General features: G+C 40.6%; 10 protein-coding genes across 16 annotated transcripts; 5 read left to right on the top strand and 5 right to left on the bottom strand.

Moving 5' to 3' along the window:
* Positions 1 to 53,607: 53,607 nt before the first annotated feature.
* Positions 53,608 to 59,848, top strand: tbx3a (T-box transcription factor 3a; the record flags this gene model as incomplete). The annotated part of the gene is made up of 7 exons (XM_083903196.1): positions 53,608 to 53,999; positions 54,850 to 55,117; positions 55,549 to 55,695; positions 56,502 to 56,578; positions 57,032 to 57,189; positions 57,749 to 58,419; positions 59,396 to 59,848. 7 exons carry the CDS (start codon positions 53,608 to 53,610, stop codon positions 59,846 to 59,848), a joined length of 2,166 nt encoding a protein of 721 aa, XP_083759322.1.
* Positions 59,849 to 77,302: 17,454 nt separating this feature from the next.
* tbx5a (T-box transcription factor 5a) lies at positions 77,303 to 93,386 on the top strand (the record flags this gene model as incomplete). The annotated part of the gene is made up of 8 exons (XM_083902777.1): positions 77,303 to 77,449; positions 77,978 to 78,072; positions 79,329 to 79,448; positions 80,104 to 80,251; positions 85,631 to 85,783; positions 88,471 to 88,562; positions 91,414 to 91,646; positions 92,794 to 93,386. 8 exons carry the CDS (start codon positions 77,303 to 77,305, stop codon positions 93,384 to 93,386), a joined length of 1,581 nt encoding a protein of 526 aa, XP_083758903.1.
* Positions 93,387 to 129,052: 35,666 nt separating this feature from the next.
* On the bottom strand, positions 129,053 to 137,137 carry ddx54 (DEAD (Asp-Glu-Ala-Asp) box polypeptide 54). Its single transcript, XM_083902169.1, has 20 exons — positions 136,910 to 137,137; positions 136,022 to 136,148; positions 135,796 to 135,866; positions 135,517 to 135,705; positions 134,230 to 134,279; positions 134,080 to 134,121; positions 133,894 to 133,989; positions 133,670 to 133,791; positions 133,462 to 133,523; positions 132,988 to 133,119; positions 132,656 to 132,866; positions 132,408 to 132,539; positions 132,075 to 132,296; positions 131,910 to 131,983; positions 131,616 to 131,822; positions 131,176 to 131,321; positions 130,962 to 131,075; positions 130,735 to 130,845; positions 130,541 to 130,635; positions 129,053 to 129,754 (listed from the first exon to the last, which is right to left on the bottom strand). Exons 1-20 carry the CDS (start codon positions 137,027 to 137,029, stop codon positions 129,489 to 129,491), a joined length of 2,589 nt encoding a protein of 862 aa, XP_083758295.1. The 5' UTR covers positions 137,030 to 137,137; the 3' UTR covers positions 129,053 to 129,488.
* A 13,915-nt stretch (positions 137,138 to 151,052) lies between these two features.
* Positions 151,053 to 161,571, top strand: rab14l (RAB14, member RAS oncogene family, like). The gene is made up of 8 exons (XM_083902691.1): positions 151,053 to 151,154; positions 154,928 to 154,986; positions 155,701 to 155,754; positions 157,037 to 157,214; positions 157,860 to 157,926; positions 158,838 to 158,925; positions 159,165 to 159,195; positions 159,285 to 161,571. Exons 2-8 carry the CDS (start codon positions 154,935 to 154,937, stop codon positions 159,460 to 159,462), a joined length of 648 nt encoding a protein of 215 aa, XP_083758817.1. The 5' UTR covers positions 151,053 to 151,154; positions 154,928 to 154,934; the 3' UTR covers positions 159,463 to 161,571.
* A 1,655-nt stretch (positions 161,572 to 163,226) lies between these two features.
* Positions 163,227 to 189,037, bottom strand: abl1 (c-abl oncogene 1, non-receptor tyrosine kinase; the record flags this gene model as incomplete). 5 transcript variants are annotated; one of them, XM_083902671.1, is made up of 11 exons in its annotated part: positions 163,227 to 165,010; positions 165,286 to 165,414; positions 165,512 to 165,601; positions 165,692 to 165,844; positions 166,209 to 166,393; positions 166,891 to 167,068; positions 167,268 to 167,352; positions 167,882 to 168,154; positions 170,464 to 170,759; positions 171,568 to 171,732; positions 188,881 to 189,037. In XM_083902671.1, 11 exons carry the CDS (start codon positions 189,005 to 189,007, stop codon positions 163,353 to 163,355), a joined length of 3,339 nt encoding a protein of 1,112 aa, XP_083758797.1. In that variant the 3' UTR covers positions 163,227 to 163,352. The 5 variants fall into 5 exon arrangements, with proteins under 5 accessions (XP_083758797.1, XP_083758795.1, XP_083758796.1 ...); XM_083902669.1 differs by having other exon boundaries at positions 163,227 to 165,004; positions 188,881 to 189,007; XM_083902670.1 differs by having other exon boundaries at positions 165,292 to 165,414; positions 188,881 to 189,007.
* A 2,628-nt stretch (positions 189,038 to 191,665) lies between these two features.
* Positions 191,666 to 194,879, bottom strand: exosc2 (exosome component 2; the record flags this gene model as incomplete). Of its 3 annotated transcripts, XM_083902456.1 has the most annotated exons (9): positions 194,759 to 194,879; positions 194,244 to 194,345; positions 193,518 to 193,563; positions 193,330 to 193,419; positions 193,179 to 193,244; positions 193,018 to 193,086; positions 192,730 to 192,906; positions 192,354 to 192,482; positions 191,666 to 191,746 (listed from the first exon to the last, which is right to left on the bottom strand). In XM_083902456.1, exons 1-9 carry the CDS (start codon positions 194,872 to 194,874, stop codon positions 191,666 to 191,668), a joined length of 876 nt encoding a protein of 291 aa, XP_083758582.1. In that variant the 5' UTR covers positions 194,875 to 194,879. The 3 variants fall into 3 exon arrangements, with proteins under 3 accessions (XP_083758582.1, XP_083758583.1, XP_083758584.1); XM_083902457.1 differs by lacking the exon at positions 193,018 to 193,086 and having other exon boundaries at positions 192,730 to 192,897; XM_083902458.1 differs by lacking the exon at positions 193,330 to 193,419.
* Positions 194,880 to 196,560: 1,681 nt separating this feature from the next.
* ric1 (RIC1 homolog, RAB6A GEF complex partner 1) lies at positions 196,561 to 227,444 on the top strand (the record flags this gene model as incomplete). The annotated part of the gene is made up of 27 exons (XM_083902230.1): positions 196,561 to 196,701; positions 199,898 to 200,005; positions 210,503 to 210,582; positions 211,923 to 212,030; positions 214,881 to 215,026; positions 215,146 to 215,282; positions 216,117 to 216,208; positions 217,507 to 217,595; positions 218,100 to 218,244; positions 218,335 to 218,383; positions 218,939 to 219,109; positions 219,728 to 219,952; positions 220,341 to 220,379; positions 220,800 to 220,910; positions 221,078 to 221,167; positions 221,286 to 221,446; positions 222,309 to 222,447; positions 222,534 to 222,650; positions 222,972 to 223,379; positions 223,707 to 224,018; positions 224,148 to 224,306; positions 224,732 to 224,868; positions 224,963 to 225,243; positions 225,349 to 225,561; positions 225,684 to 225,861; positions 225,947 to 226,135; positions 226,916 to 227,444. 27 exons carry the CDS (start codon positions 196,561 to 196,563, stop codon positions 227,232 to 227,234), a joined length of 4,344 nt encoding a protein of 1,447 aa, XP_083758356.1. The 3' UTR covers positions 227,235 to 227,444.
* Positions 227,445 to 235,393: 7,949 nt separating this feature from the next.
* Positions 235,394 to 249,840, bottom strand: ermp1 (endoplasmic reticulum metallopeptidase 1; the record flags this gene model as incomplete). Its single annotated transcript, XM_083903268.1, has 15 exons — positions 235,394 to 235,575; positions 236,122 to 236,285; positions 237,082 to 237,197; positions 237,284 to 237,486; positions 237,662 to 237,814; positions 238,119 to 238,309; positions 238,441 to 238,615; positions 241,999 to 242,219; positions 242,335 to 242,547; positions 244,747 to 244,839; positions 244,993 to 245,139; positions 245,799 to 245,904; positions 246,006 to 246,133; positions 247,466 to 247,770; positions 249,557 to 249,840. The coding sequence occupies 15 exons, from the start codon at positions 249,838 to 249,840 to the stop codon at positions 235,399 to 235,401; spliced, it is 2,676 nt and encodes an 891-aa protein (XP_083759394.1). The 3' UTR covers positions 235,394 to 235,398.
* A 1,382-nt stretch (positions 249,841 to 251,222) lies between these two features.
* Positions 251,223 to 255,143, top strand: oaz1b (ornithine decarboxylase antizyme 1b). Its single transcript, XM_083903071.1, is given in 6 exon segments — positions 251,223 to 251,403; positions 252,923 to 252,974; positions 252,976 to 253,062; positions 253,614 to 253,786; positions 253,916 to 254,001; positions 254,118 to 255,143. Coding segments are annotated over 6 exon segments (654 nt in total). The 5' UTR covers positions 251,223 to 251,278; the 3' UTR covers positions 254,249 to 255,143.
* Positions 255,144 to 258,152: 3,009 nt separating this feature from the next.
* Positions 258,153 to 287,402, bottom strand: uhrf2 (ubiquitin like with PHD and ring finger domains 2; the record flags this gene model as incomplete). The annotated part of the gene is made up of 16 exons (XM_083903320.1): positions 258,153 to 259,254; positions 260,452 to 260,550; positions 260,846 to 261,000; positions 261,238 to 261,472; positions 262,687 to 262,824; positions 262,928 to 263,090; positions 263,596 to 263,702; positions 263,803 to 263,907; positions 265,187 to 265,294; positions 267,459 to 267,582; positions 268,699 to 268,885; positions 270,265 to 270,374; positions 270,537 to 270,755; positions 276,773 to 277,092; positions 278,660 to 279,067; positions 287,250 to 287,402. 16 exons carry the CDS (start codon positions 287,400 to 287,402, stop codon positions 259,108 to 259,110), a joined length of 2,778 nt encoding a protein of 925 aa, XP_083759446.1. The 3' UTR covers positions 258,153 to 259,107.
* Positions 287,403 to 288,358: the final 956 nt, after the last annotated feature.

The raw sequence follows: 288,358 nt of genomic DNA, 5'->3' as shown, positions 1-288,358 counted from the left end.
TTCTTGTGTTCACCACGTTTGTCTTTACTCACAAGACATTTGTAGTGCTGCCACCAACTGTGGTCTGAGAAATCTGGTAAACAGGCACACACCAGCCTCTCCTACAGTATAGCAGGCTTCCCAGTCAGACTCAAGGCCTCAGGACATGCTGAAGTCAGACCTTCCCCTTATCCTTATTCTCCACAGGGACGATCAGTGGGTCTGTTAAGGCACTGGTATGACACCGCCTGTCCTATATGATACACCAACACAGGCACTCGGCTCTTCCCCTGGGGTTGTACGGCCTCCATATGCACACATCACTACAATGAGGGTCCTTCATTGAAGGCCCCAGCTTTCCAGATTTCGAGGGTTGTTATCTGGAAAGAGTGTAGCCAGTGGACAGCAACTAAAGGTCAGAGGAGTATTCACTGATCATGGCCATGATGAAGAAAGTACTGGAAAATCAATGAATAGCATTTGTGGGGTTGAGAGGTGCATTATGTATTTATAAAAAATAATTGTATTAAGTATAATAACTGATTAAACATCTAATGGGATTTCTGTGTGGAGTGTCCATTCAGTGGGTAAACTGTATACATTCACCCATGAGCATATTTTATTTACTTGTGTACTTACTTATGTCGTTATGCAACTGACCATTGACCTTGTGTATTTAAAAAGTTCTCTTTCTTTTGTCCCTTTATGAAGATACTACATTCATGAGCCTGGCTCGTGACAGACAAAAAGCAACAAAGTGCTTAAAAACTGAACAAGCTGAACAACTAAAACCTTATCTCGAACCTTCAGTCCTGATGGACGTGCTGGAGCCAGATCCATCCGTCTGCTCTTTAATGAGATGAGCAGGAGGGACGGCTTCAGGAATTGATAGCTGACATTCATGTCGGTTCCCTCCTGCTCCTGCCTCTGTACATCAGTTAAGGGAGGTAAAAGGCCATATATATAACGACCAACCCCAGTGTACTGATTTACAGTGCTGACCCTCTGCCCGCCCCAACCGCAGAGCCAGTATTCACTGGGCAATGAAGGAACACACAACAGACCCCAGGGAGAGTAAAAGACGATGCTGCAAGATGGTCAAACAGATGCAGAATTTACAAAAGTCACAATTGTATTCATCAAAAGAGTTGCAAAATGAATAGAAAATATAGTCATTGACAAGATTAGAAATAATGATTTTATCCTAAATAATTTTGCCCTTCAAACTTTGCTTTCGTCAAAGGACCATCAAAACTGTTTTCAGCTGTGCTGACATAATTGCAAAAGGGTTTTTAATCATCCAATAGCCTTCTAACGCGATTAGCAAACACAATGTAAAAAATAATATAAATAAATAATTGAACTCGTTTCAGACTTTAATGTTGGTCTTGTTCAAGCAGGACAGATGGACTCAGGTGTCAACTTGTATCCCTCTTTCATAAAGACTGAATGTGGACCTTCATTGCCTCCCCACACCCAGTGTTTTCTGGCAGGTCATAAAAGATAACTATACTGTGTGGGCTTTTTAAGAGTCGGCCAACGAGTGCTCCAGGGTGGTCAAGGGGACTTAATATGTTTAAAGGTGTGTTTACCACGACACAGAGACAGTAAGACTATATATGCAACGTAACCAGTCGCCAGACAGAATGTAAGACAACGATCTGTCCCATCTTTCCAATTTAGGGAAGGAGGAAAGGGGAGATGAATGAAGAGGAGGAGCTGTTTGAGGAATGAATGTTGTTGGCACCATTCTCTATGCACCAGGTCTGAGGTTTCAAAATATAAAATGTATCCTTTAAAAAAAAGCAAAAGCGTGTGTCTATGCATGAATGTGTGTGTGTGTGTGTGGGCTACGGCAGGCCCAGACCGAGCAATCTATGGGGAGTCGTTGCCCTATAGTCCCCAGTCCTGCTATAACTTCATTAGGTGTGTGTGGAGGTAATGGCACCATGGTCCAGGAGCTCGTAATATGGAGCCAGAGGCCCATCAGCCGCCTGCCACCCCAGCCCACACAGATACTGAACTGGTGAACCTCTGCATGAGCTGCAGTTACAGCAGCAGAATTAGCATTTAGTGAGACGCCACTGTAACTTAATTTGGGAGCGTGCTTCTAAACTGGAGTGTGTGGGATTCTTGAACAACACAGAAATTAAATAAGCAGATTCATTTTCATATAATTCTGCTGGACAATGTGAATAAAGGCTTAAGTGAAAGTAATTGATTCTTAACTCTTCGACAATCCATACTGTTCACACCACTGATGCAATAATGCCGGTCCAAACGCAGTCCAAATACTGCTGACAACCAAATTGTGCTTTGCTTCTTTGTTGCAGTCAATGAGAGACTGGGCAAAAAAAATGCTGCTTCTTCAAAAATAATATATTAAGCTCCTGGATGAAGCAACATAATCTTAAAATGTTGCACCCTAAGGTGTAACAATCGATTCCAAGTGGAAAGGATTAAATTGCATTGTGTCATTGTCTGTAGCCTATTGTTTGGTTAGTTGTCACTCACCTTTGGCCGTCAGCCAGCTGAAAAACAAAGTCTGGAAAAGACCAGAGTTACACTTTAGATAATATGAAGTTTTTATGTTGTTCTTTAAAAGGGCCTGTCCTTTATTAAAAAAAAATTAAATCAACTATATCCCCTATTCTCCTGGATTCCAGATATATTTCAATGTAAACAAGTTACAATGAGCTAAAGTCAAAAGGCACCACAATATCATATACAAAGCAAGAACTGGCACTTTGCTGCTAATGCAAATAAACACTAGAGTGTAGACTGAGATATTACAAGGCCCATTCACCATGAGCTGCTTGTCCTTTCCAGTTTCCTCCAGAGACTAAAAGGTAGCGCTCATCTGAATAATCAGGCCGGTCACTGACCGACACACGTGCACACACAGAGTGATTGAGTTCCATAACTCATCCCTGAAGCAAGCCTCCGTTTATTTATTTGCTATATGTCTGAACTTGCCGGCCTTGATGCTGTTGTGTTGTAAGTGAGTCAGAAAGGGGCCCTTTATTAAATCATTGGCCTCTCTTGCTGGAGTGAGACTATCCCACAGATCTATGGTAATATACAACCTGGGGTGGAGGACAATTCCATTAGTGGAGGACAGGGGCTTGGGCTGATAGCCGTAGAGATAGGGTTGCTCCCCTCGCTACAATACCTCTTGGCTGACTGGCCATCAGCCTGTTCATCCTGAAGTTGCATGAAACTAATCAGCGCTGTTTGCACAAGTCGGAATAAATCTGCCCCCCCCCCCCCCCGCCCTGCACCTGAGGGGTAGACATACAACAATGTATTGTCATCATGATACACATACCTGATAGGAGATCTGTATCAACAATTAAAGACCAAGATAACTGATTGGAGGGAAATGTCACTGTCAATGGACCCAAGTCTTTTTTTTTTTTTCATGTTTTGGCCTCTTATTGATTACTATAAAAACTACTCACCAAATTGATTGCCGAGGTCTGGGAAAGGCCCATCGTCACTAGTGAGCAGTCAGAAGATTAAAGACAGTCTGAAGGGATACTCTTCAAAGGGGGGGAAAACACTTCTACCTGATCTGTACAATGCAAAATCTGCATCACGTCATGACAGTTTTATTTGGTGACAGATTTGTTTCGTCTGTTCCCACTTTTGGTTTTTGGCTTGAAATAACGCAGCTAAATCGTGGCTTGTGCGTACAGTAACTAATAGAACTGACAACAAAACCTATGGAAGACCTGATAAGATGTGTACTTATTAACATGAATGCACTGAAAAACAGGTTGTATATGCCGTTTAAAGTGCACAGTAAAATCACTCTACTTTTTTCTTCTTTTTTTTCCAGCTGACCTTTACAAAGTTAGGGCCAAATGAGTGAGCCAGAATAGGCCGGGCTTTGGTAAAGCCTGTGATGAAAGCCCACCACTTTTGTTTTTATTGTCCACTCTCCACCATGCAGAGTGTTGTGGGAACTCTAGAGAGTTGTGGCTGCTGTTTGATCACACCATCAGAGTCTGACCTGTCACTAAGTGGTGGCAAACATGGCCCACACACAGAGCGGCGAGCAGCTATGCATGTATATGTGTGTGTGTGTGTGTGTGTTTCCCACACACAGCGCCACATACTTCACCAGAGGAGGCAGGTCACAACGTGTCAGAGTGTTGAGGATCCATAATGGCCATTTAGCCTTCAACAGCTAATATCAGCACTGATGATTTACAAGGAATTGGGCTGTTTGGTTTTTCGAGACTAAAGGAACTGCTTTTATTAAACCGTTTGAGGTGAGCCGTCTTTGAACACACAGTACCAAGCATAACTCTTGCGCAAAAATAATAATAACAATAATAATATTATAAGAATAAAACAGAGGAAAAACTGGTCCAAGTATCCACCATGCACTCCTCCATGTTAACTAGCACGGCACTGGCTCTGGTTACCAGCTGCTTGCAGCCAGGCAGAGTGACAAGGGACCGGAGGGAGCCACTGAAACTCCAGGGACTATGACAGAAGCGCAGTGACAAGCGACGACAATGCCCTCCCTCATGCATGTTTGCTCCACACTGCACAGGACAGCACCCTAAGCAACAATACAAGACGGAAAGCACACACCATGCTGGGATAATAGCCACGATATAGTCTGGTGAAGTCAGCTCTGATAGAGAGCTGGCTCTGTGATCGCCGCTGATGGCAGAACCATGTGACTTGTCGATGTCAGACTGCACACAAGGAAACGGCAACTTAACTCTTCCCCGTGAACGGTTTCTGCACACGGCGATGAAAGCGTGAAAATGAATATTTTAAACTTAGTGATATGAAGGATTTGACCTAAGATTCACCTTCACCGCAAAGTGTCGGAAGGTATCACACTGGTGTTAATGGAGACTGTGTTTGGTGTGTGTTGCAGAGGCTCGGTGCAAACGACACGTGCATGAAGGTTGTGACTATACACACACACACACACACACACAAATTCAGCTACAGTCTTAAAGCTACAGTCCTCACACACACAAACAAACAAACACACACACTCTATTTGCCTGTGTGACCAACTGGAGACCAGAGAGACACTGACATGACCCAGATAATAGGCCCAAAGTCTTGCCTCCACAATTTGATCAATTTGCAGTTTCCTCACAATCGCAGCCACTGCGCTGTCCCCCGCAGCTACTGTGCAGCCCCCCTGACGCCTGGCCTTAAAGACTCACAGCAAGATGCTCTGCCTTTCTCCCCTTTCCCCCAAATCACCACTAAGCCTGCCTGATGCCTGCTGCTGGGACACAAACATGTTCTTGCTCCTGTCATCTCTAAGCAAACAGACAGGAGGGAAAAAGGCTGACAGTTTGTCTTGTACCATATGCCACGTGGCAACAAAGCCTGACTGATATGGCCAGAGTTTGGGCCACAGCCAAAGGCTCTCTTTCTTATCTATTTTATTCTCTTCTTCCTTGCATGTGCCTGTGTGTCTTAAGCAGAAATGTGAAACAGAATCACTGTCTGGCCCTCACCAGGCTGGATTTACTGTCATGGGCCGGCCAGTGCAGGGAGCTGCTTTGATCGTTATTTGTGCAATATTTCAGGCAGAACTCACAATAGAGCCTGTGGAAGCTGCTGATCACTAAAATAGCCTCTTCTAAGCTCACGTGAGACTCACTGGGCTAGGAATGTGAGAAAATACAACACTTTCTCAATAAATGAAAACAGAATATGTAAGGATTCCTCCTTCTCGGACCCTCGAGACACATTAGTCTTAAATACAGTAAAGCCTTTTCGTCATGGATTCACCTGTGGGGTCTTACCATACACAGTAAACGGAAGGGATTTCAAGGAAGGCTGTGAATAGTTCAGGATTTACTTGTGTATTGACCGTAGCAGAGAAAGTTGTGGCTGGTGATGTTTTAACCTTTGAGGAGGAGCAGCACTGCTTTGATCATTTTTACTCAGAGTAGAAAGGCGGGTCAAAGACCCTCAGGCCATGTGCTAATTTCCGAAAACTAAAATGGGTGTTTGTTTACAGGTGCCAGGAGTGCAGGGAGTAAATGTGCCTGTGTGTGTGTGTGTTGCGTGGTCTCTTGATATGACTGGAAATGATTGAACATGATATTCTGCTTTGTGCCCAGGAAAAAAAGGGGGAAAAGGGGACGAATGGCCTATCATCTATAGCTGACCATTGATTACGTTGCTTCCAGTTTCATCCAATACGAAAAATGTTGCTGTGAGAGAAGTTGAATTTGTTTTTCCAAATAATGAAAAGGAAAAATCACTCGTACATGAATCTGCGTGTTTGTACATGTTGTAACCATTAGCTTATCTTTTCACTACTGGATTTGTGGCTGAGGCCAGACTGTTGTTGGAGCAATTCGGTAATGACCACACAATCTAATTATTTCTCAATCACTTTATTGGTTTCAAATGATTCTACAGGTCAAAGTGTAAAGTATTTAGTGCGACCTGCCCTTACACTTGAACAATAGCATGACCCTGGCTCTCTTAAACCTGAGGTGGAAGCCTATAATTAATGTTATTGGTAAAAACCTGTGTTTGTCCTGCATTACATACACATTTGCTAAATAACTGTTTGTATACATTAAAAAGATATATTAATTCACCTTTTTTATTTTAGCCGACTATATTAATGCAAAAGAAACCTGTTATATTGTTATCTTCCAGATATGGAAACCAACCAAACATTTAGTATGTCCACAGCTTTTCTACTGAAATATCTACTACACAGTGGTGCAGTGGTTAAAAATTATTGACTCACAGCAAGAAGGTCACGGGTTCCCGAATTGAAGGCCTTTGTGTGTGGTGTTTCCATGTTCTCCACCATGTGTGTGAGACTTTTCTACTCTGGCTAACAATTTCTCAGTCTGGCATCAATAAAGTACATCTATCCATCTATCTTTCTCCCACACTCCAAAAACCTGGAACTGTTCATGATGTACTAGGACTGACTCCAGCCCCCCCCCCCCCCATTGACCCTCATGTGGAGGATTAAGTGGTGGAAAATGAATGAATATCTAGTGAGATTTCGGGGCAAAACCTAAACTCAAAACTGGGACAAAAAGGTCACCATTTTTCACTCCAGTGGTTCCCTTCCCACCTTGGCTGAGGCCGGTGCAAGGAGGACGACGCAAGGAAGGAGTTGATGAAAAAAATGACAGGTGAGTGACAGATGCCTTGAGGAAGAAGAGGCGGGAAGGGGGTGGGTGGTGAACGGCGGGATGTGGGGGGAAAGCGGAGGCGCGTTGGCCAGCGAGGTGAAGCGTGGTGCCACAGGTCAGGAGATGCCAGGGTGAAAGATTGACGCACCTTGATGGCACTGGCAGGCAGATGTGACACAGGTGAAGGGCAGAGCTGAAGGACCTTCCAGGCTCCTCACAGCTGCTTCTTTGCCTGTGTCAGACAGATGCCATACACCGCAGACAACGCAATCATGTGTGTTCATTTGCGCAATCATGCCCACACTCGTACATTTTTACATGGCCATGACCCTTCAGAGTGAAAGCCTAGCGTTCTTGTTTGTCCTTCAGTGACTGAATTATTGATTTCTTAATAGATCACTGTATGAAAAGTGCCGAATCATTTATATAGCTCGTGTCATGGTAGCAAAATATGTATTTTTGATCGCATTAAGCCATTACTCTGTGTGACGTCGATTACATTCAGAATCTCAAGAGAATTGACCAGCTTCTAGCAACTCTTTTCTTTCTTAAACCGTCTTTATTTCCATTCAACCAGAACTTCATATAAGAAAGGTTGGAATAACTTGATGCTACTTCTATACATTACGTTACGGATTGTGAAGCCTTCTTTCATCTTCTGAATTATGTGGAGCCAACATACAGGCACCTGTGGGTGATCTTAATCCAGAGTGGATAAACTATTTACAGGAGCTTTATGAGAACTAGTGGAAAAAAAGGCCACATTGAAAAATATTACAATAAACCCTATCAATTGGCCATGATTAACGCTTGAAATAGAAAATAGATAAACAATGCAAGAAAAATCTCATTATCATTATCATCTCATTAAGTATGGCAGAACATACTTATATACAGAAAATATTTGCCACTCCAAAGATAAACTAATAAATCAGTGATCATTGATTGTCTACTATCTAAAATGTACTTGTTTATAGAAAACAGACAATGCATATGAATGAACTTGCATAAACAATAGATGGCATCTGAATAGCATCTAAAAACAATGCTTTTCACTATGCAGATGAAATATAAATTAATCACAAGTGTGATATTTTATTCAGGGGGGCCTCAGTAGCAAGCGGGCCACCCATCTGTCTCTCATCTCTCTCGTCAGCCATGTCATGAGGGATTGAAGTGAAAGAGAGTCTCTCTGGTTGCCTGCCACCCAGCTCTTTGCTGCTGCTCAGTGTCACTGCCACTCACTCGCCTTTCTGATGTGTTTGTTCCTCTCCACCTCCATTAACGTCACTCTTGGCCGACGCACTCGCAAATGGAAAGCTGTACAGGCCTCCGAAATGGAAAAAGGGAAACGATTCATGTATGTTTTAGGTGTACATGGACACTTTAAAGGCAGAACAAGAGTGATATATTTTTTCCTTCAGTAGGCTTGCATTAGCGGAAATGTCTCCAAATATCAGCTTGAAAGTATTATTCTTGAGGAGCGAGTCCACTACTAGAATGTCCTCCAGTTGTTATCCTAGCAGGCTAGCTTAGGGGAACCACTGTCTGTGAATGGAGATGTTTCTAGCACACTGAGTGAGGAGGTGCACAAGAGGTCAGCATTCTAAAGGGGCGACCAATCGGATCATGACCCATGAGGGACAGATATGGGCAAGGGATTTAGCCTCAAAGGTCACACTCGGGTCAAGGAGTGTCTTGCATTCCAGACTCCTAATCCTCTCACTGCAGTCTGGAACGCTGGCCTTCACTTCTCCACATGCATGTCCGCACACACACACACTTGCACACAAACTTCTACAACTCAACATACTAAGTCTTGCGTCCCTCATGCACCGCTGTGCACAGGTTGTGGTGATAGATTGGATAAAGAGACTTAAAATAAATGCATGCCTCCAGGCACCAAGTCCTCGTCCTCCTCTGTCTTACGTAAAGAAACCATAGGCTTTGGGTGCCCTTGCCACTCAATTCCCTGACCTTCCACTTATCCATCCACCTCCTACCAGGCCATTGAGTTTCCCCCATGCTGAGACACTGGAGTGTTGGGGATGTGGGCAATTTGTCAGGGCAACACAACCCCCCACTCTTTTCATGCTTGCGTGTGTCATCAGGCAAGCATGTGTATGCACCAGGGGCTTTCTCCGGGAATCTCTCGAATGGTGTCGCCAGTCCAGGCGGTCCCAGACAGAGTCAGCGACAGTGGCTGGATAAGCAGTGTTCTAGTAGTGACCATGCACTGGAAGCTGGGGAATCCTGGTCACGGCACGCCGAGCCATCCATCAGCCCACTTGTGACAAGCATGCCACCAAACACCATGCAGCATTTGTTCTTCCCTTCCCAAAACAATTTTACTGTGCATGCCTAAACTGTACACATTGGAAAGTATATACTTTAGATGGTTTTGGAAGCTAAAGCTGTTGACATTCAAAATGGAAATATCAACACGCGCAAGGTGACAACATTGCTCGAGCTCCACGTCTGAGTGTAGCAAAGCACACCAGGCATCAGTCTCTTACTGTTTGTGTTGGACTGTCCCTCCTGCTGGGCCTTCAAGTGTAACCCCCACCCCACTTCCTATCCTACTACACTACACCAAACACAGCCAAATAAAACACAGGCTAACATAATGTAGCAGCATGTCAGTGGTTGGCCCTGGAGCAAGGTTGAAACATGAACCACTCTGTACCAGCCATTAGGACAAGAGTAAATGCAGCTATGATTTCTCCTTAGCCATCTAGCCCTTATGTTGCCTTTAGTGCATGGTCTGTGTGTGTGTGTGAGTGTGTGTGTAAGTGTGTGTGCCAGAAGCAGATTGAGTGATGTATCCTGTGTGGCTGTGGTGTGCACAGTGGGCCAGAGAGAAGTCCCAGCAGGGGACTACTTCTCCCTTGGCCCCAGGGCCACTGCACTTCATCAATCTCTCCACTGGGAAAGGCCTTGCTACTGGAATCGCAAGAGTTGCACAAACACGACTGCATTCACTCAAAGAGAGGCGGCAAGTTTTCACTGCATGGTAACATGAGAGAGTTTAAACTACATTAATTTTTTTTTACTTGCAATGACCACAATCCCTAAATGTTTTAGAAGAAGACTATTATGTATTTTGATAACCTAAAAAATGTTAAAACAAAAACCTTCACTCTATTTTTTTTTTTTTTAAATTACTTTTAATTATATGATTTGTATACAGTTGAAAATAAGCTGTAAAAAATATATCTTTAAGGCAGGGAAGCCAATAATATCATAAAAAGTGAAAGACATTATAGCATGAGGTACATACTCTGGTGTTGGATACAGTAATTACAAAAAAAAAGATTTATTAAATAAAACCAATATGAAGGTGATGATTCAACAGCAGATTCGTTATTATTTTAATCATAAGATATTATTTTAATAGTCTGTTATTAATTCTACCACAGTTGTTTGGAGATGGCGTGCTATGTGAACAGGTGTGATTAAAGAGTTCGAGCACCGAATCCCATAATTGGCTGGAATGGCAATGATGAAGCGATAGCCGCTTTTGTCAGGACTCAAATTTTTCTCACACTAAATTATACGACTGCCTTCACGCAGTACCGACAAAACACCCCAGTGATTACAGCACATCACGAACCACATGACGCTGACTGACACAATAAATAATTAAGAGACAGTTTAATGTGGTCTGCTTTTCTTGTCATCGCTTGTTTTGCCCTTGTGGGATTAATTCCATCTCCATCGCAGTGTGGGGACCACACGGCCTTTGCCTTGGAGACGGAGTTAAAAGGGAAACACGGACACACACGTGCTAAACGCACATGCTCTGGAACGGGTCCTGACCTCAGATGGAGGCTGGGTGCACATATTCAGCGAAGGTGAGAAATAGCTAGACTCCCGTTGTGTTGATGATGACTCCAAAACCTGAGAAACATGCAGGGAATTTCTCATGCCTCAGTGGGAAGCAGGGATCCCCTCTCACTCACTCAGTCAACCCTCACTGTTCTACACAGATATATTTAGAGAAGTCAGGTTTGGAACTTTAGTCAGGCTATGCCAGTGAAAAGCTTACAGATTTTAAATAGTGTATTTTACTGGGCAGGCATTCTTGTCTTGCATTAAAATCTGGAAGTTTTTTTGGGGGGGGGTGGGTTATGGAGCTTCTAGGGTTTGAATTATTACTTTGTTAAGTCTAGAGGAAGCTGTGGAAGGAAAGAAAGAATGAACGAGCAAAACGGAACAAGAGCCAGAGCTGGTGAGGAGAGTTAGTTTACAGTGCAATCAGCATTAAGGAAATTGGTTTGCACTAGTGCTGCAAGTGGAGAGAGGTGATTGATGCTAAGCTAGGCTAGCGGGAAGGAAGTTGAGAAATTAGCAGCAGGCCAGGGCACTGGGAGCTGTCAACTACTTCCTGGTCCATGTAGGGTGTGAAGTATGCGCCTACTGCCAGCCCTCGTGTAGCCTTCCTGGTGCTGGTGCAGATTTCTCTAAAGGTTTACAGATCTGTAAAAAATACAAAACACAGACAGTGCAGGAATTCTGCGTGGAGCATGACCAGCGCATTTACAGAATGGCATGACCACGAAACCCGAGCACAACCTGTCCCTTCCAATCTGAAACGCAAGTAGAACACGTTGATTTAGGAGCGGGCTTAAAGACGCTATATCTTAACGTGACAACTGTGTGCACAAGCATGCTGGGGAGCGCACACGCAAACACATAAATTCACGCACATGCACGCATGCAAACACGGCAACATTTTAACGATTTCCAAAACACAAAGAGACCGCGCGACCGCTTTTCTTGATCTCTGGCTCAGTTTGCCTTCACAACAGCACATGGCAACAACACAGCACAGTCTCCAGGGCACTGTGTCAAAACTTGACTCCACGCATGCCAACACTTCAGCCACGTCAAAGCCCCTGACAATAGCAATAGAATTGTACATGCAGCATAATTAAGCAAGGCAACAGAGGACAGGCACAGAGGAGGAGAAGACAGAAAGATGCCCTTGATACTTGGGTGTCGGCGCTGACAGCATTTCCTATGACAGCTTCATCTCGTCGGCAGCCGCAGAAGCCCTTACGTCTCCTGACATGTGCTTTACTCATGCCTGCCTTGCTTCTCTGCTCTCTCAACATGACAGGAAAGAGCGGATGGACGGAGGGAAATTATGAAGGCAAGTATTTGTTGGCATCAGTGCCTATTAGATATAACATTCTCTAATTCTAATAGATTTGTTAGTGTTTACAAAGTTGGTACGTATGCTTTAATAAAGCTGCAGCCGAACAGGATAAAAACCTGTGGTTAACATGATCATGTATTGCCAATAAAATAAATATTCGCACAAAATGTGCAAGTCCAACAGGAAAGAATTGCCCACACGCTCCAAAAACTTTATCAGAGATGTTCCAGTGCGATGTGGATCTTCCTCAGATGAGACTGGCTTTTACCGACTATCCATAGAAATGCATTTTATATATTTTTAGAATATTATAAGAACAATTATTAAACACTTTTACACAAATACGTATGTAAATATAAATGTACCAGACACTGAAGAAGCATACACGACACACAATCATGTATACCATCACAAAAAAAACAAAACATGTCCCTATGCACTGAATTACGTGCAGTTCACCAGTAGTAAATTTCTTAAAAAAGAACAGACGTGTGTAAATGTGATTAAATGAGTTAAATCAATTTTTTTTTAAAAGATGCCGCTACGACAAATTAAAAAGTAAAAACACACAAATAAAATGAAGTTTCCGAAGAAGAAAAGAGTGGAGTAAAATACTCAAAAAAAAATCAACACAACAAGAGAGATAGAGCGAGAGATGGCCATTTTACAGAAGCTCATCTTTTACAAAGCACTCCATTCCTTTCAGGCAGGATTGAGTTAACGTCCCTCCCTCCATCTCATCCCTCCACCTGCCCCTCCCACTTCGCAGTGACTTGCTGGCTTGATTTATCTGATGGAAGGAATTCTACACAGGATCTGGCTCTGGTGGTATCCCTATACAGTAACCTTTTCCCCCTGCCAGATGTTCCTCTCTCAAAACACGGCAACGTTCATCCCCAAATCCCCGTACAAACATATCAAGTGGACACTACATGTTTACGTGGGCCATGGTCGACAAAAGTGACAGCAACAGTGACAGGATTTTTCGGGTTCGGAGAGTAGAGATTTGGGGGGGGGGGGCGGTAGCACACAGAAAGAAAGACAGACAGAGATGTAAGACATATGCTCACGCCAGCTGACGACACCAGCATGACCTGGAGGAGTAAGGGGAGATCAGGGGCAGAATGGAGTTGATAACTCCCACAAATGTTGTAAGGGGCTGATACTCTGAGTTCAACAGTTTGTTGGGATGGAAGCGGCTGCGCTGATTTATTGTATCCTAAACTTTTTACACAGAAATTGCTTCTTTTTTTCCATGTTTTTATTATCATCATCATTATTATTCTTATTCAGTGCCGAGTGTTCCAACAAGGGTTTCCAGCGGAGTCGCTGTAAAAGCAGCTTGTCAAGGGCATGACATGCTGGATCATAAATATCCCAGAAATATTTTAACAAAACCACTTTACAAATCCTGTGTATTACACTCATACGATCTTAAATTATATATATATTTATTATTTTTAGCTTTTTAAATCAGAATTGGTTGAAATATTGTCTTGAGGTATTAGTGTATCGCTTTACGTACGCTTGAATATACATTTCTAATGTGTTCCATTAAATCAATCAGGTTTTAAGCTAACAGGTGCAAAAAAAGGTCGTTAGTTTTATGCCCACGGGAAAATAGCACAGAGTATCTGTGGAGACGCGATCATCTAGCAAGACAAACATCACCGACGTAAATGGGATAAGAGAGACAGAGATGATGACACTGACCATGATGATTGGGGCTAAGCCACGTCTCTGACAGCTTTGACCACCTCAGCCAATATTTGTCACTTTCAGCGTGCATGAATTCTTGATTTGATGGGCCTTAAGTGATTCATCTCTGCTTGGCACAGTGTTGTCTGCCTGCTCCCCCTCCTTTTCTCTCTCTCTCTCTCTCTCTACGCATCTATAATTCTATCTATCTTTTTGTTTCTCCATCTCTAATCTATCTAATATCTCAGGGAATGAGGAGTCCAGACAGACTGAGATGAATGGAATGGAGGAGGAAGAACAGCCACTGATGTTGGCCTCCCCGTGACCTCGTCCATGACACAATGAGCCCCAAATGCCAGACATGACGGAGGATCAAGTGCTTCAAAGTAAGCCAGGCAGAGATAAAAAAAAACCCAACTGGCCCCTTGGATGATGAACGAGTTTTGTAGCAGGAAAAAGCCATCGCGTAGCTACCATGACACCTGGACTTTGGTGCACAGGCACAACACATGTCTCTTCATGTAGCACAAGGAGGAAAGAAAGAAAGAAATAAGTTGTAGGGCTTAGTTGGATGTTAGGATTAAAGCAATGGTGTGCAACATGTCGCTCGTACCAGCGCTATTGTATTAAAAGTACTAAATTATGGAGATTTATATTGACAGTACAGTTTACGAGCCGTGCAGTGGCGACGGACCTTAAAAGGTTACATTTTTAATCATTGATTTCTCAGGTTTCTTTGCCAGATTGCATTTAAAATATCACTATCAGCCCTGCGTGCCCCGTTACCATGGTGTTCAGACCAAGGTTAACCATTCTGTGTTTCTCACAATATGTTATCTTCTTTTTTTTTAAGGTCCACATTGTTGCTGGGCACATTTACCATGGTTGTCCACAACCACTACAAAAAGACACACAGCCAAAATTGATTTCCCCTTCCTTTATTGTGATGGAAGAAGTATACAAGGTTTGAGTGGTTCCCACTAAAAGTGAAGCCCTCATCCTCTCCTTATCCTTGGACCCAATGAATGGCAAGAGAGAGTACATCTCGTAAGTGTGTGTGTGTGTGTGTGTGTGTGTGTGTGTGTGTGTGTGTGTGTGTGTGTGTGTGTGTGTGTGTGTGTGTGTGTGTGTGTGTGTGTGTGTCTCAGATGTGGTGGTGGCCATAGACCATTCCAATGACAAACAAGAAAAAAAACATATTGAAAAAACCTCATCATGTTAAAGGCTGGCAAAAAGACACATGAGGATTTACTTGAGGCGACCAGGTATATTTAGAAAACATGTGCGCTATACAACAGAACACTAATGCATATGTGTTGAAGTGTAGTAAATTTCCCATAAGACACTTCTCAGCTTATCTCAATGAGGCCATAAAAAACACTAATAAATGTGAAGATGCTCACATGCTTTTTTAGAAAAAAACATTATTCAACTTTATCTGCTCTTTCACGTTAGCGCTAGTCATGCGATTTGAGATACCTTTAATCTCGAGTCACAGCTCCGTATTTTATGATGAGTTGTGGGTAACACAAAAGTGGAGATACACACACACACACACAGACACAGAGAGAGAGAGAGAGAGAGCGGTGCTTTCTTTACAATAAATAACAGACGGTCTGTGCCGGAGCCGTCGACTTGAAAAATAAACGCACACTTGAATGCCTTTTAAATGGAAGCCACCAATATCCTCCCATTATGTTAAGACGGGTGGTAAAAGCCCAAGAAGAAACTTCTTCCAAGCAGAGATCAGGGACGGTGTAATCACAAAGGACCATTGTGGATTTTATTAAAAAAGAGCATCTTGTGTACCATCCACGCTCCACTCCAACCCCCGCGCATTATGTCGCTGTGCTGATGTCACATTGATTATGCTGATCGTAAACTGCCTTTGTTTGTCCCTCGCTCCCTCCTGTCAGTCATCCAACTGCTGGGATGAGCTGAAGTCACACTAAAAGCCATCTTTCCCATGTTTTCCGTGTTTCCAGGTCGTGCGGCAGATAGCGCCAGTCCCACTGGAGGCCGAGGCGACGTCCTCTCCTTCTTCACACTCCACTATATTAATTGCTTTTTAATGTTTCCCCATCTTTCCTGAAAGTTGTTGCATACTAACAAATCAACAACATTAGACTCTCTCTTTTTTTTTTTTTGCTGTTGCGGGGCCACGGCCAAGACTAAAAGGGTACAGCCACTGAATAATCCATGCAGGGTGCACTGGGATGAAGGCTTCAAGATGGTAGCAGAGGAGCTGGAACAGGAGGCCATTTGGCTTTCTTTCTGCTTTTTCCCAAGTGTCCTGAGCTTCCAGCTGTGCGCATGTTACAGAATGGGACTTTGGTGCGAGCGAGGATGGGAAGATGTAACACTGATCCAACTTTTACAGCTAACGCAATTACGCGTTGTGACATGCCCTCTCCCTCCTGAGCCACAACTTCTGTCAAAATTAGAGTTTTTAGCATCCATTATTAATCGACACAATTCTAAAGAATATGGTGTGTGTTCTGCAAAGCCTTTTAGATGGAGTCTAACAACCCATTATGCCTGAATCTCATAGAATAGAAGATACCATATGCTGTTAAACATTATCTTTTAAAGACGGAGCAGAAAAAGTCGACTTTTTCATCAGAAACACTACACGACATTTTGTTATGATTGTGTTTCTAAAAATGTAATCAAGTTGTAGCCAAGAAAGGGAAATAAATACAGCAGCTGTGTACATAGTCTGGAGTTGGGTTATATTGTTGTTTTGTAAAAGAGTGTGGTCTGCTCCTTCTGAAGTATAGGAAACTTTCTCAAATATGTCTGCCTTTTAAGGTTCAGGTAAAAAAAAAGTTTAGCAACAAATTATGTGATAAATTAATTTGTTGCAGGCTTAAGCAGCCGTTTGAAATTTGTCCTCAGTAGCCCGCAGCGGAAACAAGAGCTCTCGCTGCTTAAGCTGCTAACCGACAATTTGCCACTGCCTGTAACTCGAATCTTGCTCATAACATACAAGGCAAGCAAAGGCGGAGGTAATCAGACGTACTTCCAATTTAAAGAAAGAAAAAGAAAGGGGGGGGGGGGAGCAGTCATAACTAGATGATTAGTCGGCTTACTGTAACTAATGACATTACACAATCAACAATATCTGTGATTTGTTTAGGATAGCCGGCTCCTACTCTCAGCCAAAAGCCTAAAAGTGTGTCTGTGAAATCTTTGGCGTTCAGTGTCCTGACATTTACTTATTAATCTTAATCATCTCCATTTTTCCAAAATAGTGACTGAATACTTTCACGACATAGCAGATTGATATAAAACAGAACTCTTCTAACATAAGAAACACAACATAATATGAAAAATATAAGAAATGTAATTTATCGTCAATTATAGCACAAATCTAGCGGACTTGCATTGTCATGTACTGAATTTACATATGGTTACACTCTTTAATCTACACTCACACATACCCACATAAGAATAAATGTACACCAAGCAAATGAAAGTCCATGTCTGCTTACGCACACCGAAGCAGCAACATTACATTGAGTGAGGAACGGTCGGGGTACACGGGGGTCATCAGCGAGTGTTTGGAGCTTGAGTTACAGGGCCAGCATCTGCCATCCGGCCATCAGGCCCTCATATCCATCACTGGCCGATGGCGTGGTGCTGCCCGGCGTTTGTAAAAACACCCAGAGGAAATGGAGTCTCTGGGCCAGACAAGAATAAAATTAGCTTGATGACTAAGTTCCTCCTCTGGTCCCAACGGGAATAGAACTCTGCCATTTGTTTTCATTACTTCCCTTGGCCGTAGAAGGGAGGACGACGGGTGTATGACTGTGTTTGTGTTTGTGCGACAGGCACGCATGTGTGTGTCTGTGTTTGCAAGAGAAAAAAATATATAAAAAAGCACTGCACAAAAATGGCCATTTTGTCATGGATTATATGGGTTTAATCAAACATATTCACTCGTAAACACACCATTTTGATTTCAAACCTCCTCTCACATATAATAATATTATATGTGTTATTTGTGCTCAGTCTGTAGAGGTGACATTACTGTTTGGAATCGTTCCACCAGCCGTCACGGCACACAATATTGGCTGCAGCCCTTCTTTTTTTTTTTTTTTTTATTGCATTTGCCTTAGAATATCTAATAAACACACAAGGTTATAAAAATTGATTTGCTTGGAAATGTGTTTTCATTCATTACCAATGCTATGACCTAAGTCAAGTTTCACTGCAACTAAACCCCCTTACTCGGGGTGTTTGATTTGAATGCCGGAAAACAACAACAACAACATAATATAACTCGTCACCTGAGAAGAAATAATTAACTTAATACAAGAAAGTAAATGCAGTATATTCTCAACAGCTGATCACAAGCATGTGATTTTATAAGTATATTTACTTTTATATAGCATATATATGAATATTTACAATAGAGTAACGATAGAAAACATTTTAGATAAAAGAAAAGTGGGCATAAACTGCAGTGAAACATCAACCTGTGCTATTTCTGTGTCTCAAAGTGCCGAGGATTTGGCTTTATCTGCTGCACAGAAGCACAAAATAGAAATCGCAGAGAAAGCAAGGAAGTGGAAGTCCCTCTCTTTTGTAAACACAGTGCCTGAAATAATGCTGGCCATATTTACTGTTGTCAAGCTGTGAGCACCCCTCACAACTGCAATATGAACAAATGCATCTCTGCTTCTCGTCTAGGTGCTCTTTCTCTCGCTCGCACACACACACACACACACACACACACACACACACCTCAGATTAGTTCCAGCTTTTACCCTGGGTGCCTGTTAGAAGTGAAGTGAAGACATCTTGTACTTCTTTAAAGCATGTAGCATTAACACCTCTGCCCCCTGTGTAAAAAACCCCGAGTACTGATCCGCGGCAGCACAGAGTGAGATGTACACAGCTCTATTGGGACGCAGCAGTGTGAAACCCACAGACCTTGCAAATGTGAGCACATCGCACAAGCAGCACATTTCAGTCAAACCTCCGTAGGAAGGAAGGAGTCAGGAAAGAGAACACTGGACGGTGATGGGGGGGGGAATGAAAGTGTGTGGATGTGTGCATGCACGTGGGAGACGGGCTGACAAAACCCGGTCGGGGAGGCCTTGAACCAGAGGTGTTAAACAATTGGCACATGACTCATTTTTCTCACTTTTTTTAGTTTCTAGTTTTTGGAACTAGTAGACAAATGTCACTCCTCACTTAATTCTCCAAATCTGCTTTAATTGATTTATTTATTTTTGTACATATTTTGTAGAGATAATTGGCAACATTATAAATATTTTGGATGGATCAATACAATTAATAATGCCACTAATAAATGAATAATCCACAGAATGTTTCGCCTTTCCTTAAACAATGCTCTGCTATGTCTGTGGAGATGTTTTCACTGGAGCTCAAAAATATAATACTAAAATGAACCATGTTTTTCAGCTTTGTGACTGGTTTATTAAAAAGAAAGTGTGAAAAAAATAAATGAATACTTAAGTCAGAGACATTTCAAATTTGCAATCCCAAAAAAGCAGCAACTAATCGTTGACAGCAAGGTTTATCCCATTTGACAGAGGATGAATTTACATAAATGCAGTACTGTTGAGTACATTTATTTGTTTATTTTTCTTTATTTAAAATTTTATTTTATTATTAAATTATTTTATTTGTTTCCAATTGTTTGAAATTTGGTTGAAATAAACCCTTTAATAAAGTTCTATCTTTAGAAAACAATAACCCATTCCTGCTTTTCGTAGCACACTGTAGCTTCAAAGTGGACAGACGGACAACGTATGCATTCTATACATGTGGACTGAACACAGTAATGTATTTAAATCTGCGTTTATAGGGAAGACAGAGAACACACAGACCACGGAAGAATTACTCGATTTCCCAGAACCACCACTGTCGGCTGAAGAGGGGAAGTGATTTTCTCTAATGTATCTCTGTGTTGTGTCTTTGTCCTCCCACAACTGGCCTGCACAGCAACAGTTAGGGGTCCTGCAAAACAGGGGTCAAGGCGAGTGTGTTTGCATGCGTGTGTGTGTGTGTATATGTGTGTGTGTCAGACAACAAGAACAGGGACAGAGCGCGAGGGCGAAAGAGAGTTCGCCAGTGACAAGGAAGTCAAATAAAAGGGAAGAAAGGCTCCATTTCCCCAGCTAAATGTGCCCATGGGAGGCGTAAGGGAGGGAGACGGAGCAAGTAACTGAGAAAGGTTATGAACCAACAATACTCCTGCAAAGGCTCCAGATTTACAGCTACCAAGCCCTAAGAGCTCTGCCATGCTTATTTCTACAGCCAGTTAAAACAAATTTTAGCCATGTTTCAATCACCCACATCCTCTTCTTGCTCATCCGCCCCGGCTGGGCTTTTGGCTGCTGTATTATTTCTCTCTCAATTACTCCTGAATAAATACTTTCCCCAAGTGAGGAAACTTTCATCCACTGGAAAGTCCCCGCATGCTCAAAGTCCCCCCCGCTCTCCCCCAACCCTCAGCACTCTCTCCACTCCCCTTCTTTTCTTCTTAGGTCAAATCAATCCTGGAGCTGGAGTGACGTAAAGAGGAAATGGAAGCTGTTACGAGGAGCTGTTGGCACTTTTGATTTTCTTTCGCCCCCTTTTTTTTGTCTCCATTGTGCAACGCTTATTCTTTTGAAACGAACAATTCCAGTTCGGAATCATCTGCGGCTCATCTTTCAAAATGAAGAAGAGAAGGGAAAAAAAAGAAGCAGTCACTGGCTGCAAAACATGCGGTTTTGTCCGATAGCGAGTGAAATCCCTGGCGTACGGATGCATAAATGACAGCACATAAAACGCATAAATACACTCCCTCCTTTCATATGTTTCATTGGGACTTGTGGTTGAAATCTTTGGTAACCCGATACAGTGTTTGATTTGGGCTCAAATGAGAGAGAGCAACATCGGGCAAGAAAGAGCAGGGAGGGGGTAGAGGATGGTTGGGGGCAGGTATGGGGTCACAAGAGTGTCTTTTTCATGTTGCAGATTAGAAGCAGATGTCGGCGGGATTACACCGCCAGTGTCATCACTCACCCCACAGCCCCACCTCCATCCATACATGCACATACACACACATGGGAAGGGGTAAGTAAAGTTTCACAGCGCTCTCAACAGTTACGCGGCAAGCAGGGAGCACCAGTGACAGATGTGATGCTACAGCTAAATTATCTTACAGTGTCCTACTTTTTTTTTTTTTTTTTTTTGAAGTGCATTACATGAAAATGTACCGAGCATGAAAGCATCAATTGCTCAACAGATATTTCGGTCGAAACATTTCCTTCACATAAATCAAATCAATTCAAAAACACGAAACAAACTCGTGTGGAAAAAAAAAAATAAGAAACACTCACACAAGTTTCCTCAAGAGACCGCTGGAATGTATTTATTGTGAAGCAGCTGCTGGAATGTGATGTACATGGAAGCGATTAGCCAGCGAATGCTGACTTATTGCTTCATGAAAGTTAATCTTAATCTAGATTTGTTCATTTTTGTTTGCTTTTTTCCTGGTGGATCAGTTTGAAATATGGCGAGGGTGGAGAGAATTTCCTTACAGCTTTGCCAAAGCATGGAAAAGATGGAGCTTTTTTTTTTTCTTCCTTTGAGAGGAATGGGTCTGGGACAGAGGAGAGGGAGGAGGAGGAGGAGGAGCAGGATCGAGTTCATGAATGAAAGGATCCAAATTCACCAAACTAAATACTCATTGGATGCAGTTTTGGATGGAAGGATCCAATTCAACCAAACACTTGCTGCCTGAACGACATGGTGTCCAATTATACATGTTACTGATCCAAACAGTCAAAAGGCAAGCAGAAATAATTCATCCATGTCCACATCCACTTATGCAACTAGCACACAAACACTCAAAAAAAATACCTATTGTCATTCGTAATCATTGCCTGTTTTCTTCATCTTTAGCCCCATATCCACAAACCCACCCCCACCACTGACCTCAGCACCATGTGCGTCTCAGCGCCTTGAAGTTGTTCTGGCCAGAAAAGATAAATAATGTGACTGAGGAAACTCCACAGAGAGCTTATTTGAACACTTCTGACGGGAAATGTCCAGCGCCTGAAATGACTCGAGTACGTGAGAGGAAATATGTGTCCCTGTAGCCTCTGACAGTGGCATACACAGTTGTGGTGTGCTTGGTCATAGCAACTTGATGTCAGCAGAGTGGCACTGTTTGGGTGAAGTGGTTGCAAGCCTCCATAAAAGATAGCTGTGAGGGGAACAGGCTGAAACCCACAGTGCTTATTGTCCCTGACAGAAGCCACACTGGGGCCGTGAGTATGGTCACAGCTGCTGAGAACATCACCACATCGTGATGTGGGGTTTTTCTTATTTTGACCAATGCAACCAGCAAAGTCTGCAAGCCTGCCAGCCCTTTTTCTTAGTGGAGGTCAGAGGCCTCGACCTCTGGATCAACTGTGACTGTAGGCGTTCATCAAAGATCTGTGGTCATATGAATATAGCAACAGCTTAGAAGACAGACAGTTCACTGTTCACTGAGAATAAGAAAGATGGACATGCCTATTATTCTGTACGTCTACATAAAACCACAATGAAGTCGATTACTTTGGGTATACAATCAAGACCCTTAATACCAATAATATATATTTTTATACAGAACCATTAATCATCACCTCAATAAAAATGTGTTTTATTGTCTGACTGATTTGTAATCCGCACTGTAGGATCAGGAGCCCATTCTAAATGATTAAAACGTGTTTGATATGATTGCTGAAATTAGATTAGACTGGCAAAATAAACATTTAAATAGAAAATTGAAATGTAATCTGTTATAGAAGATTAGGCCATTAGAGTTTATGTATTTTGCTAATAGGCCAATTAATCTGTAATGAAAGGATGTCAAACCACAGGTTTTAAGCACTACTGAGGGAACAGTGACAGCACAGGGATTATTACAGCTCAAAAAATGAGTCATAAATAGTAACATCACTGATGATATGAACGAATAAATATATCCCGGCATACAAAGAGTCTGCACAACAACAACAAAAAATCAGAGTGCGCCCTTTAACAAGTGGTTTATCAGGAAGAGGACATTGGCACTTGATGCGTGTACGTGTGTGTGTCCTGAGATCACAGAGTGTGGACAGTCCAGGCTCCAGCCAGAGTCTGAAGATGGGAGGAGATTTAGAGGTGCTGCTGCTGCGGCAGACATGGTGGAGATTAAAGAACTTAAGATAGACAGACATGCAGAGGAGTTCAAAGATGTTTTCTAAGAGGATTTATCCCCTGACCACGGCACGCACGCAGCCCAAGATGGCATCTCGCCATACCGTTCTGCCTATATAGTACTGAAAACACTGAGAGATTTATGTATATCTGCATATTTTTTGATGCTTTCTATAGCTTTGCTGGAATATTATAAGTGACTCAATAAATAAACAAACTCAAAAATGGATTCAAATGACGCTTTTGGCGTGCATATGCTACGTCCTATCATACACTATGTGATATGTTCCTGGTGAGGTGCATCTGAAGTCACAGGGTTGAATCCACTGCAGAAGAAAACACTTCAACAAACATAGAAACGTGTAGCATGTTACTCAAACACTAGACGAATAATGGACACAAAGAAAAGAAAAAACACCCATAAAACTAAATGCAGCTAATCATGGCCTAAATTTAGTTTCAATGGGTTACCATCAACCTCCTATCTCCTCTACTACATAGTGACTGCATGCAAGTCCTAAGTGCTTTCTGAGAACAGCCCGAGAGCCCTAAGAGTCTACTCTTGAGCGAACATCTCCATGCTCTTGACCCCAGAGCTACAGCATGTAGATTGGCCTCAACTATGGTAATTGATGCAACAAAATTAATCTCTCAAAAAGTCCTGTTGAAACTCTTCACCCTGGTAAAAGGTAAACACCGTTTTTTTCCAAGTGGTTTTGCCTCAACTAGCAGGAAGCACACAATGATGCCAACATGAACGCCAAAGTTTACTCATTTAGATCAGCACGTGTGTGTGTGTGTGTGTCGTTAAAGAATCAACTAGGGGTGTGCAAAAAAAAAAAACGATGCACATAAGAATCACGATTCTCTTTTACTATGATTAAGAATCGATATAAAATGTCCCATTTTTTGATGGGCATCGGTTAATGGCATCATATTTATGTGCTGTGGCACCGGAGTCCAGGTACCGCTTACCAGTTAGCTCCGTTAGCTCCTTCAGCGCCTACAGTCGAATTGGAGCGGTCTGTTTATTAAACGAAAAGAACGGTGCTACAAATAACCAGTGTACTTGTGTAGTGCGTGCCTCTGTTTTTAAAATGTATCATTACTTTAGAGACTCATTTAGAGATGTCACACGCTTCTTTTTTCAGTCAGTCGTCGCGGAAACGTGTCATGCGTTAACGTGGACTCCGCAAACGACGGTTAACATGCCCAGCACTTATAAAGAGTCACTTTTATTATTGTTACTTGTTACATGTAATATGCGATATTGCTTTTATGCAACTGTTACAACAATTCCATCTATGTATGGATAAATGCGAAAAAAAAACTTCATAAATCTGAAAAAGACACTAATGTCTCCATTTGTCATTCTGTCTTGCAAAGCAGACTGCAGTAGATCATCCTTTGCACACCTATAGATTGAAGCAGAAATCATTATGAATCAAACCGTTTCCAATTGAAAATCGATTCTGAATCGAATCTTGGCCCCAAAAATCGGAATCGAATCGTGAGATGGTAAAAGATTCCCACCCCTAGAATCCACTCTGACATTTTCAGAGCTGCATCACACTCGAAAACCAAGCTCTCCATAGAAAACATGCCAATCACGTGCATCTTTGCAGGGTTCATGAATCATTCAATGCACCACATGATACTCGGATGATGCACTAACTATGGGTGATACCTTAACCCTGCGACTGAGGTAACGGGAGGATCATGACCCCGTGTGACACACCTAGAATATTACAGAGAGCGAGGTGATGTTTCTCGTGCTTGTACAAGTATCCACTGTATGTTTGCATTCACCACTTCTGTTATAAACACCCATGTATATATATAATTGATCTGCTCCGAGACCAATAATGAAGTGGGCAGGTGCCCTGAAGCAAGGACTTTAACCTCCACCTGTTCTAACAAAAGCTGAGACTGTAGCTAATCAACATTTAATTAGGGCCTGATCATATTATTTGGCATTTTCTGCTTGAAGTCCCCGTCACTGTCCCTTTTATATTAAATCTGTCGTCCGTGTGTTTGTACAGGGAAGCTATTGGCTTTGACTCATCACACAACTGATAAACCAGAGTAAAAATGTCCAAATATAAAAACTGGATTGTGTTTTTTCATCTGCGACACGTGATTCCAGACTTGGAGGATTTTGCACGAGGGTTCTAAAAAGCAACAAACAGGAAATGATGAGTATAAAATTAAAAAAAATCACAAGCTCCATCAACCGGCCCTGAGAGCAGTTTTAGTTGCTACAAAGCAAAGCTTAAGATCATATTTTCATGTTTAATTTCACTTTACTGCCCTGACCTGGCCCTATTTTGTGGATTTATGTCCTGAATGTGCTCCCTCTGACCTACAATTAACATTCATGAAATTGGGAAGACAACGTCTTTTGTGTTTCTATAGTCTCTTTAGTGCACGTGTGTGTGTGAGCGTGCACAAGTATGAATGTATGTTTTTTCTACATCCTCTCCCTTCCCTCTCTTTAAGCTTTTATCTCCTCCATGTTACTTTTCAGCAATTGAAATCAAGGTAATGACTGGGCAAGGAAAAAGAATGTTCTTTCAATAGATAATTAGGGAGATTGGTTTACCAGGGCCACTCAAAGCCTATTCAAATGCAGGGCTGAGGCCAGGCCTTGTTGTCTGCTGAGCCCAAAAGGCTCCCAAGAGAGGCATTCGCCTTGGCTTCATTTCTCAGAGCAGGTGCCTGGCAGGTAGTCAATGGAGACAGCCAGTTGAGATATATAAGAGACCCATCCCCCTGGACAAGGGGTCAACATCACAGGTCAGGGGTCATGAGCAGGGGTCACAAGGTCAATGTTTAGCAAGCAGGACTGGCCAGATGATTAGAAATGCATCCTGGACAGGCAGCTATCAGTTCTACGACAGGGTGTGCGCAGGAAGTGGAGGAACTATACCGTCGCTGATTAACGGCCACTTTTTCCTTACACCAGGGTCCGATCCCATTCCTCATATTTAGCACTTAGCCCATCAAGGATGCGATACGTCATCACATAAGCAGTAACGACATGTTTCAAACGGATATCGAGACGTGTCAGAAAACGTCTTTAATGTCTGGGAATGCGAGTGGACCTGTTTGTGGTGTGTACAAGAGACTGCGAACAAATGTTGTGGTTAGCACAACATTAACTTTATTACTGCAACACCAGTTTCTTGGATTCAGTTCACCTGGGAAATATCGCATAGTCAAATGAAGAAAATCTCTGCTTGACAACTCTTCCCTCTACCCATATAAATCAACAAGTATCAGGACACCCTATATACATGATAACAAGCAAAATGGAGGGGTGGGGCTAAGTGGTTGGGGCAAAGGGCGAAATGGCACTGAGCCTAAGACTGCTGCTCGCTAGGCTTAAAGGTAAAAAAATAAATTAATATACTAATAATAATTATACTTATCTACCTTCAGGGATAAATAAAGCTATCTATCAATATAATACAATCTACAAAAATATATATAGAGATTTTTATAAAACATGTTTACCTATGTAAAGCAGTGGCATAAAGGTAGAGGAACACTGGGTCGTCATAAAGAGAAAGGCAGAAAATAATCAGTGAATTCTCCAAATTATTTAAAACTGAGTGTCATAGAGGCACTGTCTGAAAATGTTATAAAAGTTGTTATTTGACTTTGCAAAGCTAAAATGATATTTAATGAAATAACCTGTGATCCCATTTAGTTGCACATTAAGACAATACAATATAGTTTTATGTTTGGCCTGGGGCCCACTATCAGGTTTCAGTTCCCACAGTGCATCTGGTTATTTTTGAACTAGGACATAACATCTTCCCAAATATTTAATAAAAAATATATATATATATATTAAATGCTGACATTTATCAGCTGACTTGACATGTGTTAGTTCTTACTCCGTAATACTTAAAAGTTGTGTCATTTATCGTTTTCTTAATTAAACTTAACAACATTTCACATTAATTCAAGAGGACCCGGAATTAATCGACTCTCACCATCTTCTGTATTCCCATGAACTTTCTCATCATAACACCAGCTTCACTGGAGGTTTATCATTTGACATTAGACGGTGACTACTGCTCCCAGTTCACAAATAAATATCCTTAGAATTCCTTCTCGTGACAAGAGCGGTGCATTGGGGGTCAGAGGTGATGTGTACTCTAATATCTAAATAAATCTCAGTGTGGAAAAGTGATCCGTCTTTGCTTGTAGGCTCTCTATTGACAGTGGCTCAGCTACCATGGCATCTCACGTAAAGGGATCAACCCCCCCCCCCCCCCCCCACGTCCACCTTCATGCGCCTACACCACCAGTCACTGCCCACAGTCCCTGGTCTTCAGCCACCTTAGGCTCCCTGACTGCACCCCCAAGGGAAACACACTTTATAAATGTCACTGTACTGGGAAACTGCTCTTGAAGGAGTCACAGTTATTATACAAGAGAGGAGAAACCCCCCCCCCCCCACACACACACACACACAAATCCCACCCCCGTCAATCTAGCGGTTGTTCCTAGAAATGCAGCAAGCGATTTAGGGTGAGATCTTCTTACATAGCCTTGGACGTGAGCTTCTGTGATTTGTAACTGAAACACGTTTGGGTTAGCAAAATGTGCAAACCTAATCTCCGCTAGGTGTGCGTGCACCTACACACACACACACGAGGGAATGTATACAGAAGTTACTACTGTATACACAAACCTCAACTCTGAACACATATTGTATACACTTCAGGTATCTACGGCCAATTCTTCATTAGCATTTGTGGCAGTATGCACAGCAACATATCCAATATGCATGTCAATTTTTCTTCCTCTAATCAAATAGAAAGCCTGTGAAGTAAATATCTATTTTCTTGCAGCGCGGCTGTTTACAACACGAGGGAGCGGCTATATAAACACTGTGTGGCAAATGAGGAATTTCTTTTAACATATCAGCCAGGCCAACATATGCTAGATATAGGAAACCCATAGCGTCAGTGGCTCCATATCGGGTGCAGAGGTCAAAGGCTAGGGAAGGTCAAAGGTGTCATCCTCCTTTCTCATCATGAAGTGCATTAACATCTTCTCCCTGTTCTGTTTTATCCAGATGGCTGACCAGGCCACAGGACAGATGCACCCCATTTAAAAAAAAAAAAAATCTCAGCGATCCAAAAAGCACCATCGAGAATAAATATGGCTCCATCTTTTAGGACATCATATTTCAAAGGAATATGGATATGGATACGGGTGGTGGATGTAGGGTGCATGAGCCCAGACTGTGTTAAGCATGCCTTAATTGATTCATGGGCCAGTTGTAACAGCTTGCTCCTTTCAGTTCGTGTTTTTACCATTTCATTTCAGCACAAGGAGGGACACTTACTTTTTAATCTGCATTTGTGGAAATAAAATATTTAAATTTAAAAAAGGTTGACCAACAACAACAAAATAAATATGAAAGCATCCAAGGTCGATCCATTAATGAACAAATACTGCACCACGGTTGAAATAAGACGAGGTTGTTATGACTAGAACGCGACCGCAATTCATGTTAGAGACAAGGAAAACCAGCACAGACCATGAAAAAGTAGGAAGTGACCTCACGTGTGCGCTTAAGTAATCGAATCACATGGCCTTGCAGTACATGTTGTCTTTCACTTTTCTGCGTGAATGTGTCACATGATAGCCAAGCCCACATGACTGTAGAAATCCGTTTTGCTCTGAGCTGCGAGAAGAAAGCGTCCACACGCGATCATTTCTCTTCAGCTTTCTCAAGGTTGGCCAATCATCAAACATCATAATTCAGTGTGTCCCTCTCCAACCAATCAGCGCACTTACAACACAGATGATCCCACCCCTCGGAGCCTGCCATTATTTTTTTACAGAACCAAAACCGTTCCAGGCACACTCGCAGTCAAAGTCATGGACCCTCTCCAAGCCAAACAGTCCGAGGCACCCTGCCGAGAGTTTTGGGTTGGCCCTCATGCAGCTTCTCGGTCATACACACGCATTAAGTTTGCACAGAGCAGCAGTGACTCATATACACAAACCTATACAGCACGTTACCCTGCCTAGAGAGAGACCTCTGACTTGAACCTGCTGCTCTCACTCAGCAACACATAAATCACTGTGCTCTCAGCAGCACTGCTGGCCCTCAGTGCCATGCTGAACTTGACTCCACGGGAATAAAAGTCCGTAACTGGATACAAAAACTAATCCAGGCCAGAGACAATCGCAAGCATAGGAGGCCCCGGAGGTGCTGATACCCCCCTGTAACGATATGCCGTCTCTGTCATGAGACCTTTGACCTCTGCACTAAGGTGACACAGGCCTGCAAGGTGCTACTGGTCAGAGAAGAGACAGACCTGGGGAGAATAAGTGAGAACACGAGGGAAAGGAGGTGATGGAGACATAAGCTGTCAACTTGTCCTCTTGCTTGGTTTCCTCAGCTGTTTCTGTAAATGCATCGACTCCCCCAGTCCTCACTCTGTCAGGTATCATGGAGTATCACAACTTGCATAAAAACAAAATACTGCATTTTCACATATCGGTTATTTTATAAAGGGTATTATACCTTAAAAAAAAAAATAATAATAATAAATCAAAACTTTTAATCTTGATATTCGAGTAAAGCTTTTATATGCATGATTTGTTCAGTATTTAAACATTATGTTATTAGTTGGCATACATAAAGAATATGTATGTCTGCCCCCAGTGAACAAATACAATTCATCATATTGTAGATTCATTATAAAAACATTCTATTTACAATCCCAACTGCTGAGTAGGGCGAGTTATGGGGCCCATGCTGAAAAATGTGATTTGTTTCCTTTCTGTTGCCTTGTTAATGTACACTACCGTTCAAAACTTTGGGATCACTTAGTAATATCTTTATTTTTGAAGGAAAAACACTATTTTTCAATGAATATAACATTAAACGAATCAGAAATACACTCTATACATTGTTAATGTGGTAAACGACTATTCTAGCTGCAAACGTCTGTTTTTTAATGGAATATGTAAATAGGTGTATAGAGGCCCATTTCCAGTGTTCTAATGGTACATTGTGTTTGCTAATCGTTAGAAGGCTATTGGATGATTAGAAAACCCTTGAAAACCCTTATGTAATTATGGTAGCACAGCTGAAAACAGTTTTGCTGGTTCTTTGACGAAAGGGCAAAATTATTATTTTGAATAAAAATCATTATTTCTAATTTTGTCAATGTCTTGACTATATTTTCTATTCATTTTGGAACTCTTGATGAATAAAAGTGTGACTTTTAATGGAAAACACAAACAAATTGTATAGGTGACCCCAAACTTTTGAACGGTAGTGTAGTTATCCCGCACCCTGTCCTGTAACGTAGCAGTGCACCACTCCCTCGCTGGCTAAGTGCAGTCCCACAGTGCGCTCCATTCCAGTCCACAGGCCCAACAAAAGCTCCAGTAATACAGGAATGCCTCTGTACTCTTCTGTCCTGATACAATGGTCACTGTTTCCCTCTGATAACATCAGGCACCAAGGTCTGCGCAGCCACAGGGCTCTGAGACACACTTTTATGACTTAAGTATCTGGGACTGATATCTGCAGCCATCAGCTCAATACACCCTCATCACATACATACTTACACAGACACACTCTCTCTGTGTCGTACACACACACACACGCACATGTGCACAAGCATATGTGCACACTTCACCTTATTTATTACTACCTCCTTTAATTTAGTACCGACCCGCACACGCACAACTGAACCTTTACATTCTTTGGATGAATTTAATCTTGAAGCAACTTGTGCATCATTAGCCCCAAACGGCAAAATTGCCCCAATCCTAACCACTTAAAGCTAACCTTGTAATTTCAATTTATTCATTAACTCCGCTAAAACTTTAAATGAGCAAAAAGCTAGAACTAATGCCAAATTTAAACCCAGTAACCCCCGAACGTAATTCGGATATAGCTTCGTCAATGTAGGGACCACAAAAATAAAACAATAAAAATGTCACTTCATCTCATCATCACTGTAATGATATTTGGTGCACACACACACACACACACAGGTCTATGCAGCTATTCCTCTTAGGACACTGCATTAGACACAGCCGAAATAACCATTTAAAGGGCCACTTCACCCAAAAAATAGAATTTCCAGAGATAGATGTGTCATTCGATCAACAGATAGTGGATCTGAGATACAATCATTCCCACATCAACAGAGGATGTTGGGATTGAAAAAAAAAAAAAATAATAATAATAATAAAACTGACAAAAGATCAACATCAAAGTCACTTCCTTCAAAGAAAATAAAAGCCCTAACTGCTCTTTACTGTGTTTCCGTTAAGTTTTATAAGTAAAATATCTGAATTCTTCATTTAACCAAGTACAGAAATTTTGGGGGGGGGGGGGGGGGGGATTATCTATATTATTGCCTCTAGGTCCACTTATTGGTGTCAGTATAGAACCTGGTCTTCTTCACTGAACAGCCTGAGTTTGAGCCGGAGATCTGAGGCAAACCACCTTGATTTACCTTTCTTGACCACTCCTCTTTGAGTGACTGGAGGATGATAAAAATCAATGGGCTTCCCTCTTGATAATATGACCCATTTTTAGCACCGAACATTTACAAATGCCACAAAGTTAGAAAGATTATATACACCAGCTCCATTTGGGGAGTCAAAAATTGACTTTGTGCAACTGCTACTATAAAGATAAGCCTGAACTAATACTTTCATGTTGTATACAATTCTGACAAGTTTATTGTATTAATGTAATTTCAGAACAGGCTTGGCTTTTAAAGAGTGCAGATAAATGAGAATAGGATAAGAATAATACAAAAAGTTATTTATAACAAAGTGTTCGTACAGTTGTCTTGTAAAACTGATGCGTCCAGCCCCAACCGACAGTCGCTGCTGTCTTTATGAAGATGCCTAAAACAGCCTAAGAAAATACAGCTGCGCGTGTGTGTGTCAGTGTGTGTGTGTGTGTGTGTGCGTGCACAAGCCTTTTGATGGACAGCACCACTTCACTCTTGCACATTGACGGTCAGACAAACAAACAAAAAGAGAGATGAGATGAGTTTCTCAGGGGAGTGAGGATAATAAAATCAGGGTGTCTGTGTGTCCTGAGCGGGGGCCATACTTGATGCTCTAACAGAATGAAGGTCTTTGGCGGCCCCAGCCTGGCAGTCTTTTAGCTAAAGCAAGCAGATTTCTTTGAAGCCCAGCCACCTTGGCTGAGGAGCCATTACTCCCGGGCTTTTCTATACATTAACCATGCTACGGCAGCACAAGTGCATTACAGCCTGCCGCCACGGCAGAGACCAATTGTACTCCCTCTTGTTAAATATTACCCCAACAGAGCTTTTGATTTTATTTTCATTTTTTTCCCCTCCCCATGTTGCTTATCCTGCTCCCCTCCCCCGATCCGATTAGGATCGATTGCTGCGTGGCAGAGCTGGCCCAGATATGAGGACCAGAACAACGCTACAGCGCGATTGTGCTCCTCAGGCCCCGCCTTGGAGACTATTCAGGCGACTAAATAGACTAAATAGAATGATTTGCCCTTAGATGTCAAATTTCCTCCGAGACAAGGATGTCAATACCAATTAGATTGTCTGCAGTTGCCTTAGTTACGCCAGTCTGCCCCCACACCACCACCACCACCACCCCAATCTCTTTCCCTCTAAAGATACACTCGCTCTCTTTTAACATCTCACTCACATCTCTCTTTTTTTGTAGGCAGAGTGGTGGTCTCGGCACCAAGCCTTTAGCCTCAAATCAGTTTTATGACTGGCGCTGTGCAGACATTAGGCTAACTCCATTAGCCTCTCTGAAGGAGATGGCCTGAGGGGATACTGAGGGGCCAAGACGAGACAGGGTGCACCGGTGGGTCCGAGTGTGTGTGTGTGTGTGTGTGTGTGTGTGTGTGTGTTGCGTGCATGGTGAAAGGGTGAAGGGGTAACATTGTCTTACAGAGTCTTTTGGCATCTGCTTAAAGGTCACTGTCTGCAAGTCCAAGGAGGCAAAAGCCCAGTGGAGCAAGAACATAAACAAGAAAGAGAAGTGGGCAGAAAATGGATTAATGAACAAATGTAATTAGGAGAAACGGGAGGATGGAGAGAGTGGGAGAGAGGACTCTGTCTCCACTTAGCATCGTGGCTCCAGCAGGCGCTTAAGTGCTAACATGACAAACAGATGTGGCCACGGCTGGCCAGACAAGGCTGCACACTCTCTCACACCAGCACACACACACACACAAATACACCTTGAGTATACAGTATGTATACACAAACAAATGGACTTGTATCTCCCTGCACACAAGTGACTTTGCACAAAATACTGATTGGATTATATCAGTATAACTAATATTGTTGTCTTTTCTATTGTCAATTACAAGTTATGGATAATATAAATGGATAAAATCTGATATGAGATATACGGAAATCTTTCTGCACACAAGAAAAAAGGCCTAAATCAAAAAGGATTAGCTTGGTCCCATATTTGTGTACGCAAGAAATTACAGAAGGACTCGAGCTAAACCTTCCTCGGCAGTCCAAAACTAAATTCTTACAGATCATTGCAGACAGATTTAGGAACTGCAACTATTGCTCTTATTATAAATTTCCATGCATCTTTTTTCTGTTTGGCAAGAATAACTACACGTACAAGACAATGGTATTATCTTATAAAAGTTTAAAAAGGGGCTATTGGTAACAGATGCAATGTGGCAAGAAAAGGGAAACGATGTTGGACACTAGCAGACATCAGATCTTCTCCTACGATACGACTTCTGTGTTGTGAACACACACACACACACACACACAACAGTTTCCTGCTCCAGTGCCTCTGTGAATTCACTCTGTGGGTTTCAGCCTGAAACTGCTGTTGATGCTTCGTTTGATGAATTCACGGTTGTTTTCGCTTCCTCGGTTATTGCTACATGAAACCTTATACTTTCTTTTCCAGGTTTCAATTAGCATCTACAGACACCATTAACTACTGCAATTGGCCAAATCAATACCTTCCCAGAAAGCGTTCAAATCGGCTCAAGATAAAGTGATCATTCTCTGTTTTCAGTTTCCTACCCTCGCTGTACATTTAACCGCATACAGTTTAAAAACCTACAATTATTTAAACTGCAACAGAACCACTTTGCAAATCTCTTCCTTTCAGTACACGCTCCTTGTTCTCCTAGGAATCTCTACTATGTAATCTATTCAGCAGTGAGGTATGAAAGCACACCGTGCATTTTGAAGTTAGTTTAACCTTGCACTGACACCTATTGCAAATGCTTTGAAATGGTCGAAAAAAATAGTTTCCGCATGGTAGGATCTGTAATTAGGCGGCACATCTGCACCAGCAGCGCTATCCCAGCATCCCTTCGACGTCCAAATCTGGCATTCTCTGAGATTGGTGTTGGTTGGCGGCCAACACAAACAATCCCCCTGAATAACTGTGAATAATTTTATGAGATGGATTTCGACTGGCCAATTAGATGGGTTTCATCTGTGAATATTTCAAGATCGCCATGCATTTCTAATCAGCGGGAGGGGAAAAAGGACCGATCAAGGGCGCGAGAGAAACAGCGACTCAAGTGAGGGGAACACGGGGAGCAAAGGGTTGAGGCAAAGTGGAGAGGCAAAGAAGGATCAACAGAGAGAACGATGAAAGAAGGGGAGGAGAGACAGTGACAGCCATGAGACTGAAATTTACAACCAGATCATCAGTTAACCACTCCAATCACAATGGATCAAGCCATTAAATGTGCATTTTCTTTTAACGACCTCCTGACTGACAACGACTACAGATCATGAGCCTCTATTGATGGCCCGCTGGAACACTGTGCAGTCCCCGTGTCGGAGGAGTTCACTGTTTCTCAGTCAATCCCCGGGACATGCGGTCAGGAACAAAACAAATGTCTCCCCTCTCGACTTAGGCACGTCTCATTAAAAGCAGTCCGGTTATTTCAAGCTACAAGACTAATGTTAGTGCTCTCAAGTTGGCATGTTTACCTTGCTCTCGTTTTTCTCGTGCTGAATAAGCACAGAATGTGACCATTAAATATATTGCTGATGGAGAGACAAGGAGAAGGGAAACATCAATATTAAAGTGAACTCAAGTCACTGCCAGCTGTATTACCTGATCGGTTATCCCTGGGTGACATCATCACCAGGTTAGATAAAGGAGATGCGTTGTGTATTCACATATAAAGTTGAATTGATGAACTTAAGCGTGCGCCTAACAATGTTTACTCATGTTAGAATCCACTAATGTTCCGGGAGATAAAAATGGGCGGATAAAAATACACATTTAAAAATGTGAATTATTCACTTTCCAATTATCATCACAATTAGCTTCTGTGTAATGGAAAAAACATGGCAAAGAAAAGACTTTAGGATATGGCATACTCCATAAAGTCCTACTTTCAGCGCCTCTGAAATTAGACCTGAAGTCCCCCAGAGGGGTTATTAGACGACAAATCCCTGCCATTGACCAGGTTCTGCCCTCTGCTTGCTCATGACTAATGTTCCAACCTCTTTGAAGTCCCCTCACCACAACAACGCCAGCACTGCTACTACTTCTCCTCCAGAAATCTAAAAAAAAACAAAACTTGAGTTTCCCCTGTTAGAACAGCAGAAAAAAAGTAAAAGGTTGAAGGGAAGAAAAGGGAACCTTCAACATTCATAATGAGCCAGATGTGTGCGAGCATGTGGAGATGTACAATTGCCGTGGGCCTGCATTAATGAAGGTTGAGATCCATTTGGAAGGGGCGGTAGGGGTCTGATAGGCAAGGGGATACTGTGTGATAGGCCGTGGCCCGTACACACACTCACCCGGTCACATGTGCAAGCAATAAGTTAGCCTCACTGCCACTCGGAGCAGATGGAACAGGGCTGACGCACTTTTTTACCGAGATGAGAAAGAGAATAAAAAGCCTCAGAGAAAGAGGCATATTCTCGTCAAATGCTGTTATTACTCTGTGGGATATTGCAACACAGCTAAATTAAAAAATATCAGGCTTAAGGGGTTAAACAAACTTAAAAAACCATGTTGGTTTGATACTATAAGTAACGTTTTTTTTTTTTTTTGTCATAGTAAAATCATTGCATTTTCTTATAACGACTAAAATACATCCTTTGTTAGATTTTTATCAGTTAGGTAGAATTTATCTATTTAAGTTTGACAAGTATTTGTAAATTGTGATTTAATATTATTTTTAATAGCAAATAAAATATAATGCTATTTTAATAGCTATATTAATTATACAGTGGTATTATACCGTAACATGCATTTAACTGAAATGTGTGCTCTGATTCACCCAAAACAAACACTGCAATCACTACATATAAACAAAATAATCTTATAATGTATTCATAATCTTTCCATTCTTTTGCATGTCAGTCCTAATTTGCAGATTTATGCACTATACTACTATGCCATTATTTTAGTTTATCCCTGAATTGACCTTCATGACTGGCATGAATAAGGTACTTGTCTATCAGTACGTCTAACTCTGTTAAATCTCATCACACAATGGGTCTTTCAACTCAACAAATATTCTTCAGACTGGAGAAGGTGCAGAGTGGCTGTGGGATTATGTTGGCATCAATATAACACATTTGAGTGCTATTAATGTAACAGATTTGCATGTGCAAGTGGTTGCTGCTTCACTTTTATTAAGAATTTTAAAACCACAATTAAAAAGGGCCACTTCACTACTAATTTCAAGAGTTAGACGAGTTATTATAGACAACACAACAACAGAGTAAGTTTAAAAAAAAAAAAAAAATTAATAAAATTAACAGAAAGTCCACACCAGAGTCACTTCCTTCAAAGAAAATAAAAGCCCTACACTGTTGTCTGTTCACTGTTTCTGTCAAGTTCTAGGAGTAAAAGATTTATTGGAAAAAAAATGGTCAAACGTGGTCAAATTAAACAAACAGCAGCATCATTTTTTTAAATGATTTTAAGTTTATCCTTCATTTGACAAGTGGGGAAACTGCTTTCTTCAACATTCACCGAGGAGCACAAACTCTTTAACTATCTCACATTTCATATTATTTATGGCCATATTGCCCAGCCCGAGTTCCAGTTCATGCATCGTAGTGTGACTCGGTCTCTGTTATGACGCACAGAATGATAAGCAAATTATGTCAACGGTGAGAAAACTGCTCAAAATGGTCGCGTTACAAAACGAGACAAGGGGGAAAAAAACTGTACATCTGTGAAGGAGGGAAGGGAATAAGGATGTATGAAAATGTCACGGTTTGCATGGAATGCTCTTGTGTGAACTTTAAATGAACCGCTGAACCCAAATCTGCCCCCCTGACAAAAATCTGGTCTTTGCTACAACACACGTCCACAAGAAGGACTCAGCCAGCAGGAAGCAATGTCACCTCAAGATCACAATTGCAGTAACTCTCTGTGGGCACTAAAGGGAAATATTTCCATCCCAGGAGAGGCTGCAGAAATATTATACAATTCAATAATTGAGGATCTTTATACACTCAATATGTTATCATCCAGCTTTCTATGATTGTCTTTGGGGAAAGAGGGAATATTTGCAACCATGATACCTGAAACACACACTAAGGCCTCCTCAGGGACACGTTGACTATTTGAAACTGAGGGCTTATTTTTGGAAAAACAACAAAAGGGGGCAAAAAGGTCACTCACGAACACGAATGGGATATTCCTCATGCATTTCCACTCTGAGATTAAACTTCACGACCCCGTATGAAAGTTAGAGTCTGGACGACGTCAAGTGCAACACCTCTGTAACGTGTGACCGCGCTGCTGGCTTTGTGATGTCTCTCAGCTGTCATCGGTAGCACACATCGCTTTGAATCTGTGATTGAACTGAGGTAATGAGAACCACAGCAGCACGGTTAGAATGGTATTTGAGCAGCCTAATGCCCCTGTTTGTTTTCCTATGTGCTCTCCCACCGGTGCTCTCCACCTAGTGAGAGTGTGTTGAGTGCTACGATTGGTGTGTTTTTGTCTGCGTGCTCTGCTAAGCTGGGCAAGTCTCTCTCTCCCTCTCTGGGAGTGTCTCTCCTCCTTCATTCAGTCGCTCACTTTCCCCTCGCTCGCTCTTTTCTTCCTCCTTTTTACTTCCCCGCTTTATGTCTGCTCATTTCCTCCTCCTCCTCCTTTCTTCTCCCTCTCTCCTTCCACAGGGGCCTGTGTGCATTCCTACCAGGAGGGGCAGAGGTGTCTGTGATCCAGGCTCGATAAGGACCAGGCCTCCCCTTCCACGCCACCGTCCCTCGTGTTCACCCTCGCCCTCACCCCCTCCCTGGGAAAATGGGTGCACCCTCCTCCCTGGCAGGGCACCGGCTCCCCCTTTGAGTGTGCTGCCAGCCGTGGCAGCAGAGACTTAGCATGATTTGTTTGTCTGCTGCTGCGCGTTTGCACCAAACGTTAGCGCAGCACCCCCCCCCAAAGAGATCCAGAGGGCTGGTTAGATGGTACAGAACAGGAGTGAGGCTCCCGCAGATGGGGGGTGAAGGGTTAAATGGGGTGTTAAAGAGGGTGAGGCAGAGGAGACGGGGGATATAGGGAAGAGATGAAGGTTCAAATGAGTTGGAATATGATCTACAGGCGAGAAACATTTTTTTAAAATCCGTCTGGCTGCTGCAAAGGGCTAGGGCTCCGTTTTTTATACAAGATAACAAAAAACACACAACTTTTTCACTAATCAGTCTGAATTCTCAAACACTGAGGGTTTTCCCATTTTTTTCTCCCTGGTGTTCTGTAATTGGCTTGCTTCCCAGTGCAGTGGCGGTCAGCAGACGCAGCAGCGGATGCCCAGTCGGCCCATTGATCTTTCGTCAGCCCATAGACTTAAAAATCTGAAGGCATGAGGGAGAGGCTCGAGAGGCCGGCCCTCCTTTTTATGGCAGCCCACTGGAGCCTGACTAAGATTGTTCCCCGCTTCCTCAGATTGTTTTTCATTTAGTCAGGTTGCAAAGCTGTGCCGCTCTGAGAAGGTGAGGTGGAGTGCTGCAGACATTTAGGGGAGCACGTAACAGCCGCAGCCTGGGTAGGTGGATACAATGGTATGGCAGGGCTTGTTTGCTGATAACATTTTGGTTTGTGTGTGTGTGTGTTTGTTTTTGTTTGTTTCGCCTTTACGTCTCACAGTGTGTGTGTTAAGAAGGACAATTTTCATATGAATTTGTACAAGTACAGTGGAGAAATCAGTTTTTTTTTTTCCTTGTGGATAAATATATGCAGTAAACTGAGACGAACACAGCAGCACCACTAATTAAGTTGAAGAGGAACACTGAGCTTGATAATTGATAATATTTCTCTGTGGAATCGCAGACTATTAATCAAAAACCATTTTATATTAAGAAAAAAAGTAACAAAACCTCTCAACACAAATCAAGTTTCACTTAGGGGACTGAAATTACCTTTATCAATTTTCATGAAAGCCATCACAGTGGTCACGACATCCACGTGATATCCAATCAGATGGCCTAATCAGTGTGTGGGTGTGGTCCAACATATCCCAGGCAGTCGTCCATTGATCCAAGCTCCAGCACTGAGCTGCAGCAGTTGTGCAGGCCTCTGAACTTGGTCATCTAACGTGATATGTGATATTAGCCTCCTTCTTCGATGCAGTTCCACAGGGATCTGGTCAGAGCAAGAGAGAGAGAGAGAGAGAGAGGGAAACAGACTTCAGATGAGCAGATCAATTTTCACTGGACCTTGAATATTTCATGTAGATAGTGTTGAAGCAGACGCACAGAGGAGCTACAAATCTGGCCGACAACCATGTCAGCTCACAAACACACAACCTGACGTGTGTGCACGTTCTTAAAATGTACACACACGTCATGTTTTCAATCTATACTTATTATTATAACTGGACCACATTGACTCATCTAGGATGCCCCCCAAAAAAAAAGATTAATGTCATGACCCAAAAGTAACTGCAAAACAACAATAAAAGGTGACTTCAAAATTATTATAAGGCTACAAAAAGCAGAGTATGACGTGAACATTTCCGTGAGAAGATGTTACATAGGCATGCACACACACTCTCTTCACCCAAACGGTTGGGTTAGGGAAATCATGTCTGGATCGTGTTTCTAGTCCAAGAAAACATGTGGTCAATATAAGGCTGTGATATACTGAGTCTAGAAGTGAATACAAAAGAGGAAATGGGAACAAAAAGCTCATTTCTATGTACTTGAGATGTACTTGTGTTCAAAGGTGAACTAATTTCTTAATGTGTGTACTTTGGCTTTCCATTTGATATGTCCTCTGTGATTTAACTTCTATTAAACGGTGCAAGATCATAAAAAAAAAAAAAACTTGGAACGCAAACGTCGGATAATTCCAAAAGAAAATGTGAAATTATGCCCCGTGTAAAACGGACAGTAAATCCATCAAGTGCACGAGCAGCAACAATGCAACGGCATGACACGCTCTCGCGGCAATAACCCACACCTGACCCCTAAACCTTCACCCACGGAAAGGATGTTGTTTCACCGACTGTCTTCAAATACTTTCCTCCCAGAAAGACATCAGTGAAACCAGAGCTTGTCAGACCCTGTATTTGTTTATTAAGTATGCTCTTGGACTGGCTTAGTCCCAAGATGGCTGTAACTGAGAGATTTGTTCATGTAAGCATTAGGGCTGGCTATCAGTGGTGAATTATTTATTGAAAAAAATCTCCCCATCCTTGACGGATGAGAGAATATGTAGGGCTGCTGCTCAGCTCACCGACTCTGCCATATATCACAGGATTGATGAAAACATTGTTAAGCACTGCACTAACTAACGAACGCTATAAATTCTGGCTTAAAAGAAATTGGACAAACTCGGGAGGGATAATGTTTTTAAATGTACGGAAAAGGTAAAAGTGATTCTCGGAAACACACAAACACATGACCTGGATAAAAGTGCATTAGTCGGTGCTTCTGCCACAGTGCATAACTTTGAAATCAGAGTCAAAAAATATCTTCAACACAACAATATAAACACAATAACAACAAAAGATTCCCTGTTCTCTGCGTTTACATTTGGCTCGTTATCCCAATCTCCACAAAATGTTTGAATAATGCATTTTAGTACAAACCTTATCCTCTAGAATAAAAAGCATCAACTTCAATCTATATTGCATATAAGCATTCCACAGAGAAGACGCTGCCCATTGTAAAATATGTGCTGATGAGACCTCGATATCCACAGTTTGGTTTTTTTGCCCGCAATTAAATGCACAAAGTACAAAGACAGGCACGACGTCGCACGACGACAAAATACGATATCCCTGCTGCCATATTTACATCACAAGTGATTTGTTCAAATCAGAATAAATCACATTTGGTAATTTTCTCTGCCCCGCTTTATTATGTTAGTTTTTTGTAGTCTGTGGCAGTGAAAGAAAGAGAGACAGACAGAGGGGCCTGGCTATTGTCATTCAATGGCTAAGCCATTTTGGAAATCACCGCTCTCGATTTGCTCCCGCTGTCTCCCTCTCTGTATTCCCTTATGGCTGCACTAGATGGGAGGCTTCCTTTTACAATTTCTAAGCTGCACATAGGCCACCAACCCCCCCTCCCCCTCAGAATAACATACACATGTCAAAGGCTGAGTTGCATGATTGAATGAGTCAGTGACGGAGGTAAAAAAGTGAGGAGGGGCACACTTTTTTTTTCTTTTTTTTGAACGTCTCCATTAACTGTCAGCAGACAGCAGGATGTAATTATATTGATAAAGCTATTAAAGCCTTGTTTAAGATTTCACAACAAAACACAATTTAGCATCTCCCAGGATAATTTACAGTTTACAGACATCCACATATTGGTATTTAAGCTAAAAGCTCCTCCATTACCAGAGGAGACTAATAATCATGACCTATGCCTGCTCACTCAGCAAATAATCAATCATGCTTATTCGCTGTGTGTTTAAACTGGGATTTCACTTTGGAGTAACTGGAATTCACAGTGAAATATTGTCTTACATGTGAATGGGCACATTTTAAAGAGACATTCTCCGAAATACACCAGTGTATTGGGTATAGAATGCCAGCCCAAACTGTAAACTTCAGACATGATTTTGATTAATAACCCTCTGGCCCTCTGTGACCCAGGGGACGAACAAACTATATTGTATCTTGGACCCATATTTTTCACAAATGAAGCATTCTGGAAATGCCGTTTCTCCATGAATGAGCATCACAATATAAACAAAAACTGAGAGAAAAAAAAAGAAAGAGTTTGGTGTGCAGACGTTCAGCACACAGAAAACTGAACTCGAACATAGAATCTGAGACGTTCATGGCAGAGCTAAGCACGCCGGCAGCCTTTCATTTGCAGGAATCAGGCCGAACCTCCTCCTCCAACACTGCCAAACCAACAGTGTGAGAATAAGCCCCCCGAGGGAGACTCTATTCTCATCAATAGGGCATGAAATTCACTGGCTGACCACTGGACATCCTGCCCGACTTGAGGCCAACAGAGTATAACGAGTGAACGGATGTGCCAGTGTGTGTGTGTGTGTGTACTTGCTACCACTTTAGAACCTTTTCTGGCATAAACACATGGCCCAGTAGTCCTCATGCGTGTGTGTGTATTGCTGAAGTATACATTTTTAACTGTGTGGTGGTGTGTAGCTCTTCAGAAGTTCTGTTGAATTTTTCCTCTTTTTTTTCCCTGCAGACATTTTGTCTCTTTTACAGTTGACTCAAAGTTCAGCATCTGACATCCCTGTATTCTCAGACTTGCTCTTATCTTGCTATAAGAACCGGGGAGTATTTCAAACCCATTATGTGTTGTTTTTGAAAGCGGCGCATGATATGGTTTAATAAATCACCATTAATGATTCCTTGAAACTTGAAATGTAACCTTACAGGTGTATGGGATAAGATCCACACTCGGCTCAAGCCCAAAGGTGCAACTTGTTGAACCCTATAGATTTTAATAAAGCGCTGCTACGTGCACTTGAACTGTCATGTGACGATACCAGCGAGTGAATAGATTATCCACCTCGTGAGATAGTGGCTAAAAGTGCGGTATAACGCTGCAGGACGAGACTGAGAGAAAAAAAAGATCCACAGGCTGATTATCGAGGCCCTAATGAAGTAACGATGACACGGTTTCTCCTTGAAATGTGATGAATTGATTTCACCAGGTGGGAGATGTGGCGGATCAAACGCACAATACGCATGCCACCTTTGGAGCGTTTACTTCAACATGTTGAAACAGCCATAGGCCTACTTAACTGTAACGACCGCCATAAAAGCAGAGTTTCTAATGGGCAACGCTCATCAGTTATGGGAAGGAACGCAGAAGCAGGTAAAATAAAGGTCACATGAAGTAGTTCTATATGTGTGTGTGTGTGTGTGTGTGTGTGTGTGTGTGTGTGTGTGTGTGTGTGTGTGTGTGTGTGTGTGTGTGTGTGTGTGTGTGTGTGTGTGTGTGTGTGTGTGTGTGTGTGTGTGTGTGTGTGAAGCTTATTTAGAATGTAGCTCATGCAGATACATTGCATTCATCATTTCCAGGTCTATGCAAGACAGGAGATATTGTACTCATTAAGTTCTCTAAATTGTCAGAGCTTAAAGTACAGGGTAAATAAATAAATATCTACAGCTGCCTTCTGTCCTGTGGTGCGTTCAAAGGCTCTGGAGGAACTGTGACTCCTCATCTTGTTACAAATGTCCCTGCAGCAGCCTCCCAAGAAGTCAGTATTTACATGAGCGGGAAGTGTCCAGAGACGTGTGTGTGTTGTAAGTGGCTGCTGAAAAGAAAAAAAAAAAAAAAGAAAGAAAGATGACCAAGCAGAGCCACCCTCACTGCTGGGAACACATGGCTCCTGGACGCGTCTTGCCCTTTAGCGTTGAGTTTGTGCGCCAGGCGCCGAGGAGAATAATCTGTTTACAGTGTGCGCGTTGATGGTCATTTTTTATGATGTTGTTTAATCCACAGTGGAGGAGGGGGGCGGGAGGGAGGGGGCGCTCGTCTAGCAGAGCCCCAGACAAGCTGGCTCCAGTGGCCATCATCTCTGTGGGCTGCAGGCTCCTCTTATTTGAGCAGAGAGACAGGTGTAAATCTCTCCTGCGATCTTTACTCTGCACTCTCCGCGACACTCACCTGGAGGTAAATAAATGGTTTATGGCCAAGTAAATGAACCACTCGTGACGTCTTACGGGCTCGTGCACAGCGACACAACATCCCCACCGCTGCAGGTGGAGTTGTCAGCGTCTCGCATCCAAGCTGCGCGTCATAAAAAACGCTAAATATAAATGTGAATGTTTGGGGAAATTAAAAAATATATATATACACTTACACAAGAAAATTTATTATCAAATTAAGTTATTTCTGTAAGCCTAAAATACTACAAAGTTGTTGTTTTTTTTGGTGTGCAAACCCATATATTTATATAATAACAAAAAGTTTATTTAAAGAGGATTTAAATATATTGTATATAATATATATATTTGTAATCCAAATATTATTACAAAGGACTATGGCACATTGTCACGCGGCACCCCCACGTCACGCAAAGTGTACGTATTTGCAGCGAGAGGAGCAGGGGAGAAGGGGCTATTATAACCCAACAGTGTACAAAGTAGGTCTGTGCCACTCTTGATTAGGGTTTGTTCCCGAAAGATGGCTGCAGACATGAGATAATGAGGTCCTGTGATAACGCGGGGTCTCCTTTAAGTTTTTCCCATGAATCGAGACAGTCGCCAGTCCACAAAAACGACACTGTGCGTCGGCACCACGCTACTCACTTCTCATTTGTCGAGCACAAAAGCTGATCCAGCCCAAATCCGCGCTAACAAACCAGCGAGGGAGGGAGCGAATCATATAATGTTCAAATCATATTCACTTCGCCCACTAATTAACTGGAATCCCACCTTATTCATAAATACAGTGACCAATTAAAGTGCCATGTATGCCAAAGGTCTCAGGGGCCACAGTCGGTCGCCAGGAGCATTTGTGAAGGTCTGCGGCTTCACTATAGGCAATGGATCTTATTAGGTGGGTGACCTCAGCGGGGAAAAGGTTACGGGCTTTTTCACTGCCCTCGGTTGGAAAACTAAGATGTTTCCTAATCGTATTTTAATTGGTTGGTTGAGTGTTTGGTGCCTGCGCGCACTGGGAAGAAGCTGAAGTTTGCGTTTCACATAAATCACAGTGACAAGCATTTATATTCTTCCCTATGTTAATACTTTTTTTTCTTTTAATTTTTCTTAACAGAATTTGTGCTCAACATTTTTTTTACACAATTAGTTTTAACTACATCCTTTTCCAAAAGGTCGCAGTGGATTGAAATAAAGTTATAAAGGCGCCTCCAAACATGACCATCAAACACTGTCACATTAAAGGGTCACGTTTTTTTCCCCTCCTTAAGGGAAACATGAATGTGCTACTCTGTCGTGTTCACTGGAGGTTACAGTAGAATCCTATAGGCCAAGTTAAGCCAACCAGGTTCAATTTACGTTCAAATACTCCCCATCATTATAATGATGGGGAGTATTTGAACTTTCAACTCGGCTCCAAAAAATGTCCTTTATGCAAAACATCTGTAGGGACTTCAGCAAATGAAAGCACGGCTCCAAACCGCATCATAGTTATTTTATTTCATGTGGTTTTCATGTGTATTGTCTAACTTCGTAAACACCACCACTCTCATATTTCAAAAGTCACAAGACTTTGGCGACTTGCAATTTGAACATTTAAAAAAAGAGAAAAAAAGGCACAGCAAAGGCAAACAGTTAATAAAAAGGGAAAATGGAGGGGGGGTGTCTCCAAAGCAGCATTTAACCCACAATACATCTAAAGAGAGGGGTTTTTAATTCCACCTCTGCAGACTGTAAGAGGGTAAACTGGTAGTTTTATGTCAAATCTAATAGATTATTAGCCTGACAGGAAGTACAGAAGGCTTTCTTTCTTTTTTTGTTTTTTTAAATAAATGCATACAGTCTGTCCAGAGTGGTGTGCCAGATAAACCTGTTGACGCACAACACCAGTGGCTACATAACACAACACAAAGCAAATGGACAACTTTACACTGTAAACACGTGCTCACGTCAAAATCATTATTAATAACACTGTGCAGAATTCTGCGTCTTGTCCAGCATATAAACAAAAGAAATGCACTTTTACCACCAGGGATGGATTTTTAAGTTGGTTTTTTTTCTTCATTTTTTGCTACAAAATTAAAAAATATATTTTTAGTTTGTAAATTATGTTGAATTAAAAGTATTATTATTTTTGATGCTTTGCGTAAAAACCCGCCTATAATCCTTCTTCAAACAGCTTAATGCAAGGCTCTCTACAGAGTTTTCCGCAAACATTTACGCACTTAATAGCGGCATACATCCAGTGCATGTGGGAGACTCAATTGACCGCACTCAACTTTGCCGCAGCTTGAGCTGGCCGCATACACTTCAGATTGTTGTTCTCGCTACTGACAAAACCGTTAATTCACCCAGAAACGGGAGGTCAAGTTTCAGCAGGAGCAGAGGAAAGAAAAAAGGAAAAAAAAAAAAAAAAAAAACAGGAGCTCTAACGTTTCTGTCAGAGCGCAAAAAAAACCTTTCTGCACATAAAGCTGTGCAGCAATATTCACCGAGCATCATAAACTTTTAACACCTGTTGCAAGTATTTATAAGAGCGTGTGGAATATAAAAAAAAAAGAAAAATCAGTGTGAGTGTTGGCAGCAGCTGAGTGAAGCAGGTCAGCTGAAACATTTGATATTAAAAAAAATATATGTATGTGCAAGAGGAGAAGTGATACTGAGAAACTTAAAAGATGGAAGCAAATACCACAGAAGGGATATCAAGACTCTTGCACTTTTCCCCCTCTCTTTATGTCGTTTTAATTGTTTATTTTCGGTTCTGTATGAGCTACAAAGAAGTCTGGCCACTGAAATCTAATACACACGCCGACAAAATGCGGATAATCCCAATGTTTATAGACTGTTGGAGGTGTTAAGACTGGAAATTAACTATTTTTTACTATTTGTAAATGTATAACCAATATCATCTGGATACAAATAGACTGACATTTAGAGTCAGGAAACTTTTCTATTTAATTTAAGCAGTAGTTTGAATATAAAAGTAAATGTTTCTGATTAGAATAAACATTCATATACATTACTGGGTTTGACTTTTTTTTTAATTTACAACCGTGTCACAAATATAATGTCTGATATATTTTCTTTGAATCGTCACAATTTTCTTAACAAATTAAAATCATTACAAAAGTAAACTGTATTTTGCAACAGAAAAAAAGCCTTGGCTACATTTAATTCCTCAGCCGTTTCTTCACCATATTAGAGTAAAACAACAAAAACAAGCTGGAGGGATGAGGTTTAGCAAAAGCCAAAGTGAAATAGGTGGATTATGGGCTCAGGTCTGCACACAGCACCTGTGGGGAGTGTCTGGAGTATCCCTCTCAAAATAACTCCGAAAACCTTATCCCAGCAGGTCTGCAATGAGGTCTAACAGGAAAAATGACAGAGTCCACTTGAGGCACAAATACAGACGGACCTGGCTTAGCCTAGCTCCAGGGGAAATGACACCTAAGTGAGTTTTTACAAGGTCATTTAGGGATGAGCGCACTGCTGTTTATGTAGCATAAACTGTGCTGCAAAATTCCTTAACTGCATTTAAGGAGCTCCACTGCAGCCACAGTCACCACAGTTCAAGATCTGCGAGCATATAACGCACAATGCCCCGAAAAACCTCTGCATCTCCTAAATGTCCGTCGTAGCTCTTTATGTAGATTTACTTTAAAGATTGGCACTGCACTCGATCCATTTACCTCGATCGCCACTCAATGCTACAAAAAAAACTGTGATTGTGGGGCACGGAGACATAAAAGACATGTATTCAACCGTCCCTTCAGAGGAAATCAGTGCTGGTTTCTTTTACCCAGCCTTTCAGACTGCATGGCACTTGCTTTTCCGCCTATGGTTTTCCATTTCAAAGCCCTCTGTCTCCATGTAAATACCAAAACACACGTAATCCAATCTGACCCCATTGCAAATTTTCCAGAAACTATTGGGGGGTAGTGGGGTTGACATGAGCCACACACTTATCCCACTTAACCTCCAGAGAGAAGCCACCCTAACCCCTTAGCCCAGGATTCCCTTAGTGGAGGAATGCACTGCTTTATGCCGCTCTCCCCTTAAAAGCACTGGGTTTTGATGTTGGGCTCAATGGCAAAACCTTGTAACTTTGGGAGACTGCAAAGTCAAAGCAGCACAAAGCCAATGCCAATGGTGGGGAAGTTAAATGGACCACAGATACCCACACTCGAGCCTCCTCCCTGCCCAACCTAAATCCTTCTTTTTGTGTTGTTGATTCAAATCCAAAATAGTCACATAATCATTGCAGGAACATATTTATACTGTGCTAACGTGATGACAAATAACCAGAGGAGTTTTTTCCTGCTTCCCATTATCTGTTGTTTGCTTTTTCGAGAATGCAAAACAGGGCCCAGTAAGAGAGATGGAGCGCTTAAAATATAAAAAAGGACAAAGATGCTTATCGCCACGGTTGGCGAGTGGTGGCACGTAAAAAAGGCAAACGCTAAAGACTTCCTGACACATGGTCTACATCTGAGGCATTTACCACGAGCATCTTGGAGCTGCCGAGAAAAGCCTGGTGGCTGTTTATGGGGCTGGGCGGACAAAATCCTCTGCATCATGCTCTACAGGTAAAGCATGTTTGCAGACTGGTGTGTGGTTGTACACGGTCGTTATTCTATTCTACAGCAACAGGTGATAATGAGTGTAGCTTATGTGTTTACAAGGCTCCATATTTTAAATTGTAGGTCAGGTTTAACTTGGGTTATTGTATCGTCTAATGTGTGGAATGTAGAATATCTGTTGAAATGAAGATGACAGAGTCATATTTCCTTATTTACATAATGGATCAAAAGCATAACATGCCCTTCTTCCCATGTCAACTGTCTGTCTTTAAAAGTCATGAGCTTGCAACACTGCTGATGAACAGCCTCAACCACCAGAGAGCAAATGTCTCCCTAGCACGCTACCATTTTCCTTGTCAATCTGTAGTCAATGGGCTGCCATCAATAAGCACATCCCCTAATTAACTAAAATTGTTTTTCATCAATACCTATAACTTGCCTGTGCAGGAATTGATGAGAGCAAGGGTTGACTTGACTTTAAAAAAAAAGCCTGACAGGGACAATTCATCAACAGGTAAAGAATTCCCTCAGTCCTGCAGCGAATTGACTAAAACATGCGTGTGATTCTGAAAAGTGCATTTTGCAATCCGCGCCCCGTTTGGGGGCCAACGTGGATCAATTTTAGCCGCGCTTAAATCTTTATGGTAAATGTTTTTTGTTGCATTCAGGCTGTCAACTGAACATCTCCCCACCCACCCCCTGCACCTGATGATGACGAGATGTCTATAATGCAGTTTGGGGCTCATTAGTTGAAATATATGAATCTTGTGACATTTCCTCTCCCTATCATGTCACGTTAGGACCCAACAACTCTCACCAGACAATCTCTCCCCTTCATTCAGGAGCGGTGCCACCAAGTCTGTCCTTGCTTATCATTAACAATCTGCAAATAAACAGGACAGCATACATTACATCACTTGCAGCTCCATGATCAATTCCAGGAATGTCTTTGAAGCTTTGCTTAATGAACCTACACACTATAGATGCAGTGTGTGTGTGTGTGTGTGTGTGGTTGGGCCATTGAGACTTCATAACCCCATGACCATAATGCGGTTTTCTTCATTGATGATGATATTGGAAGGTTAGCAAAAAAAAAAAAGGGGGGGCCCAAATAGTAACGAGGATATTCAATAAAAATCACTTAGTTCCAGGTGGAATTAATGCTGCTGCAGAACCATGTGAGAGGAGCTGCTTTTTCCACTCAAGTTAAGCTAATGTCTCGGAACTTGTGATGATTTTACACATTAGACAGATTTTTTTTTTTTTAAACACGAGCTGTCCCCGATGACCCGTCAGAAGTCACCCACCCACGTGGAATGGGACATTTTTAGAGCCTGTCCAGTCGAATATATACTGCCCCCCTTTTGATTTTGATATGCATGATCTGTGTAGCGGTATAAAAGGGAAGCGCTGACAAAGTTGGCTTCATCAATCAGTGGTGTCAGCTCTGCTAAGACCTTTTTATAGCCTCCTGCACTCCCTGAGAGCCCTAACCCTGTAAAAGTTTATATAGTGTATTGACCATTCTCTTCTTGCTTAGCTAATGAAGCCAGCTTTGGCCACAGAGACTGAGTGGCTGCCACCCGTGTCAACACTGCTTCCTATTTGATGACACCTTCCGCTAAATTGAAATGTGCTGCTAATGGGGATGAGTGTTTAAAGAAGAATAAGCCCCCAGTAATTGACACAGACCTGACCTCACTTACACAAAGAGAAGGATGGAAGGCCCCCACGTATAGCAGCCTACAGTGGAAAGAAGAAGAATCCTTTATTTTGGAGCACATGAGCTATTGACTACGGGGGAAATAACACAGATTTGCTTTTTTCTATTGAGTAAGACGTTGCTGTGTCTCATCAACAAACACCACATTTGTTTTCTCTTGCAAATCAAGAACGCGAAACACATACGCTTGGACATAATTGTATTTCCTCCCAGAGGAATAAACTATAGTATCCACTCTTACAGACACACACATACACACACACACAGGTGTTAGAGGGTCAGTTTTCTTTAGAAGACACAACAAACAGGACAAACAGTGACATTATTCCTCGTATTATGATAAAGGACAAGTGAGCCGCAGCTGAACAAAACCTGTAAAACGTGTCAGCGGTGGTTTCTCTGGTGCCGGTGAATTAAATTGAGGTTAATGCTCGCAGAGGCTCTCGATTTGAGCCCTAAGGCGATTAGTGATTATTTCAAGCTCTGAGCACAAAAACAATGCTTGCTACAGGATTGTATGAAAGGTGTAAAACAAGTCAATCAGACCATGTAATATTATAAAACAGGCTATTGGGATGATGTACACCTCGAGAGCTTTTATTATTATGGGGTGAGTGAAAGAAAACACTGACATGACTCTAGAGTGTATATGGGCCTGCTGCTTCTTCTCTTTTTTCCTAAAAGGTCTCACTCTGCTGCCCTGGAGGACTTTAAGATCCACCACAGCACCGGTCACAGCCTGAATCAGACAGAGACAGACAATTGACTGAGAATTGATGGTCAATGTTTGTCCAGGGTGGCTGACTGGACACTGCTCTCTAGTTTACTTGTGAATTTGTGGTTAAATAGCACCCTAAACAGCAGCAGCAGCAGCCTGTCTTTGTGCACATCTTGAGGCAATATTTCACCTCATTGAGCTTCTGCACACATATACATTACCATTTCACCATCTTATTCTTAATTACTTAACAGGAATGGTTAAAGAATGCAGCAGACTTTGAAATTATCACAGAAATAAGACGTGCTGTGACGTGCAAAACAAACTCTTGCCCGTTTAGAGATAATAAATAACATTCGAGTATTATTAAAAGCACCTACTTGGCGCATTGGAAGTAAAAGTGATTTGTTTTCCAGAAGCAGCTGCGCCGGAAATGCGCTATATATATATATAATCGACGAGTATGATTCAAAAAACATACGGGCTTTTTTTTTTTTTAAATATAATACGTGAGGTGATGATATGGCAGACAGACACGAGGACTCATCCTCACAGACGCTGCTCCTGTGCTTGTTTGCGTGCAAACATGTGGCGCGTGATGATCAGGCTTTAAATCAAAGTGGGGTCTAAATGTTATTATAATAAAAATAATAATAATATATGCACCACGGTTGAAGACGAGTTTGCTGCTCGTCCAAAAAGCTTCATTAGTTCATCATGTTTCATCAGTTACTGCATTTCCACCCACGGATTGGGCTCATGGAGAGAAGAGAGACTACAGATGCCAAAGTATCCATGACAATATAATACAACTGATATACACAATCATTGGGATATTCTTTAAATACAGATATATGAATATCATAATTATTGAGCGTTTCATTGGCGTTGTTATTGACATTACATGATGAACGGCTCATGTCGTCATCCGCTCATGTTTATCTCAGCTTTGATTCAAGTTAAAAAAAATTTTTTTTGACAAAACCCGTGTGAATTTCCACGCTTTTAAAACAAAAATAATGGACACATTACTTAATATGAGCCAAATGCGTAAAATGCCGTATTTGAGTCTTAAAAGTGTTTTAGTTTGTGGTGCCGTGCGGGACAAGGAAGTCAAAACAGCCCGACAAATCACAACCATCTCGCCGACAGAGAGAGCCGGTTCCCCGGCTTCTCTCCTCTGCTCTCTCCACCCCTCGCCGCTGCTGCTGCTGCTGCTGCAGCTGAGGCGCGCGGATCGACCGAGAGCGCAACTTCTGTAACGATGTTGACATATTCACACAACAGCGACTCGGGCGGGGGTGGGTGTTTCACGGCAAAAACCCTTTTTGAGTTTTCCCAAACACCTTTTTATAAGTCTGAAGTCTGTGCCCCCCCCACCCTCTCTCCACTCCTCCACCCAGACCTGTGAACACCACGCCTCCGCGGCCACACAATTGGTCCGGACGCGTCAAAGAGCCAATCAAACGCAGCGCTGCCACTCGTAACACGCAGCACATCCATACAGTATGAAGCCCTATGGGCCACAGAGGCGCTAGGAAAATCACGGAGCTGGGACCTTACCACCTCTCTCTCTCTCTCTCTCTCTCTTTTTCTCTCTCCCTCCCTCTCTCTCTCTCTCTCTCTCCCTGGCCGTCAGCGGACTCCTTTCTCTGCACACGTCTTTCTCTGAAATGTGTGTGCGCGCCAGAGAGAGCGGAGGAATAAAGTGTGTGTGTGCGTGTGAGGGTGCATGTCCGGAGCAAGTAAAGGCAGGGGGATTATTCGGCGCTATCGAAATATTTCAACACGTCGCCCTCGCTGCAGGACTGGAGCCAATAAGAAGGAACGCATTTTAACAGGAATGCCGATATTGTAAACAGCAGCAGCAGAGAAAAGAATGCGCCGCAGTCAATTAAGTGACTCACCCGAAGTGGTTCAATTCGACTAATGTCCACAAGACAAGCGAAGACTCGGAGGTGTCCGATGCGCGTCAGCCCCTGAAGAAAGTCACAGAAGATTAATGGAGAACATTTTGGCATTTCTCTGCGCAGAGTTTTGACCCAAAATTCTGCTGAGGACTGCAGAGACTTCACAGCAACGTGTCCCCCAACAAAGTGGATACTTCTATTTGTGCAGAACTGAAAGAGGGATTTCCAAATTCAGATTTGTTTTTTGTTTCCCCCCCATTTTGTTTTTATTTTTTTGTTTTTGTTTTCATTTGCTCCTCCAGCGCACGAGCGGTGCGACTCGTCAATATTGTTCGAAACATTTGTTTCGCATCCAACCAGCACCAACTACATCTGTTGCCCGCTCTTGGATGAACTTCCTGATGAGAGATCCGGTCATACAGGGATCGAGTATGGCATATCATCCGTTTATACCTCACCGGGGTCCGGACTTTGCCATGAGCGCAATGCTGGGCCACCAGCCTCCGTTCTTCCCGGCGCTGGCGCTGCCTCCCAGCGGCTCCCTGTCACTGCCGGGCGGGTTGGGAAAGCCGATCATGGACCAGCTGATGGGAGCAGCAGAGACCGGCCTGCACTTCTCCTCGCTGGGGCATCAAGCCGCGGCCGCGCACCTCCGGCCTCTCAAGACTCTGGAGCCTGAGGAGGAGGTGGAGGATGATCCTAAAGTTCACCTGGAAGCCAAGGAGCTTTGGGAGCTCTTCCACAAGAAAGGCACCGAGATGGTGATCACAAAATCCGGAAGGTGAAATACATTTGTGACGACTTCTTCCCAATATACTGTCTAACAGAATAATTAACGATGTAGCTAATAATACTCGGGTTTATTTTTTTATAAATAATATAACGCTCTATAGCCTGTATCTGAATTAATTCTATTTACATTGATCCACAACAAGTGTCACATAGACTATTTTTATTACCCGAGGGGTTTTGCACAACAAAATGTGAACATGTCACAAAAAATAATTTGTACATTTGTAATTTGTGTTAATTCATATAACAAATGGGGGAATTAATGCTAGTCTTGTTCACAAAGTCTGGGTTAAATATTTATAAAATAAACGTATTTTAATTCATACACAAGAGGTTATAGATTATTAAAGGAAGGAAGCTCCACACTTATTAGATCCATGTCTTAATTTCCTCATATTAATATTTAAATTATGCCTTTGTTTACATGTAGCCCATTGTTAATTGTCAAACTGTATACTTTGTCAGATCTTTTAAGTTTGTGGAGCTCGAGAAATATTGTCGTCATCATAGTGAAAGTGGGGCTAAACAAAGATGGCTGCTGAATGTGTGTGTGTGTGTGTGTGTGTGTGTGTGTGTGTGTGTGTGTGTGTGTGTGTGTGCGTGTGCGTGTGTGTGTGTGATCAAGACACCATCCATGAGGAATTTAAAGAAAATAGAAGATAAAGACACATTATTATTATTTTCTTAAAATTAAATTAAAAGCAACACATATTAGTCTATATCACGGTACTAATAACACACTCAAAGATAAAGGTTAAAGCCATGTATTTATGTATGAAAAATAAATGTATTTGTTAAATCACTTCACTAACTTATTATTTCCTCTGTGTGTGTCACAGGCGGATGTTTCCCCCGTTCAAAGTGAGGTGCACCGGTCTGGACAAAAAGGCCAAATACATTCTCTTGATGGATATAGTTGCAGCCGACGACTGCAGGTACAAGTTTCACAACTCCCGTTGGATGGTGGCCGGCAAGGCCGACCCCGAAATGCCAAAGCGGATGTACATTCACCCGGACAGCCCGGCCACTGGCGAACAGTGGATGTCAAAAGTCGTCAATTTCCACAAACTCAAGCTGACGAACAACATCTCCGACAAGCATGGATTTGTAAGTTCGACTAATGTATGTCAATTTTCTTATTTACCAAATTACACTTATACACCACACACAACCACATTTACACTTCTGTTATATTTTTTATGAAAGCATTGTTTATTTTTATGTATTTTTTTAAGAACTGCATGCCTCATAATTAAAATGAATGTATTTATGTACACACCCCTGTTTATAGCCGTATTCAAATTGATTTTATTCTATAATTATCCCCAGGATGTTTTTGAGTGTTTATTATTTATTTGCCTGATTTATCTGCCGCTTTGTAATTTAACATTTTTTATTTTTTTTAGAAATCATGTCATGTAGCCTGGGGGTGTGTATGTAGTCTGTAACAACGACAACAAATGTCAGTTTAATATAACATATTGCGCTAATTTTCTTCTTTTTTTCTCTCTCTCTCTCTCTCTGCTTGTGTGTTGCAGACTATTCTTAACTCGATGCATAAATATCAGCCTCGCTTTCACATCGTGAGAGCCAACGACATTCTCAAACTCCCGTACAGTACCTTCAGGACATATGTTTTTCCTGAAACGGATTTCATTGCTGTGACTGCTTATCAAAATGACAAGGTGAGCACAATGGTGACCCACAGCCTGAATAATATATACTAGTACATGTGCAGTTATTTAATGTTAAAAAAAAAATACTATGCCCTGTCAAGAGTTACTTCCCTGTTTGTTGTCATAAAAACATGTCATTTTTGTGTGTGTGTGTGTGTGTGTGATAAGGTTGTGATGATGATGTTTCAGCCTCTGGTAGGAAATTAATAATTCCAAGGAATGTAATACAGGTTATATTCCCTTTATTTAATCACGTGGAAGAAAAAAAAAATTGGCACAGACCCAGACTCTCTCACTCTCTCTCCCTCCCTCTATACGTCTATGTGTATGTGTGTGCGTAAAGCTGTGTGTTGGGGGGGTTGTGTGTGACTAGAAAAAGAAGAGGGTCAACTCTGTGCGGTTGAATGGAGAAAAAGAATAAGAAAAAGAAAAAAAAAGAGGGGCTGGTTGTTGCAGCCTGTGCTGCATGGTAACATTTTATCCCCTGTAAGACATAAACGTAATGAAAATCATCTCCTGGGCTCTTTGATATGTTTGGGAAATGATGGCGTCCCAAACCCCAAACCACCCCCCCTATACTCTCTCACATGTGCAGTGGTTAAATCAGCCAGACGTGGAGAGGAAGTGGTGTGGGGACTAAAGTTTAACAAAAGTTTATTTAAAATGGAGGAGGGGAATGCATGTTTCATTGGAGTGCCAAAATAAGGAACGCAAAAATCATGTTACTGCAGCTTTAGAACTGTGAGACTAAAACAATAAGACATAGCAGGGAAGTGACATTACACTCGTTAATATTTACGCATTTTTTTCCCCAGATTACGCAGCTGAAAATTGACCATAACCCATTTGCCAAAGGATTCCGTGACACAGGCAACGGGAGACGAGAGAAGAGGTAAGACAGTGAGGATAAGTGCAATCCAGATGTCTTCAGATTTATACATGGAGACAGCGTGATCTCAGTGGATTAAAGCAGCGACACAGTGTCCACATTAACCCACAGGGAGTCTCTGGCTCTTCACAGTTTTCATGATCAAATTCAGAAACAGAACCTGGAGCAAGGGCTGACTTTCTTTGCCAGTTCCAATGTCCTGATTAAAACATGTAAAAGAAGCCAAAGCTGACATTAAAAAAAAAATGTGAATGTGTTTGCACTGGTCAGTGTGGCGCACCAAGATAAATATACAACACATATATGTTCTCACCTGCAGCAGGTGAGCCAGTCCCCAAAATAAGCTCCCATAATACCATTCATTCATTCACCCTGCTGCTGCTGATACTGTGTCTGACCCGAGAGCTGTGACCACCCTCCTATTATCCCCTGACTAACGCGAGTCCTGCTGCACAGGAAACAGCTGGCTCTGCAGTCCATGCGTTCATACGAGGAGCAGCAGAAACGAGAGAACGGGGCTTCAGACGACTCCTCGGGCGAACAGGCTCCCTTTAAATGCTTCGGCCAGGCCTCGTCCCCTGCCGTGTCAACCGTGGGGCCCCCACACCTGAAAGGTAAGGCTGGCAGACCCCACAGTGAGACACACAAGCTGTGTGTGAAGTCATAAAAACTATATTTTTTATTATTATTATTTACGAGGTGTGTTTATAATACGATATTAGTGGATCAATTCAGCCATGTTTGGTTTTTTTGCCTGGTTGAAATTACATGCAACATAAGAGGATATCAATGGTTGTTGTTTTTTGGATTATCTGCTAAATGTTGGTAATGTTGAATTGTACTACAGTACTGCACGTACGCACCCCACTTCATACTAATACTCCTTTGTAAATTCATTTGTTATGAAAGTTAGCATCTTGTTGCCTGATTGTCAACGGATATAATCTAAGAAACCACATGACTAATTCTGGCAAACCCCAGATTATACCTTGACAGCCATACATGTGGAGATGATGATGATTCCTTTTTATAATCTTGTTGATTTTTTTTCTTCTCATGTGTGTCTGATTTTTTTTATAATTCTTATTATTGATTTCAAATACTGCTCCTACTCCTACACGAGTTCTGATTATGTGCAGAAAGTCAACTGATGTCCTCCTTCTCCTTGCGCAGATTTCTGCGACAGCGACGAGGACAGCGACGACGAGAGCAAAGATGGACATCACATCAAAGACGGTCCGGACTCCAGCAAGATCTCCACGACCACGGAGGACGGGAAGGAGCACGAGGCGAGTCCGGCCAAGGGGCATCCTTTTAAGAACAGTGACTCTAGCAGCAGCAGCAGCAGCAACAGGGTGCGGGACAGCAACAGCGGCTCCAGGACTGAGAAGAGCCAGGCGGACTCGCGGCAGAGTCCCGTCACCGTCATCTCCAGCACCACGCGCTCCGCGGAAGACCTCAAGAGTCCGAGTCTGGATCAGGCCAAAACGGACGAGTGCAGCAGGTCGATGAGCAAGGACAGCTTTATGCCTTTGAGCGTTCAGACGGACAATGTGCACATGGGCCACAGCCACTTGCATAACTTTGGATTTCCTACGGGTCTCACGGGACAACAGTTCTTCAATCACTTAGGGAGCGCGCACCCGTTTCTTTTGCACCCCAGTCAGTTCAACATGGGAGGCGCGTTCTCGAACATGGCCGCGGGCATGGGGCCACTATTGGCAGCTGTGTCCACGGCAGGGGTGAACACCATGGACACAGCCAGCATGGCATCATCGCCGCAAGGCCTGACGGGAGCGCCGGGCCTACCCTTTCATCTGCAGCAGCATGTTTTGGCATCGCAGGTAAAAAAAAAAAATGTTTTCGTGCTCGCAGCTTCGCATTAAACACATGTATGATGATCGTTGCAGCGCAGTACAGTCCACCCAAAAGCCTCGCAGGCCTACAGGCGACATGCCAGATTTAATAGTTTAGGTGTGATTACAAACGTCTTTAATGTCCTCCTCATTAGGTTTATGTGCTTGTGTTTAAACACAAGTGTGAGAAAAAGCACGGTGAGAGAGAGTGTGTGTGTGTGTGCGTGCGTGGGTTTGTTTGCGTGCGATTGTTTGTTTAGTTTTATGGACAAACATGCTATAGTTTTCCGAATGAAGTTATACTTTGACTTTTATTACATCTCTCTTCGGCGTTTATAGATATAGAACTAACACTCTTAAAGCAGGACAGACAAAGACCATGTTGCAAAAACTATACTAGGTTGTAAATGCACGATGGGCCATACATCCTATACATCCTATACATCCATGTAAGAACAAGTCTCTGGAGCTGAATGCGTCTGATGCTTGTTGAAGAACTTCTAAAAGCTTTTTATGCTGCAATCAGAGCAAAGCTGTTTACATGCTGACTCAGTTATGCTGCTGAATATTCTTTTTTTTTGGTTGTTTTATTAAGGACAGATTTTTGGGGAGGAGGAGGAGGAAAAATAGTGATTGAATGGAGGCAGTTTTGGGGCCTGGATTTCTTGTATCAGGCCAAGCTTTTGCTGCCCCATTATTAGTGTCAGACACTGCCATTGGCTTTGTAACGATGCATCACTAATGTTGTTATGATTGTGTGTGACGGAAAATATTTGCTGAAGACTATAAAGTGAAAGTAAAGCTCAGGAAATGCTTCACATTTTACGCATTTGTTCCACGATGAATGCGCCTGATAAAACTCTCCATTTGCACACTTTTTTCTGTACATTTACTATAACGTGTGTGTATATACTGTATATAACACAAGCCTGTTGCCTCACACTCGGTCTCATTGTCTCCACAGGGCATTGCAATGTCTCCGTTCGGCGGTTTGTTCCCCTATCCATACACGTACATGGCCGCAGCCGCTGCAGCCTCATCCGCCGCTGCGTCATCGTCCGTGCACCGACATCCTTTCCTGAACGCGGTGCGCCCCCGACTCAGGTACAGCCCTTACTCCCTCCCCATGACGGTACCGGACAGCACTCTGCTCACCACCGCCATGGCGTCGTCCATGGCGTCGTCCATGGCGTCGTCCATGGCGGGCGGTGTCGACCTGAAGGGAGACGGCATCGTGCCGGGGAGCCCCGGCGTCACCCTGGATTCCACGTCGGAGGTGACGAGCCACTCGGGCTCGATCTCCATGTCCCCAAAAACTTGCGCGGAAAAAGACGCCGCCAACGAGCTGCAGAGCATCCAGCGCCTGGTCAGTGGACTGGACTCAAATCAGGACAGGCCACGGAGCGGGTCCCCATAGGAGCGTATTTGTTATTATGTTTTTCTCTCCTTTTAAAACAAAACACACACACACACACACATACACACGCTTCTCGTTTCAATGTTGTTGGAAAAAAGAAGAAACACTACTTTCGACACTTCTTGCCTCTAATGCAGATTTTGAAAAGAAAAAAAAAAAAACTTAAAAAGAAACTGTTGGACGTTTTAGTTTCTGAAATGCACTTTGGTTAAAAATACACACCTGATATGTATGGTTCTTTTTCTCCCTCGTCTTTTATCTCCATCTTTCTATTTTTTGTTAACTTAAACAACACTTTTTAATCCTGTCATTTGAATACCGTACAAGTATTGAAACTGAAAAAAAAAAAAAAGGTTGGCATGGGTGTGACTTACAGGTTTTGGGGAGAAGTTGCTGCTGTGTCCTTTCTCCCAACTTGAGGAGAAAACGTGATTATTATTTTTTTTGTATGCACTCTGAATTGATTTGAACCCACTACCGTTTACAGACTGCTGTATTTTGTTGTACACTATTTTTCATAAAAAAATTGGCCAAATTTTGCATGATTCCCCCTAACAAAACAAATTTAAAGGAAAATCTGGAAAACACTTTGTTTTTCATATATATTTAACATACCACCTTTAATTGGATTGAAGCTTTTTTTTAATTATTATTTCCATGCTATTTTAATATCAGAATGACTGATGCTCCGAGACTATAAATGGCTCATAGCATGCGGGATTGACCCCAAATGTCCAACAGGCAAAGGGAAGCAGAAATTTAAATACTTAAAATAAAAAAAATAAAAATAAAAAACAAAAAGGTAGTCATGATTATAGGTGTACATAGAATATATAAAATATTTATGTAATTATTTCATATTGTTATTTCGTGTAAATACAACTGAGTAGTTTCTAGGGATCTGTTCTTAATTTATTCTCGATATACCTGTGTAAAAAAAATAAAAATAAAAAAAACAGTTTGTGCGCAATTATCATTTGGTATCACTTGGTTGCCATCTGCATTTATACCCCCTCTTCTTAAAATATGGACTTTATTCCCCCCCCCAAAAAAACAATATCCACTGATAGTTATTCACACTCATGTGCCATTGTATTTTCACTTGTTGTCCTCGTGTGTTAAAGTGCTACTGTTTTTTAAAAAGAAAAGAACGAAAACGCGACAACGCACTGCACCAATGGCTTGAAAGAAAAGAAAAATGTTCTTCTTATTTTTCTTTAAAGAAGAGCAAAAAAAAAAAGAGAGAGGTGTCGTTGGAGTGTGACAAAAAAGTGGACTATTTTGTTTTCTGCTATTAAAAAGAAATACTTTGCGAAATGATCGTCAAAGTGCCGCATTATCGAAAAATATGAAGGTTTCTTTTGTGTTTCTTAAGTTGTCAGTGGGTTATGTTGTATTGGAGTTATGTCTAGTTTACAACATCAACATCGTGTTCTTGAAAGTTTCAATAAAACATTGAAATGCCGCTTTTTTTTAGTGTGTGTGTGTGTGTGTGTGTGTATGTGTTCCCTCGCCTAATCCCGTCATTAATACGGGCCACTAATACAGGGATTATCTCCTGTACAAAATCAATTAGATTATCTAAGAATGACACTGGATGAGAGAGAGAGTGAAGCAGTGATTCGTAGACAGTTTGACTGAATGATGTCTCTGATCGCATAAAGGCCTATTTAATCCCAGTCTAGAGTGAGATAATCCCCTCAGACATATAGATTATACCTGGATTCACACCTGAAGAAGAGGCCATGCGCAATAAGTGTGCGTTTTTTTTCCTTAATAAGGACTTGTCTGATACATTTTGGTGAGGAGATTATGTTTGCATGATTACATTTTATTTTGAAATAATTCTAAGGGGTCACAACTGAGGCAATCATAACGATGTTTCTGAAAATCACAGTTGGAGGTCGCTCACAGTGTGAGCTTCCCTCCTGATGCTGGAACTGAAATACATTTTCTATAAAAGTGAGTGCATGAATCTGACTCTGCGGTGAATCGATGAGCCTTGACTGAAGTGTATAGTGTGAAACTTGGACAGGCCATATCATTCCTTGATGACTTCTCTCTATTGCACCTCGAGTCAGGAGTTTATCAACACCCTATCTTTATTTGTATATTGTCTGGTTAATGTGTAGCAAACCTGGCGCTAGTGAATAGGTGTAAACATGACACAAGCTGTCCCGATTGTTCCGTCTTATTGCTCACCTGGCGCCTTCCACGGGCATATCTTCCACTTTATTGCACGGAAGGCGACAATGCGTCTGTAATCGCGCCGAGGTGGGACGCCCCCAAGCGGTTACAACACAGGCTTTTTATGAACACTGCACATGCAGCAAAAAAAAAAAAAAGGAAAAGGAAAGAAAGCAAAGGACAACTCCGAGGTGACAACTCAGAGACAGGTCAGAGATTTAAAAAAAAAAAAAAAAAAAAAAAAAGGTGACTGGATCACATAGCTTCTGTCGACTCTCTGTGCGCGTGGACTGTGGCCAAACATTTTTAATCTGCTCCATAACCTCGGGTTCAGATAAACGCTCGTGCTCATTTTGCATCCTAACCAGTGTGCGCTTCATTGCCTGATAGCAGAGGATGACGCACAGGTTTTTAGAAAGGGCAGTTTGGTCCTCAAGCCCTAAATTAATATCTGACAGAAGATAAATAAGAATAAACTCAGTGCTACCAATCCGCCATTCATTATAGTATTAAGTATACTGATTATTATATATATAAAAAAAATACATTCTAAATTCATCTGCGCACCTGCAGATTCGCAATAGAGACTCCACTTATTATGTGATTTTGTTGGGTATTTCATTTGCGCATTTTTATCTCCTCATTGCAATTAATGTGCTTCAGTCTACAAAATAAATCCTCCATTCACGACTGGACTGCTGACGGTTGTCCAGAAAGTGGAATTCTAGTGTTGTGTGTTGATCCGTCTGTCCAACAGGTTACTGTAACTGTAAAGAGGATGTTACAGGTCAGTTGCGACCCCTAGTGGAGAAACATGGACGAGTGGGAGAGCGTCGACTGTGTCACTACTGTCTTGACATTTGACAAGGTTGTTTAGTGGCTAAACTTTTCTAATCGACACAGATTGGTATCAATTGAACATGGTAAAATCAGATTATGTAATCCAGAGGTAACACGAGCATCCGCTGCAGTGTGAGCTAAACAATTAGACTACAGTGTCAATGAATCTTCAAAAGGTTTTAAATCCAGAAAATGACTAAATTATGTTTTCTTTTTAGGAGAAGAGAGCAGCAAGTACTTCATGTACAAACAAAAGACAACTGTAATGTTTCAATTATTGCATTTTTACTAAAAGCAGAGTGGAAACATGAATCTAATTTGTGATCTTTAAAATTTAATCCAGGAGTGTCCAACTCTTTTTAGTTCGGGGGTCACAAACGGCACAATTTGATTCTAAAGTGGGCCAGACCAGTAAAATAATAACGTAATATAATATAATATAATATAATTCAACTGTATTACACCTACATTTACTATGTACACATTTGCATTACAACGTACAGATCACAGTGACTGGAACTGAAAAATATAGTATTTATGACATTTTGACCCTCTTTAGGGTCCATTCTGGGGCCAAGGGCCATACGTTTCACACCACTGATTTAATCCATTATGTTTCATTCCAAGAATATGGTTCATCATGCAGGAGAGACACAGCTGATGAGATCAGTTTGTAAGAAATAAATGAGAGAGGAAAGAGTGCAGTGAAGCCACTGACTATTTTACCTGACAACTTTAGTTTGGGAAAGAGCACCAACAGTCTGTAAATAATGATCTGTTTATAATACAACCCTTGTGTTACGCATGGAGCCAGAGAATCATGTTTTTATGACATTAGTAAAATATGACAAAGGAGCAGCATCTGTTTTCAGAGAGCAAAATTAGAACAGTGGAGGGGGTGGACTAAATACACGCTTCCAAATAAAATGTATGCCAATTGTGTAAAGACGTTTACATCCGTTATCTAATCTAATTCCATGACATATTTGAACCAAATCAGAACCAAAAACAAAGCCCAAAAATACTTTTTTTGCCCTCAGAAAAGACCACGATAATCACAAGTGAGTGAATAATAATGTGAAGCTAAAAATGAAATATTTGTAGCTCGCAGACGACATCGATCAAAAGGATAAAGAAACACAGATCACGTCAAGAGCAATCATGTTATTTTGTTTTTTTATTGTCTGAGGCTTTAGTGAATCATTCTCTCAACAGCAGCAGCAGCAGTTCCCTTTATGATGTGGCAGCGCCCTCTAGTGTCCACAGAGCATCACTACAGAAAAAACACTTCTCAGCTTTATTTATTTATTAAAAAAAACAACAACAAAAAATGTTTGTACGGTGAATAAAACTCTTCCTGTTTGCATTCAGACATTATTTAAAATGAAGAGAAAGTAAATTATAATTTGCGAGGTGTCAGTTTTGGAGATAAAGTTATGGAAATTATCAAATTAAATTGTGTAAAATTCTTTCAGGGTTCAAAAAAGCTTGAAATGTAAAATAATTATAGCTTACAACGCGAATTGAAGGTCTAGTGCTATAATAGTAAGTGTAATAGTTTCAGTAAGTGTTATAGTAATTATGCTATTGGCATAATTGTGTTAAACTGTGTTACTAGATATTCATTCATTCATTCATGCCAGTCAAGATCTTCCAAAATCAACTTTATAATTGAATTTATATTATTAATACTCCAACAACTAACAACAATAAGGAAGTCAGTCTCTGACAGGTGACGTTCATTGAATTCCAAAGGAGGATCCTATTCATTTGTGGTGACAATGTGGGAGAAATATTATCGTTTAATTTAAGCGATCCGAGCGTTTCAACAATAGACGGGTTGGTTTGCTTTTTTGATATCTCTCAAAACACGGGGAAAAAAGTAGACCCTGATATCTAATAACGGAGGCAGTCGAGACGATCACTGTGTGGTTAGATGTTGCCTGAAGGAGGAGGAGGAGGAGAGGAGGAGGAGGAGGAGTGTGTGGTGGAACTAAACCAACATCAAACAAGACAGTGAAGCTGAGGAATGACAGCCTGATTTCTGTCTGTGTGATTGTTGCTTTAAAAAAAAAAAGAAAAAAAGAAGGGAACAAGCCCAGGAGGAGTACGCTGGACCGGTGTTGTGAAAAGGTGCAGCTCAAAATATCACATCAGAGTGTAGAGTTACATTGTTCTGAGGTATTTGCAGCTCATGAACACGGCGACCTGTCAGTCACTGGAATCTTCTCCCTTTCTGTTGCTGTTGGCCCTAATTCTACTCAGTCATAATGAGCTGCCCTGCAGCTGTCGAGGTGTGTTGTGACTCGTTGCGGACATGATACTACAGTCATCTGCTCTTTAATCAGTCGTCTCTGCATCGTATTTCTAAATTTAGTGGGTGGCGTTTACTCAGCTGTGCCCGCGTGATGTCATCTCGACTCAAACGTGGATTTGGATGCAAATTCATTTGTCAGAAGTCTGTCCAAGGATTTGCTTCTTCTTCTTTTTTTTCATGCCAACACTCCATGGGTTCTGTTAAGCTCAAGTGATTAATGCGTCTTTTCTAAGGAGTGATGATCCCCGAGTCGTCAGTCAGGGGCCTTCTGTGCTTCTCACAGTAGCGAAAACATGGATGTCACTCAAAAAAAGTTTAATTTAAACTGAAGTTGAGCAAACTTTGAGGACTGTAAGATTCTTAAGAATTGTTTCTCTTTTTCACGACCTTAAATTTGGATTTGTGGCCATTTTCACTTGTTATAAAACACAGTACAGGTCAATGTACTCTCACAAGCACATAGGCCAGAGTTTAATAAAAATCAATATTTTTTGTTGAATATGTAAGTTATATTAGGCAAATTTTTCAGTTAAGAAAAAAAAATGAACTCAATATTCCATAATTATATCACAATAATGTTTTTCTTTTGCAATATTTCATAGTATTTCAAAATAAAATTGTCAGTTTTGATGTGGAACAATAAATGTTCATCATAAATAAATGTATTTGTGACTTTAACTTGAAATTGACCATAGGTGTGAGTCAGTGCGTTGCATCCCTTACCAATAAATTTAGATAATCAGTAGTTGTGTTTTCCATTACAGTCTTTTGCAAAACAAAAGCAAGATTTTTTTTTTATTCACGCAAAGTACAATTGCTACTTCCAGGTGCTTCCATTAAAGTTTGATCTGCATATGAGCCGTAATTCTCGTAAAGTCTAGTCACATTTTTCTCCTAAACTTTCGTCCCAATTTTGCGTTTCCATGGTTTTCGAACAGTGATCTCGACTGCCGCTATTGCACTGAAGTGCATCATGATGTGCAAATGTGGAAAAAAGTGTTTCCATTACACTTCTAAATTAGAGTACAATATCATATCTTTGTCATTGTAACCTGTACCACGAAATTAAAGTGCTAACCCAGTCACCGGAACAATCAAAGAAATAGCTAAATACATACTATAAAAGTAAATAAAAACAAGACATACACACAACCTGTCAATTGCATCATCCATTCTTTGCCATATAAACCCAACTACTGGAGCTATTTCTCAATAAAAAAATAATAATTTTGAATTATTTGAATGATTCAAAAATAATGAAACCACATTCTCAAATGATTTCATTCAAACCTTTTCAACAGCAAAACATGTTTACTTTCCATTTGCAAAAACTAAAAGCAGACGACCAGATGTACAACAAGCAAACCAGGCCACATGTATAGCATGTCGTGTGAAGCATCTTATAGTGTTCATGCATACCCCACTGCTACGCTGTTGCCTAATGCTAAATGGGTTCTTTACATGCTTTTCACTCATTCTACTTTCTTAAATTGCAGCCCAGGTCCGACCACAGAATCCCTCAATCTCAGAGAAGATGTTTCATCTTAGCCATCCACTTGAAGTTTAAACGAGCTGCAGGAAATTGTAGAAGACAGCAACTCTCCCCTGCAGGCCTAATAGTCTCCGCCATCAGCCACACGTCATATACAACCTCTGGATGGCAGATTAGAAGCAAAAACGCTCGACCACAAACACAGAGAGACCCACACACGACCAGGACCAGTGGATTCAAACCTGTACACTCGGAGTATTACACATGAATCACGCAGCATAAGGAAAAACACACAACCTCTTCAAAGACTGCATGGATAGGAACACATGTGGCGCCCTCTATGGGCTTTCACCACTCCTCTGTCGAGCAGTTCACCGGCTCCAAACAAAACCCCCAGAAGAGGAAGGCAAAACACAAACAACTGTGAAAGGCAGGCAAACAGTGAAGCCATGCACCTGTCATTTATGATAGACCAAACTAAGGCTGACAATTTTTGCATGAATATGCAATTGTGATTATTTTGAGGGAATGGTCATTTTTACATCAGTATTCTCATTTTTATTTGAAAAACATATTGATAATGATTACAGTGAGATATTTGTGCAGACTGTGAGAAACAAATATGTACTCTTCAGTCTGTAGAATAAAATGTATATAGCTTATGACAATAATTAATCTAAAATTATATTTTGACACACATTTTGGCTCTAAAAATATTGTGCCTCCAGCGATTTGAAAATTACAGTGGGCTGTAATTCCCATAAAATTTCAATTAATTATTCAGCCCTAGACCAAACCCAGACACGACCATAATGTAGTGTTTGAATATCTTACTGGAAAAAAACACAAGAGATCATCCTTAAATGTTCAAATGCTCAATGTTCAAAAGAGTGTTTATATGGAGAATTGAAAAAAACCTCATACAATATGAACACAACACATTAAATATGAACATGGTGTGTTATATAGTTTTAGGACTTTCATTTGTGACTGGTCTAACATGGACATGGAGTTATTTAAAAATCCATTGGGAGCTGGAGCCTTGATGCCTATGGTTATAGCACCATCTACTGACAACATGGGACAACCCTAGTGTGACAGTCAGAGCTCTGATGCACACATGATACAAAGCAAAAACACAGTTATAACGGACAAAAGGAGGAAATGCAAAATACAAACACAGCGTGATGCACTTTACTCAAGAAATAACACATTTCTTAGTTGTCTCGCATCAATCTGAATCCCCTCTGAAATAGTACAACAAGCTCTCAGTACCACACGTAATCAGGCTCCTCATCCCATGTGCAGTGCAATATACTCCTATTTTACACAAGTGCAATATACTGTCTATGATGTAAAATATCTAGTCCATACTGTATATATTCCAGAAATGGTCTATTATGTACACTACACATTCTACTCTATTTAACTTTTTTATATAGTCTTAGTGCTAATATCGTTTTATATTGTACATTTCTTGTTAATGCATGTTTATTATTTAGTATCCTTATCTTTACTGTATTGCTGCTGTAACACTGTAAATTTCCCCACTGCAGGACAAATAAAGGACTATCTTATCTTATCTTATCTTAAATTGCAGTCTGCTGATGCAGAAGTGACTGGGGCATGTATTCTCTTAAATGGCCACCAGGGGCCACTGCTGACAATAAGTCTGTATGTACATTGTCTATTACAGGGCTCTCAAACTCAAATGACCTGGGCATTCAATCTGGTCAGGAGGGGGCCAGTCAAGTGAAGAAAGTCCAACTGTTCTGTATGGTTTGGTAATATTTTTGATGATACTTTACAGAATTTCAAAACAAAAGTGTCGATATGGAACAATATATAACTACAAATAAAAATCTATATGAATCTTTGCATTTAAAAAAACATACATACATTTTAAGCCCTCTGGTCTATGACAAAATATCCCTGCCTCTCACGTGATTTATAATACAAGTAAACACTTTCCAGGAGTTTATGACGTCAGTCAATATAGATCAACCCCTCACTTCCACCTTCTCATCCAAATATGGACCATTTTTAATGTCTTTTAAAACATCAAGTAGGCGATGATGAGGCAACTGTGAAACTTAAGGCTTCAAAATGGCAAGTTCCTTTCCTGTTATCGCTCTTGATATTTTATTAGGGTCCTGCACTGAACAATGTAAGGGCCCTATACAGTGGCCTAATGCTAGGATTTGTATAATTTGCCATGTTTTGATGCATTTTTATCTAAATCCTTCCAAATTTCACAACATTTCCCAGATGTTCAGTCTTCCGAACAGCCTAAAAAGGACCTTTTTCTTCAAAACTGACAAAAATTGGCACATGAATCAGAAGTGGCAAAAATCTTTTATAAAATGAGGGGAATATGTGGAAAAGTGGTTAAAAATAGCTCAGTAGCGCCCCTCAAATGTGAAACCCTGTAGGACAAAGCCAAAACTAAGTTGCACCGCATTTCATGGAACGTGGTGGAAACATGTCACAGCTCAAGACAAACAAAAAAGTATATTAAGACCATGGCATCAACGCTACAGGAAGTTGGCCATTTTGAATCTTGGTGATTTGCCCGTTTCATAAATGAGCAGGATGAATGTACTGGCATAAAAAAATATGTCAATTAGTACTACAAACGTTAAAGACCAAAATGTCTTGCAGATTCAAAAGGGCATGGCCACGACAACCATCAGAGTTTTGCGAATTTCGATCGCTCATCACAAAACCGGAAGTGCCCTGTAACTTCGTAGTACATTGACCATTCGGCTCAAAACGTTAACTATGACAGAAGAGACCCAGCAAGAAATCGTCACCACACAACAACAAAGTCAAGGGCAGCAGGCCAGCAGGAGACAGACTACAGACTTTGTAGTAGTAGTACATATTCTATATAATTTAAATGCAACAGTTTAATTCAGAGAAAGTATCAAACACAAATTTAGGCTTTTTTAAAATGTGCTTACTTTTGCCAACCTAGCAAACATTTGAATGCTCGCGCGAGTAACCGCAATTAAAACGTTAAATAGCTCCTTACCGGTGCTGAAGAAGCAGACTCAGTGTTTCCGGTAGTTTTATCCATATCCGTTGACAGAGCGCGTGAGTTTCCTTGATTCACCTCCAAACAAATACACAAATCCAAACATCGAACATCAACGCTGGAGACTTCTGTGCGCACGAGGGAATCACCTGTCCCGCGCAGGTACGTTTGTTTTTGAATGCACTTCCGTATCAAAGATCCCATTCTGATTTGCGCAGGAAGAGGTTTCACTCGGATGGGAAAAGAAATGACCGGAAGGGTCAACACACTTCCAGAGATCTTTGTGACTTGCGAAGATGGTTTACCTGTGAGGTAAAAAGTAGAACTGAGCAGAGATCCTTTATTGTTTTTATTTGCACAGAGGGTTTACTCTGAACGAGTTTAAGACAGCTTAATGTTGTATTGCTTAACACAAAAACAAACAAACAATTTTTAGTGTAACTCTTGGTGACTCTAATTTCTTTAAAGGGAGATTTTCTTTGGGAGATTGTTGTAGTACGCTTATGTCCACATTTCCTTGGGTTCAACTCAATAAATTATATTAATTAGAATAATGAAAGGTATTTTGCCCAGTGTATCTTCATTAGAAATGGCTGAATATCTGTGTATAGGTTTAACTTAATTAAAACCTGAAAATAAGGTGGATATTTTTATGTTTTCCCTTATGAATTGTAGCATTTTCTACATTACACAAGACACTGATGTCTTATAAATGGACAGTTTTTGCATGGTTCTAATTGAGGAAGCCTAAAGACAGATGTGCTGTCTGCACTTCCAAGTTTACCATTTTTACTCTATTTAAGATTAGCTGGATTTGTCTTTTATCTACACTGTGTTACATCCCTTTTATCAGCGTGAACGTAACGTCCCCGGAGACAAAAGTTGATCCTGGACATACCAGAGGCACAAAACGAGGCAAAGGAAATACCTCATTCATAATTTCTGGATTTGACAGAGTCATAAATTGTGCATTTGAATATGTCAGGGGTGAAGGTGTTTGGACTCGACTGAGGTGAGACGTGATGGCCCACAGGCTCTCGGGGTCTGTGAACGTGGCCATGACTGGAGCAGACCACACCACATGATACCCACGCTCATGACCTCAGCTCCGTAGGTGGCCAAGTGTCTGTCTGTGGTGGAGTCAGTGCCAATGTCTCTGTTTCTCGTGTTTGTGCTCTGAAGGCTCTGGATATTTGTTTGTTTTTCTTTATCATTTATAAATTGTGCAAGGCTGGTGTCTGAGGATTAATGCAGTGGGAGATGTCATTAGAGTGACACCACAGATCTGATCTGTGTATTTACTGATGGAACTGATTGTAACATGGACTTCACTAAACTGTTTATGTTTGTTTTTGTGTTTAGAATCGACCAAGAAGCTTTGTGTCCTTTACAAATAATGATAGATAACGATACGTTCCCAAAAGATTGGTCGTTTTTATCCATGTGCAACTTATGTAAACACAACAAGAAAAGGGAATGAATTTATTGTATGAAATTTACTTTTTTTTAATTAATGGATATGGACAATGCACTGTTCATAACATAATATGCTTGTTTGGTTCAGACCACAGTAAAAAAGAAAGAAAAAGACCTTGTCATCATTTCAATTGTTAGCAAAAGTTAAATGTGTTCATTATTCGTTGAAAATAGTGCCTCATTTCAAAGACAATATAACTGTCATCTTTCAAAAAGTAGTTTAAAACTAAAATGTTTTATTTATTCGGCAAAAAACAAACTGAATTCACCTTTTTATACTCTAAGCTCTAAGCTAAAAACTAAATAACTATAATTTCAAATTTGACATCTTAATCAAGCACTAATAACTTTAAACATATCATTTCAGTTAAAAAGCTTCTTACAGAAACATAAAATATGATTTTGATAATAACAGAGTAATACAAATTTAAGGCAGCTGTGACTTTTGGGCGGTGGTCTAATACATTTGTAAAGCTCTGTACGGGCACTCACATTTAGATGTTTGCCTTTATTTATGATATTAATATATATTAAAAAAACAAAAAAAACAATGTAAATCAGTGCTTTACAGAGTTAAAGGCACAGCAACATACATGGTGTAAAACATAAAATAAATACAAAATAGAAGTAAAACACTAACCTCTAATGGTTCACATAAAACAGTTAAAGCAACTGTTTTAAGTGAACCTTTGACAAAGAGTCACTAGAGGGCACCAGAGTACATGGTATCCACTGATAAAGCCCATCCATACAAAGCTCATATGCCTCACCTAAATGACTTACCAACATGTCAACATGAATTAGATCCAGATGTGCTGCAATTGTATCAACTTCAATCACTTAATTCCAAAGTATATCTTAATGTGATCTAAAGCAGTTTCAAACAGCTGTGATCTGACTGACTATATCTTCTCTCCCCCTTTAAAAATCTCTGTGTTTATCACTCCATGTGTATGCAAACATGTCCATGAAATCTAAAGTCTGTCCACTGAGTTCCACCAAAGAAGGAGGATGATTGTGGAGCTGGACCAGGGAAGCAGGGCAGCGGGGGCATGAGGGGTGGGGGTGGGTGGGGGGGGTTTGATCAGGAAGTTGGAATGTGGTTCCCTGTGTGTGATGTGATTGTTAGCAGAAACGTGTCAGGCCCCAAGCCCACCGCTCACCGCCCGCCGCCACTGAGCCCACAACCCTGCTCAGGTTGTAAAGTAGAGCTCTGTGTGTGTGTGTGTGTGTGTGTGTGTGTGTGTGTGTGTGTGTGTGTGTGTGTGTGTGTGTGTGTGTGTGTGTGTGTGTGTGTGTGTGTGTGTGTGTGTCTGCATATACACATCACATACTGTACCTCTTATAGCCAAAGCATCGCTATGGAGACCCAGATACCTTATCAATGCCTTTTCCAAGTGCAAACAAGGGGTAAAACTGGCTCACAGGGCAGGAAGTTTGCCCAATATAATAAAAAAGACTGACACACACACACACACACACAGTGTGGGTGGACGCCATGACCACAGGCCCATGTGTGGCCATGGAGGGTGAAACCATACTGGATTAGGAGTGAGTTTATGCCGCTCCATCTTTATAGAGAAGATATGAAGGACAGTGGTGGATGAGTGGGAGTTTTGCATGCTACTTAGCAACAAATGAGGCATCAAGAAATATATAATCTACTGACATAATCGGCAGGTTCCTGGTTTATTTTCTTTCCTTTATTTTGTCCACTGTAGTTTCATTCAATGTCAAATGACAAAAGAATTCATAAAACTTCTTTTTTCAGTATTGTGTTGTTGCCTGTTCTGATATAGTTTAGATAAGACGTAGCAGAAAAGTTGTTTTTGCTTCAGAAATCGGTCATAATTCCACTCCATTTGTGTGTGTGTGTGTGTGTGTGTATGTGTGTGTGTGTGTGTGTGTGTTGTTTATTGACATCACTTTCATACAAAGGTAACAAATCATGATGTGATATTTACCAAAACAATGATATTCTTTCATGCAGTGACACCCATAGTGAAAGAATCACAGTCTCGGTGGCTTTTGTTTTCCTTCTCTCCCTCATTGTGTCTCTCCTCTGGGCTCTGCTCCATGAGAGCTGATGACTTGTCAGCCGGTTGTCACTTGTGTGTGTGTAGTGTGTGTAGGTGTGTGTATGTGTGTGTACATGCATCTGGGCAGGCTCCCATCACTGATCCAGGAGTCCATGCAGGACTGGACCGGTGGTCAGACACACCAGCACTTTTACCTGCTCCAAACGAGCGGTCGCCATCAGACCATACAGCCAGGAGGTAGGGAGCATGTGTGTGTGTGTGTCTTTGAGTGTGTGTGATACTTGATGGCCTGCATTCAGATTTGTTCACTGTTTATCACCTTGTGCCTTTTTGGCACCTTGTCTTTAGGATTTGTCATTTTCAAAGTTTCATGACGCCCTGGTCTCTGGCTGTGAGATTATTTTCATGCTATAACCTAATGGAGGTTTAGACTCTGTTTATATTGTAGAAGTGTGATTCCAATGCAGCATGAGTGAGTGGTCAGTGGTCAGTGTACAGTGGAGGAAACACTGTGTGTCCTCCAGGCTACAGTTAGACATAATGTTTCAGAGTAAACATGCTTTTTTTTTTTTTAGAAGTGAGAACAGATTTTTATGACCTCAGCATCAACAGTTTATAGAGAGGCTCACTGTATTCGTTCACAGACGAGGGTTTAATTCAAAAAACGCAGTCAAGGTCCAGTGAAATCCACAATCTTGCTGCCCTGTGTTTTTCATTTTAATCAGATGTTCTGCGTTCCATCACCACTCAAACATCCTCTTACTGAATATTAATTAGGCCTTGATGAACCTGAGCTGCAGGAAACTTTGGCACAGCCACTCTTTCATGCTTAGGTGTTTTTAACAACATGTTTATGTATTTTATTTCAAGCTGGGAACATACAAATGTTTTGATTCTAAATGTATAAAACTGAAATTGTAATTGTAATTGTACTTGAAATATAATATAATGGAAAGTATGCATTGTGTGCTGCTGTGTGTTTCTTTCTATCACACACAAATACCTCTGTAGTCACATGAGGCAAGGTTTTTTTAATTATGTCGTTTTTTAAAGGGAATTGTACATTTTTGGCAAAGTCTTGACTTGTTTGGTTCTTCTTCTTATTATTATTATTATTATTATTATTATTATTATTAGTTTTTTCTCAAACTGCAGACTTTTTTCCAGAGCATATTTTTATAATGTGCAGATGTTGAATTGGCTGCCTCTACTTTCAATTCCCCAAGAGGAAAATTCGCTAATTGGACCAGATTTTAATTAAATTGCAAAGTTTTATTTGAATGCTTGTCCAATATGATTTTATCTGCATAAATTGGTATCATGTTTTTTTTTATCCATTACAACCGCTGGATGATTTTTGTAATTTAAGATACTACTTTATTTATGTATTCATTTATTTACTTTTTTTGGTCCGCAGCTGCAGTGTTAAAGTCTTGTGAAATATCTTTATTGTGCCATATATAAGGTGGATTATTTCCTCTTGTATAATCAGAGATTTTTTGATTTAAACAATTATAACTTTTGCTTTATTATAACATTAGTATAACATTGATTCAGCTATCGTTGTCGTTCTTACGACGCACTGTCAGCGCAGCTGTGAGTTCATGCTGCACTCGCACATTCACGTCATCTGTTTGTGAGATTTTTAGTTAAATTACAATAATAAAACTCTTTTTTTCGTTGTACTTGCGCGTTAGGCCTTCGATCGATTTGCACGTGTGTGTAAATGACTCACTGTTAAAGTCAGTTAATAAAAAAAACAATGAGCAGATGTTTTCATACTTTGAAGTTTACGTTTTTGTTTTATTTGTCGACAAACAAAAACAGAAAAAAAATAATTCTACATGAAACTCTTCAAATAAACTTTCTCGGTCCCTACATTTGTTTTCAAACTATTTAGAAAACTGCAAAAGAAGAAAGATAAAAAAAAAAAGAAAAAAAGAAGCGGATTGAAAACTTTGATTATCTTAAAAACTTTGTATTAATTTTAAAACTGATGCACGAGCTGTGATGTTTATGTGACGTGAACCTATTCAACTCTTGGCACGGATTTAAATACTAATACATTTTCCCTTTCTCTAATCACCATACTGTGATGTTTATATATGTATTTAATGTTAGTTTTGTTATGTGAAGCAAACAGTTCAGCGTTAAAATGTCAAAATATCCAATCATCGAAACATAAACGTGTTAATGAAAATTAGAGTCATAATGTGTTTGACCTCCGTAACCTTATTTCCATGAGGTTGTTGAACAGACTGCAGATGTGCGCAATGTTGAGGTTTCTAAAATGAAATTACTGTTATTTATTTATTTTCTCAAAATAAATAATTCAGTTTCATCAAAAAATTACATAATATATAAAATATATAAAGCGTTTACTTTATATGATGTCTAATGAATACATTGGCATCTTGCTTAAAATTTAAAAGGACAAATACTGTAACTGGCTCTATACTGTACCGTCTCTGTTGGCGCGTGGAGAAACTGAACATAGTCATAAAAAGTCATATTTTAGAGCGCACACAAGAAAATGAAAACTTTGGCAGATAGAATGAAGTTAAACTACTCCTGACTTGAACTTTAATTAAAAATACTGTCGAAAAAGAACGGGTCAAAATGCTTAAATAACTGTAATAACTGCAGCCAAACGCGTATATGCTCGATTAATCAGAGACGGGGTTATTGACATGATGCAGCTGTCAAATGTGATGTGATGATGCTTCATGAACTGCATTAGTCGTTGTTTGGAGCACGCGGCTTTGGAGGCGAAGGAGAAGAAGACGCGCGTAATTGCGCATGAACACCAGACTATGAAGAAGTTTAGAACAGAGCTGGGGAGGAGACCTGAAGGGAAGGATTATTCCAGGGCAGCAAACACCAGTGCTGCTTCGTTACGGCTCCCCCTCATTCTCTCTCCAAACGCACTGCTCTACGTATTGGTCTCTGTTTCCGCTTCGCACGGTTGGTCATTGATGCGCAGTGGAGTGAGTGGGGAGGGACGGCGCGCGCTAGGAGTGGGAGACGTGGGGTTTGACAAGGCGGAGAAAGAGAAAGAGAGAGAAGAGGTGGAGAGAAGGAGGTGACGGACCTGCTCCTCTGGGACTCGGCTGTTTCTTACTGCTCGCTGCTATCGGCGGGATCTGCTCACAAAAACCGTCCGGGACTGTGAAATCAGGCTCCGAGGAGAGGTTTCCGCGAGGATCTCCACGCTCGCTTTGGCTGCCTGCGCTTGTGGGGAAACGTTGTGGAAGTAAATGTGGAGAGAGCGGGATACGTGGAGGATCTGCTGTGCAACTTCGTCGACTAAAACCGCCTGGATTATCCGATCATTGCACCAGTTTACACAGACAAACCAGGCGACGGTTCTCTATTGTGCCATCGCTGTGTTCCGCTCCAGCCTGCGACGTGGTTTTTATTTTAGGTAAACTGATCCTCTAATCCTGCTGCATGCGTCCATTGTTGTCGTAAGAAGCTGTTTGCATAAAGTGTTGGTAGAAGCAGAAGTGGACACCGTGTGAGTGTGATAGTGGAAAGTGAGAGGATTGTGATTCACTTTGTCCTGGACATCATCATCATCCTCATGTTGAGCTGTACCTGTTTATGGAATATGGATAATGTGATTCCTAAAAAGCGAGGCCTCTATGGTCAGACATCCTCAAAAAAACACTTCTTCCTATAACTCCTTTATTTTACCAATAACCTGTAATTGACTTTATTTATTATAACGATCTTCACAAACTAAAACTTGAGCTTATAAACTTATTTGACCAAGTTAAGTTCTGAGCTCCGATTTAATTAGACTTATTAGTAGGATGTTTAATTCTTATAAGTTACTTCCCTGAACTGTAATTGGTCACTAAACTTACGAAAATGAGAATCTTTCCATCACTTAGTGTGTTTACATATTCAGTCAGTATATTAAAGCTATTGTAAGCTTATTAAATTCAATATTTTAATAATATGGACACACACACACAGAGACATGCGCGCACACACACTGACATACTGTATGTGTTTGGTTCTTGCAGCTGGAGGTTCGGTGTAGTTTTCAACAGATCCGGTCATGGCGGACCAAGAGGAGACTTTTGGTCTCCCAAACTCTCCGGGTGGTGGCTCTGATTCGAAGGAAGCGCAGAGCGATAACAAATCAGAGAAACAGAACGGAACCTCGAGCAAATCCCCGTCATCACAGACAACCTACATCCAGCAGGTCAGTACTGGTCAGCGCGCGCAGGGCCTCGCTCTCACTGTGAGGTCACGTTTCCCACTTTCACAGGAAATAAATATTCCTCCCAGTTTCACAGTGTGGCTGTGGATCATAAAGAATCCACTGATGTCTTAAAAGTGAGAGTAGAATATACAGGTCATGTGAATGTAACTATATTTTAGGTATAATTTGAGTCCTAAAAAGGATGAAAAATTAATTCGAGAAAATAACATTTGAAAGTTTTTTATTGTGATTTTAAGACAAGACTATTATGGAAAATATGTATTCGCATGTGTGGGTGTTTAAATGGTAAAACAATGGTTATATTGTATAAACTTTATTACTTATTGTTTGCACGTGCAGTATATCATTGGTGCATAATTCTTATATTTCTTTTTAAATGCAAAGTAATAATTACTATTTTATATTAAGTTGTTTTGTTTGACCAAATCAGAGGCCCTTAAAAAAATGTAAGTGCAGTATATGACACACAGGTTTAAACAAAAGACATGAATGTGTTTTATTTTGAAGGGAATGGAGGGAATAAAGGTGTACCTGCACGAGAGGGAACTGTGGATGAAGTTTTATGAAGTTGGGACAGAGATGATCATCACCAAAGCAGGAAGGTAAGAAGTAAAAAAAAATAAACATTACATTACATTATATAGTAGTAGTAGTAGTATCATAATTCAAATTAAATCACAATAGCAGTTAAGTGACGGTCCTAACTAATTTATAGTATTTATGGTATGAGTGTTGTGGATTTATGTCACGTGCCTGTGATGGCAATGTTGTTGAGTATCTTTTGTGGGTTCACGTGAGTGTGTTTTTACGCATGTTTAACTGCACTGGAAACCAGTTTCCTTATGGCACAACACAGCTTCCATCAACACAGAGGAAACACAGTGATTCTTGTGGACGCTTTAGCGATCTGGGTGCATGATAAGTCTGTTCTACTCAGTGTTTCATGCCTCTGCAGCTTCTGCATATGTTGTGCGTCTGTGTAATTATGCGCAGACACTTTTTTTTTGCTGGTAACGCGTCTGGCGTGGACTGTACTGTGCCCTCAGACATACATGCAGTCTGAATAAGTTACATGGATTCATGCATTAATGCATGTCTGGTTGTGACTCACTCACTTGTGTGTGTATAATATGAACATTGGACATGTATAATTAATTAAACACGGATATCATTTCATTTCCTAACACACACACACACAGCTGCGCAAAGACTCAATTATACTCCCGTCACTCATGTTTCTCACATATTTGTTGGTGTGAAACGGTATTTACGCGCCACCACTATCACCCCCACAGTGACGAGAGCAGATGGCCTAATTCACATCACATGTTGACAAAATACCAAATGAATGTGCAAAAGTTTGACTAAAAAAACATCTGCTTTATAAAGTTTTACGCGCAAAGTTCCATTCAGACCTGGCGCACTGAAATGTACCTTTACCTTTTCAAAGCAGATTATCTGAGGAGTTCACGTTAAATTTGGTTTAGCTTGCATTTTGTATGACTACAATTTCGTGCATTTATTTACTTAAAGTTCTTATTTCCTAATGTTCCAATAAAGGAATGAAGGAATGGATGCCTGCTCCATCTGAATGTTTTTTAAAATGGCCAATCTTTGATGTGAAATCTATGATTTCTTCCGCAGAGCAGAAAACCATGTTAAACACACACACACACACACGCACACACACACACACACACACACACACACACACACACACACACACACACACACACACACACACACACACACACACACACACACACACACACACACACACACACACACCGCAGTCTATTTTTTGCCCGTGTGTGTTTTTCCAGAAATACTCCACACTGCCCTATTTTGTCCTTCGCAGGCGAATGTTCCCCAGCTTCAAAGTGAAGGTCACGGGACTGAACCCCAAAACTAAATATATTCTCCTGATGGATGTCGTTCCTGCGGACGATCACCGATACAAATTCGCCGACAATAAATGGTAAGTGATCATAAAAAAACAAACGAGGACTTTTAACTTTTGGTTTTACGCACGGTTCATAACAACGAAAAAAGCTTATATTGTTGTCCTGGTGGACGTGAACTGAAATTTAAACGTGTTTGTTTTTATATTGTTGCCCAGAAATTAATAAATAAGAGAGGGATGTTTCTGTTTGAGCGGCCATTTCAGTGCCGAACTGATGTTTGTTTGACTTTTCCCAAAACTCTTTACGCACCGCAACCCACACTGGAGCACAAACTCTTGTTTGTGTCAGTGCCTTTTCATGAGGAGATATTTTGGCTGTGCCAATACCGATAATGACCTGTTCAAAGTCTGTCCTGGAACTAATAATTCCCCTCTTGATCTATGGCAGTGTTGGGGAAAGAGTTTGCCAGCTCTGACTATATTGCCAATTAACCAGCTAATGAAAGTATTTTAAGTTACTATTAAAAAAAGAACCAGTGCAAATGTGTTGTTTTTCATCTAAAGTGTGTACAAACAATTGATTTGGGGTAATTAATATAATAAATAAATATATATCACCGCCTCCAACTAAAAAATAATTCAAAAATGTTAAGTATTTCACTTTTATAAGTTAAATAATATAGTTGATAGTTGTTACCGTGTGTGTGACTGTGCTGTTGTCGTGATCCAGGTCTGTGACCGGGAAGGCTGAGCCCGCTATGCCCGGGAGGCTCTACGTTCACCCGGACTCTCCCGCCACAGGGGCGCACTGGATGAGGCAGCTCGTCTCTTTCCAGAAGCTCAAACTGACCAACAACCACCTGGACCCGTTCGGACACGTAGGTGCCTAGGCCTATATCATTTATCTTTTATTAAACCACGTTCCCACATCGCATGACACGACAGATGTCCAGAAATATAGTTATGTTATATCTCATGGTTTGAGCTCAATGTTGTTGTTTTTTTAACAGCGGATCAATGTTAAATCATTAAATGCGTAAAGACTCAGTGATGAATCTGAACGACCTACGCTATAGGAATTTATTATTATAATTTTATCACATGAAAAATGTTACTAAATTAAAAATAACATTAATCATTTAAAGTCATAAGAAAAGATTGAATTTAAATTACATTTAAATAAAATGTAATTTTAATATCGAAAGTAAACAGGCCAAACTTTATGGTACTTTCAGTTTTGTTGTTCCTGGTATATTTTTTGCTGTTTAATTTTCTTTTTAAAGCTATTTTCGTTCTTTTCTTTTTCTTTTTTATAAATATTCTGCAGGGAGATTTGGACAAAGTTCAACTAAGTATGAAACTCCATAAAATACAGTAAAATGTGATCTATTTTCGTACTTAAAGTAAAAGTAAAAAAAAATAATAATAATACAATTTTCATGTTTTGAGTGTAATTTTTGACAGATAAGTTTTTTAAAAAAGAATTGTGGAAACTGTAAGATAAAGCAACATTTAACAACATTTCAAATAGTTTCGAGATTTGAAAGAATTTACACCAGGAACATTTTTCCTCACATGCACTTAATAAATGCCTTAGAAAAGAAAAAAGTACCTTAGACATGAATGAGCCTCAGTGTGGCCCTAATGTGCACACATTGAGTCTCTAACCATCATGATCATCATTGGATTTAAACAAAGTTTACAAAAACATCAACATTCTGATATTAACCTGATTTTCCATATACAATTAGAAGAAATCTGATTGAGAAATGTGGAGCATTGTGATTTTAGTCACATATACACCACATGTTCATGTCCCTTTTTCCAGTTTTTGCTGCTATAGAAGTAAATTAAACACTGTGTTGTGCTCTGTGACATGTACACGTGAAGCTGGACTGTTGGTGTCCACATAAATATAGTCACTGATCGTCAAGATGAATGTGTTGCTTCATCCTGGAAACTCCTTGGTGCCGTTTGTTGCTTGGATTTATTATTATTATTTATTTAAGATCTCCCTGGATGCATGAAAAGATACAGACCTCCTGGAAGAAGTCTGCTTTCATAGAAGGGAACAACATGAACTCTTTTTAGGAAAAAGAAAAGATGCAGTTACACACTTATTTTTGCCAGTGAGGCAAACTTTAAATCTCATTATTTTAAATTCAGGCCCTGGCTCCCTTGCAGGCGTTTGTATTCCTTGTCTACAAAACACAAATATCACTCACTTTATCATCATATTTTCATGCTACAAATGAGTCCACTGGCAGCAGGTTCTCATAAAAGTTTGAATTGATGGGCTCGTTAAATAGACTTGTAAGATGTCTTATTAAAATGTTCAGTGTTGATTAAAGTAAATTAAAAAAGCTGCATTTTATCTTGTAAATGTATTTAATCTGGTGCAGAGGCAGCTTTTAAAATAATAATAATAAAAAAATCATATTTCTGTGATGTAGTAGTAAATGCATACTGAACACACACAATTATTCAGACACTCTGAAATAAGACGTCTTTCAAATATTTGGTTACCAAAGCAAAAAAAATACATATATATTTAATATTTTTTTACACACTATCCACAAGACACCTTTACTGCTTGTTACCCTGCCAAAGCCCAGCCGGTGAAATACAAGTCGGGGAATGTGTGCAGTGTTGTAGATTTTGGGTTAAAGTGCATTTTTTTGATTGGTTGCAGTGGTTTTTCTGTGCAGGGAGACGGCACACCATGGGATTCATAAATGAACCGCTGGTGGCTGGCCAGAAAATCGACTCCCTCCATCAGCTTGTTGGTCCAGCTGGTTGAAATAACTTGTAGATGATTTATAATTACTATAGGAGTGAGACACGAGAGCAAAACATATTGCCGATGCTAGATTGTGGGGAACGGCTCAGGACACAGGGCAGGGCCCCGGGAGTAGACATTATTTCTCTGGAAATGTCTGGTTATTAGACACATGTCAGCAGAACGAGCAGCGGCGAACTCACAGCTCAGCAGAGAACCAGTCTGAGGAGGTTAAGACCTGAGGGGCAGGAGTGCGACAGAGATTGTATTTGTTTAAATTAAGATGTCTAAAGATACACTGTGGAACATGGTATGCAGTCTTTATTGGTGCAAGTTGCATGTTGCAGCTATAAGCTCACTATAAAACTCAATGGATATTCAGGGTGCTCCATTGTGGGCTATTATAAAAACATGGTGGTACAGCCTATGTAGAGCTGACCTGGCTCCTGATATTAATATTCCAATCCAACTTTATTTATAAAGCACTTTAACAACAACAACAGCTGAAACAAAGAACAAACAATAAAATAAAAAAACAACACAGATACAATAAAACTATTTAAAAAAAACAAAGTCTCATACTGGGTCGAAAGCCAAAGAGTAAAAATGGGTTTTAAGATGTGTTTTAAAAGTGATATTAATATTTTATTTCATAATAAGTTTTAGGGTTATCAACACTTAGTCCTACACAACAGATCTTAAATAAATAAAATACAATCATATGCATAAAAAGTTGCTTGCACTCCCCTATAGAGACATTGAATGCATCGTTGAATATGGAGCATGAGCATGTTGGGGGGTGGGGGTGGGGGGTTGATACCATAGCCTTTTTTTCTTCTTTGCTAGACAGGGATTCAAACCAGCAACCCTCCAGTTACAATCCTATTTCCTGAGTATTTCCATTCTGTGCCATGTCAGACTTTTACAATCGACTGCATTCACAAAACTGCTGATCAAAATATAAAATATGAAGTATTGACAACCCAAGAATGTGGTGTGTAAAGATGCCACTGATTTAAATAATAATAATAATAATAATAATCTAATAGTATTAGTATATATAGTATAGTATACTGCTATATAATAAGTGTGTGATGTTAAATAGCAGAGGTTTTCCTCCTCACAGAGGAACTCTCTTCAGTCTCACTGTTATGAATCCAAGTAAGCAAAATTGGTGTTGTTTTCTTAAAATTCCTCCAAATCATTTGTTTTTGTCTCAAGTTTCATACCAAGCTGCACTCCTCTGCTTTGATCTCCCTCTCCCCCCTGAGAATATTTCTCTTCAGTGTTATTCATCTCCCTTCCCCTCACTCTGCCGCCGCTCTCGTCTTCCCCGTCTTCCCACACATGTTTGGGCCGGGAGGGTGGAGTGTGAGGATCCTCACTGTTTATGTTTGACTGGCAGTTGTGCGATGAGCAATGGATGATGGCGTACAAAGCCGGGCTAATGCCGAGGCTCGGGGGAAACTCTCTGATGTGCGGGGGACTTGAAAGCAAAAGGGCAGCAGCACGAGACCAAGAGTGATCCCTCACTATCATTAAATACTATCATCCAGAGGCTGGGAGGGAGGAGGGAGGAGGGGGGGGAGGCAGAGATACAGAGATGCAGGCAGGGGCAGTGACTGGGCCAGGGAGACGAGGCGTGTGCTGGGGCCCCAGTGGGTGGTCCACAACCCCCCCATACTATAACACACATACTGGACTTTGGGAATCCACAGTCAGTGGACCATGTTTTTTTTTCCCCTCAGTGAAATATCTATACACCATTTTTAGCTGAAATCATGTGATCAGTGTTGGGTCTGCAGACCTTAAATGAACCAGCAGTGGAATGTGTTTTGTTTAACTTCACTTTTCTCTTCACTATGTGCTATAATAGCTCGGGAAAGTGATTTGATTGGACGTAAGGTCATCTTGTGACTCCAACCAGGGTGGAAATGCTGCTTGATAGTTGGAAAACATGCATTAATAACAATATATATATGTTAAAGAGTTGATGATAAGGCAAAACTCTCATAGTAAAAATAACAGTTATATACATAAACATAATTCTTTTCTAGAGTCTAGAGAGAGACTCTCTGTCAAAATATGTTGCCAAGTATAGCAGTTGGAGGCTTAAATGCAGGAATATTATTATTTTTTATTATATCAATATTTTCTTACACCTACTAATTAATAGTTTTCAGTGGGACAACAAATGTAATAGCATTTCAACAGTGAAATGTAACTGTTCTGTTTTTAAGTGGAAACATATATTCTTACTTTCCTCCAAATAATTGAACTGATCATATAAAAAAAAAAAACAATTGTAGGAGACAGTTTTCCATAAAACTCCCCATGAACCTTCTTATTTACAGAGACACACACAGTGATATTTTCTGCACGGTGCATGGCAGGCAGATGACACACATTTTTTACCCATCACAAAAAAATCTATTGCATGACTGTTGTATCTCTGGCTCCGAGAATGAACTTGGGGTAACGTTTGTGCAGTAATGCAGGACCCCCCCCCCCCCCCCCCCACACACACACACACACAGGCACCGACACAGGGTCACATTGATCCCTTGTCTGTTCTCAGGCTGACAGTGAAAGGCAGGTACAAAAACAAGCTTTGAGATAAGAGATAAAGAAGAATGCCTATGTGGGAGGATGGGACTGAGGAGGGAATCCTGGGAATAAAGCTGTATTTCTTTTTAGACCTAAACAGTGAAGGTGTTTAGATTTTGGAGAAAATAATAATAATAATAATAATAAAAAAAACATTAGATTTCCACAAGGCAGATGACTATTCTGTTGTTAAAAGTGCCACAAAATAGAAGTTCAAAGCTCAAGTTCAGCAGTGTGGACCACGTCGAAGTCATCACTTAGCACAGACTAGGTCTGTGTAAGCTGACAGGGGCAATGAGGGAAGACGCTCATCTGGCATCTCATCTACTCTGAGTGGCTGTTACCATGGTAACCATTCTGTAAAACTCTAACATGATGTAATGAGATTCAATTCAGTTTTCAGTCTGACATAGAAGTGCTCCAACATTTGATTTGTTTACACGGAGAAGTCACAGTGAGGGTTTTTGCAAAAAAGAAAAATCTATTTTGTTTTGTTTGATTAATTGTTGATGAAACAATGAATTATCAATTTCATGTTGTAGTGATATTGATATTAATGACAAACGTATCATATCATAATTATAATTATAATCCATGTCTTACATTTGCCTTTTGTTTTGGATATTTAAAGTGGAAAATACAACACGTGGGTAATGTGCATTACTTTAAGTTCATTTTATAAGGTGATAATTTAAGGGAAAATAAATATATAAATCAATTTCTTTACTTTTTTTCCCCTTAAATTATCACCTTCATTTTTTTTCCTTAACTTAAAAGCTCAAATGATCACTGCTGTTTCATTTATTTAATTATACTTTTTTTATTCAAAAATAATTAACACGGCTTCTGTGCACATTTCTGTAAACTGCAGATCATCTTGAATTCGATGCACAAATATCAGCCGCGGATCCACATCGTGAAGGCGGACGAAAACAACGGCTTTGGCTCCAAAAACACGGCCTTCTGCACCCACGTCTTCCCCGAGACCGCGTTCATCGCGGTCACGTCCTACCAGAACCACAAGGTAAGAAGAGTTCACTCATCACGTGTTTACCGCAAAATGAGACGCGGAAAATATGAGTAAAAATACAAGGGCGTGTTTTTAATGAGTGGATTTAACTTTAACAGCATTCGTTTTATTTATCTTTCGAACAATTAGACGCATTAATGACTTTCATCCAAGGCTTTGAATTATGAAAGGGGCAAATTAATTAAATGAATTAATTGTGAGTTCACAGGTTACATTATATTTTATTATTATAAAAAATAGTCATGAACATAATAATCATATGTTACAACGAATAATGATAATAATAATAATAATATTTAGTTTAACCATTGGGGATCGAATTAATTTGTTTTTTTCCGACACACGCATTTATAGATTTGAAGGTAAACATCGGAGCTGTTTGTGTTTGCTCGAGGCCGTGCAGCCTCGTACTTGTTGATAATTGGACTTGCGTGTTAAGAAGCAGAAATAAAACGGTGTATTTACTCTGAACACACACACACACACACTCGCACACATCCCAGGACGTGCAGATATCTGTAAACAGCATCTGTTTAACATCATTTAACCGTGTGTGTGTGTGTGTGTGTGTGTGTGTGTGTGTGTGTACAGACCTACATGTTTTTAGTTTTAGGGACATGGGAGAAAGGGGCTAAAGCTCATAATGTCCCCACAGCCAATCAGAAGCCTCTGCGCTTCTGGGAACAGGAAGCGCAAAATGAGCGACATTCTGAAGAAACCATTCATTATTTTTCAAACATGTTATTGGGGGCCGAGATCGTAACCCGGGGCTAATTATTGGGGGCATTCCAGAACTGCAGGAAAACAAGCATTTCTGATTTCCTGGCAGTTTTTTTTTTTTTTTTTTTTTTTAAATCTAACAGTCTCACATCTGCTGAAACAATATGTGCTGCAGGCATGAGGCCAACTCACCTGCTGCACTCAGCTAATGAAAACGCCCAAAGTGTCATACTTCCTCTCACAGCTGCAATTTCTCATTTTGCTTTCTTTTTTTTAAACCGAGCTTTGTTTTCTGAAATTGGGTTTTTGTTTTGTTTGTTTTTTTTAAATCAAATTCTTTTCAAAATGAGGCATTGGTTGTTTTTAATGAGTTTGGACACAGTGCATTCTTTCTTTCTTCTTCTTTCTTTCATTTTAAGTTGTGAAGTTGTAGTGTCTGGAGGCCAATTCTCTCAAATTAGGTTTTCATATATACTTCTTTTTATCATCTGAGCTCAGTAAAAAGGAAAACACACATGGTTTTTGTTTTTTAAATATATGATTTTCTTTTTGTTGTATGGTCAGACTCTCACTCTTGGTCAGTCTCATATAGAGTAACTTAAAGGGATACTTGAGTAAAAGTATGTTTCCAGAAGTTGAAGTCACTTTTTTTTAATCATATTAAGTAAAAGTCTTAAAGTGTATGCAGTTTACTGTACTTAAGTATCAAAAGTAATTTTCTGATATCAAATGTACTTAAGCATAGGAGTATAAGTATTAAAGAAGTGAGGATTGAGACATGGTAGCTCAGTGGTATAGCGAGTTGTCTTTCAACTGGAAAGCTGTGGGTTCAATTCCTGGCCTTAAGCAAGATGTTAGAGTGTGTGAATGGGTAAGAAAGATGTGTGAAAGGGGCAAAACTATTGTGTAAAGCAGCTCATCAAGACTTGAAAACCAAATAATTACCAACTCTTCTGATTTTTTCTGGTAGTAACGAGGAACAAAGATAGTTAGAGGAAATGTAGTGGAGTAAGTAAAAGTAAAAGTAAAAAGTTGCTAGAAATAGAACAGATATAGAACAGAATAGAATTTTGTACTTAAGTACAAATACTTTGATTACATTACAACACTGCTCTGGTTATTTATCTGTCTTATTGAGTCGATTAAAGAGATTTAAAGGGACGTTGAACATTTCTGCTCCAATTTTTAAAAAGGAACGAAACAAGGTTTGTTGAAGGTGAAGTTTGTGTGCAGACAAGCCTCTAGTCTTGTCAGAAAAGTGGAAGCAAACACACTCGCACACACCCCCCCCGCACACACACACACCACACACACACACACACACACACACACACACACACACACACACACACACACACACACACACACACACACACACACACACACACACAGGAGCTGTCAACTGCCAGAAAGCACTACAGCACTAATGAGAATATCCTGGATATCCTTTTTGTTTCTCAAAAAACTTTAATTTTTTCTATTTGTGTGTGTGTGTGTGTGTGTGTGTGTGTGTGTGTGTGTGTGTGTGTGTGTGTGTGTGTGTGTGTGTGTGTGTGTGTGCGAGAGCCAGAGACCATCAAATGTAGCATCATAAATGATGTCTTACTGAGACATGGGGTTTTTATGGACCTGTTCAGCTTCAGGATGCCTCAAAACTTCATGGGTTTCCGCAAATGTGATGTTTTATGTCATTCTCTCCAGTGACTCGTAAGCAGTAGTTGTGTTTTTCTTTTTTTCTTTTTTCCGATGCATCCAAAAACCCATCAAACTTAAGCTCCACACACAGATGTCTCGTGTGCAGCCTGAAGCCGAGGAGGCCGCTCTGTCTGTGTGTATCGAGTGTAGGATACTGAAATGTTGCAGAATAGCTATTTCTGGACAAAGAGATTGATTTTCATTGAAAATTTAGTGGGGGTCAAGTGTTTTTCATTGCACTGTGTATGTTGCTCTTTTTTTTGCAGATAACCCAGCTGAAGATTGAGAACAACCCCTTTGCAAAGGGGTTCCGTGGAAGCGATGACATGGAGCTGCACAGGATGTCCAGAATGCAAAGGTACAGCTATAGAAAGTTTTATAGAAACGCTGACACAAACTCAACCGATGGCAAACGAGTAGATAAATGCAGTCTGACCGCAATTACTGACATCCTGGTCACACTGTCACTTAACAAGACCCACTTCAATGCTTCTATCACCTTGGCGTAAGCCACTTATGACTTATACTCAGTGATGTAAGTGTGGCTCTTGATCTTTGGCCAGTTTTCATGCTGAAGACTTTTATGGCTGAAAAAAAAAAAAAATCCTCTGAAAGACAAACTGCAACATCTCCTTTCCACACTCCTTCCACCAGGATATTCCAGCTGCTTATGTGTTTGGCTGCATGTGTGTATGTGTGTGTGTGTGTGTGTGTGCTCGACTAGTGGTATGGTTTGGTCCAGCAGCTGAGGCAGTACATGACCACGTTGCTTCTCTCTCCCTCTCTCTCTCTGTTATTCAGTCCAGATGAGGGATACTGCGTGGAAAACACTTTTTCAAAGGACAAAATCTGGTTTCTAAACTCAGAGCACACACACGCCCCAACCCCCCTCCTTTTTAGTCCACCAATGCAGATGTATATAGAGCACGTGTCAAACTCAAGGTCCGGGGGCCAGATGTGGCCCGCCACGTCATTTTATGTGGCCCGCAAGTGATTAATTGCTCTTAAAAATAGGTCTATGCTGCTTTAAGGCATGCGTTGACCATAAACTACATTTCCCACAATGCATAGCGATCGTGTTACCCGCAAAGTGACGCCACTATCGCAGAGTATCACTGTATATGCATCATGCAACGAGTGAAATTGAATAAGTAATAAATACTGCAAGTTATTTAGCAATAAACGGAGTAGTTGCATTTATTTTACATTATATTTGTTTACATTTAGTTACATTTATTCTTTATGACAGTTACACATGGCCCTTTAAGGGTAACCATTATGCTGATGTGGCCCTCAGTGAAAATGAGTTTGACACCCCTGATATAGAGTCTAGAATAATGTGCAATAGAGTGTATTATAGTATTATTAAAGTATATCCTTCTTTTTTTTAGCACAACCGATGGGCAGTCTGATGATTGATGATTTTTGTTCCCATTTTCACCAACTATATAAACACACCTGAGCAAGACGTACTTAAAAAAAAAAAATATGATTGAATTTGTGAAATTTGGAAATTCCTCACATTTCAAAGTTCGCTTGGCTAATTTTTTTATGAACAAAAATAGAAGAAAAACAGTCTATTTTGTGATTTCCACACAATTACCACTACTCACTACACAATAACCACTAAAAAAAATATGTGATAAAAAATTAATCGTAATTTTGACTCAACAACACCTAAATATGTGACCTATAAGTAAGAACACACCCCCTATGTCCATATAAGGAGTTGTGCTTTATTCCCGCTGCAATTTACCAAGGGTGCACCTATGACACAGATCCGTGCCATAGGTGCACTATGGGTTAAAAAGAGAGGGGGGGGGGGTTGACTGCTTCCTTACTGTAATCCTCCATCTAAACCACAGATTAAAGGTTTTTGTAATTAAGCATCTCAGATTAACGCCCTGATCTATGCTGCAGAGCATTAAACACCAGGTAGATTTCTGCACTTTTGTTTCATATATAAAAATGGCATTCTCGATCACATCAGACACACGTTAAGTTCCTTTAAGTAGGTGCGTGCCACAAGATAATAGGACATTTTAAGTGAAATGAATCTCACCCCCTCAAACCCTCGCACACATATAGAGAGGTTGGTGAGAGGCCAAACCACACCATCAGTCTTACACGCCATTGTCCGAGCCTGCCAAGTACAGTAAGCCCTGCACGTCTGCTCCTGGTTACAGTTTGTGAAGGGAGAGCTTTAGACACGCAAAACAGGACACAGTCTGAAACTGAGGCCATCCCTGAAATCAAAGACCCTAAAGTAGCAAAAATGATCTATTGAAGGATCCTGTGGATGAATAGGAGTGAAATACACGCTGGTGTTTCCAAGGGTTTTCCCCCAACAGACGAGTCTCTCTATATCTGTGTGAAGTTGTCTTAGCTTCAATTCCAGTCATATATTATTATTTAACAAGTGCTTGTGTATTTATATGGTATATAATAATATTTCACAAAATATTCCACATGTTTCTTTCATGAAGGCATTTTATGGACTGTCGTGAAAGAAACATGTTGTTTTCCATAAACCTTTTTGAGGGGTCTGGATTAATTATTACTCTGCTTTATTATCTCTCTCTTTTTCACTCTCTTTTAATAACCTCTTCACTTTTACATGTTTTATATCTTTATAATTGTCTTATTGTTTCTGTAACTATTTGTCTATGCTGCTATCTTGACCAGGTACTCCCTGGTAGAAGAGATCTTGTATCTCAATGGGACACTTCCTGGCTAAATAAAGGATAAATAAATGAAAAACTAAAATAAAACAAATGGCACATTTAAAACCCACATAAGCACCTAAAGGTCAAAATGTGGGTGAAATAATTTGTATTTGCAAGTAATGGAAGATTAAATACGTATAATTAATTTTCATGACTGTATGAATTGTTTTTCTTTACCCAAGAATGAGTCTTTTAGACTCTTTTAGATTCCGCTCTACGTGGACCGCCATTTTGTATATATATCCCACAACAGATAAACTAAATATCTTTTAAGTTTTACATCTTTAAAATCATGCACACAACTGCAACTAAAAAGACTTACTGCACCTTTATGTGTGAATTGTGTATTTTCCGTCATGTTGTCAGTACGATCTTAAGAAAATCTGCCAAAGTGCTACAGAATTAAATTAGCTCTATCCTTTAAAAAACCCATTTACTAACATGTTCATCTGTCCATCTGTTTGTTTGTTTGTCTCTCTCTAGCACAAAGGAGTATCCAGTGGTGCCTCGCAGCACAGTGAGACAGAGAGTGGGCTCCAGCCAGAGCCCGTTCAGTGGGGAGGTTCAGGGCCTGGGCACCCCGAGCACCCTGAGCTCCCAGTACTCCCAGTGCGAGAACGGGGTCACGAGCACCTCACAGGACATGCTGCCTCAGTCGGGCTCCTACCCCGTGCCGCATGAGCACAGTCAGGACTACCACTGCATCAAGAGGAAAGGTAGGAGACGCGACTCTTTAAAGACTGACGTGAACCATCAACTTAGAGATTTGGTTTCAAATGTGAGACCAAAGTCAAAATCCAAGGTTTCTATTATTAAACTGCATACAGCTAAGGGATAGACACAGATAAACACATGTTTTTGTGTCACATGAGTTGAAACCCATCAATATCTGGAAGCATTATAACTATCTCTATTTTTAAATGCTTTTAAATGTGTGTTTGTTTTAACAAAAAGCACATAAAAACATATTAAACTGTAAATATGTATGTAATGTATTCTGTGCTCTTTCACTGGACAGCCTTTTGTATTAAATGCTAGCACATGTTGCACTAAGTACAAAACACATAATAAAACGGCATAAACACAGTTTGCAACTCACAAAGGCTGCAATAAATGTTTCTATGAGCTATGCAAATGAACATGCAACACATTTTCAATCTATTTTCAATCACACTGAACACTGACTTCACAATGTATCGCAGGTCAAATAACAAATTAGATATTTTCCTTAATATGTAACATATGTGCATGAAAGGTCCAATGATAATCCAAATTATGTGTTTTTTGTTGTTGTTTTTTTACAAAGAATGTAAAATGTGCCTAAATGCATATAACTGTTCTGATAATTGAATAGAGGAATACAGGTTTTCCAATTTTCCAAACTCAGCAAAAAGTTGTTGTTGTAGAGCAGGGGTGTCAAACTCATTTTCACTGAGGGCCACATCAGCATAATGGTTAGGCCTCAAAGGGTCAGATGTAACTACAACATGTAACCAAATATAATGTAAAATAAAGGTAACAACTACGTAACATATTGCTAAATTACTTTCTGTATTTATTACTTATTCAATTTCACTCATCGCATGCTGCATATACAATGATACACTGCGATCTAGTGGCGGTGCTGTCACTTTGCGGGTAACACAATCGCCATGCATTGTGGGAAATGTAGTTTATGGTCAACGCATGCCTTAAAGCAGCATAGACCTATTTTAACACAGATTTTTAAGACCAATTAATCACTCTCGGGCCATATAAAATGACCTGGCGGGCCACATCTAGCCCCTGGGCCTTGAGTTGGACACATGTTGTAGTGACAAAAGTGATTAACGCTCCTCTTTATCTCTGTCATTCCAACTGTAGTCGAGGACGACTGTCACTCAGGTGAGCACAGCTATAAGAAAGCCTACCTGGAGAGCTCGTCCAGTGAAGAGGACCATTACTACCGTCCTGTCAGCTACACCCAGAGCCTCGGCCTCGCCGGCGGGCCCTACCGCAGTGAAGCCAACCAGCGGCAGGCGTGCATGTACGCCAGCGCGTCGCAGGGCGCCGAGCCCGTTCCCAGCTTGGAGGACATCAGCTGCAACACATGGGCCGGCGTCTCTCCCTATGGGAGTTGCTCGGTCACCACCATGCAGTCCATGGAGAGGCTGCCCTACCAGCACTTCTCTGCTCACTTCACCTCAGGGTCCCTGGTGTCCAGACTTGGCGGGGTCGGAGGTCACGCCTCGCCGCAGCTGGGTGACGGCCACCACGCAGCCATGTACCAGAGCTCCATGGCCCACCAGACTCTGGGCCGCCAGTGCAGCCCCGGTGCTGGGATCCAGTCGCCTACAGGCAGCCTACAGGGAAACGAGTACTTGTACACGCACGGCATCCCACGTACTTTATCGCCACACCAGTACCACAGTGTACACAGTGTCAGCATCATGCCAGAGTGGAATGAGAACAGCTAAGGGAAAGCTGAAATGAAGAAAACAAAAAGACAAAAAGGACCAAAATAAGAAGGCAGAGGTTTAGATAACTTCATATTTATATTTTTTAGAGATGCAACAGTGGACATTTGTGAGATCTCGACGAGGAAAAACAAGCATTGCCTCACTTAACTTGTTGTGATAGCATCTGCACTTATAAGAAAAAATGACATAAGTATGAACAAAGATGACATGGACTGTAAAAAAAAATAAAACTTACACAAAGACTTTCCACAGCGTGTAGTCAAACAGGAAACAGTGGGAATGCAGACACTGACCAAGAGGAGAAAACAGTCTCCTGGTTTATAGTGTCATCACTCAGAGGAGTTTTTTGTGGATGTTTCAGAGATGAGAGAAAATCCTTTCATCATACAGACTCTTCTCTTCCATGTCCCAAAATCATGTAAAAAGTGTATGTCTCTTTTTTTTGTAGTTTACAACTTACTTTGTAGTAAAAACTTTTTTTTTTTTTTAATTGAATAATCAAAAGTGAGCCTTTCTTGCGGCTCTGGTAACGTTGCATGCTCTTACATCTGTTAAATTATTTGGGTCCATCCATCCATCTAGAAAAGCTGGAACACGGGGAGGTACTCGAACCCAAATTCCCCTGACGTTTAATAATAATAACGTTTTTTCTGATTCTAACTAAAATTATAGCAGACTGCTCAATTAACCGTTTTAATGTGTTTATTATAGTGAGTTCACCATTAAAACCATCAGTTACAGCTTCCTCGGCCACCAAATGAGTGGTCAGAACCCAGAATCGATTCATCAATACAGATATTGGCTGTCAATCAAATGGTGTTGGCCCAGAAACACAACATGAAAACAACATAAATGATATATACAGATATATAACAGATTATAACTTGTTGAGTTGAGTTTGTTGAGTTCCTCTGCCCTCAGGTGGCCAAAATAAAGTCATTCAAAGTCATTTTTTAATTTAATCATCTGCAATATGTAATGCTATATGCACTTACTGAGAACAGTGACATTGAGCCCATAGTAGTCGTAGTGGATAAAGGTGACATCCTGATGTGAATGGGAGATATTAAAGATGCTCATTTTTTCAAACAAAAAATATTTCAATATTGTTGTTTCTATGGTTCACTGTTTTATTTCCAGGGTTGGTTCTACTTTTTGGTAAAACTGACTGTTTGTCATTCAATAAACAGAGCACGAAAAACTTGATTGTTGACAATGTTGAACCCAAAAATAGTGGAAAAACAACAACAATACAATGGGACCTACCAATTTATAAAAGTGGAAATGTTTCAAAAGAATAACAAGTGTCAAAACTTTCCTCAAAGTGTTCAAGCAAAGGGAAAATTACATACATCCCTACAATCTCTACATTTAAAATGTTTAGTTTTATATGTAGAATGTTGTGGGTTTTGATTGTTTGACAATAATCTTTGAATCCACATAGAGAAAAGTAAGAGTTGGAATAGTGTAGAATGTAAAATGCGAAACTCAAAATAGATTCTTTACACGTTATAAAGGTTAGTTTCACCGTACAGATGAGTAGAGGATTGTTTGTGGACTGAGGCATGTAGTCAATAGGATGTTATGTTGTCAATAGTATTTATTTTTCAGCCTGCGTCTGCTCATATCAAAGATAGACGGTCCAGTTATTTTTTTTTTTTACTGCTATTGTTTATAAGGTTTTTGTAATCATAATATAGAAAGGAGAAGATAGACAGCTGTCAAGAAGTATCAAAAATTAATGTTGAAACACATCAATAACTTTGTAAATAAAGATGTACATAACAGAATACCTGCAATAAATTTTAAAACATGAGTGCATTGATCTGTGTTTTACAAACTCTGCTGTTGAAGCTTTGCCACATCTAAGCAGGCACCTTATCAGAATAACTGGAAATAAGGACACAAGCTTTAAACTGTACAGTTAATGATAGCAGAGGAAAAACATTACATATTCTCATTTTTCTTCGTTTGTTCACTTTCAATTATAAAATCTTTACAAGTTGCTAAGTTAATATGATGCTGCAGTTAACTAATATGTTCCTTCTGCTGCTGGTTGAAGCTGTTTTATTAATTTAACGACACTAAAAATGAAAATGGTCAACAAACAAAAGAAAATACTGAATAAACGCACATGATTTAAGTTTTACCAACTGAAATATTATGTTTTTTCAGTGTACATGAGCAGTTTTCGTCATTGACTCGCTTCAAACATAGTTGTATATAAAATGGGATTATTTGAAAAGAGAATTCTTTGGTTGCAAATGTACAAAGTGTCATATACATTTTTCTTTGCGCAAAAGTTCCATTGAATCTGACACTGAGCCATCGTGCGGAATACACGAAATCAAAGCAGATAACTGGAGTTCAGCCACATTGCTTTTTTATTGTTCACACATGTGACTATATTCTACGATAAAAAGCCGTCTTGTGTAACAGTTTGGGAACTTTAACGCTTTTACACAAGAAGTAAAAGCAGAAGTGCTTCCTGTATCCAGAGCCAAAGAAGACGAGAGACGAGGATTTCCACTTGAAAGAGGATGTTGTGTTTCTTGGGTGTTACAGACCTGCAGCGACCGGACTGGACCACAAAACACCGACTACTCACTCGTTCTCATGAGGGACAAACAAAAGTATCCTCAAATCAAACCCGTGATTATAGATAGCAAGAGTTAATGTAAAAACTTGCACACGATACACACTAAGAGTTAAATCATCTGCTAAAACTATAACTGTGGGCATTCTAATAAAGTGCAGAAAGCCTAATTAAAGCGCCTATGAACAATTTGGTTTCTTTAAACCACCATAATGGCAGGAAAAGCTTCTGCAAAAATGAACAGTGCCAGTTTAAGCCAGCAGAGTTCAATTCAAAATCCAAGGAGATCGAGCAAGTCATCACAGAACTTGACAGACTGAAAATATCTGAGCCTTATCATGCCCACTGGGGTCATTATTCCAAACTTGCAGAATTCAGCCATCTTCAAATTTCTGATAAATGTTCAATTATCTTACTCTAGAGACCGCTTAGTCTTCAAAATAAAAGCATGTAAAATAAAGAAGATATTGAAGCTGGTAAGCGTTGGATTCAAAACTTGATATAAAGTGACTGTTACACACGTGGAACTTGCTTCGATTGTGTTTTATGGCAGTGATCCACCCTCGTCACCTCTTGGGATCTTTTGGAATCTGGTAAAATGCTCTGCTCTTTGCTTGTCCTGGAGCACAGCAGTTTTTCCACCATCTTTGTGTGAACGCAGCAGGCAAAGAGACTGACACATTGTCTGGTATACAACTGTTCGTCAAAGAACCAGCAAAACTGTTTTTAGCTGTGCTAACATCCTTGCACAAGGGTTTTCAAGGGTTTTCTAATCATCCAATAGCCTTCTAACGTGATTAGCAAACACAAAGTACCATTAGAACACTGGAGAGATGGTTGATGGAAATGGGCCTCTATACACCTATGTACATATTTCATTTAAAACCAGACGTTTACAGTCTGGTTTCAGACAATAGTTGTTTACCACAATGTAATAATGAGTGTATTTCTGATTTATTTAATGTTATATTCATTGGAAAAAAGTGTTTTTCCTTCAAAAAATAAGGACATTTCTAAGTGACCCCAAACTTTGGAACAGTCGTGTATACTGTGCCTCTATGGATTTGTGCAGCTTCCTGCCAAAATGGCGTTGTTTAGATTCTGACCGTTGCGCTATGGTATCATGTGACGTCAGCTCCCAGAGCTCTGTTGTGTCCCAATTTCCTTTCCCCCCCCCCATTTGTCTTTCACTGCTCCGCCCATCAAATCTGCGTCTTCAGCTCGTCTCCCCGCGATCCTACTCCACGATCCCTCCACATACTCTCTCTCCACTGTCTCTACCACCCCATGGCCAAACACACACTGCTGACCTAGACTCCCCAGCCTGCTTTGATGTGAGTGATGTGACCTCTGTGCTCCAGATGCCCCAACACCGCCAGTCTTATCCTCTGTGAGAGCCAGCACAGCCCACAGAGAAGGCCGGTCATTAACCCCATACAACCTGGGCCTCCCATCCACTGCTTAAACACATGATGTATCACAACACCCCCCCCCCCACCACCACCACCCCCCCACTCCCAATGTGTCTCCCTCAGATTTACCCAAACATGCGTGCGTGGGCGAGGAGCGATGATGCAATAGGCTCTTTAAACATTTAAAACAGGTCAGCTTTTCAAAGGGAGGAGCTGGAACCTTTGGCCACAGCTTCAGTTATCATAGTCAGTGGTTGAAAGTCTGGTGATATGTCAGCAGGGAAACAAATGAGTGTCTAAAGAAAGGACAGTCTGGATGATGAATGACACTTCACACAGGTACATCGCTGGATTATTTGGATTATACATGTGTATCTTTGCCCTACCTGGAATGATAGGGATAGACTGGATGGGATAGAATAATATTTTTACATCTACTAAGTCATTAAATATGATGAAACGTCATAAGAGAACGCATTACTGCGATATGTTGGCATTTAAATGAGAAGACACACACTGAACCCCACTTACATTATTTCTGCAGCAGAAAGAAAATTAAAACAAGTCATCTCAGAGTAATGATGAGTCATGATCCTCAGTCACCCGAAAATCTAAAAGCTAAACAAATCATCGTCTGGGTGCCCCCTCATGACAAAGTAGAAGAGTGCAAGAACAAGAGCATTCCTAGGGTTAGAAAAACGAGGGAGGGGGATTACTTTATTAAGACGTACTGAAACACAGATCACCATAGATGGATGAGCGCCTGCTCGCACAAAGAGGGTTTTCACAGAGTCAAATCCATCTCATGCAGGAGTCCCAAACATCTGTTGAAAAAGTCAAAGTAACGCAACTTTAGGTCTTTCATTAGAAACTATAGGAGCCCCCTTTTCAAAAAACCTTTAGATAAAAGGCTAAAACGTCAATGTCATGAGACTCTGTGGAAAAAAAGACAAAGAGAGGACGGGGCCAAAGCAGTGAGCTCTCCTTTTAAGAAAACACGTTTGTGATTTAAACTTCGCTTCAATCAGCAGAACATCTGGGCCGTTCCTCAGAAGGAGGCAAATGCTAATATTGCTCTTGCTGGAAGATAAAATAAAGTGGAATACACTACATTTAAGATGTTCTGAGGACAGATGCTCGATGCCTGCATGGCCTCGAGGCTTGTACAGGGATGGTAGCAGAGGACGGTCTGGAATTAGGGGAGCCCTCCATCAGATAACACGTTTTCTGGTTCATGTAAAGACATCCAACACATCAGCAGAGACATGCATCACTGTGACGTGTAATCTGCGTCTTCGCGCAGCGGACGACTCTTGCCTTCACGGGTCTGGACGAGCGGGCGCTGAAAAGGGAGCGCAGACCTTTCTCTCTCCCACCGTTCAGTCTTTCAGCACCACTCCTGGTCAGGAGTCTGTGGAAGAGAGTGGGAGGAGGAGGAGGAGGAGGAGGAGGAGGAGGAGGAGGAGGAGGACGGAGCGTCCTCTGGAGAAAGCAGACAGGGATGGTGCAGTGGTGAGAGGGTGAGAACAAGAGAGACATGTTAAAGATGTTAGGTATATTCCACGTGGTCGCAGAGTAACACTGTTTTCTATTGTCTGTGAGGTTTTCTCAGAGGAATCAAAATGTCCTATTTGCTACAGCAGTCAAGCTTTTCATGTTGTCACATTATTAAACCAATTAAAGCCAACAATGTGCTTTGTCTATTACAGATCACAGGTTTTACTCTACCTGGTCTGTGTGCAAGTGTTTTATGTAACTTTAATTATATCTGTTGTTTGTTTTTAATGTACACTACCATTCAAAAGTTTGGGGTCACTTGGAAATGTCCTTGTTCTTGAAGAAAAATCCCCTTTTTTCAATGAATATAACATTAAATTAATCATAAATACACTCAAATACAAATACACATATGTACATAGGTGTATAGAGGCCCATTTCCAGTGTTCTAATGGTAAATTGTGCTTGCTAATCGTGTTAGAAGGCTATTGGATGATTAGAAAACCCTTGTGCAATGATGTTAGCACAGCTGAAAACAGTTTTGCTGGCTCTTTGATGAAAGGGCAAAATTATTATTTTGAATAAAAATCATTGTTTCTAATCTTGTCAATGTCTTGACTATATTTTCTATTCATTTTGCAACTCTCTAGATGAATAAAAATGTGGCCGTAGGTGACCACAAACGTTTGAACGGTAGTGTACGAACTGCCATACGTTCATGTTTTCGCCAAGATCATGCCTAACGAGACAAATACAAATCACAAATCAATTATGTTGTAATTTATGGGGCTCTAGTTGAGAAAATTCAACATCATAAATGAACAGAGATTGCATTAGACAAAAGTCTAATAGCTGATGAATCAAATCAAAATAGCTGATGAATCAAATCAGAGAAACATTTGGAAAAATAACTACAATCTACTAAATTTAAATCAGTTCATTACAATGTCTCATCACTGTAATAGTATATAAATACAGTTATATATATACTTGAATGTGTATTAATTTGTGATCTTGATCTTGATCCCTGAGTAATAATAGTGAAAATAACTACATGGCAAATGCCATACATACAGAACATAATAGAAAGAAAATGAAAGAAAAATGGCTGTCTCCATTGACTTTAATCTGGTGAGAAACATTTTTGTGGTTCTGATGAGAAAAAATTGTATTGTCATGTAAAAGTATTTTTTTTTTAAAAAACCCTGTGTGATTTTGAGCCAAACCCATTTGCAGTAACTCATGAAAAGCCGCTCCGTGACAGGTCAATTATGACCGGGCAACAGTTCTTATTCCAAAAGCCTGTTCAGAGTGAAAAACAAAACTGTGCCGTACAAACCACACTGTCCAGTTTAGTGCAAAGAAAACATATCTATTCATCAATTACACAACTGCGTCCTGATGGAGACACTTTTTAATCATAGCCCACATTAATCAGGATTCGATTTTAATGTTATATTTTCATCAGTCAAAAAAAGGATCCTCTGTCCCACAATGACAGACCATTTTTTAACCCAAAGGCTGTTCTTAGCTTGAGCTCTGCGCGGAAGATGACCGAGACTGAGTTAAATTATAGCATTTGCGCGGTAAAACTATCATATCAGATCTGAACGGATGGTTAACATCGCACAAGTCCCATCCATCCATGTCACCGAGAGCCTGGGCAGAGGGTAGACCAGAAGTGTATCAATGTCAAAGTTGAGCCCGGCTGTAAAATGGCCTCCAGGTTTCCCATCATTAGAGCTGATAAGGAGGCTCTCTCTCTCTCTCCATTCATTCATCACTCAGTCTGTGGGATTTACAGGTACAGAAAACACTCGTTTCTCTCTCTTCCACCTGTGTTATACTAGTTTCCCCATATGGAAGACATTTGGACTTGTGTCAGTCCTTGGAGATCTTGAGCACTGCTGGTTTGTTTTAATATAAACATCTCTGCTTTGTCTCTCTAATATCTCAATAATTAAGTCACACAAAACACAGCTGATTTTTTGTTTAAAATACCAAAAATAATTAACTAATAGGACCAAGAAATGCTGCACCATTTCTATGAGTTAAAGCAACCTTTGAATTATAAAGGTTTTATACAAACCATAGTAGGTTTTACACAAAAGAAAATAGAGGTTAATTGTATAATGATTATCTTTGACCTGTGCTACTTCCCAGACTTTGGTTAGCACAATTTAATATAACCAAGACTAATAAAAGGTGCATTATGTAATAAATCTAAAGCAACTGGCCGTAAAATCCTCCTAATATGTCACAAGTTCATATAACAAACTGAACTCACCAACAACAACAGCACAGCCAAAATATTCGCATTAAAAAAAATATTTTGCAGACTGCAAATCATGTTTATGTTTTGAAATCATGTTTTGGCATGTGGCGCCACCTACCGCCGTCTACCAATCACTGCAGTCAGTAGAGTCTCAGCTGCTGAGCAACCACAGGTTGCCAGTTACGTCAGAAAACTAAACCTAAAAGACCTCGGTATTTTGAATTTGAATGTAGCAACCGTTTTTGGCCACATTCTTACATATGGCACCTTTAAATAAAATTTTCCATTGCATTTCAATAACCTTAATTGTGTTCTGTTAAATTGAAAATGTAATATATATTCGTGGCATACTTAACTGTGTTTTGTTTGGCATTTTTTCTCATTGTTTGGCCAGCAACCACAGACCCAAATCTATTTTTAAATGGCATTTTCATGCAACGTAATGTCAGAGAAAGAGCTAACGGGAGAAAATAAAGCCCCAGATTATACATAAATACGACTGATACTATTATCAGACACTGTGTGATGTTGTTTCAACTTTATTTTACCATAACTTCAGCAGTTAGGGAGATAATCTGGACTGCAGCACTGCCGCACTGTACATTTTCAGATTGATACACTCTTAGAAATAAGGGTTCCAAAAGGGTTCTTCTACAAGGGCTGAGGTTCTACCTGGAACCATTTGCTTCTTTCCAGAGGAAAGGGTTTTTCAAGGGTTCTTGGAAACACAAATGGTTCCAGTAAGAACCATTTTGATCCAGAAAACCCTTTAAAACCCCTTTCCTGAATAAAGGGTTTTAAAGGGGTTCTTGGTGGAACACTGATCACACCTAATCCAATATCAGCAGGACACGGCGGGCGTGAATAACCTCGTCATACAAAGCCGTCGATTTGAGCAGCAAAGTGACAAGAGTGCACCACACCCTCACTGCGAAACACGTGCTGCCGTTACGCACCAGTTATTAGATACCTCCGTCCATAACTGCACCTGTGGCTCTATAGGGATTCTCAGCAGGGAGAATCTGTAACTGCTGGCAGATCAATAACATGAACGCAAGGGTTCTGGAGCAACAAGCCCGTCTGACCCCTCTGTGCCTTCACAGACAGTGTGTGCCAGCACAGCAGGTCAATAACGTCTAGAGGCAGCAGTATGGGGCCATCACATCATTTTTGAGTGACTCATCATGCGTGGGGGCCACACAGAGAGAGTTTAAATCTGTCGCATGTTTAATTATGACTTAACAACAGTAGAGTTGGCGTTGTTTGTGATGTACACTACCAAAAGTTCAAAAGTTTGGGGTCAACTATACAATATTGTTGTGTTTTGTCATTAAAAGTCACACTTTATTCATCAAAATATTTGCAAAATAAATAGAAAATATAGACAAGACATTGACAAGATTAGAAATAATGATTTTTATTCAAAATAATAATTTTGCCCTTTCGTCAAAGAACCAGCAAAGCTGTTTTCAGCTGTGCTAACATAATTGCACAAGGGTTTCAAGGGTTTTCTAATCATCCAATAGCCTTCTAATGTGATTAGTAAACACAATGTACCATTAGAACACTGGAAATGGGCCTCGATACACACATATTCCATTAAAAACCAGACGTTTGCAGCTAGAATTGTCGTTTACCACATTAACAATGTAAAGAGTATTTATGATTAATTTAATGTTATATTCATAGTGCTTTTCCTTCCAAAATTCTGAATAGTAGTGTAGATGAAAAAAATATGAAAAAAATCACCTATTAAAAAGAATGACCAAACGGAAATGAAAGTCACAGACTATCATTGAGAAAGGAAGGAAACTAAATTCATGGTGTGGACAATCAGAAAACACGGAGAAGGTGCTCCATGCACCATAATCTGCTTATTTATTTATGCCCATGGGATTGAAGAGAATGTGCCCATGTAGACATAACTATAGTGTATTACACACTACAAGGTGACTGGGATCCCAGCGGTTCTTGCTTTCGGACACGTCAAAGAGCTGAGTTGAGCAGAGAATATCAGAAATATGGGCTCTATTCTATTAACACCAGCTCCGAATCGATGAACGTTACTCTCTCTAGAGACACTCGCGGATGTTTGCGGCTACGTTATTGATCCCCCTAAATGCAGGTGTGTGCACGTTGCTCTCGGAGAGATGTGTGCCAGCATATACGCCACTGAACCCCCACGCACACACACACCGACCTCCTTCCCCCAAAGCTCTCTCTCTCTCTCTCACACACACACACACACACGCAGCCAGCGTAAGCGCCTCTGCAGAGGCCGACGTGTGACTTGATGCCATCAATAAAACCATCATCTGAGATGGACTTCCATCACGCACCCGCACAGTTATCCAGGACCTCTGCAATGAATCACCTTGATAGAGGCAGGCCCTAGAGGAGACAAACACTCAATATCTCACCAGTAGGTTTTTCCGTGGATCCATACCACTTCATGTTTGTGTTTCTCTTTCTGCTTTTTTTCCCCCTCCCCCCTTTGTACTCTAGGTCTTTGGGGTTCAGCAACAGCACTCACCGCGTAATGGTTGGAGTGGGTTTTGAAAACGACGATAAGGTTAAAGGTGAGCGTTGGATGAATGTGCGGGTAAAGAAGTCAGAGGCGAGATGACTTGACAAAATGGTGTCTTGAAGTTAGAGCAGGAGAAATGTGTGGAGAAACGAAAATGGCGAGAGAGCAACGCAGAGTAGCCGAGGATGTGTCTGTGAATCAGCTGTTCTCCTTTTATCTTTTCCCCCCTGACAGGTTGTTTGGTTTGTGTAACAGCTTATTATCTACACACGTGACAAAAGGTCACACTGTGCATGTGTGTGTGTGTGTGCGTGTGCGTGTTATATCATGTAGGTGGTCTTCTTCTTTCTCACACTTGGAAAACAAACTCACAAACTTTACTCCTTTGTTCTCAAACCTGAATCTGTAAAAAAAAGCAAACTTTCATTCACACCATCTAAACAATTTCGGGAATTTAGCGATATACACATATTCACCATTAAGCTTACTAACATATATAAATAGCATACTAGCCCTTTATTAGTAAATATTAAGCACACATTAATTAAAATCTTAATATATGTCGTAATAGAGGTAGACTAAGGTTATGTAGAATAAGGTATTAATACATGCTTAATGATTACTAATAAAGGGCTAGTACGCGACTTATATAGTAAGCACCTATTTAATGGTGAATACGTGTTCCCTAATCTAAAGTGTTACCACAACTTCTAACACTTTTTGCACAAGCAGACTTCTCTCCTGTTGTCAGTGCACTCAATCTGCATATTGAAAGTGATGCTTAAATATCCGGTGCGTGAAATATGGCTGAAATTATTCTCATAAATTTTTGTAAGTGAAACAATTGCATGAATTGTTATTAGCCCAGAATGAGCCTTTTACAATTGTATCAGGAGCCGGGTCATCTTTTTTAGGGCTGATGCTAACTGAAGGCTACACAAGTTCTCCAACACACTTAGAAGGGAAGAGGTGGGAGAGGTGGTGGATATTCAGCTGCAACACACGTTTTAAGCACGTTAGCAGTGTGAGGTTAAACACTTGACAATTGACAGTAACAGTATGGAAGACACCCCGCGGTCCCATATCTTAACAGAGCAATTTATCACGCACGGAGGAGTCTGAAAGGACGCTAAATGGCCAAACAGACTGATAAGGAGCGCAGACAGACACCAATCGTGATAGCAACGTCTTTAAATACTGCAAACAAACACAACCTCTACATTATTATGTACTTATCTGGGTGATACACAAGCTCATTTTCACACTGCTTGAAGGGACTAAAGGCGGAGATACTGAGGACCTTTTGGAGGAAATTTGAAAAATGAAGTGCTGCAAATTTGGTGATTAAATTGGAGGGCAAAGTATGATGTTACACAAGTTTCCACCGCAGTCACTGCCGTGTCTACGTGTACACAATCCTTTTTTCTCGATCTCTGTCCAACAGCGAAAGGTGAACCTACTTGTGTGGAGTGTTTGTGCTCTCAGGGAAAGAGCGGCTGCTCCCAGCGTATACGTCCAGAACGTATAGCCGAGATTGATGAGTGCGTGACAGCACTCTCCCTTTGCTCTCTCTCTCCACGGAGAGAGGAAGAGTGTGCGTCTGTAAACTCACCCAGAGGGACCCCAGGCTCGAGGGAGATAAAGAACTCTCGGAGAACGTAAACATTCTCTGAAGTGGAGAGCGAGGCAGCTGTAGCTGCGCGCACACACGTGTGGAGAAATGCAGTCCCAAGGTCAAGGTTAAGCGGCACACTCTTTAAAAAGCTCACTTTCCCTCTTGACCCCTCCTGCCTCGCTTGTTGGTTGGACTCAGAAGTTTGGGCGCTGAAACATGGGCCACTTTGACAGAAGTAAAACAGTGAGAAGGTGCAAAGGCCTCGAGAACATGTGGTCCTTCACTGGTCACGAGAGGGAAGCAGACAGCTGCTGCTTGAACGTTAATACATTTTAGCTTCAAGTGGATTAGGAAAAAAAAACCCTGTGGATTAATAAAATTAGCTTTGTGATTCCAGTTATTTATTTAATGGTTTTCTTGACAGGGATGACACATTTCAGCATTGTGACGTCTTAGCACCTAGATAAGCTATGTATTACTCTTTTATTACATATTCACCATTAACTAGGTGCTTACTAACACATATAAGTAGCATACTAGCTCTTTATTAGTAAATATTAAGCACATATTAACACCTTATTCTACATAACCTTATTCTACCTATATTACCACATGAATTAAGATTTTTCCTACATAAGGTGTTAATACATGCTTAATGTTTACTAATAAAGGGCTAGTATGCTACTTATATGCATGTTAGTAAGCACCTATAGTTAATAGTGAATATGTGTTACTTTTTTCTGTAAGCTATTTGCGGTCTCTGTCATACTTTGTATTGTTTTTCAGCCGTTTGGTTCATGACAAACTTCCCTATAAGAACAATAAAGAGCAATAATTTGTCACTCGTCTTAAACCGCATGAGGGTCTTCGGGGGCGCTGGTGCCAAATCCCAGCCGACATACGGTGAAAGTCCAATCCATCAAAGGACCACATACAACCGTCCACTCTCACACCTATAATACATAAATCATCTCACGATTTGTTTTCTTTAAGATAACAGGAAATTCAAATAGAGCTATATTTGCATAAGTGTCCACTTTGCATTTTACTGCAGGTGGTAACTGACATGTAGACAGTGATGGGAGCAACAGCCACAGCGTGCAGATACACTAAAAGATACTGTAAAGGCACACATTGAACAGTGAGCTTTATAAACCTCGGAGCATTGCGTAAAAATCACAAAGTGAATTTTCTCTCCAGCAAGGACTGAGGTTGTACAGCGACATGAGACAATTAGCAGACCGAGAGTGCTGTGAATGACCACAAATAAGGCAATAAGGCAAAAATACATGGAGTATTTTTATTCTATTTCTTAAACAATGTCAATTGTAAGGAAACAAGACAATGAAAAGTGATTGTTATGAAGCAATGTACACTACCGTTCAAAAGTTTGGGGTCACCTATACAATTTGTTTGTGTTTTCCATTAAAAGTCACACTTTTATTCATCAAAAGAGTTGCAAAATGAATAGAAAATATAGTCAAGACATTGACAAGATTAGAAATAATGATTTTTATTCAAAATAATAATGTTGCCCTTTCGTCAAAGAACCAGCAAAACTGTTTTCACATAATTGCACAAGGGTTTTCAACTCATCCAAACAGTTATTCTGATAACATTTAGCACAAAGTATCCAAACTGAAATGCTGCAAACAAAAACTCCCAGTGGTGTGTAGGTGTGTTATTACTAGGGTGTGTGTGTGTAGGTGTGTTATTACCAGGGGGTGTGTGTGTGTGTGTGTGTGTGTGTGTGTGTGTGTGTGTGTGTGTGTGGACAAAGGATAACACACTTAACAAGTACTTAACAAAGTACCATCTGCTCAGTGAGAGTGCTGCGGAAAAAAGAATAAAGGGGAGGGGCCAGAACTGCCGGGTAATCTTCGCTTGAGTCCATCTTTATTATCTCGGTCAATGGACAGAAGTGGATCTCCGAGTAAAAATACCCCGAGCCTGCTTCTCATCACAGCGATGCTCTTATCTGACATCTGAAATACATTCAGCAGGATGAGCGAGTGCATGATGAATGGAGCCACTTCTGAGATCCGTCTACTGAATTTATACACGTAGTATGTATATATATATATAGTATATATACTATTCTAGCTGCAAACGTCTGGTTTTTAATGGAATATGTACATAGGTGTATAGAGGCCCATTTCCAGTGTTCTAATGGTACATTGTGTTTGCTAATCGCGTTAGAAGGCTATTGGATGATTAGAAAACCCTTGTGATTATTATAATTATGTTAGCACAGCTGAAAACAGTTGTGTTGGTTCTTTGACGAAAGCAAAGTTTGACTTTTGTGAATAAAAATCATTATTTCTAATCTTGACAATGTCTTGACTATATTTTCTATTCATTTTGCAACTCTTTTGATAAATAAAAGTGTGACTTTTAATGGAAAACACAAAAAAATTGTATAGGTGACCCCAAACTTTTGAACGGTACATTTAATTTAAATATGCTCCACACACCCAAACTTATTTGATCATTGTGCTTCAAAGGTTCTATGTTTGTGAATTCTTCTTGAATATTTATTTTATAAGTATGAGGAAAAACTATCATATTTGGTGTGTTTTTGCTTCACTTCCTGTGCCAGACAGCTAAAGAGAAAGTATTCATAGGAGCGACCACTTTCAGTTGAAGCGCAACAGATATCAATCCAGCACAGGCAGACGACAAACAAGGGTGAACATTAGCTGCGTCTCCAAATGACAAAGTGAGAAATTGCAGCTCACAGTCTTCAATAGTTCCACTCCAGTGAGCCATTGATTTTGTCCCCATCTTCTCTAAGGCTCTGGACACTCCGCGGCCCTCTGTAAGCACTCTTTTGTCCCCCCTCTGGGACGCGGGATGAAAGGACGCCGTCCACTGAGCAAGTAACTCAAATGTGTGGCAAATCGTTCAGGGAAACACCTCCAGAAAATGGCTGTCCTTGTTTTTTTAAACTGAGACAATGGCCCTCTTTGTGTTGCTCCTCCGTCGCTGAGCTGCTAAGGGACGTGAACGTTTGCTTCGAGTCGGTCAAGTGCAAAGAGAAAAGAGACGAGGACCTGGACACGAGCAGAAAAAGGGGGGGAGAAATGCACTAATGCACTGCTGCATCCACAGACACCATGAGGAGTCAGTGACATGCTGAGTATAAAAAAAAGGCACTTCAGATGTACATGGAAAAGTTTTTAGTAGTTTCTATTCACAGTGTCGCGTGTGTGTCTTATACCTGACAAGACACACAGGTGCAGCTGTAACAGAACTATCACATTTAGTCTCTTTAGTTGCACATCTCTTATGGTCTTTTTAATGTCCTTCTGCGTTTCATATTTCATTAGAAAGCAATTGGAGAATGTATTATAAGATCTAACTGGGATGACACCGAGAGCATTTCCTAAATTTGCGGATGGAAAAGTGGATTTTTGTTATTCAGTGGAAAATACACTACCGTTCAAAGGTTTGGGGTCACTTAGAAATGTCCTTATTTTTGAAGGAAAAAAACTTTTTCGATGAACATAACATTAAATGAATTAGAAATACACTCTATACATTGTTAATGTGGTAAACGACTATTCTAGCTGCAGACTTCTGTTTTTTAATGGAATATGTACATAGGTGTTCCAGTGTTCTAATGGTACATTGTGTTTGCTAATCGCATTAGAAGGCTATTGGATGATTAGAAAACCCTTGAAAACCCTTGTGCAATGATGTTAGCACAGCTGAAAACAGTTTTGCTGGTTCTTTGACAAAAGGGCTAAATCCTTATTATGTCAATGTCTTGACTATATTTTCTATTCATTTTGCAACTCTTTTGATGAATAAAAGTGTGACTTTTAATGGGAAACACAAAGAAAAGTGTATAGGTGACCCCAAACTTACTACTATTGTACTATTTTAAAAAAACAGACGTCATACCCATATAAATAAATCATATATTGAAAAAAATGACAAACATATGTCATGATCAACAGTTATTGAAAGGAAACATTGATGGGTCTGAATCACTGTGTGTGACCAGTGTGTTGATGATGTCACCTGTGCTTTTTCAAACATCATCACAGGACTTGCAATATCATCAATTTCATAACCCAATATATAGCTATTTTTAAATGATACATTTGCTGTCTCAAAACTCATAACAGCGAGATCGCTGCTAAACCTGTTCTGTGTTGAATGTCTAACTGTGTTTCTTCATAGCTATATGAATTCATTGTCCCTCAGGTATACTCCAATTATTTGATCAGCCTACATGTATGTAAGGATGTCATGGATAGCTTGGTAGTAGAGAGGAAATAATCAGTTAAAAGTCCCAGACGGGATCAGTTGTTCCAGCGCTATAGGCTGATACAAGCCGCCGCAGAGCGCAGCAGGAGCACTGACGGCATTAAGGCACCATGCGAGCAGACGGACGGACGGGCGGCAGATAAAGACGACTCTATTAGTCTCGGCTCATTGTGCCACTCTGATTTCATTCTACTTCCTAATTGGCTGGCTTCTGTAGGCTTGGCGACCATATTTCAGTTTAAAGGAGAAGGCTCCATGGGTCACGAGAATAAAGAGACCCATTTGACAGGTCAGCAGGCTGATGTCTACGGCGTAGTCTCAGATCAAAGGTCAAACTAACATCAAGATAGGCCATGGGAGTGTGGGTCAGCTCCTACACCGGAGAGCCCAGTAAGTAAGTCAGCAGACTGACTGGAATGTTGTAGCCTTTGCGTTTAACCACGAAAGAAAACTGCTTAGTGTGACTGAGACGTAGGTTTGACTCATGGGATTTAAGGAGTTTGGAAACTGGCAAATTAAAACTTTGGAAAAGTCATGGCTAGAGCTGCAACTCATGATTATTTTCACGATTAATCGTTTGGTCCATAAAAGGTCAGAAAATGTTAAAAAACTTGGATCAGTGTTTGTCAAACCTGGAAATGACGATGCTCTCGAATGTCTTGTTTTTGTCCACAAACCAAAATGATTCAGTTTTAATGATTTCTTTGTTGTGTGGAGCAAAGAAACAAAGAAAATATTCACATTTAAGAAGCTAAAACAATCAGAAATATTGTTTCAATCATGAAAAAAATCTTCAAAAATGTTGACGATTCATTTAGGATTAAAAATCGATTAATCGATTATCGATCAATCAATTGTTTCAGCTCGAGTCATGGCCATTGCCATCAATGTAGATTATGTGCTAACAAGGGTTTTCAAGGGTTTCTAATGATCCAATAGCCTTCTAATGCGATTAGCAAACACAATGTACCATTAGAACACTGAAATGGGCCTCTAAACACCTATGTACATATTCCATTAAAAACCAGACGTTTGCAGCTAGAATAGTCGTTTACCACATTAACAATGTATAGAGTGTATTTCTGATTCATTTAATGTTATATTCATTGAAAAAAAGAGCTTTTCCTTCAAAAATAAGGACATTTCTAAGTGACCCCAACCTTTTGAACGTTAGTGTAAGTAGACTTAAAATGTGGATGACAACTTCACTATAAATTTAGATGAATCCAGTTCTGTACATATATCAGTATAACACACTCACAATATCAAAGATTTACAAGGTTTCCTCCAGTGTCGACTCGTGTAATGACAAATATCTCTTTTTTTGTAGCTGAGGATAATAAAAACTGTCAGACGGTTTAGAGAACTGACAACAGTCTTTAGGAGGATTTGCGTTGTACAACAAATCACAGTGTCATAACTTGATTAGCGTTAACATTCACCTCCAGCAGATGAGTAGCCCAGGACTTTGCATATTTGTACACACACACACACACACACACACACACACACACACACACATACATACATACCCATGCACACACACACACACAAACAGCACAGTCTGCCTGGCACCAGACAGCAGTGCAAGGCCAAATGAGATGTGTGAGAGCCCCCTGCTGCCAAGAGACGGACAGGAAGAAGAAACAAACCCTCTCTAATGGAGACATGACATGCTCGCCGGGGCGGAAACTCAAACAAACGATTAATGGGCCATGGAGCCTTCAGTGCAGCAGCAAAACACGCTCCACTGCTCCCCCTCTCTGTACTCCCTTGCTCTCGCTCGCTGTCCTGTGTTGGGCCGAGGCGTTGGACATTTCAAGACCAGGGCTTCTGTCTCAAGGTGACATATTTCTGCCACCAGTTAGCCCAGTTCCACTGAGATGCTTAAAGTGAAGCATGTATAGTATGTTTACCGTCTTCCCTGTGTTTTAAGCTTCAAAACCAAGACCTTTTGGACTCAAACATCCAACTTATCACTTCCGAGCGGAGTTTCAAGTGCGCTTCAAGGGCCGTGAGACAAAAAAGTTCCGCGCTTATCTCGACAGAGGCAAAAGTCCTGTGATCACGTCCGCTGGTAAAGAGCAGCTCAGCCCTGCTTGGCCCCCACCAGGAGAGCTAACAATGGTGACGCAGCACCAAGCGAGACAAACGAGGCCTGGGAAAAGACACGGCGCACAGCTCCAGCCTTAACTGCACAAAAAACCTGAAATATCCCTCCCCTCAAAGTCACCACAGTTTAAAGATCCACCATGTAAGAGTTACTAACATTAAATGGTGAGCCTGCAGAAAATTACAAATGGGGGAATCCTCTATTTGTCTCAGGGAACTGTGGTTGCCTTTGCAAAGTCTCATTCTGAGACTTTAAGTAAGCAATTATACACTTACATTTTTGGCAATTACATAGGTAAACATCAGAAAGTGAGATGGTAAATTCAGGAAGTGGATCTTCTAATTTTTATGAGGCCATAGAGGTCCATCCAGTCCAGTATAGCTGGTGCCATTTCCTTCTTTGTCTCCCGTCTCCTCACTTGCCTTGGCTTCAGCGAAAGAGTATAAGGGTGCAGAAGAAGGGAAGCCCCTTACATTCATGTGTTTTGATTAGCAGGTAATGATCTTTGATCTAATGCGCTGACTGGGAAAGTGCGGCTCCCATTGAATTCCGGGGGGATGCTTGGCCGACCTGGAGCCAGTGTCACTTCTCGTTAGGGCCTTCAGCTCCATGACCCTCCCCGCTGCCAGTCCCTGCCCCCTCCTCGCAGCATGAGTGCCCTGCGTAATGATATCAATAGCAGCAGGGGTGCAATGAATACAAATCCGCGTGCAGAATGTTTGGACAAGAATTCACTCCCAGCCACTCCACCACCTCCTCCTCCTCCTCCTCCTGCTGCCCCAATCACCACTGTTCAAGCTCTCTATGCTACACAAAGGCCTCGGTTAGGCTGTAATCTGGATGGTTGATTTCACACAAAATAGATGGCTACTGAAAAAAAAAAAAGAGAAATGCCCCCTGCTGGTTGGCTATAACTGTATATGTAATAGGCTGTTTTTACATCACATTCATGGAAGTTAACCATGCAGGGTTTAAATTTCTGTGTGAAAATCATCTATGCAACTCAACCCAAATAAGTGCATGATAATGAGAATGACTGCTACATGCTTAGCTGGAAGGAAACCCAACTCAACTGTGCATTTGCATGAAATAAGTTGATTTATATTCAATCGAATGCATAAAGGACAAGTTTAAAATGAAATCAAACTTATAGCTTTCATACACTGACGTTATGCCAACATATTGCATATTTTCCTTACTGTATTACATATCATAAAATACCCAACACCAACTGGCTGTTGAAAAACTACAAGTCCTGTGACCCGAGCCATTTCCTATCAAACACTCGGTCCAGTGTTGGACCTGACCTGATTTCCGTCTCTGCTATTGACACAGCCGCTTAAAGTCGCCTGGCCGCCGGTGCCCAGAACAAAGGTATGTTCATGGAAGCAGCCAATGAAAGCGCCACTTAAATCAGGGGAGGAAAGAACTAATGAATTTCTTTTTTCTTGAATTAACAAGCCTGGAAAAGTGATAAAATCCCTGCTATGAGACCTGTTTATCATCAATTACTGCAGCCAACACCGGGAACATACACACGCATGTGCTGCAGCCATGTGCCTTCCTGCGTGCCATGTGCACACGGCCGGTGCACAGAGTTCTCTCTTCTTCGCTCGCACGGTTCATTACTGCTGTCTGAACACACCTCTGTTGCTTTCTGCAGAGCCCTGGGTTACAGGATTTGATGTTTTTAACGCGGTGTGAAATGGAACGAGGTTCAGAGAGCAAAGTCGAAGATGAGAGACTGAGTTACCTTCACTGAAGAGGTTTTAAATGGCATTTGTCTGTCAGTCAGTCTTTCAGTTTGGGGAACGAGAATATGAAGGAGAGAAATAATCCAAGACAGGCAAAATCTTAGTTACTTTATATTTATATTGTGTTTAAATCTATTTTCCAATTTAAATACTTGCAGTTTTTCCAGTTACCATCCCAAAACGTCATAACAAAGAAAAGCTGAAACAGCTGCAGACTTGTTTGTTTCAGTACTTGTGAAAAACGACTGACGAACATTTAAAATTATATATTTAGCTTGAATATTCTTATGGAACTTGTGAAAAATTATGATAACAAAAACTGGACTTCTCTTCTCAGTAAGCAACCCAAAAAAATCCTCAGCAACAGGATATTACCTTGCACAAATATGGAGTGCAGGGACGCTCCAAACACCAAAAATAATAATAAAAATGTCTCTTACTCATTGGCCCCTAATGGCTTTTCACAGATACAATTGTTAGCACAGTGTTGTTGTTGGGACACTTGTCTTTAATTAAAACAAAGTTGCGTTGGTTTTGATCATCACGTCGAACACAAACAGCTGGCACGGAGCGTGTGCATCTCCACACGAGAGGCGTGCACTCGGTTTAGCCGCGGTTTAACAGAAGCTCCGAAAGCTTGTGGTCTGTCATCGCTGAGGATGACACCGTTTAAAATCTGTTAATTATGAACACAGCAGTGTGGGTGCAAGAGGCCGTTTAACCACCATGTTTGGAATGGTAGGGCCTGTTGTGACTTCTTGTTAGCCGTAGGGAAATACATTTCTCTCTTAGGGGTGATTAACTATTGTGTTGACATGTGCTTTAGTCAGACACTACTGTTTAAAGGTTTGGTGTCACTTAGAAATGTCCTTATTTATGAAGGAAAAGCACTTTTATTCAGTGAATATAACATTAAATAAATCAGAAATACACTCTATACATTGTTAATGTGGTAAACGACTATTCTAGCGGCAAACGTCTGGTTTTTAATGGAATATGTACATAAGTGTATAGAGGCCCATTTCCAGTGTTCTAATGGTACATTGTGTTTGCTAATTAATAATGAATAATAATAAAATCATTATTTTGAATAAATAAATCATTATTTCTAATCTTGTCAATGTCTTGACTATATTTTCTATTCATTTTGCAACTCTTTTGATGAATAAAAGTGTGACTTTGAATGGAAAACACAAACAAATTGTATAGGTGACCCCAAACTTTTGAACGGTAGTGTACATTTTATTAAGGTTAGTTTGACGAATTAATATGTTCAGATTTGGAGCCTAGGATCCACAAAACAGTGAGGTTAAATGTGTTGAATATTTGATCATGTACTATAGAGGATGACATGTACACTGGTGTGAGGAGCCCCATCTCTACCGACTCCACACTCATGGAGTCAAAAGCTTTTTACTACAAGTACATCTCAAATGCATTAATGCAACGACTGGGAAATGAAATCTTTATGTGTACATGAAGATGCTTCCTGGGGGTCACGTCTCTTTTGTCATACAGCGTCTCTGTTGTTTCATTTTACTACTGCACTGATTCTCCCTCCCCCTCCCTCCTGACTACTATTTCTGGTATATTTTATGCAATGCTGACAATATACTCAACACATTCAGATAATGTTTTTCATAACAAGATGTCCCTCTAATGTTTGATAACGTAATGAAAAGTGGAACAGACTCCGACCCACGTCCAGACTAAACGAGAGGAAAGATTAAGATAAATAGCTACATCTGGCTCTCACTTGAAAACCCTGAAGGAAGTCGAGATAACCAAGGAGGGCCTGGTTATTCATCAACATCCAGACATGTGCCCATGCACAACTGCAGCAAGTTAGAAAAACAGACGCAGGCAGACGGAGACTCACCAGCCATGCATACTCCAAAAAGCAGCACCTGACTTTCAAATAACCATTCACAAGAGTTTCATATATACTGTAGAGAAGCAGGATTGGGGAGCGTAATAGATTGACAGCTGGACCAGGAGGGCACCTGGATAATGTCACCTATCATCCAGACTCTCAGTGCCCCACACATCCGCTTGCATCCTTCTTTCTTTCCCTTTTTCTCTCCACTGTTTTCCTCAAGGGAGCAACTTTTCCTCCAGATCCTGACTGACATAAACCTCAGAGGCTCAGACTCAAACTGCAGACCCCGGACTGCTTGTCTTCTTGTCTGCTTCATCTATCTCTTTTCTTTTTTTTTCCCACACAATTTCCATCCCCTTAACCATAGTTCCCTTTGTTCTTGCAGTCGATCGATGCACCATAACTCACGTGGCCTCTGGCGTTTGATGTCTGAGCTCTGGATATCATTTCCAAACCGTTTTTACGTTGAACCAGTCAACCACGCTGATAGTGCCGTATCTCACTAAAAACGCAGGCGTGCAAATGATACGCGTGTGTGCGTGGATGTTGACACACGGTACATATCGCTTTGTTTTTAGAGGGATAATTAAGTGGGAAAATGACAAGTCACTGCAGCAAGTCTTCATACACACTGAGCCTAAAAACTGTAGTAATACACTACCGTTGGGGTCACTATCCTTATTTTTGATGGATAATCCCTTTTTTTCAATGAATATAACATTAAATGAATCAGAAATCCACTCTATACATTGTTAATGTGGTAAACTACTATTCTAGCTGCAAACGTCTGTTTTTTAATGGAATATGTACATAGGTGTATAGAGGCCCATTTCCAGCAACCATCTCTCCAGTGTTCTAATGGTACATTGTGTTTGCTAATCACGTTAGAAGGCTATTGGATGATTTGAAAACCCTTGTGCAATGATGTTAGCACAGCTGAAAACAGTTTTGCTGGTTCTTTGACCAAAGGGCAAAATGATTATTTTGAATAAAAATCATAACTTCTAATCTTGTCAATGTCTTGACTATATTTTCTTTTCATTTTGCAACTCTTTTGATGAACAAAAGTGTGACTTTTAATGGAAAACACAACAAAAATTCTATAGGCGTAGGTCTTGTATGAAAGGCTTCTTTTCTGCAGATAAATAAAGTTGACCAGAGTAAAAATGACTAACACTGCTGCACTTCACGTGAGTCATGCGAGGAATAATGGGACTGATGTGGAAATGAGCACAAAGGTTCATCGAAACCTTACAGCTCCAACGGTCAGGTAAGACTAAGACCAGGGGCCTCACGTATAAACCGTCCAACATAAAGTTACGCACTAATTTGTTGTAAGAAAATAGGACTTTGAAAATGGGAACGTTGAGTAGAACATTTCCTTAACCCATTTTAATTCATATGATTATGGGATTATATCATACGATACGTTACCCCGCCACCGCTGCGCCTTTAATCAGAAGAGACAGCTGATGCAGGTGCGCGCTCGTCAGGCGCTGGAGACATCGGCACACCTGAGACACCGGCACACTGGCATCTTCTTCCTCCCTCCCCAGCTTCCACAGCACATCTGAAATGATCTGTACAGTCAGATCACATGGATAAGTCATGTCTCAACAAACATGTTACATCAGAAAAACAACACCCACAGGATCAACTATCAACGCACAGCCAGTTTTTAAGCATCAGAGCAGCCGCGGTGACCCTGACATTTAGTTCCTTCGCGTTTATCGCTAAACGTATACATCGTAAATTGATGCGTTGATCGTGCACTTTCCTTCTCTTTCTTTTATTTTTTATGTTTTGGGGTCATTTGCATGTTAATTTGTTGGAGGAACAAGGGCGTGGCCTGTTACTCGTTCACCTCCGCTCAGTTTCACGTTTGAGAATTTCTTTGCGTACGTACTTTTTTAAATTTTGTGAGTGCGCCAACTAGGCACTCTTTTATACATGAAGCCCTAAGCGATTCATTTCCTTGTTTATTTATTTTTTGAAACAAACCAAAATGAAAAACAATTAGAGGGTTCTGTGACGCTCTCATTGGTGGGTTCTCTTGATTACACAGTGCAAGTATTACAGAAAGATGATTACAATGTTATTTTATTTGAAATAAAATCAACAATTAATAGTTAACAATGAATAGATATTATCTCATATTGACTTCCCGAAGAACAAGCTGTTTCTTGGGGGCATACACTGTCTATAATAATGTAATATACTGAAAGAACGATGCAAATACAGCAAATTGTGCAGTAGCTCTAAACTACACCAATGTTGTGCTTTCCTAATCATGTGTTAGTCAAACAGCTGGTCAACCGATATTTACTTTTTAAAAAAACAAAACATGATAAGGAACAGCAGCATCACATTCATAAAAAATGATGAATGTGCAGAGAGCACGCTGTGGGATTTGCAGAGGTCACTGCTAAACGTGGGGAAACCATCTATAAAAGGGAAGGAAAATTTATCAAGTTGCCCTTGATAAAAATTGTTCGGCTGTCAAAATGCACAGCATATGTATTTACTTACATGGAAGTGTAAGCAGAGCAGAACTGGTATGTACGCCCTTATCACATTTTGTCCTGCAAAACAAAGATAATATAACAAGGTAGATGTTAATCACAAGGTAACACAAATCAATAATCTACATCATCTTATAAATCAGCTTCTTTGACGACTTACCAAAGAAGCAAGCGATCTCATTTGACCTATCATGTCAAGAGATGGAGCGGTGTGTTCAGGTGCAATGAGCTGGGAGGGGAGTGCAGTTGTCATGTTCCCTAACGTGTAGCAGGATGTATTGCTGGCAGAAGCAGCAGGGGAGATCCAGAGTCCCCTCCTGAACACTCACAGCCTCATGAAAGAATGATGCTTGATTACCTGCAGGAGATGAGCTACACTGGCCCTCCAGAGCCACGTGATAGCACTTAAGCTGCGCTGCTAAAAAAGTGGCTGAGAAAGTAGGAAGGAGAGAAAATCCCTCTTTGTCCTGGACAGTGTATGGTATTTTTTTTCTTGCGATATTCATCCAGAAAAAAGACCGCACACATTTCAACTTCCTACCTATCATTTCATAATACATCTTTTGATGTAGTGTAATGCTTAAACAGTTGTGTAAAACACTTAATGTGATTTTTTTGAAAAATTTACATTTTACAGCTAGATATTAAATAAATATTAAATAAATTTTTGCAGGTAATTCACAATGGGCAATGTGCAAAAACTGCACAATACAGGGCAATGTGCAGCTTTCAAAGGCACTTTATATTTCTGCAACACCTACAGTTAGAATCGCCATAAACAGACAGAAGCCCATACAATTGGAAAGTGCATTACTGTGTATTTTTATGTGCAATCAATCTACCTATAGGGGGAAACTTAGAAAATGAGCCTACAATAATCTGGCATAATAACTATTGTGTGTATTACATAAAGGTATAAATAAACTCCAAGATTAATCTTTTTGCCTGGAACCATTAAAGCTATATTACCTGCACAATCAACACCTGTCAATATTGTTATTTAGCTTTGGTTTAAAAACTCATTCAACCACATATTTTCTTTTGTAATTCCTCTCCAGACACCGCTGACGGTAAACCCTGCCTTAGCCTCGCTCTCTCTGGGAGAACAAGGTCCAGATGGCTTGGGGGCCCCCATCAATGCCCCCCCCCCACCACCACCACCACCTCCACCACCAACAACAGCCACTCTGCTTATCGGCAAGTTCACTTCACTTCAAGAAACCAGTGACAGCTCTGTTAATTAGCACCTTTGGCCATTTTTTCTCCCCGGACATGAACAACACTGAAACATTCATGCGTCTATAAATTCTTGTCCACTTTTTCCTGCATCTTCACATGTTTGGGCCTATCCATTAATGCAAAGCTTAAGAAAACCTGGAATAAAATACACTCATCGCGTGCATCTATGGTTTAAAAGGTCAGATCTAATATTGTACTATTTTACTTTTTATTATGATTTTTAAATGTGCTATAGCAATAAAGTAGTTTTTTTTAAAATTACAAATAGGAAAATCAGCATTTCAGCTGTTTTCCTCATTTTTGATGACCATAACTTTTCTATTTCCCTCAGAACAGAGCAACACTTATATAAAAATCATTTCCATAGCAAAATCAAAGTGAACTTTCCATTAGCTCCAGATGTTTGCTGTGTTTTCCCCACAAAGAAGGAAATATTGGCAATATTGAACAAAGATATGATTAAAAGAAACTTGAAAGTGGCACAACAGAGACAGTAATATGCTTAAACTGAGTCATTACGAATCCGTCATGTGCAACAAAAGCTGTAACATCAGGCAGATGTTTTCAGTCTGAAACTGTATTACACCGTTTGTATCGAAGTGGACATCAGTGCGGGGTCAGTCGCGGGTCCTTGGCCTCTACCCTCAGCGGAACTGAGTTCCTGACCTGATGGTCATTTGTCCGAAGTGCAGGTTCGACCCTGGACAGAGAAGAACGACGCGGAGCTTTGATCTGCTCGAAAGGGAGTAATGAAAGTGGCCGTGCTAAATTACAGTGGGGATCAAAAAGACTAATAAATAATCGTGTCTAATGCACGTCCAGGTCACATTCTGGAATTAGATAGCAAAGATTACGGTAACACTTTATATTAAGGAACACATATTCACCATTAACTAGGTGCTTACTAACATATATACGTAGCATACTAGCCCTTTAATAGTAAACATTAAACACATTAACACCTTATGTAGGAAAAATCTTAATTCATGCCGTAATAGAGGTAGAATAAGGTTATGTAGAATAACATGCTTAATATTTACTAATAAAGGGCTAGTATGCTACTTATATATGTTAGTAAGCACCTAGTTAATGGTGAATATGTGTTCCCTAATATAAAGTGTTACCAAGATGACGAATGAGCATTTTCAAACATACTTATAGTGCTTAAAAATGTGTTCAAATATTTAATCCAATGTGAGACAATATCATGTTTTAAGGTTTTTGTTAATATCTGTTAATTTTTCTTTTACTATAGAGATTATGTGCGTTCATTCTTCTTATTGGCGTCTCTTTGATATCAATTTGATAATTAATAAATAAATCTAAAAAAAAGCTTGTCATGGATCTAATCCTCCCATGTGTTTGAAGTGGTTGGTTAGAGGTGGGACAACGGTGCTGATTGATGGCCACTTGGCCTATAGGGCCGGCTGAGCTTCCTCCAGAAGGTCACGTCTTGTCTGGCCTCTGTCCACTGCACAATTCCACAACATATCCGGGGTCTGAGACCGACAAACTGACTGAAACACACACACACACACACACACACACACAATACACCATACCCCCTCTGCGCCATGCTGCAGTGGCGGTCAAAGGCCCTTGCGTGCCATTCAGAGTTTGGTGTGCGTGAGGAAGGCCGGAAAAACAGGAGGAAATAATATTCAGCCAATCAAAACCGACTAATGGAAAAGGTTACAACACTCCACGGCCCTGTTCTCCAGTCAGATTAACTGTTATATGTACAGTATGTTACTCAACACACCAGATGTAGCTCTGCACCTGGCTATACACTATGTACTCTGTATGTGTAACCCCTATATGATGCTGAAATAGCTAAATATTTTACATTTTATGTGATACCTAATTAATGACTCGCCACAGAAACCTTTCTTATCTGGCATATCTGGTCAATTGTGACCCACTCACACCCATGCAGCATCCAGAATTCAAACCTTGATGGGAGGCCCAGACTATAGTGTAGTGGTGGTGCAACAAGCAGCTACAGTATGTCTGAGCTTGGACAATGGCTATAGCACCATCTTTTGGTGAGTAAGTGAAGTGCAGCAATGAATGAGGTCATGGATAACAGCTTTTCTTCAAAAACATTGACAAAAGAAAATGAAAAAGGTTTTAAAGTCAAGAATAAAGAGTGACAACAGAATAAATGCCATAACAGTGAAAAAATGGATTTTAAATGCAGTTAATTGTTTTTTCTTTTTTTAAAAACACAGCTTTTGTGACCTCACTGATGCATTAGAGTATTATAGCATATGTGCGGCTATATATTTACAATAAGTAGTAAATCAATCACTTAATTTAAAATACAGCTCAATTAGTGCAAAACTCATTCTACTTCAAACATAACTTCCTTTTGATGTAAAAATTGCTAATGTGCTTAAGTTTATAAAATACTGGTGTGTGTGTGTGTGTATATATATATATACATATATATTAGAGCGAATAAAATCAATATTTTCGCATGGCAAATATTTCAAGGGCTCCACCTTAACGCGCTTTGTCATCTTGTTATCCCGGCTTTGTCTTAATGTTCTACTACTTCAGCGCCCGGTGATTATTTAGATTTTCCGTGTTTCTCTGATCCCCTGGAAGACAAATGAAGTGCGTAACCACAGAGAGACAGAGCACTCACCAACGGTGAAGAGAGAGTCTGGGAAAACATTCCTTAGTCAAGGAAAGGAGAGAGGGGTTTAAAAAAGAAAAAAAGAAAGAAAAAGGAAAGAGGGTGGAGGAACGGAAAGATGTGGTAATGACGTTTTTTTTTTTTTTCAATATGCCCAGTTGTGTACAATATCAAAGTAAGTTGTAAAAGGATTCAATGAAACTGGACTGTGCAAAGTTTAGGAGACAAACATGTTTGGTCTGATGTGTTTTACAAAATAAAAGAACTATAAACTGCCCAGAGGTTTGACTTCCAACTTATTAAATATGTATACATATATATATGTACGATATATATATATAAACGACAAAGAGTCAGAAAACAGTTGTTACACAGTTATCTATTCTAAATATTAGTTTAGTTGATTCACAGGGATGCTAAATCCTTAAGATTTTTCAATTTATACACTAAATATTTGAGTTTGTAAAGAAAAATTGAGACACTGCTATTTTTTTGAACAGCCAATATATTTTTTCTTAATTTTCTCTCTCTACAACTAGTTTAAAAAATGTATAAATGTTTCTTCATGTTATGATTTAGAATATAATGTGCAGTGTTCCCAATGCATGGAAATACAAACTATTATAAAGGATTGTGCACTTTATTCACGTTTTTAAACACACAGCTATTATTTTGAACACAACTGTATGCTCAGTGGAAGCCTGGTTGCAGGTGAATCAAATTGCAACTCTGGAGGCTTCAAAAATGGGAATTCAGATTCTTATGAGTGGAGTTATGAATGGTTGCAACTTGACTGATAGGAACAAAGAGTGGATGACAAAATAATTAAAATTGTAGTGTTCGCATTGATAAGATGTTATAAGAGGAGGTCGATCATAATTGGAGATGTGGGAGAAAGAGATGTATTGAAAGTGCTCGATAAGGCCAAGGGTCATTTTAGGAAGCCAGGGTCAGATCTGTGCCAGAGAGGGGCGGGAGGTGTTGACGAGATGCAAACGAGTTGACCTCCTCGAGGACTGACATTGAAGCTGATAAACCCACTTTCCACCCGCCCAGAGACGAGCTCTTTATAAGGACTTTGTGCAGCGGCAGCAGGCACCTGAACATCCCCCCAAAATAACCCTCTCTGAGCTCAATGAGCTGTGTGGCTCTGTGCCAACATCTCATCAGTCCTTCCCCTCTCCTCACTCATTCATACAAACAAATCCTGCCATTGAATGTGGATGAGTTACATCTAAGAAGGACGTTTTTATGATTTGGAAATCCATCCATGAATGTGGTGTTTCATGGGAGTCAGCCCTTTAGCTGTATATTTAACTTTAACCAGTCTTTAACCACATATACATTTCATTTAGTCTATTTTTTGGTTTTATTTTAACATACACACGTCAATTCCAACACCACCCCTATTTTTTCAGTGTCTGAGGTCACAGTCATACGAGTGTGAGGAGAAATGTAGAGCAAAATACCCTGGAAAAACAGACTCCTTTCTTTCTTTCTTTCTTTGAGGTTCCATGCAGATTTACAGCTCGACAGCAACAACACACCCTCCTCCTCCTCCTCTCCCCTGTTTGATCAGAACGCATAGGCGTGTTTAACATTTAAGAGGGGGTTGGGGGGGATCAAATCTGTTCTGTGCACCATCTGTGCGTTTTAAATCTTCTCGAATTGTCCCAGACACGTACAAATCCACAGGAAGTCCCTGCCACGATAAAATGATCGTAAACCGTGGCAGTGATCAAATGCTGTAATCTGCATTGTGGCCTTTCACCAGACATCACAAAGCACTGATAATTGATGTGAGGTCATAAAGGTAGAGAGGGCATGACAAGAGGTGCACGTGTCATTTGTTTAGCTGAGTCAGAGAACATGCTGGGGGTCAGAGATGCTCCCGTTATCAGGAATCAGACACAGTCGTTTATGCATTCTGAAGATTCTGAATGATATGATATTCATTAAGAATGTGCAGCTGACAGAGATGAAATCATCTACATTATTTAACACATTGGGGCATCTCATGGCCAAGTGGAAAGGGAACTTAGCTTGTAACCAGTAACGGTTGCCAGTTTGAGTCCCAACCAGGTCAAAAAAAAGGGCTCGGAAGGTTATAGGAAGGTTTTTAGTTGAGGATGAGTTCATTGCAGAGAAGGAATTTCCCCTGCAGGACTGAAAATTTATTTTATATTAATATACTTATACAATCTCTAAAAAAGAGAACAGACTGAAGCTCAAAGCTACTTATTGCATATCCTCTTCATATTTTGAGCCCCAAAACTGCAATACATCCGAGTTCTCAGTTTACATGTTTACAAATCAGATCATTTTACACTTAAATGATCTGATTTGAAGTAAACAGCACATGTAAACACACTGGAACAGAAGGTAATGTGTCAGAAAGATGGTTTAAATCTCAACAGCTATTTTTGAACTTCGCATCATCATAGAAATTAAACTTTTTTTTTAACCCAGATTGGTGTGAGTCTGGGTCATATTCATTAAACTGTAAACATCGTACAGCCCCAAATGATTTCAACAGACATTTTGATTTCAACGCTGGAAGTTTCTGGCCCTGAACAGTGCCTGAAACTAATTTGTGGCTACCAGTCAGAGGTCCCAAAGCGGCATCCCACGGGTCACACGTGGCCATTGATTAGTCTGACGATTATTTTCTCGATTGTTTGGTCCAGAAAATGTCAGAAAATGTAAAAAACGGTTCAACCTGGACATGACGATGTTCTCAAATTTCTCGATTTGAGTTTTAATGATTTCTTTGTTATGTGGAGCAAAGAAATGAAGAAAATATTCACATTTAAGAAGCTAAAACAATCAGAAATCTGGTTTTAATCATGAAAAAAGCTTCAAACCGTTTAATCGATTATCAGAATAGTTGATGATTAATTTAGTAATTGAATAATTGTTTCAGCTCTAAATTCTTATATATAATGGAATTTGTTTTTTTTATTTTGTAATACATTTTGATGTTTATCATGAACTATTATTCCGTGTCAAAAACACTTTTATTTTGAAATCCTGTGAACTATCTGTCAATGGCGATATCATTTTAAGCTTATATGAAAAGTTTTTCACTTGACCGGCCCCCTACTGGCCAGACTAAATGCTTGATGGACCCAAGGCCATTTGAGTTTGAGACCAAAACTGTTTCCAAAACAAATCTGGAAACACTTATTATGAAGTGCTGATTATTCGATTAAAACAAACAAATAAGCAACATTTTTAACACAACATCTCAGCTCCATAGAAAAGCAGAGTAACTTTTCTTTTATGTAAAAAAAAAAGAAATAAAAAAAAAAAGGTGAAAAATACCATTGGTGGTTTTCAGTTTGCTGATTAGTTGTCAGCAGTTTTCCACAGAGGAGAGCGCAGTCTGCTGAGGCGAGAGCAGCTAATGTCAGTCATGTCGGGCCCCATCATTCCTCAAGTGGCCTTTTGCCTCGTAAGCGATAGCCTGAGAGAAGGCAGCAATCTTATCATCGGACAGGAGCATGCAGAGAAGAGAGGGGAGGAGAGCAGAGCCAGACTGTAGGGACAGAGGAAAGAATAACACACACACTATAGGTTTGATAATAGATCCAGATTAATGAGATAACAATGAGAGAAAAGAATCTCAACATATTGTTCATATACATCTCAAAGGTCTTACTAAATTACAGGATAAGGAGGGTGGGTTTCAGGATTAAAAGCATGTGTGCTCTCCAGATCTGTATTGCACAATTAGTTTTTAGATGATTGGTGGCCTTTTCAAATCCATAGAATTAGATTTAACGATTAGATTATTGTGTTGCTTTTTTTTATGTGTAACATGTATAGGTTTTTTTCTTTTTTTTCTGTTGATGACCTTTCTAACATTTGGCGCAGCGACAGTCTGAGATGAGATTATCAGCCGCCTGAGCGATGAGTTTGTTTCGAGGATGGTTGTTTGTATTACTCAGTTAAATTAGATTATACTGCAGTTTGATCTTGATGCAGCACTTGTAAAGGTCAATGTGCTGCTTGGGTTTCTGATTTGTTACCATAAGTTAAACACTGACGCAAAAATTTATACTACCTTTTTTAAATTAATACATAAAACCTTTTACCTAAATACCCTAAAGGCTTGATTAAAAGACAATGTTCACACAATGTCCTCTGTTGACATATACACACATAGAAGCAGCATTTATATCCCACAGTTGGGCGAGCAGCAGAGCTCTGATGCTCAGGCACTTCAGTATTATCTCAAGTGGACGCTGTGTCCATCCTGGGAACTCTAAAACAACGATAAAGCTGCAGGTCCTCGTGATTGGAGGAGCTGCTGGTACACACGAGAGAGTGCTGGGACGGGGACAATCAGATAGAAGAGGGGGGCGGATGTGAGGTTGTAGCTCAGTATCTCTGCACAAGGATTAACTGATATCATTGACAATATGAACTCCTTCACTCAAGCTTGTTATGGTCCCAGATAGTTCACGGGACAGACGGTACACATGCTTTTTTAAATGATTTTCCCATAAATGTCTCTTTATAGCTGTAGTGTAGGTCGCTGTATGCTTGAGTGTGCATTTCAATAATCAGAAAATACAAACCTCCATCTGTTAGATTCAGTTCAAGTCTCCGTGTGTCCGTTCTTCTCAACAGGTCCTGACAAAGCAGACAAAACAAAAGAAATAGTATGAATGTCCATAGAATATACTCATTTAGAAATGTCCTTATTTTTGAAGGTAAAGCACTTTTCTCTCAATGAATATAACATTAAATGAATCAGAAATACACTCTATACATTGTTAATGTGATAAACGACTATTCTAGCTGCAAACGTCTGTTTTTTAATGGAATATGTACATAGGTGTATAGAGGCCCATTTTTGTTCTAATGGTACATTGTGTTTGCTAATCGTGTTAGAAGGCTATTGGATGATTAGAAAACCCTTGAAAACCCTTATGCAATTATGTTAGCACAGCTGACAACAGTTTTGCTGGTTCTTTGACAAAATGGCAAAATGATTATTTTTGAATAAAAATCCTTATTTCTAATCTTGTCAATGTCTTGACTATATTTTCTATTCATTTTGCAACTCTTTTCATGAATAAAAGTGTGACCTTTAATGGAAAACAAAAAAATTGTAAAGGTGACCCCAAACTTTGGAACGGTAGTGTACATGATAGCAAAAGTGTAAATATATATATCTATATCTATATCTAGATATAGATATAGATATATATATATACATATATATATACATATATATTTATTAACAAATTATATACACTGGAAGCCAGTGTGTGGTTATTACGGTAATTTCACCCGCGCTGTTGCAGGAAGCCGGCGAATCAGCATCTTTGTCGCCAGAGAGGAGAGTTGGAAAAACAGCTGTACATAACATTTCTTTGGACATGTAATTTTAAATGTTTTATACTGTTCAAATTTCAATTTCAATTTGTTAACACACCATCTCAACATGCAGTAAATTGTAAATAACTGCCAGATATTGAAAGTTATTCTGGTAAAACAGTCAAAAGCACTTAGACAAAGGACATTTCTTTGACATTTTATGGTTAAAATTAGACAAAAATTCCAGAGGGACATTTTGAGGCTTAGTGTTAACTGAATAACAATTAACATGTTATCTATATACTGTATACATTTACAGTAAATTATAAAAAATATACACATTTCTGTAACATATCGAGTACATATATGTGTGTCTATGAGTTGTACATTATTTTGTGTGAATTTTACTTTCATGTACAGTATTTACCTTGAGATACACAGCTGGTGTGTTTTCTTCATTCATTCATTCATCTACCACTTTATCCATCACATAAGGGTTGCTGGTGCCAATCGCAGCTGACATGGGGCGAAAAGCGGGGGGGGGGGGTCACACACCCTGGACAGGTCACTGGTCAATCACAGGGCCACACAAGAGACAAACAACCATTCACGCTTGAGTGTTTTATTAATAGATGTAAGATCCCTTTCTATAAAATAGAAGATCTCTGTTAAGTGTATTGTGACAGCATCTCCATGGTGACATCATGTTTGGATCAAATACATCATCCATATACCACCCCCTTCCCCCCCACCTTTAGCAACTGGAAGCTACAAATCTTCATGGAAGAGCCGCCGTGAATAACCTATGCTGGCATGAACAAATATCATGAGGGAAAAAAAGCAATGTAACAACATCCAGATGGATTGAACCACTTGCCTCTCACGTTCACTGGTGTGTACTCGTGCCGTGCAACCTCAGAGCAGCTGAAGTAAAAGAAGAACACCGACATGCTGGATGACGGACGGACGGCTGCATCTCCTGCAGTAAATAAAATTATTATTTGACAAGAAGGCAGAGGAAGCAGTCAAAAGTGATGATTGCCAGATGTGGGAATTATCATTGATGGAAGAAAATCTTAAATCTATATATAACCTTAAAATAACTATGCTGCTAAAGTCATAGACACCCCTACTGCCTGTATGTTAATTATAGCTTAGATGACTTGGGTTAGGGTTTTGCGTTTGTTGACAATCTGCTAGATTTAAAAAAAAAAAATCAAATTGGAACCCCAACATTGTTATTTGAAGGAAAGTTCAACAATTGCAAGGTGCAGTAGATTTACATGAGTGTTACATAAACACTAGTTTGTTTAATTTGTTTTTTCAGATTCAAGATAACTTTAACAGGAGTCCCTAAAATGGGGTGAAAAAAGTAAAGGAAGCAAACGAGTCAAAATGGTGAATAAAAATAAAACGATACAATGTCAAAATGAATAAAGATGTCAAAAACATTACTTTTGAGAAGTCCGATTTCAAAATGAATAAAAAATAAATCATAATTAATCACCATATAACGATTCCCTAACTCACTGACTGCAAACCAATGCAAAAGTAAATTAGCACCAACAACACGGAACTCTAAATTGTGTCAGGTTTTCACTTTTATACAAATTTGCTCTTTTTATTCTACATGAATATTTATATGTTTTCCCGATCAGGTCGATTGACACCAATCCAAGACCAAGTTGCATTTCTCATATGGCGCGCCATATCTCATGTAAATAACGTATGAAAGATACGTCAATATCTTTCCTTGCACCTAAGTTGCGGGATCATATTTTATACTGTATTATGGTTGAGTTAGGTTTGGGTCGGATCAAAGGGCTTTCACCTGGGAACCTTGATAAATATGAGCAGTAGAAACAGCATTGTTTTTAAAAGTTGAATGTAATGTGACCAATTTACAACAAAGACTGATGCCATACACTTACATAGTGTTGACTGATATTATTGTCTCAGCATTCCAGGCCCTGGAAAGAGTCACACCAAGCTGATTCTCTGCACTAACTGGGTCTTCAATGCAGTAGGAAATTTAAATATATAATCCCACATAAACAAGCTCATCTTATGTATTGTTCATCTTCTGAATCCACAGGGAACTGACTGTAAATGAAGACGTGACACATATTAAAGCCTTATTCACATTTGTATTCTACCACCTCTTAATGTGTATAAGCATATTTTAGAACACAAATCCCATGTGAGCAGATTATTCTGCCCAATACTCTTGAAAGAAGAGAATCCAGTTCATTGGATCTTCCTTTCATTCACTCTGCGACAAGAGTTCATTCAGTGATGAGGAGGACTTTCCTCCTTCAATCCACAATCACACAAGGCATCATGAAACACGGATCATCTGGTCATTCATCATTCAGTCCCTCGCCGTGCTCTTGATCTCCAGTTTCTCACATCCCTGTGTGTTCTCCTCACATTCTCTTCTTCATCTTTCCTTTCTTTTGCCCGCCTCGTCCAAACCCAGACTTCTTAACTTCTCCGAGCCACTTTTTGTTCTTGGCGCGGAGATTTTTCATCCCTCCGCCCTGGAGGAACTCCTGCTTCTGCGTTTTTTTGCGCTGCTCCAGGATCTGCTTGCTCGACTTCAGCTCTGAGCGCACTCTGCGGCCACCGGGCGTAAACTGTGGTCCCGAGCGGCTCTGTGGGGTAGCGATACGACCACGACCGCGACCACGACCTGACAGATGAGCGATACAAAGAGGAAAACTCAGAAAAAACAGGATTTATAACTGTTATGGTAAACAGTTTGTATTTATATCGCACTTTTCTAATCACGATGACCACTCAAAGTCAAGTGTCTTGTACAAAGACTAGTGCTGGGCACGTTAACGTACGTGACGTCATGTTTACGTGACTCCCGATTGTTAAAATTAGTCTCAAAAGTAACGCTAAACTTTAAAAACAGAGGCACACATACGCAGTTCACAGGTACGCTGGTTAATTGTAGCGATGCTCTTTTTTTTCGCTTGGACTCCGGTGCCGTGACACGTAAACATGACGTCACGTGCGTCTTTTCCCGGTCAGTCGTCATGGAAATGCGTCATGCATTAATGTGCCCAGCACTACCAAAAGCATATCGTAGACTACCGGAGATGGGAATCGAACCCACAAACTTTACTTGTGGAAATTGAAAGACGACTCACTCTACCACCAAGGTACCGTTGCGTTAACAGCGCATGCAGAGCTGGAAAAATTTTTTATTCGGATGACAAAACCAGAACTGGTCTCATGTCTGCGTGTTAGCTTAGCACTAAGACCTGTAAAAACAAAGGAGGTGTAATATGAGGAGGTGGTAGTTCAATACTGGACGAGACCAGTCTGTTATTTTCCCGTTTCTCGTCTTTGTGCTAAGCTAACTAACAGCTTGCTGCAGCCTTATATTTAACAGACAGACATGAGCGTGGTATTCATAGTCTAAAACTTCTCTGAAAGATAATGTTTAAGTTGTGTCTGAAAGTTCTACCTCCTCCTGGCCTCCTCCCTCCTCCTCCTCCTGTTTCTTCATCTGGGCCACCTTCTGCGTCGTCAATCTTGTATTTTTTCTTCCACTCCTCGTAGCTGTCATGTCGTCAAGGTCAGACAAACTCTTAAAATACAGTTAATACTGTCAGGGGTAACAGCAAATAAGGACAATGAGACATCTTGTTGGGAGGATACAAGTTCTTCTTGTTCTTCTTGTTATTGATGACCTGTCCAGCGTCTGTTTTGATCCTCTTCTTATGATCTTCTTTTCCTGTTTCTTTCACAAAGCGCTTCCTCTTTCGGTCCCTACATGAGACAGAGGAGAGTGTCTATGATGATATGGATGAAAACATCAGGAGGAGACAGAAAGAGCAGAGGAGAAGGAAACGGGTTTGAAGTGAGAGTGAATCTAAAATTATCACCATTTCATAATGTGTTTGTGCTTGTTGAGGTTGTTTCCATCGTCACCCATGAGGTCCAGGACAGCTGAGGACGCCTGCTGGTCGAAAGCACTGCCATCTCCACCAAGACTTAACCTAAAACCATGCAGGAGGACATTACTCACAGGTTAGAACACAAGTAATATTTTGAATCATGTCTGATTCTTTCTAAAAACAATGAAGTTTATTGCCTCACCCTCTCTCAGATTCAAAGTCTTTGGGTCTGTATGGGATGTAATACTGCTCGTCTTTACCCGCCTGCTTGCCTCTCTTGTTCTTTGGCTGTTCATCATCTCCCTGCATGCCTTTCCTTTTTACACCGACCACTGCTGAGAACACCCCCTAGTGAAAAAACAAATAATTACACTTGCACCAAAAGCGAAGTACAAAAATTAGCATTTGAAATATGATCAATATGGCAACGATGCTGTATTGTTATTAAAGGACAGAAAATAACTAATTATCTGAATGTCGTACACATTAAAATACTAATTGATAATGTTAAGTGTAATTGTTCAAGCTAAATTATAACGGCATTCACTCATTCAAACAAACAAAAAAAATGACAACATCAACACCTCCTTTATAAATCTCAGCACATTTGCAAAACACCACAGAGACGCTGGAGTGTCTTACATTTATATCGTCGTCCTGATCGCCACAGGTGAGTGTGAAATCCTCGTCACCGGTGGTTGTATTTCGGGGCTGATGCAGGCGGGTCTCTGCAGCCAGATCCTCTCTATGTTTGCTGAATTTGTCCACCAACCGCGCGTCCTTTGAACGCTTTGCCCGCATCACCCCGCTGGCCTGTGTCTTACTGTTGGAGTTGATTTCAAAGATAGTCTAGAAGAATATAATATACAAAGAATATACAAATAGTTAAAAGGGTTTTATCATAAGTTAACAGATTCTTTTCCAGCTGTAACTCACCGATTTGGATTTGTAGCCCTTGATGGCATCAACTAACTGAAGATGCTCCAGTTCCATTTTCTCCAAACCCGACCCTGAAACAAAGCCAGTTAAATTCTGTTACTATATACAGCCTCAGCTATGTCATCACCGTTCTCTTCATAGATCTTCCTCCTCCTAACCGACCGAGTATTGGATGGACTGCCATGCTGGACAGATCTGTGTTTTTGACCCGTCTGATGGACTCGGGTGAGGGGTTTGGTCGAGATTTGAGGTACTGCTTGTAGGCGTTTTCTGAGATACGATGGAGGTTCTCCAGGTCCTGCGAGTTTTCGTGCGCCGCGATGAGATGAGAGCCCTCGTCGTCAAGGATGGTCTGAGGGACTCGGCCGAACACGCCATCTGAATCTGGAGGAGAGGGGAGCAAAGACATTGATGTACTGTGTAAAGAATATTTTAACAATTATTTTTGTAACCTGTTTGTGATTTGGCATGTGGCAAGTATCCTGTAACGCCTACCATTTGTGTGTTCATGTGTTGCAAACTGAACAGGCCTCCCAAGGAAGAGGTGCAGGTCATAGACAAAAGGCACCTCATCGGAACAAATTAAACTGTACGTTGTTCCACTGCGGCCCGCACGTCCCACACGACCTGATGGGAAAAGTCAGTTGAATAATCACAATGTGTGACATCAATTTGGCCAGAGAGAAAGAAACTAACATGTTTGGGAAAAATCAGAACATGAATATTGTGTACAAGGAACTCACCAACTCTGTGCAAGAAGAGCTTGGCCTTGGATGGGAAATTGTAGTTAATGACATTGTCCAGCAGGGGGATGTCAATACCACGGGCTGCAACATCAGTTACAATGAGCACCATGGCTTTCCTGTGCACAAATTTTCCAATGTTGATCTTTCTGGCAGTCTGATCAAGGGCACTGTAGATGTAGGCACACTCAACTCCTTCTGAAAGAAGCAGCTAGAGATAAAAAAAAAGAAAAAAAATGTTTTAAAAACAATTTATAATGTATTACTTTCTCAACTACTAATATGTGCGGAGTCGAGTAAATAACCGACTTATTCTGCTGTTTGCATCTCACCTCCTTGAGGTACTCAACATGGTGTTTGGTGGCTACGAATACCACTGTCTGCTCCTGAGGCTTCATCACGTTCCTGAGGAGATGAAGCAACATTGCTGGCTTGTTGTCCACACGCAAATGGAAAAAGGAGAGCTGGAAAAAGACAAGAGACGGATACAGAGTGAGGATTGAATGGCAAATATTTGATTGGATGCGAGGACACGGCAATGAGTCTAAAAAGACAATTACCTAAAACATCAGCTGTTTTGACATAGGTCAATAAAATGAAAATATATCAATTTGCAAAGTCTAAACCAATATTTATTTTGTATTTTTTCAAGTACTCATTACGGCATAATTATGTGTTTCAGTTGTCATCAATTCCCGTGTCATCCACTTCCATAAGCCATGATTTCATTGGGAAGACCAGTTGAAATCATTAGCATTTCATCGCTTTAATTTCATCATGTTAAATAAGTTAAGTTTAGTCTTTACCTTGATCTGGTCACTGAGCTTAGAATCCACATCCAAACGAATAAGCACCGGTTCTGTCAGCCCTGGAAATAAAAAAGATGATTGAGTTAATCTGGGCATATTTGACCACCAATATAAAGTTAGGGAGTTTCAAATCCTCACGAGTCACGTTGGGTGCATGTGAAACAGTTGACATTTAAGAGGATTAAAAATGTTAAGATGATATTACCAGCTCTGGCAAATTCCACCAGCAGTTTGGGCAGAGTGGCAGAGAAGAGCAGAGTTTGTCTGGTGTCTGGCATCCTGCGGATGATCTCTTGAAGCTGCTCCGCAAAACCCATTTCAAACAACCTGAAAGGAGAAAAATGCATTCATGTACAGATACATGGAGGTGAATCCAAGCTGTGTTATTAGAATATGCTAAAAACCCCAAAACACCATTCTAGTTCTCACCTGTCAGCCTCATCAAACACTACATACTCCACATTCTGCAACTTCAGATTCATCTCCTTGACAACGTGCATGAGACGACCGGGTGTGCCGATGATTCTGTGATAAAAGCAGAGGTCGGGATTTTAAGATACATCGCATGACAGAGACAAAGAACAGTAACAGTCAGTAAAACAACAAAACACTCACATGTCAGGGTTTTCATGAAGCGCAGCAAACTGGTCATCCATTCTGGAAACAGCAGAGGTGTTTACTGTACATTAATTTTAGATGTAGAGGGAAAACTGTTCAACAGAAACAATTCACGAGGAGCAACAGACAAACAGAGGAGTCACGTACCTGTCTCCACCGAGGATAAGGGCAGTCTTGAGGCCAGTGAACTTTCCCAACTGTAATACCACAACAAAGACAAAACACATTGATATTAAGATTTATAAAAGCCAAACAATGCATACAAGTCAAATTAAATCAGCCTTGCCTGGAAACCTGATCGGGGTATATGCAGGAATCCTGAAGTTAATTTCAATACCTTGTTATTACTTTTTCAAGACCTTCTCAAAATATTTAAAGACCTTATCGTCACTTCAAGCTGTAATCAGCAACACATACAGTTCGAAAGTTAACAGCAACATATTCAAAATGCAAATGTCACTCCTGGAATCAACTCCAGAACTTTTACCTGTGTCATTGAAGATTAAATAATGAAGGAATAGCCCACAATTGTCAATGAAATAGCTTTTCAGTCAATTGTCCAATTACTTTTGGTCCCCTAAAAAGTGGGAGGCACATATAGAAAGTGTTGTAATTCCTACACCGTTCACTTGATTTGGATGTAAATCCCCTCAAATTAAAGCTGAAAGTGTACCGTTAGAGCACATCTTGTTCGTTTCATTTCAAATCCATTGCAGTGGTGCATAGAGCCAAAATAAAGAGAACTGTGCCGATGTCCAAATATTTATGGGCCTAAGTGTATTTAACTTACAAAACAGTTTTAGTTTGCAATTAAATATATAGAGGACTACCATGCAATGAACAAAGCCTGAAAGAATAAATTAAACCAAAGGCAAAGTTTAATAAAATAAATAATAACACTAATAACACTTTGATTCAAGTATTCATAATTTTGGAGTTTATTTTGTGCGATTTTGGATATTATTAATACTTTGCCATCTCAAGATGCGCAATGTCACATGTAGGCATGCAGCCAATCATGCAGGGCGAGCATGTCTGTGCATCGTTGTTTTTAACAAACGCGCGGGGGGGGGGGGGGATAAATACATTCATGCATCCTTTTTGCAGTCAAACTCTATAGATAAAATGTAATACCTCATGAAATCACAATCAATACTTTTTAAGACCGAACTCCCTGTAATATGATAACAGACAGATGAGCACCAACAAAACAACCAAGATGAGCTGTTGCTACTAATGTAGGGAGTATACCTGTTGAATCAACAACAAAACAGTACTAAACAAACTTTTCTGTCATTCTGCTATCACACACTGCTGAGCAGCCATTAATAATGCCCCGAAAACATTTTAAAATGGGCTGAAAGGTTCAAATGTAAATAGATTCTGCAGCGCTAACTGAAAGCGCATGCACAGTGAGCACTCATCAGTCCTGACCTCTTTTGTGAACTTCAAGGTCTGCAACGCCAACTCTCTGGTGGGGGTCAGGATGAGGGCCCTGGCTCCAGTTTGGGCTTGAGGGCCCTTCAGCTTCTCAAACATTGGAATCAAAAAGGCAGCCGTCTTACCACTGCCAGTCCTGGCCATGGCTACAATATCCTTTCCATCCAGAATCACTGGGACAGTCTGAAATGGAGAGAAATGGACTGGGCTTGTAATCATATCCTTTCAGCAGTAAACGTTTGATTATGGGATCCTGAAGAAGCAATGACTTACCTTTCTTTGGATTGGAGTTGGGACTTTGTAACCTTTCTTCATTACCCCTTTGTAAACAGGATAACTGAGACCTGAAATCATAGATAATGCTTAACATTTCCTCTGGTGACACAGCAGATCTGAAATTACTTCTTTAGCTTTTTTCACCTCAAACCAACCTATAAATATGCAATACCGTGAGTGAGGTGTGGATGTGCATCTCAATCCATACAGTCATCAATCTTACCCATTGACTGAAAACCTCCAGACTTCTTCTTTTTCTTATTTTGGGCTCTGACCAGCTCCCTGGTGTCCGGTTCCACATCTGACAGACAGTCTGATGAGGCAGGGAACCGCGGCAGCTTCTTCCCCGACTGTGACGGCAATAAGAACACACAGCAACTTCAAAACAACGCATTTGTACAAATGTACTCATCGATAAGTTTAAACATAATGACAACAGGGGTTATGTTCATTTTCTAATCAGTCAATAATCATAATTATCTTGCCATAAAGGTTGTGATCCGGCCTGTTTTGTCTGCTTTTCAGCAAGCAGCATAACTCAAACAGTGATGAAAGGAATTGAGTAAAATATTCTGGGGATGTAAATTACGGCCCAAGAAACAAATAAATCATTTCTTTCAATTTTAGTGCCAATCCAGAATTATTTTGTATAATTTATAACAAGCAAGATAGTGGTGTGTGTACCACTACCAACACTGTGAGAAATAGAGAAACTATTCCTGAGATTAGACTGATAAGAGGGCTTTTCCAGTAGATGCTCCTGAAAGAAAGAAACCTACTTTTAATTGAATCATCTTGAGAAGACAACAACAAATACTTGAACAGACAATATTAATAACAACACATTTTATTTAAAGGCACATTTTAGAGCTCTCAATGCCATACACCACCAACAACAAGTGATAAAACAAGACATATACAACAAGATTAAAAACAGAGAAGAAAAAAATTCACGGATTTGAACCCCAGACCTCTTGAGCAAATGCTCTACCATTGGTCATACAATTTAGAGGAAATAGAATGTATACAAACAGACTCGAACAACGTGAGACTAAACATACTAATAACGTGCAGCAGGTAATGGCAGAGTGAGTTGTCTTCATTTCCTTACCGAATCATCGTCTTTAACTACAGCAGCCAACTCAAAGTCTCCGGTATCAGAGTCAGCCTCCGGCTCTTTGTTAGCCCCGTATCTCCTCTTCTTCGTCAGCTTTTTCTTTCTCTGGGCCATGTTGAAGCCTCAATGCTACTTTAAAGCTGCACTCGATAACGTACACTGTATATATATTATTTCAAAAAACAAACTGGTGACATATCATTCCACAACAAGACGACAGGCAGACATGGTGGAAACACGTGTGAGCTTCTTCCAGTTCTACTCCTGCTTCCGTTTTTTGTGACTGCCGGTTTGTCGCTTCATGCGCGACAACGCCACCTAGTGCCACGGAGTGTTATTACACGCACAAACAACAAGTCACATAAAAAGCAAGATGCATCTAAAAAATCCACTGAATTATAATTTATTCGTGAATTTCAGATCTAATTTATCACTATCCTGCAAATTAATATTTAAATATTTAAGTTGCATACTTTTGCAGAAATAATCTGATCTATTTGAGCTTCTGGAAATCCGTGAAGTACCAACATCATCTTTAGACGTGTGAATGCATAATCTGCACGTTTTGCATAAAAACAATATTTGTACATTCTGAATGCTTTATTACAGTATTGCACAACTAATTGCACCTTATATTCTGACTAAAGTCTACCCTTTTTGTACATAGTAGTACTTGATTTATTTTATTTATTTTCTATGCTAAGAGTTAAGTTGATTCCTGTATTTTAGTTTAGTTTTTTTATTTTAGTTGCATGAAGGAAACTCTCAAAAGCCTTTATTTGACTATATTGTGATGACTGCAAATTAAATTCAAAACTCATGGGGCCCAGAAAAACAATGTATGCCTTTGTTGTTGTTGCATTTGTTGCACAAAAGCTAACTATACTGTACATGTAACAACTGTCACATTAATGCTACTTGAAACCTAATACTTGCCTCAAGAATCTCTCCAGTAATCTATTCTGGGTAAATGTAAATGTCAAGTGGTAACAGGATGCCATTAAAACCAAAGCAATACATTATTATTTTGTGGATTTGTTGCAAAAAAAGAAGAAGAAATGAATATGATGCACAATTTGTAAGCAGCCAGCCACAGTTCTGCTTTAAATCTCTCCGTGTACTGGATGATAAAAGGGACACTAATGTGTGAGCAGTGCTGTTTGAAGTCAGTCAGCTGGTACAGTACAGTAAATAAGTCAACACCATGGCAACCGCCTGAAGCTAATGCCATTCATATTCCCTCACAGAGCCTGGATGCGGTGGCCTGGAGCCAGATCTGTCCAAGGAGCTAAGAGCAATTCCAAGTTTATGGAGGAAATAGGTGCAACAAACCACCTAAAGGAATCCCATTTTGGTCCTAAGGGTGATTTAAGTGACAACTTCTGGGAGGGGATTAAGATTTAAAGCTGGCAGTGATGGGAAGGTTGTGTTGGTTTGTAGTTGACAGCCCAATAAACAAAGTGTTGGCATGAGTGAGGAGTCTTAGGTCAGCGTCCAAAGCACTTGATTCTCAATTATCATACTACTGTGTGTCAAGCCCTCACGCATTAAAACCTGCACCCGAATCCCTGCTTCATCTCCACATGATGTAGCTCAGGGATGTGTATCAGACACTCCATGAAAGGGACTATAGGAGCATGTTTTGCTTTTTACTGTTGCGAGCTAAATAACATCCCCACTACACTGAAGTCCCCAGAGAGCCCTGTCATTGATTTCACAACCTATAATGATCTTTAAACAGTAAATATCCTGAGATAAGTGGAGTATCTGTGGTCTAGGTTGTGTCAGTGACGACACGTCATTCAACAAGCAAACTAAATGGGCACTAAATAAAAGTCATTAGGGAAACAGATGTCAGTATGACTCAGGTTGGGATGATTATGAGGCAGATGCTGCCTTTAAGGCTCAGAGATTGACGGGGAATGTCTAAATTAAGAGATTAATAAGATGATGGTTTGCAGTGCTTTAAATAGCTGTTAAATATTCCTCCACCCTATTTGTTTCAATTTATTTATTTATCAAAACACTCTCTAAAAGGTTGGCTATAGGTTCAACGGACTCTTTACAATCAGTCCAAGCATCCAATGGGTGTTGTGAGTGATGTGCTGCAGCATATGGGGCAGGCGGCTTCCTCCAGCAAGCCTTCAGATGCTGGTTTGATTTGCCAGACGCTGCACAACCAAGGGGCAAATTAATCTTGGGAGTCTAATCGCAGCCAAGTTTGAAGTGGCTGTTTCCTGTGATTACAGTCTAATTTTGAAATGGGAAATTAAAAGTGAATGTCGAGACAGTAAAAACCTGCTGTTTTTTGGCACTATAAAGCAACACATAAATCCATCATTCACAATCTAAAGGTCTGTGTCATTGTTTAAAAAAATTATAAGACCCTATTTTGAATCTCAGCGATGTTGTGCACAAATCCATAATAGTTCCTGACCAATAAATGTTCCAATATGCATCATGGACACATGATGAAAGTAACCTGGTTAGGAACAACATAAGCTCTCTTGGGTCACAGCCTGGAATGACACTACCGCACCTCGTGACAGCAGCAGAAGGTGAGACGGCCTGTGGATATAACCTCCAGGCTACTGGGCAAAGAGACAGTGCAGCCATGCACAAGATGCCCGGCCACTGATTGGACTGTGCCTCATAAGATGCCTAAGGGCCAGTGTAACAAGCTGAGAGCAGCAGCACTGACATGCTTGAGAAGACTTATAATTATGTTAACCCAGTAAGTTACCTTGGAGCCAATGCTTGCCCTTTATGGACAGTTTACCTTATAAATGGTTATCTCTTTACCAAGGTATTTGCGAGGTTGCAATTTTTTGTTTTTATTTAAAGCTCCCATCGAGTGATCCTATCACACATATATGTGAGTTATGGAAGTCTACTGACAAACATTAACTTGTTTTTATGGTCAAAAACCTCCTAGTTGCTGGAAACGAGCCAATAGAAATCTCTCCTCACTGAAGCTCTCGTCAGCCGCGTTGTTTCAGACTGAAATCTCACACCCAGAAGACAGACTGTATTGTGATTGGCCAGCCAACGAGAGCTTTCCCAACTGTCTTGTGATTGGCCAGGTACTTTGAAGTGACGTAATTAGCACGTCAGCTCTCAGAAGCACAGCTCCCCCCAATGGAACGGTGGATGCATTGCTACTCATTATCAAAACATTGTTTTAACAATTTTTAAAAATGGCTTTGTCACGACTCCCCTCCGCAGTCCCTTTTTACGCCTTTGACCCCGGAGTCTGACCCAGAGTCAGAAGACAATGTCGGAAGTGAAAACGGACGTTGTTCTTCTCCTGTGGTTCAATGTACGCAACCGGATGTGCCCAGATGAGCGCCCGTAGCAGGAGGATCTGCTGTTCAGGAGACGCGATCGTTACGTCACGATTCCAGGCTTTTCAGACCGAGAATACAGTAAAACCCAACGTTCTCAGCAGTGGCTGAACTGTTTGTTTCGAAACTTTAGGGCTTCATAAATGAGGTAATGGCGCAGATACACACCCAAAACAGCGTTAATGGGAACTTCTGGTCTACAGGTGCTTAAAATAAAAGACAGGTGGATTTTTAGATCAATGATCATGCACATCAAGCATATTTTGAACTAACTAAACTTGCAAAAGATATTGCAAATGAGTACTTTGTGGGGCTGTATCAATTACAACAGAGGTGTCAAACTGCAGCACACCCAATCGATTTACACGCAACCCACCACTTAATATCTTGTTACCATGAAAGCATGGCCTGTGACAAGATGTATTACTTTATTGTTATGCATACATCATTCCACATTAAAACAAGCACTTTTACTTTGAAATTCTGACGTGTCTTTGAAATTCTGACGTGTTGCGCGATCAGAAGTTGTCTTCTGCATGAATTGATTATTATAACAAATGGTTATTTGATTTACTGTTGCCTTTATAGTAAGTCTGGCTGTTCTCTTCTGACCTCTGGCATCAACAACTTTTTTTGACCGTTCTCTGCAGCCCAGATTACTGTGTGTGAAAACCAGCAGCCCAGTCTGACGCCAACAATCATTCCATGATGAAAATCACCTTTCTTCCTCATTTTGAGACTCCATGCACAAAGTTGAGTTGCTGCCATGTGATTGGCTGATTAGATATTTGCCTAAACAAGCATGAGAACTGGTGTACCTATTAAAGTGGCCGGTGACCGTATTTATATATTTCACAACAGTATGTAGTTTAAAAAACATACTCATCATGCTCAAGTAATTAATATAAAATGCAGTGAATCAAAAAATGTAAATGGCAATAAAGCAAATGTATTGAAGTGCTTACACATCCAGCTGAAGCTAAGCCATCTGCTGAGCCATCTCTTTGCTGTATAAGGAGAATCCAGCTTTCCATTCCTTTTAGTGTAAAACTGCAGAGGCGCATACATTTGCTAAAACTTTCAATTACTTGATATTCTGGGTGCTAAAAGGCAGTTTCCCTTCAAGGCTCCTGCAGTTAATCTCACAGCCAGTGCCAGCATTAAAGCCATAATCAAAAGCACAAAAAAATGCTCCTTAAGGGAAAGCAAAAGAGAGCCTGGAGGATTTTGTTCAAGCATCTAGACAGCAGGGGAATCAAATCTTTGACTTCATGACTTTTGTTTTCACTCAGCGGCTCATATCCTGCAGAACTTACCATGTTTTAAGGCATCGTGTTCAAACATTGCTGGATTTACTGCTCATTAACACTGCAGAGGACCCACCGGGCTGTGGTTACTACACAGGAATGAATGGCCATTTTCATTTTTCATCTCCTCTTCACTTTTAGAGGAGGGTTGTCTGCAGTGACACAAGCCTAGAAACAAACATTACTTTTCATTTATTTTCCCCTCACATTCTCATGTGTTTTTTTTTCTTGGTTGTTGCTTGCACTGCCTCAGGCTCTTCTTCTCCTGTCTTAATTGCAGTTTCATCAAGAAATTAAATCCACGTGTCCCTAATTCTTGTCACTGTCACTACCAAATAGCCACCAAAGGGACTTAAAGGGTATTTAAAGCTGCTATTTTGTGTCATAACATGGTAAGTCAGGAGCTGCTTGAGGAAGACTTACTCTCATCATTGTAGTTGTGCTGGACCTCCTTTTTCCCATCTTTGAATCCATCCTTCTCTCACTCCATCTGTCATGGCTTGAGCCATTCAAAGGCTCGAGCAGCTCAGCAGAATATAAATGAATACCGGCTGTAAGACGTGGAAAAGAAGAGAGAGAAAAGGTCGAGACAGAAATTGTACATGCACATCAGCCAGTGAGATGTTACATGGTCTGCTCTTTTATGCTCCGCTTGGTCGTGTTCGTGTAATATGAACATTTTCTCATTACAGACTCATCAACCCATGCCCATGACAAATGGGATATTGGGATGTTGATTCGTTTGCTCTGTGTCTATTTTATGTGTGTGTGTGTATTTGTATTTAGGTCCATAAAACATACAAATCTATCTTTGTGAAGACGTTTTGACCTTGTGAGGACATTTTAGCTGCTCCACACAATTAAAACAGACTTTTTGATGATTAAGACCTGGTTTTAGGGTAAGGGTGTAGTGTGTTTTTCAGAATAGATTAGATTAGATTAGATTTGAATCAACTTTATTGTCCTTGCACAGTGTACAATACTGGGACAATTGCAATGCGGTTTAGTTTCAAACCAGATGTTCAAAGAGCACCGACATGTTGCAGAGAAACCAGTCCTGTTATATTATAATGGTGAAATGTGGCTTTTGTAATGTGGCTTTTTATTATGTATTCAGTTTGGGTAGATCGAAGAGAAGATTGACCACTGTATTTTGTTATTTCATTTTATTAAATAACTGTAAAAGGTAAAAAAAAAAAAAAAGTGATTAGACAAACATATCTAATGTAGAATTAAAGGCTCCAGTCAGACATGGGAGTGGCATTAATCTCTTCACTCTTAAGAAATATAGGGAATAATCTTATTTTAAATGTCAAATCCTTCCTTTAAGGCGATAATTTATACGCATACACATGAATAGCGATTGAAGCTTAAAAATGGCATATTTTCCTCGCTCACCCCCTCATGCACACACACACACGCACGCACTCACACACACCTGTCCACATGACACTCTCTCTACCTACCATAATCTTCACACAGATAGTACACACAGCTGGCATTTCTTTTCTTTCGTCCCCCTTTTTCTTTCACACACAAGCAATGACTCATGACTAAGAGCATGCAGAGCAGAGAAAAACTCACACACAGCTGCACACACTTACATATAAAAAGAGGCACATGCATATGTGTGTGTGTGTGTGTGTGTGAGGGAACATAAGAAAAAGATGAAGTGAAGGCCACGGTTCAGTGTTGCTTCTTTTTTTTATATAAATGAGTGCAAATGAATAAGTAGCTTATCTGTATTCCACTGTAATCAAAACGTGCGGAAAGTTCTGCTCGTGTAAATATGTCTTCATGTGAATGACAGTTATCACCAGCAGCCATCTATCAGGCACGACCATATGTTGCTTTTGGACAGGGGAGCTGAATGAGAGCTTACGACAAAGCCGCCTGTCTTATCCTCTGGCATTACAGCCTCTAAGAAAGGATTTAGCCTTTAATTCTTGATTAGATAGAATTTACTCCCCAGTGTGCAAACACAGTGATACACTGAGCACAGGTGTGTGTGTGTGTACTTGTACATCTTTGTGAGGACCACAAAACTTCAAAACCAAAAGGAAGAAAGGACATTTTATGAAAGGGAGGGAAACAGAAATAGGGTTTAAGTTAAGGTTAGTTAAGTGTTATGTTTAGGGGGCTAGGGAATGCAATATTTTCATGCAGGTTTTCCACTACATGGTTCTGGCACGACTCGTCTCAGCACAGCTTGGCACGGCACCATGTTTTTGCTTTTCCATTAGCGATAGTATCTGGTAATAGGTACTTTTTTAGTACCTGCTCTGGCGAGGTTACAAGCGAGCTTAGCTCATACTATACTAACTATATCTGCTTTTAAATCACTTCTTAAAACTTATTTTCATAGACTGGGCTTTATGTGATGCTGTCTTTTTTATCGCCTTTTATCATTTTATCATTTTATCATTTTATTTTAGATTTTTTTTGTCTCATTTCTCTTTCTTTGTAAGCACTGTAAATCAATTTAATATGTGTTTTATTCATACTGTTTATATGTGTGTATGTATTGATATGTAATGTAAAAGCAACTGCTATACAAATAAAGGTATTATTATTATTATTATGCGTGGCGTCGTCAGACTACCGGCCACTGATTGGTCAGAGTGTTGTTGCTGGAAAGGCATGAGCAAGACGTTCGACACAAGAATCAAACCGATCAGTGCCAAACTTTAGATCAGTTAAAAAAGTATATGTATTTGTGTATTTAACAACAGCAGTGCGATTACGTAGTCTGTGCTCTGGCCATGCAGGAAGTACTGAACGATTCTGTCAACAAATCCTTTTTAATTAACTGATTCTAATGATTCAGCACATCGATGTCGACATTTACAAGTCACCAGTTTGTGTGCGTGTCGCATATAAAACAAAGTCACGGAAGCAGTTTCATGCAGCCGTGCTGTGGTGACCCCGCCCACGTTGACGAGGTACTAGTCTGTAATGGAAAACCAACCAAACCGTGTGGAGCCGTACCGGGACTGTGTATTGGATAAGCGGTGTGCAATGTGTGTGTGTGTCTCTTTGAGACAGAAAAATGCTTGCACTAACATACACTTATCCCCCCCCCCCCTCCCACAATGTGTCATCCAATTTAGCAGGGCGGGCTTTTAACACATTGTGATAGGGCTATTATTAGAAGCAATGGATTATCAATCAGGAATTAATCCTGATTGATGTGTTTGCACTAAGTGGACCACTCTAACAGGTACACTGTATGTTTTTCATCTTTGTAATGAGAGAAAATGCCCCCTGCTCTTGTGTGGAGTGAGGTGCCATGAGGAAATGTTTCCTTCCGTAATCAATCCACTCGCTCGACCAGCTTCTCCTCCTCAGGACGTGAGGAGACCACTGAGGAAGACGTCCATTTATTAAGTTCCCTTTCACATCATTTATATCCTCCCCCCTCGTCTCTGTGCCTGAGTGTCTGCTGAGCTGACTGACTGCCTGGATGGTTGGCTCCCTCTCTCACTCTCTACGCTCACTGGCAGTTTACTCACACTGTGCGTGCGTGTGCGCTTCGCTGAGACTGCAGTGGAGAGAGACACTTGCGATGCTGAAGAAGTGGGATCCCTGCAAGATTTATCTCCCTGTGTCTGTTTTGGTGGAATATTAGATGAGAGCAGAGGAAATCTTTGTCTCTCTCTCTCCTCTCACACTGACCATCACTCCTGTGCTGCATCCATGACTTTACATATCTGGCTGGTGTACGGGCTTGGATTTATCGTGGTTTTGGCACTTTGTTTGGCACAAGGTAAGGATGAATATTCAGTTCAGTACATGTATAGTTTTCCCTGTGACAAACAAACAAAGCTTGCCAAGCTTTAATGATTTCACAAAAACAAAAGTGTTTGCTTAAAACAACCCCTTTGCAGGCAAAGTAATCAATTATAAATGTGCAGTAAGACAGGAAATGTATTATAAAAGACTGCAGTGCATGAACAAAGTAAACATACATAAACTTTTAAAGCATGCAAAAATAACAGCAAAAAGAATGAAAGAAAATGGGCACGTGAATGTTCCAGAGCAAACCCAAATCTGTCTTGGTCTATGGTGGGCATTAATGTCATGAATGGCTGTGTCGAATGGCGCTTCAAATTAACAGTGCCTTTGTTCTGCATGTAATTGACCAGGGAGTTCAAATCTATACGACTCCTAACAGTAGGTAATGTCCATAGGTGGCAAACTAAATTTCCCTACAGAGCAGTAATAATTGACCTGACTTGGCCGCTCTACGACCATTTTGGGTTTGGTTTTCACAAGAAACTGGGGTGACGTTCTGTGCCGAGACGTTGCTTTGTCGGATTATGTCTCAGTGTTTGGTCTGAGTCAGATCACCTCTGATCCCAGCTCCAAACAAAAGGGTGAAGAGGGCTTCAGGGCAGATTAATGATATGGCAACAGAACAACATCCACCAAAAAGGAACAGAGCCTTGGATACGTCACAGTGCATTTAAACAGATTTTCAGCTAATGCTATGTCTGTTCTATTATTCACATATATATATATGTGTGTATATATATATATATATATATATATATATATACATACACATACACATATATTTGTATAACACAGCAGTTAAAATAAACTGCTTTGCTTAGTGCTATAACTGCACAATGTTTATTACTTATTATGTGGTACACCAGTATTGATTACAGTAATAATCAATCAAAGTGCTACTGAAGAAGCAAAACACTACAATGCATCTTACAATGTATGATTAATAGGTTCATCTTGATGATATATATATATATATATATATATACATATATAATCTCATAATGTTTCCCCATGAAAATATGCATATTATTGACTGTGCTGTGTGGAAATGCATACGAGTTGAGCTCAAAGCCAAAGCTAATACTTGATACTCTTTGCTAAATTATGTAGGTCACAATCCATTTTTGATATATGCAAAACAGGCAAATGATCTGGTGCACACTCAAAATAAATTGCACCGTACCGTGGGATTTGAATGTCATTTCCAGCATGTCCTCATTATGTTGACAAATAGTCATGAGGGGCAGCTTTTTTTCTTTGTTTCATGAGAGACTTTTTTAAATGAGGTTGTTTACCATGATGTAACAGACCATTCCACTGCCTCCCATTATAATCACCATCACCAAGCTCGAATGAAATACTAGTAAACAATATGAACAATAATAATAATCATGATGATGATGATATTAACACGAGGTTCCACTGCATTGTGCATCACCAACAATATGACCCATGCCCTAAAGGCTGCCATGTGCTCTCTGTCCCCGCGAGGCTTTACATTGATTCCATCAGATTTCTAAAGTGATTTTTGTAAGAGCATTTGCCCGGGATTAGTTTGCTCCTGAAAGCTCCATCAGAGCTTTTGGTGGGCTATTTAACAGAGCGGTGGCAGCAAGAGACTCACTTCCGCTGCCCTTATACTGAAAGTCTGCAGCGTCGCACAGATAAAAAGAGAGGATTGGTTTCAGCCAAAGCTGATTCTTCTATCTTATGTGTGGGATTTTGGGGGTCAGACACAGGTGTTTGAGGTGGTCTGAATTTACACATAATCCCTTTAAGCTCTGGTGGATTTGTTCTGTTTGGGCTTAGCCTTACTTTCTTGAGGGAGTTTGCCATTAGGGAAGAACAGCGAGAAGACAGAGGAGGGAACGTCCGCTGAGAGAAGTAATCGAGAAGCCCATTTTGACCAAGCCTATTTGGGGCAAACTATCACGTAAAGTGAGGGTACACAAAATCAAGTGCATTATCAAGGCTGCAAGTTGATTTACATGATCTCAAGACCTTGTCTGACCTACAGTCTCTACCACTTAAATACACTGAATAACATGAATTTCTCATATTCAGAAACCATATACATATTGTAATTACCTTGCTACTACCCCATCCTCATAACAATCAGCTTCAAATGGACATCATATAGACTCTATACATCTAGATCTCCTACCTACAGGTAAGTACATTGACGGGGCTCACACTTGGAATAATCGGCACAGAAGCAGAGGGGAATGTGCCATTGCTTTATGTGCCACATATGCAGTAAGCCTCAATCAAGTTATCATTCTGACCCTAACACGATGTCATGTACTGATGTGTGTGTATTACCTGCAGTCCAGGGGCTGCAGTGCTATGGCTGCAACATCATCCAGGGTCAGAGGTACGTGGACGTGGGCTGCTCTAACCCGGAGGTCATCACCTGCACCCACTCACACAAGGGCTTCAAACACCGTTTCTGCATTAGGACAGAGAGCAGTGAGTACAATGCTTATTCACAATATTTAATGACTAAAAATAACACAATTTCTCTCCTCTTCTTCAGCCTCTAACTCTAATAGTTAATACATTTGTGTTTAGAGAGCACTTATAGAGCAGCAGATTAATAAATGATGAATGTACTCTGGCGTGCCACTGGACATTGGCATAATCATTTTTAATTATACTTTCATAAATGTCTCTTTGTCCGCTGATGTGAATATTCTAATTCCATGTGGTGCGCTGGTTACATAACCCTACTTTGCAGGGTGTGCTTTGCTGAGTTAATTATAAGTCACTCATTGTGTGATGTGAAGTCAAGGGGAGGATGTGGACGTCCATGACAGGAGAGTGATGGTCAGATGAGTAGTTCTGCTGAGATTAATGGACGCGCTTGACAATCCAGCTGTTTGCTTGACATCTCAGGAGCCTGCTCGTGTTAGTTTAAAAGGGCTGATGAGGCACCTTTGGCTATTTGCAGGGAAACAGCGAGCTCAGTCAAGGACTGACAACAGCCCCATCTGACTAATAGGCACTTTGTCAAAATCTTGAAGCGGTTGGTGGTAAAATGTGTCCAGTCAGCCTGTTAATGGCCATGTGACACCACCATACTCAAAGCAAACAGGAGACCATGTGACTCATTAACTCTTAAAATACCTTATGTCCTTCTCAACTGTGAAGTGATGACTTCTGATTAGAGCGGCAACTAACGATTATTAACCTGTCGATTATTTTCTCGATGAATCGTTTGGTCCATAAAATGTCAGAAAATGTTGATCAGTGTTTGTCAAACCTGGAAATGACGATGTTCTCGAATGTCTTTGTTTTGTCCACAAACCAAAATGATTCAGTTTTAATGATTTCTTTGTTATGTGGAGCAAAGAAACTATTCACTTCATTTAAGAAGCTAAAACAATCAGAAATCTGAAAAAAGCTTAAAACCGATTATCAAAAATGTTGATGATTAATTTAGTAATGTATTTAATAATCTACATCTTTTTAAATAAATATAGCCGAGTGATTACAGATTTTGAATAAACTAGAAAAGATATTCTGAATCTTGTGGGATTTGTTTTCTTTTTTGCATTTAAAGGTTCAGAATGTGCTGCATGTAAAAGGCTTGGTTTCTCTCCAGTGAAGAAACACCCTCTTGTGTGTATGTGTGTGTAAATGGTTTCCTCATTACACACTTGCTGTGTTTGATGCTTACTTGTGCTTTTTTTTTTCTTTTCTTGCTGAGCCAAACATCGGCTCGTCACTCATCCCTGACTGATTGTTTCCCTCTTCTGTCCGTGCAGCGGCCCTGGGTATTGTCCTGACCAGTGGCTGTGCCACATCCAGACACTGCCAGCAACAAGAGCTGCCAGGGGTGCGCATCCACTGCTGTGACTCCGACCTATGTAATAGCACCCCCTCCTGGCATCCAAGCACACTCCACTATGTATGTGCTGTGTTCAGCCTCTTGATGCTGAGGATGTGGTTGTGATGTGGGGTCATTTTTTAGAGAGGAACAAAACAGCACTGGACTTTGAGAGGAACATTTTGAACGAACAAACTCATACATCTATTCTCTTAGCTGTACGTGTATAAGGCTGAATAAGAGTTTTATTCAGTGTGGTGTCACAGGTGAGCACTTTCACGTGATGACGATGCATGTTGGAGTCATCAGTGAGTTTATTGTGCACATCCACTTACTCAAATTTAGCTTGAAGTGTATCATTTTGTCATTCAGATCATATGTCAGCTCATATACAACTTTAAAGGTAAAGTCAAATGCACTGACTTCAGTTTTATAAATGTTCAGATCCACTTTACTGTGAGACCGAAATCCATTTTATCTGCAAAGGAGTTGATTATCTTTGTGTGCAGTATGTTATTTTAAACTGTTTACTTTGCTAAAATTAAAGATATTTTAGTTTTCTGTCCAGTTCTTCAGGCTGAGCTTGGGAACATGCACTGCATGTGGTTTTGTCTATGATAGTAAGACATAATATTGTACAGTGAAAGCATGTAATGTTGTGAACTGTTGTATTAAAACATTTCATATTTTTCAAAAGAAAAATAATATGAATTCCGTAATTTTGAATCCCATCTATGTTACGTCATGTGAGTAAGCTTACATGGAATTGGTCAAATAGAAAAAAAACAAGTAATTTACATATTCTTGTTTCACCGTGGCAGCGATCATAAATCACAAATCTGTCACACAAAACGTATCAGATACTGTCCAGCTCCATGTTTCCCACAAACACATAAGAAGGTAGGTTACTGAGAAATAGCCAAGCTAAAGGTGTCATTGTTGAAGACAGGACTGCAAAACAAATTATGCAATGAACTATACTGTATATGCTTTTTTTCTGCACAGATGAACCAAGATTACTAGATTAGACTGCAACGAATAATAATACTTCAACTCTAATAATAATAATGATAATGTTTGTTCTTTGTTACGGGTGGGTTAAAATATCAATTTGGTGATATATTGTCTTCCTTCCTCGTGCAATATGATAATAGGGCAAATTTTTAATTGTTATTATTTTAATTGACAAATTAAGGCTCTAAAGTAAACAATCCCAATCACTGTTCAGTTGTAAATAACAAACATGTTTAATACTTATGATTTATTTGAATTTAAATTAAATTATCCTTTGGTGTGGGGCAGACTTTTACGAAAGAGGAAAAAAATATTTGAGTTCTGACTTGAAAGTCAGAATTCTGAGATTAAAGTCAGATTTCTTGAGTTTAATATTATTGGTATCATGGACCATGTATCGCGTTTCATCTATCGTGAGGTACCCACCCTTAGTTAATGTACACTTTTGCACTTTACTAATTCTGGACAACATGAAAGGTTTTTCTAGCCTGCTGTGGCTCTTAATACACATACTAATAAAAACATAACACACTGATTGTTCTAGTTAGGTTCTACATAAACCCACATGAATCCACATGTCATGTCAAAATTATTCTGACAGGTCCTTTAAGTTGAACTACAACCAAAAGTAGACCTGAACCCAAGTCAAGCATTTGAATACCCCCCTCTATTTAACTCATTTATTACACCGTAATGACGACTTCATTACAGGATTCTGCACTTTATCGTGTATGTATATACCTGTACAGGTGAGGCTGTCTTCTTAGGGCCATCGTGTGTCAAACCGCCGCAAAAGATGCTCTTTGTCCCAGAAGCCCATTGTACACAGCGGAGGAAACCCTGTGCGGCGGGCAGCCATCTTGGATAGATAGATCATTCTTGAGCCAGGATAACCTGCAGACCTTATCTGAGCAGCTCAAGACCACGTAGCTCAAAATACTCCATTCCTGGTAAGCACAGAGATTTGGATGCTACTTGAACACACTCACAAACCTTTGTGGTGTCTAATAAAATGTAGCGAAGCCGATATTTAGAGCGTCGAAACAGCTGGAGCACTTTAGCTAGTCTGTGTTTGTAGAGAGACAGTTGACGATGCTAGCTAACTAAATATTTTCAGCTAATGTCTATAATTTGCTTCCAAGAGTATGAGAAATACATTTGATAGCGATTACCACTGCGGGCAAAAGGGAACATGTTCAATGTCGGGGGAAATGTGGGTTGACAACCGATCGACGCAACGTATTTACCTTAATCCATCTTTCGCATCTAGCTGCTAACTAGCGTGCTAAAGCTATCGCTAGCTGTTTTCAGTAGTTTTTATGGACTGTAAACTGAAGCCACATTTGTTTTGCCGACCTAGTTATTACTAATTTGTTACGGAGTCGATGGCATGACATGCGAATACCGGCAGCCGTCATACGTGTTGTGATTAAAGGGGGATTTGTTGTCAAGATGCATGTATTGATGTCAGCTAGTTGGTGGCCAGTTAACGCCAACTCACCTGTCAACAGCCAACATTTGGCCGTGAAATCTAGAAATGGCTATGAAATATGGATTTCTCCAAGTAAATATGGGATTTTCTTTTGTCATGTGCTTGTAATCATATGCGTTCCGTCTAATTCGAGATACTTTTGCCGGATAAACTAAGCTAGCAGTCGTCGGCCAGGAGCAGACGAGATGTTACGGAGTCGAAATAGAACTGAAAACCGAACGATCCACTCCGGGTTGTTTACAGTCTAGAATGTTGGGGCTCTTTATTTGTGCAATTTCTTAGATCGAGGATCGATCATGTCGTGGTCGTTTGTTGTTGTGCTTTGCGCAAGTTCCGATGCTAATGACGTAGCTTAGCCGTGCCTTTGGTTTCCTTTTAAAATAACAGCTGTGTATAACCTGATAGCTGAATGTGTCTACAGAGTAACAAAACAACAGAGCAATGTTATCAAATAATGCTACCCTTATTTGCCATTAAATACTGGATTACTGTGTTTATTGTTTACCCTATTTGCAGTCTTGATATGAAGCGTAGCATCAGTGTTTGTCCTACCTTTTATATTGATTTTCACTATCGTACATCATTAATTAATTTATCACAGTATGGGATTATTTGCTATGTAAAATAGGATTATTTTATGATATTCCTTTTAAGGCTCGTCAGGAGTCACATGATTTTAAATGGTGGGCCAGAACATCTGGGAGGTTCCGTGACTAAATATGTGTCATGATTTCCTGACAATCCCTATTTGCAGTACACAAAAGGCACATATTCACTCCGTTTTAGAGGCTGGGAAGTCCTGCATTCTCTCCTTTCTATAGGAAGTTGCTGTGGAGCAGAGAAAGGGCTTTGACAATGTGTCTCTGCGGAAAGATTCACTTGGTTAGGGAGTAAGAGGGAAGTGCTGAGGCTGCAGTCTGGTCACATGGTCATGTCTCGTCTTCTCCTTGATACATACTCATGGGGTTATTTTCTGCATAATGAGCACAAAATGAGGTCGAGTATCACAACCGATTCATATTATTTTGTGACTGGTTTTTGGTTACTGTCTGTCACGGCTTTCATTCCAGGGCATTGAAAACTGTCACACTGGGGATAAAGATGCCATGTGAGGGTCATGTGACAGAAGGCAGGCGAGGGAGGGAATAAAGCCCTTAAATGTTATGCCAGTGTTTGGAAGGTTCCTTAAGGGAGATGTGTGAATGACTTCGTCTTAGTCTCCGTTTCACATTCAAACTTGGCGCACCTGAATAGTGTATGGGACCTGGTCGCAGCAAATTCTTCAATGTTAGCCAGACCAAGTCGGTTGAAAATAAAGAGATTATGGGAACATTTCAGTTACACTAGTTACACATCCGTGCAATCACCACAGTAAGCTTTTTAGTGTGAACAAGCTTGTGCTGCAAGTTTACTTTTATTGTCAAAAGCAGTCATTCACTATTTTTTGAACAAAGTCGTCATTCAGGACAAAACACCTCACGGTGTATGATGATTAAACTGCAGTGTCATATTTAGCCACAGTTAGTGTTGAATTAGCCTGAGTACTTAACCAAATGTCAGGTCAAGTTGCAGTTTGCAGAAGACTGCTAATGTGAGCCAACAAACACAGTGAGTCGCAGCCAGTCGAGCGCTAAAAGTTGTTTATTTAATGTAACTTTCTCTGTTATTTAGGTGTATTTTGTACCAGGAAATGTAATTTATTCAAGTCCATTTCCTACTTAATTTGTGGTGTTCCATTGTATCAATAGCTTACGCCTTTCTGTGTTTTCCTCACGTGATTGTAACTCGAGTCGATGTCAGTATTTGCCAACATGATAACCGGCCAAACACAAAGTTTTTGTTCATCTGATTCTCTATATCCTACACAATAGTATCTTGCTACTCCATTTGTGTCATGCTTCCGTCTTCTTATCACACCCCATCAACATTTATTTCTGGTGGTGTCAGCAATAATCTGGTCAGTCACTGAACAACAGATGCAGAAGTATGAGCATTACATCAGCTTTGGGTTTCTGATGTGGTGATTTCTGCTTTTTTTTTTAAGGAGCATAGAAACCACCAGCCTATGAAGTCATTATGGGCTAGAATGCAGTAGAAATGGTCTTGATGCTCAGAAGTGGCCTTGCAAAGTGAATTTGGTTGTTTAATCACAGTAATTGTGCGAAAGCTTCTCCTGATTTTCATGTCGTCGTGGTGGCGCTGAGTGGTACGTTTCTAGGTTTTTCCTTTGTGTACGTGGATTGTGTGCAATGAAGCATCAGTACATATCAGCTAGGTGTGACATCTATTTTCAGCTGTGGTGCTGGAGGTGTTCTTGTAAGGACCACACGGTTTAGGTGTGGACAGACCATGCTCAGTGGCATCAAAGTCAGCCACTGTCACATGTTACAATGGAGACGGCAGGGTAATTTGGCGCGAGTGTGGTACAGATTTTGCTTACTTAACCACTGTGAGGCTTTCTTAGAAAATAATCCATCACTTCACTTGTTGTCGACATGGCTTATCTTTGGCTCTTGTAGCCATGACAACCCCTAATGGTTTTCCAATAGCCTCTGAAGTGAGTGTTTGGCAGGTCAATTCACTGTATTTAGTGTCTATTTTGTCTTGAAATGTCCATATCATATAGTTTGGGGAGGGGAGGGGAGGGAGACACACTAGCACTGTTGCCTTGCAGCAAAAAGATCCGGGTTTTGCGACCCGGGTCGGACTGTGTGGAATGAAATGTGATATCACCGATGATGAAAGGAGCGTGATGTCACTATCTAGGTACCAGACGTACCTGGCTGTTTGTTCATAGCAAACTTGCCAAGTGACTTACTGAGGGCAGTGCGGTAGAAATGCGACATAGATATTGCTAAACTTCTGCATGACTAAAGACAGTCGGGCCAATAGAGGGCAAATACCCATGTCAATGTGCCATACAGGTACTAGTACTAATGCAAAGCGATGATTGAAACTATTACAAAGTAAAAAGAAGTACAAAAATCTAAAGTTCAATAAAATCTTTGTACTTTCTGATCCGAATTATTAGTAAAGCAAACCCTGTCTGCTGATGTAGGTTTGTAGGTTGACAAAGGCATGGTTTATACCACTGCTGATTTAATGTGGTAAAAATTATTGTGCTTCTAAAGACCCAGGTCACTGAGGGTAAAGGTAAATGTTGCATGTTAATGTTATATTGATTACGTGAGATGCCTTTATAAACTTGAACGTTCTTCTTCTTTCTTTCAGAGCCACAATGGCCACTGCACCGTACAACTACTCTTACATTTTCAAATACATCATTATTGGTAAGTGTGAAATGACCATCGTGCTTGTCTCTGTACCAAGTTATGCAAATAAGCCCAAAGGAAGGATCAGTATACAACGCTAATGATGTTAGGAATTTCAACAGGCCGCCTCATTTTACTTTTATATTCCACTTGTACTGACATTACCGTTTTAAGTTGTATATACATTTAGAAAAGTAAACACACACCCACAGCTTTGGGCTATTTATTTTCCTCCTCTGTCAAACCTTTCCTCAGAGTTTTTTATGAGCGTAGTTTGTTTGTGCAGCCTGAAAAGAAAGTAGCTTTAATTTATTGTTAGTTCTTTCTTCTTTTTTCATTCACTTAGTAACCGGCATTTACATCTTATGATGGCACTTGCTGCAGATTAATTTCTGTGCTGCTTTAATGGTTAAATAAAATTGTCAGTGAGCGTCTCAGAAATATATGATTTTTTTATTTTGTTCTGTAATCTGTTTTCTTCTTTTGCCGAGCTGCAAATGGAAGACTTACTGATGATTACCTATAGTACAAATATGATCAAGGCACAAGACGAATGTGCCATTGTCAAAGTGATTATCAGCATTTACCATACGGCTAAAAGTCTGTAAAGCAGAATACATTGTATCAAATGCTTTATGTCTCCATTGAAGTACTGCCTCACAGAGGGGGGGGGGGGTAATTATTCTTCTCTTCGCTCTTGGTTGACCTGAGTTTCTCTCCATCTCTCCACAGGGGACATGGGGGTAGGGAAGTCATGTTTGCTTCACCAGTTCACAGAAAAGAAATGTAAGTGCTACTCTCTTCTCCTTTTCATTTGTAGTCGACGTAGGCAAGGTTCTGCCACTGCTGCCAGGTTCAACTTAGTGCGTCTGTGAATCACTTGAAATTTCTTTATGCGCTCGCGGAAGTCGGTGTCGTGGAAGCTCGGCACTGAGACTCTTCTTCTGTGCGTGAGTCAGCTGCAGCTTCCAATTACCATTCAGCTCTGTTTTGTTTAGTGTCACTATTAACAAGCCAGATGCTGTGTTCCTCATTCACTGGTCCGCATTCACATCCTGTGTACGCGCACACACACACAAAAAAACACACACACACACTGGGGTGATTTACTAAAGATTTTTTGCCGCTTTCTGGGTATTACTGCTTTCAATTTGCTGCGAGTATATAATGACTGATCAATTATTGATGCACCTGCTGCTTACTTACAATGGAGATGAGGTGTAGTGAGCGAGAGACTTAAGATAATGTATATACACAATGGTTTACAACATAATAAATCAATTATGTGTATACAAACATTGTTGTGAGCTAAGAGAGGTAGCTGAAAAGCGGAACATGATCTGAGAATTTTAGCTGTACATAGAAATGGAGTCTCTACATGTCATTTTTTTCTAAATAATTTTTGCATTATAAGAAATCATTGTACACTTTTTTCCATATGTATTCCAAATTTGCATGGGGATATCCTTCCTGTGGATATTGTCTTCCAAAAACTTGCAGCACATTCTAGAGAGAAGAGAAGTAGATATAAGTAAAAAATAGGGCTGCAGCTATCGAATACGTTTGTAATCGAATATTCAACCAATTATTTTTCGATTAATCGAGGACACAAAACGCGAAATTATTATTATTTAAACTTTTGACTCCATTAATTGAGGAATTGGTAATCGGTACAATACTCGATTAGCGTGTTGTTAGCGTGTGCTGGAAGCATTAACTACTGGAAGCTTTGGGCTCAGACGCTGAATCATTGAGGACGTGCTGTTGTCGTTTACGGTGGTTACACTGCACCATGTTGGCTTCTTGTTTACGCGTGAAATGGTCCCACACTTTGGACATTTTCTGCCTCTGTCATCGCACCAGCTGAAATCTGGATGTGCGGTGTGCGTCTGCTAAAACGGTCCACGTGAAACAAAGATCCCTGCACTAAACGGGCCGCGCGAGATGGGAATTAAACACATTTTTGTAATAGTTACTCGAGTAATCGTTTCAGCCCCGGTAAAAAGCAAGTTTTTGACACACTGAACTTAAATTGACCTTCGTCTCACCTCTCCTCTCTCTACTCCAGTCATGGCGGACTGCCCCCATACGATCGGCGTGGAGTTTGGCACGAGAATCATCGAGGTGAGCGGTCAGAAGATCAAGCTGCAGATTTGGGACACGGCGGGACAAGAGCGATTCAGGGCCGTCACCCGCTCCTACTACCGCGGAGCCGCCGGAGCGCTCATGGTCTACGACATCACTAGGTTTGTTCAGACGGCGCTTTATCGCGTTAATGTATGTGCATTATATGGACTTTGCACCGAAAAGCTTTCGCGGAGTATGTGATGTGATGTGATAACCATCTCGCAAGGAGTTCAACGAAGGCAAACGCTTCTGGAAATTTGCAGTCCACTCCCTTTGACTCCCTCCTGAACAAATATACGGACACTTTTGCAGCTTGTGTTCTTGGCCAAACTGTTCGATAGTATCAGTGGTCTGCCAAATAAACACAGTCCAGCATGTGGAATGTTTGTTGTCACCACACCCAACTGTCGTCAGAGCCCCGAGGGTCCCACAAATGGTGCTTAACGGCAAAGACATGAGATTGTTTGCTTTTCAGTTCATCTTGATGCTCACAGCCTCTGAGGGGCCTATATACAGTATATAGATGTATATATAATATTTGTACAATGTGCAAATAGTTGTGAGTCTGCAACTCAAGAACAAATGACAGATATATCTTTTTGTATTATTGTCAGTTTGTGAAGGGAACATTTCCACCAGAATCCTGATGTTACTTCTGCAAATCATCTTTTAGATAACAGCAGTGACCAACTCTTTTCTGATCTTTCTTTCAACGTTGTTGCCTTATGCTTGTTGTCATAGTAACCTGTCACTCTGTAACACAGGAGAAGCACCTACAACCACCTCAGCAGCTGGCTGACTGACGCTAGAAACCTCACCAACCCCAATACTGTAAGAACACGTTTATTTCTTTTTGCCCGCTTTAATCTGCTCCGTTTGTTATATTTACTGTTATGTTTTAATCCATTATTATTATCATCCCTTATTTCTTTCAAGTACACCCCTGTTGTCACACTCCCTCTGTGATGTCCTCCACTCTCCCCCCTCAGTCTGTTTGAAGCCCTGTCCATCCCTTAAATTGGATTTCTTGTTAAATTTGATTAGCCTTCAGTCTTATGTACAGCTCTTATGTACTCGGCTTTGTTCCATCAGGGATGTGGGTGTCTGCAACCTGCCACCTTTGATCTAAATTAAAAATGTTTTCCTTTTTGACTTTATGATAATTTAGCATATAAGTCATATTTGGATCATTTTATGAATAAACGAGGCCTCATAATGAAGTCTTTGTATGTATCGTTCCTGTTGCCACCTGCTTTAAAAAAAATACAAGCTGCTTCCTTCATCTGTCCTGTTTTTGTGTAGTACCTCATAGCAGCCATGCGGTGGAGCTAGAAGCCCCAGTTGTCAACATTTGCTTGTGCTTTTTTTCTCTGCTTTTGTTTGAGATATAAAACATGTTTATATCGTCTTAAGACTTTAATATTAAGCAAATGTATTTAAAAACGTTTCCTGTTTTCACTTTAGTTAAATTACACATTTTTAATAATGTGTCTGTTTTTCCTTAGTTTTTTTTAACACCTTTAGTGCTGATTGGTGAAGAAGTTGAATAATTGACTTGAAATGAACTAGAGTTTATTACATTACACGTCTAATTACATCACAGTTGCCCTGGGCTCTTTGTTTAACTGACAACTCGACTAACGGCTGCTTTTGCGTTCTATGCTACAAAGAGTGAATGCTTGTTCTGTCGATAAGATTTTCACACTCTCGTGTTTCCTTTTTTCCCCCTATTCTATTCTCAGGTGATCATTCTCATAGGAAACAAAGCGGATTTGGAGGCTCAAAGAGACGTCACGTACGAGGAGGCGAAGCAGTTTGCCGAGGAGAACGGTGAGCCGGTCACACAGTGAGGTGTTAGCTAATCGCTCCATGTTGTCCCGCGATGGCATCTTCCAAAAAACTCTGCTCTGTCCCCCATTTTAAACAAAGATTACACAAAGATTTAGATCCGAGTTCTTGTATTTATATTGGAAGTATTATTAACGAAACGATGGGGGCAAATGAGGACCCAGCCTTTTGAAACCGTCTTTCTGACTCCGTCTGACTCATGTCTGTCTCGTGTCCTACAGGTCTGTTGTTTCTTGAAGCCAGCGCAAAGACGTAAGTGCACAACTGCAGTGATTACAGACCCCCTGAAACATCCTTTGCCCCCCTTTCACGTGTTTTTTTTTGTTGTCGTCTGCTTTCAGAGGTGAAAACGTGGAGGACGCCTTCCTGGAAGCCGCTAAGAAGATCTACCAGAACATCCAAGATGGCAGCCTGGACCTGAACGCCGCCGAGTCGGGGGTCCAGCACAAGCCCTCGGCCCCGCAGGGCGGCCGGCTAACCAGCGAACCACAGCCCCAGAGGGAAGGCTGCGGCTGCTAATGACCAAGCAAACCCTGTTCCATCCTCCCTTTTCTCCTCCCTCCCGCCTCTGTCCACCAAACCAAACCCCCCCCCCCCCCATTCATCCATTCCTTCATTTCTGTACTTTCATCCACCATCACTGCACCAGGAGTTGCATGAGCGAAAGAAAGGGGGGCAGATATTGACATGGGCCAGACTGAGCCGGGCTGTGTGGACTACATCTCCTCTCCTCCTCCTCTTCTCTGCCTATGTATCTTATTCTGTTGCTTAATCCTGTCTCACTCCTTTCTAAATTCTGTCCGTGTGTTGTCATCCCATAACACTCCTCCACTCGCACTAGTCCCCTAACCCTCCTGTAGGAGTATCCTCGACACCACCACCACCACACATTACACGGGTTACTGACACTTTAGCTAGATGTGACGTTCATATAAATACGATAAACCGAGACTTTTTTTAACGTTTGGTTTTATAGCCGTATGACACGTAAGCACTGCGTTAAGTTTCGTCCACCACTTATTACAAAATGTCTGTACAAATCAGGTCTATAATGTTCTATAATCCCAGTCTCCTGGTGCCTCTCCTGCATTCGTGGCTAAAACAGACATGCAGGCGCGATATCTGAAAATGAAGTCATTAAACCGTACAACCACACCAGTAGCTACCGCGTGTGTGCGTGCGTGTGTTCAAGAATGTGTAGCCAAGTGAGCTTTTTGTGCTTTTAATTCAGTTTCTGCTTCTTGACACAAAGCAAAGTTTCCCTGCCAGAGAGAGAGAGAAGATCATTTCAAAAAAGCACCTACAATGAATATGTGGGTGATTTCTCAGTCTCTCCTTCTAGATATCATGGAATATTGGATGTTTTCCAGTCTGTGTCGTGATTGTTGGTTTAAAAGTTAAAAGGATGGGTGTTTGTTTTTTTTGTTTTTTTACACCAACAAGAAAAAACTAATTTGGCTTTTCTGTTCTCGCTGGAAAGATTCATTCACGTCAGTTTCTTTGCACCAGCTCTCTCCTATTCCCCAACCACAAACCTCCACAGGTCATATCAACAGATTCTGTCTTTACCAGCATTGTCTCTGTCATTGTTTGTTGCCTTACTATAATTGATTATTAATCTTTAATCGTAATGGATTTGCCGCACTCGCTCTCTTCACCCCGCTTGTCGGACTCGACCTCAGTCGTGATCGCGTCGGCCATATTTTTTTTTTTTTGCATTTCACAGATTAACAATACGCAACACAAGCGGTGTGTTTCAGCACGGTCTGAGGCCCACGTCTTAAATATTCAGATGTAAAAACAACAAACTATTTATTTCATGTGTGGCTACCCTGAACAGTTCCTCTTGTGGTAATACGACACCAAGCAGCATGTCCCCCTCCCTCGCAAAAACAAAAGAAAACATCAAATTCTCAAAATACTTTTTTTCTTTCTCTAAAAATGACATGTTTGTTTTTTTCTGTATCATAGCGATTCCTTGATTGGACAGCTGTATATATTGCTTCTTAACTAATGGTGATGACTTAGAACTTCATTTGCTGGCTCTGCCAAGACTTGTACAGTTGATGTGCTCGTGGGTTGCCTGTAATTCATACTTGGGAAATTCTGTAACATAGTTTCTATTAATAAATGTATGTAAAAGGACAAGACACCTTAACAACACCGCCCCCGGCCCGACTGCACACTACTGAACCTGCCCATTGGTTTGAGCGGAGAGAAAGTGGATCGATTATGATGTGCAGCCTTTTTTTTATTTTATTTTTTTTATTTATGTCTGCAAACTTTTCTTCCTCTCATTTCTGTGTGGAGTGGAGAACGGGACACTTTTGTTTATAGATTTCTCACACCCTGTCATGAGAAGGGCCTGCATCACTGTCTTAACCTTTTGGGGGAGTGGGGATTGGTTTGCTACTGTGGGAAGTTGGTGGGCTGGGTCTATCTTTTGTTTCCCCGTGTCCCGCCTCTTTGCAGTCTGAGTGACCACTTCCTGCTTTTTGTCTGTCCACAAGTACAACAAAAAAAGTACATATGTATAAATTTTTAAAGGAGCTGTGCTAACATTTAAATGCGTTCTTGCGTGTATATGATTTTGAAATGTTGACATTTTGATTTTAATGATAAAATACTCTAGACAAAAATAAATTATACATAACCTGTTGATGCACGTCTGTTTATTTTTTTTGGTGGGGGGGGAGGGAAAGTCTGGGATTGAAATTGAGGCCAGTGTGGGATCATAAAGTACCCGACTCGGTCATGTATTTCAAGTAGCACAATTGCTTTGTATTTTATTGCAACAAAATTGCACCAAGGCTTAGAGGGAGAAACAAACAGGAAAAATAAAACATTTACAAAAGAAAGCAGAGTCTGTCTACAAAAATCGGTGGAGGCTTAGTCACAAAGAGTAGTGGTATGGTTGGTCAAGGGGAGGAATTAAACAAAAAAAAAAAACAGACCAGAAGCCAACACTGACAGTACCATGTAGAAGTCAAGGCAGCTTGTGGTTGACTTGTGTCCTCAGGCAACGCAGTCAGACAGGGCATAATGGTGAGAGACGAGAGGCTGCAGCTCAAATACTGAAAAGGAGACGCAGACGTGAGTGAAGGAACATTTTTGTTACAGTGGAATTCTGTGGTTTCGTTTTATCTATAATGGTCACTCAGACATTATGTAAGACAGCAAGTGACAGGTCCATAAACATTTTCGGTCCAGTGTCCCCCCCCCATTCCATCCCATCCCATCCTATATATATTTTTGGCATTTAGACCATGTGACATGAAGTCAATAGTCAAGAGAAACATGTTCATTCTGCGAGACCCAGTAGCTACTGATGGTTTGTGACTGGCATGTATCAGAAAGTTAAATTAAACCTTTATACGAGAAAGTTTGAGAAAATATATTAAAAAAAAACGATCTACTGAACTGTAGATCACCCTGGTCCCTCTCCACTGACTGGAGACAAACATTTAAATCCAATTAAAAACCAAACAAACAACAGCTATTCCTAGCCTCAAAGCCACTTCTCTACACTTGTTATGTGAGAAGTCTTAAACAGCACCGCCAATAGTGTCAGAAGGTCTATTTGTTCTCAAGGAGTGCAGTGAAGCAATTCTGGAAAAGGCCAGTGGCTTGTTCTCCCTCATTCCCTTGCTCCCATTTCTTTTATTATGGCACATGGTTGCAAATACTGCAAAAAAAAAATACACACACAAAAAAAACACATTCATACAGAACAAAACACACGTGTTTTCATCACCAAGCACACAACCGATCACTAAGTGATGGACAATGTTGGGAAAAGCATTGGACAGAGGCCTCAGGTTACAAACACTGATTCCAGAAACGCCCCAATTCAAACAGGTGAAAATGGAAACCGTGAGATCAGTCAGATGGAAAAGTGTTAAAACAACAAAATGAGGTTAAGTGTTTGGTTTTTTTTTTTCTCATTGTCGTCAGCATCAAGGAAAAAAAAGAATATCTAACAGTGATGGAAACAAATATCACAGGCTTTTTTTCTACTTGTGTCACCAATAAAGGGGGGGAAACACGTCGACTATAAGACATGATGATTGGTAAAAAGTCATGTTGATCAAAAAAATTGTCCCCTTGAGCCTCCTGAAGGCCAAAAAGACACTGTTCATTCATAGTTAAGGCTTTTCAATATTGCAAACTGTGTCCAACAATGTCAGCAGACAAATTCCTTTGATTCAATCCACTATAACCACAGGCTTACGTGTTCTGTAGTGTGAACCTACACTCTGCTGCTGCTGCTGCTCTCAGGCAGACTTTACCCTCAGCTCTCCAACACGAGCTCAACATGAACCACAGTTCACGGAAAATGCCCAGAAAAACAGGGTAGAGGGAGATACAGTATCAGTTTAGTGTGGTAATACTGGAACGCTTTAAAGGTGCTACCTCTGAACAATGTCACTTATTTCTTTGACAGAGGAAAGCAGCTTGCTAAAGTCCTGCTGTGAATTGGCGCCCCCTGTCGCAGTGGGGCAGATTTGCAGCTCTCGCAGGCTGCTCTCGAGCTTGTTGATGGCCTCGCGGAAGGCGAACTTGTTCCTCATCTGCTGGATGGAGTCGACGTAGCTCATGCAGTATTTGGACAGGTTCTTGCCGGCCTCCAGCACGGCGCTGTGGCTACCCGTCTGCTCCGAATTGCGGCAGATGGCCGCCTGCAGCAGCTTGGTGCCGTCCAGCACCATGTCGCGAGTCACGGCTGAGTTGGGGGTGCGCTCAGAGGCCTGCCGGGGTGCAGTCTTGCGGAGGGAGCTTCGAGTCTTCACTAGGGGAATAAAAGCAGTGGGTGAGCTCTGATCCCCAGGTGAGGAAAGGGAGGATGAGAAGCCTCCTAGGCTCTGGCTGGAGAGGGAGCTGGTCATTGAAGTGGCAGAGGTGGAGGTCTTCAATGGTTGAGGTTTGGAGGTGGAGCCCATGGGCAGCTTCTTGGAGCCCTCACCAACTGGTGAGCGGCCTTGGTCACTGGCAGTGGTTGTGTGTTGGGGTTCTGAGACAGATGGGAGACTCTTAGCTTTGATGTCTGAAGTGGGAGAGGGAAGTTCTTGAGTGGGGCTGCGGGAGAACTTGCCTGTTTTGGAATTGGTGGGTGGTGGAGGTGGGGCTGGTTTGGGTTTCTGTAACTTTCCTCTTTCCCTGACAGAGGATGAGTCCACAGGGTGCTTGTTTCTGCGGGCCCTGCACTCTTCTCCAGCTGCACCCAAAGCAGGAAACACATTGGGCTTGAGAAGCTCTGCGTGCAGAGCACTGGTTTTGGAGTTTTCCAGCCCCAGCACACCCGGTCTTCTGTCCACCTTTGGTGTTAAAGCCTGGGGACTAGACCCAGGGCTGTGGTCAGTGTCTTTGCCTATGAAGGAAGAGGAAAGATCACAGACATTTAGACGTGGCGGGGGCGTCAGGGTGCCCATACGAGGGGCGCCCTCTCCTTTCTGCTCATTGGTTCTCTTGCGTGGCAGAGCTGGCTTGCCCCCAAAGGTACCTGAGTCAAAGTGGCGCTGGCCCAAGTCCCGTGGCAGTGTCACTGACCTCCACTCATTGCGATCTTTAACAGTGGAAATGCTAGAGGACCAGAGAAAGCGCTTCGAGTTAGACATAGATTCCTCCTCACCAGGTGGTGTGGTGGCTGCCTTGCCTCCTGGGCCCGGCACTGCAGGAGCTCCCTTCTTCCTGGGGAACAATGATCCTGGGTAGGTAGGAGCACCGTTAGGGATATTGTTTGTAACCAGGAACCTGGAATCAAGGCCATGCGTGGTGTCATTGACAGATGCACCGTTGTTGACACCGTCACTGTCACGAAGATCAGGAGTCACGAGCCTCCTGTCATGGTGGATGTCCATCTCTCTGAAAGAGGAGCTGCGTTTGGGTGGAGCTGGTGCGTTCTTCTTCTTTTTCTTGATGAGGCTGAGTAAACCACGTGTCTTGTCCTTGTCCTTGTCTTTCTCTTTGGGAAGCAAGCGGTCATCCTCATTCAGGTTGCTGTCCAGGAGAGGCCGCTCTTTCCTGGGAAGCATGGGTGATGACACGGATGCCTCAGGGTCAACTGGGTCTGAGGAAGCAGCACAAAATCACCAAAGGAACATTAAATAATTCAAATGCATTGACAGACTTAAAAAACAATGATCCAAGACAGGTCCTAGCAGACTCTGTGGTTACAAACTCAAATCACAGTTTTTATCTTAAAGGGCTTAAAGGAAAATCTTAATTCAAAGTGTTGTTTTAGAGTACACTTAAGTATTTATATCAAGTCATCTCCCATAAATACAAATGGTTTCATGTGTTTGACATATTAAAAGCTACGAGGACTAAGGAAGTCCATGTAACCTGGACTATCTCCATCCCGGTTGTCCATGTTTTTGCGGAGAGTTCTGGTCTTGGTGGGCAGCTCCGGCGCTTGCTGAATGGGGCCCAATGTCGCCTTCTTTCCTTTCTTGCCCAGCTCCTTTTCCACCTCTAAAAATCAATTCAAGAATTAAACAAACATGACAATACCAGACATGTAAAAATTGTGCAGTGTTCACTGATGGATACAAAAGAAACTAGCGCTGACCATCAGAGATGCTGGACTCCTGGAACATGGTCTCAAATGCTTGGTGTGTTTCAGCAAAAGAGGGACGTTCTGATGGGGTCCACCTCCAACCTGCCAGGAAGAGAAAGAAATATGCACCACTTAAAAAAAAAACACTTTCCAATAGAGAAGAGACCCTTGAAACATATTCTGGATACTCACAGGCCCTCATGAGCTCATAGACCTTCTCAGGGCAGCCCTCTGGTCTGTCCATGCGGTAGTCTTTCTCCAGAAGCTCATAGACCTGGGACAAGTCGATGCCCGGGTAAGGAGACATGCCATAGGTGGCAATCTCCCAAAGTAGAACACCAAATGCTGTATATGTAAGCAAATAATTATGTTATAATAAAAATGTTCTGCACACTCAGTTATACACTACCGTTCATAAAGTTTGGGGTCACTTAGAAATTGTGAAGGAAAAGCACTTTTTTTCAATGAATATAACATTAAATGAATCATAAATACACTCTATACATTGTTAATGTGGTAAACGACTATTCTAGCTGCAAACGTCTGGTTTTTAATGGAATATGTACATAGGTGTATAGAGGCCCATTTCCATTGCTCTAATGGTACATTGTGTTCGCTAATAGCGTTAGCTATTTGTATTTGACGAAAGGGCAAAATTATTATTTTAACTATTTAATTATTATTACTGCCTAAACGAGATGAAACCTACCCCAAACATCTGACTTAATGGAGAACTTGTTGTAGGCCAGACTCTCTGGAGCAGTCCACTTGATGGGGAACTTGGCTCCAGCATGAGCTGTGTAGGTGTCTCCTGTCATTAACCTGCTCAAACCAAAGTCTGCAACCTTCACCAGGTGGTTCTCCCCAACCAGACAGTTACGGGCAGCTAAGTCCCTGCAGGAGAGAGGAGAATTAGAGACGAACAGGAGGCAAAAGCGGAACCCTAACTCAGCAAACAAAAAGTAAAACAGTCAAAAATAATGCATGAGATGCTATAAGCTCAGATCCAATAGAAACAAAAACAGGAAAGAACAACAATGAAGAAAAGGGAAAGAGGAAAGTCAGTGGTGTGTCTTGTTGCAACACCGAGTGTAGTTTTAGATTTCTACAGATGTTTTATGTGGAGCGGAGTCACAAGCTGAGTCTTGTCAGGTTTGAAAATTAAAATTCACTTTGGCAAATATGAAAGAGGTAAATCATCTCATTGCTTCTAAAAGGACCTTGTTCAACATGCCAGAACAAACCAGCAACGTTACGACACTGACTTCTCAGTGATAAAAATCCGTTCTCCTGTGAGAATAGATGGACAGTGAGAGAGGGGGTATGCTCAGAGACTAAAATCACATCTAGTAACATCTTAAAGGGGAACCTTTTAAGATAATAACACATACCTGTGTATAAAGTTTTTTTTCTCCAGGTATTCCATGGCGGAAGAAATCTGCGTGGCCATGTGAAGCAGCACCACAGCGTTGACCTCCTCTCTGTTGCACTCTCGCAGGTAGTCGAGTAAGTTACCGTGGGTCATGAACTCGGTGATGATGTAGAACGGTGGCTCCCGTGTGCACACACCTGCCAGGGGAGCAAGATTGTATTATAAAAGACATTGTTATTGAGATAAAAATGCTCATCTTTGAATCTACCAACAGCTAATGTACACAAAACACCAGCTTATTTGGGTTATACAGGAGTGACATTTCAATCTCAGAAGTGGAGCATTTAGAATAAAATTAGATTCAAGTGTAAAAATGGCCAATAAGACAAAACATACCTAACAATTGCACCAGGTTGGGGTGTTTGATCTCTTTCATAACAGCCGCCTCCTTGAGAAACTCCTCCACCTCCATAGTATCCTCCTGGATAGATTAAATGGTAAAACAATGAGCAAATCTATAGACTGCAGTTACACCTATACAGCACCAGAGGGTAGCATTATGCACCCCTATTAGAGTGTTATAGCTAGAGCTGAAACAATACGACAGATTGTTAAATTAATCCAAATTAAACTATTTTGATAATCGATTAAGCGGTTTGAAGCTTTTTTCATTATTAAAACACTATTTCTGATTGTTTTAGCTTCTTAAATGTGAATATTTTCATAGTTTCTTTGCTCCACATAACAAAGAAATCATTTTGGTTTGTGGACAAAACAAGACATTCGAGAACATGGTCATTTCCAGGTTTGACAAACAGTGATCAACGTTTTTTAATATTTTCTGACATTTTATGGACCTAACAATTTATCCAGAAAATAATTGACGTATAAATTAAATTAAATAATCATTAGTTGCAGCTCTAGTTATAGCTAACACAATTGTAATATTCAAAAAGGTATTTCAATTCATCCTTTCATACTAAGGAAACAATAAAAGCTTAGCATCTTACCTTTAGTGTCTTGACCGCCACAGTGAGGTTGTACTTCTTCCACACACCCTCGTACACCTCGCCGTACTGGCCCCCTCCCAGCTTGTGCTTCATGGTGATGTCAGTGCGCTCCATCTCCCACTTATCGTAGTTGGGGGACACTCCATAAATCGTGGGCTTGTTGCGCTTCGGCGCTGGGTAGTGCAGTGTGGTGATGAGGCCGTCGGCCACCGTGGAGTGGTGGTGCACCAGCTCCGCCAGTGTGTTGAAGCGGCTTTCTGATGAGACGTACAGCTGAGAAAAGGCAGAGGCAAAAAAATCCCATTTGAATTGACGCACACAATGAGTCCAGCTCGATCCAGTATATCGACAGAATTTATAACCAACTGCAATGACAGCAATTTCACGTCTATCCCCGCCTATCACCCAATGTCAGCTGAGATAGGCACAGCACCCCCCCGTGACCCTCTGGTGGAGGATAAAGCGGTAGATAATGGATGGATGGATGGACTTTATAAGTACACACTATTAGCATTAGTTAAGCATTAATAAGTCTTGAATTCATAATTTAACACTTGAATACTCATTAGTATGTAGTTTAAAAACACAGTTATAAATGTTTTACTCATCCCATCAGCTGAGGAACAGTGTCCAAAATAGCTGCTGTACTCAAGCAGCCAATCAGCATCCACCTCCAACAAACGAGCTCTTTGATCGACTTACGAGGGACTGCTCTCTCACCTTTCTGTGTGTCCAGCAGTCGCTCAGTACATGAGTAAAACATTCATAACTGTGTTTATAAACGACATACTAATGAGAATTCATGCATTATAAACGAAGATTCAATATTGATTCATCTTAGGAGGAATAAAGAAGAATAACCTTGACTGTAGTGAAAAAACCTTTGAGATTTAAAAAGGATTTAATGGTCAGTTGGCCGCCCTCCTTTAGATTAGACCATGACTATTTAGTCATACAAGCAAACCTTAGTTATTCAGCGCAATGTTAATGACAGAGTCAGTGAGAAAGGCTGCAGCTTGGAGGTGTGCTGCCTGAGGTAACCTCAAATTACTGGAGAAGTCCCTCATACCAGACTCTTGAGTTGTGCCTCAGTCGGAGAATGGAAAACAATATGAGAAGAGGAACTAAGTGAGTGTGTGTGTGCGTGCGCTGTCGCCATCTGTGTTCGTCCCGTTTGTTTTGTGTGTGCATACTTGGCTGCATCTGTCTGTGCTGTTGCGTGTCTCAGCATGGGCGTCAGTGTCTGGCTGCCCTCGCGTCTACTGGACATTATGAGCAGCAGCAGCAGCAGCGGTGCATTCTTGTCATAGCTTGCGTTCCCCAAAGCGAGCTCACCTCGCTGCATCACAGACAGTTAGGGTGACCCATCTAAAATGGCAGTGGCTTCTTGACTTGACATTGCAATGTGTGTGTGGGGAATCCTAGACTGGGGAATTCTGCAGTACATACACTGAAATATGGCCTCCATTAATCTGTCATGACCATCATGTGACGCCATGGACCTTGTATAAAATGTCTAATATAACAGTGTTCCAGACATATTTAATAACCCAAGCATTTCACACTGATGATTTTAACGGCTACAAAACTCACATTCTAATCTCACCTTCTTTGCTTTGATAGAGTGATTAAACTCAATTCTATATATTCTTACAGCACTGGACCAACTGAATGCATTCAATTCAATCACAGTCAATTACCACAGTTGCAGAACAATGTGTAAGATTTTGCCATGTGTTATAATGTGATTTCTTTATTGCTCTTTAAAATATTCTGCCGTCAATAGTGGTATTAAACTTGTCTTTACGTGTTTCTTTATGTGTTACATTTAATTTTGGTCAGTTCTGAACCCCAGTCAGTTGTACTACTGTATGAGAGGCAGTAAATATTGTCAATAGGAGAGCTTAAAAAAAGAAGCATTGCTTGCTTATAAGGGGTGTGCCAAAAAAATCGATTCACATAAGAATCTATTTACTACGATTCAGAATCGATATAAAATGTCCCAGAATCTATTGTTTTTTTTTTATAAAGAGGTACTTTTATTTTTGTAACTTATGCAATGTGATATTGCTTTTATGCAACAGTTACAACAATTCCATTTAAGCATGGATAAATGTTTAAAACTTAATAATAATTTGCCATTCTGTCTTGCAAAGCAGACTGGAGTAGATCATCCTTTGCACACCTTTAGATTGAAGCAGAAATCATTATGAATCAAATAGTTTTGAATTGAATCATAGCCTCAAAAATCGGAATTGAATCGAATCGTGAGAAAGTAAAAGATTTCCACCCCTACCGCTTATATCACATGACAGGCTCTTCACTTGAGGGAGTATGTGTAAAGTGCAGGAAGAAAATATCATTGTAACAATCGATGGGAAGCACCTAAACTCTTTTTGATCTTGCTTAGCCCTCTTTATTTACTTCGTCAAATTGTGCCCTCTTATTCTTCTGTGGTGACCGGGAGTTTTGTGCCACCTACTGTTTATCTCCATGACCCAACTGCAGTGGATGCAAACACACATTTGCCTTTAAAGAATGTTTTAAACTTTAAACTAGCTCGTGTTTTCGCTGATACCTACCTTGCCATCAGACGCAGTGTTAATCCTGTAATGGTAGACTCTGCCCTCATACCGCAGGGATATCGACCTCTGCCCCGGGCTACTCTCGCTCTCGCGGACCAGGAAGCTTCCATTGATGCCCGAGCTGAGCAGGTACTCTGCAGCGTTGCGCGACACGGGCCCGTGGTACCAGCTGTGCTTCTCAAGGCTGTTGACCGGTGTGATGTAGTTGGATGGCACCCAGCCCTGGCCGTTCTTGGTCTGCGCCTCGCACCACTCGCCGTTGTGGTTGTAACCCAGCACACGCAGCTTCTCTCCTGGTTAACACGTAAGATCAAAACTTTAAAGAAAAGAAAAGGCTAGGCTAAGGTACCTGTTTGGCTACACATTACTGAGATTCTGAAATGAATATTTCCACAGCTGGGACTGTTATAAATCCTCCATATTCTTCACATTAAGTAACAGATCACCATAACATGGTAAAAAAGCTGAACTCAGCATGTTCAAGTCAGACATGCAGGAATCCACAGTATTTAATGTCCACTTTCCTTACAACAGGAACTTGGGGAGTTTTCTTTTACATTACACTGGTAATTTGGTTTACTAAACTCAGGAAATTGATTTCTTCCACATTACACTGAAAATGAACTTGAAATGATTCATCTAAACCATAAATGTAGCCAATTTTGTGGCTTAGATCAATCTGTCTATCTGTAGTTGACCATAAACACCCAAACTGAAATAAGATTTGTTTTGCAGTGGACCACAATAGAATGAACTAGAATGATAATGTTGTCCAGGCACTTTTTTTTAGTTTATTCCAGCACATATGTTCTCTCCTTCCTTCCTGTGTTTGTCTATGCAATCCATCTGTGGTATTGTTCATTGAAGGGGAAAAAAAATCCACGGATGAGACCATTGTCAGGAAGCGGGAGTCAGATGGGGATGAAGATAACGAGGGGAAAACAACAGGATGGGAAGCAAATAAGCACATTTTCAGTCACCGTATCAACAACAACTTTCTCTGGGGGTGCAATTTTGCAAAGTTATTTCCAACATTCACACCTATGGAAAACAGTTGTCAGAAATGAAAAAATGCAAACAACTGTTTTCTCTTTCCCTCACCTTTGGTAATGCTGAGAGTGTTGTCACCGCTGGCCACAAAGTCGTAGAGTGCCACAAACAGGTTGGGGTCATTCTCGCTGGGTCCAGCCAACAGGTTCTCTTTGGAATTCCAACGGGCTGCTTCTGTCAGACCCTGACCCTCAAAGTCTGGTCTTTGGAGAGCTTCTGAAAAAAAGACAAATAAGAGAGAGAGAGAGAGAGAGGGAGAATTAGAAATCTGAACACGTCAGTGACCAGGGAAAACATCAGATGATGCATTTCAGCAGGGGAAACTGAGAGTGATACGTAGGTGTGTGTTTGGTATGCAGCAAACATTGTGAAGCAGTTTTTCCCATGCCACCTCACACATGTTAAATGACTCAGTGACTATGTCAGCTCTCAGCCCCCTCCATGTGTCACTTAAATTCTTCTGCATCCCCTCATCCCATCAGCTGTGATCCCACCATGGGATTATAGGAGTAATAAACCTGATCATGTGACCCACACCCACCTGTCACTGCTGTCTCTACAACCCTCATTTCCTGGATTACCCCAGTTCAGTTTCTATTTTCTTAAAATATATGTAGACATATATCACAGATGAGACCACGAGAATGTGTCTCAGCATGAAGCTTCACTGTAATTGTGAAATGAATGTGTTTGCACTCACAGGTAATGAGTTCAGGGTGCGTTAACTTATACTTATGTTAATGACAGGCAGCGGTGGCTACATTATAAAATGTGAGAAATGGAAAGAATGTGGAGAAGAGATGAAGGAAAATGAAGTAAGCGGAGAGTTCAGTTTGGACGCCATCATGATCTCTATCGCGTGGCTTGCTCAGCTGTTGTCACACGCAAGCGGCGTCTTGCGATTTCAAACCCCCGTGTGTGAAAAAGAAAATGGGTGAACCTCAACCATAGTTTCTCTGAAATTCAATCTTTCAATTTCAACATCTATGAATCATTCAATTAGGAGCGATGGTCTGAGGGCAAGTGTGTTTTATAAGAAAGCTATGGCATGCCCTAACAAGAATTTAAGCTGTTCTCACTTTGAGCACACAAGATGGACCAGTTATTCATTACATAATATCTGTCAACTGAAAAAAAACAAGAACGTTAATATTTTTTTCTTTAGATTCACCTGAATACGTCTCTGAAAATGTGAAATTTAATTTGAAGTACGGGAAAGTATGGGAGCGGTTCAAGCTTGTGCTTTACAAATGGATATTAGATTATCAAAATTTTATTAAAAAATAAGTAATGCGATACCTCATACCGTGTATCAGCGCGTATTTTGCCTGAAAGGCGCTATCTGAGTTGTAAAATCAACCAGAATCATCAAGGAATTTGACTTAAGGAAATGGATATGGCTCAACTGGGTACAGAGCAGAGAGCTGACTGAGCATGTGCAGAAGAGTCACATGCACCCCCTCATGATGATTTAGATTTGTGTTGTCAAATCAGCACCTTTTTTGTTAAAAGAAGAAGCAGCGCTGTTGTTCAAACCATAGAAAACTAAAAAACTCAGAGGAAGTAAACAGAATACACCGAGTACAGTATGTGGCTCACAGCCAGTCACATGACATTGTTGACAAGTTGCAGGCACAAGCTAGGCTGGCCAGCCTCGACACAACAAGAGGATCAAAGCTAAACGTAGTACTATTAATTTCTGTGAAATGAACAAAAAAAAAAATCTAATATTCCCTCAGCTATACATAGATATCAATGTTCCTCCTGAAATAAAGCAACAATAGGGCTACATTCAAGATAAATACAAATACAAAACTACCTTTTAAGTCCTAGCTGGTCATTTATGTCTGGCCTTGGATGTAAACTCATCAATCTTGACCAGTCTTTTTTTCTCTGTTCTTTAAACTTCCAAACTCCAATTTGTATTTAATAAGATACAAATGTTGCCAATATGAAGTCATGGAAATATTAGTCTAACACTGCAAACAGTTTCAATAAACTGTACAGGGCCTTAGGATGAAGTCATGCTCACAACTGTAAATAAATGGCATAAGAAACAACACATTTTTTTGCATAAACAAAAGTAACGTGTTCCTAATAAGTGTTGCCAATGAAAATTGAACATTTTGAGAGAAGAGATTAAGATCAGACAGAAGACAGATAAATAAGATCCAGACCTGACAGCAAGGTAGAAATACCATATGTCCAGAGTTTGGCCTGGTTATAAAGTGTGTCCACATGTCCACTTTACGGGCCACAAATACCACAGCTCTTTGTGAGAGGGTGACGGCACACTGACACATGGGCCCAAAACACAAACACTCCGAGAAGATAAGGGCTATGGAAAGGGAAACTCAGAGACCCTGTAACAGACTTACGCTCTCCAGAGCCATGCAGTGGGAGAAATTAGACCATTATTCTGGCTTCTTCACTGAGATGTTACTCAAAAGTGATTAAGTATGAGTGGAACGTGCACAAATATCACAGCTTTGACAGCACCCAAACCCCCCCCCCACCCACCCCCGACTGATGCAATACAGAAATTTCTTCAAAAAAACAGACTACTTGGAAAAAACAACAAAAAACATGATGCCTGGTTAGTTTTAGTCTCAGTCATCTTAAATGAGCTAATTTACACCTTAGATGAAAAGCAAATGCAGCAGTCTGCAATCAGAAGCATTAAACTATTTAACAAACCACCTATTTCTAAGGACTGACAGGGATGGAAAAACCCTGCACTTGCTTATTTCTGTTGAATCACCTGTCATCACCAGAAAGGATTAAGATCACATGATATGGCTCTTTTTGTGGGAGATATCATCAGGACATCCAGGCCTGAGCCTTTTGGGAGGAACGTAGAACAGGCAAAAAGAAGGCAAGCAAAATTGAATTTTACATTGTCATAATGCAAATGCAATATCAATCTTCATTCTAATTGTAACTGAAGAATAATAGTGTGATGTCTGCAAGGCTAATTCTATCTCACGGTGGAGCTTCATCTCCGATGATTCACAACAAAATGTGGATGAATACACTGCAATTAATCCTTCAGATCTAAGCAGGACTTTTTAATCTATTTAATTATCTGGTTGCACAATCTTTGGCACACATAGAACCTTTTCTTCTGATCAAATTCAATTACTATGCTGACAATGTGCCCTGGATTTGTGTTTCATTTATCGCGGGCAAATCAATTACCCCCACCCCCGACCAGAACAACCTAATAAGAAAATATGAATAAGTTACTGTTCTTTAGTACATGTGATCCAAGTACTAGGACATGGTAAAAGAAACACTGAAAGAGAGGGCACAGACTGGGATTAGATCCCCTCTCCTCATAAACAAGAGTTGTGGGACACAGCCAGGAGTCAGATTTCCTTGTATTCTCTTCCTCGTCTCTTTTTCCACTTCTTTCCTCTGCTGCTAGCCAGTGTGTCTGGCCTCCCTCACCCTCCCCTGCGCTCACTCTCTGCTTTCTCCTCCCCATTCTTCCGTTTCCACAGTCCAGAAAAATCATTGTTTAGACTTTACTTGATACTTCATCTTTTATTCTTCCCTCTCATGTCTTGATACCGCCTTTATTCTCGTCCTCTACTTGAAGTTATTCCTGTGCATATCTTCATAGAAAACTTAACAATCACAGCAAAGGCTAAGACACAACACTACAGCCATCAACTAAGCGTTCTTACCTTCCAAATAACAGCTGGAGGAGGATGAGAGGCCTTTCTTAGATTTACACCCCACCAATTTCAGGCATATCTCCAGCATTTTCATTTGTTTTCTTTCCCGTCCTGCTCAAAAATGGTATTGTTTGTTCAAATCAGACGTCTCTTGAATGTTTCCCCCTCTACATGTGTCCAAGTCGAGGGAAAAATTCAAACAAGGAAAAAAAATGGAGAAAAGTTGAAAAAGCACAAAGCCAAAACAGGCAACGGGATATACTATCTTCCTTTTCTTGTTGTCCCTTCAGATCTTGTAAATCCTCTTTCTCTCCCCGCTCCTTTCCGACTCAAAAAGTGGCGTCCCCTGTCCGGCAAAGTCTACCAACTTTCTTTTCTCAGCGTCTCCATGTTTTTCCCCCCCTCTTTGGCTTTTGGGCTTTGATTTGCTCCGCATTTGAAATACACAGACCAATCCAAAAGTGTGGGTCTGGTCCAGAAACTTGCTCGACTTATAAATTTGTCAGTTGAGTGGGCAGTAGTGCAGTCTGAGCGGTGCCATTCCTCTCCTCCTGTCCACTGTTGAGTGTATATCTGAGGCACAGGGACTACTCGTGCTGCAGCTGCCAACAAAGGGCCTCTTTCAGGCTCAGCCTGCTGCACTCAATGACATCAGCTGAGCCGTCCCACCTCCAGCAGCAAACACACAATGAGAGGGAGAGACCGCTACCACACACACACACAAGCATTCAACAAGAAGAATACTAACAGCAGCACAAAAGCACCCAAACTCAATGCTAACATATGATATAAAAGCTCAAAGGGTCTAAACAACGATTGAACTTCCAGTATGAATCTCTGATCTTCCGATGAAGTCATGAGATGATTACGAGAAGCTCCTCCTCCTCCTACTTTCAACCCCCTTCCCCCCTCTCACTGTCTTTCTGCCCCCCTCTTCTTCTCAGCCATGCTTTCCCCCTCTCTCTCTCCAGTCTGAAATGTTTACAGGTTAAAGAATCACTTCTGGAAACAGGCCGAGGTTGTTAAAGACATATCTGAAACTCTCAATCATTGGCAACAAACGGGCAGCAAAGGATAACCTTTTCTCCACTTCACACAAGGCTCATTTGCCACAAAATGGGAGAGAAGTAAACATTAAAGGTCCAATGTGTAAGATTTAGGAGGACGACTGCCAGAAAAATGTAATTATGTTTAAGTGTATAATTGCTTTAAATTTAAAAAAAAGTTTGGTTTTCTTAGCCTTCTTGCGCCGTCATGTTTCTATAGCCAAAGAGACAACCCAGCCAATGCATGCATTGTACTTTCTGAAGAAGAAGAAAAGTACAATGCAAACAAAGAACAACATCCCAAACAAAGGCAACGCCACCTTTGTTCCCTGATGCATGTGGGAAAGGGAGACCATTAGATGTAGGCATGGGACGATTTTAAACATTCACAGCGCGGTTATCCTGACCAAAATAATTGAGATTAATGAATGAATGAATGAATGAATGAATGAATGAATGAATGAATGAATGAATGAATGAATTAATTAATAAATAAGCCATGACCACAATCAACTTATTGTAAGTGCTTTTAATCCCAATAAGGAATAATATCGTACATTGTCCCATCACTAATTAGATATCACTAATTCTTACACACCAGACTTGAAGTAGGTTCTTTAATTTCTCGGCCATCTGCTGTTACTCAGCCTGTACCACATTTTTGTCAGAACTGTGTATTTCTTTAACTTTGTTGAAAGTTAGTCGACAAAATGAAAAGGACACCTACACAAATGCAATTCAATACGATGGCAACTCATGAAACAAATAGTGCATTTGTGGATCTCATGTTCTTACTGGCAAAGACATCATTCAACACACCAATAATTAAAATGTGTCGTGCAGTATACACCACTGTTTTTGTGGGAGATATCAAATATTTTTCAATAAATATGACATTAAATGAATCAGAAATACACTCTACACATTGTTAATGTGGTAAACGACTATTCTAGCTGCAAACGTCTGGTTTTTAATGGAATATGTACATAGGCGTATAGAGGCTCATTTTCAGCAACCATCTCTCCAGTGTTCTAATGGTACATTGTGTTTGCTACTCGCGTTAGAAGACTATTGGATGATTAGAAAAACCCTTGAAAACCCTTGTGCAATTATGTTAGCACAGCTGAAAACAGTTTTGCTGGTTCTTTGAAGAAAGCAAAGTTATTATTTTGAATAAAAGTCGGCATTTCATAATCTTGTCAATGTCATGATAATATTTTTTGATGAATAAAAGTGCAATGTGTGTAATATGGTTTAAAATAATTTTTGCTCATCAAACCACAAAGGACCTGGAAGCAGCTGCAATCTACTGACACGTCTGCCAAATATGTTCATCCTATTCTGTGTACATGTTTGACTTGAGAAGATAAGAGACCCAGTCAAGTAGGTAATTTCATACTGGTGGGAGGTTGGGTTGATGACGCAATGCGAATAGCATGAGACTGAGAGCAAACCCCGTTTACCGTCTGCGCCTTGTCACTGGAATTTCTAATTAGGCACCAAAAGTGATGACTGAAAAAATCTTACAAAAATATATATTTATAGTTTAGAGCTTTTGGTTTTAAGTTCTGAAAGCAAAAGTGAAAGCATAGATATGAAACTTGAGAGTGTAGACATGAGAAATGCCTCGTAATCAATGACAATGCAAGTAAGATTTGAAACAATCAAACCCGGAACATTTTCAAAAAAGAAATAGAGCTGCAACTAACGATTATTTTTGTATTAATCTGTCAATTTTTTGCTTGTTTAATCGATTGGTCCATAAAATGTGTCAGAAAACGTTGATCAGTGTTTGTCAAACCTGGAAATGACGATGTTCTCGAATGTCTTGTTTTGTCCACAAACCAAAATTATTCATTTTTACTTATTTCTTTGTTATGTGGAGCAAAGCTAAAGCTAAAACAATCAGGAATCTTCAGACCGATTAATCTAGCCCAAACTCAGTGAGATCCTGTTTAGTTTTTGTAGAAATCTGAGCACCAGCAATGATGAATTCAAAAGCACTGCAGATGATAATGCATCACTTGACCATGCTAGTCTCTATAGGATCTTTGCCAATCATCAGCAGACATACGTGCAATTTAAAGTTCATTTGGAAACAATCCAAACAAAATCAACTCACCAGTGATTGAACACATCACAAGTCAGACATGGACTGACCTTATTTTGTGCTCGTCTGGTTAATGATCAGGGTGTTATTTTTTAGCATCTATGTGCATTCTTCTCCATGCCTAAGTCTCAGTGGCTTTGTAAGTTATGACCTCAGTGTTATGAACATCCAGTCACACGTCACCAAGTTCTGCATCATCCCTGCACAACTGGCATTGCAACTATTTGTGCTCCTCGTGCGCCATTCCAAAACATCCAATTAAGAAGGGCAGACTTCCTCGGACCTGAGAAAGGCCTGTTAAATCACCGCAGACACACACAGTGTTGTGGAAATGAGAGGATGAAGGGAAGAGGAGCGAGGCTATAAAAGCTGCGGAGGAAAGAGGAAAAAGGTTGCAGATGGAGAAACATGAAGCACATTGTTTGGAGGTGAGCTCATAGTTGTATCACTCGTTCGCATTTTATAATCCGAGCCGAGTATGTTAACGGTTAGCTGACGTACATCCACCCACGGGATAATTTTTTGGCTCTTTACCTCTCATGTACCCCCCCCCCCCCTCCTGCTTTTCAGTTTCCATTCTCCAAACCTTCTTGCAGAGAACAGGTTGTATCCGTAAAATCCCAACTGAGGCAGCAACTATGATGCCAAACTGGTGTCAAATAGAATGCTGACATAAATACATACATCACAATACTTGGTCATGGAAACGCTCCCATACCCTACCGTTCAAAAGTTCGTCGAGTCACCTATACAATTTTTGCATCACTACTCAATCCATACATGAGGGGACACACACACACAAACATAATCACACGGTTTAACAATGCACACAAACTCAAATAATTCTGTCCTTCAAAGTAATGAACCAAGAGTTATTACACTTTAAAACCAAGCAGACATTCTAATTACAGAGAACGGAAAATGGTGGGAGATGAGGAGCGAGCGAGACAAAGACGCGTTCGTTTTAACGGATTTTCTGCACTGCACATGGCTCATCCTTTCATTGTTGCGACTAACACAGCAGTAACAGTCAAGTCTACTTAAATATCAGTCAATTAAGAGCCAGTTTCCATGAGTCTTTCATGTGGATGGATGTATATGCGTGTGCATGTATCTGTTTACTCAGGACTCTGGAGAATGCAGCCAGAGTGTCTGAGGCATGCAGGCCAACAGATGAGGTTAAGGGGTTTAGGGTTCCACCTTATTCTCCACTCAATGTCTACAGTCCACAGGGAGGACAGACACTTAAGAACAAAACAGTGGCTGATCTGGTTCAAGGTTAAATGCTCTAGCGTCAAAACCCTGTTGTATTCAGTAAAAGATGTCGATGACAGTGAAACATGCAAACACATCGAAGGGAATTCAGCTGTGTGGAAATCAGTAAATATATACAGAGGAAAAGACAAATTACTTTCATTATGTAGATTTTTCTCTGCGCTTGTGAGAATCTGTTTTCCCAAAGGTCAGTGATCAGGAGATGAAATTCATTTTGTATGCATGCTCACATACAAAGTCGCTTTCTCTGCGTCCTGAGCCAAATCTCTCTCATTTGAGGCGACCCGTTAACAGTTTATTGTCGTCTTAGTTTACAGACAATCTCCAGTACAGATGAGACGTGACACACAGAGCTGAGGCTGAGGGAGTTAAACCCAGCCGACCTACTGGAGCCATTTCACCGTGATGACAGACACAAAATAGGGCAACACAAACCAGGTGACGAAGCAGAACCTTTGCTCATTTCTCAAGAAGAAGCAAGACTGCAAAAGGCTCAAACAAAACGATCTAGTGCCAAAAATATGTGTGCCTGTTGAGAACTCAACAGTATGGATGTTCGACCAGAGTAAAAATGTCACACTTTGTACAAACAGACAGGCAGGTCAGATGCACACACAAGTATTCATCACTTGTCAGGGATAAAATGCTGTGCTAATCATCGGTGATGAAAAGGTCTGAGAAAATTAAAGGGCACAAAAGCGAGGCCAAAGAAATAGGTCTAAATACAACCTGTGCGTTTTTATGTGAAGACAGCAAGGTGCTATGGTTGTTTTCAGAGCTCCGATAAACTACTCATTTTAACACAGACTGCTGGCATAAGGCACATCTTTTTATATTCCATTGTTTTGTGTGCACACAGGGAGCCAACCTTTTTCATGAGGGAAAAGCAAAGGAGGAAAGTATGAGAGGGATATTTGCAATACTACAGCAAATGAAATGAGCAAACTTAAGATTATGCTATTGCTTCTGACTTGATTGAATTCAACTGATAAGTGATAATATAAACAGTAACACTTACGATAAGGGAAGACATATTCACCATTAACTAGGTGCATACTAACATATATAAGTAGCATACTATGCCTTTATTAGTAATCATTAAGCACGTATGAACACCGTATTCTACATAACATTATTCTACCGCTATTACAACATGAATTAAGATTTTTCCTACATAAGGTGTCATAAAGGGTTAGTATGCTACATATATGCATGTTAGTAAGCAGCTAGTTAATGGTGAATATGTGTTCCCTAATCTAAAGTATGATCATTGAAATGCATAATAAATGACACTAAGGAGATGGACAAAGGAAACAGAATAATTTGCTTTTACAGCTACAGACATTAGCTGGATGCCTGGAGAAAGACCCCATTTGTCTGTATGCCCATCGGGGTTAAAACAGAAACAGATACAAAGAGGAGTGACTCCAGCTACAAGGCTCTCAGCCTGCAGCGCTTGGGCTCCTCTTTGAGTCTAAGTGGATCCAGATGCAGCAAGCATAGCATGCACCCTCTTATAGCGCTATTAAGATGAGCGTAACACAACAAAAAAACAAAGAGACAGGACAGTATAACAGTGCTGGACTAGTCAGGGGAAACACAATCACTCCAGACAACAATGGAATGGGACAGAAAAAACATGGCTAAAGCTGCCCCATGTCAAATCACGGTCCCTTGGACATTTATCCTAGTCCCTGCAGGGGGTTTAGATGCATCTAGAATGATAGGCTCCATAAATGGTCGAAGTGTTCTACAAAAACAGAGCTGGCATCCAAGTTAGCAGGTTGTCTACTATGCAGAGAAAGCAACAGCTGTGTCTGCAGCTTAGTCTGCCTGCTTAGACATGGAAGCAAGAAACGAGTGGGGTTTTTCCCCCCTCTGCATGCATGCATGTGTGTGTGTGTTGGGCCCAGGTGGTGCAGAGCTCCCACACTGCATTCCTCAACTTGGAGGTTCTCAACATGCATGTGAGTATTGTTATACTGCATCTTTGTATGTGTGTGTGCGCGCGTGTGTGTACAGTGGAAGGTCTGCCAGCAAACAGAAGAAAAAGAAGTGGTTATGCTGGTGGCCTCTTACTGTGGCGCCTCAAGACTGACAAACTAGATGTAACATAACAAATACCTGCCCCATGACTGGAAGAGTATGGCCACATAGTTATAATTAAAGTAAAGTGATGACATTTTGCAATGCATCACTGGAGAATATCTAAATCATGCAAAGTTTGAAAACAGAGCAATCAAAAGTGACGATTTCACAAAATATTTAGTTGCAGACGCTGAAATAAATCAAAAACAAAAACAGGGTAAAAGTCAATGCCTTAATGAGAAACCAACATGCGTGCACATTTTATTGTTCTTTGCACAACTGTATCTGCATAAAAAGGGAAAATCTTGCCATTATGATGAGCCGATCATGTCTCAGTTTAAGTAGTTTTATTTTTGTCATGCACAACAAGCTGATGTTTGAAGAACACAAGAGCAAAAAGCAGCTCGAGAGCAAAAACATACCTACTCAAAATGCTAATATTCTTTCACTGCCAGATGTTTATGTTCTGTTTGCCATTTCAAACTGTGACTTTATTGCGTGATCCATTGTTTGTCTGCTGATTTTCATTGATTCAGCCTGTTGCTCAATTGGGCCATTGTTTTCCATGTCTATAAAAAAGTCCTATGCTATGTAAAATCCACTTAATGAAAAACTTACAACGAGAACAACACCAAAACATAAAGGGAGACAATGACAAGGAGGAAACAAGGGGAAGGGTAGAAAAGAGAAGAAAGAAAGGAGGTGGGGGGAGGGAGGGAGGGGGATTGCACCAGTTTTTTGAGAGAGGAATGCACAAGAGGTCACATTCTTCACTCCACTGCTGTGGCTTGCCCTACGTTCAACTCACTCTTTTTTTTCAGTGCAAAATAGGCAATATTACACAATACACCTCCCTCACAACAGATCACATACATGATGCACGAGACAGTATGAGGCCAGGAATCCATCAATGATAGTCACACCGATCAGATAACATAACACCACAACAGTCCCTGATGACAAATGGCATTTTGAAAAATGGTAGTGTAAATAAAACTGACAGTCGCTGTATTAACATGTAGCAGCTTTGGTCCTGGTACTATAGACACTAGCTCACTGGCATTAGCAGAATATGACACTGAGAAAACAGAGTAACATGTGCTTCTCTTACTGTGCCAAATTAAAAATGAGTAAAAAGGGCTTGTTAACGACAGGTAATGATTTCTGTTGATTAATGCATCCGTCCATTATCTAATTCTTTCAAATCAGTCACATTTGACAGAATTATTGTTTTGGTACAATTTTACACCCATTGTCTCATCAATATTTACTCTCACTGTGAAGAAAGGACACATTTTTAGATCGAATGTGTGCTTAACATGTTTTTGAAAGAAGATTATTATCCCTGTCTTGAAAACAAGCCCTTGTGGATCTTGATGAAATGAAGGGCAGAGACCACCTTGACTTCTTTGATTTATAAACACAGCTGCTTTGCTGGTCATCTGTGACTGGTGGTGATAAAGCAGACTCCTTTCCAGGTGGTTGAGACTTGATTAAAGGAGGGGACACTTGGCTACAAGCTAGGTGTTATCCAGCAAGGCACAAATGTGTCTCGCACATATTCTACCATTCAAACGTGTGGGGTCACCTATACAATTTTTTTGTGTTTTCCATTAAAAGTCACACTTTTATTCATCAAAAGAGTTGCAAAATGAATAGAAAATATAGTCAAGACATTGACAAGATGAGAAATAAATAGATTTTTATTCAAAATAACAAATTTGCTTTTGTCAAAGAACCAGCAAAACTGTTTTCAGCTGTGCTAACATAATTGCATAAGGGTTTTCTAATCATGAAATAGCCTTCTAATTAGAACACTGGAGAGATGGTTGCTGGAAATGGGCCTCTATACACCTATGTACATATTCCATTAAAAACAGACATTAAAGAATGTATAGCATGTATTTCTGATTCATTTAATGTTATATTCATTGAAAAAAGTGCTTTTCCTTCAAAAATAAGAACATTTCTAAGTGACCCCAAACTTTTGAACAGTACATATCAACACTAGTTTCTTAATCGGGAAAGAACATTTAGACACCACCAATGTAGGACACAGATCAGATACAAGAGAAGTCCATTTAGTTGAGTTACACAGGGTGACATTGTGTGTGTTCTAGTTCGGACACATTGCCAGTGATAGCAAGGGACCATCCACCAAGGGCCTAACAGCTGTCCTGAATGTGAATTACTATGAGGCGCCTGCTGAGCGGATATGTATGTGGGTGTGCATACACAAGCATGCCTTCACACGTGCGTGCACACACACACACACACACACAAACACAAATACAGACCCCTTCCTTCCATCTTCAGGACCCACAGGGATCATGGGAGGATATTTGGTGTCTAGACTGTATAGATTCCGCAAGTTCCAGCCAAGAAAGAGCCCATTAGAGCCAGTTCCTGCATACACAATGAATGCAGATGCTGCAGGAAACACACACACATACACACACAGGTCAGATTGCCTACCTTCTGCCCCAAATATAACTATATAAGTTAAAGTTTTATGAAGAGGTGAAAAGACTTTTCTTCTAAGTCTTACGCTCAGTCCCGATTGTGTTAAGTTGTCATGTTCAAATCATCAGCTTTTTCTTTTACATTTCCCATGCAGGTCAATATTAGAGCTGCAACTAACGATTATTTTCGTAATCGATTAATCTGTCTATTTTTTTCTCGATTAATCGTATGGTTCATAAAATGTCAGAAAACGTTTTTTTTTTTAAATGTCGATCGATGAAAATCACGATGTTCTCAAATGTCTTGTTTGTCCACAAACCAAAATGGTTCAGTTTTAATGATTCCTTCGTTATGTGGAGCAAAGACACAAAGAACATATTCACAATTAAGTAGCTAAAACAATCGAAAATCTTGTTTTAATAATGACAAAAAAGCTTCACACCAATTAATCAATTATCAAAATAGTTGACAATTAATTTAGTGATCAATTAATTGTTTCAGCTCTAGTTAATATATTAAATCACGTATGCCAAAATCATGCAGAGGTTAATAGAGCACTCTAAATTGCCTGTAGGTGTGAATGTGAGAGTGAATGCTTGTTTGTCTCTGTATGCTGGTCCTGTGGTGGGACTGGCGACCTGTCGAGGGTGTACCCCGTCTTTTGCCCTGTGTCAACTGGGATTGGCTCCAGCGACCTTCATTGGAGGATAAAGCTGAAATCAACGAATTAATGAATGAACACAGAATGGGGGCGAGTAATATGGTGTTTACCCATTTTCTGCCCTGTTCACTTTGCCCCAGCACCCTGTGGCCTTGAATAGAAATCTGCTACTACAGACTGTGAGTGAATGGGGTGTCATCTTCCTTTATACCCACATTGTAATGTGCCTTGAACATACTTGAAGATTTGCCAGGCTGGCCCGCAGGCATCAACCAGGGAACAATTGTGGGGTGAAGCATCAGTAACAAGAAAAGCCCTGTTGCCCATTCTGAAATATATCCAAGAAGCAACATGCCAGAGGTTCCTACATTTTCTATAATTCTACTCATCTGCCTGTTGACCATAGGTAGACTTTTTGCTGGTAACAATTAATAGCTCATCACTTTCCAAAGTTTCAATCTGTCACTCGTGCACTGTTTTCTAGTACACAGTAGCTTCAGAGTGTTTATTGTAAGCTTCATACAAAGTAAGATATAACTTCATGAACTAAATGACAGAATAAACAAAACCTACAATCTACTTTCTTTAAGACCTGGATTGATGTAATGTGTCAGGGCCTTCCTGTATGGCTTGCATTTGATGTCGATACTACTAAAGCTCGTCAGGAATGGGTTTGCTTTGGGGTGTTACAGTTTAATTGTGTTGGAATGCACCTATTGCAAGTCAGCTTTCTCAGCTTTCTCAAGTCAGCTTTTTTTTAGTTGGGCCAGAGATATACAATATGAAACCATGATGAGAGGCAATATGATGTAGTCTATCCATGGCAGCCAATTTATTCCATGGTCACAAGCACACAAGTTAAAAACCATAAATAACTCATGGACTTAAGAACAACACAAAACACTACTGAGTATTATTTGTGAACAAAGAATCCTGATCAAACAAAAATATGAATGCAGAAATGTAGCCAACAGGGGCAATTATTTTCCTTTACATTTATACAAGAAAAAATATCTGAAGGTTTAAGAGCCTTAAAAGGAAAACATCCTTCCTTCACACCATACAATCATAAAAACCGGTATTCGGTATTAAGGCTTCCTCATTTCTTTCTCAGGGAATGGTAGGGAAACAATTGAAAGGCATCAATCTTTTCAACAATGGATACCGTCAAGCCCTATTAACCCCTACTACAAATAAACCAGTTTAAAAGTAATACATTGCTTTTGGACTTCCATTTACAACATGGTCCCACTGTTGCAGTGACATGGTCGTGATAAAGCATACAGATATTGTAGTAACCAATATTAAACTGTAAAATTGATGGCAAATTATTTTATACCAGTCTTCCAGTAAATGCAAATTATGTGCACATATGCTGTTTTCAAACATGCCCAGTTTGAAAACAGCATCAACTGCATCTGATAATCTAATCCATAATCTTCTGAGTTAAACCACATGAGAAAAACAACAACAAAAAACAATGCAAGTGCTGCTTTTTTAGCAGCGTTCCCAGAAATGAACTTCCCTGCTCAGTCCTTACAATGTGTGCTCGCTAGCCAGTGAGATCATACCTCCTTTCTACAGTGCAGAGGGTGCCAAGAGCAGAGACAGGTCTTTGCTTGCCTTTCACAGCCTCTTGTCTCTCTCCCAGGCAGCTGCATGCAGAGGTCTGAACCTGCCTGTGGAGAAGCAGCGTGGTGCTTGCTAGCCGAGTGTTAACTAGTTGGGGCTCACCAGGAAGTAAGAAAAACATGTAGATGTAAAATCATGTGTTGATATTGCCCTCCTCTTCGACTATGACTCACATCCCCTCTCATGGTGTAAACTGCTCATCAGGAAGGGAACACAAATACACCCCATGTCACTGACCCTTTGCCATATTCGATCCATTTACCGGCAAAGCCTTTTATAGTGTTTTTCTGACCTTCCCTGTCCTGTCCCCCTCTGTGTTATGCAAGACTGAGAGTCAGTGGAAAGTAATCCTGCCAAGGCAATCACAGTCCTAACAGACACATTTGGTAAACTTATCAGTTTAGCTAAATGCATGACATGCATCTGTTTCGAGAGCATGTGATCATTTTAAAAGGGCTAAAAAAGTTCATATCATTTTCACCTGAACTGAAGTTAGTTTAACTTAAATATGGTTGTGCAATGATTATATGGTGCTTTGTGCTTACCACATCAGTTCTTTCCACTTAGGATAAAACCTTCTAGGTTTTGTTTTGCATTGTGATTGCCCCCTATTTAACGCATGAATGCATAGGAAAAATATCTATAGTTCCAATTGAACACTCCTGGTTATATTGTGTGTTGTACTATTCTGGTTCATACATTTAGGAGACCACCACAAAGGTGTTGTTATGAGCCAAAACTAGTTAATAACAAAACATCGTCTATAACAAGAAGATGTAATATATATAACTGCAGGTTTGGTCTGAGGCTACAAAATCTGCTTTCTGTGCACAGCCATGCAGCAAAAATGTCACATATTGGAGGATTAAAAAGGTGTTTTAATCAGGTAAAAGACAGGCTGCTTTATTTGGCCATGTACTTAAAGTGTTGGAGAAACATCACCAGGAAAGAAATTAATTACTACTGCATGATACAATGGCGTGGCTCCCAGGAGTGCACAGAGGGGATGGAGTGCTGACAGTCACACTTTTACAATTACTTTCAGATTTGCACTCATCTGACTACCTGCTTAACTTTTCATTGCTTTTTCATGGACACAGAAAATAAACCAACTTATCAAGTGGTTAGTTCCAACTGGTCAAAATGATTTATGATTAAGAAAAAGACTGTATCAGATTTTGGCATATTCTCAGAAATGTTTTTAGAATAGATAATACAAAATGTTGTTTTTACAGCTCTACCTAAATATACCCTTTAATGGTCCCATGATTAAGATCTGACTCTCCAACAATCAAACACAAGCTGGATCAGCCATTTGCCAGCCAACGGGTCAAAAGGACAGTTAGAAAAAACGATGGGCAACGGTGCTGCATGCAAAAAGAGTTCTCAAGCACACATAAAAAAATGCACATTTCATTTATAACACAAGGCATGTTGTATAATGGAACAATTCAAAGACAGTTGCAGCCCAATAATAAGCCTAAATTTCTGTGAAGGACTAATCGAATACAAAACTAAAAGTGGATCTTGCAGCACAATATTCGACTTTTCCACAAACCCTGTCTCAATCAAGACAGAGTTTAAGAAAATATAGGAAACAAATGGAATGGATTATTGAATAGGACTTTCACTAATCAATCAACAATACCATACACAAAATGCACCAGTAAACAACATCCGCATGTACTCGGACTCTGCAAGTTGTCTGATTGTCTGTCTTAGTCGGACTACAGTGGATTGATAGTTTGCAATGTCTAAGATACCAAGTGAACCAATACAATGGCACAATAAATGCAGTTTAAAGCACATTATACACAACATTAAAGTCTGCCTTGCTAAGAGCAGAAAGTCAAAACTTGGTGCAGAGTATTAAAAAAGGAATAACACTTTGTAATAGTGAAGTGACAAACTATAACAACCAAAACCAAGCAACTGACCAAGAAAAACATTCTATCCATCAAACCATCTTCAGGGTTAACATGTGACAAATTAGATAGTAAAGAATGGCTTCGTGAGAACTCAGACTTATAAGCACAGTGTAGGCCGAGTTACGAATTGTTGAAAAAATGTATTATTGCATGCTTTTAAGTGAAGACTTTCTCTGGTTATGCAATCGCAAATCTGTTGTTCAGCCAGCAAGCTGCATATGCGATGATGCAACTGCTGTTGTGTTGATACTGTCTGTACACCCTTACACTTTCTACGCACACATTAATAACATCATCCACATCCTCGTTTTTACTCAGCTTTAAGCAGTTAAATGTCAGTACACTGGCTATGTCATTCACTTGAAAATTAACAGACTGCAGGAAGCCAGGAAGTGTGTAATATGTTACCAGACAATCTCATAACAAACCAAAATGATCAGTGTGTTAATACATTTGAGTTTATTTAGTGATGTGTTCTTACCGTGCACAGTAAACACATTGCAGGGCTGGGTCCCATGGCGTGAAGATTCTCTCTTTCCACCCTTGATGAAGGCCGGCAGACTGGGTCTCCTCTGGTCCCCTACAAACTTCCCCGGCTGCTGCCCCATAAGGGCAGAGTGCCAGGCTGCAGCCGGGACTCTCCAAGCTGGATTAAGTTCACTGTCCAATAGCTGGCCCCCCAGGCAGGGAGGGGAGCCCCTTTCCCCAACTCAGCCTGTCTTCTTGTGGGGTATGAGTGATGCGGGTCACCTTGGCAAATCCTTATTACTCCAGTATGTCTCTCTTTATCATGCATCAATGGAGCCTTAGTGCTTCATATGCCAAATGAAGATATTGTGAGGGTATCTGGAGAAACAAACAGAAAAAACAACAGAGAGGTACTTGGGATTTTACTGGAGGATATGTTGTACTTTTAACAGCAAACGTGCATTCCAGTGCTTTGCAGAATGCTCAACTGCTGAACAAGGGCACGTTGCAACGGACATCATGACTAATCCAAGTGAATAAGTCACACACGTTTCCGTGCCAAATAACTGTCTCCACGCAAAACTTGTCAACATTGTCTTAACTTTAAATAGTCTTATCAATATTATGTTTTTGCAAGGCTTAACAAACATAATAGATAAGAATGTTTCACAGTATTTTATGTTTTATATCTATTAAGAAGTTTAACTGCAATTAATTGGTTCAATTAACTCTCAGTTCAATTCACCTCAGATATCAAACATTTCTTATGTTCTTATTACCAATATCTACTGATTTGAAAACAGCATGGAGGCATGGGCTGAGAGATAGGCAAATGTTTTTTTAAATGGCCAAAAAAAGTTAATATTAGTAAATATTTTCAAATCAGTTTGATGATTGTTGATTGTGGCAATTGTCTGATGATTTGAGACCGATTTTTTGCTCTGTATAAGATGAAGAAACCACTCAATGGTGGTTTGCACAGAAAACAAAGCAACTTACTTGAAAGATGAAAAGTGATTATGATTCACAATATGTTTGCACCATGCACAAATATATACTGATACATATGTAGTGAACCTTTAATATATTGCTGTTGATTCAAGATTAACTTTATTGTCCCAGCAGTGGGTAATTTGTCTTGGGCCCTTCACCCATGCTGCAGTCAATTATGATTGAATTATTGCAGAGGACTCCACCATACAATGTCTTCTGCATTTAATGCCTGCACAATGTTATCATAATAATGTAAATCAGGCTGCTTAAATGACAGGTTAATGTTTATGTACTGCGGGTTAAACACTTCAGATAAACATGAGGAAAAGTTCAGTTGGTTGGGAAACACATCAGTGCATTACAAAACAACTTAAACTGAGAAAATAAGGTCAGTGAACGGCACCAGAGCGTTAACTATTGTTGTTCTTAACTATTGTTGTTCTTAACCCTATTGTCCCTGGGCAACTTGCTTTATTACAAAAGCAATGTCAAATCACATTAAGTCACAAGTGATGTGCAGTCATCAAATAAAAAACACGCGTGTTCGCCACATTTACAACGTGTACTTTCGTCACAAACAAGAGAAGTAATAGTTAGTGTGAGCACAAACTTACATGTCCAAGGAAACGTTTATATTGTTGGCTAGCTGGCGAACTCAAGCTAGTGTTGAAGTTAGCCATGGAGGCTAACTAACGTTAGCTGGTGCTAAGCAGCAGAGCCAGAACCTTAAATGCACATCGAGCAGTCAACAGTTGGCTCTTGCTGGGAACACGCTGGTCATAAAAGTCGGACAACAAGTGCACTTTAATGCCTCACAGCAACATTTCCAGTCAAAGCTTTTGGATACTTTTGCAGGTAGGCTATCCAGAGCCACACAAATGAGTTTGTTTCAAACTTCCGTGTCCACTCTCCTCGTCTTTCGGAGCTTCTTCCCCTGTGGTACCCGGACTGAAGGCACTTCAATCAAGGAGGCGAAGAGAAACCGAGGAAACTCCGCTGGCGACGGACCGACTTCCCTTTCTGCAAGTCCTCTCCTCTGTTTACACCCGCCGAGCTCTTCGTTATCGACCCGTCGGTCCGCGGACTTATTCATTGCTCTCACGTGAAATTCTGAGTAATAAACTTTGGCCGAGTACTAGTTGTGTGGCTGGGGCCGCCATACTTCATGCGCAAGGTGGTTTACTGAAATATGTGGGTGGGGCGACGTGTGACGTCACCTGCGTGCGTGGGCTAGTACACCGGACCCGTCTGTCGTGGAAAGGATTTATTATGTGAACTCCACTGAGACAAAGGCCATAGGTAAGGCCTGGTCCAGTCACCAAACTACCCCATATGCACTTCATAAAATGTTATTGCCACCAAATTTTAATCATATTAGTTGTGTCCAAGCATGTTTTCCTCCCCACATTATGTAGACATTAAAGAGAAAAAAGAAACAAGAAAAAGTACAGATTATGATAAATATTTCTGGGGATGTACAGTGGGTTATGGCCCAAGGAACATACCATTTGTTGAGATTCAAACAATTATTATATTAACAATTATTGCTAACCTTAACAACAAAAACATGAATTATGTGACAATCATACAACAAGACAGACCAGCAGAGAATTACTGAAAACTGTAGAAAATTTATTGGCTACAACAGTTGTTGTTTTTTACTACACATTCAAAAACTTAAGAAAGCTGCTCAAGTAAAATTTAAATGCTGCAGTATTGCAGTGTTCACAAGAAAGATGGTCAGTCCTTAAAATCTATGCCTGATTTGGTCTCGCTCCTGTGGTGAACGTTTGGCCTCCTGCTCTCTAACCTTCCTGTTCCAACAGCTTCTGTTGTGTCAACATTACAATCTCCTCCATCACTTCTGGTTTTAAGATGTCTTTCACCTGCAGAGAGCACAAAGTGGAGAACTGTGGATCGGGGTGCACCAAGAGAAATCACTTGTTTAATCACCATAAAATATTGTACAGGGTTCCAAAACCTTGGCTGACATCAAATTCAAGGACTTTCAATTACTTTTTAGGTCCAATTCCCTAAAAATTAAGGATGGAATGTGCAGACACAGCTCAAGATGGGAGGGTGACTTGAAAGAGCCACTTTGAAGGGCCTTTTTCCCCACAAACTTGAATGCGTTATTTCCCTTCACACTTTTCTAAATCAATAAAAACATTCATATCTATTGTGCACAATGGTAATAGTAGATGGGATGGCAACATTTATGAGCCTCATTAGAAAATGAAGTGCTAAATCAACCATTTCTGTACAGTGTTAGAACATCAGTCTCAGACAAGATCAATTGTTTTCTTTCCACTACTGAGCAGGAGCTGTGGATTTCCGATACAGCCTCCAGACAATACATCGTAAGAATGTTAATTGATAGTTTTTGCAATATCTTTCCATTGTCATTACTTTATTTACATTTGAGCGGTAGATGGTGTAATAATAGAACCACTGCAAGCTAAAATAACTGGCTCTAATTGCATGGCATCCTACCTGGTGCTGAAGTGAAGATTCATAGCAATAGAGAACACTGGTGTCATACAAAAGGACCTTGTGTGCAGCCAACGCTAGTAGACAGTTTCTCAAGCGTGAAATCACCTCTCGATCTGACAGGCTAACAGGCTGCAAAGAGAGAGGAAAGGGGCAGAACAAATGTGACAATAGTACACACATAGATGCAGTACATTCAAATTGATACACATCATAGTTTAATTACAAAGTACCACATATTTTGCAAATAAACTGTGGATATCAATACAGTTAATGATTGAGAGTTATTCCCACCATGAAATTGGTGCATCACTACATAGTTAACAGATACAATAACTAGTGTAACTATAACATATTGCCGTTTTGAGCATATACTTGCCTCCAAACTCGTGTAGAAGCCCCCTGCCTCCTCCTCCTCATGACTTGGTGTGGCATACAACCACACAAAACCATTATTCCCGAGGATGATGGACGCCCCACACGGCAGGTTGTGGAAATGTGTTTTTTGTCTCTTGATTAGAGACGGAGAAAGTTGCACTAACACTCCTTGCCCCAACTGAGGTAGCGAGAAAACCAGAAGCAACATGTTGAGACAAACTGTCACCAAAACAATAATAATAATAAAAAAAATTATATTTGGATGTCCGTGTCAATTTCATTAGCTTACTTTTCCGTACTTTAAACTACGGGTGTGAAGAGAAAGGGCTCCGTCTGAGAAGACAGACTGCACCTCTGCCTAAAAGCACCAGACAAAAAACAACAAAAACATTATGAATACCAATAAAGAAGATGGATCAGCTATTTAAATATCAGAAAAACATGACTTACGCTGATGAGGTCACCCTCCAGAAGGTATTGTCTCATGGTGAGCTCATCTTCTGCCGATCTTCTCCTCTGAAGGAGAAAATCAGATGGAAACATTTGATCAATAAATAAACTACCATTTCGCCTATTGAAGAACACTTTTGAGCAAACTCACCAACTCTCCTCCAGGTAAATTAACAGAGGACAACAAGAGCACAGAGTCCAGTCTGGAGTTGGTCTCCACCTTCCAGCGTTTCTGTTGCACCTGCACACATCAACATAAAAAAGCAAAGTCTTACTGATCAAACTGACACGGGGAATGTGCGACATTATGTAGGGGAAGTCACAGAGAGAGTGCCTTACCTCTGTAATCCTCCCAACCACCACATCTCCAACCTCACCGTTGAACCTGAATGCAATACAATTCAACAGAAAACAATAACTTTAATTCTGCAATAGTGATGTTCTGGTGTATTGAGTTCACTTCCTCCAAGTCCACTTCCCCATTCAAACCAGCTATTAACAAGTGTCTCCAGTGTTCTGATGTACAACTGTTTACAACTGGCATTAAAGTGCATTCTGCATTTGTCTCCTAAGACAATGTGAAATTGAATCTGGCTTCCCTGGCCTGTGTTTAAATACATGCTGACGTCATGTTATGATCAGATGAGCAAAATGATGTTTTTAACAAGCCAGACTTACAGATGTGTCTGCTGTTAGTGTGCCTGTATTTCTAAACAAGTGACAGAGAGAGAAGACACAGGAGAAGCCTAAGGGAATCAAAGCTCTTCTTAAACTGCTGTCACAAACTTAGATTTTGTTCATGTGGATATTGTGGTGGTGGCACATGAATGATTATTCAAGTGTGGATTTGAGTAATAAATACTGTGAACCTTCAGATGATTGGACAATATCTGACCCGAGGACAGATTGTGTTAATGCATTCTCAGTATTTTGGCATTATGCATCCTCAAACCTCCTCCGAATGTGGGGAACTGTTCATCCCTCTACTAAAAGAGATCTGCCCATGATTGGATCACACGTGTATGTATGTTATTACCAGGTCTGAACGTGATCTTAATCACTTACCTGGTCTTAAGTGGTCTGACACAGATTAGTTTGTCGACTCTCTGCACCTCTCCAGCAACTGAAGCCGTCAGCTTGTCTTCATCAACATAGGTACCATGACCCCTGGGTATAAACAACAATGTTATTAGACAATGTAATAGCAATGTTATTGACGATAAACAAATATGTAATATGGATATGCTGGATTAAGAATGACCTCCATATTGTGCTCAGAGACAACATGCGTCTATTTTTATTTAATGAGTGAAAGACTGTTTTTCCTGTGTTACACTTTAACTAGACAAAACATTGAATATCAGCCTGTAAGTGGAGGATTCACACTTGAGTCCGTGTTACCGTATCATTGTTTTCCCCCAATACATCATTAATATAAAAGCAGGAGTATTTTTATTGAGAGAAAGAAACTAGCACTAAATACTATCAGCAAGCTATCCATTGACAACAACATCGTGTAGTAACCACAGACAGAGCAAACAACCGAGCTCACCATCACCGGCGAAACATAAAGTACGTACCTCATGAAACCAGTGTCTGAAGTAATAACATCGCCGGGGACGACCAGGTCTTTTCGTTCACCAGCACAAAGTGACACTGGTTTACGGATAGTTGGTAGTCTCATGTCAGCCGCCATGCTTCGTACTCTGGCTCGTCTTCTTCTTCGTCGACCCTTTCTGGTAGTTTACCCAACAAGTATAAGTACTTTACTGCCACCTACTGAACTCATCTGAAATAGCAGTTTGAATGTTGTGGGTTTTCACCCTAGTGTTATGAATAAATAAATAAATAAATAAATAAAAATGCCAATGCACTGAGCATTATATATACCAACTCTGATCCTTTTTTGCTTTTTTAAAATATTATTATAGGTATTAGGCATTCTGATTTATAAAGTGCTAATGAAATTAAATATGCTGGGAAATTGTGCTTTATGATTAAATCACAAAGTTAATTGTGGATATCTCTTTATATAATGTTTTGTCAGGATGGTACTGATATTAGTCAGATACAATCATTTTAGACCATTTATGAACTGTGACGCTGTTAACAAGTTGTATCAGATTTGACACCTTGATTAAGGCAGATTAACATTGCCATTCATTTTCAAAAGGGATATTCTTCAGAGGTTGCAAAAAGCAGAAACAATTAGTATCTTTGGAGAATTGTTGAATTTAGGGAAACGTGTCATAAATTTCAGTGCAAGTGTGCAGAATACCCATTAATAATCGTGGGGGTCCCAACTCCCAATTGTTGCGCAATACCATCCCAGGTGCCACCCTGCACTATTGGCTATCTTCCCTGTCAGGTGTGGGCTTGTGCAGGTCTTTTCCACATTGCCATTTGGAAAGCAATTAATTAAAACATTAAAATACAAAATTACAAATAAAATAATTTACATTTTGTCTGGTTATTAAGGATATGACAGCATACAAAGTGTATTATGTATGTAGATCATACATGTAAAACCGGAATTACAAAAATATTTAGGAAAAAAAACATTTTTTTCTAATTACACTGTAACATGGTTAGACCCTTTCAGGGGATCTCGAATGTAAATCACGGGAGAGGAAGACATATAAAAGTGGTGCTTTGGCTCTAAATAGTGATAGTTCCACTTTAAATACAGATGTTTTATTATTTATTATGGGAAGCAGAGTGAAGTTCACAGTAAAATGGTAAAAATCAAACAAAAGTTTAAATACGTTTTACTTTTACACCACCAGGTGTCAGCGTCGAGCCACGCTGCATTCAGTGCAACTAAGGTTTCACATAACGGAGAGATGACGTCGGATGTCAACACCACGCAAACTTCCCCGCTGTAGCCAATCAGCTTTGAGTTTCACAGACTCTTGTAAAGATGGCGACGACGGGGCTCAGTGGAGTTTTAACTTGACTGCTCTCACCCTACACCGCTGGTTCGGGCACCATCGGGACTGAATCGGCAGCGGGAGCGGACGTTAATCGACTCGTTCGTTGCTGTGTGGTGTCACCGCGGAGGCTGCTCGCCTTTGTGTGCGTTATCGCCACTGCACTCGCCTCGCTCAGATCATTAGCTTCAAGTTGGCAAGCCAGCAGCGCTAGCTCGGGGCTAGCTGTGTACCTCCGTCGGCTGCTTGGATCTTTCTCTGAGGCATCCATGGATTGATAGCCTGGCCGGGGTCATCGCTGGACCGCCCGCATCTATTCAGAGTTTTAATTTACACTGAAAGAGCCACAAATGAGTCGCTTGGATTAAAAATAGTCCAGGAGGATTAAGGGGCACCGACGGTCTGGCATTGCGACACTGTTGTGGCAGTGTCGAGGCGCAGAGTTTGCCGTCATGTATTTTCTCACCGGGTGGCCCCGGAGGCTGCTTTGTCCCCTCAGGAGCGAAGAGGAGCCCTTCTACATCCAGCCCAGCTCCCAGAAGTTTTACTTCGCCGTGTTGTCAGAGACGCAGCTCAGCGTCTGGTTCAGCCGGGTAAGTAAAGTGAAACCCGGCTCGGCTGTCCTGACAAAAACAACACAACACAGACGAACACGGCGTTTTAAATCTGCTCATCACACACAATTACATACTGCCAATTTGTTTATTTTAATCACTGTTGGCAATCTGACTGACTGCCACTCGTGACAGACACTCACACACCAATAGTGTCTTGGCGAACGCTGCCACGCACACACTCACACACACCTTGTTCACAGATGACACTGTTAAGCATCACAACAGGTTGAGTGTATCCGTGTACGCGTGATTAATCTGCGTTTTACTGTGAGTTTCAGCTGCCTTTCTGCACATTGCCAAATCTTGAAATCAGTGATCAGTCATTGAAGTAGGCTGCCACAGGTGGAATAAACGATTGACTTGCAAGACGCTTATTTAGTCCATAGTGTCAGTGTATTGTAATAATAGTCTTTCAGTACACTTCTGCCAGATTTGGCAATGATTGGATCACAAAATGTATGTTAATACCAGGTCTGAATGGGATCTTAATCACCTACCTAAGTGGTCTGACACATATTAGTTTGTGTACTGTCTGCATCTCTGTCTTCATCAACATATGTACCTGGGTATAAACAACAATTACATGCATTATTACATGCAGACAATGTAATAGCAATGCTAATGACTGATATAGCCAAATAAAGATGTGATATATGGGTATTTACATCTGCTTCAGGCTAAATGTATTTATTTATTTAAGCTTAAATGTGTTTCTCTTGATTATTGTAAGGCGATATGACAAACAGAGTACACAAGTCTATTGCGTTTGTATTGGCAGTCCATGAATATTTATCTTGATGTGTCACCATAACAATCATACACATTTAGGTGGCTTCCTCATGGATGTGGTCACTGAATTTCACCTTATGACTGCTTTCTGTCTGGCAGAAGGCAGTTTCTTCATTAGGAGGAAATGTAAACTGAGCATTTTCCAATGCCCATTTAAACCCCATGCTGCTTACTGACTGCATGTTGTGGTTTGTTCTGTCAGCATTAATCCAGGATCGTTTAGTGTGTCATAGTGAAATGATTAATGTAAAAACAGTGAATGCAGCACACAACGGTGCTCCCCTTTATCTTCATTAGTTTATCCACATCAGCAATACAAAGATTGGACATGTAATTGTGTCAAAGTTTTTTTGTTCTTTGAAATTCCATATACAGTCGTCACTAGTTTTGCAGTCTTTTCAACAAAGCAATGATTCACTAAACCTGGCTGCCTCCATGAGTTCTTGAGCCAAGCATTACATTTATCACTGGCATGAAAATCATGATTTTAACTATTGGAATCAATTCCTGAATTAAATTTTGAATGCTCTCGGTCTTTAAAGCAGTTGTTACCTACCAATGGCTGGCTAAAGTGATTTAGTTACTTTTTGATCTTTCGCCAAGTGGAGTTTGGGCAATTATGCCATATAAAACTGTAATTCACAACAGCTGGCCAGGTGTGAAATGGAAGGGAAACTACCAGCGGTAATGACAATACTGTGTCAGAGATTGATGCTGTAATGGCATCATTGTGAGATGCAAATATCTCACTGGAAAACCTCATGTGTCTCGTGTGAGGAGATCAACAGTGCCTGTAATTGACTAATTGACATAAACACACCACAAAGTATTTTAAGGTGACATCAAAAATCTGCATTTATGTCCTCAGATTTCCCCATGCTCATATTCAGAGCTGTGTTTTATCATAATAACATGCATTTGAGCACATTGTTGAATGCAGTCTGGGTCCCACACACTATTTGTATGTTGTGGAGTTGAAAAAAACAATAGATCAGGGTCGTTCGTTTCCTGAGGCCCATGCAGGAAGTGAGCATGTTTTGCTTCCCGTCTTTCTTAAGAGCTTCACCCGTCGGCGAGTATCAATAAAGGCGTCCAGGAAAGGGGTCATGTGAGGAATGTCAATTGGGCCAGCGTCTTCCTCTTGACATGCACCTTTCACATCTGCTGCATCCGTTTTGTTATTTCAGTTCACTATACCTTTGACCCCACTACATATATACACAGATGTAGTAGAGGTTTTTGTTTACTCGGTTTTCTCAAGTTCTGTATTGTCTACAGCTCATTTTACATGTGGACTGGCTCAAATAACAATAGGGCCAATCTCTTGGGACAGTGTCATCATTTCAGCTCTGATCAGGAGGGCCATCAAAGCACATCCATACACAATACAGGCAAAGAGTCCAATATATTGTGTATTTATTCAGCTTAAAAATAACAGTTACACATACGTTTCTGCTTGTTTACACCGGTGTGGAATGTTGGGGATTGTAAGCCCACAATGTTTCCTCTCAGCTTTTATGGACATGTTGCTCTCAGCCAAAATTTTGCCACCACGTCCGTCCGTTCGCTGAAATTCCTATCCTTTCTCGACCTTGGCCTGATTCGGGCTGGTTCAGTGAAGACATTACTACTAATCTATGTGAAACCGTAGCTGGTCTGACACTCCGTCAAAGCCGTATCATGGAAAAGGGCGTATTGTTCAGGATGTCTAGAAGGAATGGAAAATGAAGGAATGCTAAAGTGAAGTTCATCATGCAGTAGTCTTACTACAATAGCAGAGCCCACATCAGTATAGTGTTGCACAATGTGTCAAGGTTTCACTAGGTTTAATAAAAGTTTTTTTTTTTTTTCAAAGACAATTGTCTTGTGTATAGTGGTATTGGCAGTTGACTTGACTTGAATGAGAACTTTGGCATCATTGTAAAGGAGAAAGGCATAATAATAATAGCTTTATTAAGTTTTAATTATAGGAAATGCAAACCACTGTGTAGGAGAGCATTAAACATGCTCTCTAATTACAGTGACTTGGTATAAAAAGACGTTACTCTATACTCCCAGTTTTACTGACGTTTGTTTTGAAGGAGACGGACCTGTTTGAGTTGGATGCTTAAAATAGTAACAATACAGCTTTGTTGTAGGGTAATTGTTCTGTGATCTGCCACCTGCCACAGTGTTTAAGAGGTTAAATTAAATCAGGATGACATTGCTGTGGCTTTTTGTTCTAATGTAAGCAATAATGAAATGTTTATATTAAAGCATTTTGTGGTCCTATACATTAGCGTGCTGGTGTTGTCATATATGACAGCTAGATGTCTATATCACCTGCAGGAGTTTTCAAATATTCACTTTCTCTTTTCCCGTGTCCCTGTTTTCCCTCCCACAGCCCAGTGTTTTGATAGTCAGCTATATTGAGTCTGCAAAGGCGGCAACCCAGTTTGGATTCTACCAGAAGGCCGAATGGAAACCAGACGACTCCATGATAGCTGTGGTGGTAAGTATGCCACCATTTCATCTTATATTTGTGGTTCGATTGATGTCGTCATGCCAGCGTCTGTGCTCATTCAACATTATAAAGCCACGAGAAGTCATCAACCGTTAACTGAGGCTATAAGAATATATGCAATATAGAGTGTCTTATCCTTTTTTTTTCAGCACAACCTACAGGTAATCTGATGAAATTATAATTATCTATTACATAACATACATAACTTGGCTTGAAAAGAATGAAAGATTAAATAAAAATTGTGACTTCTACACAAGTACAGCTACAGCTGTTTTTTTTATATATATCATAACTTTGACTCAACAACACTTAAGAAAATGAAAAAAAAACAACCCTGTTTTGTAAAGCCCAAAGATGTGACCTATAAACACACACCCCTAGGATGTCCATATAAGGAGTGGTTTATTATTCCCATGGTAATTTACTAAGGGCGTGGATCTGCATCACGTGAGCATTAACAGCAAAAATAAATTGGTACTAAACCAGAAAAGTTGGTTCGCAAGGTTTTTCCTGTGATGGACAACATACTGGTGAATATAGTGGATGAACGTTTTATGAATTAACAGAAGGAAAACATGTTGCCAATGTTGTTTACAAAAGCTCTCACCGTGCATTAGCCACAGCCCTCAGTTGATGACAAGGAGTTGGGGAATTTTGTTCCAATTAATTGGTTATAAGTGAATTCATTCTGTTATTTTGAGAGCACCAATGGTTTTTGAATGGAGCTAGAGCCTAAGTGGGAACTTAAAAACTGCCTGCAGGTGTAAGAGCGCTATATTTGTCAAGGTGGGGTTGATTGCTGGAGTACATCTCAGTCATCCATTGAAAGTCTTTAAAATCTGCACAAATTGTGTTTTGAGTAATGTACATATAAGCCGCAACATAACGACATGGGTGTTGATTATATGGTCCACAGAGACATACAGGTCTCAAAATGCACATTTGATTTGGCACACTGAAATAAAAGCACCTGCATAGCCTGGTGCCTTGGGCAGGTGTTGAACTTATCTAAGAGCTTTGACATACCAAGATAACTATTATGCATCAGACCTTGTATTCACTTCATTTCTCATTTTCCTTTACCTTTACATGTATAGTTTCAAAGATACTTTAGATACTGACGGCATCCGGATCATTTTCTTTTACAATACACAGGCAGCTTCCTTGATGCTCATAAACATGGGTAGGACAAATGCAAGACAGAGAAAAAAAGAAAGTGTAGCTGCAATTCTTTATACTGCAGCATTTGACCTATTTTTGCTATTTTGCTGAGCTCCAGATATGGGGACGATAGTTCCATAGCAATGAGCGAGGGACTTAATTTTCACTCAGACATAGATCACACTGAATGCAGTGCTGGGACAATCACATTGTAGTTTTAAAATGGCTTAAAGGACTGTGATAATAACGGAAAGCATAGATGATGAATAATAAATAAAGATGCTAGGGAACTGTAACTGGATCATATCATTAATTCCTTTCTCATTTTCACACAAACAACTCATTTAATGTCCATATCTGATTACTACAGTATAGACTCAATTAATTCACTGGGAACTGTTAATAACTCTTGACATCCTGTTTGGTTTCACGTGTGTAAGAAAAGGAATGTGATACCTCAAGCTGAACATGCTTTGACTTGAATCAGCATCACTTAGTATGTGCAACTCACAAAAGGCCAGAGTGCTGCCAGAGTGGCCACTTGCTTAAAGTGTAACCACACCCCCTCTTCTGCAGCTAACTCTGCCCAATGGCTGATTTTGAAAAATGCACGAGAAGTGGGCTGAGACCTGAGGGAAAGAGCAGAGCAGTGAAGGATTTCCACCTGTCGAAGGTGACTTCATCCCCACAACATTAGCGCTACTTTATGTGCGGCTAATGTTGTTGTTGAGATGGCAGTGAACAGGACGCTGTAGTCTGCTGCCTACCCTTCAACCCTTAGTGAACATTAAAAATGCTGGTGACTGACAGTAAATTAATATAAGGTAGTTATGATAAAACTGTTTTGGTTGAAATCTTAGCCAATTGAAAGAAACAAATTCAATAGCATGGGATGGAGTTTTACAAATACACAAAAAACTAGGCATGATACAACAATTTAAAAATAATTGGAATATAGTATATTTGTTCTATTAAGAATATACTGCAGTGTCTAAAAAGTATGTGTTTGCTCTGAGCGATAACGAACACTGTCATTGAGAAATAACATTCCAACCTCCCCAATTTGCAATTGATAGTAGTTACTGAACAGACTGGCTTGTCACATTTTGACATGATAGTAGTAAAATGCTTCCGTGGCACTTTGTCTCTTATCTACAGTCTTTTCATACTTTGTTCTCTGCTGATTCCAGTTCTCTCTGACAGCGTTGAGTTAATCAACTCAAAGTGAAAGTGTATCTCCCTTTAGAGTAGCCAGGTGATGTGTTTTGTGTACAAATTGTTGACAATTACATCATCAATCAGTCAACCTTTGCCCCTTGAACTGGGACTGCATTCTTTGCATGTCAGGCTTTTACAGCCTTCAGAAGGATCTATAGAAACCTTGATTATCTGAAATATTGCAATGTACGTATATGCTGTAATATACAGCACTTAAAATAATTAATACAGTATCACACCATGAAATAACACAATATGTTCTCACATCCCTGCATGTTGACAGTACAGAGGCTTTCTTTCTGTTAACATAATCATGAAAATGTTCCTTGCCACGCTTTTTTAATCCTTGCCTCTGGATAAACTCTGGTGATGAACCCACAACGAAATGAATATGCAAATTATGAGCTAACAAAGGTTAAAAAATGTTGTTTTAATATTCATGCTCATTTCCATGGAGATGAAATGTTCTCGGATCTCGAGCCAACATGTTTCAGAATGTAAGCCCACACACACAAGCTTATTGATGTGAGTTTAGCTTCTGTCATCTGGTCTGTAACAGTTCATGTATAACATTAACTGAAGATAGCAGTGGTTTTAATGTGCAAGTTCATTTCTATCATTTATTTTAAAGCAGGTGGTGGTGTTAACTGAACGTGCCATGTCCATTCTTAATATTGGAGCATCCACTGTTGTCTCATTTGTTTCAGGGTGGTGTTTTTTTAATTATGGAAGTAATAAAATGTAAATCACTCTCATGTTGTGTAATCCCTGGGAAATGAGCCCTGTCCATGCTGAGCTAATGTCTTGACGCAGAGTGCGAGTTCAGAGAAGGAGCAGATGAATGCTGCATCTGCTGTGTTGAACACGATGAAGCAGACAAAGGAATCTGAGCAGTAGGAGTAATAATCAGGCTGCTTATCCAATGATCTCCGTGTAAATAAACAGACCTCTCTTGAGGAGAAGTGTCCTGGAAGCACTAATTCAGTTTATCTAGTGTTGCCTTTGGTACAATCCATTTTGATTAGCATATAAGTCGAGTCGAGTTGACTTCCCAGTATTACAGCACTGATAAAGAATGCCTCAGAAAAGGCACTTTGACACCGGCACTGATGATATAAGCCAGAGGTGCAGTGATGTAATACACTGAAAAGCACCAGCTGGACTTCAATATACAGAACCCCTTGGCATTTTCTTTATTCATGTTGCCATTAATCGTGATTGTTAGCTGAGCACCCTGCAGCAGCTGAGAGGGAACTGTGTGAAGGAAGTGTCTCTTTGAGTGATTTCACACAAGACATTTGCCCGAGTCAGCAGATAACTGAGTCAGCTCTGTGAAAGACAATGAAGGACAGATGCAGGCACCTTCAAAAACAAGGCTTTCCATCAAATCTTAAACATCAAGTGTCAGTAATCTGAGCTGTAGAGTATGTATCATATGTATGACCTATGGGTGAGCAGTTTTTTCACTTATTTAGTTGAGCTCTGATAGTTATTTTGTAAACGCTGTCAAAGACAACATGTTTTTTAAGTCAGTGTAGCAGACAACACTGCATGTTTGTCCTAAAACACACCACCACTTGTCCTTGGAGCCATTTTGTTGAAGATACTGTGTCGGGTGTTACAACACATACAGACTCACTATACAGAATATAGTTGTGGTTATGTCAGAATTGCTTTCATAAGACCTTAAAATAAAGCTGTTAATACAATAATAATAATAAAAAATAAAATACTCATTGGACAGTATAATGCATAATAGTGCAATATAATTGCTTTAGCTGTCTGTTCACGGCAACAAATACATTTTTAATTGATTTTCAATGTATTGGAGATGAAAATATCAATGGGGTAAACGTTGGGTTTATTTATGTTTTCTTATTCATTCTGACCTTCTTTCTACTACTTGCACTTTCTCTCAAAGAGGACATGCTTAGGGCAAGAGGAACTTGAGGAGCCCTGCGTCAATATGCTTTTCCATTTACCTAAAACTTAAATGACCTTTACCACAAGGTTAATCTCTTGCACCTGTTATGAGGGTCAGTGGATAACCAAAAAATGTGGATTTACTGTTACTGAATTAACAACATATACCAGTGTGTGTCCATGCTTTATGGAGTGAATTCATGTTAATAGGCCATTTCATCACTTGCTCCTTTTGAAAGAAGTGTTTTTTAGATGTCTTTATTCACTTAATCACACTTATTACTGCACACAGTGCCGTTAATGTGTGGTCTTAAATGTGATGGATCCATGGACACCACTGTCCCTTTTCAAAGTTGTATCATCAATATTTTAGAGATTTTTTTTCCATAGCCATATGTTAACTTCAGCCCTAATTGACTTGGGTGCTGCAAGAAGGGAACTACCTACTATGAAATGCACTTAAACACAAGATTAGTCATATTGTCAAAGACATTCCATTAGAAGAGATTCACTTAACGGTGTAATAAAATACCCTCAGTTAAGATGTTGCCACTAGATATAAGCAAACTAGCTGCATTTGTTTTGTTTTTTTACTGACACAAATTGTGATTTATCTCAGCGTCATTAGTGATGGGGTGAGCAGATGAAGAAGTCAAGGACTATATAACAATAAAGAACACCATTTCTCAGGCAGGCAGTTGACTTTACCAGCTGTTTCCCAGATGTTTGGCCGTGCTCGCACACCCTGCAGACTTTGAGGCTAACGTAATCACCCTCCTAAACCTAGGACTATCTTTAGCTGTGAATACGGTTGTATGTGAGAGTAAAAGCAATTGACCAAGAGGGGTGGACTTTTTTGGTGTGGCAGAAGTCAAGACAGGATGAAGTTCTTTAAACAGGAGAAATAGTTTGAGTAGGTATTCAGCTCTTGTGTGTGTTTTGGGATCTGTCCGAGGCCAAAATGTTCCCTCTCTGTTTTTAGACATGTGTGTTTTCACCAAAGATTATTTCAGTGACCTTCAGAGACTTTTAGTCTTTTATATGCGAGACAATTCAAACATATGCGTTACTCCTCTGTTTAGTTTTTCTGTGGTGTAATTCAACATAAGAGTTTACTTTGGTTCTGCACTTTCACTTTTTGGCGCCCAGTGACACACACACACGCGCAAGTATACCTTACAGGGATGAATTAAAATGGCTGCCCCAATGCATATTATGTCCTTCCTTGTAGGTGAGATAAGTATATGGCATATACCTAGGATGTGTTTTTCTTACCTAATCCTAAAGAAGAGAAATGAGTTGTTGCTCTGAGCTGCAGGTGGAACTACCTGAAAGCTGTGTGATCCCATCAGTGAGATCAAGCTGCACACACTGCCGTTGCACTCTGCTGTTACATGCTGGCAGTTATTGTCCAAGGCATAACATTTGATTTATGTCAGTTGCCAGTGAGGAATGTTTCATCCCTTTCCGTCCAGTCACTGTCATCCACTAAAGTCTGTGAATAGAGTAGGCACATGTTTGTATCAGTGCTTTTGTAGTGTGTGTAGACCTCTGAAGATTGTTGCAAAAGTTATGCTTCAGTGCAGTGTTACACTATGTGTATTTTTCTGCTGACTTTTAATGTGTGATTGTACTTGCAAGCCTGAACTAGAATCATTATCAGTCAGCTTTTCCCCTTCATCTCTATTTGTTTGGGTTTTTACAGCATTAAGTCAGTTCTTTGATGTTCCCTTTGTCAAATGTTGCATTACACTGTGATAGTTTAAGGTGCCAAGTACAAAGTGCGTTTACATGCATTTTAAAAGTCAGATTTTTTGTCGGACTGAGACATATATGTAAGTTTGTGTGAGTAAATCAAGCCAGCCTTAATCGGACTAACATATCTGGATAATGGGATTCATAGTCTGATTACTCCTGCATACGCTTAGTCTGACTGGAGTCGGACCACAGTCTTAAGCCCAATTTATACTTCTGCGTAAAGTGCTCTGCGTAGCTACGCAGAGTCCTCTGCGTCGACGCAGAACCTGTCGAAGAGCCTCTGCGTCGTCTCCGGGTGCACGGAATATTTTTTAAGTGTCCAGGCCACATTATACTTCTCCGACTGCGTATGCGTTATCCGTCTGCGTCACCACGGAGACGCCTCGAGCATTTATACTTCTGCGTCGTGGTGACGGACACTCGCTGCAATTTCCCGCCCGATCAGTAGGGGTCGCTGCGCAAGGTTGTTGTGCTTCTGGCTACAGTGAGCAATGGCGTCCGAGAAAGAAAGAGAGAGAAAGACTGTTGTTGTTGAAAAAGTGGCCGTTTCTCACTTTTCTGTGTCACGGAACGCAGTTTTAAGATAATTTGAGGCGAGAAATTGGCCATTTAGAGTCTAAACATGTGCTGTGTGTGTTAAGATATGACGTATTTATAGTTCGGCAGCGGCGTTATCGGCGGGGATCTGCTCCGCCTCTGTCAGGACGCCCGGAGCGCACTGAGAGCCGGCACAGAGCAGCTTAGCTCGGCCTGTCCTGAGGACCAATCGCAGCTCTTGCCGTCTCCGTAGTCCCTTGACGGAGTGACGGACACTTAAAAAATATTCCGTGCACCCGGAGACGACGCAGAGGCTCTTCGACAGGTTCTGCGTCGACGCAGAGGACTCTGCGTAGCTACGCAGAGCACTTTACGCAGGAGTATAAATTGGGCTTCCGTCACTCCGTCAAGGGACTACGGAGACGGCAAGAGCTGCGATTGGTCCTCAGGACAGGCCGAGCTAAGCTGCTATGTGCCGGCTCTCAGTGCGCTCCGGGCGTCCTGACAGAGGTGGAGCTGATCCCCGCCGATAACGCCGCTGCCAAACTATAAATACGTCATATCTTAACACACACAGCACATGTTTAGACTCTAAATGGCCAATTTCTCGCCTCAAGTTATCTTTAAACTGCGTTCCGTCACACAGAAAAGTGAGAAACGGCCACTGTTTCAACAACAACAGTCTTTCTCTCTCTTTCTTTCTCGGACGCCATTGCTCACTGTAGCCAGAAGCACAACAACCTTGCGCAGCGACCCCTACTGATCGGGCGGGAAATTGCAGCGAGTGTCCGTCACCACGACGCAGAAGTATAAATGCTCGAGGCGTCTCCGTGGTGACGCAGACGGATAACGCATACGCAGTCGGAGAAGTATAATGTGGCCTTAAGCCTGATTACCTCCTCAGGTCTGATCACAGAAACCTCATTTGTAGTTTATTTGGGACACATGACTCTGTTCAGATCTGGTTTTAACATGCATCCTGTTGTAGAAAGTGATAAGTACAGGTGTAAAAGCACCCAATACTCTGAATACTCTTTAGATCTGGTCTGTTTAGGGATGAACATCCATTCTTACACTGATTGTAGCCACTGCTGCAATAATAACACGGTTAAATATCAGTGTGATCTGTTTCTAGACTTAAAGACAGAGATGTCCTGCCTATTTTTGCAGATAAGAACATACCAGGGTCACTAGGTATCCACTGAAAATCTTTGAGAAGCATCTCAACTGTGGCATTGCTTCTTTATCTCCCCCTTCCTTTTCATCATAAGTTTTAAACTTAACCGACTGAATGAAATCTATTCAGAGTTCCCAGAAAAGATGAAGGGATGTGTGTGTGAATGCATGTTTTTATGTGTTGCGATCAAGCTGCAGGTGAAAGGCAGGAGATATTGGGAGTGGAAGACCCTCAGTCTCAGCCTTTGACAGAAAGTTTTGTCAAAGGCTTTTCCCACCCCTCCCCCTCTTATCTTTGAGACTTCTCTGAAATTCCCTGCCCCTCTAATTGACATAATGTTTGAAGTACAGTAGCTCAGTCGCATTAAATTTCCTTTCTAAGCCCTCGTGGCCCCTCTTCTGTTAAGAAGCCTTGTTGGGAATTGTGAATAAATGGGTTCCTCTCAGTGGGGGGGCTCATGCAATTGAATGCGTCTTGAGTTGTAATGTGAACTTTCTTCCCTTCACATCCTCTTGTTGTAATTGGTGAAATAAAAGCAGTTTTTCTTCCAGCCTCTACAAAAGTTATTCCACACTTTCTTAACATTTCCTTTTGTTGAAATAGCAACTTCTCATTCATAGAAGACTCAATATACCAGTTTATAATTTGCAATACCTTGGCTGCGTAATGCAAATTGGATTTAATTATAACTTAATGCGCCACAATACTGTATTTTTTGAGGATGTTGGTCTTCCAAAACTACTAATCGCGCTATATGTTTCAGTGGCTAATATTAAGAGTTATCAATAGTAGTAGTAGTAGTAGTAGTAGTAGTCAGTTTAACAGTTGCTTTTATTGGGTCTGTTTTAGCGCTAACAATAATTGTCATCATGGATATATCTGTTGAAAGAAATTGAATACATTTCTTTATCATATGGAGCAAAGAAACCAGCAAATATTCATTTTAAAGGAGCAGAACAAGCAGAAAACTTGTTTTTATTACAACAATTAACAATTTATCAAAATAATCGGGGATGAATTAATGCAGCCCTAGTGTTTGGCTGATGTCCTCACTGTCTGCCTCAACAAATATTTGCACAATTAATATTTTAACACCAATGTTTATATAAGATTGTTTGTTTTTGTTTGGGCACCAGTCATTGAAATGTACCACAATACCAGTGTTGGTCATATAATTAGCTCTCAGTTTGCCTAAACAAATGATCTGTATGTTTAAAAGTGTTGTTTTCTCTTATTTTATCTCATCGTTTGAGTTATTCTAATGTCTTGTCTTCTTGAAGTAGATTTTAATGCCTGTTTAAGTGTTGTTTAGCAGTTTCTGTCTTCGTGTGCAGCTCTGTGGAGCTCTGAGGCCGTTGATGGGTTTAGCAGGCCCTCAGTCTGGCTCCCTGTCTCGTTTCTGGCTGCGATTGTTATTTTCTAGTCGAGCCTCATGTTGCTGCTGGCGTTCTCCTCTCTCTGATTTTGGGGTTTCTCATTGCTGTGGTGACGTGTTGGCCTGCTACCAACAGCTCTGTCATCACACCAGAAAAGTCCAGGGCTATTTCAGTGAGCTGCCACGACATAAACGATTCAGACAACGGTGTACGTTGGAGCTCAGCGTTGTTGATTTGTAAAATCATAGTTTGTGTTTCAAGGTGGTTTTCCTGCAGGACAGAAGTCAGATATGCAGAGCCATTGCAATACCATTGTACGTTAATTCTGAGAGTGGGAAAATGGATCAGGTTGTCGTGTCAGGTTTCAGTCTATGGGCTCAATTGCAGCAGTCACCTTGACAACTGTGTGTGTGCGCGTGTGCGTGTGTGCGCACGCACATGTTGGAAATGCTGTATTATACTTGCATGCAAATATTGTACTTTACCACTGTAGATAGGGTGAGTACCAAATATATAGATTTCTGAATTGTTTTAGATGCTGATACATTTGCTTTTGAGACCTGCTTATACAGTGTATATAGTATTTGAAATGATACAGTGCACAAAAATAGCCTAAATAAGCTTGTATGTGAATGTTTTTGAAGCCGGTGCAGTTTAAGTTTCAGAAAATTACTGAGAAATTGAATTGTCACGGTGGTTTTTACAGCTCATGACTAGAACTTGTCCTGGAATACAAGCACCAGCACCTTATCGAAACAAATGTGTTGTATTGCATCATTACAATTCTTCCCACCATCTTGGAACTGACAGAGCATGAAATCAGTCTCATTGTCAGTTCAACAGATGTACTGGCCTTGATTTTTACTATAGTTTTGTCACGGTTATTTCTTCTGTGTGTCAGCATTTTTCTACTATTTCTGGGTTTAATTTGGTGTTGGTAACTGTGGCAGTGCTGTGCAGAGCCCCCAGGCCAGCTATGAGTCAAACTCTGACATCTGTGATTTGGTATAATTTCAGTCAGATGAACGTAATCATTTGGTTATCTAACATTATGGAAATGTAGTGATTGTCACTGATATGAAGCAAGCAGATCTGGGCTCAGCTCAGTTATTATACAGTTAAAAATAACCGCTTTATCGACATATCATCAATTGGCCATTATACTGTATGTATCACTTGCATCTATCAGTATGTTCACACCACTACAGCACTTCATAAAAAGGCATGCCTTTCTCCCTTTTACAGTATTTCAGTGTCTGTCGTTTATATTTCCATATATATTTTTATGTGCGTCTGCACTTTTAAATGACAGCCCTTCTTTCTCTTTGTTTACAGACTGCCAAAGGATACATCCTCCTGTTTGATGTGCTGGGTGCACGAGATGACAAGTACCTCTATGAGCCTGTCTATCCAAAGTGAGTGAAGCAAGCAGTTACAATAATTACACTACCGTTCAAAAGTTTGGGGTCACTTAGAAATGTCCTTATTTTGAAGGAAAATCACTTTTATCAGTGAATATAACATTAAATGAATCAGAAATACACTCTATATATTGTTAATGTGGTAAATGACTATTCTAGCAGCAAACGTCTGTTTTTTAATGGAATATGTACATAGGTGTATAGAGGCCCATTTCCAGCAACCATCTCTCCAGTGTTCTAACGGTACATTGTGTTTGCTAATCGCATTAGAAGGCTATTGGATGATTAGAAAACCCTTGAAAACCCTTGTGCAATTATGTTAGCACAGCTGAAAACAGTTTTGCTGGTTCTTTGACGAAAGCAAAATTATTATTTTGAATAAAAATCCTTATTTCTAATCTTGTCAATTTCTTGACTATATTTTCTATTCATTTTGCAACTCAATTTTGTGACTATTAATGGAAAAAACAAACAAATTGTATAGGTGACCCCAAACTTTTGAACGGTAACAGTTTTGAAATGTCTTGTATAGAAAAACAGCCACAAACTGAGCAGGACAAAAACCGTACCAAACCAAACTGTACCATGATGGAAACACACTATTACAGAGCTGCCAAACCTTGTTCATTTTAAGTCAGGTGCAATAATAATCCCTGCTGTCTCACGAGTATTATAACTACTAATGGCAAATTATAGTGACATTGCTAATTATTAAAACACACATAATATTTAATTTTGAAAGTGTTTATCCCCCTTCTGTTAATTTCTGCATTTTTGAAAATCGAGTGCGTTTAATGAGCTTCCAGCTGTCTGTTATTAGAACAGCTGGGAAACAACGCGAGTAGGAGATTAGGGCTGTCACTTAAAAAAAACAAAAACGCCAAGTTCGTACTAATTGATAATGACCTGTAATTAGTTTGAATCTGTTGACTAAATGACGTGCTTGTGTTTAATTTGCAGTCATTATTTGATGAACGCTGGTCAAACCGGAGAAGCTAATTGCCCCGTCTCTCGCAGGGTTATTCATGTGATGAATACACAACAAGTGTGAATAGGGTCTCTGCACACGTTTACATTTCTAAACCTTTCCGGTCCTGTCCTCTGATTTGTATCAGCCAGTCGTCTGTGTCGCGTACGTCGGGTGTGTGCCTTTGTGTCTGCAGTGTGTGTGAACTGGTGCATTTCACATTCCCGGACAGCTTACCGCCAGAAGTTGGGGCAAGCGTGGGCATGTCAGGCGGTCTTTTTTAAAATTTCTACTCTGAGTTGAAAAATGAGTTGCATTTTGCATTATCACTAATTATTATTCTTTTTTGTATCATTTGTTTCCACAGGGGAAGTCCCCGTGTGAAGATGACCCCAGGTTATAAGGAAGAGCAATGTGCCCCCGCTCTGTCGTTAGAGATGAAGAAGCCTGTGGATCTTGAGGCCCCCATCACCAGGTATATGCCACCAAAAGACACAGCGTGATAACTGTGTATCTCAACCCTTTCACACCGAGCGTATCACTGACATTGAAGTTGCACGTCAAAGCCAACATGTGGTTATTACGGTAATTTCACTCGTACTGTCGTAGGAAGCCGGAGATTCAAGCTGGATAGTTTCCATTTTCCACAGAGACAAAGACGCAAACAAATCTTACTCATAATATGTTTTATACTGTCCAAATTTAATGTGTTCAACTTTTGGTTTTCTTCATTTTTAATTGCTAATACACTATTTTAACATGCAGTAAATTGTAAAGAACTGCCAGATATTGGAACTTATTCTGGAAAAAATGGACAAAAGCACTTACAGGCTAAAATAAGCAAAAAAAAAAAAAAGTCCAGACGGACACTTTGAGGGTTAAATGTGAGTGCTTCCTGCAAAAAAGAGAGTTTGAGTTTGTTTGTGTATTTTCTTTCCTTTTAAGCCTCTGAAAACTAAATTGGATTATAAACATACTAGTAGCATGGTGTCTAGCCAGTAGACTACACTGACATCATAAACTGAACTGTATTTGTGTCTTTCCCCAGTGGGCATTTAAAGAAAATCTCAATCGTTGGTGCTAAAAAGGTGTATTTACTAAGAGCGTTTAACTCAGTGTAACGACTTCCCGGTCCTCCCCTTCCTCTCATGGAAAATTGGCGACAGCAGTGAGAACGAGAATCTCTCCACCTCCACTGTGTTGGTTATAAACACATACCTATAGAGAAATATACATGACTCTGCAGCATTGGGGGAGAAGGGGGTATGAACGGATGAGGAGCGTTTGGGTGAAAGGGTTTAGTCGGTGACTGAAGGAAAGAATGACGCAGCATTTTTCAGCATTAGCTGGTTGGAGTTTAGTGTTGCCTGGAGCATCAATTATTTACATCAGAGCTCATACGCTTTCTTTTAAGAATTAAAAAAAACAGTTGGTAACACTTTAGATTAGGGAACACATATTCACCATCAACTAGGTGCTTACTAACGTGCATGTAAGTAGCATACTAGCCTTTTATTAGTAAATATTAAGCACGTATTAACACCTTATGTTGGAAAAATCTTAATTCATGTTGTAATAGAGGTAGAACAAGGTTGTAAGGTGTTAATATGTACTTAATGATTACTAATAAAGGGCTAGTATGCTACTTATGTATGTGAGTAAGCACCTAGTTCATGGTGAATATGTGTTCCTTAATCTAAAGTGTTACCAAACAGTTTTAAAAGACTCTAATAAGATCTGACTGTACATGCGGCAGTCACATAAAATAACTCTAAACGCACAGATTGTTTTCGATCTACATGTCAATGAAGTTTTCATAAAATCTAACTTGTCGAAAAAATTTACCTTGTGAAAACACATCCAGCAGATCAAGTCAGTGCTGGTTTACGATGTGAATTTCTAACAAATTATAAAAGAACTGACTTTGACATCTGTTGCCTCCTTATTTTCTCCTTTTGTTATGATTTTCTTTGCTTTTCAGTTTTCTTTTTGAGTTTCTTTCTTCTTTTTCATGCCTATTATAACTTGACGTCTTTGTTGGCTGACTGACAAGAACTGTCACTCAGTTCCCCATTTTTTTTGTTTATCTGGTGTTCTTATTATCTGCGTCTTTCATGCCTCTGCGTTCGACTGTCACATCTCCTCTGCTCTGCAGTCTTCACCAGACAGATTATAGGTTAGTCATCTGAATGAAGGGCACTCAGTCAGCATTTCACTGGAGGCGAGCAAACCGTAATCGCTCACTCAATGCTCAGTACATTTACGTTGACACGAGATAAAAACAAATTGTTGTATGCGTCCCACTAAAACCAGACGTTTAAAATACATGTAAATATGGTATTCTGATTGAAATTACTCAGACTCAAGCTGCCCATGTGCCACAGTTCCCACCTCCAGCTAATACCCAGAAATAAAGAAGCTGGTTCACGAAATGACGACGTGACAAAAACATGGTGAAGGGCAGTAGTGAACGTTTGCTTTTCTTCTCTTTGTTGCCCCACCTATCTTTAATAGGTCGAAAGCAATTCATTAATTAATTTCTTTACTGACTGCAATGTCAATGAATTTAGTTGTCGGGTACTAAATCTGACAACTAAATTAATTGGCAACTATTTCGATAATCAATTGATGATGATTTAAGTGGTTTTAGTGTCGGCAAATTGTCTAAATTCAACTTCTTAAATTAATATTCTTTGCTCCTCAATGACCATTTTGAGGCTTGAGAATCAATTTTCTTGAAATGGATCAAATCAGTTCTTCCCAAACTTTTAATATGGTGATCCATCTTTTAAAGATGAATCATCAAATTTGCGACAAGTGCAAATTACTGATATTTCTATAAAGCCTATTATATTAACAGATGAACCCGACATTTAAAAAAAATATATGTTTTATAAATGAGTCACCACTTCGTTATATGCATGTTAATTTAATAATTGTGAAGTAAAAGCCAGGAAAAAACCCAGTCCCAGCACAGTCTGTGGTAATAATTGGATTAAATAATCAGGCAGTGAATCGGGTAAAAAAAAAAGTCATTAGAATAATTGTTAGTTGGAGCTCTTGCCTTTGTGACAATGAAGCAGTGCACCCAAACACATATACACTGTTTGTTGGTGAGCCTTGGCACTGGCAGCCTCATCACAGCTGGTCACTTTAACTTGTAGGCTTCACTCGAGCGCACAGCTGGATGATGACTAGCCTACTGTTTCCTAACAGTCTGCTGTTTATCTTGCTCCTGCCCTGCGTACAAACAGCCACTGTCCCCGTTTTTCTCTTACTACCTATTCCACATTATATGTCTTCTTTTTTTGTCCTTCAAATGCAGTCTGCAGTCCCTCCAGGAGGACTTACTGGTGTGTACAGCCGATGGCTACCTCCATGTGCTGCACTGGGACGGACTGGGCAGCAACGGACGCAAGGCAATCTGCCTCACTACAATCCCCTTCTCACTAGACCTGCAGTCTGCCCGAGGTTAGAGAAAATCCACCACATACAAGACAGCACATCTGATTTTTACAATCCAGGAAATGAATAAATGTCATGTTTATTTTTGTGTGTGTGTGTGTGTGTTTGTGTGTGTGTGTGTTAAGGTGGCCCTTCCCTGGACCTGGAGGGAGTGTATATCCATTGCATGGAGTACTGTGTGACCCTGGACGGCTTTGCTGTGGTTCTGAGTGATGGCCGTCTGGGTTTTATTACACCTCTCAGCAACACCATCACCACAGACGTGAGCACAGACACTCGCACACATTTTGCACTTCCTGTCAAAATGTACACACAGCCTTCCTATAGGGCCAGTACATGGTGCACTACTCTCATTTTTGCACTGCTTGTTTTGTCACTTCTGCAAAATCTGCATGAGGGAAAATTCAAATTTAAATTTAATACATTCAAATTGTTCTGTTTTGTAATGATAGTCAAACTTGAAATTGAATTTCCTGCTTGGCTTTTGACTTGGTAAATGGAATATGTTGATCCAAAGTAGTCTTGTGTGGAAAAAAAACCTCACTTTTAAAAACAGATGTGAAAGTGTTTCGTCCAAAATGAAGGGAACACACTGCATTGATTTTCAGTGTTTTTGAGAATAAATTCTCGAAATAAATAATTTTAAAAATGAACTGCCAATGTAAAAACAGCACAGGAACCTCAGTTTCCCTTTTATGGTGGAAAAATGTCCAAACTGGTGATGCAACCCGTTTAAGTCAACAGCTTTTCATATTTTATAAATGGAGCCAGCAAAATATTTTTACTAGTGCATTGAAAATATGATTTAGTGCAGAGCTTGGCGCTGTTGCGTTGTCTTGGCTTCAGTGAAACAGCGATGACTGTATCTGAAGAATTTGATTGAACCATTCTCTTTACATTGGAACATATGTGTTCCAATGGTCATCTTCAAGGGTATAGTCTCGGAAAATGTCATGGAGTTGTGTGTTTATAATGGGTGTTGGGAGTTGTATTTACACAAAACAATCTACTAAAACATAGTACATTCACCTGTTCTGCCACTGACATCATATATGTGTCTATATATGTGTGTGTGTGTGTGTGTGTGTGTGTCCAGCAGTTGCAGGGCGTCTGGGCAGCAGATGTCACTGATGGCACCTGTGTGGCTGTCAACAACAAGTACAGACTGATGGCCTTTGGCTGCGCCAGGTACGTGTTTAAGTAAACTTTGGATCCTATATCCTTCCTGTACAACGGTGAGAAGTAAAGCTTGGGCGTGTTTGTTTGCGTGTGTGTTACAGAGAGTGGTTGTTGTCTGCGTGGTATGTGTGTCCCCCGGTGAGAATCGGTCAGTTAGTGTTTGCAGAGGCTACCTAGTGTGTGCTTGTCAGGAACTCCACATAGATTGTGCAGTCTGCCAGCTTGGCATGATCTACTCTTCCTCTATGGTGTCCTTCTTAAGCTTTTTATTTTAAAGGGGACATATTATGCTAAATCAACTTTTTAATCAATTCAATATTTATATGTGGGACTCTTGAGGCCCTATGAGTAGGCAAAGTGTGAAAAACTCACTCATGTTTTTGTGATCCGCCTCAACACGCGATGTTGACTTCCACACTCATTGTTACGTCACAATGAGACATTTGTCGAATCGTTGTCTCACTGAGCTCCGCTTTGTCCCTAAAAACGTGAGAGTGCAGTCGAAGGCAATAGTATCTGGAAGAGCGGAAGTCCACAAAGTGTTCTATTCTTTGCTGCACAGTGCAGCACAGAGTTCTTCACAAACTTCCAGCCTCAGAGGATTTACGTGTCCAGTGGATATATTTTATATATGACGAGAATGTGCCGGCAAATTATGGCTTTTCCAAATGCTAACTGCTGTTAGCTGCTGGAGCCTCAAGACAGGCACTCAAAATCGAGCGTCCTGAACAGGGCTGTTTTGGCAGGGTGATTGAACTGCTATGGTGCTTCATCCTTAAGGTATTTTGAACAAAGCATGTCACAGACATGTTCATTAGGTCACCAGGGAACTAGGCTAACTTATAAATAGGATATACTATGTCTACATTTCGTGTTTTGCACATGCACACACAGTGTCCTTACAAAATTAAGTCGAGAGTGCTGCAGTACAGCGAGAAAACACACTGCTTTGGAGTCTCACGTTTAAATAAAAGTGCTGTTTTTCCACACTGAAATAACTTGGTGAACAAGTTTTAACATATTAGATTGCATCAGCTGGAAAAAATTACATTTCAGGGCTTTGTGATCACTGCACACACTCGGTCCAAAATACCTCGACCTTGTGTAGTTGGTTTAGAGTTATGTGCATGCATGCGTGTGTGAGTCCAAATGAATGTGCACTCAAGTGCACAGACATGCTGAAAGTTGTTCAAAGCTCAGAAGTGTAGCTCGGGGCTAAATTGCTCCAAAATGACAGCCACAGGTCACTTGCACTATAGCGGCACTGATCACAGAGCTGCGAATTAAGTATGTTGTTCTCTTTTCAGTGGCTCAGTGCTGGTTTACATGATCGACACCACAACGGGATCCATGCAGCTGTCTCACAAACTGGAGCTCACCCCAAAACACTACCCAGGTATTACCCATATGTCTCTCCCTCATCCTTTTTCTCTTTATCTGTCTCTCAGTGTCCCTAAGCAAATCCATGTTCAAGATAAACTTGCTTTCCTTTTAGATAGCTGTCTCCCTCCTGGGGACACACGTCTTTGTTTCCTTTCAGTTCACATCTGTTTCATCCAGGCTGCTAAAATTGGAATTGAAGCAGTAGCTCCACCTAGTGGGTGAGCGACCACGTAGGAATTTGGATATCATTCAAAAACACACAGAAAAAGACCATAGGAGATTCTAAAAAATACTACATTTCTTTCTATGTTCTGCTTTAGGCAGTGATATTAGTGAAGAAGTATTTGAATCCAATTTCAAACTGTGGGGAAAATGCATATTTGTGGCTACTTCCTACCCCATGTGTGGTATAAATTCAAATAAATACATATGTTACTCTGAAGTACATCATGTTTTATTGCATTAACTGCACATTTATAAGTGCTCTGAACTCTTCTAATTTCTGTGAATTTCTCAGACACCTATAACAAGACGGGCCCAGTCAAGCTCATCTGTTGGTCACCTGACTACAGTGTTGTGATGGTCACATGGGAGCGTGGTGGACTATCGCTGTGGAGCGTCTTTGGTGCTCACCTGATCTGTACTCTTGGAGAGGACTTTGCGTGGGTGGACACACACACACACACATATTGATCACACTTAGTAGTACACACAATTCATATTCATATTTGTTTTCCCCTCCCTTCACTCAGGTATTGTTCTGATGGTACTAAGAAGGACTCCATTAAAATCAGCTCTATGGTAAGTGGAGTTTTAATATTGTCCTCAGGTTTAAACAAATAACTAAAATAAAACTGGATATTTAAGTTATTGAAAGTCAAATACATCTGATTTGATTGAAATAATCATAAATCATGGCAGTATATTAGTGGTAAATTCCTGTGTTTAAATTATTTATTGGCTCAAATTCAGTCTTTAATTATTTTATTTAGTAGCAAATCGCTTTTTATTTAGTGCCACGTCAGACTTTCCGTGTCCACGCGTGTGCAGAAGTCCTCTAAGGTCCTTGTGATAGAAAGTTTGTCGGACAAACATGCGTACACCTCCAGTTTGAGTGTGCACATACGGTGCACACAGACTGCACATGCTCCCTCAGTGCAACACTTTTCAGTCCTGTTGCGCAGTCCTATTTTGGAGGTCACTGGTGTGGTATCCACACATGTACAGCTCAAATGTGGAAACCCAGGCCCTTAAGGATTTATCTTTGGCAAATTAAAACATATTTTCCATGTGCATAAGTCACGTTTTTGTGGAAAAATATGTTTTGTACTCACTCTTGCACTCTGTCGTTTCCAGAGCTGGGGAGCGGAGGGCTATCACCTATGGGTGCTCCCTAACAAGCAGGATAGGAGGCAGGATGGAGAACAGCTGGAGGAGGAGATGGTTGAGCCTCCTCAGTCCTCCCTGCAGGCTGGCATACTGCAGTTTCAGTTCATCAAGAGTGCCCTCACTGTCAACCCCTGCACGGTGAGAGGATCCATGGAAACACACGATCAGTTTTGAACACAAATGGAATCACATACTCCATACATACATACATACTGTTCAAAAGTTTGGGGTCACTTAGAAATGTCCTTATTTTTGAAGGAAAAGCACTTAATATAACATTAAATGAATCAGAAATACACTCTATACATTGTTAATGTGGTAAATGACTATTCTAGCTGCAAACGTCTGGTTTTTAATGTAATGTTTACATAGGGGTATAGAGGCCCATTTCCAGCAACCATCTCTCTAGTGTTCTAATGGTACATTGTGTTTGCTCATCGCGTTAGAAGGCTATTGGATAATTAGAAAACCCTTGAAAACCCTTTTGAAATTATGTTAAAACAGTTGAAAACAGTTTTGCTGGTTCTTTGACGAAAGGGCAAAATGATTCTTTTGAATAAAAATCATTATTTCTAATCTTGTCAATGTCTTGACTATATTTTCTATTCATTTGACAAATCTTTTGATAAATTAAAGTGTGACTTTTAATGGAAAACACAAGAAATAGGTATAGGTCACGCCAAACTTTTGAACGGTAGTGTGCTAGAAAATAATCATGTTTTCTGCTCTCTCTCTCCCTCTCTCTCGGCTGTACAGAGTAACCAGGAGCATGTGTTGCTCCATGGTGAGGACCGCCTCTACCTGACCTGTGGTGACCCCACACAGGTCCACAGCACCTCCGACTCGCACACGCACTCACACCCACACGATCACTCGCACCCACGCGATGGCAGCCCGCTGCACCACCCACCCAAACCCGACTCATCTCTCTCTCAGGGACTCAGCACTTTACTGGGGCACAAGCACTGGCACGTGGTCCAGGTGAGGATGCACGCTCATGACGGGAACCATAATTGTTCAATTTTCAGATGCAAATCAGACTGGGAGTTAGACTTAAAGCATCAATTTATTTATTTATTTCGGGCATGTCAGTTAGATCAATCATCATCACACATCATCTTAGTTTAATTCATACACATGGCCGAAAGGGAAAGCGGGAGAAACAAAAACTTATCGAGTCCCACCCCCATTACCCACAGAATATATTATTATCATCATATTGATTTCTCATATGACAGTTTGACATAACATGTTCCAGCAGCAAGCAATCAGAGCTGCAGTCTAGCTCTAGACAGTCAACAGACTACGTGTATATCCGTACATGTGTCCATATTAGTCCGTCATGAGTGTCTTGTGTTTCTTTCTTTAGATCCACAGCACATACCTAGAGAGCAACTGGCCTATACGGGTAAGTTTGGTCGTGTCGGCAAAGAGAGAGCTGTGTAATATTTGGTATCAGAAAAACAAACACAGATTAATTACTGTCATCTTTTCACCCAGGCTGCATGTGTACACACACAATGCTGCTGTAGCCATCATGTTTGCAAAGTAAACCGATCACGCCACAGTAACAAGTGTGTGTACACAAGCAGAATTGTCGTTATGCAAGGCGTGTGTGCTTTAGAAAAAAAAAAGATATATGAGGTCAAGTGGCAAAGAAAATTTCCTTTTGAAAAAAAAACCTGTAAAGGAAACATTGCTTGATTTATAGACCGTAAATATGTCACTGCATCTTAAATTTCTAGTTCACATTTTGTTTCCTGTGTCAACACATGAACGAATCAGAGTATCGTCTGCATTTTTAACATGTTTGCATATTTGTGCACAGTTTTCAGCCATAGACACAGCAGGCCAGTGCATGGCTGTGGCAGGGAGGCGGGGCTTTGCACACTACTCCTTGTTCTCGAGGAAATGGAAGCTGTTTGGAAATATCACTCAGGTACATGTCTGTGTTGATGGGAAATACTTTTAGTTTTGTTCAGTTACCAATAAAAGACTAGAGAAAGGTTTTTAGGCTGTCAAAAGGCCATATTTGAAACTATTTAAGTTGTGTTTTTCATGAATAATAATGCAATCCTGTTGACGTGTGTTTGAATCTCACTGTAGGAGCAGAACATGGCCGTGACAGGCGGTCTGGCGTGGTGGAACGACTTTGTGGTTCTGGCCTGCTACAATTTTATAGACCATCAAGAGCAGGTGAAACTGAGGCCCTGCATCACCATCGATTCTCACACATCCCTTTATTTCTTTCCACCTGCCATGATTTTAGTAATTTTAGACCCCTTGTGATGCCTCTCTCTCTGTTGTCAAATAGTTGAGGCTCTATCAGCGCGCGTCTAACCTGGACAACGCCTTTGCCTCGGTCACGAAGCTCCAGTCAGACACTCTGCTGCTCAACGTCTTCAGAGACTTGGTCATCCTGTTCAGAGCCGATTGCTCCATCTGCCTCTATAGCATCGAGAGGAGGAATGACGGGTGCGCTCACATTACGTTGACTCTTTCGTAATTCCACAGTGTTCCATATCTGCTGCTTTTAAACAGAGCTGACGGTATAAGATGGGTCCCTTTTCTGCTTATTCAGCATCGGTCTCTTCATTTCACACACTTCAGCGAGATCAGAGAGAAAGAAATCTCTGGCACCCTACATGACACCATATTAGTGTTCAGTAATTTTTAACCTGGGAAAAGTAGCTTTGTTAACAGCTATTGGTCTCATAATTATCGCATGACAAAAAGCTGTCATTGTCATTGTGTGCATTATTTTATATAATGAACAATATCTGCTCTATGTCAGAAAATCATTTAACCACATACACTACCGTTCAGAAGTTTGGGGTCAGTCGCCTATACAAGTTTTCCATTAAGTCACACTTTTATTCATTAAAAGAGTTGTAAAATGAATAGAAAATATAGTCAAGACATTGACAAGATTAGAAACATAATTGCACAAGGGTTTTCAAATCATCCAATAGCCTTCTAACGCGATTAGCAAACGCAATGTACCATTAGAACACTGGAGAGATGGTTGTTGGAAATGGGCCTCTATACACCTATGTACATATTCCATTAAAAACCAGACGTTTGCCGCTAGAATAGTCGTTTACCACATTAACAATGTATAGAGTGTATTTCTGATTCATTTAATGTTATATTCATTCAAAAAGGTGCTTTTCCTTAAAAAATAAGGACATCTCCAAGTGACCCCACTCTTTTGAACGGTAGTGTACATTTTAAAAAGCTTTCAATAAATACAAATACCTTAAAACGACCAATGGCAGCAGGCACACCTTTGAGTCATAGCTCTGAATCACAGTGTTTACTTTCTCTAATTTTCCAGTCCAACCCCATCAGCCAGTGTGGAGCTGCTGCAGGAGGTATCGATGTCCCGCTACATCCCCCACCCGGCCCTCGTGGTCTCTGTTACACTGACGTCCGTGCGCACGGAGACTGGCATCGCGCTGAAAGCCCCGCAGCAGGTAACACAAGTACACACACACTTAATCACCATATAGATGCGTGTCCTGTCATGGTTTACGTGTGTGTGTTTGTGTGTCCTTGTCAGGCCTGCATGGCAGAGAGCATCATGTTGAATCTGGCTGGCCAGTTGATCATGTTACAGAGGGACCGCTCCGGTCCACAGGTACGAGACAAGGAGACTCCTGCTAATAACAAGAAGCTGGTGAGTTGAAATGCTATTGAAGGGTGTTTTTCAGTTCAAGTGTTCCATAACGCACATGCAGAATGCACATAGCTGCAAGCCAGGACACAAGGAAATACAATTTTTTCCCACCTGAAAACAATCTACTTCTGATGATTACGTCTACTTTTCTATCTGTCCTGTGATGTGAAATTACTTTTCTTCATGGAGTTTGTTCCACACGATTTGTGATATAATTTGCTTGGTGAAGTCACCGTTAATACCTCGTAAAACCACAGTTCAACTATCTAAGTGAATGTGGTTGTGAAGAAATCCCTCTTAAAAATTCTCTTTCTCTCTTAGCTACCATTTTGCCCTCCAGTCGTATTAGCCCAGTGTGTGGAAAACGTCTGGACCACCTGTCGCTCCAACAGGAAGAAGCGCCACCTGCTGGAAGCCCTGTGGCTGTCATGCGGGGAAGCTGGCATGAAAGTGTGGCTGCCGCTGTTCCCCCGGGACCACCGCAAGCCCCACTCCTTCCTCTCCAGACGCATTATGCTGCCCTTCCACATCAACATCTATCCTCTGGCCGTGCTGTTCGAGGATACCCTGGTGCTCGGGGCGACCAATGAGACTGTGCTCTACGACGGGCTGCAGGGATCCGCGGAGTCACTGGAAGCGATGTTCCCCTACTGCACCGTAGAGAGGACGTCCCAGATCTACCTCCACCACATCCTGAGGCAGCTGCTGGTTCGGAACCTGGGTGAACAGGTATTTTGAGTCTCTTCTTGTGTAATGGCGGGAGTGTGAATGATGAGATGAGCCGAAACAACCATGTGTGAACGTCAAGGCACAGCAAAAAAACTAAGTCTCTGTGGTTGGAGCATGTGGTTAAAAAAAATTCTTTATACAAGCCACACGAGGGCGCCAGCGTTACATTGACTATTTTCTTGTTTTCTGACATGGACAACTCTTGCCCTGACCTCTCTGTTGCTTGTTTGTTGTATAGTTTTTGGGACTTCTGTAAAATCTTAAGGTGAACTGATGTCTGGATATGAAAGGAATGCTGGTGACACATAACGTTCACTCTCCCCACAGGCGTTGATGCTGGCTCAGGCATGTGCCTCCCTTCCCTATTTCCCTCACGTCATGGAGCTGATGGTGCACGTAGTCCTGGAAGAGGAGGCGACATCACGGGAACCCATCCCTGACCCTCTCCTACCCACTGTGGCCAAGTTCATCACAGAATTCCCCCTCTTCCTGCGGACCATCGTCCACTGCGCCAGGAAAACGGAGTACGCCCTGTGGAACTACCTGTTCGCCGCCGTCGGGAACCCTAAAGATCTGTTTGAGGAGTGTCTCATGGCTCAAGATCTGGACACAGCAGCCTCTTATCTGATTATACTACAGGTAGTTCCTGTGAAATAACATTACATACCATTCTTTGTGCCACAACATTTAAAATCACTCTGGACCTGACAAAAGCTATTTAGAGTGTCCTATGAACAGTTTCTCTTTTGTGTTTCCTCCGGTTTGAAGAACATGGAGGTTCCAGCAGTGAGCAGACAGCACGCCACCCTGCTCTTCAACACGGCGCTGGAACAAGGAAAATGGGATCTCTGCCGACACATGATCCGCTTTCTCAAAGCCATCGGCTCTGGGGAGGAGGAGACTCCACCACAGACACCTACGACTCAGGTGAGCAGTTGCAATTTAGTCTACACTACCGTTCAAAAGTTAGGGATCACCTATACAATTTTGTTGTGTTTTCCATTAAAACTCGCACTTTTATTTAAAATAATAATTTCAGCTGTGCTAGCATAATTGTTTTCAAGGGTTTTCTAATCATCCAATAGCCTTCTAACGCGATTAGCAAACACAATGTACATGAGAAGACACGAGAGATGGTTGCTGGAAATGGGCCTCTATACACCTATGTACATATTCATTCATTCATTGAAAAAAGTGCTTTTACTTCAAAAATAAGGACATTTCTAAGTGACATCAAACTTTTCAACGGTAGTGTCCACATCAGGCATATTTTCTACACTTAAAAGTCTGAAACATGCACGGACAGCTCACCACCACCCTGTTTAACTTTCTCATGTGAATCTCTGCTGTAGGAACCCAGCTCCACTGGGGGATTTGAGTTTTTTAGAAATCGCAGCATTAGTCTGTCGCAGTCGGCAGACTCCATCGCTACAGGAAAGTTCAACTTGCAGAAGACCTTCAGTATGCCTGCTGGACCGTCTTCTAAAGGGTATGCACAGATACACACACGTTAAACAGATTGGGAGTGGTCCACTCGTCTGTTTTGCTCATTGTAGCATCTTTTGTGTCTCGGTTTCCTACAGTCGGGACGCAGAGTGTGCAGAGAACATGTATATTGATATGATGCTCTGGCGCCACGCCCGCCACCTCCTGGAGCAAGTGCGCCTCCGCGACCTAGGATGCTTCTCCGCACAGCTAGGCTTCGAACTCATTGGCTGGCTGTGCCGCGAACGCAACCGCGTGGCTCACATTGACGACTTTGTTTCGGCTCTGAAGAAGCTTCACAAGGATTTTCTCTGGCCATTCCCCGTTATTTCTGTGGGAAGCCTCAACTCGCCGCTGAAGAACGGACGGTGTCGCGCAGGTGAGTGTCGGCAGACGATCCGTGAATCCTTAATATTCCACCTTTGTTTTAGAGACAGTGTCGTTTCTGCTGCCCTAGATAATTTGGATATTATTTTGCCCCAAGTGCTGAGCACGCGGCTGTTGAAGTCACAGTCGGCCGACAGCCTCTTGAACAGTGACATGGACACAGCGCCCCCTCAGCTAGCTCCCACAAACCACACCTGGATGGACGGAATTGGGCAAGTGGCCAAAGACATGGACGCTGCCTCTTCTGCTCACTCTAGCCAGCATTCACCACAGACACATGATGCCTTCCTGTCACTGCTCACCAACAAAGGTAAATAGAGCCCGGCAGGTAAACCCTGCCCAATCCATTAACACAGAATGGAGACTATTGTCTGCGAAAGGTTCAGCCACAGTTCTGATCTGCCCTTTGTTCTTAACTAAACCTTTTTCCAGTGGAGGAGTACAGCATCGGCTCAGCCACAGACCTGACCGAGACCAGCTCAGTGGTTGACGGTGATTGGACAATGGTGGACGAGAACTCGTCCACTCTGAGCCTGAGCCAGGCTGAGCTGGAGCACATCTCAATGGAGCTGGCCAACAAGGGCCCACACAAGTCACAAGTGCAGCTCAGGTGAGACTAGTTTAGACTTTGTTGAATCTGAATTCACCATGAAACCAAAGTCAGGAGTGTGACTCTCTTCGTCTGTGGCCTTCAGGTACCTGCTGCATGTGTTCAAGGAGGCAGGCTGTCTGGAGTGGTGCGTCGTGATTGGCTGCATCTTGCGAGACGCGAATGTGATCGAGAAGGTCATCAGCTTCCTCGACAGCCCAGAGGTTCCACAAGAAACGGTGCAGAATGTTCGAAATGGCTTATTGGCTGTTGACTCGTGGGTCGCCACTGACTGGTGAGTGTAAAGGGTCCAAATGTGTTGATTTTGTCATTCTTGTCTCTGTCTTTATCTCTCTAAGCCAGAATTATTGAGGCTGTAATGGTGAGGAATAGTACGTCCTGGTTTATACTGGCACTGTAGCTCAGACCTCAGCAGATTGCAATGGCCTTACGAGCAGCCACTGAGGCGTCTATGGTTGACACTTGACAGTCAAATGCATCTTGATGTTGAAATGAGTCTCTGATGAGCTGGAAATCGGTGAGATAACATCCACTTTAGATTCAGTGGTTACATTAGAAGAGGAAAAAGCTCATATATCTGTGATTTTGTGTTTTATCATTATACTGAGTGATCCACTCCACTACAGAACATTTTATTTTCTCGATGAATAGTTTGGTCCATAAAATGTTGATCAGTGTTTCTCAAACCTGGAAATGACAATGTTCTTGAATGTCATGATTCAGTTTTAATGATTTCTTTGTTATGTGGAGCAAAGAAACAAAGAAATTATTCACATTTAAGAAGCTAACACAATCAGAAATCTTGTTTTAATCATGAAATAAGCTTCAAACTGATTAATTGATTCTCAAAATAGTTGACGATTAATTTAGAAATCGGTTAATCGATTAATCGTTTCAGTTGTAATCAACAATGACAACAAAGAGAACAAAGACTTTGTCATATCACAACATCCAGAGACATGAGATAACTCTCTGTGTTCTCGTAGAGACGCTTACTGGCGCACACGAGCGACATTAAACTTCAGCTTAACCCTTTTCTCACGTCTTGTTCCAGTCTGGGATATAGACCATTTCTCAACCTGATCCAGCCGCAGCTACAGCTTCTCATGGACTCAACGTCAGAGCAGGTGCAGCCTGAAGCCTTCCAGCCCACCAGTCAGAGCTCCAAACTCAGCGGCGCTGAGGGCCTGGGAAGTGTTGCTGTACCTCGGCCCGAGGACAGCAGAGGAGTGGCAGCTCCACTGCTGGGTCTGTCCCTGCCCTCCCTGGAACCTGCAGGAGGATTTTCTCGCCCCCCCTCTGAGGACTGTCCTCCTGAACAGACAGAGGAGCAGAGCGAGGAGGAGGGGTCCTATGATTGCACCCTGTCCTGAAGCCAGGAGCCTCCTCTGGACTCTGTGATCTGAGGGAAAGCGAGGAGGAGGACGTGACTGGAAACTACATTTGTGTGTGTGTACGAGTGTGTGAGAGTGTGTGTATGTGTGTGCAAACATGCACAGAAAGTACCTCCTGCAGGTTTTTACACTCAGTATTATCCACTTCAGTTCCGAGTTCCGTTTTTAATGTCCAAAAAAAGCTTAATTCTCTCCTTTGGTTAAAGGTCCAGTGTGTAAGAAGTAGTGACATCTCACAAAAGGAAGACTCCTCTGCTCATCTTTGTCTTCCCCATGTGTGACCTTCACATCAACCTGAAAGGATGCTGTTCGTTTTGTTAGTGTTGAAAGCTTCCACTTTCACACAAAAAAAGTGAAATGAGCAGATCTGGCTGATTTGAATCAAATAGGAAACTTCCTTTGACATCTTGCAATTGGAAATTCACAGACATTGTGTGAACTTGGCTCCGACTGGATGATACCAGTTGTCATCACACTATTAGATCAGATGTGCTGCCTGTTATTTTACAAAATTGACATCATGTTCTATTGAAGACTAGCAATTGAGACATTTAACGTCACAGGAAAATGTTTACCGATGTGAATCATGTGAGAAAGAGGTTCATTTTCCTGTTGACTAATATTAAAACAAATGGCTTTTTTCTATTATACAGTTCTAGCATGGCATGGCATGGCACGACTCTACTCAGTTCGGTATCAAGCATGTCATTTTCCATTACTATAGTACCTCCTCAACGTGGACGGGGTCATCATAGCTGCAATACCATGGCTGCACGAAGCTGCTGTGGCAGTTGTATAAGCATTAGAAACACACAAACTACGATTAAAGCAGTTGTTTTCAGTTAACTTAATCATTAGAATGAGTTAATTAAAAAGATTAGCTCAGTACTTCTTGCAAATGGGTTGTGATGCAGCTCACGATCGCCAACTTTCAACAGTGCTGTCGCTAAATACACCAGACTCCTCGAGAGACATTTCCTTGCTAAATGATGGAGATTAACACGTTTTGGGGATTTTTAAGTCTTTTTAACTGAGCTACAGTTTGTCATTGTTCGGTTTGATTCTTGTGTCGTACATCGCACTCATGACTCTTCCAGTGACAGCACTCTCTGACCAGTCAGTGGCCTGCTGTCTTGTCTTGTATGAGTAGAGTTGAGCTGAGCCGTGCTTGAGCTGTGTAGTGGAAAAGCACTGTATGTCCTTTTTGCAATCTGTGGGGTTGCCCCCTAGTGGCTGTACTTCACTTTGTACAAATGCTTTATAGTTTGTATTCAGGTAGAAACAGCCTCAGTAAATCAAGGCCCTTGCCTAAAGTAAATACTAAATGTTACACACAGGACCTTTAAATCAAACTCCAGGGAGAAACGGTTCATAAAAAAACAACAGCCTGAGAATATTTGATGACAGCTTCACACAACAATGTAGAACACAGTCTATGTCATGACCCATTGTGAGTCTGTGTGAGTCTACAGTGTGAACACGAGAGCTGTTTCACAACTGTTTCATACCTCATTTGACGTTTAAAAAGAAAGACAAGGAAAAAAGGATATTTTTTGATACCATTTGCAAAGATGTAACGGCGTGTACAGGATAAAGTTATTTTTCTATTGTCCCTCTGGGATCTCATTATAAAAAAAAAAAAGAAGAGAGAAGATGATCACAGTATGACTTTTATGTATGTAATTTTTGATGAGTGATGAACTTTAAAAGGAGAAGGTTTTACCACTAATCATCAATTCTGTTTATATATTGGAGACAGAATCAGCTGTCTGCTCTTCTCACTGTGGTTCTGAGTTTTTTTTTTTTAGCAGAATAGAGGAGTGTGATGAAGGTAAAACGCATGCTATATAAACCAAATCCTGATCATTTATCCGGCTTTCAAGCGCACACACAGTATGTCCAACAGATTCACGACGACCAGTCGTGTATTACCAGTGATGATGAAATCAACCAGTCGTCACCGTTGCCTTGGCTCTGGTCACGTAAACGCACGTTTCCTAATCTTAGGACGTACATTTCATCCCGTCCATCAAAACATATATATATAGTTTTTTTTCCTCGAGACGATGGTTGGGTGCTTTGTGTGGATTCCTGAATGCATGTTGTACCACATTGTATTGATCATGGACTGACGTGTTTTGGCAGACACACGGAGCTGATTTTATTGTATTAAGTCATTATCACTATTATTTATTGGCATTATAGCTGAACTGATAAAGTGGACGGAGAAGTGCTTGGTTTGTTTTGATGACTGATGACATTTCCCCATTTTAGTTAATCATGTATTGGATTTTTACCACGAGCACTAAAAGGTGTGTAACGGTTACATCAGTATTATCTTGAGCAATGCATTGAAATGTTACTTTCCTCCCCCTTGTTTGTTCGATTTTTTTTTACTTTTCATGATAGACCAAATCATAGTTTTTAAGTTCGCTCTGTTGTCAGCGTAAACAAGTTTGACATAAGAGACTGCCTGTAGACCACTTCACTCACTAAAGGAGGAAAAATGACTCAATGTGAGAAATCCCTGTTGCAACAGAACGAGCCCTGTTCGCTTTACTCCGACTTGAAACAAACGGTGACTTGACGTACCAAAGACTTGATGTCCAGAGGCCTTCTGTTTGAGTCGTTATGCAGAGGGAACAAAAACCTCTCACACACACCACATCCCCTCTCTTTAGAAACAAACACCAATGCTCAAAAAATGACATGGGAGAACTTGAAGCGATTTCCTACAGAAAGATAGTATTTAAGACCACGTCTGGGTGTCTCCTCTCTGCAGACAGGTTTGTTGTTGGTACTTGGGTCACACGTGCAATCGAGACGTGGGCCGTGCTCTGTCCCCCGTCCCCCCGTCCCTCCGTCCCTCTCGTGTACAGTTTAAAAAGTATTGCCTGGTCCCAGTTTCTGGTGGCAGGAGAAGCAAATATTCTCAATGCAGTGTAAAGATACTCTCTTGTACATTTGCCTTTTCTACTCATGTTTGGTTTTCTACTTCTTTTTTTTTTCTCCTTGTACATAAAGATCAATAAATTATTTTTAAAAAATGGTTTGTTCGCTTCATTTAGAATTCAGAGGAGTCTGGGTTTGTATGAGTGGAAAAGCACATTAAAAAAAAGCCTGAAATGGTGTCTGTATTTTTTGTTCACAAATAGTTCTTAAGATGGAGGAATGGAATAAGTCTGAGAGTCTAAATGAACAGTTAAATAAAACGTAAACAATAACACACACCTGAAATATAAACAGTAAATCACAGGATTCTATTGAAGTGTTCTTAAGAAGGCTTTCAGGAAAATCCCTAATGTCCTCAAGATGTTCCAGAGACGTTATAATGGAGATAAAACACAAACTGTACCACAACAATCTCAACAGTTTTAGACGTTTCCCTGCTCACACACACCTGATTCAAATGGTCAGCTTGTCAGTAAGCTCTGCTGGAGCCTCATGACCTATTTATTTGAATCAGGTGTGTGAGAGCAGGGAAACGCCTAAAACATGCAGGACCAGGAGTGACAAAAACATGCTTTACAAAAACATTTGCGCCAAATTTAAAATGACTCCAACGAGGCGTTCCTGGGATTTTGAGTTCTAAATGTACAACATTTTGCAAGGTCACAGTGACCTTGAACTCTGCCCACTTAAGTCCACCCACTTCATCTTCCAAGTCCAAATAAATGTTTGCCCCCAATTTGAAAGAATTTCATGTAGAATAAGATGGACAAAAAAACTTCACTGTGAACAGAGGGAAGTGCAGCCAACGTTAATGTATTAATCATAATAATGCTTTAATTAGCTAATTTAATTCAAGCTTTTTGCATAATGTCAAATCATCCCAACCATTCAATTGAAGGACAGATTACCCTGGTAACCAGATCGATCCCAAAAGAGCCCAAACAGTCACTTAATCCCAACAAAACAGACATTTAAATAAAAAAAAACAGCAGTTAAAAAATAGAAACTTACAGTGTCATATTAATCACAAAAACATGGAAGTCTCATGAAGAAACAGACCTGGGTTAAAAGTGAAAAGTAAACAAAATTTTTTTACATGAAAACACATCCTCCGATGACAAACAGTAAGACCTTTAAGCAGATGTGTCAGAATCGGTGGGATTCTGTGTGTGAATTGTTTTAACTACACTTGTATCATTATTTTTATATCGTTTTACTCTGTTTTTCCATGTTCTGTCGGTCTATGGCTGAATTAAGAGTTAATACATTAGATTATGTTGCGAGGTAGCAAGTGAAGCTCAATAAAAAGGGGAATTTTTATTATGTTTCCATCGAGGCTGATGTTTTTAAACACTGCTGAACAGTGACAGCACCAACAGAGGAGGAAAGTGGAGGAGTCATTTCACAGCATCATTTTTACATCAAACATCTCCCTGATCCACCCTGATCCATCCATCCATCCTGTTATTCTTTCAACATCCTCCCAAACAGATCCCACTTATATAGTCACGTTACATTCTCAGCGTAAAATGATCAGCTGATCACGTGTTTGCAGTCTTTTTTTTCACCCCCCCACAAAACAAAACCAAGCCCACAAACAACGACGACAATGCCACTTAACAGATATATAGAAAAATATAAATGTACATTTGCTAATAAAACATTTGCTCCCGCAGACAAAGTGCAACGTTCTCTTAAAAAGAACAGATCAGTTTACTGTAATTTGACCCAATGCACTGAACACACACACACACACACACTCTTGATGTGATTTGATAGACATAAGGCCTACTCCCTCTAACTCTCTACCCATTGCTGTTATTTTTTGTTATCATTATTTTGTTGTTGTACAGCGACCTTGAGTGTCTTGAAAGGCGCCTTCAAATATAATGCATTATTATTATTATTATGCCTTTTTCTAGTCCAGGGTTTCTCAAATCCTGGGCCCTGGTGCCCTCTGCTGTGTCCTGTATTATATTTACGTTACTGTAATTGAGTAGGTTTTTTCGTGTTTAATTATTTTTAATTTTACTTTTAATTAAGTATGTTGTTTTTAATTGCTGTACTTTGCTACGTTTTAAAAGAAAAAATAATGATTCACTCACCAGATACTTTGGCAGTGAATGATGAGGACAGGTGAAGACGGGTGAATGATGAGGACAGACGGGTAAATTATTGGCATTCAGGTCCCTGAGTGAGTAAGAAAGTGAAAGCATTTATGACCTTTGACCCATTTTGACTGACACACGATGCGTTTACACATTTTATTTTGCCAGCACTTTAATTTGTAAAGGTTTGCCCTTAATTAAAAACAATTAGCATGACAAGAAAGAACCTCAACCTTGTTAAAAAGGTAACTCAGTAACTTTAATTCAGTACATTTTAAACAAGCTACTTTATTTTATTTTTTTTCATTTTTTGACTAGTAATTTTACTTGTACTTATGTAAAATGTTATTAAAATAGTGGTACTTACAGGAGGATAATATTTCAGGACTCTTTCCACCTCTGGCTCCAACACACCTGACTCTAATCAACAGGTCGTTAGCATGTATCAGCAGAGCTCGTTAACGAGCTATTTGAGCTATCAGCTATAGCTATTAGCTATCGAGCTATCAGGTGTGTTGGGGCAGGGAAACCTCTAAAACACAGCACCAGGATTGAGAAACCCAAAACCTCCACAACCTTTAATTATACGTTAACCTCAAAAGTCTCTTGAAAGTTGTAAAGGACAACTTTTGCGTTGTTTTCTACATCAGCTGTGATCAGTGTTTTATGTTTCAGTCAGGCATCTATAAAGTCCACCATGTCCCCGCTCCATCGACCAGACTCGTAACTAATTAACCTCAGAAAGAAAGACAGACAGAGAGGGCGAGGACACACCTGGACAAACTGTGCCAAATGAGGAGGAAACTTACAAGCGTCGTTGACGAGTGCTACAAAAGTCAATGACATGCTGTATACAGTGTGGCACTTTGTTTTATTTCCTAAGCTTTTAAGAGGTCTGAGAGGTTAAATAAATATCGAGTGTGAGGACAGTTCAACACTGAGATCCCACGAGTGCAAAACAATCTCTTGGGTTGTTTTAACGTGATTCCACATTCGAAAATGTCAGGACGACAAACAAAATAAGCCGATATGTGACTATTTTTGTGTGTGAATTGAGTCAACGTGTAGGACTAAAGGCGGGGAGGAGAGTGGATCATCTATCAAATCACTGAAGATGAATTAATTAATTAATCTAGACAATCAATAATCTCGCATCTGTTAAATATGTCTAACCATAACATTCGAATCAGTCTTTTTACATCATCTAGATTAATAATTAGGAACAACTATTATGCAATTAACTGTCAAATGTAGATTAACAAATGTACAATTTTATGTCCTTAGATACATTTCAACCATTTTTCTTCCTCTACATGAGGGTCACAGGGTCAGCCGTCCATCACAGGACCAACACACGGAGACAAACAACCATTCACTTTCACATCCACACCTATGGGTCAGTTTAGTGTCCAATAAACAGTGGTCGAACTGGGATTCAAGCCGGCAACCTTCTTGCCGAGAGGCAACAGTGCTAGCCACTGTGCCGCTGTGTGGTTCAACTAAAATGAAAGAAAAAGGGGATCATTTTCATAGCGATTCATGATTATATTTGCATAATTTTCACAAAAAGCAGAATTTCATCATAATGCTGTTCTGTCACACATTTGACTTTAATCAAATGTAGCGATGGGAATCGGTATGGGTCAGATGAGAGTCATGTTTGGGCTGTTTATTTCTTCTTTTTTTGGGAGAACAATATCTGATACACAGCTGGAGAAGGAGGTCTTGAAATGACTGTTGTTGACAGCTTCATAGTCCTGTATCGGACTGATATCGGTAGATAAACAAACACGTGTGTGTTCTTCATCAAATGCTTAAATTGTCTTTCTATTTGGATGTTGTACTTGGTCACATTGCAATTTGGATTATTTTGTAGATTAACTGCGCAGCCATAACTGAGATGAAGGTAACTCTAGTGATGTCAGCGTCAACATAAAATAAAATGAAATGAATAACCTGTTATTTAAAATATAGAGAAAACTGTTGCAGCTCTACTTTCATTGTTTGGCTGGAGTCAAAGTAGAGAAAAAAAAAAAAAAACAGTACAAATCCTGTTGTGGAGTGAGAGTAAATGTAAATTATTAACTCACAGTCACCCAGTCATAGTTCAGGTCATCGTTTTTCCATCACAGCGGCCACAGGTCACATGTTTTTTCATGCGAGTTCTGGTCTCATCGAACCCTGGACCTCCCATAAACCTCAACATTAGAATTTGTGCCAGCCGTTTTTTTATTTAACATCCGAGTCGCTGACAGTAAAAGCATTGCTGTCTTGGCTCATTAAGGCCAACAGCAACAAGGGGCTGCAGATTAGTGGTCTTTTAGTGAGGAGCAATCATGAGCTAGTTCACAGTTTTACTTTTAGCAGAACACAACCATAGTGAGTGCACGTAGATGGAACGTGACTTTCAAAGTGTCAGTTTCCTTTACAGTTAAGATCAAAAGAATAGATCAAAATAAAACCAGTTCCATCTGAAAGTTACTGTAGCAGTGATAGTGTGATAGTGGAGTTACTTTTGCAATAGAGACAACAGATCCAGTCTGAGGACGACTTGAGTGAGCAGGGGAGGGAGGGAGACGCCATGCAATGTTGTTCATTCAGGAAGTGTGTTAGCATGAGAGAGGAAGAGAGCAAGAGGGAAAGTGAGGAGGGAAGTGAGTAAAGCAAAAGGCACAACAGATTAAGTAAAAAAGAAAAAAAGAATGAAAAATTCAACCCCTTTGTTTCACTAACCCAGGAGTGAGCACAAGGCCTGTGGTGTCCACTGCTGTGTGTGTTGGTCAGTGATTGTTCAGTCTGGACGCTCACCTCGTTCTCCTCGGTTAGCTACTAAGCCGACAGACACAGTGATGTGGCTCTGACAGGCTGGGACATTGTGTGTGTGTGTGTGTGTGTGTGTGTGTGTGTGTGTGTGTGTGTGTGTGTGTGTGTGTGTGTGTGTGTGTGTGTGTTGCATCAGAGTGAAAAGGCAGCAGGGGCCAGTTCTCTGAATATTGTTGCTTGACGTCACTCTTCTCTCTGCTCTCCTCAGCACCAACCTCTGCGACGCTCTCCTCTCCGCTCCACGATGATGTGGTCGTGCCTCAGTATCTGTACATGCTATATGTGCTGACCCAGAACGAAGGAAAAGCCCACGTGGGAAACCGTTGAAGGATTTCATCCAGCTGAGCAGTCCGCTTGTCCTCCCCAAAGAAATAATGTGAAGAGATGGCGACAGAGATCATTCCCTCGGGACCCGACGGGTCTGGGTCACTCGGAGGCTGACGAGAAAGAAAACCATGTGAACTTAAGCGAGCCAATTTGGTGGTTTTCATGCCGCTAAAAGGGAAGTGACAGAGAGACGAGGAACATACTACCATTCAAAAGTTTGGGGTCACTTAGAAATCTCCTTATTTTTTAAGGAAAATCACTTTTTTTCAATTAATACAACAAATCAGAAATACACTCTATACATCCTTAATGTGGTAAATTACTATTCTATTCTAGCTTTTGGTTTATAGAGGCCCATTTCCAGCAACCATGTTTTTGCTAATCGTGTTAGAAAACCATTTTGCAACTCTTTTGATGAATAAAAGTGTGACTTTTAATGAAAAACACAAGAAAAATGTATAGGAGGTGACCCCGAACTTTGGAACAGCAGTGTATAACATCTTGAATTATCGTGCTCTTAAAATGTCCAACACACCTTGAGAAGTGTCACATTGAGAAAACACCGGTAATATCACCTCCATAAGGAGAAGACATTTCACATCATTCACCTTACAAGTAAACCTTAAAGAGTTATAGATTAGAGACAGAAACAGTACCTGGATTTCAAACCAAAACTTCCACGTCGGGGCATCGAGGCCATGAGAATAGAAGACAAAATATTCTCCACTCAGGTCAAACTGAGGCGTTCCGTCCCCAAAGGACCAGGTGGAGAGACTCGCTCCTCGGTGAGGCATCAGATACAGGGACATGTGGCTGGGACCTGAGTTAAAACAATACATTTAGGTAACATTTTTAAGTACTGTGAGTGTCGGGAATCCAGGAGTAATAAACATTTTAAACTCTTCCAATTATCAATCAAATGTTATTTACATAGCACTTTTCATAAAAGACAATGCAAGTCAAAGTGAAGAAGTGAGGAAGTGAGTAAACCCTATCATGGAACTCTCTAAAATACCAATGGTGCGATCTAAACAGGAGGTAAAAGGAGGTCAAATAGAAATTTAAAACATAAGTAGTAACAAATTAAAAATAAATTGTGTCAGACCTTGAAATGAAATAAAATAGTTCAAATAAATAATAAATAAATCTCAGGTTAAATCTGGGTTAAAAAGGTGGGTCTCAAGTTTGTTTTTACAAATAAAAATAACTTCCAATCATCTTGGCCCAAACTAGGGCTGCAACTAACGATTATTTTTGTAACGGATTAATCTGTCGATTATTTTCTCGATTAATTGTTTGGTCCATAACATGTCAGAAAATGTTAAAAAACGTTGATCAGTGTTTGTCAAACCTGGAAATGATGATCTTATCGAATGTCTTGTGCTTTAATGATTACTTTGTTATGTGGAGCAAAGAAACAAAAAAAGAAGCTGAAAAATTCAGAAATCTTGTTTTGATAATCGATTATCAAAATAGTTGACGATTAATTTGGTTATCGATTAATTGTTCCAGTTCTAGCCCAAACCCCATGAGATCCTGTTTAGTTTTTTAAAAAAGTTGAGCACCAGCAGCTCCTCCTTTTTACATTTATGGTTTATATGTTAAATGCTCCAGACCTTTCGCACTGAAGGTCATCTTGACCGTCCCCCAGCTCGTCTCCTCTTTGGACACAAGTCTGAACTCTACCGGTGACCTGGGAGACACCTCCGGGGCAGGAAGGTACCAGTTCTTTCTGTAAATAAACCCACAACACAAAGACGATGAAGAGGTGTGGACAAAAAAAAAGAGAGCTGAAACAAATACGACGATGTTGCCGACCTGCTGAGAAACTTCACAGGCAGGAACCACGGGTAACCGCAGAACGGCCGGTCCTCGCGACAGTGTGTCCGAATGCTGTCGTTGATCTCAGGGATGTTGGGTGTGATGTGTTGAATGCCGGTGTAGTCAAAACTATTTATCCAGAGGCCTGAGTCCCGGCTCTCCACTTGGCCCTGGAGATTGTGGAAGGTCCTTGTTGTGTGCTGCAAACGAGAAAGGTGGCTTGAGTGGGCGGGGCTAACAACACAGAGCAGTGTTTTGATGACAGAAGTTGCAAACGGTAGCTTTAAAGGTACAGTCAGTGAAAAAAGAAAATATGTGAAAGATATGTGTCCATGTTTGTGCTCTTGTGTGTGTGTGTGTGCGGTTATTCTGAACCTGCAGGAAGACCCGTTTAGGGCGAGGACTGTCTGGATTGCCTGAATAGGGAAAGAAGAAACCACCGGACACCAACAGGAGCATGATGATGAAGACTGAGCCAAGAGCAGCCAGGATCCACTTAGTGCTCCGTACCAAGTAGATGAAATGGAGCTGTGACAGAAAAGGACATGTGGTTTAGGGAACAATATGCATATGTACACTACCGTTCAAAAGTTTGGGGTCACTTAGCAATGTCCTTATTTTTGATGGAAAAGCATTTTTTTTTCAATGAATATAACATAAAATTAATCAGAAATACACTCTATACACATCTTTATTTTCTATTCATTTTGCAACTCTTTTGATGAATAAAAGTGTGACTTTTAATGGAAAACACTAAAAAATTGTATAGGTGACTTTTGAAGGGTAGTGTACGTATGTGCTCATTTTAATGTATTCTCGGCAAAACACTCACAAAAAAGGAGGAGAGGAAGATGGTGGCGAGAGTGACCAGGGTGGCCAGCACCACCTCAGGGGGAATCTCTGTGCCACTGCGACCCATGATGGGCGTGAAAATCTCAAACACAACCCAGATGAGGAACATGAAGTGGACATACGGCAACGCCAGACCGAGCAGGTAGAGCATGCTGTATTTCAGTGACGCCCCTGAAAGAAGAATATAGAGCTGAAGCAATCACAAGATTCATAGAATCAACCGTGTTTTACTTTAGTTTTAGGGAGAAAAGTGAACTATTCCTTTAAATAAATACATTAGCAGCAGGAAAAAAAAAGCTTACCTCTGTGTTTAAATTCCTGAGTTAGCAGCAGTCGAGTGACCAGAGGGAAGGCCACCATTAGCATGGGCACATAGGCCGAACACAGGTCCCGCTGGGTCAACCACACCAGGCTGCAGCACCACAGAAACAGGCTCACGTCAAAAAACAGATCACCCAGCTCCACCAGTCGGACACCCTGCATAAAAAATACACACACACACAGATGCACGACAGATCAACATACAAAGAATAAGAATAAGAATTCTTTTTTTTTATTTGTATTATCATGTCTTTATTTCAATTTTTGATTTCAGTATTTAAAAAAAGGTGCATGGAAACAGTGTATGGAGGTTCATTCAGACCATGAATCACACAAAGTGCTGCACATGTGACACACACCATCTGTAATAAGGAAAAATTACTTAACCTGAGATCATTTAGCAAAAATCAGCCTTTGCTGAAATACTGTTAATAATGTCACATTTGTGTTGCTAAGACAAGTAGAGAATCAGCTGATGTGTATCGTCAGTCGAACAGAACATCTGTTGTTGCCAAAAAGATGGTCGTTAGAGCAAAATAATATCAACCAGCTCAATGTTTTGATGTTTGATTTGTTGGAATCTGCTAACAAATGTGGGAAACTGCAACCGAAAAAGGCAGAAGGTGTAAATAATAACTATAATAACAATGAAGAAAGCAAGAAAACAACATCTTAGAGCTTTGTTAAAAACACTGTCTCACTAAAATGTATTATGAGGTTATGTTTTGGCCTTAGTTATTTTTTGTTTGTCTGTGAAATCAAAATGTAATGGACCGACTAGGATGAAACTTTGTGTGGGTGCAGGTTGTGGCCCAAAGAACAAAGGAAATTGTCGGTTGTGATCTGAACACTGCTGCAAATTAAACAATGGTTAACTTTGTAAAAAAAAAGAAAAAAAAAAGAGGAGAATGTTACTTGACACTATGGGAATCTGTGCAGCCTTGGCAGAGGGTTTGCTCTCTCTAAAAAGCTTTCTTTAGTTATTAGTTATTAGTATGTCACTGACAGGAGGAATTCTGCACGCTTCAACAGATTACATAAGATGGCGCCATACTGTACTGTCTACACAAGAGGGTTTTCATCCTCGGGATCGGAGCCCTCAAAGGGACCAGAAACTAAAAGGTCATATAACTTTGGGAGATTCCCACTCTCTGTTCCTTTTTTTAAAACCGAGACATTTTTACAGTTTAGAGGAAATCACGCTTAAACACTCAGATAGAAACTGAGAGGTGTTATGGGTCAAATTGTGTTTTGCAAACCTCAAAGTGATGATGTTCTCAACCGTCTTGTTAAGTCCACAAACCAAAATGATTTTAATTTAATGTTTTAATGATTTCTTTGTTATATTGAGTTAACACTAAAAACAAATCACCATTTATCAGAATAGTTGGTGATTAATTTAGTAATTTAGTAATTTAGTATTCCATTAATAATAGATGAATTGTTGCAGCCCTAATTCACATCCCTAACGCCCGTTTCCTCTTGCACGCCTGTGTTCTGGGCTTCAAATTGGTTGTTTTGCGTCCATTTCACTAGCAACTAAATGTGTTATTTTTCAAGCCATGAAATTAACACTTCTCTGTTAACTGCAGACAATGTACTGATCTCAATAATGAGTTCCATGTTGATCTCCTTTGTAGATTTATCACAACATACCAATATCTTGATTTTTGAGAAAGAACTACAACAAACTTTGACATTATAAACTATGCATGGAGCCAAAATACTTCGAAATACGTCTCATATCTGTCATGCAAATAAACCCTCAGTCAGTGTCTGGGATCAGAATTTCTTTCATGTACCTTTATGGGAAAGGAGGAGCAGAGTCAGAGTCATTCTGGTTAAACCAGAACAGCCGCTTGCAGGCAAATATACTTTCTCTTTTTTTTTCTACTACAAATAAAGCGTTTAACATAGACATCTAAAGAGTCATCTAAAGAACAACGTTGAACATCATTGTCACTGAAGAATGAACACTCGACCATTAACAGACACAGAGGGATGCACAGAGGTGAGCGAGGTGGCAAAACGGCAGTAAAACACAGACTTAGTTAGTGTGTAACGTGACTGACAGATGACGACAAGTCTACACACACACACATACACAAACATAAACAAAGAGCTGCTGTTTTGTAATCACAGTGAGGAAAGAGAAACTGCCTGGTTTTCTTTTCCGTGAGCGAGACACCGGGAGAGAAAATATGCTCAGGAAAACACTCCGACCTCCTTTTGATCTCACACAAAACCAGACAAAAGAAAGCACTGCACTAAAATCTGAAAACACAGCTTCCACGGAACGAAAAGTATTATTTGAGATATGGATCGAGATCAGGTCAAGATAAATCAAGGTATTCAACATTCTTTTGCGTCTGCTACTGTGAAAATATTTCTCAAAATTTCACCTTTAGCCTAGAACTGTGGTTTTCTTATTGTAGTACAAGAATATTTCAGAAAGAGGCATTTTTCTGACCTTATTATCTACCTGATAGAAAAGTATTGTTTTTTTTTCCTTTTACACAATCATCTTTTACAACTGCAACTGTCTCTTGTCACTGTTAACCATTAACACAGAAAAACAAGGCTTGACCAGTAATATAGTATTCACAACCGTTCAAAAGTCTGGGGTCACTTAGAAATGTCCTTATTTTTTAAGGAAAAGCACTTTTTTCAATGAATATAAGATAACATGAATCAGAAATACACTCTATACATTGTTAATGTGGTAAACGACTATTCTAGCTGCAAACTTCTGGTTTTTAATGGAATATGTACATAGGTGTATAGAGGCTCATTTCCAGCAAACCATCTCTCCAGTGTTCTAATGCTACATTGTGTTTGCTAATCGCGTTAGAAGGCTATTGGATGATTAGAAAACCCTTGTGCAATTATGTTAGCACAGCTGAAAACAGTTTTGCTGGTTCTTTGACGAAAGCAAAATTATTATTTTGAATAAATATCATTATTTGTAATCTTGTGAATGTCTTGACTATATTTTCTATTCATTTTGCAACTCTTTTGATGAATAAAAGTTACTTTTAATGGAAGAACACAAAAAAAAGTGTATAGGTGACCCCAAACTTTTGAATGGTAGTGTAAATACAAGCAGGTTCCAATTATTTTGTAATTCTAAACACAATCTAACAATTCATGAGTTGAAATGCACCTCGTATTCAGAGTTCACCACTGGCACGGCACACAGAAGTTCAGTCAGTAATCCGTCACATTCAAACCAATGTCATATGAGTTCACACAATGCTGATTTAGCTTTACAGCTTCACATGACTGTTACTCAGACCAGTGATTTGATCTTGTGTTGCCTGGTGATGTTCCCAAGCTGCACGGTAGGAAATGACAACATTGCGCTATAGAGGGTGACAACTGACTGATAAAAAAAAGCATCAAAAAAAGTAGCAGAAGTGAAATCTACAGCAACAAAAAAACAGGTAATTCAGCAGTTTGAAGACCAGAGGCAGTACAACAAAAGCCATCGAAACACACTGCAGCCATTGTTAGAAGACAAAAAAAAATCCATCACTCACCCCATAGTAAAGGTTCTTAGCGAGGGTGTGGATGAGGATCATCTTCCCTGTGGCCGCTGTACCGTACAGGCAGATGGAGGCGTAGAAGTGGTCGTACCAAAACATGGAGCGTCCCATTAAAGTGACGATCAGGGCTAAAATCAGCACCAGCAGCAGGGTGATGAACCAGCTCAGCACCGCTACACCTGTGGCGAAGGCCAGATCTCGAACGTAGCGACCACCTGAGAGAAATAAACTTTGAATGCTCTAATCTGACATTATTCAAGATGAAAACACGCACATTCAGGACGGGAACATAAACATAACATAAATCCTTCACAGGAAGTGGTGACCTACCGCCATTGCCAGGGAGCGATGCTTTCTTGGCCAGATACAGGAAGGTAGCAGCAGCCACTATGTAGTTGAGGATGGTGCCAACACGAGCGGGGTACGCCACCACTATCACCCCTAACAGGTCAAAAAACACCATGTTGCCATGGCGATACTCTGACGAATCAGCCAGCCGCTCCGATGTTATGAGGTGCTTCAGGACAGCCAGGATGTTGTCACCTAGACGAGGAAGAGGAAGTTTGCTGTAAGAACATTTGCATGAAGGCTCAAACAGACCATGATGTTAAACTGGGGTTTAACCTACTACAGTATATACAAGATATCATTATGTACTATATATATATACAGATTTGTGGCTTTCAGTTTCCTCAATCACCTACCCCCACAATCAGAGGAAGGAAACAGTAGAAGACAGTTTGTTGATGTTTTCTTTCAAATATGAATTTGAGTCAACTGTAAAAATAAAAACGGGAACTGTGAGGGAGAAACTGAGAGAGTGGGTATGATATGACACAGCCAGGCCTGCAGTTACATGGGCCCGTGCTCCGACTGTTCAGAAACCAAAGCTCTCCAGTGACTCGGTAAACGCGCTAAATCTTTCTGACCAGCAGAACAGATTACACACAGAGAGTCAGTGGCCTTTTGTTATTCCTGCATGGCCACCCAGAGAGTGCTCATAAATCCATGCGCACTCAGACACCGCACAGACAAGTGAACGGGGGTCTGCGACTGTTTAGCCTTGAAATCTCTTCTTTTTTTTTTTTATTTGTATTATCATGTCTTTATTTCAATTTTTGATTTCAGTATTAAAAAAAAGGTGGATGAAAACAGTGTATGGAGGTTCATTCAGACCATGAATCACACAAAATGCTGCACATGTGACACAAATACACCATCATAGCCCCCAGTATTTACTACAAAATACTTTTAAAGACCACAATTATTACACTTTTGCTCATGCAGCGGTAACAAAGTTCATGTAATAATATCATTACATGATAAACCAAATGTCCGTCTCATACACTGTTGTGGTTGAGAGCTATTAACTGTGCAGACATGGAGGCAGCAACACAGTTAAAAGACACTTAGCCTCAGGACACAGAAGCCCAGCACAGTGACCTACAATTGATTCTTCCTCTTCATCCAGCATCATGACTGTGGTCAATTTCACTGCTAGTCCTCCATATACAATGGCATACAAAGTGCTGCATAACTCAGAAAGAGCATTCAGGCTGTACATCAGACTCTCTCTTTCCCACATTTCTGCCTCTCTCCTCACACACATACAGTGTCCTTTTAAGGACACTACATTGAGTTCCATTCCTTATGTTCAGCCCAGCTAAAGCTTTTCCCTAACCATAACTACAACCGGTTAAAGCCAAAGCCAAACCTTACCACTATTTAAATCTTAGCCTGAAATTTAACCAGTTCTTCAGAAATTAGGTTCTGCCTCATTAGGACCAGGTTTTCTCCATCCCCATGGGGACTGACTACTGGTCCAGACAATGTCATAGTTTATGCCAGAAAAGGTCCTTAAGAGTTAACAAATACAAGCACGCACACACACACATGCTCACACAGGCAAAATAAAGCTCCATTGTTCTTTTGCGTGGACGGCTCACTGTGACCTCAAAGTGTGAACAACGCGTCCTTGTTCATGGAGAGGGTATCCACAACTTTGCATTCAGAATTTCACTGCACAAAAGCTACAATCATTTTATGTTTGAGTCACAAAACTGTGAAGCAATAGGTTCTGTCTCAGTTTGTCCATCTCATATCTTTAAGCTACCGGTATATCCACACTCCACACTCGTAAAACTTCACTAAAAATATCCTCTTCCTCCCTCTGAAACGCCACTCTCTAACAATTCATGCCCTTCGTGGTGACTTGCTGTGCACAGAACAAAAAGCAGGGAGGATGTCCACTAGCTGCTGAGGAAGAGAAGACGATGCCAACGGTCTCTGGCTTGCTTTTAGTGCTGACTGACTGGACATTGGTGCTAAGTAAAGCAAAAAAATATTCAGCAACACAGCGCTTATAAACAAGGGCAAGTGCAACGTACTTTATGTAGGTATATGTATGCATTTCTTAGTTCAAGTGAATAATGAGATCAGGAGAATGCTGCCTGGACTAAAATCAAGAATTTACAACAGCAGCCTTACAGCATTTCATGTTTTGAATGTGAAGCTTTCTTCAGAAACTAAAGAACAGCATCCTTTGTGGTACGTGACTGCCACCATAGTTCCCTGCTTTGACCTGACCACGTAAAGAGCCTTGAGATAATGTACTGTATATTATGAATCAGTGCTATTGAATTGGAACTGAAATGAATTCGTTACACTCCCCAGTCTCACCATTATTAGATGCCATAAAGTCTTACACATTTGACCTTTAAGCGTGGATGCATATTTCCATACCGGCTCTCTGTATGGAGTCCGTCAGGATCCTGTCAGCAGTGTCGTACTTGGTGTGGTAAATGAAACCATTCTCAATGAAAGCCAGATCGATGCCTGTAAAGTAAAAAAATAAACATTACAGAGAAACAGTTGGGAGACTGAAAAGAAAAGCATATTTGGCCTTTGGATCTGTCGGTTGCTGTATTTATGTGTTGGACTCGGCTCCATAATTTCACATTCTGTGATCTGTGTATTGCGTGTCTTCACCTGGGATGTTACCAAAGTCCCTGTAGATGCGGAAATCCGTGTCAGAAGGGATGATACCACTCTGAAAGACCTCCTGACCGACCACAGAGGCGAATGGGTGTTTGGCTGCATGGACGTAGGCCTGGACCAGCCATGGGTTCTCTGGACCTTTAAGAATGAAAGGCAGAGATCTCCTTAGCTTATGGTTTAGTGACGTGCGTTCAATTTTGTTTAATGTACACTACCGTTTAAAAGTTTGGGGTCACCTATACAATTTTTTTGTGTTTTCCATTAAAAGTCACACTTTCATTCATCAAAAGAGTTGCAAAATGAATCGAAAATATACTCAAGACATTGGCAAGATTAGAAATAATGATTTTTATTCAAAATAATCATTTTGCCCTTTCGTCAAAGAACCAGCAAAACTGTTTTCAACTGTGCTAACATAATTGCTCAAGGGTTTTCTAATCATCCAATAGCCTTCTAACGAGATTAGCAAACACAATGTACCATTAGAACACTGGAGAGATGTTTGCTGGAAATGGGCCTCTATACACCTATGTACATATTCCATTAAAAAACATAGTCGTTTACCACATTAACAATGTATAGAGTGTATTTCTGATTCATTTAATGTTATATTCATTGAAAAAAGAGCTTTTCCATTGTGACCCCAAACTTTTGAATGGTAGTATAATACCAACAAATGCAGGCATTAGTCCCATGTGCCAGAGAATTTAAATATTTGTAGTAGTCATGCAAAATCAACATACAAAAGGAAAACAAATGCTGCTAACACTTCAAATCAAAACACTATGATGAATTACCTGTCTGAAAAACAACCTCCTTGCCCCCAACACCTGCAGCCTCCAAGTTAATGAAGGCTCGCACCTGCTTGGCCCAAGGATGCTGGGTAATGAAACCATGACTAGCCTGGTGGAGAGACAGAGAAACAGAACAGAGTGCGACAGAAAGAAAGGTAAGTGTCAAAGAGAAGAGAGGAGATGTCACATCAGGATGTCACTTCATTTTACCTGCAAGATGTTTTCCTCTGCCCCATTAAAGAGGAAAACAACTCCATGCTGAAAAGGAGCAGACTGGTTTGCCAGAGAATGGAGGACTTCCAGCATCACTGCACAGCTCACTGCATCGTCACTGGCACCTGAGACAAGTACATTTGTATGTAAAATTAAAAAAAACTGCTGAAATCCTACAAAATTCATTCAGACACAGGCATATGCATGCATATCATCAATCTGTCCAAACCCGACGGTTTAAATAAAACTACAGGTGATAAATCTGAGATGCACAGACAATGTCCCACTGCCTGTATGATAGTGAGAAAACAAAGGTAAACTAGCTAACAGCGAGTAGTTATAAGAAATGGACCATGTGAATTGTAATGAAGAAACACTGGATGCTTTCAGAGGAGGGGAACATTTTTTACAAAGAATGAATGCAATGAGAGGAAAAAGAAATGCCTGAAAGATCAGAGAGCCAAAGTCAGACATCATGTGCTCCAGCTTTTCTGGGCTGCATGTGTTCACATGGTGGCGGTGGAAGCCTAGTCAAAGCCTGTCTGTGACAGTCATTGACTATTCATGCCCTTGCCCCTGCCTCTTAATGTCAGCGACATATTAGTCCCTTTTCCCCCAAAAAGCTCTGCAAGAGTTCATCTGATGCTATGTATAAATCAAAGCCTGAAGAGTGATTATAGGCCATTTGGCTTTTATTGTGCATTTGCTATTCAATCTATTTGACAAAACAAAATGGTACTGCTCCTTTATTTGCCCCCACCTATTATTTTATTTAAGTGCTTGGAATTCCAACAATTCGTGGGCATGCAGGCAGCAGAGGACATGAGAAAGTATGTGTATTTTGCTGGTCCACACCTCTTGGATCAATTTCCTTTTGTCGGTTAAGCTGTGTTTACACATGTGTGTGTGTGTGAGAGAGAGAGTGTAAGAACTGGGAAATGTGCGTCTCTCTGGAGTAAACCAAGACAAAGACAGTGTGAACAAATATAGTATTTACTTACACTGCTATTACTGTGTACACCCTAGATATGATTCCCTGGTTGGCTATATATCTACATGTCTGCAAGTTAAAAGTTGCAGACACAGTACTTAAAATTTAACATCTCCTTAATCTCTGATATTTTATGACTTACTACAATGTATTTCCTCAGTATTTCGTATAAGGAAAGAGCTGCTAGATTTGTTAAGGTGTGATCTGATCTAAACTAATTGCTTTATTTCTGTATATCGCATATAAAAACACAGATACTGCATTATCAAGAATGTCCAAAATGTTAGTTAAGGGGCAACAATGGCAGTTTTGAGAAGTGGAATTCATTCAAAGGAGACATGGTTAAAATTTGGCAATTGGCGCTAAAGGTGTGTGTGACGGTTTCCTGCATGCATCCACATGTAAGCTGCGTGTTAAGACGGCTCACTCATTATTTACGCCTCCAGTTAAGCTCTCTTGTTTGTACCTGGGCTGTTGGCTACGGTGTCAAAGTGGCAGTTGGCAAGCATGAGATGCTTGGCGCCGCCTTTGGGCTCCAGCCTGACGGCGATGTTGGTGACACGGTCATAGAAGCTGGTGAAGCCTCCGAGAAAGTCGATGGAGAAGGTGCCAGTGGGTCGCTGCACGTCCACTGTGAGCTGATGGGGGCCTGCTGCTGTCTCTTCACGGATCTTTTCAATCTGCTCCAATAAGTAGCCCACTGTCATGACTTCATTCTCCGGACTGCCCACTGGCCTCGGGCCGACGCTGGTGATCTGCTCCAAGTGCTGTCTGGAGCGTGAGGTGAGGCAGGAAGAGGAACGAAATGAAGAGATTACTGTCCTACTGAGAAACTGTGCAGTCTCTGTAAGCCAATCCTACGTATTCCATTAGAGCATCACAACATATCTTATCAGCTTCCTGCAGGTCAATGTTATTGTCAAAAGACAGAATGCACAGGTATTCTTCTTTGAACACTGTACTGACCAACTTCCAATCATTTAAACAGCCTACAAAACGAGGTTCTGCCTCATTATGACCAGGTTTTGGCCTCCATGAGGACTCCTGGGCTGGACAAGGTCAGTGTTTATGCCAGAAAAAAGTCCTAAAGAGGTAACAAATACAACTACACACAGAGCATATTTTTCCTAAAGCATAATAACCTGAAGACACATGAGGACGGGGATCAGTACTATTTATAAAATAACTGTATGTGCCCTTTACTCTACAAACTGTTGATTTTAATGGGTTTCCTATAACAGGGCGGCCAGTCATATGTACACATTATGTATAATATTATGACGGAATTGACCAGCAGGTGACCTGAAAAACACAGGTTGGGAGCTAAAAGATAAAACCATTTTTTTTTTTAAACGAAAAGCACAGAATCAAGGCAAAATTGGAACTAGCATACTGTTCTATGCTCATTATTCATGTGTGGATTTGCAGGGCTTGGACTCATGAAAGCTGTAATTAGGACCAAAGGAGCTCAGAGCCCCCACTTATCTATACTAATGCAGCATGCCTGACTCATTTATGTAACAAAACCAGCCAAACGATGGCAAATCTGACTGCACCAGCACTTTTGAGAGTTAAACCTCAGCTTCGGAGCCATAATCCACGTTTCTGCACTCACACAGGAGACTAATGGACTGACGTTCCATGAGGATGTGTGGTTGTTTTTCAGAGAACTTATCGAGTTTCCTTAGATGAACAGAATGATGTTGATAATGCTTTTTTTCCCCCCTGTGTTTTTCTTCAGAATTAAAAATGCGTTTAATTAGCACATTGCATTTAACCCATCCCTTGTACACACTATTAGTGAACATAAAGTGAAGAAAGAGAAGTGGGCAGCACGTATCTGAGCCTGGCAGAAATTGCAGTTGGGTGCCTTGCTCAAGGACAACCCAGCCCTTGACCTGTCCTGGGAATTGAACCAGTCACACTCCAGTTACAAGCCCAATTCCGTTCCAATTGGCCATGGGCTGCCCATTCTTAGAGAAACTGATGATGTTACACAGTAGATCAGACCGATTAGACTGTCACAGCCTACTAACAGAGGCCATAAAAACTCTCTTTAAATGTTTGAAAATGATTTTGATAATGATGTAGTAATACTTCAGCTTTGTGTTTTTTCCATTCCGTCTGAAACGTTGTATGTGACATTGGAAACACCTCAAACAGGTATTGTGGAAATCATAGACTTGACATTTATTATGAAACTGAAATCAACCCATTTGCTCAAACCAATGTAGTCAATTGTCAACATTGTTTAATCATTACAGCTCTGATTATGCCAACACTAAATGTTAAACCGGATTGTCATGCATGACAGTCAGCTTTTAATCCCACATATTAAGTTTGGGACACCTATAGAGGCTGCTGCTGTGTTTTCTGCAGGTTACCTTGGAGCTAATGGTAGACTTGGTGGTGGAGGGGGCACCCGGTAGTGGTTTCTAGGCGGGTCTGTAGCTGTCAAACTAGAGGAAAGGTTAGCCGGAGCTCTGCTGCCGCCGACTCTGGGAGCTAACAACTTTAAAAGTCCGACAAAAAGCAGGGGAATGGAGTCATAACCCACCTGGCTCTCACTGCGTTGAACTCTCCTGTTGGCTTCCCAATGACGAGCTGCTGTAGCGACAATTGAACGAGTCCCCACAGCGTCACAATAAAAACACACACCAGGGAAGTTGCCAGTCCTTCCCGCAGCAGGTACAGGTTCACTTCGGGTTTCCTCTCCGGGTCACCACTACCGCTGTAGCCGTTGTCCCCACACCGCTCCAAGGAACCGTCGTTATCAGCTTGCGCTACATTATAATGCGTCCCGGTGGGCTTTATTCTTCTGACGGCGGTGTCGCTCTCCATCTTTGAGTCAGCAGTGCATCAGCAGCAAGCGTCGCTCACAGGCGTCGCTTTTTCCCTCTCGTTGGTGAATGAGCGACGGATCGCGCCGATGGACAAAAAAGGCAACAGAAGCGTTGTAACTGGACGTGTGTTCGCTGTTGATTTGTCGCCACCATGTGGACGCAGAAGTCACTGCACATGAGTCGCTTTTTTTTATTATTCTTTTTTATTTGTATTGTGTCATGTTTGAATTAATACGTGAAGCTCGTTTTACCTTGATGGTTTTCCACTAATTAATCGAATAAAATGTAACCTGCACATTCACAGGTGCACGGAGGCACTGACATAATCTACTCATATAAAAGTACTTTTATGTACTTTGATGGAACTCTGAGCACAATTAAAAAATGAAATTATCACCCATCAACTGATCATCATCCAAAAACATTTAAACCAAAACTACTATTAAAGGTGGCATCGATTGTGGTTTGTGTGGACATTTTCTTTACCAACAACAATTAAGGGGGCCTTATCTACAGAGTAAACTGAATGTGCATGTACACACTCTACACAGCTCATACACTAATATACAATTGAACAATTAAAGTCCACTAAACATAAGTATATTGTGAGAGTTGAGCGTCTTTGTTTTAACTTGTTTACCGGCCTTGGTACTTTTCCATTAGTCACCCCCCCGTAAACACACAGGCGCTAGCCAACCACAAGCTAACGTGAAGGGAGGCTTTTTCTTTTTTTCAAAGCAGCCTTTGCTTTCCTGGTTAGCGCTAGCTTGCGTTAGCATAAGTAAGCAGCGGAATAATAGGCCTTTTTAGATGCAGGTGTAACCACTGCTTCGCTTTCAAAATAAAAGCAAAACATTTATTTGTAAACGAAAACTAATGATACATTTAAAATTGACAGTGATGTAATGCATGTTTGACCTTAAAGACCATAAAGTAGTCAAAATAGCATGCAAGGGATGCACAATTATATCTGTAAATAAGATTGTATTAATTCATGGACCCTTTTAAAGCTAAAAACCAATGCATGTCCCCGCTCTCACGAATTCCTTGATCAGATATTACTGTGAGTTTTAATGCTGTATAATGCCAACAATAATTGTATCTTGTTGCTGTACAGCAATATATTTTCTGTAACTTTTCTGGGCAGACCAAATGCAGACAACGTAGACATTGCACAGATAAAGAACGTAGAATATAACTGAATTCCAGAACACGAACCTGAACCCGCAACTGTATTTAATGGAGAAATGCACATGTCGTTATTTTTTATTCCACAAGCCTGGATTTTATTTTGAAATTGTTAGAGGAAATGTCGTTATGTTGTTGTCGGTAACTTGAATCCTCCTTTTTCTTCCATGACCAGCTATCAGACCAACTACTTCCCAGCCGAGCATAGCAGAGAGCAGTCAACCCGTCGTGTCTCTACCCGAGGCCGGATGGTAAAATCCAACCTCCAGCGGATCCTAAACAGTCATTGCTTTGCTCGTGAGAAAGAAGGAAAACAACAGTCTATTACCACAATGGCGGATTTAAGTAGCGGTATCTGTGACATGATTGGGAAGTAAGTAAAAGATGAAAAACATCTCTTAGCCGAACGCTAACAGTGGTGTGGGGGAGGGGTGGCTAAGCTAACGCAGCTAGCTATAGGCCACAGGAAAGCGGAAGTAAAACGCATTTAAAGGTACATATTTGACGTATATGCCAAACAATCGACACTTCAGCGTTCTATTAGGATAACATCGTGTGTTCATCGTTGTTGTAAAACTGTCAATTTGTAAGTTGTTTGTATGGCCCTAAAGGGAACGCGACAAGCGTCAAATCGGCTAACGTTAGCCACGGACGTCGTCGAAGTTGATACGTCAAGCCAAGGAACTGAAACTGATAAACAATTCACCATCACGTTGAAGGCGAATTAAAATCCACCGTGCAAAGATACTAAACTCGGGTTAAATGTCACCACTGTTTTTTTTTTGTTTTAAATGGGTTAGTTTGTTTCATGTTAAATTGTGTCTTGTGCGTGTTTTGGCTCCTCGACGTAACATCTTCCTAAGGCGATATCTTATCAAATATTTTCCCAATTCCTGTTAGGCTGTGCACCTCTTTAACGTTTAAAATGTATGCAACGTGTTTCAAATAAAATTTAACCGCAAAGACGCAAGGTGAGCATATGTTTCTGACTGTGTAGGTCCCGTGAGCTGACAGCTGAGTCAAGTCCATTGTTACGTAACGTAGCTTGTAGGTTACTGCGTCAGGCATCGCCACTGGTAATTGTAAGCAGGTGTAGTTTAAATGTTTTTAACGGTACATTCCTTTATGAAGATGGAAAAACAACTAAGTTATTGTACTTAAATATTTGCTGAAGATTGTAGAAACATAGATAAAGAGTTATAGTTGTACATTATTTATACACAAATACATTGGCAAGAAATATATTTATCGATGAATAAAGGATAGTAGTATCCTTGTTTGAATAACTATGCAGGTAATTGGATGTGTTTGTGCTGTTTGAAGCGAATATTTTGGGTTGGTTGTTGTCACCACAACCAGCCCTGCTTTAGTACAATTTTTTTGTAATTCTCTTAACCACTTTAACACTGTCCCATTGTTTTTAGGGACTAAACATTAACCCAAGTGGGGCTGGAACTGCTGATTTAACACGTGTTGTGTGATTAATCATTTCTATTGGTTTAAGTGCTTAGTCCTGAAAACGTGACTTTGCTTAGCTGTATTGGATTACCATGCCTTTTTTTGCCACTTAATGGTTGTTGTAGTTGTGCATAAAGAAAACACAAGTCCTGGTCCTGGGGAGCCACTGTCCTGAGTGTTTTAGGTGTTTCCTTGCTCTCACACACACCTGATTCAAATGGTCAGCTCGTCTGCAAACTCTGCTGAAGCCTGATCACAAGCTATTTATTTGAATCAGGTGTGTTGGAGCATGGTAACACTTCAAACATGCAGGACAGTAACCCTGGGCTAACTCATTAGCTGGAGAAAAAAAATAAGTTGCAGAGTAAACTGCTCGACTTGGAACTTGCTTGCTTGTTTCCTTCCTCATTGTTCTGACTGTCCCCTCTCTCCAGCTTGTCCCTGCACTGTAGTAGTACCCGCGGTCCAGGGCCTCTGTGGTGCTCCTGATGTCCCTCTCCCACCCCTGAAGATCCCAGGTGGGCGAGGGAATGGCACACGGGATCACACTCCTTCAGCTCGGCTGGTCTACTCGGTAAGTCTAGACACACACAGGCACTCTAACACGTTTGTTGCTGAATTTCTGGTTGGAGGAACGAGAATGCAGATGGGGGGGGAGGGGGATGGTGGGCAAGTTGCTGCTTTCAGAGGAAGACATTTCACTGCAACCACTTCCTGTCATGTGATCATGTTTTTGTTTTTACAGCATGGCAAGGTTCACCAGGATTTAACTAAAGTTGAATGCAGTCCAATGTTTGGACTAATATTTAATTCCTACCTTCTGCTTTGATATATATTTTTTTTAAAGTTTAAATTTGTTGCACTGTAACCTTCAAAAATACATCAATATTTATTAAAAATCCACATCCACTTTTCTAAAAATATTATTTTTCTTACTAAAATAATCCAGGTTTGCCTCTGAGAAAGCACAGCCCACTGAACTGTCAGCTGTTGTTTTTATAAATTATTTTGTAACGCTTAGTTGAAGAGAAATCCAACACCAGAGAGAAACATGACACATGTACTGTATGTATCATCATCCACCACCGCTGTTTTCAAATGTAATGTTTGCCTTCACTTTCCCAGGACCGAAAGTTGACTGTAACGGAGGAGCCAGCAGGGAATGGTCGCCCTGGGATACTCCACTTTCAGACTCACCCCACTGTTTCCAAGACGGTACAGTGGGACGCCGTCCTGAGCGGCAGCGCTCTGTATGTGGAGATACCGCACGACCCTCTTCCTGAAGGCAGCAAGGAGAGGTGAGGAAAAGTTAAACAAAAGAAAAGGGGATATAGTCAAAGGTTACAGGAGAATTACAAGGGAGAATAAAACACACCAGAATAAGAGGAAAATTAAGTTTTTAAGAGGTGATGTTCTTGTGTTTCCAGTTTCGCGGCTCTCCTGGAGTATGCTGAAGAACACCTGAAAGTCGCTAGTGTGTTTGTCTGCTTTTACAAAAACAGAGATGATCGAGGTATGTGCAGCAACACTTGTTTTTCCTCAGCACACCTTTTTAAATTCAGGGCCTCCACACAGCTGTCACAGTTCTTTTACTGACATGTATTTATCCTCCTCACATATTCCTTGCAGCCAAACTGGTGCGTACCTTCAGTTTTCTGGGCTTTGAGATTGTGAAACCGGGCCATGCCCTCGTCCCACCTCGACCCGACGTTTTCTTCATGGCCTACAGTTTTGACAGGGACTCCTCGGACGAGGAGTAGCCATCTGGACACCCCAACCTTACCTCCCGTGATACGTTTGCCCATCCCATTCCAGCTTATTCATATTCACCACCGTCTGTGTGACACTCTCGGCGGTATCTGTCTGAATCCAAGTATTCACCCCCCCCCCACTCCACATGATTTATTCAAGGGAATATGTGAGCTGTGCATCTCCCCCCTCCACCATTTATCTTTGTGTGTGTTTTAATATACTCTTTCCATTTAAGATAGATTGGTCTTGTCACCTGAACTGGAGGAAATGTTGGTGTTTTTTTGCACTTGCAATCTTATTGCAGTCGTCATAGCTGTAAGTTAAGTTGTCATTATTTCCATTCTTGTTTTATTTCCTTTGATGATGGATAAAGAAAGAGAAATCTTAATTTCTTGAATGTACAACTAAAGGTCATCAGGTTTAAACTCGGGTACAGCTTTTTTTTTCTTTTGTAACAATTGGCTAAGTCTTGACATTAAAATATTTGCCCCCCCCTCCCCCTTAAAAGTATTATTGTTTTTTAAACGTTACTTTTGAGCGACAGCCCCAATAATTGGTACTTCATAGCTGATTAGTGAATCAATTTAGTGTAGAAATGGAGTGGAAAAGACGAGTGCTGTTGCATGTGCTGACTTCAAGATCCTATGATGAGTGTATTGGTACAGAGTGAAAGGAAAGTGAATGATCCAAAGTGCTTTTGCTTCTTTCTGCCATGTTTATCTGACAATATTCTAGTGTTTTATTTTGGAGGTTGAAAAACGTTGCTGTGAATGGATTATTTTCTTCTTTCTTTTTTTCCTTCTTTCCTTTTTGGATTGGCATTCCTTTTCAACTTTTTGTTAGTTGTTCACCTGCATAGTGGTACCTGTTGTGCATCTGTGATAATAAAACAAACAAAAACAACAGTTGTGTATTCACTGATTGAAGCTCATTTAACCAAATATATGATTTTCATTTTCTATACGATTCTGGAGAACCTCATTGTAAATGATAATGTCAGTGCTATTCACCAAAAAATGAATTCTTCAATAATAATCAGGTCAGTTATAAAAGAGTAGGTGGGCAGACATCCAGAGCGTGTTTATACCTCCTCCCACCACCAGGAGGCTTCACAGAACAACAGTGTAACCTTTGAAAATAAAATTTCTTCAACCTATTGTGAGAGCTGCACAGTTCAGGCAAATAATAGGCAAATATAGGTGAACACGCAGTATATTGTTTTAAAGATAATTCATAGCTTTATTATTCTGATGCTGTTGCTTGTAGCTGTGAATTCCTACGTGTGCGGTGCCTTAAAAACAAGCAACATCTGCTTCCCTTTATAGTAGTAACACCCTTTGTTTACTGGTAGTCAATGGAACAAACTGCTTATTATGGCAATTAAGCGTGGAGCGTTTTAAACGGCAAAACACACAGCAGAGGCCCTAGTTTAAGCGATGTGCTATTTTTAAGGTGTTAAACATTTATGAGTCCAGTAACACGGGACCAGAGGGCTCAGTTGGTGACCTGGGTTTGATTCCACAAAAAGTGGTGCTTTGCTGCTCCTCTTTACCCCCCCCCCCCCTTTTACACTTCACTGTCCTATCCACTAAAGACAAAAAAAAAACAAGTCGAGTAACAGTGGCCTTTCAGTATTAAATGATAAGCACCTAGAACCAAATGGGACCGGTGTAATTTTCTGCTTTCACTGAGGAGACAAGTGCTCATTTCATGCTTCACATAATTCAAAATGATGTCCATAACAAACACTTTAAATAAAAAGAAAAAAAATAAGGACAAAATATCAACCACTAACAGTGGAGAATGTTAAGTGGAAACAAATAAATGTTAAAGGGCAGATGTTTTTTTGTTTTTTTACTCATTTCCAGAGATAAATGTGTCATGTGATCACCAGACAGTGTTTCTGAGATTCTGAGAAGTCTCATTCCCGAAAACAACAGGAGGAAGTTTGGTTTGAAAAAGTAAAATAAAATTGACAGATGTCAAAGTCACTTCCTTCAAAGAAAATAAAAGCCCCACACTGCTCTTCACTGTGTTCCTGTCAATTCTAATAAAAAAGATCTGCATTTATTTATTATTATCTTCTTCCTCATTATATATAAAAATAAAAATTACAGGCCACAGAAGGAGAGAAACGTTCTTTTTTTGGAATCCAAATATTTAATAGGTACATATCAAGTATTGTTATGACATGTATAAAATTTCAGATCACAATATGAAGCAATGGAACTCCTCAGGCTGCTGCAATGTGTCGAGTTTGCCACATAAAAGAAAACCAAATGATTAAAATAGAGGAGCAGCAACTAAACTGGTAGAAAAGAAAATGGGTGCACGGATACAGATAATAGTACGCTTTCTAAGAAAAGTAAAAATGTGACTTCTCAAAGTTGTTTTTTTTCCTTAGAAGAGTGCAATAAAAAAGAAAAAAAAAAAGAAAAGAAGAACACAGCACAGAAGCCAAGCGTCCACAAGACGTCTAACGAGTGTTAGTACTGTAAATTCACGGAGAGCAGAAGACAGCAGAGAGGAGGGGAGGAGGAGAGGAGCAAAGGTCACAGCAGAGGAAGGAAGGAAGGAAGGAAGGAAAGAAGGAAAGAAAGCTATTCGCTTCTTTTTTTTTTGTTAGCCAGTCAATGCAAGAAGAAAATAATCTTTGAACAAGATTATGCAACAGTGGAAGTAATGCACATCACATTTACCTTTAAAGATCTTACTAGCATTTTGAACTTGCATGTTGTTGATTTAAAAAAAAAACCAAAAAAAAAAACCTGAATGAATGAACAGAAACAAGGACCACACACCGTTGTTGTATCGGCTCTGCAGAAAAATAATATAAACCATGGCTTTGCCTTAAATGCTGTTACAGGTGAACGACGACAACAACACCCCCCAGAATTTTTAATTTTTTTAATCCTGACTGTGTCAGCCTCTGCCCAGACCACACATCAGCGCAGAGGCTCTGCTGCTGCTGCTGCTGCTGCTACGTGCTCTCCATGGGATGTTTTCTTATTTATTTTAGCTCCCACTAGACCTGCCAACCCTGGGCATTTTGTAAGTACCACACCAGCAATGGGAAAACCCTGCAAAATCTGTGTTCATGAACACATTTTCAACTCTGACAGAACAGAGCGCGAGAGGCTGTATAATGAATGCGTCACTACACAGGCAGTAGGAGCACATAATAATGTGAAATAGGGGAGGAGGAAGGGAAGGTGGGATAATGTGGAAAATGTTGACAGTGATGCCTCCTTGTTGAGGAGGTATTGTTTTTTTTTTTTAAGTGCATATCTTAAAAGTGAACAGAGGGCCCGTGGTGTTCACTGGCTGAATCCGATAGATAAGAACCTATTATAAAAGGAATGTAATAACTAGAAAAATGTGTCTCATTCGGGACAAAAATAGCTTCCATAGTCTCGATTTAATCTCTGTTAAAATAAAACTTGTAGCATAATAAGACTGCGTGTGAAATAACGTTGGATTTAACGTTCAGTTTTTCATTAATTTGTTCCAGGCTCCGACCAGCTGTCAATCACACTGGTGTCCACTCATATGTGCTGTACTTTATCGGTTTGTTGTGTTTTCCTCCACAAAATGGGTTTATAAAAAATTGAAATCATGTGCTCACGAAGAAGACCTGAAACTAGCTCTGACGCCATGAACCTCTCAGGAAAACGTTCTAAAATAAGTGGGAAGAGCTGTTATTTTACTTCCTGACTTGACTGTAGATCCCACATTTTTATTTGAATAAAGAATAAAGACGAAGAACCAGGTCATGCCACAGACCCAGCGCTCCAAATGTCTAACAGGAGGAACAATAGCAGTTGAATATCTATCCTTCACATCTTTTGCGTAAACTTCTGTTTGACTACGGTTGCCGAGCAACACCAGGGACGATGTGTAAAAAAAAAAAGAAAAAAGAAAAAAGGTGAATCCACACAAAAAAGGGGTGAAATGAGGGTTCATGGACAAATTTTTTCGAACAATGTTAGATGTTTCTGGGGAGATTCATTAAACGTGTGCTTGTCAATCTTTGTACATTCATAAGAAATCATTTTTTTCAAAGAAAGATTGGATTTCTTTTTCGCATGTTCAAAAAAATCAATGCCTTGTAAGTGCTCTCAAATTCTGAACCCTGATTAGCCTGATTTTGCTAATTTAAAAGTTAAACGGCAGTATCCCGAGCGACATGCAGAGCGAGCATGCTGCTTAACATACAAGTGCTCCAAGGTGACAAAAAAGAACAGTGTGCTGGATTTTTACATGATATTTACTGTAAATACATGTTTATGTTTATTGTAACTCTGAGTGCTACATCACTGGGTTAATGTAGCACCTTAAAACGCGTATAAATGGTACACAAAATGCTAAAAGGTTGGCAGGAATAAAATGGCCGCTTTCATGGTATTGCTCAAGGAGAAATATGCACTCTAAAAACGTGCATATATATATTATATATATATGGAACCAGTGGACTGAGCAGTGGAAGGGAAAACTACAAAATGAGCGAGTGAGTGTGCATGAGTTGGGGATTGTTTTGTGCGTTTTTTGTGGCAGGAGTAAGGAGGATACAAATGTCCTTGGTTGAATTTCAGGCTGGTGATGTTAATGGAAAAAAAACAGTCCACGTTCAACAGATAAGGTCAGTCCCTACTGAGGTTGTTTGTGTATGAATGATTGTATACATTTATGGTTTGTATATGCGATATACGTTTGCCCGTGGGTAAGTACAGTAAGTGTGCGCGATGCGGTTTTTTTTAAAAGTGGAGCCACTAGGTACCTGGCCGGGTAGACGCCACGGTGCACTGAACGGATGCTTGTGTGCGTTAATGTACGTGTATATTCTACTGGTACGTGGGGGATTTGGATCTCATCGGCCCTTGCTGTAGCCCGGAAAGAACTGGTCGAGCAGCACCTGAAGCACCTTGTTTTGGGCCATCGTGTAGTCTTTGCCCAGGTCGTGACGGCAGGCGGGGCAGGTGTACACCTGAGCACGGAACGACCGCTGGAGACACGTCTGAGGAGACGACAGGAGAGACATTTCCACACACAACACAACAGCAGGGATTGAAATCAGTTTTATACACTACCGTTCAAAAGTTTGGGGTCACCTTTACAATTTTTGTAGTGTTTTCCATTAAAAGTCGCAATTTTATTCATCAAAAGAGTTGTAAAATGAATAGACAATATAGTCAAGACATTGACAAGATTAGAAATAATGATTTTTATTCAAAACAATAATTTTGCCAGCAAGAAGAAGAACCAGCAAAACTGTTTTCAGCTGTGCTAACATAATTGCACAAGGGTTCTCAAGGGTTTTCTAATCATCCAATAGCCTTCTAACGCGATTAGCAACACTGGAAATGGGCCTCTATACACCTATGTACATATTCCATCAAAAACACGTTTGCAGCAATGTATAGAGTGTATTTCTGATTCATTTAATGTTATATTCATTGAAAAAAAACACTTTTCCTTCAAAACTAAGGACATTTCTATGTGACCCCAAACTTTTCAACAGTAGTGTACATGATAAGATTGTCCATGCAGGTAAACGCACATGTGGTTATAACTATCAGTGTTATTTCTCACTCAGTGAGACTTGTTTTCTTTTTTAACGATTTAAAAAAAATGGATTTCTTTACTCCAGACAGTAAAAGCTAAATACAAATGCACCGCTTTGTCCCTAAAATAATCTGCCTTTCTTTCACATCTGGAGTCAAATAACACAATAACATAATAAAGTGAGGTGATTGCATATTTCAGGTGGGTTTCAAACCAAGGACGACTACTTTGGACACAATCAAATGAATAAAAAATGCATATGAAAATATGCCTGGGCTTCTCTGAGAAGTCGAGAACGAATGAAGCTTAACATTCAACCACTATAACAAATGTTTCTGTTCAGAAATGCGAGTAAAAAAAAATATAATCAAGAAATAATAATAGTAATAATAAATCAATTTTTTTGTAAAAAGGTAAATTTGAAAATTTGTGGGCAGCCGCGGCTTTGGGTGGTGGTTTAACACATCAGTTAAGTAATGTATGTATGAAAGCATCAGTGTAAATCTGACTGTTGCTGGGACAAAAGACCCACAGGACACTGAGGCACCACTCCATAAAGGGATAGACTTCAAGGAGCAGAATTGTTTTGAAAAAAATTTGGTTCCCTTTCCCCCGTCTAGACAATGCAGTGGAGAGTGTGTGTACGCACCTTGCAGACGTTGTGTATGCAGACAGTGGTGATGGGCTGAAAGGCCAGCTCCTGGCAGCACACGCACATGAAGATCTGCTCCATCTTGCGCAGGAAATTCTGTGTATATATGAGAAGAAACACAAAGCGCACAACGTGTGTTAATGTTATGTAAAAAAATAATCGAAACAGTCGAATCCTTCCAGAAAAGCTTCTTCAATATGAATAATTTCTGGTTTCTTTGCTCAAGAAAACATTAGGACTGAATAATAAACATTTTAGGATTGCAGACAAAACAAGACATTTGATTACATTATCATTTCAGGGTTTGAGAAAGACATTTTTGGTCCAAACGATCACTTAATTAATCGACCAAAATGATCAACAGATTAATCGACAGCCCTATAGTTCATACCGGTCCCTCTTTAAGGTGTTCCATGGCTTCATCCCAGAGTTTCTTGTTGGCCGTGTCCTCTCTGATCAACTGCTGCTGCTGCTCCGAGAGCTTGAAGGTCTCCTCCACCTTCACCCGCTTAGACGGAGGCTCTGCTGCTGCCGCCGGTGACGACTCTGGGAAACACAAACACAAATATGACTCGAGCGACCTTGGAGAATTCAAAGCGGTCGTGGAAAAACAGGAAAATGAGTTTTACACTGGGTAAAAAAAAAAGAAAAAAGAAAAAAAAGATAGCTCTTGGCACACAGATATAATATATTTATAAGCTCTCTCATAAGAGGTTTCACTCTCACCTGTCCTCTTCTCACAACCACAAGCTCTGACCTGCTTTGAGCCTCAAAAGCACCCACCACTTTCTCTGCTCGTCTTCTGCTCCCCGTTACTCTGCGGCTCGCCCTCCTCCATCATACTGGCCTCTGGCAGCATGTCCTCCTCGTCCTCCACCATCTCCTCCTCTTTGATCTTACGCTGTCTCCGCGGCCGTCCCCTCGCGGTGTAGTGCTTACCCCGGCCGCCGCGACCGGGCCTGGCGCAGGCCTCCTTCTTTGTTTTGTTAGCCATCGCCGCCAAGTAGCCCGGCGGGTACTAAGCATGCAGAGGAAAGGAAGTGAGAAGTGGGCTGTAGATGTACACATGCAATAGGGTGACGGATAACAGGAAATGGCACAGGCTTTTTGAAGTGTCTGTCTGTCAGAAGAAATGAAAGTCGTGCTATATATACTACCGTTCAAAAGTTTGGGGTCACCTATACAATTTTTTGGTGTTTTCCATTAAAAGTCACACTTTTATTCATCAAAATAGTTGCAAACTGAATCGAAAATATCGTCAAGACTTTGACAAGATTAGAAATAATGATTTTTATTCAAAATAATAATTTTGCCCTTTCGTCAAAGAACCAGCAAAACAGTTTTCAGCTGTGCTAACATAATTGCACGAGGCTTTTCAAGGGTTTTCTAATCATCCAATAGCCTTCTAACGCGATTAGCAAACACAATGTTCCATTAGAACACTGGAGAGATGGTTGCTGGAAACGTTTACCACATTAACAATGTATTTCTGATTCATTTAATGTTTTTTTCATTGGAAAAAAAGTGATTTTCCTTCAAAAATAAGGACATTTCTAAGTGACCCCAAACTTTTGAATGATAGTGTATATATCTCTACATATACAATCAATGGCCACTTTGTTAGGTACACCAGTCACACGGCAGCAAGTTCAAACGAGGCATCAGAATAAAGAACAAAGGTCATTTAAGTGACTGAATGCTTTCCAGTAACTGCCCATCGGCCATCTCTCAGGTTTAAAGAGAATGGTCTGGGGAAAAAAAGAGGAAAATAACCGATGAGCAGCATTTCTCTGGGGGAGGAAAATGCCATGTCAGACCTTGAAGCAGATGGGCTACAGCAGGGAAAAGTAAACACCGGGTGCCACTCCTGTCAAGAGACCGACCAAGGCTACAATTTAACAAGCTCACTGGCACAGATTGAAAAAAATAAATAAAAAATGTTGCCTGGTTTGATGAGTCTCGATTTTTTTGCAGCGACATTAAGGTGGAAGGGTTGAATTTTATGGCATAAAACAACATGAAAGCATGGATCTCCGAGGAACATTTGCAGCACCTTGTTGAATCTGTCTCAAAGAATGAAGGTAGTTCTGAAGGCAAAAGGAACCTGGTACCAGCAAGGTGTACCCAATAAAGTGGCTAATGTATGTATATATGTAGAATCTAAATAGAAGCTTATAATATTGAGACATAAATAGGGACGTTTGCACATGTTGAAATACAATGCAATCTAACCTGAACAGTAAGGCCCAGTTTCTGGATCCTCTCTTGTCCCTCAGGTGTCCACGGTGCTGGTTCCACGTCATCTCGTCTCAGCAGGTATCGCCACACCAAGTATCCGCACTTTCCAATCTCTGGCCAGTACTTAACCACCTGAAATTCACATGGAACCAAACAATCAAAATCATTTGTCATGTTATTCTTAAATTAAGCAGGTCTAAAAAAAAAAAAAAAAAAAAAAAAGAGAAGTCTTTACCTTGTATATACCGTCATAGCGGTTTCCCTCCTCAGGCGCGTATTTGCTAATGCGTCGACCTTTGGAGCTGCGCACGACTCTCACCGGCTTCCCTGCTCGCCAGTTCCTGGACTCTGCCCCGTCTTTGTCATTCAGAGGTGCATCGCAGTTTAAGGCCAAAGCCCTGCAGGGGGTCAGGAACCCAGAGACGGAATTTGTGTTTAATAAATCCGTCTAAGGATTAGAGATGTTAATGAATAAAGTTTATTAATAGATACTATGTAGTTAATCCGTTAAGCTACTAGCTAATACTATCACATTTTTGGGGGGGTTTGGGGGGGTTGTTTGTCCGAACTGAGATCAAGAGGTCAAGAGGAAATCAGTCTTTTAAAAGATAAATGCTTGTTGGAAGAGGAAGAATGACACTCAGGGGATGAAATGTATGTTGTGGGAACATAGACCATATATAAAAATGGACATAGGCTCACAGATGCAAAAATAAACTTCCGTTTTGAAGCCTCAAGAGTGCTATGACAGATCACACAACCAGAAAATCACAGTAAAGTACAATCAGGATTGTACCACCTGTATGTGCACCACTTTATCATCTACTTTCCTCAAAGGGCCAGCATAATTTACAAAACGAATATAATGTGCGTCATAGAGACGATTAAATCCAGAGTCAGAACCTGTTCATGTGTGTCAGGGTCTGGTCAAACGAGTGCTCTCCAATCCGCTTATTTCCCGAGAGATCGCGACCCCCACTGCCCGTGTAGGTGAACTCATCTCCCCGGTCCTTTACAACAGAGCACAGGCACAGTTAATGTCAATGTTATTATACCGAAAAGGAAAGACTCTGCTACTTTCGTGTGCACACAAAGAGAGACGACACACACCACTTCATCCTCAAAGCCTCCGGCCAACACCAGAGAGTAGGAGCCGTCGTTACTGCGCCCATGGATTCCACCGACGTGTGGCCTGTGAACACCTGCTTCGCTCACCTGAAGGGGTAAAAGTCCACAATGATAATATCAACAGTACAGAACGGGAAATGTAAGCCCTATTCGGACGGGATTAGTGTTACATGAGGAAGTGTGGTTAAGTATTTATTACCTCAGTTTTAAGTGATTTTACGTGTCATGACAGTAAAGATTACAGCGACTTAGATTAGCAGTAAATATGTGCGTAAATATTCCGCCATCTCCTGTTTAAGAGTACTTTTCTGGGGATTTTCTTTCTTCACTTGTGTTATCAAGAAGCAGCGTAGCAACAGCACACGACGACAGGAGGGAAGTCAATGTGAAGTTGTTTTCACGGAGCCGGAGCCGGGTCGGGATCACCGGGTTCGCTACCTCCCCCCGGCCCTTGTTGGTGCCCCGGGTTACTTGGTAGGACGACAAAACACGTGCAACTGCAGGAACGCCTTGAGCCGGTCATAGCGGCGGCTTCGTGTGACTGGGGATCAGTCGCTCCTGGGACAGAAGGAGCAATATTCCTCTCCTGGTTGTGGTAGTTTTTACTGAGATTTCTTATCCCATGCAAATTGACTATAATATTACAAATGTCCTGTGGTAAAATGACATTATTCCTCCCCCCCATGTAAAACTAATCCCGTCAAACAAGCGTTCAAAAATTTGGGGTCACTTCCTGAACTTCCCTATATTTGAAGGAAAAGCACTCTTTTTCAATGAATATAACATTGAATGAATCAGAAATACACTCTATATATTGTTAATGTGGTAAACGACTATTCTAGCTGCAAACGTCTGGTTTTTAATGGAATATGTACATAGGTGTATAGAGGCCCATTTCCAGCAACCATCTCTCCAGTGTTCTAATGGTACATTGTGTTTGCTAATCACGTTAGAAGGCTATTGGATGATTAGAAAACCCCTGAAAACCCTTGTGCAATTATGTTAGCACAACTGAAAACAGTTTTGCTGGTTCTTTGACGAAAGGGCAAAATTATTATTTTGAATAAAAATCATTATTTATAATCTTGTCAATGTGTTGACTATATATTCTATTCATTTTGCAACTCTTTTGATGAATAAAGTGTGAGTTTTAATGGAAAACAAACACAAATTATATAGGTGACCGCGAACTTTTGAACGGTAGTATATACACATACATACATACACATATATATACATACATATACACATACATACATATATATATGTATATGCATGTATATGTACACATACATATATGTATATATATATAGGTTAGCATATATATATATATATATTATATATATGCACAGTTGAGAGTGCTAACCTGTACTCTGAACTTCCAGGTGGTTCCAACAGGAACACCAGGTATGGGTCCATAGTGGTTTGAAGGAACAATTGTGCATTCTTTAGTGCGACCCACACAAGCCATACCCTGTGAGAAAGACAAAGACAAATATATATATTAAAGATTACATTTATCATAGACTGGTCCATATGCATGCTTAAGTATTCACATGGTGGTTCATGTAGCGCTGAAGAGCAGAGTGTGGATGATTGTGTGTCAGTTTTGCAAAATCCTGAAGATTAAAATTCAAGCGTTTACTTTCAGAAATGGTGAGCGTTTCATTTCGAGGTTGCCAAAGGCAACAAAAGGGAGAGTCAGAAAAACGTTTTACAGCGAGAGAAAAGAATTCTACTCTGGCCATTATTAAATTGCAATAATGCGAAAGTCAAAAATGACTGCTGTGTGTGACTCACTCAGCACTTAAATGGTGCCCAAGCACACAAGCTGGGCTGTTTTCAATTAATCCGCGGAGAAAGAAAGCATTCTGGTAAAGAAAGGGGTTATTTTCCGTCGGCAGTTCCAGGAAAGTGGCTAAGACAACTTGGAAGTCATGCTTAATGGCATTGTTCACGTTGCACGGCGGAGCAGAGCGGCGGGGGATGCAACCAAGGGAAAGATGCAACTCCGAGTGTTGCGACGGGAAAACTCTCGGGAGGTTTTTCAGCAGAATATCTGGAATAAACTAAAATGAAAACACGTCAATGATTTTCCCTCTAATGCTATGAAAAAGCCGAAGACGTCATGTTCCATATTGTTTATTAGTCATTTGATGATGACACATTTTTCTCTGGCTTTCGACCCAGTATGAGACGTTGATAGTTTGTAGTTTTTATATTCGTACAGCACTTTGTTTCAGCTGCTGCTGTTTTTTTTAAAGTGCTTTATAAATACATTTGGATTGGATCGGGTGATTAAACGGCAATATGTTTGTCAATAATATATCAATGTGCAGGCATTTTTGCAATCGAGTCCTATAACTCAAGCCAACGCCGTTAATCAGTTCCTCGAGACCCCGAATCTTAATTATCGCTGAGTGGATGAGAAGCGCGATGTGATTATCAGAGCCGAGGGAAGGAAGGAGCTGTGGTACATTTGAGAAATATCTATTGACACAGAACAGACGACGACGTACGCTTGATATTCAACACATAAACGCATTAAAAAATAGTCTGTAGGAAGTAAATTGATAAGAATAATGTGCCGCTCAGTCAAATGCCTTGTTTCTATCTCAAGCAGATTTGAAAATGCTATTTTCCACAATAAATGATTTAGCGTTTAAAAGGTCCGATGTTTAGAAGGGTTTATTGGCAGAAATTCAATATAATAATACCCTTAAGGGAGTTTGTACAAGGGTATATTAACTTTATAGATGCTACAATGTCGACACAACATCCTTTCTAGAGCTGCAACTAACGTTTATTTTCGTTAAATGAATCGTTTGGTCCATGAAATGTCAGAAAATGTTAAAAAAAAAACGTTGATCAGTGTTTGTCAAACCTGGAAATGATGATGTTCTCTAATGTCTTGTTTTGTCCACAAACCAAAATGATTCGGTTTTAATGATTTCTTTGTTATGTGGAGCAAAGAAACAATGAAAATATTCACATTTAAGAAGCTGAAACAATCAGAAATATTGTTTTAATCATGAAAAAAGCTTTAAACCAATGAATCGATTATCAAAATTGTTGAAGATTCATTTAGTGATCGATTATGATCGATTAATTTCAGCTCAAATCCTTTCTGGTATGTGAAGGCCACTGTAGACTATTAGATGTCACTGAACCTTACGCAGTGGACTAATAATATATATACATATATATATATATGTATTTATATACACATCAGTCAATATATATCAATTCAGTAAATCTGTAGTTGTGATGTAGGTTGTTGTTTTTAATGAATTCCTTCCTAGAACTAGAGTTCTGGTGTAAAGTTGATGAGGGGAAATGGAAAATACTTCTGGCACTGATCGGGGGCTTTTGGGTATTTTTTTTTTCTTCGTGCAAACCGGTATCAGAGATTGAAGCACTTTTGTGTTATTTTGACATTTTACTATGGGCAGAGGTAAAAACAAGCTGGAAAAAAAAGTTCACGTTGAGAAACATTTTCACACAAAATGTATTCACGTGGCCTTGAACCCTTCCAGGCACAGTGAAAATGAGTCACAGGCTTTCTCTCAGGTTTTTTTTTTACTCTTTTACTCTCGGTTTCACAGAGCAGCTGTCATCGTCCGCCCTGGAGTTCTCACCTTTCCCCAGTCCCTCTGACTCTCAGTCGTTGCCGAAGGCATCTTGGCTTTCTTCTTGCTGGCTTTGAGCTTCTCTCCAGCTTTCACAACCTCACTGGTGTCATTTTTACAGGTGGGACAGTACCTGGCGGAGTGACAGGAAATCATTTTTTTCACTTTGGTGAAAGTGTAGTGTTGTTCAGGTGCTAATTTCTGTTTCTCAAATTGTTGGATGCTCATATTCTGACAATTTATTCAAAAATGATCAGCTTTTGTCATCAAATCTTTTTAGTTCCTCAATCTGAGGAAGTATCGGTCTTTTTAAGTATTTGCTAGTTGCTTATTTGTTGAAGTTTGAATGTCGTGTTTCTTTACTTAAGTGAAAGATTTTAAAAAAAGCGTAGCTGCAATTTTAAGAATCTACAACAAGATACACTACTATTCAAAAGTTCGGGGTCACAGAGAAATGTAATTATTTTTGAAGGAAAAGCACTTTTTTTCAATGAATATAACATTAAATGAATCAGCAATACACTCCATACATTGTTAATGTGGAAAACAACTATTCTAGCTGCAAACGTCTGGTTTTTAATGGAATATGTACATAGGTGTATAGAGGCCCATTTCCAGCAACCATCTCTCCAGTGTTGCTAATCGCGTTAGAAGGCTATTGGATGATTAGAAAACCCTTGTGCAATTATGTTAGCACAGCTGAAAACAGTTTATTTGAAGGGCAAAATTATTATTTTGAAAAAAAAAATCATTCTTTCTAATCTTGTCAATGTCTTCTATTCATTTTGCAACTCTTTGGATGAATAAAAGTGTGACTTTTAATGGAAAACACAAACAATTGTATAGGTGACCCCAAACTTTTGAACGGCAGTATAACTTGTATTTTTTTGTCGAAAAGCTAAATCACACATCAATTACTATTCAAACAATAATAGTCTGCACTTTTTCAATTATTCATGTCTCTAACGGTATTGTGAGTTTTTGGTGTTTCAGCCATGTAAAGCAACACGTGATCGTTTCCCGATCCTTCTATCAGCTGCAGGAAGAGCCAATAAAAACATTTACACCCTAATCTCTTTTTGGCAGGGGCGCATTCAAAGCTGCCGTATTAGATAAACTCACATCTGTGACTGTACCGTGTCATTATTTTATATTGACTTTAACCTCAATCACTCCTTCAGATCACACCAAACAGCAGGAATAAACCTTCCTGTGGCTAATCGCTCGGGTTCACGCTCTCTCCCCTCACCAGTCCTCGTCGTCTGGGATGGTGGCCAGCGGTGGGTTGAGGCAGTAGATGTGAAATGCCATGTTGCACTCGTCACACAGCAGCTGCATGTGAGCGTCCTGCTTCCCTCCGCACACGCAGCAGGAGCAGAAGCGACACTCGGTGTCGGGATCTGCCTTGCAGTGTTTGCACTCTGGCCCGCTCTTCCCTGCAGCCGAGAACAATCGGGGAATATTTATGCACACACACGCACACACACATATTCTCCACATTCTCTTTTTAAAAAAACAATGTGGACACAAATCATTTCACTATGACGCCGTTGAAACTTGGTATTAACCATCCCGAGTCTTCAAGTTTCCCTGGCATAAGTCAATCAGAAAGTAATACTATATGAACGGCCAACAGGGGGCCACATTTGGAAGTCTATGGGAAAATGAGTACACTTTTTCCTGAGGAGTTCATTGCCATGAGTTTCAGCTCTTCTTCAATCAAAAATGATGTCAATTTTGCCAATAATGTTCCTATTTAGTGGAAGATGGATAAATAAAACATGGCACTTATTATTGGATAACACTATGATTGACAGCTGGTACCAGCCAATAAGCACTTTGTTGCACAATCAATTGCCACTTGCTGTTAACGCAATCTGTCACCAGGATGAATTAGTGCCTGCCTCTTCAGCTGCAATGTAACAGGAGACTGAAAGCATTCTTAAAGTAATCTAGAGCGTGTAACGATTATTTTTCGTAATTGATTAATCTATTGATTATTTTCTCGATTAATCGTTTGGTCCATAAAATGTCAGAAAATGTTAAAAAATGTTAAAAAATGTTGATCAGGGGGCAGTGTTTAGCTCAGATGGTAGAGTACTCGACCTAGCGCATGTGTTGTGGCTATAGTCTTTGCTGCAGGCGACCCTGGTTCGAATCCTGCATCAAGCGGTCTTTCCTGCATGTCACTCCCCACCTCTCTGTCTCCTGTTTCCTGTCTCTCTCCACTATACTATCCATTAAAGGCAAAAAGGCCCGAAAAAATATATTTAAAAAAGAAAAATGTTCATCAGTGTTTGTCAAACCTGGAAATGACGATGTTCTTGAATGTTTTGTTTTGTCCAAAAACCAAATAGATTCAGTTTTAATGATTTCTTTGTTATGTGGATCAAAGAAACAGAGTAAATTTTCACATTTAAGAAGCTAAAAGAACCAGAAATCTTGTTTTAATCATGAAAAAAGCTTCAAACCGATTAATCGATTATCAAAATAGTTGACGATTAATTTGGTAATCAATTAATAGATTATCGTTTCAGCTCTAAAGTAATCCTGTGCCGTTTATGTACACTAATCACAATTTTCTTTTCCTAATGGTTCAAATTGGATTTCATGTTACAGCAGCGTGTGTAGTGCTACACAGAAAAGTTCACATAAGATCTGTGCAGTTAGATTTGTTAAACCCATCATTTGAATAACTCAGGTGTGAACAGCTGTACTTGCTCACATGTGATCAGAAGACGACAGGATGTCAATACCAGGTCTAAGCGAGGTCTATGAGTGCGTGAGTGGTTGTGTGTTGTGTGCATACGCATACGTTTAAATTGTCCGTCTGCGGCTGAGAGCGCACAAGCTCCCGGTTTCTCGACCTGGTAGACTTCATCCAGAAAGTGAACTTTACAATCACCAATAACATCTCCAGGACCCCTGGACAGAGGACGAGAGTCACAGAGAGGGAAAGGAAGAGAGAAAGAGAGAGCGATGAAAGCACGAGAATAGAAAACTAATGAGGAGGATGTGTTATCGAGAGTGTTACAGACAGATGTGTTGCCCCAAAGCCACCCTCCCAACGAGGAGGAAGATCCTCACCCGAGGAGGATCTTGACTCGGAGCTCCTTGCTGGTGCGAGAGGGTTGGTTGATGGTTTGGACCTCGGCGTCGAACCAGAAGCCCCTCTCCTCGGGCGTCTCCATGTTGTAGTTGACCATGACGCGCAGGCCCACCTCCAGCTGGTCCCACCGCAGCAGCGTCCTGGCGCGAGGCCGCACGTCCGCCAACCTCATCTCCACCACGCCGTTCTCGGGATAGCTGAGCGGGAAAAAAAAGGAACAGGGGGTTTTAGATGTGTGAAATATTCATGAGTGTTGTCAGCACCCTGATTTTCACGCTGCCTTTTTCATGAACTGTGAACAGATTCGGGAAGACTAACTGCTACCGATGGCTGTAGCGTTACTCGGCTCGAGAAATGGAGAGAAAAAAACCGCAGCGTTCGCAAAATAAATTTGTCAACCAACCCACACGTTTGGAAGTAAAAAAAAAGCAGCAGCAGCAGCAGCAGCTCAGAACAACCTAAAGCAGGTAGATGTAATCGAAGCTTCTGAACAGCTCAGTAGAGATAAATCCACATACGGCATATTGAAAAACACCCACACAGGAGAAGAACTCTGTAATAGCAGTGGGGCTGCACAGACAACGCAATTTGTGCAGAGGTCAAGTAAAGCCTCGGCTCAACATTGACTGAAATATAGATGGAAAGAATATCAGAATATTTGGAAATAAAGTCTAATGCAAGATTGAGAAAATGTTTCTGCCCTCATTATAGGACAATGGCTATGATTTCTGTAACATATTAATGGGAATAGCACCTTACCATCTCATGTAAACATCATATTCTAATAAAGTCAAATTGGGAATACGGTTAACAGTTATTAGTGTCTAAGTCAATGTAGCCAAGGATATACACTAGTGTTCAAAAGTTTGGGGTCACTTAGAAATGTCCTTATTTTTGAAGGAAAAGCTATTTTTTTCAATGAATATAACATTACATGAATCACAAATACACTCTACACATTGTTAATGTGGTAAACGGCTATTCTAGCTGCAAACGTCTGGTTTTTAATGGCATATGTACATAGGTGTATAGAGGCCCATTTCCAGTGTTCTAATGGTACATTGTGTTTGCTAATCACATTAGAAGGCTATTGGATGATTAGAAAACCCTTGAAAACCCTTGTGCAATGATGTTAGCACAACTGAAAACAGTTTTGCTGGTTCTTTGACGAAAGGGCAAAATTATTATTTTGAATAAAAATCATTATTTCTAATCTTGTCAATGTCTTGACTATATTTTCTATTCATTTTGCAACTCTTTTGATGAATAAAAGTGTGACTTTTAATGGGTCACAGGGAGCTGGTGCCAATTCCAGCTGACATAGGGTGAATAGCAGGGTATGGACTGTGGGAAGAAACCGGGAGAAAACCCCACAACCACACAGAAGCAACAACAGTGTTAGCCACTCCTGTGGCCCCTGATCTGCCCTCTTCTGACAAATAAAATATAATCTCGTAGATGCGTTTGTTTTAGCGCTGACCTTTTCACAGACAAACCAGACGATATCTCCACTTAAACAAAGCGAGTCGAAGCCAAAAATACTTTTATGAGACTGAACCACTTTTTACACATTTGGTTCTTTGGGGAATATTTCACGGCGATGGTGAAAAGATTTTTCTTTTCTACAGCACAGTCTGACACAAAAACCAAAATGATTAAATGGTTTTGCTTATTTGTTTTTACCCAGAAAACCAAATCATATACGGTCGATTTTTCAGACTCTTCTCTCCAACCGAGACATTTGCACATCTGCTATGGCCTCCGTCCAGATGAAAATATAATACAGCGACCTTACTGCCACTGGCAAAGCATTATCCTCAATCTATAATACGTTGTGGATCGGTTTTTTCTCTCCTCAATTTATCATTTGTGTATTTAAATATGTCAATCCACGGGAGTCAAATACAAATACTTTGCCTAAATCACATGTCTTTGTAGCATTTGATGTCACCTGGGGGTTGCCAGGCAACTAACTGGAGACTCAAGGAAGTTAATTCTGCCCAGATACGAAACAGTGCCAGCACATGACCTCCATAAAAAGACAAAGAGTCTTCTTCACACTCATTTGACACTATTCACCGTCATGCCGAGACAAACTACAAATGAACACTGCCGTTCAAAAGTTTGGGGTCACTTAGAAATGTCCTTGTTTTTGAAGGAAAAACACTTTTTTTTAACTTTTTAAATGAATCAGAAACACACTCTATACATTGTTAATGTGGTAAACGACTTTTCTAGCTGCAAACATCTAGTTTTTAATGGAATATGTACATAGGTGTATAGAGGCCCATTTCCAGCAACCATCTCTCCAGTGTTCTAATGGTACAATGTGTTTACTAATCGCGTTAGAAGGCTATTGGATGATTAGAAAACCCTTGTGCAATTATGTTAGCACAGCTGAAAACTGTTTATTTGAAAGGTAAAATTATTATTTGGAATAAAAATCATTATTTCTAATCTTGTCAAAGTCTTGACTAAATTTTCTATTCATTTTGCAACTCTTTTGATGTACAAAAATGTGAGTTTTAATGGAAAACACAACAAAATTGTATAGGTGACCCCAAACTTTTGAACAGTAGTGTATACACCCAAAATAATAAAGCCTTTGGCATTTTCTGTTGGTGAGTGGGTTGAATGATCACCTTGAAAACAAGTAGCGCATTATATACGACGACTTAAATAGTTCCCCCTCTCTGAGAATAACACCTGAAGATGTGTTAAATGTCGACTTGTGAGGTGATTCGCACAGTTTCCCCCCGTCTGCCAATCACAGGTAAGCTTCAGGCTCTTCAGACTACAACTGACAGCTTGCCCGTCTGTCAACTGCGAGAATTATGCTTAATATGGAGGAACAATGAGTTACTACACGCGTTTAACTGCACAACAGCCTCACACTCGCTCTTCTTTGCACAGCGGGAACAGTTTTCTCTAAACATGACCCAAAACATTTGTTCCTACTCAGAATATGCACATATGTTTAGCCTCATTGCTGACAGGAGCAAAGTGCATTTTTTAAAGCTATTATAAAGTGGCTGGACTCTGGAGAGCGAGAGGCTACTGAAGCAGACTGTAAGAGACGTTACAGTCAAGGAGAAGAAGAGGCCCGGGCACAGTGCAGGGATTTCCTTTTTTTAGGCCCAAGGGATTACTGCAGTTTTGGGTAGAGCAGGGACAGGGATGTTGGATTGGGAGGGGGGGGGTTAATACACGCAACAAACACACACAGAAACAATCACAGTGGAGGAATATCAATATCAACTGTCTAGTGTGCACTGATATCACACACACACCACCCAAAAAAACAACAACCATGAACCTAAAACTCAAGAGACTGCACATTTAAATTCCACTTGCATTATTATCGGTGCTGTAAATCCACATGGAGTTAACCTGAATATACTGCAGGCCTGCGCTGCTGTCACACCATCGAGACCCAAAACTTTCACGTCGCCAAGTAACTTTTCACGGAGTTGCAGAGCGAGGGAGAACATACTTTAGTGCACAAATGAAAAGAGGAAATCATATCAGCACGTCTCGTCAGTTAAAATGAAAATTGAAAAAAAGAAAATTATATATGCACATATATAGAATCTGCTGTGAAATTGACTTAACAGCAGAGGGGCTCTTGAGAGTCTCCTCTGTTATAAAGCCATCATTAGTGCTTTGTGTCTGCTGCTGTGGTCCCTGTGAAGACGGAGAACGAGAACTGAGAAAATGAGAAATCCTTAATTTACTGATAAGCGGCTGAGTAAGAAATACTCCAAAACCAAAAAAAAAAGTAGCCTGAATATAATTGCTTCTCAGCAGCAAAGGAAAGTGACTGCGGTCTTTCTTCTCCTCCTTTTGTGCTTAATTGAAGCAACAAAAAGAAGCTTTAAGTTCACGTTCCTTGTTTTTGCAATCATCTTATAATTTGAATCTTAAAATGAGTTGATAGTTCAGTAACGTGACAAATTTGCTGCTTTTTATTCCGTTGCTCCGATCTCAAACTCTCTGCTCCTCCACAATCCACATATTTATTTTAACAAAAACTGAACGATTTCTCAAATTTGGTTATTTAAGCCGTTATATGTGAATATTTTAGTTCAGCGATGGTTCATTCTCTCTCTGCACATCACAGCCAGAGCAGCAGTGCTCAGATAACGGCAGGTCAACAGCCACGCAGCTTCAAATTCTCGCTCATTAGAAGACACAATTTAGGTTTCTTTTGAGCAAAGCCATCACGAAGCACACATTTTTCACATTAGATTAAATAGCTACAGCGCAAGGACAATTTTTTTCTCTTCACAATCAGAGAGACACTTGAATATAATGAAGCTGTTGCTTGTCTTGCACATGACAGTAAGCCAGCTCACATGATAGCAGGAGTAAGTGAAGTCGAACACTACTTACACTTAGACACTTAGGGGCCAGATTAAGTGTCCCAAATAGATATATATATAAATTTATATAATAGTTATATTATATTGTATCATACAAAAATGTTATATTATTAGGGGTGTGCCAAAAAATCAATTCACATAAGAAGGGATTGTCATTTACCACGATTCAGAATCGATATAAAATGTCCCAGAATCTGTTTTTATGTATATATATAGGCAGTGTTTTTGTTACTTATGCAATACTTGATATTGCTTTTATGCAACAGTAACAACAATTCCATCTAAGCATTGATAATATTTTAAAACTTAATAAATCTGAAAAAGACACTTCAATGTCTCCATTTGTCATTCTGTCTTGCAACTGTCTAGACTGGAGTAGATCATCCTTTGCACACCTATAGATAGAAATCATTACGAATCAAAACGTATTGAATCGAAAATCGATTTTGAATCGAATGGTAGCCCCAAAAATCGGAATCGAATTGCGACATAGTAAAAGATTCCCACCCCTAAATATTATATTTCATTATTATCAATTTCACTAATACTAAACAGCACTATACTATACTTAGCATTCATAGACATAATGCATTCCCTAACCCCTAACCTTAACCATAACCATCACAAATAAGTGCCTAACCCTAACCTAAACCTAAAACCAGGTCTTAAACCTGAAAAATTGCCATTTTAAGTGGTGACAAAATGTCCTCACTTTCCTAAAATGTCCTCATTCCTTATGGGTAACAAGTATTTTGGTCCTCAAAAAAACACACATCCGCAGAGGAACACACACACACACGCACACACACACATCCTGTCAGAGGAGATTCACCAAACGTATCACTCCCTTTGATTTAGCGGCTCATTAGATTCTGCGGAAAAAGCCGTCGAGGACACTTTCTCTCCATGACGCTCAGCACCGAGAACGCTACTGAGAGCTATATGAATAAGTTAAGGAAGCCGTCATTAAATCGGAAATCTCCGTAGTTTGCGGCCGCGATGATTTAGTGGCACCAAATCGCTTTTTATTATTGTGGAGGAGACGGTAGACAGGAGATGTATTACTGTCACGCCTGTGACGTTCTCTCTCTCCTGACTGTGAATGAAGTAGGGGGAGGAATCTGAATAAAAAGGCAAGAAGGTGAATTATCAAAATTAAAAAAGAAAAAATGTGTGTGTGTTATTGGACTGTGGCATTAAAAAAAATCCATCCCATGACGAAAACAAACACAGAGGATAGACGCAGACGAGGGGGGGGGGGTCTGTCCCACTAGCGGCGTGTTCACAGCAATTACAGGCGAAGCTGAAGGAGGCAAGCAGAAGAAGTAATGCTCCCGAGAACTCGTGGGTTACCATGGCAACGTCAGCTTCTGAATGAATTTGCTGGGGGGGAAAAAAAAAGCGGAGTGCAAGAGATCGCGTCCAAATTGTGTAGCATCGACTACACAAACCCCCTCTATCCGTTTCCCCGGGACTGCCAGGAGAAAGCAGAGACTTCAATTCCCCAATGCACCAAACCACTCACGTCGGGATGCTTGCAGCCTCTAGTAGGACACATATAGAAATTAGATTTTTTTTTCTTCTTTATCTAGAATGCCACAAAACCGCAGTGTGAACAAACGCACGTCTTCAACGTGCGCACAGCCGGCAAACCTATGTTCACAACGCGCACTATTTTATTTGGGAGGTGCAGCACGGTGAATTAACAATCCGCACAATCAGCTGTTTACCATCTAGAATGATTTTTGGTTGGGGAGACCAAAAAAAATAAAACGGCCACACTGAGATTATTGCAGCAGCAGCAGCAGCAGCAACAGCGCGGCACCACTTACTCGTCGTATTTAATGTGGTATATTGCGTCCTCTTCTCTCTCCTTGCTCTCCGAAGCAGCTGTGGAGTCCGTCTGGGAGGTGGAGGCTCCGTTACTGTCCGAGTTTAACACAACATTGTTCCTGTTACTGTCCGTGTTTTGGCCCTGGCTGTGGGCCTGTCCCTGTTCAGCCTCCAGTTTTCCATTAGTCCTTTTTGAAGGCCGGCCCACCTTGCCCTTGGTGGGTGTTATCTGTCCTTTGGGAGGCTTTGTCACATTTTCGATGCAGGCCTCAAACCAGGCACCGATGCTGACGTCTCTGCAGTCCACCAGCTCGTTAATCTGGAGAGGAGACACAGAGGCAGAAATAACACCTGGTCTCTTCTTAACCCTTCTGTTATTTAATGAAAAAACACCCAGCACGTTTTTCTATGTGTTGTCTGCAAATTGATCCGTAAGACGACACACACCAACTTCGATTGCAGAAAACAGAACGTGTAGTGAATGTTTAAGGTGTATGAAAAGCATGTGAACTCCAACGTGTGTCCAACGAAGCTGCACGATTTCCACCTCATCTATTTAAAGTTACGTTACTGATCTCGCTGAACACACACCAGACTCGGCTTTTGGCCACAAAAAAAGAGCACCGTCCTACACATGTAATTCTCAGACGTGTGGCTCAGCCAGCCAGCAAAGATCAGTAAACACAATGGAGCAGGGTAGACTCTCACATTTATAACTAAAAGTATATTAGTATGGTATTAGTTATTAGTAATCTATAATTTGGTTAGTGACGGGGTTTTTTAAAGACATGTTTACTCTTGGAAGTTAATGATCCTTATAAATGAATGGAATTCAGCAACAAAGAAAGTAAAAAGCCAGAGAAGTGCAGCAACACATAGGTTGAGGTCACCTAGAAATGTCCTGATTTTTTGAAGGAAAAGCACTTTTTTTACTGTCGTTTATCGATTCACATAGGTATCGTGATTCTAATCATCGATTCATAAACTTGAAAATGAAGTTTCTTTTTTGAAAAACCACACAAAACACCAGTTTGTGTACAATTTATTTTTGTAACTTCTGGGGAGAAAAAGGCAGCTAGCCTAAGCTTTTATTTAAGCAAGTTATTTTTTTGCGCAGTAAGTAAGTCATTTGTTTTGAATGAATGAATATTATGAAAAAAAGTGATCACACAAAGCCAAACTTTGTGTGATCACATTATCTTATACAAACTGTATTGTTTTGATGCCATAATTTGCCTTAACACACTATGCATTGTATCAATTTTTGAATTGAGAATCAAATCGTGACCTTAAGAATTGGAATCGAATCGTGAGCCACCCAAATATTCACATCCCTAATATTTCCTATTCATTTTGCATCAAACACAAACAAATTGTGTAGGTGACCCCAAACTTTTGAACGGTCGTGTAAATACAAGCAGGTTCCAATTATTGTGCGAGGTGCTGCAGGATAACACAAAGTATAAAGGAATGGAAGACGCACAAAGGAAACAAAAGTCATATATTCATATTTGTGCTCTCTCTCTCTCTATCGGTAATGACACCAGCACTATATCAGTGAATTCAATTCTGGAGAGGCGTATTAAAGAACAAAACACACTGTGCAATAGCACGCACTCTCCTTATTTCATTGTACTACTGAGGATTAAATACTGACATTACGTCAACTTCAAATTTACAAGGTTGTTTCGGGGGCTTTTAACAGAGAGCGAGGTGTGGGACACGCTTTGTTTGTTTGTTTGTTTGCTTTGGATGACAAATGAATACGCAGGCCGTGGCCCTGCTCATTCAACATAGGCCATTAAATTCTCAGCAATTCCGCTAAGAGCCTGATCAACCATTTCCACATGTAATCATCCAAATGCTTTCGCGAGATTTATGCTCACCTTAAACACGCCAATTCCTGGGTCAATGAGTGTGTTTCTGCTGGACGCCGGAGGCTGCACGTCCCACGCCGTACTGGAGGACTTGAAGCCGTTTTTGGTGCTGCTCGAGTTACTGGTCGCGCTGGCGTCTGCCTTGGTTGCGTGAACAGTGCTGGTGTTGGTGTTGGTGCTGCTGCTGTCATTGTCTTTACTGGCGGTGGTGTCCATGTCGTCCGGAGAGACGGGCGCTGGGGGGGTGGAGTTATGGCTTTCCGGCTTGGGGTCGACGGGGGGAGTCGAACTACAGGCGACACCCGGCGGGTCCTTGGTGGAGGGGCTGTCCGGAGGGTCGGTCTGAGAGCGAATCAGCAGCTGGACGATGTCGTTGAGGCCCACGTTGTAGTCAAACAGTGTCTGTCCATCTTCCATCTAAAAAAAGATGAAAAATACTGAAGTGATTTATTTGAACATAAACACTAGAGCTGAATCGATTAATCGATTATTAATTATTATATTCGGTTTGAATTTTTTTTCATGATTAAAAAACAGGATTTCTGATTGTTTTAGCTTCTTAAATGTGAATATTTTCTTTGTTTCTTTGCTCCACATAACAAAGAAATCATTCAAACTGAATCATTTTGGTTTGTGGACAAAACAAGACATTCAAGAACATCGTCATTTCCAGGTTTGACAAACACTGATCAAAGTTTTTTAACATGATCTGACATTTCATGGACCAAACGATTCATAGATTAATCGAGAAAAGAATCGACAGATTAATTGATTACGATTAATTGATTATTATTAAAATAATTGTGAGTTGCAGCTCTAACCTTTTATTTTACCCTGACATTAAAAGACATTCAAATTTAAAAAGGGAACTATCATCAAATGGAAATGGACGACCATGTCGTATCAACAAATAACATCAGATAATTAATTTATTTAAGGTGTTAAGTTGGTTAATAAAAGATGCAGCTCATTGCTCGCTTCTTCCTTTATTCTACGTTTTTAAAAAAACAACAAAAAAACAACAACAAAAGGAATGAGGAGTTCAAGCTTGGTCTGAAGATCATTTCAGGACAAAGGGTCAAAATATGTATTTTCTTCTAAATGGTATCAGTTTTTTGTGTTATCGGACAACTGGAGGAGGCTGCGTGTCAAGGACAAAGAAACAAAGCGTCACACAGAAACAACACGACACAGAGAGGGGGACGAGACATTTCATTAAGCACGCGTTTGCAGCATTTCGCTAAATCTCCCCGCTTTTAAATGCACCAGTGGTGTTTAAAGATGTTGCCTCAGAGTCTCCGGCAACAGCATCGGCATCTGCTCTCTGCTCTGAAATGAGCCAGCGCTGAGCTCCTGGCTTAAATAACTCCACAATTAATGGAGATTTTGAATTAAAATTGCAGTTTGGAACAAATGCTTTCATAAATTAAATAATAGCTGAATTTAATTAAACTCAATCAATTTTTTTATTGCTCTATTTTCTAGGCCAGTTTAAGCAAATGTAACACAGAATGTTAGAATCAATTTATAACTCCCTGAAAACAGTATTTCATATTTTAATAGTATCTCATGTGGCAATTCTTCTTGTTTTCCATCTAAACGAGAGTATTAACCTGACTTAAAGCTATTGTAATATATGTGAGAAAAATCTCAGTTAGACCTTCTACCAAGGTCGTTCAGCTGTAGAAAAAACATCACATCGACGACTCGAACTGTTCTAACTATTAATTAACCAAATAATTTCTTTGTTTACATATCCAGTATAACAGAAAACCAGGCTGGACCGCATCTCTGCTCGCTTACATCCTCCACTGGTTTTCTACGAGAAAAAAAAAAAAAGAAGCAAATTAACAAAAAGGATAGGAATGCATGAATTTAAGTGATAGGAGATGGGGAGAAGAAATGACTGGGTTGCTATGACAACCAAAGGAGCGCATCCCCTCTCTCCCCCAACCTCATGAACCTGGACCGTGTGTACAATCTCTGTTGAAACGAAAACCCACTGCCGCCGCCGCCGCCGCCGCCATCAGCAGCTAATAACATTTCAGGCACCGCAGCGTAGCGTACGCACGCACGCATGCACGCATCACAAAATGGTTCCCTCAGAAAAGCACAGGGACGAGGGCCCATTAGAAACCCATACCTACTCTTACACCACCACAACCAATCTTCTGTTAAGTATACCGTACTGTGCTACCGCCTCAGGAATGGAGCCCATGGCAGACACGCAAACTCATTACAGACACCAGCTATTCATTTCAGCCCTCAAACCCGCACAGCCCATTGTGCTGGAGAGACAAGCATGGCCGCCGCTCGCTCGCTCTCTCTCGCTCTCCTCCTCCTCCTCTTCCTCTTCTTCTCCGTTATTTGACAGCGAGAAGGAGCAGCAGTTGGAGGCGAGACAGGAGAGGAAGCAAGTGCAATTTTCCCCATGCCTCCCTGTTTTTAATAGTCTCATGAAATTTAGATCAGAGGAGCAGTGGTGCAAACACACGGCCATATACAGTGGCTGCTTCCTGTCTGTCTTCCAGTGGCGGTCTGCCCCCCCCCCCACCCCCACCCCCCTGCAATTTTTATTCCTCCATGCCTAAGCCCGTCTTTCGATTTGGTCTCGGTAATTGTCTACCCCTTCGCTCTCTGTCGGCCAAGAGTAGGCAGCCGTAACGTTGACATTCAGACATTAAGGTTTAAAAAAAACCACGAGGTTTTGCACCACACAAACCTCATAAATGTATCCGTGTCGGTTGCACCTGCTTTTCCACACTGACTACATTAACCATCAGAGTCTCTGGCTGCGAGACGTTCGTCGCAGTCACGAATTCAGCCATAACCAGCACCATCTTAAAAATAAGGGCAGTGATTGGAAAACCGCTTCATATTATTCCAGCATCCTGACAAATATCAACTATATCGTCAAAGACGAAGATATTTTCTCCGTTATAAATAATGCAGCATAAAAAACTGCATTTTTGTTGTCGTTTCTGACGCATCTTCATTTTGTGACTGGGCTCTAAAGGGAAACTTCATACCTGAGCGCGTCATAACAAAGCTTTACACAAAGCACAGGCGCTCGTCTTGAAGATCTCTCAGAAGGCATGAAAGAAAAAAAAATTGGGAGTCAAAAATCCTCAGTGTGGTAACACTCACTCTCCGTGTGTGTGCGTGTGTGTGAGAGAGAGAGAGAGAGAGTGAGGAATACAATTAACATCTCAACAGAGCTTATTTCTCCTTTGTAGTTTCACAGGTTCACTGATAAACGTCTCATTTTTAACACCAAAGTACAAAGACAAGAGACAGACCTGTGGCTGCTGTTCAAAAACACTCAACACCCAGACTTGACCCGTCTTGTCAGCATCAGATCCTATTCGTCATAGAACTTTTTTTTATGACTATTATTACTATGATTGTGTCCAAATGCAGCCAGTTGTAGCTCCCGTGTACAGCAGAAATATTCCATTTCGTTATTTTGCGAACACGCCGTCGCCGTAGCGTCCAATTTAAAAAGCTGTGAATGATCTTCATGCAAACATCACTCAGCAACTATAACTTAGCAACTGTGGCCAGTGGTCCAGACTAGTTGTCAAAAAAGAGGTTTATAAAGGTGGGAGACAAAAGTCAGTCCACATGGCTGGTGGAGAGATTTCATACCAAGGCAGACGTTAGCCTCTTTGGTTAGGAAGGCCATCCAAACCTCAAACTCCTACGCGATTTTTCTTCCTCACCCTTTCCTTCGCCTACGCCCATGCAGGCTTTCAGCAAAGAGCTGAAAAATAGGTCATATTGCCAAAAACAATGACATGGGATGTGCCTGTGTGTCTGCCAGCCTCTGAATCTCCATCGTTTATCTGCCCACAGTCATTCAATCTTTTCCCTATCGATGCCGACGGTTAATTAGCACAAATCACCTTAAAGTTCTTGTCGACTTCGTCTTAAGTCGGTTTAACCAGTGCCCATAAAAGAGCATGTCATCTGTGCTGCATCGTCCACTCGTGTAACCATAAAGACATAAATCACTGCTTTGAACAACATTCCCTGACTCCGTTTAACGTAGTTGTGTAACAACTTTGAAAGGCACCAAGTTATCAGGCTGTGACCTGATTTAATACGTTTCCGTCTCCATGTTAATCACAGATTGTGCTTCTTTTTTTTTTATTCTTATACATGAACATGTGCCGGTTCCTGAGGAGGGGACAAAAAGGTGTTATTGCATGTGCAATTCGGTAATATGACCTTAAATAAACAACAAGAGGAGCCATATACCATTTGCAATGGAGATTTGAGGTGGCATTTTAGAGACAGGACATTTGACCGCCAAAGAAACCCAATGCGACAAGGAGTAGCGAAACTATGAAAACATTGTGGGAGTGTTAGAAAGCCTGCAGTTGTAGGTTTAATGCTCTGTCTTTGTCTTTGCTCTTTGTCCAGCCTATCTGTCGGGGAAAGGAAAAAAAAAAAAAAAAAAAAGGGTGTGCCTGGCCCTGCGTACATGCATGGCTGCAGCTAAATCTGCTTCCCCCCTGAAATTGCCTACGAAAATCTAAAGCTTAGCAACGCACAAAGAAATCCCATCAATCGAGTAGCCTCCACATCAATGCATGTACATTCAAAGTGCGCCGATATCTAGGTCACAGCAACTATCTGTGCAAAAGGGGCCAAACCAGAAAAGCTTTCCTACGGCCCAACAATAGGCAACAGCTCATTTCTTCTTCGTCTTCCTTTTTTTGTAGGACACGGAGAAACTACTTAAACATGTTGCTGCCTCAGTGAACTACAGCCGTCACATGAACAAGCCAAACCTTTTTTTTTTTTCAATTAGTAAATGAGAAGTCTACACTGCGAGTGAGCGTTGCGGGGAGAAGGCCTCACGGACAGTGGAAGGTGTGTGTGTGAGAGCCTGCTCATGAATGCGAGTGATATGAGACGCTCAAAGTGAAAGAGAGACACAATGAGGAGTGCACCAGCAAAAATGAAAACCCCCTTTCAAAAAAAACCAAAAAACACTGAGGCAAACTTGTGCGGCTGTTGGCTTGAGACCCTTCCCACTCAAGGGCAAGCATGAGTTTGAACTGGTGAGGCAGTGTGCGCAGTGAGCTCGAGGGGGGAAAAAACAAGCCGCCATTTTGAAAAGGAATTAGACTGAGTTATTCTGCTACAAGTCAAAAGCCGAGCACAGAGCGCTGGCAGGACTGCGTGCATGCAAGGCAAGGGCAGTAGCTAGAGCACTCTGCGTGTCACTGGCTCATTCCTTCTATTATTTAACTCATGGAAATCCCCTAATCAACCCATCCTGCGTATTTCCCGGTGAAACGAGGGAAACACAGGATCCACTGCATGACATTAGCCTTTGCTGCCACGACGCCGACAGTCAGGCAATTCCAGCACAACAGACTTTTAAATGTTAATAAATCTACAATGACTACATTCTTGAATTTAAAGGGGTAATTTAGGTTTTTTTGAAGTGGGTGTGTGAGCCTTGTGCTTTATACCTAAGAGTTGAGGAAAGCTGCTCTATCTAAAATGACTTATTGTTGTTTGCCATTATTCAGTATACCATCAAAATGATGGTTCTTAGTGACAAAATCATACGTGCTATAGTCCCATTCCAAACAGTTCCTATAGTTTGTTTCTTTTTGCAGAGCACACTACAGAACACAAGCTTGTAAATGAACACAAATTGACTCCATTATCATTTAATTACATAAGAGAAAGTGGGGAAGACAAATTAAAAATGCAGTTTACAGATACTAAAGGAATTTCTTGGCCTATACAACTGTCTGACACACATATAAATACCTAGATCAACACATCATGTAGGCCATTTGCTTTTTCTGTTATAGGGTGTTAATATCAGCTTGGGAATGTTTTGCTAAAAATACAGAATAAATCATTTTGCCAGTGTCCTGTAGGGACTGAACATCTTGTGTTTATTACTGACAGAAGAATATGTGGTGGGTCTATGTAATATTTTCCACATCATACATTTGTATCAGCCTTTGCCCTCTCTATACTTCAAATCAGAAAGAATGACACAGACACAGTGTGTCACGTGCTAAAAGTACGGGATATGCATTTCCAGCATCTTACAAAAGTAGTTTTCCTGTGTTTGTGTTTGAGTGTTCCCATCTAAAAAGTAAAACAACAGGCTTTACAGCTGCGCGCAACATGCAACCGTCAACCAACCATGACAGACGCACAAACACGTCCATCCCATAGGGTTTTTTTGTTTTTTTTTACACCTGCTGACATTTAAAAGACATTTTTACAACACTATGTAGAAGAGAAGGGGGAAAAAGTACACCAACATCTGTTAACAATAAGATATGAATCATCACATTTCTATCGCCAAGTGATTTTACTGTTTCTGGAATTAACACCCACCGCGGCAGAGACTAAATACTCCAGCCTCGTAATCCAGATGTTTTAAACGTTAAACTTTACTTAGAAAAACAATATGTAGAATGATAACGATACGGTTTCCTTTGATTGCTATAGAAAAGGGTGACTTCTAATAATGTTTATGCGTTGTGCATAACACACACCATGGAGCTCGGATTTCTAAAAGGTTGTTGTTGCTTTCTGCCCACAAAGAAGTTTAAACCACAGTGAAGTGGTTTCTTCAACTTTCACTCAGGAGCTATCTTCATTCATCTGAAATCATCGGAGATTTGAACATCATTTTTGGCGATAAGCTTTGATGCGCGAGTTCTTTTTGTACCGGTGCCCAAAAAATATTGTTGTGCAAGCTCTATGATGTAAATCTTGTGTTTTGCAGACTCAGTTAATGTTGTGGTGATAGGGCAAAGAACAATAATGAAATGTTCTCACTTCACATTCACAGAGACATCTCAAAATCCCACTGAATAAAAAAATAAGTAGTTAGTTAATGGATAACAGTGATATCAATATGTACAGCAGTAGTCAAAACCATGCCTGGTGGTTATGTTGTTATGTTACGTTACACTATATCAATGTTCACCTACATATTGATGCTTTGTTGATGTCGTCAGTTACAAGATGTAGTTAAGAGAAACAAATCATTATTTCTAACATGGAATCAGAGCACCTTATTACTGTAGGCCTAACTTAATGTATATTTACAATAAATGACTGATTTATTACAGTGTAAGTCACATACATAAGGCCAGAATTGAACTATGACCACATATTGGATACATTATGCAAACCACACTTATACTGGGCTCAGTAAAGACTGAGAGTTTGGGGCTATATGAGTCACATGGGTGCACTACTGAATTATCTGTGCAGCAGGAAGCTCTCCTCTACCTCCTGTGCAGTGTGTGTGTGTATTGTTGTGTCACAAAGGTGTAAACACAACTTCACTATCATTAAGATGTCAGGGCACGTGGAGCCACAAGTCTCCTCCTCCTCCTCCTGCTCCTCCAAATTACCATTAACATCACATACACATAACCCTTCCCTCATGGACTCAGTGCAGCTCTGAGCCACACAGTGCAAAATTACATATTCAAGCACACTGGTAGAAATTCCTGAGGAGGAATACATTCTTTTTGTTGTTTTGTTTCATTGCTGCTGGTCTATGTTGTGTCTTTTGTTCTTTGTTGTTGTTGTTGTTTTGTTTTTTTACACTTGTGCCACAGAGAGTGCTTACATATGTCTGAAATAATAAAAATGCATGGAAACAAAATGCATGTGTAGGAAATATTTGTCATTGAACCGATTTTCAAGGACAATGGCACGATATTGACACGAACCTTGCAACAGGATTAATATGTGGGGCTCAAAATAGGAGAAGGAAGTGAGGCCCTTCTTTGTTGCATGCACAGTATTACAGACACATGTGTTAATTTATATCTGCAAAGAGTTCTTTGTGACTTGTTTTTGTTTTGATTTGTTGCTGCAGATTTATGTTCTGTCTTTATTGTTGTTCTTGGTGTTAACTCGTGCTACAGTGGCTGAAATATGATCAATGTATGCATAATATGACTATTATATATATCTATGTATATATACATATATATCGTAAAATGTGATATATTTGAATAGTAAGAGCATAATGAATCCGATATAGCCAATAAAGCTACTTGAACTGTAGGTACACACGTGTGCATTTACTAGATATTAATATTTAATTAAAACATAGATATTGTTCAATAGATTTTCTTGTATTCTGGCTTTTGCAAGTGCATCCACTTGGAATTGACGTGATCACATCCGTGTGTTATTGGGGTCTTGTTGTTGTTGTTTGCGCTGCACTACTTTAATGTACATGTGGAAACAGAGGGCGACGTTCTCCTCGCGCCAATGTAAACAAACATGTCTACGCGCGCGAGACATTTGTTGCATGCACCGAGCTAAACAAATGTGCACATGCTATATAAGAAATCTATATTCATGTCATATCACAGTTTCTATGAACAGTGGGGTCTGGCACAGAGCTTAGCCCGGGCTCTTACGCAACAACTGTGAGTAAATTCCTACCAAAACAGGAAGCTCGCATGGGTCCGAAACGGGCTAAAGCACCGGAGAGGACCGCTCACTCTCCACCAGGTACCAAAACCTGCCAAAGCACCAAAAACCGCCTGGTGCAAAACGTGGTGACACAACGTATGTGCTTTACCTGCTTCCCCCTGTAGAAGAGGCGCTGCTGCTGTGGGCTCACATTGAAGATTTCCTGTATTTTCAAGCGTAAAGACTCAATTTTGGTCAATCTCGAAAGATCCTCCACGGTTCGGGTCTCCTTCCCGTCTATAGTGCGAACCTGGATCCACATCGCTGCCGCACCGCCCTGTTACGCCTTCAACAAATGTCAGATGAAGCAGCTTTTCGGGAGGCGAATACAGTTTCACCGCGACTGAAAGGAGGTGGAAGTTTTAAAAAACAAAAACAACACAATAATGCTCAGGGATCCATTGCGTTTTCCCCTGCAGAGGTAACGTCGGAGAGTGGCTCGCGCAGGAGGTGTCTCACATGAGGTCGCGGCGCCAAGCAAATCTCGCGAAACATCGTTTGAGCGAACACAGCTCGCAGTTAAAGGCACAGCTCGCCTTTTAATGTAATAGCGCAAAACAAACACACTGTACCCTGTCTCAAGGCCTTTTGTACACAACAGTTGCCATTTAACTGGCATGTCTGACAACAGTATACTTTTATACGTGATGTTTATTCTTCCTCTTGATGGAAAAGTAGAAGCTATTTTAAAGTGATGATGCACGTTTATACATCACTTTACGGCCTTCCCTAGAAGAACACAACCTGTTATATACAGTAAATAAGCCCAATATGCCTCTTAGGTTTTGGTTGAATGGTTGGTTGGTTGGTTAAGTACAAAATTCACATATCCGTAGTTTACCTTATTTGTAATTCTAGCAACGTTTATTTGTAATCCTCTACATTTCCTCTAACTACATTTATAACTCATTACTACCAAATAAAATCAGAAGAAGAAAAGTTGGTAATAATCTGGTAGAGATTCATCCATTCTAACATGGAGTTAAATGTCTTACTCAATAGACTAGCAGAGCCAGGAATTGAACCCACAACCTTCCAGATATCAGTCAATTTGCCCTACTACTACCACTGAGCTACAATTCTCACCCCTCACTTCATAATTGTACTTTTACTTAAGCACAGTGTATATAGGTAAATGACTTTTGATACTTAAATATGATAAATGTCATATATTTTAAGACGTATACTTAAGTAATATTATTAAAAGTGACTTCAACT

Source organism: Microchirus variegatus (genome assembly GCF_963457635.1).
Source record: "Microchirus variegatus genome assembly, chromosome: 16".
Taxonomy (NCBI): domain Eukaryota; kingdom Metazoa; phylum Chordata; class Actinopteri; order Pleuronectiformes; family Soleidae; genus Microchirus; species Microchirus variegatus.
Note: the sequence above shows the minus strand (reverse complement) of the source record. Positions and strands in the feature narration are given on the sequence as shown.

Coding starts and splice junctions, on each gene's coding strand:
- ddx54 (XM_083902169.1), bottom strand. CDS start 137,029: ATGGCCCAGAGAAAGAAAAAGCTGACGAAGAAGAGGAGATACGGGGCT. Junction 135,706..135,795: donor CAACTCCAATCCAAAGAAAG/GTAAGTCATTGC, acceptor TCTCCATTTCAG/ACTGTCCCAGTGATTCTGGA. Junction 134,122..134,229: donor CTTATCCTCGGTGGAGACAG/GTACGTGACTCC, acceptor TGCTGTTTCCAG/AATGGATGACCAGTTTGCTG.
- rab14l (XM_083902691.1), top strand. CDS start 154,935: ATGGCCACTGCACCGTACAACTACTCTTACATTTTCAAATACATCATT. Junction 157,215..157,859: donor ATGGTCTACGACATCACTAG/GTTTGTTCAGAC, acceptor TCTGTAACACAG/GAGAAGCACCTACAACCACC. Junction 158,926..159,164: donor GCAGTTTGCCGAGGAGAACG/GTGAGCCGGTCA, acceptor CGTGTCCTACAG/GTCTGTTGTTTCTTGAAGCC.